The 244,280-nt window shown below is 42.7% G+C and overlaps 13 protein-coding genes across 17 annotated transcripts; 4 read left to right on the forward strand and 9 right to left on the reverse strand.

The window, feature by feature from the left end:
* Positions 1 to 11,932: 11,932 nt before the first annotated feature.
* gamt (guanidinoacetate N-methyltransferase) lies at positions 11,933 to 16,149 on the forward strand. The gene is made up of 6 exons (XM_041890387.1): positions 11,933 to 12,215; positions 13,687 to 13,832; positions 13,926 to 13,989; positions 14,104 to 14,171; positions 14,738 to 14,848; positions 15,871 to 16,149. The coding sequence occupies exons 1-6, from the start codon at positions 12,041 to 12,043 to the stop codon at positions 16,009 to 16,011; spliced, it is 705 nt and encodes a 234-aa protein (XP_041746321.1). The 5' UTR covers positions 11,933 to 12,040; the 3' UTR covers positions 16,012 to 16,149.
* Positions 16,150 to 18,963: 2,814 nt separating this feature from the next.
* On the reverse strand, positions 18,964 to 24,266 carry ndufs7 (NADH:ubiquinone oxidoreductase core subunit S7). The gene is made up of 8 exons (XM_041890390.2): positions 24,195 to 24,266; positions 23,402 to 23,438; positions 22,975 to 23,043; positions 22,763 to 22,883; positions 22,068 to 22,247; positions 21,906 to 21,952; positions 21,533 to 21,621; positions 18,964 to 19,206 (listed from the first exon to the last, which is right to left on the reverse strand). Exons 1-8 carry the CDS (start codon positions 24,208 to 24,210, stop codon positions 19,109 to 19,111), a joined length of 657 nt encoding a protein of 218 aa, XP_041746324.2. The 5' UTR covers positions 24,211 to 24,266; the 3' UTR covers positions 18,964 to 19,108.
* Positions 24,267 to 24,416: 150 nt separating this feature from the next.
* On the forward strand, positions 24,417 to 42,214 carry LOC121576850 (furin-like). The gene is made up of 12 exons (XM_041890389.2): positions 24,417 to 24,933; positions 25,049 to 25,153; positions 25,257 to 25,352; positions 25,519 to 25,641; positions 39,090 to 39,166; positions 39,287 to 39,375; positions 39,485 to 39,657; positions 39,806 to 40,018; positions 40,965 to 41,065; positions 41,172 to 41,275; positions 41,573 to 41,690; positions 42,068 to 42,214. The coding sequence occupies exons 1-12, from the start codon at positions 24,808 to 24,810 to the stop codon at positions 42,150 to 42,152; spliced, it is 1,410 nt and encodes a 469-aa protein (XP_041746323.2). The 5' UTR covers positions 24,417 to 24,807; the 3' UTR covers positions 42,153 to 42,214.
* A 1,695-nt stretch (positions 42,215 to 43,909) lies between these two features.
* LOC121576852 (proprotein convertase subtilisin/kexin type 4-like) lies at positions 43,910 to 47,120 on the forward strand. Its single transcript, XM_041890391.2, has 2 exons — positions 43,910 to 44,028; positions 46,573 to 47,120. The coding sequence occupies exons 1-2, from the start codon at positions 43,956 to 43,958 to the stop codon at positions 47,118 to 47,120; spliced, it is 621 nt and encodes a 206-aa protein (XP_041746325.1). The 5' UTR covers positions 43,910 to 43,955.
* Positions 47,121 to 47,181: 61 nt separating this feature from the next.
* Positions 47,182 to 51,233, reverse strand: LOC121576848 (transmembrane protein 79). The gene is made up of 5 exons (XM_041890388.1): positions 51,103 to 51,233; positions 50,133 to 50,416; positions 49,443 to 49,994; positions 48,283 to 48,496; positions 47,182 to 47,893 (listed from the first exon to the last, which is right to left on the reverse strand). Exons 2-5 carry the CDS (start codon positions 50,395 to 50,397, stop codon positions 47,635 to 47,637), a joined length of 1,290 nt encoding a protein of 429 aa, XP_041746322.1. The 5' UTR covers positions 50,398 to 50,416; positions 51,103 to 51,233; the 3' UTR covers positions 47,182 to 47,634.
* Positions 51,234 to 53,310: 2,077 nt separating this feature from the next.
* ctdspl3 (CTD (carboxy-terminal domain, RNA polymerase II, polypeptide A) small phosphatase like 3) lies at positions 53,311 to 61,817 on the reverse strand. The gene is made up of 11 exons (XM_041891087.1): positions 61,488 to 61,817; positions 59,725 to 59,857; positions 59,497 to 59,631; positions 59,112 to 59,220; positions 58,663 to 58,774; positions 58,333 to 58,419; positions 58,164 to 58,226; positions 57,944 to 58,023; positions 54,409 to 54,535; positions 54,204 to 54,299; positions 53,311 to 53,767 (listed from the first exon to the last, which is right to left on the reverse strand). The coding sequence occupies exons 1-11, from the start codon at positions 61,584 to 61,586 to the stop codon at positions 53,702 to 53,704; spliced, it is 1,107 nt and encodes a 368-aa protein (XP_041747021.1). The 5' UTR covers positions 61,587 to 61,817; the 3' UTR covers positions 53,311 to 53,701.
* A 3,651-nt stretch (positions 61,818 to 65,468) lies between these two features.
* On the reverse strand, positions 65,469 to 130,876 carry arid3a (AT rich interactive domain 3A (BRIGHT-like)). 2 transcript variants are annotated; one of them, XM_041890394.1, is made up of 9 exons: positions 130,644 to 130,876; positions 101,305 to 102,036; positions 100,273 to 100,570; positions 72,082 to 72,154; positions 70,433 to 70,616; positions 70,012 to 70,262; positions 69,355 to 69,621; positions 67,256 to 67,345; positions 65,469 to 67,066 (listed from the first exon to the last, which is right to left on the reverse strand). In XM_041890394.1, exons 2-9 carry the CDS (start codon positions 101,643 to 101,645, stop codon positions 66,933 to 66,935), a joined length of 1,638 nt encoding a protein of 545 aa, XP_041746328.1. In that variant the 5' UTR covers positions 101,646 to 102,036; positions 130,644 to 130,876; the 3' UTR covers positions 65,469 to 66,932. The 2 variants fall into 2 exon arrangements, with proteins under 2 accessions (XP_041746328.1, XP_041746329.1); XM_041890395.2 differs by lacking the exon at positions 130,644 to 130,876 and adding an exon at positions 130,170 to 130,575.
* Positions 130,877 to 134,606: 3,730 nt separating this feature from the next.
* r3hdm4 (R3H domain containing 4) lies at positions 134,607 to 142,676 on the reverse strand. Its single transcript, XM_041890401.2, has 8 exons — positions 142,511 to 142,676; positions 141,423 to 141,580; positions 141,084 to 141,205; positions 140,824 to 140,938; positions 140,459 to 140,544; positions 140,198 to 140,283; positions 139,964 to 140,019; positions 134,607 to 136,678 (listed from the first exon to the last, which is right to left on the reverse strand). Exons 1-8 carry the CDS (start codon positions 142,549 to 142,551, stop codon positions 136,572 to 136,574), a joined length of 771 nt encoding a protein of 256 aa, XP_041746335.1. The 5' UTR covers positions 142,552 to 142,676; the 3' UTR covers positions 134,607 to 136,571.
* A 68-nt stretch (positions 142,677 to 142,744) lies between these two features.
* LOC121576856 lies at positions 142,745 to 144,903 on the forward strand. Of its 2 annotated transcripts, XM_041890400.1 has the most exons (5): positions 142,745 to 143,103; positions 143,225 to 143,588; positions 143,771 to 143,905; positions 144,176 to 144,375; positions 144,689 to 144,903. In XM_041890400.1, exons 2-5 carry the CDS (start codon positions 143,532 to 143,534, stop codon positions 144,834 to 144,836), a joined length of 540 nt encoding a protein of 179 aa, XP_041746334.1. In that variant the 5' UTR covers positions 142,745 to 143,103; positions 143,225 to 143,531; the 3' UTR covers positions 144,837 to 144,903. The 2 variants fall into 2 exon arrangements, with proteins under 2 accessions (XP_041746334.1, XP_041746333.1); XM_041890399.1 differs by having other exon boundaries at positions 142,748 to 143,103; positions 143,225 to 143,905.
* Positions 144,904 to 144,989: 86 nt separating this feature from the next.
* abca7 (ATP-binding cassette, sub-family A (ABC1), member 7) lies at positions 144,990 to 190,394 on the reverse strand. Of its 3 annotated transcripts, none has more exons than XM_041890396.2 (50): positions 190,303 to 190,394; positions 188,633 to 188,735; positions 187,761 to 187,854; positions 186,733 to 186,874; positions 186,253 to 186,380; positions 185,823 to 185,944; positions 185,238 to 185,432; positions 182,731 to 182,823; positions 182,101 to 182,338; positions 181,587 to 181,726; positions 181,305 to 181,421; positions 180,796 to 180,987; positions 180,246 to 180,451; positions 179,700 to 179,876; positions 179,196 to 179,418; positions 178,463 to 178,684; positions 177,831 to 178,035; positions 170,828 to 170,941; positions 170,555 to 170,726; positions 169,878 to 170,009; positions 169,083 to 169,222; positions 168,696 to 168,833; positions 168,298 to 168,518; positions 167,865 to 167,922; positions 165,790 to 165,992; positions 163,066 to 163,204; positions 162,911 to 162,934; positions 162,576 to 162,721; positions 162,332 to 162,456; positions 161,761 to 161,853; positions 161,124 to 161,316; positions 160,609 to 160,703; positions 160,457 to 160,495; positions 160,179 to 160,284; positions 160,010 to 160,084; positions 159,740 to 159,909; positions 159,231 to 159,408; positions 158,544 to 158,659; positions 158,100 to 158,244; positions 157,718 to 157,841; positions 154,595 to 154,724; positions 153,953 to 154,076; positions 153,767 to 153,829; positions 153,520 to 153,626; positions 153,109 to 153,250; positions 152,869 to 153,003; positions 152,656 to 152,759; positions 152,429 to 152,521; positions 147,289 to 147,547; positions 144,990 to 146,287 (listed from the first exon to the last, which is right to left on the reverse strand). In XM_041890396.2, the coding sequence occupies exons 2-50, from the start codon at positions 188,696 to 188,698 to the stop codon at positions 145,841 to 145,843; spliced, it is 7,110 nt and encodes a 2,369-aa protein (XP_041746330.2). In that variant the 5' UTR covers positions 188,699 to 188,735; positions 190,303 to 190,394; the 3' UTR covers positions 144,990 to 145,840. The 3 variants fall into 3 exon arrangements, with proteins under 3 accessions (XP_041746330.2, XP_041746331.2, XP_041746332.2); XM_041890398.2 differs by having other exon boundaries at positions 146,153 to 146,287; positions 147,272 to 147,547; XM_041890397.2 differs by lacking the exon at positions 162,911 to 162,934.
* A 1,734-nt stretch (positions 190,395 to 192,128) lies between these two features.
* si:ch73-40i7.5 (amyloid-beta A4 precursor protein-binding family A member 3) lies at positions 192,129 to 203,037 on the reverse strand. Its single transcript, XM_041890402.1, has 11 exons — positions 202,781 to 203,037; positions 200,914 to 202,040; positions 200,051 to 200,081; positions 199,791 to 199,936; positions 199,192 to 199,278; positions 198,676 to 198,864; positions 198,046 to 198,225; positions 197,189 to 197,401; positions 195,937 to 196,056; positions 195,375 to 195,515; positions 192,129 to 195,213 (listed from the first exon to the last, which is right to left on the reverse strand). Exons 2-11 carry the CDS (start codon positions 201,922 to 201,924, stop codon positions 195,142 to 195,144), a joined length of 2,190 nt encoding a protein of 729 aa, XP_041746336.1. The 5' UTR covers positions 201,925 to 202,040; positions 202,781 to 203,037; the 3' UTR covers positions 192,129 to 195,141.
* Positions 203,038 to 203,150: 113 nt separating this feature from the next.
* pex11g (peroxisomal biogenesis factor 11 gamma) lies at positions 203,151 to 206,225 on the reverse strand. Its single transcript, XM_041891088.1, has 5 exons — positions 205,927 to 206,225; positions 205,538 to 205,729; positions 204,897 to 205,075; positions 204,479 to 204,541; positions 203,151 to 204,250 (listed from the first exon to the last, which is right to left on the reverse strand). Exons 1-5 carry the CDS (start codon positions 205,987 to 205,989, stop codon positions 204,028 to 204,030), a joined length of 720 nt encoding a protein of 239 aa, XP_041747022.1. The 5' UTR covers positions 205,990 to 206,225; the 3' UTR covers positions 203,151 to 204,027.
* A 209-nt stretch (positions 206,226 to 206,434) lies between these two features.
* Positions 206,435 to 222,715, reverse strand: si:ch73-40i7.2 (FYN-binding protein 1). The gene is made up of 16 exons (XM_041890403.2): positions 222,610 to 222,715; positions 220,238 to 220,883; positions 213,795 to 213,891; positions 213,494 to 213,597; positions 213,219 to 213,256; positions 213,035 to 213,072; positions 212,646 to 212,781; positions 211,685 to 211,847; positions 209,549 to 209,720; positions 209,419 to 209,438; positions 209,169 to 209,229; positions 208,789 to 208,852; positions 208,463 to 208,619; positions 208,238 to 208,271; positions 208,042 to 208,082; positions 206,435 to 206,714 (listed from the first exon to the last, which is right to left on the reverse strand). Exons 1-16 carry the CDS (start codon positions 222,610 to 222,612, stop codon positions 206,689 to 206,691), a joined length of 1,800 nt encoding a protein of 599 aa, XP_041746337.2. The 5' UTR covers positions 222,613 to 222,715; the 3' UTR covers positions 206,435 to 206,688.
* Between the last annotated feature and the right edge of the window lie 21,565 nt (positions 222,716 to 244,280).

Raw genomic sequence — 244,280 nt, forward strand, 5'->3', positions numbered from 1 at the left:
TGTCCAGGTGGGAAAGGGCAGTGTGGAGTGCAATAGAGATTTCATCATCTGTGGATCTGTTGGGGCGGGATGCAAAGTGGAGTTGGTCTAGGGTTTCTGGGATAATGGTGTTGATGTGAGCCATGACCAGCCTTTCAAAGCACTTCATGGCTACAGATGTGAGTGCTATGGGCTGGTAGTCATTTAGGCAGGTTACCTTAATGTTCTTGGGCACAGGGACTATGGTGGTCTGCTTGAAACATGTTGGTATTACAGACTCAGTCAGGGACAGGTTGAAAATGTCAGTGAAGACACTTGCCAGTTGGTAAGCGCATGCTCAGAGTATACGTCCTGGAAATCCGTCTGGTCCTGCGGCCTTGTGAATATTGACCTGTTTAAAGGTCTTACTCACATCAGCTACGGAGAGCGTGATCACACAGTCGTCCGGAACAGCTGATGCTCTAATGCATGCTTCAGTGTTGCTTGCCTCGAATCGAGCATAGATGTAACGATCCCGGCAGTCTGAGTCGGGTCCTGTCTGTGGACTAGTTTTTTCTGCTCGTGATCTCCAGTTTCCCGAGGGTTCTGGAACGCTCCGGGGAGCTCTCTTGATTTCCGCACCTGCATCCCATCAGCAATCTGCACACCTGGTCCTGATCATCACCCTTCTTAGGCTCTGGCCTAACATCCATTCCCTGCCGGATCGTTAGCCATGAACAGTAGGTTTACCAGAGTATCAGTCTTAGAGCCTAGCGTTAGTTTTGTTGTTTTTGCACCTTGTTGTTTACTTACCTCCGTTTTGTTCCATCTGCAGTCACCCGTCCGGAACCTTCATCCAACCTCTGCCTGGTGGTCGGCGGCTGCCGACCCGTGATGGGATCAACCACTGCACCCCCAACAACTAATCAACGCCGCCCGCTCTGTTCCCTGGATTATTCAGCATCACTCTTGAATTGTAAATAAACACTCACCTTCGTTTCAACTTACCTTGTCCTGGTCTGCTTCTGGGTTCTGGCTTTGCAACTCGTGACAGAACGATCCGGCCAGTAATGAACCCAGCGGACCTGGACTCTGTTCGCCATGCCATTACCCAGCAGGAGAAGATGTTGGGCCATCATAGCACGGTACTACAGGAGATCGCGTTGTCAGTTCGGAACCTTTCTACCGGTCTGACGGAGGTCCAGAACCAACGCCAGTTTCCGGTGGAGGATCCACTACCGGTTTCACCCATCTCGCCTGCCGCTTCTGGAGCTGTGTCCTTCCGTGAGCCCAAGGTTCCGACGCCGGATAAATATGAGAGGGAGCTGGGAAGATGCCGTTCCTTCCTTATGCAGTGTGGATTAGTGTTCGATCTACAGCCCTACTCTTATGCCACAGACAAGGCTAGGATAGCCTTTGTGATTGAGTTGCTGCGTGGTCGAGCGCTGGAGTGGGCTTCAGCCGTTTGGGAACGACAGGATCCCTGCATGGCTTCATACCAGGGGTTCACGGCCGAGATGAGGAAGCTCTTCGACCATTCCGTCCGAGGAGGGGACGCAGCTAGGCGCCTGTTTTCGCTTCGCCAAGGAACTCGCAGCGTGGCCGACTTCGTGATCGAGTTCAAGACGTTGGCTGTGGAGAGTGGGTGGAATGAGGAGTCTCTGCAAGCGGCCTTTTACCAGGGTCTGTCGGAGCAGCTCAAGGATGAGTTGATCTCCTATCCGGAGCCTAGTGACCTGGACAGCTTGGTAGCCTTGTCTATTCGGGTGGATAATCGAGTCCGAGAGCGAAGGAGGGAGAAGCAATGGGTTCCGTCCAACCGATCAGCTTCTCAGGTTCCAGTCGGGTCGTCAAACTGCGCGGCTCGCTAAAGTTGGGAGGACTTTTAGCGAGCCAGTTTCGACCTCTCAATACCTCTGTCAGACCCCGTTTCCCGGCTACCCTTATGAACAGGAATCAGAGCTTAGCGATTAACGCTTTTATCGATTCAGGTGCCGATGGAAGCTTTCTAGATGCCGAGTTGGTGGAACAGCTGGGGCTTTCCAAGGAGCAATTGCCGGAAGCCATTGAAGCTACCACTCTGGACGGCAGTAGTCTGGCACGTATCACGATGAGGACTGAACCGGTTAAGATGCTGTTGTCGGGGAATCATTCTGAGATGATTTCATTCTTCATTCTGCCGTCTTCCCATGTTCCTCTGGTCCTTGGATACCCCTGGCTGAAGGAACACAATCCCACGTTCGATTGGGTGACGGGCAAGGTAACGAGTTGGAGCCTTGATTGTCATGCTAACTGTCTCAAGACTGCCTGTCCCCATTCGGTTCCCAGTCAGGTGATTGAGGCTAAACCCCCAGATTTGTCCCTGGTTCCCGAGACATATCACGATTTGGGGGAAGTTTTCAGTAAGCAGAAGGCTCTGTCACTCCCTCCCCCACCGACCATATGATTGTGCCATCAACCTGTTCCCTGGAGCTGTCTACCCCAAGGGAAGGTTATACAGTATCTCCCGACCTGAACGTGAGGCTTTGGAGACCTACATCAAGGAGTCCCTAGCTGCTGGTCTCGTTCGTCCCTCGTCATCACCCCCTGGGGGGCAGGATTCTTCTTTGTGGGTAAGAAGGATGGCTCTCTTCGACCGTGCATTGATTATCGGGGGTTGAATGACATCACGGTCAAGAACAAGTATCCCCTGCCCTTGATGAGTTCTGCCTTCGACTCCTTACAGGGTGCTACGGTGTTCACCAAGCTAGACCTACGCAATGCGTATCACATGGTCCGGATCAGAGAGGGGGACGAGTGGTTGACGGGGTTTCAATACACCGATGGGTCACTCGAGTATCAGGTGATGCCGTTTGGACTGACCAATGCTCCAGCGGTATTCCAGAGTATGGTGAACGGCGTCCTGAGAGATATGATCGGTCTCTTTGTGTTTGTTTACCTGGATGACATTCTGATCTTCTCGAAGGAACCTTCCGACCACGTCCAGCATGTCCGGCAGGTTCTGCAGCGATTGTTGGAGAATCGCCTGTTCGTGAAGGCCGAGAAGTGCGAGTTTCACGCCCACACGACATCCTTTCTCGGGTACATCATCTCCAGGGGAGAGATTAGGATGGACCAGGAGAAGGTTAGAGCGGTTCTGGAATGGGCCCAGCCCGGTACGAGATTGCAGCTCCAGAGATTTTTGGGGTTTGCGAATTTCTACCGCAGATTCATCCGGGATTACAGCCGTGTGGCCGCTCCGTTAACTGCCTTGACTTCCAGTATCAGGACCTTCAAGTGGAATCCGGAGGCGGATCGAGCGTTTCTGGATTTGAAGAGGCGATTCACCAACGCACCGATTCTCTCTCAACCGGACACGGCCCGTCAGTTCGTCGTTGAAGTGGACGCGTCTGATGTGGGAGTTGGCGCCATCCTGTCGCAGCGATGCTCCACGGACAGTAAACTCCATCCCTGCGCCTACTACTCTCGTCGCCTTTCGCCTGCGGAGAGGAATTACGATGTGGGTAACCGGGAGCTTCTCGCGGTGAAACTTGCCTTGGAGGAGTGGCGCCACTGGTTGGAGGGGGCGGAGCAACCGTTTATTGTCTGGACTGACCACAAGAATCTTGCTTACGTGCAATCGGCTAAACGTCTCAACTCCCGTCAGGCCAGGTGGGCGTTGTTTTTCGGACGATTCAAGTTTTCCCTGACGTTCCGACCTGGATCTAAGAACGGCAGGGCGGACGCCTTGTCCCGGATGTTCTCCAAGACGGAGGAGAGTGGGTCCAAGACCGAGACAATTCTCCCCCGGAACTGCGTCGTGGGAGCAGTTATGTGGAAGATTGAGGAGGAGGTGCTGGCGGCCCTTCGGACTCAGGCCGGTCCCGGTAACGGTCCACCCGGTCGGTTGTTTGTGCCTGAGTCGGTTCGTCCTGCTGTCCTCAAATGGTCCCACGCCAGCAAGATGGCTTGTCACCCTGGCGTGGCTCGGACAATGGCGTTTCTTCGCAGACGTTTTTGGTGGCCTGCCATGGCCGAGGATACTCGGGGTTTTGTTGCTGCCTGTCCAGTGTGTGCGCAGAATAAGAGTACCAATCGGCCCAGCTCTGGACTACTTCACCCCCCTTCCTATTCCCCGGCGACCATGGTCGCATCTGGCCCTGGACTTCGTCACTGGGTTGCCCGCTTCTGAGGGGAACACGGTCGTTCTGACTATCGTGGACAGATTCAGCAAGTTCGCCCACTTTGTGCCAATTGCCAAGCTTCCCTCTGCCTCGGAGACGTCCGAGATCCTGGTTAGGGAGGTTTTCAGGGTCCACGGGTTGCCCAGTGATATCGTTTCCGACCGTGGCCCTCAGTTTACCTCTGCTGTCTGGAAGTCCTTCTGTTTGGCCATTGGAGCTACAGTCAGTCTCACATCTGGTTTTCACCCCCAATCCAATGGTCAGGCGGAGAGAGCCAACCAGAAGATGGAAACCACGCTACGCTGCCTGGTCTCTTCCAACCCCACCTCCTGGGTCTCTCAGTTGCCTTGGGTTGAGTATGCCCACAATACTCTCCCTACATCTGCCACTGGGATGTCTCCCTTCCAGTGCCTGTATGGCTACCAACCTCCCTTGTTCCCTTCTCAGGAGAAGGAGCTCTCAGTGCCCTCTGTTCAGGCCCATATTCGTCGTTGCCACCGGACCTGGCATCGGGCCAGAAAGGCACTCCTTAGAGTTTCGGACCGGTATCAGCTCCAGGCGAATCGTCGCCGGATCCCCGCTCCCACCTATACCATCGGAGATAGGGTCTGGTTGGCCACACGGGATCTTCCGTTACGGACTGAGTCTAGGAAGTTGTTACCGAAGTTCATTGGTCCGTTTGTGGTGGAGAAGGTGATCAATCCAGTGGCAGTTCGACTCAAACTACCGAGGACGCTCAGAGTCCATCCCACCTTTCATGTCTCCTGCCTCAAGCCGGTTTTCCTCAGTCCTCTGTTGCCTCCTCCGCCTCCTCCTCCTCCTCCTCGGATGATCGGAGGTGGTCCTGCCTACACGGTGCGACGAATCATGGATTCCAGACGGCGGGGCCGGGGTTTCCAGTATCTCGTGGACTGGGAGGAGTATGGTCCTGAAGAGAGGAGTTGGATTCCGCGGCGACAGATCCTAGATGCTGACCTCATCCGTGACTTCTACCGCCTCCATCCTGGCGCTCCGGGGAGTCCGCCCGGTGGCGTTCGTCGGAGGGGGGGGTACTGTAACGATCCCGGCAGTCTGAGTCGGGTCCTGTCTGTGGACTAGTTTTTTCTGCTCGTGATCTCCAGTTTCCCGAGGGTTCTGGAACGCTCCGGGGAGCTCTCTTGATTTCCGCACCTGCATCCCATCAGCAATCTGCACACCTGGTCCTGATCATCACCCTTCTTAGGCTCTGGCCTAACATCCATTCCCTGCCGGATCGTTAGCCATGAACAGTAGGTTTACCAGAGTATCAGTCTTAGAGCCTAGCGTTAGTTTTGTTGTTTTTGCACCTTGTTGTTTACTTACCTCCGTTTTGTTCCATCTGCAGTCACCCGTCCGGAACCTTCATCCAACCTCTGCCTGGTGGTCGGCGGCTGCCGACCCATGATGGGATCAACCACTGCACCCCCAACAACTAATCAACGCCGCCCGCTCTGTTCCCTGGATTATTCAGCATCACTCTTGAATTGTAAATAAACACTCACCTTCGTTTCAACTTACCTTGTCCTGGTCTGCTTCTGGGTTCTGGCTTTGCAACTCGTGACAATAGAAGTAATTTAGCTAGTCTGGTAGGCGCATGTCACTGGGCAGCTCGCGGCTGTGCTTCCCTTTGTAGTCCGTAATAGTTTGCGAGCCCTGCCACATCCGACGAGCGTTGGAGCCGGTGTAGTAGGATTCAGTCTTAGTCCTGTATTGACGCTTTGCCAGTTTGATGGTTCGTCGGAAGGCATAGCGGGATTTCTTGTAAGCATAAGGGTTAGAATCCCGCTCCTTGAAAGCGGCAGCTCTACCCTTTAGCTCATTGCGGATGTTGCCTGTAATCCATGGCTTCTGGTTGGAGTATGTACGTACGGTCACTGTGGGGACGACGTCATCAATGCTTTTATTGATGAAGCCAGTGACTGATGTGGTGTACTCCTCAATGTCATCGGAAGAATCCTGGAAGATATTCCAGTCTGTGCTAGCAAAACAGTCCTGTAGCTTAACATCTGAGTCATCTGACCACTTCCTTATTAACCGAGTCACTGGTGCTTCCTGCTTTAGTTTTTGCTTATAAGCAGGAATCAGGAGGATAGAATTATGGTCAGATTTGCCAAATGGAGGGCAAGGGAGAGCTTTGTACACGTCTCTGTGTGTGGAGTAAAGGTGGTCTAGAGTTTTTTTTCCTCTGGTTGCAAATCTTACATGCTGGTAAAAATTAGGAAGAACAGATTTAAGTTTCCCTGCATTAAAGTCCCCGGCCACTAGGAGCGCTGCCTCTGGATGAGCGTTTTCCTGTTTGCTTATGGCCTTATACAGTTCATTGAGTGCAATCTTAGTGCCAGCATCGGTTTGTGGTGGTAAATAGACAGCTACGAAAAATATAGATATCTTGGTAAATAGTGTGGTCTACAGCTTATCATGAGATACTCTACCTCAGGCGAGCAAAATCTCTGGGCCTAAACACCTCCCTCTGCAACTAGATGCTGGTCTTCCTGACGGGCCGCCCCCAGGTGGTAAGGGTAGGCAACAACACGTCTGCCACGCTGATCCTCAACACTGGTGCCCCTCAGGGGTGCGTTCTTAGTCCCCTCCTGTACTCCCTGTTCACCCTTGACTACGTGGCCAAACACGACTTCAACACCATCATTAAGTTCGCTGACGACACAACAGTGGTAGGCCTGATCACCGGCAACAATGAGACAGCCTATAGGGAGGAGGTCAGAGACCTGGCAGTGTGGTGCCAGGACAACAACCTCTCCCTCAATGTGAGCAATACAAAGGAGCTGATCGTGGACTACAGGAAAAGGCAGGCCGAACAGGCCCCCATTAACATTGACGGGGCTGTAGTGGAGCGGGTCGAGAATTTTAAGTTCCTTGGTGTCCATATCACCAACAAACTATCACGGTCCAAACACACCAAGACAGTCGTGAAGAGGGCACGACAACACCTTTTCCCCCTCAGGAGACTGAAAATATTTGGCATGGGTCCCCAGATCCTCAAAAAGTTATACTGCTGCACCATCGAGAGCATCCTGACCGATTGCATCACTGCCTGGTATGGCAACTGCTCGGCATCTGACCGTAAGGTGCTACAGAGGGTAGTGCGTACAGCCCAGTACATCACTGGGGCCAAGCTTCCTGCCAGGACCTCTATACCAGGCGGTGTCAGAGGAAGGCCCTCCAAATTGTCAAAGACTCCAGCCACCCTAGTCATTGACTGTTTGCTCTGCTACCGCACGGCAAGCGGTACCGGAGTGCCAAGTCTAGGTCCAAAATACTTCTCAACAGCTTCTACCCCCAGGCCATAAGACTTCTGAACAGCTAATCATGGCTACCCAGACTATTTGCACTGCCCCCACCCCCACCACATCTTTTTACGCTGCTGCTACTCTGTTCATTATTTATGCATAGCCACTTTAACTCTACCCACATGTACATATTACTTCAACTACCTCAACTAGCCGGTGCCCCTGCACATTGACTCCCCTGTATATATAGCCTCCCTACTGTTATTTTATTTTACTTCTGCTCTTTTTTTCTCAACACTTGTTTGTTGTTTTATTTTACTTTTTTATCAAAAAAATAGATGCACTGTTGGTTAAGGGCTGTAAGTAAGCATTTCACTGTAATGTCTGCACCTGTTGTATTCGGCGCATGTGGCCAATAAAATTTGATTTGATTTGAGAGGCTTTGAAGCCACCGGTCGGCCATATTGGTACTTCCCAGTAGGAGCAGTCCTCCATAGGAATGAATGGAATTCTACAGTATTTCAATTAAACGTTTCAAGGTCAAAATGACATGTATTTAAGTCATTTTGTAACATTAGTAATCAAAAAATATATATATTTTAAGGAAAATGTTTTAATATATTTTTTCATTTTTTATTTGTATGTTTAGCTCACATAATATAATGTAAAAGTATGTATTAAGGTGTCTGTAATATAATACATGCGGCTTAATGTAGACATGAATAAATGCATTTCTATAGCTTCCAAAAAATGTTTTACCAGGTGAGGGAGGAGGCACGGTGGCTTCGACACAGCGGCCCTTATAAATTATCTAGTGTATATACAGTTGAAGTCGGAAGTTTACATACACTTAGGTTGGAGTCATTACAACTCGTTTTTCAACCACTCCACAAATGTATTGTTAACAAACTATAGTTTTGGCAAGTCGGTTAGGACATCTACTTTGTGCATGACACAAGTTATTTTTCCAACAATTGTTTACAGACGGATTATTTCACTTATAATTCACTGTATCACAATTCCAGTGGGTCAGAAGTTTACATACACTTAGTTGACTGTGCCTTTAAACAGCTTGGAAAATTCCAGAAAATGATGTCATGGCCTTATAAGCTTCTGATAGGCTAATTTACATCATTTGAGTCAATTGGAGGTGTACCTGTGGATGTATTTCAAGGCCTACCTTCAAACTCAGTGCCTCTTTGCTTGACATCTTGGGACAATCAAAAGTAATCAGCCAAGACCTCATAAGAAAAATTTAAGACCTCCACAAGTCTGCTTCATCCTTGGGAGCAATTTCCAAACGCCTGAAGGTACCATGTTCATCTGTACAAACAATACTATGCAAGTATAAACACCATGGGACCACGCAGCCGTCATACTGCTCAGGAAGGAGACGTGTTCTGTCTCCTAGAGATTAACGTACTTTGGTGCGAAAAGTGCAAATCAATCCCAGAACAACAGCAAAGGACCTTGTGAAGATGCTGGAGGAAACAGGTAGAAAAGTATCTATATCCACAGTAAAACGAGACCTATATCGACATAACCTGAAAGGCCGCTCAGCAAGGAAGAAGCCACTGCTCCAAAACCGCCATAAAAAAGCCAGACTACGGTTTGCAACTGCACATGGGGACAAAGATCGTACTTTTTGGAGAAATGTCCTCTGGTCTGATGAAACAAAAATAGAACTGTTTGGCCATAATGACCATCGTTATGTTCGGAGGAAAAAGGGGGTTGCTTACAAGCCGAAGAACACCATCCCAACCGTGAAGCACGGGGGTGGCAGCATCATGCTGTGGGGGTGTTTTGCTGTAGGAGGGATTGGTGCACTTCACAAAATAGATGGCATCATGAGGAAGGAAAATTATGTGGATATATTGAAGCAACATCTCATTTTTTATTTTATTTATTTTTTATTTCACCTTTATTTAACCAGGTAAACCAGTTGAGAACAAGTTCTCATTTACAACTGCGACCTGGCCAAGATAAAGCAAAGCAGTGCGATAAAAACAACAACACGGAGTTACATATGGGGTAAAACAAAACAAAGTCAAAAATACAACAGAAATACATATAATATACAGTGTGCAAATTTAGCAAGTTATGGAGGTAAGGCAATAAAATAGGCTATAGTGCAAAATAATTACAATTAGTATTAACACTGGAATGATAGATGTGCAAGAGATGATGTGCAAATAGAGATACTGGGGTACAAATGAGCAAAATAAATAACAATATAGGGATGAGGTAGTTGGGCGGGCTAATTTCAGATGGGCTGTGTACAGGTGCAGTGATCGGTAAGGTGCTCTGACAACTGATGCTTAAAGTTAGTGAGAAGTTAAAGCTTGGTCGCAAATGGGTCTTCCAAATGGACAATGACCCCTAGCATACTTCCAAAGTTGTGGCAAAATGGCTTAAGGACAACAAAGTCAAGGTATTGGAGTGGCCATCACAAAGCCCTGACCTCAATCCTATAGAAAATGTGTGGGCAGAACTGAAAAAGCGTGTGCGAGCAAGGAGGCCTACAAACCTGACTCAGTTACACCAGCTCTGTCAGGAAGAATGGGCCAAAATTCACCCAACTTATTGTGGGAAGCTTGTGGAAGGCTACCCAAAACATTTGACCCAAGTTAAACAATTTAAAGGCAATGCTACCAAATACTAATTGAGTGTATGTAAACTTCTGACCCACTAGGAATGTGATGAAAGAAATAAAAGCTGAAATAAATAATTCTCTCTACTATTCTTCTGACATTTCACATTCTTAAAATAAAGTGGTGATCCTAACTGACCTAAGACAGGGAATTTTTACTAGGATTAAATGTCAGGAATTGTGAAAAACTGAGTTTAAATGTATTTTGCTAAGGTGTATGTAAACTTCCGACTTCATCTGTATACATCATTTGTTGACATGGAATTGACAACTGCAGTTGTAGACTGGAACATTGCAATGAAAGGCAAAGCAGGAAAAGGGCTACAATTCAATATCATTTATCACTAAACTTTATGAAACCAAAAATTGCAATTCAATAATAAGCCATTTAGCAGACGCTTTTATCCAAAGCGACTTACAGTCATGTGTGCATACATTTTTACGTATGGGTGGTCCCGGGATCGAACCCACTACCCTGGCGTTACAAGTGCCATGCTCTACCAATTGAGCTACAGAGGACCACCAACATTGTTTGGGCATTGCCATTTTAAACATAATTTTCACATTACTTGTGTTCCATTTTAGACAGTGATCAGTGTTTTGAATTAATTTAGTAGTAATTGACACACACACACAACACAAACAGGTATACAGTTAGGCCTATAAGTATTAGCTAGTCTAACAATTATAATAATAATGTAAACCTTCACTGTAACTACCTGCCTACGTGCCTATGTAGGCCTAACTATTCTATTTACAATCCATATAATATCTCCGGTCTGGACTTCAGGGGACTGGTTTATGTTTAGGTGTTTACAATACGTTTTTCTCAGTGTTAGTCAATGGCAGCCTAAAGACTCCCACCGATGATTATTCACTCCCAATGATTTGTTCACTCCCCTACCGTCGGGTAGACGGTATAGGAGCATGAGGTCTGATACCAACAGGCTCAGAGACTGTTTCTATCTACAAGCCATAAGACAGCTGAACACATGAACTGGACTGACCACCTGCTCTGATTCTCCGCACCTTAGCACACATGCACACACCCACACAGACATTCAGTACACACATCCATCCATACACACACACACATCATAACTGCTACTACCAGACTCTTATTATAATAGCTAACGTTAAATACTGCACAATTTAAACATGGCCCCCAATCCCCCCTTCTCCAAAACAAGTGTAAATATTGGACTATAAATTGTGCCTTCCTGTATTATACTTATGCTAAAATATGTATTATATTCTACTGAGCCATTTACTTTATGTTTGTATTCTTATCTTATATTATTCTTATTGTTGCATTGTCAAGAAGGAACCTGCAAGTAAGCACTTCGTTGGACGGTGTATACCATGTGTGTCCTGTACTTAAGTCTAATAAAACTTGAAACTTATGTGAAAGTTAGGAGAAAAAATGATGATGGCAATGGGGATTGCTGTGAAAACTGCTGGTAGATACAATTTAATTATTGCAGACCTCTCTCTGCCTGCTCCACTGAAAGGCAAAATTAGTTCCGGTCAGTATAATGTTGTTAAAGACATAGTTATAGTTTTAAATATGTAGCCCATCGCACTTTCAAATGAAGTGTATTGTGTATTATTCTGTGCTTTTATGTTTTATGTAGCTGTTTTTTAAAGCACAAGACCAAATAAATGTCCCCCTGGTGGGATAACTAAAATGATCGAATAATCTAGACTAAACTAGGGCACAATGCAATGCTGTAAAACAGACCGTAATATGCCACGATTATGAAAATACAATGCAATGTTTTTTTCTCTCAGTTTTGCACACTAAGGACATCAGTGACCCCGACTTGGAATGCCACCTATTGACCAGCAGTGGTACGCCTCGTCGACATTGCCAAAACGTCTTGTAGAGTCAGCACTTCTGACCCATATAAATCCCCGCCGCCGCAAAATCTCACTTTCCTCTGCCACGACGTGGAAACAGCAACCGTCTATCCCCCAGCGATTAGAGAATAACTATCACCAAAATGACCACGGCACAACCCATATTTTCCAAGGGAGAAGACTGCAAAGCTGGTTGGCACGACGCTAGTGCTGGTTACAATGAGACCGACACTCATCTAGAGATTTTGGGCAAGCCTGTTATGGAACGTTGGGAGACCCCGTACATGCACTCGCTGGCAACTGTAGCCTCCTCAAAAGGTACAACGCACAATGTGCAAGCTGGTGGTTCCCATGAACGCACTGGGACCACTAGATAGTAATCAATTTCGTTACTCTTTGATAATTTATAGTTCTATAATAACCTTTTACATTATTGTAATTATTTTTTCTTACAAATGTGTGAAATAAATAAATAATAAATAAAGGACAGCCCATTTGCCTATAGCCTAATCATAGGCTAGGCCTACACTTAATTCAGAGCTGTAATATAGTCAAAACAGATTATCAATAAATCAGCAATTAGGCTATTGAAAAAAGTTTATGAAACAAATGCATTGCTTTTTATATGATTTCTGAGTTGTTTCACCCAATGCACGTGCTAGTGGAGTTTAAAAGCATGGTTGCAGCAGGTGTTACTCTACCCATGGAACCGTGCCAAGTGAACCGTGCCAATAATTTATGACGACATGCCATTCAATACGTTTTATAACTACAACTGTTGATCACTGATTTGACTTTTTATTGCTGACAATACGTGCACAGATCTCGAACTTTCATGTTTAGAATTCAACGTTTTGCACGTAAAAGTTGCGTTAAATTTTGGAGTTGTTTGCGCATTCATGTCACCATAGCGCACATGTTTCTGCATGTAGTAGGAATGCAGTCCATCGAGTTTTAGTAAAAATTGTATTGTACTTTCTTCATATTGCTTTATATTGGAAAATACTATTATTTGGTGGCAATTTGACAACAAAGTAGTAGCAGAGTATAAACCTGATAAGAGTATAGGCCAATGCAAAACCAAATCGTATTTTTCTATAATCTATTTTTACACTTCACTGAAAGACTACTCTGTGGAAATCCTTGAAGTGGCCTTTCTATCACGTGCCACCACCTCCTGCTTTCCCCCAAACATTCCTTACATGTCTATACTGTGGTTCTCAGAGGGGTCTCTCAAATAAACAAAAATAGTTTGCTTTTCATGAAAGGTGCCACAGCATTGGAAATACTTCAATACAGGTTAGACCTGGATTCAAATACCATTTCAGTATTTCAATTACATTTCAAAGCAAGTAGTCAGGTAACCTTTTTTGGAAAAAGTAAGTAGTTGAATATTGGAATGTAGTTGGAAATGCACTTGGAAAGTATTTGAAAATACTCAAATACACAATCAAATACACTACATTTTTACATTTACGTCATTTAGCAGACGCTCTTATCCAGAGCGACTTACAAATTGGTAAGCATTTAACCAAGGAATTTGAAATAAGTATTAGAAATAAGTATTTGAAAATACTTTCAAATACAAATTTGGTCGACTATTTGTTTTTTTTTTTACAAATAACCATTCAAATAAAAGTACTTGTTTTGGGCTATGTGTTTTAAAATACTCAAATACAAAGAACAAATATTTAAATAACAAATACACGTATTTGAAACCAAGTCTTGATACAGGTAGATTCATAAACTTAAACACCAATTGAGATGCTTGTTCTGCTTTCTCCCACAGGTGGACGGGTTCTGGAGATTGGATTTGGCATGGCCATCGCCGCAACTAAAGTTGAGTCCTTCCCCATCGAGGAGCACTGGATCATTGAGTGCAATGATGGAGTGTTTGCGAGATTGCAGGAGTGGGCCAAGGCTCAGCCACATAAAGTGAGACATCTTCAACTTCACATTAGGTTCTATTTACACTTTTCCCCTCATTTAATGTGAATAAAATGTACCTAAATTATTCTCCACTCATAGATTGTGCCCCTCAAAGGACTGTGGGAACAGGTAGTGGGTGGCCTGCCTGACAACCACTTTGATGGTAAGTTTCAAAATACATTCTATTGGTGTATCCATTGTATCTTTGTATTCTTCAGCAAGTAAATTGCTTCAGACACATAACTATGTAATTCTAATAATGCCTCTTCTATCAAAGGCATTCTGTACGACACATACCCTCTGTCAGAAGACACATGGCACACTCACCAGTTTGACTTCATCAAGGTAAGTACAGCACTTCTATGACAAAGACCGCACATTACGAATATATTAGCAAAAGCACCAGAACCAACAGCGGAATGGAGATTTCTCCTGTATTAAAGACTATAAAACACACAAATGTTTGGTATTATATATGATATCGTAGCTGTATCCAACGCAAACATATGGCAGATGTCTAAGGTGACAGGTAGCTTAGTGTTGGGCTAGTAACCGAAAGGTTGCTAGTTCGAATCCCAGAGCCGTCAAGGTGAAAATAAACTGTTGATGTGCCCTTGAGCAAGGCCCTTAACCCTAATTGCTCCAGTCGCCATTGCACACTCTTCGAGGGGGAGTTGGGATATGCAAAAAGCACATTTCCAATTCACATATGTGTATTAATACACACTTGTACATGTGAAATAGAACAAATATAAGCACCCACCAAATTAATGAATTAATAAACAAATTAATCAAAATGGAATGAGATATTTCTTAATGGAATCTGATTCCTATCACTTGTTACAAACATTGCCTATTGTGCCACAATGACGTTTCCATTATAATACAATTGTTGAATTGTGTCTCTATAGGGCCATGCCCATAGGCTGCTGAAGTCCGGTGGTGTCCTCACCTACTGCAACCTGACCTCTTGGGGTGAACTTCTCAAGTCCAAATATGACAACATTGACAAGATGTTCCAGGTGAGCCGGCTCTCAGCCAGTCAATGATCAACAACACCTAATCTCTCTGTGAGGTGCTTGGGTACACATGTGCCCTCTCGGGCAGGGGGCAGGACACATTTAATTTCTTTGCATGTATTCTGTCCTTATCTCAGATAGTACTGCACTTCCAGTACAAGTCTGGTACAGTGTAATTGCTTATGTGACGTTATACCGCTGATCATTACTGTGGTATAACGTAATTTAAAGTGTGGCCCTGAATTTTGTTTGGTCTGATGTTCATTATTAACCAATTTTTTTCATTCATGTGCAGTTACTATGTGTGTGTTGTATTCTGCTCATTTGGTCTGTCCGTAGCTACAGTTCTAACATTTTTTATTTTATTTTTGCAACCAAATCTAAATGTTTTATGTAAATAGCATGTTATAGACGAGCCCAGACACTTCTTCATCCTCGTTATGCAGTACCGGGCCGCTGAAAAAAAATAATTAACAAAGGCACCAAAAACACCCAAATACGTCCTTTTAGAAACGGAAAAGCGATAAGTATAATGATGCTGGTCTTCAGATGTTGTACACGTGAAATTGTGTCATTCCGAATTTTATCCGCAACGTTATATTCCATTTTGTTGCGACTCGAGCGATACCTCTCCGTCCATTCTAGCAGCAGGCTACATGGAGAATAGAACAGCTGGATAGGGGAAACAGTTTGAGTCGCACAAAATGGAGTATAACGTTGCGGATAAAGTTTGGAATGACACAAGTTAATGTGTACATCTGAAGACATGCATCATTATACTGAGAGATTTTCAGTTTCTAGAAGGACGTATTTGGGTGTTTTTGGAGCCTTTGTTCATGTTTTTTCATAGCCCCGGTACTGCACAACGAGGATGAGGAAGTGACTCGCTGGTTGGGGTAATTTTCTCAAAAACAAGTGAAATCGCAAATAAAAAAAAGTATCTGGACCGTTCTATAACATGCCATATACATAAAAAATAGAGATTTGATTGTAAAATGCAAATTTCTTCTATGATGATTTTTCAGGAGACCCAGATGCCTCACCTGCTCGAGGCTGGCTTCAATAGGGAGAAGATTAGCACCACAACCATGGATATTGTTCCCCCAAGCGAATGCAAATACTATGCATTCCGCAAGATGATTACGCCCACCATTCTGAAAGAGTGAAGTGGCTTGATGCCACTGCAACGTTTTAATTTATTTAATTCTCAAGTGCCTGTATTTTAAAAAGCCACATTGGTTTACTGTCAAAAATCCATAAGCACTCAGCGATGTCCATCTTACAATAAACCAATTTAAATAACATGTCCACTCTATTTTATTCTGTGAAAATTAATTTGTTTGGGTATCACCTCAAACAATTTTGCACCTCTTGCAATTCGTTACAGAATAGAATGCATTAAATTTGAACTTCATTGCAATGTTAATAAGCAGTATATTTTACATAATACTAAGGCTGCATTTACACAGGCAGCCCAATTCTGATCTTATATCCAATTTAATTATTGGTCTTTTGACCAATCAGATCCGATCTTTTGCCAATAATTGGGCAACATATGAGAATTGGGCTGCCTGTGGAAACGTTTTCGATTGGCCAGTTGACTGAATGTGAATCCAAATTACATTAACATATTTCACTCTTCTGAATAGATAACAATTATTTCCTGAGGGTTTGGAAAAAGCTGCAGAATAAGTCAAAAACGTGATTTTCCTGTTGTTTTTAATGATATTTCCACCCTATGAGCTTGAAATAACACTATGAAATTGTGAAAATGATGACAATGCCCTTTTAGTGTAAGAGCTTTTTGAAAAACGCCTGGAATTTCAGCCTGTTCACCTGGGATGGAGTTTTTGGCCCACAGCATATCATAATCTGATTTGATTATTTTGACCAATGACCAGTCATCTTTTATTTGCATATGTATCCTCCTACTTTGGGAAGTAAGTGGGTAGGCTCTAGAGCAGGGGTATTCAACTCTTACCCTACAAGGACCGGAGCCTGATGGTTTTCTGTTCTACCTGATCATTAATTACACTCACCTGGGCCCAGATTCACAAAATGTTCTTAAGACATTTCTTCTTAACTGCCATTTTTTTCTGAACTATAGACTTATGAAGAAAGTTAAGCAAAGTTGCTATTCCTCAAAAAGGATATTGAAAAATGTCTTGCGCTATTTCTTATGTTTATCCTTAAGCAAAAAGTTAAGAATAATTTGATTCCTGAAAATAAAGTTATTGGAAATGTTCTTAATTCCAAGATAGCTAAACCCTTGTCTTTAAAACTCAGGGCAGTGAGAGAATAAACTCATGAAAGCAATTGAACATGTTTAATTCACTCACAAACTTCATCTGAAAGTTTCAGTATTTATTATTTTAAACCTAAGAACATGTTTTAGAACAGTAATCTCAGTACAAAATATGCTACCATGATTGCCATTGCTAGCTAGATAGTTAGCTAAATCGGTTGCCTAGCAACAAACATCTTAAGAAGATTAGTAGGACGCTATTTGAGACGTTCGTAAGAAAATCATTCAATCTTAAGATATTATTGAGGAATTGCACTTACTAACTTCTTATTTTTTTCCTTAAGAAGCTTCTTAAGTTTTTGTGTAAGAAGTGTTTTGTGAATTTGGGCCCAGGTGTCCAAGGTCTAACTCAGTCCTTGATTAGAGGGGAACAATGAAAAAATGCAGTGGAACTGAAGTCCAGAGTTGAGTTTAAGGGCTCTAGAGTCTAGACGATCCTATCTGCCAATCAGGGCTGTGTATGTAAATATATTTAAATTTGTATCAACGCCCCACGATCAGACTGAGCATTTCAATGGCAAAAGGAGTCTCAGCGAAATAAATGATTTTCATTAAAAAAAACAAAGTGACTTGATTTAAACATATAAAAGGACTGCATGGGAGCTTTAAGAAAAGAGATGAAAAAAGTTACTATCTGGTTAGAACTTGTTAATCATTAAGTTGTCGTAGCACATTGCCGGTCTCATTGCAGCTGGTAGATAAGTGTTATTCATAACTTACCCCAAACCATGAAGTTTTTTTTAGTAGAAAATTGAGAACAGTAGGTCCATTGGATATTGGCCAACCTTCATAGCAGATCTCGCACAAGAATTTAACTCAATCCATACACATTTACTATGGGGCCACAAATCCTTAAACCTGGTGAGATTAGTTACTGAAAATATATAATTGTAATTATGATGCATGCTACATTTATTGCAGAATTAGTTCGAGGGCAATTGAAAAAATAAATAAATGTTAATGTAGATTGGATGTAATTTATAGTGCCAAATCACTCAAAGGGAGCGTCTTTGTGCAAATAAAAATGTTAAACGGTTTACACCTATCAACTTTCCTATAAAATATGAACAGCTACACCCTGCTTCCTGATAGGCTAGGTGGACTAGTACCCCTATTGCTACCTTCCAATCGTCTAAGACGTACACAAGTGCATTCAGGGTCGGGGTCAATTTGGGATTGGGTATTGGTGAGTAGAACCAAAGACTGGCCCTGTGACAATACTCGTATAATATAATAATATAATATGCCATTTAGCAGACGCTTTTATCCAAAGCGACTTACAGTCGTGCGTGCATACATTTTTGTGTATGGGTGGTCCCGGGGATCGAACCCACTACCTTGGCGTTACAAGCGCCGTGCTCTACCAGCTGAGCTACCATCCTCATTTACTTGAAGTAAACACTGATCTGACATGACATAAATTGGTCAAAGCAATGCAAAGGAAAGCATGCTTAAACCAACTCAATATGTCAGGTCAGTGATTACTTCAAGGAAGAAAGGAAGCATTTAGGAGTATTCGAACAGGGACTCTACTCTCTTTGGTAGACCCAGAGATAATAGAAGTAAATGTCTAAACTTTTTTTGGGTGCCAAGTGCACCATCTACTGGCTCAGAATACACACACAAGTAGAAATAGTCTTCAAACAAAGAAGTACACCTACATACACTACAATTACTAATGGACCTCTAAAGAAACCTGAGGTTACTTTCATCTAAATAGTAATGACCATAACAATCATGGTTAAAATTGATAAATGTTATCAAATCCCTGCCAGTATCATAATCTGTGCAAGGCCAAGAACAGTGATACGAATGACAAGAAATTCCTTTATTGTTTCTACAGAGAGAAGCCAGACCTCAACCCAGAGTGACTCCTGAGGATATTGCCAACCGGTTTACTGGCTGGCCAGACCACCCATAAATACAACATTTACAAACAGCCAGAGGCGTACATAATTTCACTTGCGATACCAAATCCTCATTTTCTTCTCTCTCTTTATTTTCTTTTGCAACTGTAGCGTCCCGTAGAGAAGGGCCTCTGCTGTGGGTGGGCAGCCTATGGGAGGACAAGTATACAACCACTGAGTCAAATGTTTTTTATAAAAAGGTCAATAAGATGATCTTCACAGAGTTTTAAAATCACCATTGGCCTCATGGTGAAATCCCTGAGAGGTTTCCTTCCTCTCCGGCAACTGACTTAGGAAGGGCGCCAGTATCTTTGTAGTGACACTATCCAAATTGCAACTGATAACTGCACCATGATCAAAGAGATATTCAATGTCTGCTTTTTTTTTTTATACCCATCTACCAATTGGAGGCCCATTTTTCCGAACCATTGGAAAACCTCACTGGTCTTTGTGGTTGAATCTGTGTTTGAAATTCACTGCTAGACTGAGGGACCTAACAGATAATTGTATGTGTGGGGTACAGAGATGGGGTAGTCATTTTAAAATACACTGCTCAAAAAAATAAAGGGAACACTTAAACAACACATCCTAGATCTGAATGAATTAAATAATCTTATTAAATACTTTTTTCTTTATCAATGGAAATCAAATGTATCAACCCATGGAGGTCTGAATTTGGAGTCACCCTCAAAATTAAAGTGGAAAACCACACTACAGGCTGATCCAACTTTGATGTAATGTCCTTAAAACAAGTCAAAATGAGGCTCAGTAGTGTGTGTGGCTTCCACGTGCCTGTATGACCTCCCTACAACGCCTGGGCATGCTCCTGATGAGGTGGCGGATGGTCTCCTGAGGGATCTCCTCCCAGACCTGGACTAAAGCATCCGCCAACTCCTGGATAGTCTGTGGTGCAACGTGGCGTTGGTGGATGGAGCGAGACATGATGTCCCAGATGTGCTCAATTGGATTCAGGTCTGGGGAACGGGCGGGCCAGTCCATAGCATCAATGCCTTCCTCTTGCAGGAACTGCTGACACACTCCAGCCACATGAGGTCTAGCAATGTCTTGCATTAGGAGGAACCCAGGGCCAACCGCACCAGCATATGGTCTCACAAGGGGTCTGAGGATCTCATCTCGGTACCTAATGGCAGTCAGGCTACCTCTGGCGAGCACATGGAGGGCTGTGCGGCCCCCCAAAGAAATGCCACCCCACACCATGACTGACCCACCGCCAAACCGGTCATGCTGGAGGATGTTGCAGGCAGCAGAACGTTCTCCATGGCGTCTCCAGACTCTGTCACATGTGCTCAGTGTGAACCTGCTTTCATCTGTGAAGAACACAGGGCGCCAGTGGCGAATTTGCCAATCTTGGTGTTCTCTGGCAAATGCCAAACGTCCTGCACGGTGTTGGGCTGTAAGCACAACCCCCACCTGTGGAGGTCGGGCCCTCATACCACCCTCATGGAGTCTGTTTCTGACCGTTTGAGCAGACACATGCACATTTGTGGCCTGCTGGAGGTCATTTTGCAGGGCTCTGGCAGTGCTCCTCCTGCTCCTCCTTGCACAAAGGCGGAGGTAGCGGTCCTGCTGCTGGGTTGTTGCCCTCCTACGGCCTCCTCCACGTCTCCTGATGTACTGGCCTGTCTCCTGGTAGCGCCTCCATGCTCTGGACACTACGCTGACAGACACAGCAAACCTTCTTGCCACAGCTCACATTGATGTGCCATCCTGGATGAGCTGCACTACCTGAGCCACTTGTGTGGGTTGTAGACTCCGTCTCATGCTACCACTAGAGTGAAAGCACCGCCAGCATTCAAAAGTGACCAAAACATCAGCCAGGAAGCATTGGAACTGAGAAGTGGTCTGTGGTCACCACCTGCAGAACCACTTCTTTATTGGGGGTGTCTTGCTAATTGCCTATAATTCCCACCTGTTGTCTATTCCATTTGCACAACAGCATGTGAAATTTATTGTCAATCAGTGTTGCTTCCTAAGTGGACAGTTTGATTTCACATATGTGTGATTGACTTGGAGTTACATTGTGTTGTTTAAGTGTTCCCTTTATTTTTTTGAGCAGTGTATGTTAAACACATTGCACACAGAGTGAGTCCATGCAACTTATTCTGTGACTTGTTAAGCACATTTTTACTCCTTAAATTATTTAGGCTTGTCAAAACAAAAGGGTTGAATACTTATTGACTAAAGACATTTAAGCTTTTCATTTTTAATTAATTTGTAAACATTTCTAAAAACATAATTCCACTGACATTACAGGGTATTTATTATGTGTAGATCCGTGACAAAATCTCAATTTAATCAATTTTAAATTCTGCCTGTAACAACAAGTCAAGGAGTGTGAATACTTTCTGAAGGCAGAAATAATTATTTGTTTTATAAGAGTAAAAAAAATATATATATATATATATATATATATATATATATATACACACACACACATAACAGAATGATACATACCTGGAACGTATATGTCCACTGGTACAATGCGGTCACACCCTCTGACCACGGCATAAGAGTAGTGGTAGTACCCACCCCCATTGGCGCAGCTTAAGGACAGAGTAATAAGATACATTGTGGCTCAACTAACAGCTGAATATGAAATGCAAGACGAAAAATGTCAACCGACACTGTAAAAGCACTGTGTGTGTATTGCTAAAACAGTGTGGGGTATTAAATCACAATTGGTTGGCAGTGTAGAGGCAGTAATCTTTACATTAAACAATCAGGCGTTCTTAAATGAAAAAGTTACAAGGACATCATGACATCCATTTCAAACTAGACAACCACTAAAATTTTTCTGCTTGAACCTAATATTAGGACAATACTTTACCTGCCCATGGAAATGACGTATCTTGGCTCAGGCATCTGATCATAAACCTATAGGGAAATAATGAGCATCATGTTGAATTCATACAGTCTATAAAAGACTAACCCGATTTCAAGCAAATGCAGAACTCCTTTCTCCAAAGAAACATGTCCTTCTGTCAAATACCTTGCGCAGAGCGGGGGCCATCTTGTTGGTCAAGGTGCCTGCCACAATCATGACGTCGGCCTGTCTGGGGCTGGCTCTGAACACCACTCCGAACCGGTCCATGTCGTAGCGAGGAGCCGCCATGTGCATCATCTCCACCGCACAGCACGCCAGGCCAAAGGTCATGGGCCACAGGGAGCTCTAATGTAGAAATACACAAAGACAGATTAGATCAACAAAAAAAACTGAACAAAGATAATTCAGTCAGTCAATATGTTTTCCCCTTATCTCTTCCTAACAATCCTCAATTCATCTTGAGAAAGGTGAAAAGGAAAGGAGGTCAAGGAATACGGTTTAGAGGAATGACCGTAGTATTATTTGTGGAGGCATTGGCTGGATTTTTACTTCAGATTAAAGGAGTCAGAGCAAACTTCTTAATACTCCCCCAGCAAAGGAGACACAATATGGAAAAAGTGAGACCAGACTATGCTTCCCTCTGTAGTTAGTATAATCATTTTGACAGTTATTTGACTGACAGCCAGTTGGCCACATACTGCATGTATAGTAGATTACAAAGAGAAGTAAAGGAGGATGGGGAGAGTGTTCTTTTGGATTTTCATAAAAGACCAAATTGACACTCAAAACATTTTAAAATGTACCATATGCCACTGCAAAACAGAGATATTGTGTGGCATTGAATCTGAGCCCTGACTTACTCTGCGTGCCCAGTTCACCAGATCATCCAGTTTAGTGATGACATATTCTCCCTTGCTGCTTGCTACTGCAGCTGGCTTGGCAGCAGCCACTGCTGTGCTTTTCTCTCTGACTGGAACCACACTGGAGGAAAAAACGATATTAAGTACTCTAGCAAATCTTCTTTACAGTTGTTGATATTGACAAATTCAGATGTTCACTGGATTTCTCTTACCTTGTTGCATTGTTGCTTTTAGCAATGTGGTATAGCGACCTCTGTTGTAACGCAAATACTGAAATGGGTCTGTGTGGTAAAAAATACCAATATTGGATTGGCACTGACAACTGCTGATGTAAAAGGGGTTTATAAAATAAAGTTGATTGATTGACTGACTGACAGGCCATCAACACAAGCAACATGGCATTGCACTACACAGAAATAACACAATACTCTAAACTATGATAAACGGGGAAAACATATTTAATTTAGACTACTGGTGATTCCAAAACAGAATGAACCTCAATGTTGCGAACTATAGTAACTGCCAGACGTGTCTTGGACAAATTACGCAATTGATAAGGTGATTAATTAAACCAGACTGCCAGAGACAGCAGATAAACGTTCCTAAATAATATCAGATTAAACTTTAAAGTATCCTTACCTTGATGAACAGTTACGAAACGCGGCGAGGCGAGGAACTGCAACGAACAGACAAAAAAAGCATAGTAAGATGTCAACAAATACAACTAAATCATTACACCACACCAAACTCTCTATTAAACGTATATTAAGCGAACACAATTTACTGGGGGGATACTGCACAGGTCTTCACTAGTTACCACAGCCTAACCCAAAAGCGATTTTATTTTCTTAATGAATTTTTACGATATAGACTATTGTGACATTGTGGCTGTGGTAACTAGTGGAAACCCCACTGACTGGCACAGGTCAATGCTCATTTCTTGAGTAACATAAACGGACGTTTATGATATGGCGAGTATGGCTAGCTAGTTGTAACTTAGCCAAACTGACTTGTATCAAGTCTTTGTTTGTATAAAATATTAACATTTTTTTTGCCATTAGATTTCCATTAACTAAGAGGTTGATCACGCTGCACGTCTGAGTGAGGAATTTAACGTTCCACGCGTGCTAGTTAGCTATTTACAAACAAACATTTTCTCCCTAGCTAGCTAACGTTAGCATAGCTAGTTAGCCTAGCCAGAGTTGTTTCTGTTCAGATTTTTGCCAGGGATAACAGCTACGCTAGCTAGCTATAGCTAGGTAGCAAAGGTCAGTGATTACAACCGATGGTGGAAGCATAAAATGACACAACAAACCAGGTGGCATAGGAAATACTGTAATGTTAGTGGGATAAATAAGTCGGATATTTAGCAGAATGATATGTCGCAGTAACTTGATAGCTTTGCATTTTAGCCAATACATCACTCACTCACCCACCAACGCCGCCATCTTTCGCTAAAAATGAGAAGACTTCCAGTGACCGTGGTTACGTGATAGAACTGTCCATGCTATCTGGGATCCTTGGGACGTCCCTACCCCTTTGAAGTTGACATTTAAAACGGTTAGTGTTAGGTTTTGGTTTGGGACGTCCGAGGGATTCATTAAAATAAATATAGCAGTTCATTATAGGGGCCTACCGGTATATATTTTTGGGTTGACAGGGAGAGAAAAATGTCTAAAGTATGAGTAAAACTTATTGATTTAATTTCTCATTTGCAAGTGGCTCCATGGGGTAAGACGTAGCTCAGAGCAGATCCGGGATCAGTTTAGACAATCCAAATCATAGTCTTGTCAATGCCCATTACACAATGCAAAAGTGACTAAACAATGCACAGCTATTTGCTAGTTATTGTTCATGCTCGTGTAGTAGGCATATTCGAATGTCAAGCTACAACCGTTAGTGATGAAACTGTCAACATCAGTTAAAATCAAGTTGCAGACATGAGAGTACGCAAAATGAAAGGGTTGCTTCTCTATGACCAAAAATGAATCAGCTGAACAGTTAAAAAAGCAGACAGAATTAGTTATATCAGTTGCTTTTTGTGTATGTTGTATGTGTGCACAATTTATGCCGAGGTCATCTACACCAACAGTTGGGCTCAACATTTGAATTGCACTCCTGAACAAATCAACAAGATTGCAAAGAAGCATGGTTTCCATAACTTGGGAAAGGTAAAACAATGTTAGTTCACTGTTTATTTATGTCATATAATGACTTGTATTTTTATATGTAGATCTTTTGGCATATTATGACTCGCTAATTTCTTCTGGCATATTATATTTGTAGATATTTCCAGATGGCAACTATTACCATATGGAGCAAAGACAGGTGGCAAAACAATCATTGCAGGCACACTATTTGCATAATCTTCGACTCAAAATGGACCCTAAGGTGAATAGCCAATAGGTCAATACTATCCAAAGTTGGCGGGTATAACCAGTCCCAGCATTGCTCTTATTGTAATGAGTGTAATTATGTACTTTCTGTTTCTTAGGTGCTTTGGTTTGCACAGCAATCTGGAAGGAGTAGAAAGAGGAGGCACTCTTTCACAACACCAACTGATCCATTTTTCAATCAGCAGTGGTACCTGGTATATGTCAACATTATGCTTTCATTTTTGTTTGAAGTTTATTTCCATAATGGAAGCTCTTTAGATTTTTGTTCAGCCTGTTTGAGGTTTTTCTGCCATGAGTGAAAACATATGGTTATCCCCGTTTTAAAACTGAAAAAATATTTTGTTCAATCTGCTTTTCCAGAGTGAGGCTTTTGATCAGAATGTGGTGGCTGCATGGGCTCGAGGCTACACAGGAAAAGGAGTGGTGGTGTCCATCTTAGACGATGGCCTAGAGACAAGCCACCCAGACCTTGCTGAAAATTATGTGAGTTATTATTATGATTTTTTAAAACAAATGCGCCCTGTATAATACAATATAAATATTACATTTACATAATTTAGCAGACACTCTTATCTAGAGCGACTTACATATTATATTGGTGCATTCAACTTATGATTTTTTTAAAACTATTTTGAAATGTTTTTTTTTTTTTTGTTCAATTAAAAAATAAATATATATATATATATTTTTTTTTGATGGGGGGTGGGGGAAGAACGATGACTTTATACTATTCCAGGTATTCCTTAAAGAGGTAGGGTTTCAAGTGTCTCCGGAAGGTGGTCAGTGACTCCGCTGTCCTGGCGTCGTGGGGGAGCTTGTTCCACCATTGGGGTGCCAGAGCAGTGAATAGCTTTGACTGGGCTGAGCGGGAACTGTGCTTCTGTAGAGGTAGGGGAGCTAGCAGGCCAGAGGTGGATGAACGTAGTGCCCTCGTTTGGGTGTAGGGTCTGATCAGAGCCTGAAGGTAAGGAGGTGCCGTTCCCCTCACAGCTCCGTATGGCAAGCACCATGGTCTTGTAGTAGATGTGAGCCTCAACTGGAAGCCAGTGGAGTGTGCGGAGGAGCGGGGTGACATGAGAGAACTTGGGAAGGTTGAACACCAGATGGGCTGCTGCGTTCTGGATAAGTTTAAGGGGTTTAATGGCACAGGCAGGGAACCCAGCCAACAGCGAGTTGCAGTAATCCAGACGGGAGATGACAAGTGCCTGGATTAGGACCTGTGCCGCTTTCTGTGTAAGGTAGGGTCGTACTCTGCGAATGTTGTAGAGCATGAACCTGCAGGATCGGGTCACCGCTTTGATGTTAGCGGAGAACGACAGAGTGTTGTCCAGGGTCATGCCAAAGTTCTTTGCACTCTGGGAGGAGGACACAATGGAGTTGTCAACCGTGATGGCGAGATCATGGAGCGGGCAGTCCTTCCCCGGGAGGAAGAGCAGCTCCGTCTTGCCGAGGTTCATCTTGAGGTGGTGATCCGACATCCACACTGATATGTCTGCCAGACATGCAGAGATGCGATTCGCCACCTGGTTATCAGAAGGGGGAAATATACACGTTATACTCTATGTATTTTAATATACAGTTGAAGCCTGAAGTTTACATACACTTTAGCCAAATACATCTAAACTCAGTTTTTCACAATTCCTGACATTTAATCCTAGTAAAAATTCCCTGTCTTAAGTCAGTTAGGATCACCACTATATTTTAAGAATGTGAAATGTCAGAATAATAGTAGAGAGAATGATTTATTTCAGCTTTTATTTATTTCATCACATTCCCAGTGGGTCAGAAGTTTACATACACTCAATTAGTATTTGGTAGCATTGCCTTTAAATTGTTTAACTTGGGTCAAACATTTCGGGTAGCCTTCCACAAGCTTCCCACAATAAGTTGGGTGAATTTTGGCCCATTCCTCCTGACAGAGCTGGTGTAACTGAGTCAGGTTTGTAGGCCTCCTTGCTCGCACACGCTTTTTCAGTTCTGCCCACACATTTTCTATAGGATTGAGGTCAGGGCTTTGTGATGGCCACTCCAATACCTTGACTTTGTTGTCCTTAAGCCATTTTCCACAACTTTGGAAGTATGCTTGGGGTCATTGTCCATTTGGAAGACCCATTTGCGACCAAGCTTTAACTTCCTGACTGATGTCTTGAGATGTTGCTTCAATATATCCACATAATTTTCCTTCCTCATGATGCCATCTATTTTGTGAAGTGCACCAGTCCCTCCAGCAGCAAAGCACCCCATAGCATGATGCTGCCACCCCCGTGCTTCACGGTTGGGATGATGTTCTTCGGCTTGCAAGCAACCCCCTTTTTCCTCCAAACATAACGATGGTCATTATGGCCAAACAGTTATATTTTTGTTTCATCAGACCAGAGGACATTTCTCAAAACCGTAGTCTGGCTTTTTTATGGCGGTTTTGGAGCAGTGGCTTCTTCCTTGCTGAGCGGCCTTTCAGTTTATGTCGATATAGTACTCGTTTTACAGTGGAAATAGATACTTTTGTACCTGTTTCCTCCAGCATCTTCACAAGGTCCTTTGCTGTTGTTCTGGGATTGATTTGCACTTTTCGCACCAAAGTACGTTCTGCTCTAGGAGACAGAACGCGTCTCCTTCCTGAGCGGTATGACGGCTGCGTGGTCCCATGGTGTTTATACTTGCGTACTATTGTTTGTACAGATGAACGTGGTAGCTACAGATGAACCAGACTTGTGGAGGTCTACACATTTTTTTCTGAGGTCTTGGCTGATTTCTTTTGATTTTCCCATGATGTCAAGCAAAGAGGCACCGAGTTTGAAGGTAGGCCTTGAAATACAGTGGGGAAAAAAAGTATTTAGTCAGCCACCAATTGTGCAAGTTCTCCCACTTAAAAAGATGAGAGAGGCCTGTAATTTTCATCATAGGTACACGTCAACTATGACAGACAAAATGAGGAAAAAAAATCCAGAAAATCACATTATAGGATTTTTAATGAATTTATTTGCAAATTATGGTGGAAAATAAGTATTTGGTCAATAACAAACGTTTCTCAATACTTTGTTATATACCCTTTGTTGGCAATGACACAGGTCAAACGTTTTCTGTAAGTCTTCACAAGGTTTTCACACACTGTTGCTGCTATTTTGGCCCATTCCTCCATGCAGATCTCCTCTAGAGCAGTGATGTTTTGGGGCTGTCGCTGGGCAACACAGACTTTCAACTCCCTCCAAAGATTTTCTATGGGGTTGAGATCAGGAGACTGGCTAGGCCACTCCAGGACCTTGAAATACTTCTTACGAAGCCACTCCTTCGTTGCCCGGGCGGTGTGTTTGGGATCATTGTCATGCTGAAAGACCCAGCCACGTTTCATATTCAATGCCCTTGCTGATGGAAGGAGGTTTTCACTCAAAATCTCACGATACATGGCCCCATTCATTCTTTCCTTTACACAGATCAGTCGTCCTGGTCCCTTTGCAGAAAAACAGCCCCAAAGCATGATGTTTCCACCCCCATGCTTCACAGTAGGTATGGTGTTCTTTGGATGCAACTCAGCATTCTTTGTCTTCCAAACACGACGAGTTGAGTTTTTACCAAAAAGTTATATTTTGGTTTCATCTGACATTCTCCCAATCCTCTTCTGGATCATCCAAATGCACTCTAGCAAACTTCAGACGGGCCTGGACATGTACTGGCTTAAGCAGGGGGACACGTCTTGCACTGCAGGATTTGAGTCCCTGGCGGCGTAGTGTGTTACTGATGGTAGGCTTTGTTACTTTGGTCCCAGCTCTCTGCAGGTCATTCACTAGGTCCCCCTGTGTGGTTCTGGGATTTTTGCTCACCATTCTTGTGATCATTTTGACCCCACGGGGTGAGATCTTGCGTGGAGCCCCAGATCGAGGGAGATTATCAGTGGTCTTGAATGTCTTCCATTTCCTAATAATTGCTCCCACAGTTGATTTCTTCAAACCAAACTGCTTACCTATTGCAGATTCAGTCTTCCCAGCCTGGTGCAGGTCTACAATTTTGTTTCTGGTGTCCTTTGACAGCTCTTTGGTCTTGGCCATAGTGGAGTTTGGAGTGTGACTGTTTGAGGTTGTGGACGGGTGTCTTTTATACTGATAACAAGTTCAAACAGGTGCCATTAATACAGGTAACGAGTGGAGGACAGAGGAGCCTCTTAAAGAAGAAGTTACAGGTCTGTGAGAGCCAGAAATCTTGCTTGTTTGTAGATGACCAAATACTTATTTTCCACCATAATTTGCAAATAAATTCATAAAAAATCCTTCAATGTGATTTTCTGGAAAAAAAATTCTCATTTTGTCTGTCATAGCTGACGTGTACCTATGATGAAAATTACAGGCCTCTCTCATCTTTTTAAGTGGGAGAACTTGCACAATTGGTGGCTGACTAAATACTTTTTTCCCCACTGTACATCAACAGGTACACCTCCAATTGACAAATGATATCAATTAGCCTATCAGAAGCTTCTAAAGCCATGACATTTTTTTGAATTTTCCAAGCTGTTTAAAGGCAGTCAATTTAGTGTATGTACATTTCTGACCCACTACAATTGTGACCAATTTGACATCAGACTGCATGTGACTTCCGTCTCGCTTCCGCATTGTCTCCGTGCTGCTGTGCTGTTTGTTGCTACTTGGCTACCTGCCAAACTATTCACGTTTTACTTTTAATAAACGTTTAATCAATCTCTGTGTTCAACAAATTTACCAACTTTTTAGTTTTGTCCTCACTCATCTTTTTTCGTTAAACTTTTTCACCCCGGACGTTTTATCCCGAGACAGAAGAGTCATTTTCCTGTGCGTTTTTGCTGCCAACTTTACTTTACTTTACTTTATTTTCCTTTTTTCCATCAACTTTTTTCCCTTATTCAACTTTTTCACTCCGGACGCTTTATCTGGACATGGTTCGTCAACATCTTCAACAGCCGAAGCTAAGTAGTAACATTAACATGATGTCTTCTAATTGCAGTCGCTGTACTCATAATATACAGGAGAACGATCGCCTTACGGCGAGAATAGCTGTGCTACAAGCCCAGCTTCAGACGCAATCGTTAGGCAAGGGTAATTTCAGTGTAGGAAAGGAAGAAACAGCGTCTGTGCCACCAGTAAGTACAGATAGTAACGTTAGTATAAATCCCCCCCGCACAGTCCCCGCAGCCGGACAACTTTCTCATGGCTTCTGGAGGGAAATACTGTTGGAATGCTCAACCGGTGTCGCTCATTCAGCCGACAGAAACTTTCAACCGGTTTTCCCCATTATGTAGCGAGTCGGAGTCTGAGTCTGAGTCTTCTCTTGTCTCTACTCCTCCCGTTACGGGGTCTGAGACGCCCGAAGGCTCCCACCATTAGCTCTGACAAATTGAAAACCCTAGTCATTGGCGACTCCATTACCCGCAGTATTAGACTTAAAACGAATCACCCAGCGATCATACACTGTTTACCAGGGGGCAGGGCTACCGACGTTAAGGCTAATCTAAAGATGGTGCTGGCTAAAGCTAAAACTGGCGAGTGTAGAGAGTATAGAGATATTGTTATCCACGTCGGCACCAACGATGTTAGGATGAAACAGTCAGAGGTCACCAAGTGCAACATAGCTTCAGCGTGTAAATCAGCTAGAAAGATGTGTCGGCATCGAGTAATTGTCTCTGGCCCCCTCCCAGTTAGGGGAAGTGACGAGCTCTACAGCAGAGTCTCAGCACTCAATCGCTGGTTGAAAACTGTTTTCTGCCCCTCCCAAAAGATAGAATTTGTGGATAATTGGCCCTCTTTCTGGGACTCAACCACAAACAGGATCAAGCCTGACCTGCTGAGGAGTGACGGACTCCATCCTAGCTGGAGGGGTGCTCTCCTCTTATCTACCAACATAGATAGGGCTCTAACTCCTCTAGCCCCACAGTGAAATAGGGTGCAGGCCAGGCAGCAGGCTGTTAGCCAACCTGCCAGCTTAGTGGAGTCTGCCAATAGCACAGTCAGTGTAGTCAGCTCAGCCATACCCATTGAGACTGTGTCTGTGCCTCGACCTAGGTTGGGCAAAACTAAACATGGCGGTGTTCACCCTAGCAATCTTATTAGGATAAAGACCTCCTCCATTCCTGCCATTATTGAAAGAGATCGTGATACCTCACATCTCAAAATAGGGTTACTTAATGTTAGATCCCTCACTTCAAAGGCAGTCATAGTCAATGAACTAATCACTGATCATAATCTTGATGTGATTGGCCTGACTGAAACATGGCTTAAGCCTGATGAATTTGCTGTGTTAAATGAGGCCTCACCTCCTGGTTACACTAGTGACCATATTCCCCGTGCATCCCGCAAAGGCGGAGGTGTTGCTAACATTTACGATAGCAAATTTCAATTTACAAAAAAAAAATGGCGTTTCGTCTTTTGAGCTTCTAGTCATGAAATCTATGCAGCCTACTCAATCACTTTTTATAGCTACTGTTTACAGGCCTCCTGGGCCATATACAGCGTTCCTCTCTGAGTTTCCTGAATTCCTATCAGACCTTGTAGTCATAGCAGATCATATTCTAATTTTTGGTGATTTTAATATTCACATGGAGAAGTCCACAGACCCACTCCAAAAGTCTTTCGGAGCCATCATCGACTCAGTGGGTTTTGTCCAACATGTCTCTGGACCTACTCACTGCCACAGTCATACTCTGGACCTAGTTTTGTCCCATGGAATAAATGTTGTAGATCTTAATGTTTTTCCACAAAATCCTGGACTATCGGACCACCATTTTATTACGTTTGCAATCGCAACAAATAATCTGCTCAGACCCCAACCAAGGAGCATCAAAAGTCGTGCTATAAATTCTCAGACAACACAAAAATTCCTTGATGCCCTTCCAGACTCCTTCTGCCTACCCAAGGACGTCAGAGGACAAAAATCAGTTAACCACTTAACTGAGGAACTCAATTTAACCTTGCGCAATACCCTAGATGCAGTTGCACCCCTAAAAACGAAAAACATTTGTCATAAGAAACTAGCTCCCTGGTATACAGAAAATACCCGAGCTTTGAAGCAAGCTTCCAGGAAATTGGAACGGAAATGGCGCCACACCAAACTGGAAGTCTTCCGACTAGCTTGGAAAGACAGTACCGTGCAGTACCGAAGAGCCCTCACTGCTGCTCGATCATCCTACTTTTCCAACTTAATCGAGGAAAATAAGAACAATCCAAAATTTCTTTTTGATACTGTTGCAAAGCTAACTAAAAGCAGCATTCCCCAAGAGAGGATGGCTTTCACTTCAGCAGTAATAAATTCATGAACTTCTTTGAGGAAAAGATCATGACCATTAGAAAGCAAATTACGGACTCCTCTTTGAATCTGCGTATTCCTCCAGGGCTTAGCTGTCCTGGATCTGCACAGCTCTGCGAGGGCCTGGGATCGGGAGAGACACTTAAGTGTTTTAGTACTATATCTCTTGACACAATGATGAAAATAATCATGGCCTCTAAACCTTCAAGCTGCATACTGGATCCTATTCCTACTAAACTGCTGAAGGAGCTGCTTCCTGTGCTTGGCCCTCCTATGTTGAACATAATAAACAGCTCTCTATCCACCGGATGTGTACCAAACTCACTAAAAGTGGCAGTGATAAAGCCTCTCTTGAAAAAAGCCAAACCTTGACCCGGAAAATATAAAAACTATCGGCCTATATCGAATCTTCCATTCCTCTCAAAAATTTTAGAAAAAGCTGTTGCGCAGCAACTCACTGCCTTTCTGAAGACAAACAATGTATACGAAATGCTTCAGTCTGGTTTTAGACCCCATCATAGCACTGAGACTGCACTTGTGAAGGTGGTAAATGACCTTTTAATGGCATCAGACCGAGGCTCTGCATCTGTCCTCGTGCTACTAGACCTTAGTGCTGCCTTTGACACCATCGATCACCACATTCTTTTGGAGAGACTGGAAACCCAAATTGGTCTACACGGACAAGTTCTGGCCTGGTTTAGATCTTACCTGTCGGAAAGATATCAGTTTGTCTCTGTGAATGGTCTGTCCTCCGACAAATCAACTGTACATTTCGGTGTTCCTCAAGGTTCCGTTTTAGGACCACTATTGTTTTCACTATATATTTTACCTCTTGGGGATGTTATTCGAAAACATAATGTTAACTTTCACTGCTATGCGGATGACACACAGCTGTACATTTCAATGAAACATGGTGAAGCCCCAAAATTGCCCTCGCTAGAAGCCTGTGTTTCAGACATAAGGAAGTGGATGGCTGAAAACTTTCTACTTTTAAACTCGGACAAAACAGAGATGCTTGTTCTAGGTCCCAAGAAACAAAGAGATCTTCTGTTAAATCTGACAATTCATCTTGATGGTTGTAAAGTCGTCTCAAATAAAACTGTGAAGGACCTCGGCGTTACTCTTGACCCTGATCTCTCTTTTGACGAACATATCAAGACTGTTTCAAGGACAGCTTTTTTCCATCTACGTAACATTGCAAAAATCAGAAATTTTCTGTCCAAAAATGATGCAGAAAAATTAATCCATGCATTTGTTACTTCTAGGTTAGACTACTGCAATGCTCTACTTTCCGGCTACCCCGGATAAAGCACTAAATAAACTTCAGTTAGTGCTAAATACGGCTGCTAGAATCCTGACTAGAACCAAGAAATGTGATCATATTACTCCAGTGCTAGCTTCCCTACACTGGCTTCCTGTTAAGGCAAGGGCTGATTTCAAGGTTTTACTGTTAACCTATAAAGCGTTACATGGGCTTGCTCCTACCTATCTTTCCGAGTTGGTCCTGCCGTACATACCAATACGTACGCTACGGTCACAAGACGCAGGCCTCCTAATTGTCCCTAGAATTTCTAAGCAAACAGCGGGAGGCAGGGCTTTCTCCTATAGATCTCCATTTTTATGGAACAGTCTGCCTACCCATGTGAGAGACGCAGACTCGGTCTCAACCTTTAAGTCTTTACTGAAGACTTATCTCTTCAGTAGGTCATATGATTGAGTGTAGTCTGGCCCAGGAGTGTGAAGGTGAACGGAAAGGCTCTGGAGCAACGAACAGCCCTTGCTGTCTCTGCCGGGCCGGTTCCCCTCTCCACTGGGGTTCTCTGCCTCTAACCCTGTTGCAGGGGCTGAGTCACTGGCTTGCTGGTGCTCTTTCATGCCGTCCCTGGGAGGGGTGCGTCACTTGAGTGGGTTGAGTTACTGACGTGATCTTCCTGTCTGGGTTGGCGCCCCCCTTGGTTTGTGCTGTGGTGGAGACCTCTGTGGGCTATACTCGGCCTTGTCTCAGGATTGTAAGTTGGTGGTTGAGGATATCCCTCTAGTGGTGCGGGGGCTGTGCTTTGGCAGAGTGGGTGGGGTTATATCCTTCCTGTTTGGCCCTGTCCGGGGGTTTCTTCGGATGGGGCCACAGTGTCTCCGGACCGCTCCTGTCTCAGCCTCCAGTATTTATGCTGCAGTAGTTTATGTGTCGGGGGGCTGGGGTTAGTTGGTTATACCTGGAGTACTTCTCCTGTCTTATCCAGTGTCCTGTGTGAATTTAAGTATGCTCTCTCTAATTCTCTCGTTCTCTCTTTCTCTCTGAGAACCTGAGCCCTAGGACCATACGTCAGGACTACCGGGCATGATGACACCTTGCTGTCCCCAGTCCGCCTGGCCTTGCTGCTATTCCAGTTTCAACTGTTCTGCCTGCGGTTACGAAACCCCTACCTGTCCCAGACCTGCTGTTTTCAACTCTTAATGATCGGCTATGAAAAGCCAACTGAGAGACCTGAGCCCTAGGACCATACGTCGGGACTACCGGCCGTGGTGACTCCTTGCTGTCCCCAGTCCGCCTGGCCTTGCTGCTATTCCAGTTTCAACTGTTCTGCCTGCGGTTATGGAACCCCTACCTGTCCCAGACCTGCTGTTTTCAACTCTTAATGATCGGCTATGAAAAGCCAACTGAGATTTATTCCTGATTATTATTTGACCATGCTTGTCACTTATGAACATTTTTGAACATCTTGGCATGGTTCTGTTATAATCTCCACCCGGCACAGCCAGAAGAGGACTGGCCACCCCTCATAGCCTGGTTCCTCTCTAGGTTTCTTCCTAGGTTTTGGCCTTTCTAGGGAGTTTTTCCTAGCCACCGTGCTTCTACACCTGCATTACTAGCTGTTTGGGGTTTTAGGCTGGGTTTCTGTACAGCACTTCGAGATATTAGCTGATGTAAGAAGGGCTATATAAAATAAAATTGATTGAAAATTGATTGATACAGTGAATTATAAGTGAAATAATCTGTCTGTAAACAATTTTTGGAAAAATTACTTCTGTCATGCACAAAGTAGATGTCCTAACGGACTTGCCAAAACTATAGTTTGTTAACAAGAAATGTGTGGAGTGGTTGAAAAATGAGTTTTAATAACTCCAACCTAAGTGTATGTAAACTTCCGACTTCAATTGTATATACAGTACCAGTCAAAAGTTTGGACACACCTACTCATTCCAGGGTTTTTCTTTATTTTTACTATTATTGTACAATAATAGTGAAGACATCAAAACTATGAAATAACACATATGGAATCATGTAGTAACCAAAAAAGTGTTAAACAAATCAAAATATGTTATTTGAGATTCTTCAAAGGAGCCACCCTTTGCATTGATGACAGCTTTGCACACTCTTGGCATTCTCTCAACCAGCTCCATGAGGTAGTCACCTGGAATTCATTTCAATTAACAGGTGTGCTTTGTTAAAAGTTAATTTGTGGAATTTCTTTCCTTCTTAATGCGTTTGAGCTAGTCAGTTGTGTTGTGACAAGGTAGGGAGGGTATACAGAAGATAGCCTTATTTGGTAAAAGACCAAGTCCATATTATGGCAGGAACAGCTCAAATAAGCAAAGAGAAACGACAGTCCATCATTACTTTAAGATATGAAGGTCAGTCAATCCAGAACATTTCAAGAACTTTGAAAGTTTCTTCAAGTGCAGTCGCAAAAACCATCAAGCGCTATGATGAAACTGGCTCGCATAAGGACCGCCACAGGAAAGGAAGACCCAGAGTTACCTCTGCTGCAGAGGATAAGTTCATTAGCGTTACCAGCCTCAGAAATTGCAGCCCAAATAAATGCTTCAGAGAGTTCAAGTAACAGACACATCAACATCAACTGTTCAGAGGAGACTGCATGAATCAGGCCTTCATGGTCGAAGAAGAGACTTGCTTGAGCCAAGAAACACGAGCAATGGACAATAGACCGGTGGAAATCTGTCCTTTGGTCTGATGAGTCCAAATTTGAGGTTTTTGGTTCCAACCGGCGTGTCTTTGTGAGACGCAGAGTAGGTGAACGGATGATCTCCGCATGTGTAGTTCCCACCATGAAGCATGGAGGAGGAGGTGTGGGGGTGCTTTGCTGGTGACACTCTCTGGGATTTATTTAGAATTCAAGGCACACTAACCAGCATGGCTACCACAGCATTCTGCAGCGATACACCATCCCATCTGGTTTGCGCTTAGTGGGACTATCATTTGTTTTTCAACAGGACAATGACCCAACACACCTCCAGGCTGTGTAAGCGCTATTTGACGAAGAAGGAGAGTGATGGAGTGCTGCATCAGATGACATGGCCTCCACAATCACCCAACCTCAACCCAATTGAGATAGTTTGGAATGAGTTGGACCGCAGAGTGAAGGAAATGCAGCCATCAAGTGCTCAGCATATGTGTTAACTCCTTCAAGATCCTTTGCCAAGAGTGTGCAAAGCTGTCATCAAGGCAAAGGCTGGCTACTTTGAAGAATCTAAAATATGTTGATTTGTTTAACACCTTTTTGGTTACTACATGATTCCATATGTGTTATTTCATAGTTTTGATGTCTTCACTATTATTCTACAATGTAGAAAATAGTAAAAATAAAGAATAACTAAAAATAACAAAAAAATCCAGAAAAACGCATGTTTTAATAAATTGATTTGCATTTTAATTAGGGAAATAAGTATTTGACCCCTCTGCAAAACAAGACTTAGTACTTGGTGGCAAAACCCTTGTTGGCAATCACAGAGGTCAGACGTTTCTTGTAGTTGGCCACCAGGTTTTCACACATCTCAGGAGGGATTTTGTTCCACTCCTCTTTGCAGATCTTCTCCAAGTCATTAAGGTTTCGAGGCTGACGTTTGGCAACTCGAACCTTCAGCTCCCTCCACAGATTTTCTATGGAATTAAGGTCTGGAGACTGGCTAGGCCACTCCAGGACCTTAATGTGCTTCTTCTTGAGCCACTCCTTTGTTGCCTTGGCCATGTGTTTTCGGTCATTGTCATGCTGGAATACCCATCCACGACCCATTTTCAATGTCCTGGCTGAGGGAAGGAGGTTCTCACCCAAGATTTGACGGTACATGGCCCCGTCCATCGTCCCTTTGATGCGGTGAAGTTGTCCTGTCCCCTTAGCAGAAAAACACCCCCAAAGCATAATGTTTCCACCTCCATGTTTGACGGTAGGGATGGTGTTCTTGGGGTCATAGACAGCATTCCTCCTCCTCCAAACACGGCGAGTTGAGTTGATGCCAAAGAGTTCCATTTTGGTCTCATCTGACCACAACACTTTCACCCAGTTCTCCTCTGAATCATTCAGATGTTCATTGGCAAACTTCAGACGGCCCTGTATAAGTGCTTTCTTGAGCAGGGGGACCTTGCAGGCGCTGCAGGATTTCAGTCCTTCACGGCATAGTGTGTTACCAAATGTTTTCTTGTTGACTATGGTCCCAGCTGCCTTGAGATCATTGACAAGATCCTCCCGTGTAGTTCTGGGCTGATTCCTCACCGTTCTCATGATCATTGCAACTCCACGAGGTGAGATCTTGCATGGAGCCCCAGGCCGAGGGAGATTGACAGTTATTTTGAGTTTCTTCCATTTGCGAATAATCGCACCAACTGTTGTCACCTTCTCACCAAGCTGCTTGGCGATGGTCTTGTAGCCCATTCCAGCCTTGTGTAGGTCTACAATCTTGTCACTGACATCCTTGGAGAGCACTTTGGTCTTGGCCATGGTGGAGAGTTTGGAATCTGATTGATTGATTGCTTCTGTGGACAGGTGTCTTTTATACAGGTAACAAGCTGAGATTAGGAGCACTCCCTTTAAGAGTGTGCTCCTAATCTCAGCTCGTTACCTGTATAAAAGACACCTGGGAGCCAGAAATCTTTCTGATTGAGATGGGGTCAAATGCTTATTTCCCTCATTAAAATGCAAATCAATTTATAACATTTTTGACATGCATTTTTCTGGATTTTTTTGTTGTTATTCTGTCTCTCACAGTTCAAATAAACCTACCATTAAAATTATAGACTGATCATTTCTTTGTCAGTGGGCAAACGTACAAAATCAGCAGGGGATCAAATACTTTTTTCCCTCACTGTACAGGTCTTTAACAAAGTCCAGCCAACCTATTGATACAGGATGCAGTGATGCGTATCAAAACAGTCACCTGTAACAAACCGAAGGGCACAATGGTAGATGACATCCGAAGGTTTAAGATTAGTAGCAGCTTCAATTTGATAAATAATATCACCATAATCAAGAACAGATAAAAAGGTTGACTGAATAATCAGCTTCTGACTGCTTTGCTTATTAAGATTAATATTGTAGGCACATGATTGTGATTTGTTAGTCATTAACACAATGGAAAAATCTAATTATTGAAATAGCATGGGCGACCAAGAAAAACAAATCGGTACAATTTAAGGCCATGTGGCAAACATTAATGCAGGCACTAGGGATGGAGGTGTGAGCATGCAGGTCTGGCCAGAGGAGATGTAGTCGTTGTTTATGTGCGTCTGTAAGTTGTTGTTCGTATGTGTATGTTAGTATTTGGTGTAAATGTTTTGTTGTTGAAAAAGACAAATAAAATATTATAAAAAAATAAAAAAAGACAAGTGGCAAATTATCCTTATAAAGACCTAATGTATTGCATTGTACCTGGAGGATCCACAGGCTAGCTATGACATGAATGATAATGACCCCAACCCAGACACTCAATACTCTCTGACCAGACCGAAGAGGTAATTTGATGTGATGTTATTAGGATTTTAATGCAAGATATTATATAATGTAGCATGTATGAAGGGAACTATGTGACGACATTCTGAATGGATGAACCCCTTTTGTCCTCTGCTCCATAGGCATGGAACACGGTGTGCTGGGGTGGTGGCAGCGGTGGCAAATAATGGAGTGTGTGGGGTTGGAGTGGCATATCAGGCCAAGATCGGAGGCAAGTATTACCCATACATTCACTCATTCTCTCTCTGTTAATAGCATACAGAACAGTACGGTAATTATCCTGCTTTCATTTTCATCCTGGCCTTTTCTGTTTTGTCCAGGAGTTCGGATGTTGGATGGACAAGTGACTGACCTGATAGAAGCCATGTCCTTACATTTCAATCAGCAGCACATTGACATCTACAGCTCTAGCTGGGGACCTGAAGATTTGGGGACGAATTTGGAGGGGCCAAACACATTAGCCCAAGAAGCCTTTATCAGAGGCATTACCAATGTATGGCACAACTTGTACCGGTCATCCTATATTACCTGTTTCATCAGTATTGTCAATTTTGTTAGATAAGGTGAAACAATGTAATCGGCATGGCAACTAGAGCAGTAAGATCATACAATGAGTCTTAAACACATTCAATACCTTACAGGGCCGAGGTGGCTTGGGTTCCATTTACATCTGGGCTTCAGGCAATGGGGGCGCCAGCTTTGACAACTGCAACTGCGATGGCTACACCAATAGCATTTACACGTTGTCTGTTGGTAGTACCACTGAGAGGGGAACTCTGCCCTTCTACAGTGAACCCTGCTCTGCCATTCTAACAACTACCTACAGTGGTGGCAGCTTTCATCACCGCAGAATTGTAAGTGTCTTTTTCCCCAACTCATCCCATGTTAGTGTTTTCAACATTCATATAATTTCTTTTAAAATATGCATTTAGAGTGACAAAGCATTCTGTTAAATCTTTGACTAGTTTAGCTTTAGATTAATCATGCTTAAAAAGTAGTCACATAAATGCAAAAGGCTGCTGAAGACGTGTGGAACTTGAAAAAGGTCTATATTTATCTCACATTTACCATCTACAGCAACAAATGAAATCACATTTTATTTGCCACATGCGCCGAAAACAACAGGTGTAGACCTTACAGTGAAATGCTTACTTACAAGCCCTTAACCAATAATGCAGTTTTAAGAAGAAAAAAAATGTTAAGTAAAAAATAGATAAGTAAAAAATAAAAATAGCAAATAATTAAAGAGCAGCAGTAAAATAAAATAACAGTAGGGAGGCTATATACAGGGGGTACCGGTACAGAGTTAGTCGAGGTAATTGGGGTAATATGTACATGTGGGTAGAGTTAAAGTGGTTATCCCACTGGCTATAGGGTGAACGCACCAATTGGTGAGTCGCTCTGGATAAGAGCGTCTGCTAAATGACGTAAATGTGCCCTTGAGCAAGGCACTTAACCCTAATTGCTCCTGTAAGTCGCTCTGGATAAGAGCGTCTGCTAAATGACTAAAATGTAAATGTAAATAATAAACAGAGTAGCAGCAGCGTAAAAGAGGGGGTGGGGGGGACAATGCAAATAGTCCGGGTAGCCATGATTAGCTGTTCAGGAGTCTTATGGATTGGGGGTAGAAGCTGTTAAGAAGCCTTTTGGACCTAGACTTGGCGCTCCGGTACCGCTTACCGTGTGGTAGCAGAGAGAACAGTCCATGACTAGGGTGGCTGGAGTCTGACAATTTTTAGGGCCTTCCTCTGACAGTAAGCAAAGCCTCAACAAAATACCTAGATGTTGTTTCCCTTTCAGGTCACCACCGACCTGCATCAGTCTTGCACCTCAGACCATACTGGGACCTCTGCCTCTGCCCCTCTGGCTGCTGGGATCATTGCACTGGCTCTGGAGGCAAAGTAACCATTCCCTTGTCTCTGTACCTGTAACTCAATAACCTATTTGTTGTAAGTTTGAGGCTTTGTGTCATCGAGAAAGATGATAATATCCCAACTTCTCTCACAGCCCGACACTTAACTGGCGTGATGTGCAACACCTCGTGGTGCGAGCATCTAGACCGGCAGATCTTCAAACGCATGATTGGCGGACCAATGGTGTCGGAAGACCTGGTGAGACACAAAGCACTACCTTCTAGAGTTAGGTAGTTGACCATTTAGGGAAACTTTGATGTGATTTGCTAGACTGTAGGGCCTGAAATTGAGTTGGAATTAGTGAACTGGGCTGCGTTTAGACAGTCAGCCCAATTCTGATATTATTTTCACTAATTGGTCTTTTGACCAATCAGATCCGCTCTGAAAAAGATCTGATGTGATTGGTCAAAAGACCAATTAGTGGAAAAAATATAAGAATAGGGCTCCTGTGAAAACGCAGCTATAACATCATACACCTGATTTGCTTTATTGTAGTCAGCCATTACTATGGATATGGGCTACTGGATGCAGGGAGACTTGTGGACTTGGCCAGTAAATGGAAAGCAGTCAGACCTAAAAGGAAATGCACCATTGACCTCATTACCAGAGCCATGTAAGGAAAACACCCTTGCCCTTTCATCTCACTTATGGATAGTTAGTAGGAAAACAGCCACTTATCAGTGTGTTCTACAGCGGTTTACAGTAAACATAAACATGATATTCAGATTTTCTTGAGCATGAACAGAAGTGGAGGCTGGTGGGAGGAGCTATAGGACGGGCTCATTGTAATGGCTGGGATGCAATACATGGAACGTAGTCAAACGTGATTTCCATATGTGCGGTGTTTGATACCATTCCATTCCAGCCATTACAATGAGGCCGTCCTATAGCTCCTCCCACCAGCCACCACTAATAAAGTAATTCCACTAATTCATAATACCAACTTGGCCAGTTAGATTTGTTAAACCTGATGCTCTGTCTGTCTGACAGTGAACTCCGCAGGAAACTGACATTGAGGTGGAATGTGAAAGCTGGATTCTGTCTCTGGAGCACATCCAGGCCCGTCTTACACTGACCTACACTGACCTACAGTTGTGGTCAGATGAGACCAAAATCGAGCTATTTGGCATCAACTCAACTCGCCGTGTTGGGAGGAGGAGGAATGCTGCCTATGACCCCAAGAACACCATCCCCACCGTCAAACATGGAGGTGGAAACATTGTGCTTTGGGGGTGTTTTTCTACTAAGGGGACAGGACAACTTCACTGCATCAAAGGGACGATGGACGGGGCCATGTACCGTCAAATCTTGGGTGAGAACCTCCTTCCCTCAGCCAGGGCATTGAAAATGGGTCGTGAATGGGTATTCCAGCGTGACAATGATCCAAAACACACGGCCAAGGCAACAAAGGAGTGGCTCAAGAAGAAGCACATTAAGGTCCTGGAGTGGCCAAGCCAGTCTCCAGACCTTAATCCCATAGAAAATCTGTGGAGGGAGCTGAAGGTTCGAGTTGCCAAACGTCAGCCTCGAAACCTTAATGACTTGGAGAAGATCTGCAAAGAGGAGTGGGACAAAATACCTCCTGAGATGTGTGCAAACCTGGTGGCCAACCACAAGAAACGTCTGACCTCTGTGATTGCCAACAAGGGTTTTGCCACCAAGTACTAAGTCATGTTTTGCAGAGGGGTCAAATACTTATTTCCCTCATTAAAATGCAAATCAATTTATAACATTTATTACATGCGTTTTCTGGATTTTTGTTGTTATTCTGTCTCTCACTGTTCAAATAAACCTACCATTAAAATTATAGACTGATAATTTCTTTGTCAGTGGGCAAACGTACAAAATCAGCAGGGGATCAAATACTTTTTTCCCTCACTGTATGTATATTTACAAAAACATTTGAGGGATTGGAAATGATGCAGACAATTACATTGATGGAAGTTGATCTACCCCCAACCCCAGAAAAAGAAAAAGAAATAAAAAATACATAAAGTAGGAAAGCATATACACACTGTTGTCATAAGGTAGAATAAATATTATACATACGGCATAATGGTGAAGTATCAGGGTTTCAGTATGCAACAACAGGTCCAAGTGTGACCTATCTTTTCTTCAGTGTACTAAAATATTCCAATCCAATGTTGCTTCACAGGCCTTACGATAAAACGTCTACAGGTTTCTCAGACTGGGCCTTCATGAGTATACACTGCTGGGATGAGGATCCCTCCGGCTATTGGGTTCTACGGATAGAAAACCGAGATTCAACTAACAGAGGTACACTGACTTCAGCATTCATTCTCACACTGACAAAAACAAAGATGTTGCAATTTAAGGTGTCAACTCCAATAACACAGCGAGGGTCTTAAACTTCATCTCTGGTATTTCAATTCGTTAATGGCAGAAAGAAATAGTACACATAACATCTAATTAGAAACAGAAACATAGGCCCCCCTGTAGCTCAGTTGGTAGAGCATGGCGCTTGCAACGCCAGGGTTGTGGGTTCGTTTCCCATGGGGGGCCAGTATGAAAATGTATGCACTCGCTAACTGTAAGTCGCTCTGGATAAGAGCGTCTGCTAAATGACTCAAATGTAAATGTCAGAGGCTGGCATTCTGTTTGGCTCTCGCTTGCTTCTTTATTAGGCCTTCCTGTTCAAACTCACACCTCATCGAAAGATACTACTCATGACATGAAAATTATTTGTTTTTGTTCCCTAGTTTCTCACACAATTACAATTTAGGTCAGGATTTGTATGCTTTACATTGTGCAATGGACATTTTCTACAATGTACTCTAGCACCAACTTGTTTATTTTTTCTTTGTCCATAGGCATCCTGTTGAAATTTCATCTAGAGTTGCATGGGACAGATGAACGCATGACAGGCCGTTGCATGGAGAGGGCAGTGATACAGCAATGTGCAGTGGGGAACTCTGATGGCAGCTGTGAAGGTAGGCAGCAACATTAATCATACCCTGAATTTATACTGAACAAAAATATAAACGCAAAATGCGACAATTAACGATTTTACTGAGTTACAGTTCATATACAGTGGGGAAAGAAAGTATTTAGTCAGCCACCAATTGTGCAAGTTCTCCCACTTAAAAAGATGAGAGAGGCCTGTAGTTTTCATCATAGGTACATGTCAACTATGACAGACAAATTGAGGAGAAAAAAATCCAGAAAATCACATTGTAGGATTTTTAATGAATTTATTTGCAAATTATGGTGGAAAATAAGTATTTGGTCACCTACAAACAAGCAAGATTTCTGGCTCTCACAGACCTGTAACTTCTTCTTTAAGAGGCTCCTCTGTCCTCCACTCGTTACCTGTATTAATGGCACCTGTTTGAACTTGTTATCAGTATAAAAGACACCTGTCCACAACCTCAAACAGTCACACTCCAAACTCCACTATGGCCAAGACCAAAGAGCTGTCAAAGGACACCAGAAACAAAATTGTAGACCTGCACCAGGCTGGGAAGACTGAATCTGCAATAGGTAAGCAGCTTGGTTTGAAGAAATCAACTGTGGGAGCAATTATTAGGAAATGGAAGACATACAAGACCACTGATAATCTCCCTCGATCTGGGGCTCCACGCAAGATCTCACCCCGTGGGGTCAAAATGATCACAAGAACGGTGAGCAAAAATCCCAGAACCACACGGGGGGACCTAGTGAATGACCTGCAGAGAGCTGGGACCAAAGTAACAAAGCCTACCATCAGTAACACACTACGCCGCCAGGGACTCAAATCCCTGCAGTGCCAGACGTGTCCCCCTGCTTAAGCCAGTACATGTCCAGGCCCGTCTGAAGTTTGCTAGAGTGCATTTGGATGATCCAGAAGAGGATTGGGAGAATGTCATATGGTCAGATGAAACCAAAATATAACTTTTTGGTAAAAACTCAACTCGTCGTGTTTGGAGGACAAAGAATGCTGAGTTGCATCCAAAGAACACCATACCTACTGTGAAGCATGGGGGTGGAAACATCATGCTTTGGGGCTGTTTTTCTGCAAAGGGACCAGGACGACTGATCCGTGTAAAGGAAAGAATGAATGGGGCCATGTATCGTGAGATTTTGAGTGAAAACCTCCTTCCATCAGCAAGGGCATTGAAGATGAAACGTGGCTGGGTCTTTCAGCATGACAATGATCCCAAACACACCGCCCGGGCAACGAAGGAGTGGCTTCGTAAGAAGCATTTCAAGGTCCTGGAGTAGCCTAGCCAGTCTCCAGATCTCAACCCCATAGAAAATCTTTGGAGGGAGTTGAAAGTCCGTGTTGCCCAGCGACAGCCCCAAAACATCACTGCTCTAGAGGAGATCTGCATGGAGGAATGGGCCAAAATACCAGCAACAGTGTGTGAAAACCTTGTGAAGACTTACAGAAAATGTTTGACCTGTGTCATTGCCAACAAAGGGTATATAACAAAGTATTGAGAAAGTTTTGTTATTGACCAAATACTTATTTTCCACCATAATTTGCAAATAAATTCATTAAAAATCCTATGTTGTGATTTTCTGGATTTTTTTTCTCTCATTTTGTCTGTCATAGTTGACGTGTACCTATGATGAAAATTACAGGCCTCTCTCATCTTTTTAAGTGGGAGAACTTGCACAATTGGTGGCTGACTAAATACTTTTTTCCCCCACTGTAATGAAATCAGCCAAATTAAATACATTCATTAGGCCCTAATCTATGGATTTTAACTTGACTGGGCAGGGGCGCAGCCATGGGTGGGCCTGGGAGGGCATAGGCCCACCCACTGGGGAGCCAGGCCCAGCCAATCAGAATGAGTTTTTCCCCACAAAAGGGCTTTATTACAGACAGAAATACTCCTCAGTTTCATCAGCTGTCTGGGTGGCTGGTCTCATACGATCCCGCAGGTGAAGAAGCCGGATGTGGAGGTCCTGGGCTGGGGTGGTTACATGTGGTCTGCGGTTGTGAGGCCGGTTGGATGTACCGCCAAATTCTCTAAAACGACGTTGAAGGCGGCTTATGGTAGAGAAATTAACATTCAATTCTCAGACAACAGCTCTGGTGGACATTCCTGCAGTCAGCATTCCAATTGCACACTCCTTCAAAACTTGAGGCATCTGTGGCATTCTGTTGTGTGACAAAACTGCACATTTTAGAGTGCCCTTTTATTGTCCCCAGCACAAGGCACCTGTGTAATGATCATGCTTTTTATTCAGCTTCTTGATATGCCACACCTGTCATGTGGATGGATTATCTTGGCAGAGGAGAAATGCTCACTAACAGGGATGTAAACAAATGTGTGATTTTTTTAAATAGAGAAATCAGCTATTTGTGCATATGGAACATTTCTGGGATCTTCTATTTCAGCTCATGAAACATGGGACCAACACTTTACATGTTGCGTTTACATTTTTGTTCAGTATAGTTTACAATGAAACAGTTGCACACTGTAATGTAACATTTTATAAGACAGTTTGAAAATGTTACTAACCAAGTAAGGATCCTCCTATTTTAGAGTGTGTCTACCCATTGTACGTGTTTGAGAGCATCTGCCTGATGTCCTGTCTACCTCACTACTATGAGTCAGATGGAAACAGCACCCGCTCCCATCGGAGGTGCTTACGCTGCCATCGCAACTGCCACACTTGTTTTGGCAAACAGGACACAAACTGTCTGGACTGCCCTCCGTATTCCACCTTGGATTCTCGTCTTGGTACCTGTAGCCCCCCTGTCTACCCCTGGGACCACAGAGGTAAAGTGACCAGTGGCATGGAGCGGACGGCAGCAGTTCTTGGTATCTTGATGGGAGGGCCGCTGGTGATTTTGTGTGTCATGTGGGCGATTACATGGATGGTGAGCAGGGCGTTCCTACCATGTGTCGCTGCCAGGAACGAAGTGGACAGCAGCACCAGTCATAGCAGCAGTGAGGAGGCCAGGGATGTGGAGATGGTGGTCTTCAGTATTACAGAAGACCAGGGAGAGAACAGCGAGAGAACATCTACATTCACCAACATTCCCAATACTTCACTTCAAGAGGAATGTGACTCGCTTCAGTCAACATAAAAGTAGCCAATAATCAATTCTATGTCGACTAACAGAAACAAAAGAAATACTTTTCCAAATAGCTTTTATTGTTACTTCAGTTTCATTTACAAACTTTTGGACGGATAAAATAAATGTATATTTTGGACCCAAGTTGCATTCAGTGGTTTTTATAAGAACACATCAATTGGTAGAATATCCATCCATTTTCAATTATAACTTTTAAGTCAAAGTACTTCACAGAACATTAAATATATGCACTGGAATAGCTTAAAAGGACACACATTTAGAAGTAGAACATTGTTCAAAGACTTCCTCCACAACTAAAGGGAGGAACGGCTCTTGCATTTCAGATAATAAGCATGAATCCACATAAAAAGGTCCTGTATATGAGGAGCAAAATACAACTTAAGCCTTTACAGACTTAGAGGTTAGTGGCATTCTGTGTAGCTCTGCTGAACTTCAGACCACAGGAATGGGCTATTTCTGGGTTCTAAGCTTTCTCTTTAAGTTATAAGGGACCGTGCTCTCCTCCTTACTGCGTTTCCAAGATATCCGTGGGTATGACACTATCTGATTTGCCACTGGGGCTCTGTGACACCTCCAGAGGCCAGGATGAAGGGGTGGTCTGATAATAGAGTATGTCCTCCGACCCAAAGAGCAGTTGTCTGAGGCTCAAGTCGTACAGACAGTACAGATTGAAAGCCACCATGGCAAGGAGTGGGAAAACAGTAAGCCCCGATCCAAAGCCTCTCCAGGGGCTACACATGTGGAAGCAGAGCCAGTAGATAAGCCTATAGGAATAAAATGTGGGGGAGAAACTTAAAACATGTTCAGCTTTATAATAATTCATAATTAGGTGCTTACATTTGTCCTGCACTTGTACATGTGTGAAATGTATATTTGTTTTTTGCATATCCCACTCCCCCTGACACCCTCGGAGAATGGGGTCAGAGACAGGGATCAGACATTATTGATGGCAACCCTGAAGCAATAAAGGTTAAGTGCCTTGCTAAACGGCACAGAGATTTTTCACCTAGTCGGCTCGGGGATTTGAACCAGTAATCTTTCGGTTTCTAGCCCAATGCACCTAACCCCTAAGCTACCTGCCGTCCATTCTAGAGCACGGTGACACGTCACTCTTTTTACTCACTGAGCAATCAATGGCTTTGAAACCACTCACCTCCCTCCAACGAAAACTCCAGTCAAAATGGGCACCACCCTCAGATGGTCTTGATGCAGGAATGTAGCCAGAACCAACAGATTGAGAACGTAGAGAAACAACTGCTCCATAGACGCAGAGACAAACAGCTGCTGAATGGCCGGTTTTCTGTGGAGAGCCTCAGCTGGATTCAAAGACCCAGTGCAGAACTGGCACATAGCACCAATCAGCATAGCTAGAGGGGGAGTAATAGGCATGTTAGTACTCGAATTTGAAAACACAACACAAAACACCTAATGGTCTTTGATTTTGTCTGGCATCATGTGTCTTCAGCATCCTAGTTTGAAGAAAAACTGCCTTTGAACTGATGCTTGGTCCAGTCTTTGATAATACCCTCCTTTTCTGCTTGAACATACGACTACTAATACTTGAACACAGATATGTTTCCTGCTTGAACATACAACATTCGACTAAGAAAACTTGAAAACCAATATGTGAAGGGATTTGTTTTTAGCCATGTTGCTTTCTACAATCAGGTCCTTTCAGTAGAGAGAAAATGAGATGAAGAAAGTAATGAGAAACTATTAGGACACTGCCCAGGAGACTGGAGAACTAGTTACCCTCATCTTTTCTATTCTAGTTTCCATGTTAAGCTATTTATAAGAAGAGGGAGGAATTTGCCAGCCAGTGCTTCAGTAAGACTTGCATTGCCTTGAGGTTGAATTGTAGACAAAGACTAAGCCTTAGACAAATTATGAGACATGTGGACTACTAGACAACCTAAATCACTTAATACTGCATTCAAGAGCTTTTTGGGAGATTGATTGCTCCAACTAAATACGTAGGTTTGTAGAGCTCAGTATAAAGGCACCCCACTGAGCAAAAACTGGTTGAATCAACGTTGTTTCCATGTCATTTCTATTTATTGATTTTTTTTAATGTGATGACTTTGAATCAATGTGGGAAAATTATTGGATTTGGAAAAAGTCATCAACGTAAATGGATTTGATCTCTTTCACCCAACTTTTTACCTAAATCCAATGACGGGACATTTTTTGTTGATTTCACTTTAGTTGACAACTCAAACCAAATTTAAATCAAAACTAGATGTTGAACTGATGTCTGTGCCCAGTGTGACAGTTTTTGTTTGAGTCTCATATGAAACAATGATTCAGACATACCCAACAAGACGGGGAAAGCAGCTACGGCACAGCAGCAAAGTGTGAAAGTGAGGCGGCTGACCATGTCAGGGCAGTCTGGGGCAACTATGGGAATGTAGAAATAGAGTGCATAGAGAAGCCCCGCAGTAAACAGAAGGGAGGCCAGGACTGAGCACACAGCAGGAACGCGGCCACTTTGGCAACATCTACAGCAGCAGCACCGTCTCTTGTCTGCCACCTCTGGGACAGCCTCACAAGTCTCTTGATCTTGGGAACTCCACATAGTCAACTCTATGCTCTCCGGTGGCAAGCCGAGCAACGGTTGGCCTTCATCAATGGTGGACTCCAGATTGTTGGATTCTGGACTCCATCTCTGTGTGTCTGTGCCATTGGGAATGTCTCTCAGAGAGGCTGGATTTGGAGTGCTGATGCAGTTTTCCACCGGGTCTTCCAAATTGTGCACTGTAGCAATCAGACTTGAAATAGTTCCATCCTGAACTCCCTCTTTCCCCTCTTGCGGTCTTCGCTCTGCTTTGAAGCCCTCGCTGTGTTGCTGGTGGCAGGAATCAAGCTCTGTACAAAACAAAGCATAATCAACTCATCTTTCTGCCACCATATGTTCAATGTTGTGAATAATGCATGTCACCCAATCTGCACATGTTTATTTAGTGGCACTCAAATAAAAAATTTGTTTGTTCGATTATCACTTACGGACAAGTTGATCGGCTGGCAGGGCTTCCAGGGAGTGGTGAGAGCCAGTGACTGAGTGAGAAGAGGAGTGGAGCTCCTCCACTGAAGATTCAGGACTGTCAGACACTGGTGCTAAAGAGATCTGGGTGTCTAGGTCTAGGAATGGAGAGAATGACAGCCTGGCAGGGTCAATATCCTGCAGTTGATTGATGATGTCACTGATGGACTCCTTCACACTGTCAATCTCTTTGCCATCTTCTGGGTTGGTGGCTTGACGCCCCGTCATAGTCGCACAGCCTACAGAACTGCAGATAGACCATTTCACATTTACTATGTGATCCTTACAATGTAACATGACAAGTAATATCGGTCGTATTGATATTGTTTGCGTCTCTGCACGCGAGGTTCAAAGGGTCCACCCCATTCATGCCAGGCTGTATTATGAACATCTGGGTATTCAATTTGGAATCGGCCCTTGGGGCAGCGCCAATAGTGGCGGGCGGCTAGTCATCTGCTTTTAGGACTGACACGCAACTAAACCAAAACCGTCACGACTGGGGTTCATTCTCTAAACAAAATACGGATTTCCTAGACTATCATAACATTTTGTGCAGCTTTGGGAAAGTGAGGCATCGAATTTAAATTAAAAATTAAAAATGTGCATTTGCTGTTCTCTTGCAGATGAATTGTTGCCAGTTGCATTCATTGATTAGGATATTAGTATTTTTATTTGATTAGGATACTTGATGGTTGAAGTGGTAGTCTATTGATCATAAATAATACATCTAATATTCCCACATCAAATTACTAACAATAACAAGAGGAGCAATATAAACGATAGCCTCATCATTTAGGTCTGATGAAACCACTATTCAAAAGCTTAGTTTATAAATAGTACAGTCATATGGCAGGACAATCAAAATCCATACAGAGAAAGTAGCCTACACACTTCTTCTTTTCTATTCGATGAAAAGATGCTTAGGATACTTACTTTTTCGAGGAATGCAGAATAACTGTAGTTTCAATTTCTTGGAAAAATGTATTCAGTTTCTTCGGGTTTTTTTTTCCTTCCCCCAACTTTTGTCTTCTACAATCTGGTATACAGTCTCAACTTCTGAATCAAATTTCAAGACGGACAAAATACTACGTTTTAGCCCCCGCCCACACACTTTCTGGGTACCATGTCACACAGACCATATGGAGACAATAAATCCAAAGCGGATACACAGGGGGGGTGGGGCTCTGCTGTTGTGTCCAGATATTTAGAAAATAAACCTTACTTAAAACTTAACAGGAAGTCACCTGGAGTTGTTCATCAAATAAATCAACCTCCCGTAAAGCGCTCTGATCCACCCAGAGATTTAAAAAGAAATCACATGCAAAGTTATTTCAACTCAGATTTGCAAGCTCTTCAAGGGTTTCCAAAAGCAGTCTGAAATTAACCCACCCAGACCTTAGTGTCGACTGAAAGGTGACCAGGTGCCAACCCCTGAGACTGATTTGTGAATCATGTTGAAACGGTTGAAAGTTTAAAAAGATAAGAGAATAGGAACACTGACAATAGCAGTCTGTGTTCCTGCCACGTGGGGGAAACTGGCATTAGAGTATTGGTGGGAAGGTCCGTTTAAGGGGGGGTGTATGTTCAAGTTTGACAAGTTTAGTTTCTGAATATTCATTCTTGCCGTAAATGTATTGTCAATTCCATATACAAAATTAGTAAAAAAACAAAAAAACAAATAGGCTAACCATGGAAATCATAGGACACATTCATGACATTTCTATAGTGTGCTAAAGGCACTGTAAAGGTAGCCAGAATAGATTGACCCTATGCTTGCTTACAGCTGCACTGGGGTCAGACAGGATTCCTGTTTAGATTAAGACACCATGGAGTTGGAGTGAGATATGGCTTGAAAAACGTACCTTAATCCAGATATAAGAAATACGTTGTACTCCGAATTGTCCCATTATCCCAACTGTTAGATCGAGATTGAACGACTGCTAGTTTTTCCGGAAAACTGCCCTTTTCGTCCTCATGCTAAGTAGAAGAAGCCAAAGCAGCCATTTTGGAATTGCAGTGTCAGCCAATCAGCTACTTTGTTGTTCAACGCTACGTGCCATTCCATAATGGCTGTGGTGGGTACCAATAGCTAGCATGAGGATGAAAATAGCAGTTTACTTAAAAACTAGCAGTCGTTCAATGATTCTCGGTGTAGCAGTTGAGATAATGGGACAACATTTTACATTTACATTTTAGTCATTTAGCAGACGCTCTTATCCAGAGCGATTTACAGGAGCAATTAGGGTTAAGTGCCTTGCTCAAGGGCACATCGACAGATTTTTCACCTAGTTGGCTCGGGGATTAGAACCAGCGACCTTTCGGTTACTGGCACAACGCTCTTAACCACTAAGCTACCTGCCGACAATTCGGAGTACAACGCATTTCTCATCCCTGGATTGAGGTATGTTTTCCGACCCATATCTCAAATCAAATCACATTTTATTTGCCACATGCGCCGAATACAACTTAGTGAAATGCTTACTTACAAGCCCTTAACCAACAATGCAGTTTTAATAAAAATAAGTGTTAAGTAAAGAAATAGATAAGTAAAAAATAAAAATAAAAAATAATTAAAGAGCAGCAGTAAAATCAAGTAACAGTAGGGAGGCTATATACAGGGGGTACCGGTACAGAGTTAGTTGAGGTCATATGTACATGTGGGTAGAGTTAATGCAAATATTCCGGGTAGCCATGATTAGCTGTTCAGGAGTCTTATGGCTTGGGGTGGGGTAGAAGCTGTTAAGAAACCTTTTGGACCTAGACTTGGCGCTCCGGTACCGCCTGCCGTGCGGTAGCAGAGAGAACAGTCCATGACTAGGGTGGCTGAAGTCTGACAATTTTTAGAAACCACCTGGTATAGAGGTCCTGGATGGCAGGGAGCTTGGCCCCAGTGATGTACTGGGCTGTACGCACTACCCTCTCGCACCAGCTCCGTGGTTTCTTAATCTAAACAGGAAGCCTGTCTGACCCCAGTGCAGATGTAAGCAGTATTGTCAGAATCTAGTTTGGCAAGCGTAAAGGGAGATATGCATGAAAATTCAACACTTGTGGGCTCGCCTTGACCCCAGAAGAGAGGTTATCCAGACAAATAAGACTAAATTCATCAGACCCTTCTTAAATAATGCAGAAAAATGACCAACATGGTTTAAGTTGTTTTATTTTATTATTTACAGAAACTTTTTCTGGCTTTAGTTGAGGTGAAAAATCCACTCATGTCACTAAAATAATCAATGAATATGTACATAACGGCTTCTAAAAAGCTATTTTCTGTCAATAAATTAGGATTATTAAGTATGAAGAACATATTTTAAATTGCGTCATTATATTCAGTAGTTCATTTTTCAACTATTAGCAATTTATTGCTGGGCAGAGTGAGAAATGTTTGGGAACGATATAGAAACTCTGCATGTTAAATTGACACACTATCAGTAACCTTTTGGTCATTCAGGGATTATACAGAAGGACTAGGATAGTAGATCTAGTTCATGTTTGTAATTAAAACGTTTATGGAAGGATGATCAGAAGCCTTTTCTCAATCCTCAGAGAGCAGTCTGTGAAAGTGGTCTGTCCTCCTCTTCAGTACTTCCCGGCAATCATCCTACAGAAAAATGGTGCCTTCAAATTAGTAAAAACATCCACTATTTCTTTAGTAGGACACTGGTGCTGTTTCTTGTGGAATACAAGTAGTGGGCCCAGTCTTTTTGAATTACATTTCCAAACATAAGATAACAGTTTTGACTTGTGGTATTTGTAGAATACTAGCCAAGTGTTTGAGATTGAGTCAAGGTTAGTTTCTCTGCTTTTTCCATACCCAAGGGGACATATTTTTCACCAGGATCCTATTTTATACCCACTTCCCAAATGAGATCTCTGTAGCATGTATGATGTTTGTTTTGTCAAACGAGATTTAATCCTAGAAGACACCTAAGTAGGTAGTGAATTATGGAAATTGAACAAAAACATTAATTACATATATAATGAAAATAATACTTGTATGCCACCTGAGGTGGGATACCAAAACACTGTCAACTTACTGTTCCTGACACTCTCTCAAGATACGGGATGAGCTTTTGAAGTTCTTTGTCCTCCTTATCCCCAGACCAGCTCTTGATGGGAAGCATATTCATCAGCTGCAGAAATAAAGTAGGAATTGTAATTAAATAAAACCCCACTCTGCTTCCAAAAAAAAAACGTAATAAGCATTGTATAATTAAGTAAACAACATCACAGTAAACACACATGGTAGGGGTATGTGTGTGGAGCGTTGTCCAAAACCACCGTCTTAGCAAGGTCCCTCTCAAGTACGCCCAAATCCTTGACATAGTGCCCAAGAACACAGGTACAGTCCTGTTGATACAAACGGTGTCTACAAAAGGAGATATCAGTTATGGACATTTAAAGTACAACCTAATATCAACTGAAATCTATTCCTCAATTTATTCAAAGGAGATGAGATTGTCAGCCTGTCTCTGGTACACAAAACTCTGCAGCTGCAATATCTCTAAAACTGAGACAATACAGCAAAACAAGCATGGCCAAAAGGACAGCAACAAAAGTAAAAAAATATATATACAGTGGGGAGAACAAGTATTTGATACACTGCCGATTTTGCAGGTTTTCCTACTTACAAAGCATGTAGAGGTCTGTAATTTTTATCATAGGTACACTTCAACTGTGAGAGACAGAATCTAAAACAAAAATCCAGAAAATCACATTGTATGATTTTTAAGTAATTAATTTGCATTTTATTGCATGACATAAGTATTTGATCACCTACCAACCAGTAAGAATTCCGGCACTCACAGACCTGTTAGTTTTTCTTTAAGAAGCCCTCCTGTTCTCCACTCATTACCTGTATTAACTGCACCTGTTTGAACTCGTTACCTGTATAAAAGACACCTGTCCACACACTCAATCAAACAGACTCCAACCTCTCCACAATGGCCAAGACCAGAGAGCTGTGTAAGGACATCAGGGATAAAATTGTAGACCTGCACAAGGCTGGGATGGGCTACAGGACAATATGCAAGCAGCTTGGTGAGAAGGCAACAACTGTTGGCGCAATTATTAGAAAATGGAAGAAGTTCAAGATGACGGTCAATCACCCTCGGTCTGGGGCTCCATGTGAGATCTCACCTCGTGGGGCATCAATGATCATGAGGAAGGTGAGGGATCAGCCCAGAACTACACGGCAGGATCTGGTCAATGACCTGAAGAGAGCTGGGACAACAGTCTCAAAGAAAACCATTAGTAACACACTACGCCGTCATGGATTAAAATCCTGCAGCGCACGCAAGGTCCCCCTGCTCAAGCCAGCGCATGTCCAGGCCCGTCTGAAGTTTGCCAATGACCATCTAGATGATCCAGAGGAGGAATGGGAGAAGGTCATGTGGTCTGATGAGACAAGAATAGAGCTTTTTGGTCTAAACTCCACTTGCCGTGTTTGGAGGAAGAAGAAGGATGAGTACAACCCCAAGAACACCATCCCAACCGTGAAGCATGGAGGTGGAAACATCATTCTTTGGGGATGCTTTTCTGCAAAGGGGACAGGACGACTGCACCGTATTGAGGGGAAGATGGATGGGGCCATGTATCGCAAGATCTTGGCCAACAACCTCCTTCCCTCAGTAAGAGCATTGAAGATGGGTCGTGGCTGGGTCTTTCAGCATGACAACGACCTGAAACACACAGCCAGGGCAACTAAGGAGTGGCTCCGTAAGAAGCATCTCAAGGTCCTGGAGTGGCCTAGCCAGTCTCCAGACCTGAACCCAATAGAAAATCTTTGGAGGGAGCTGAAAGTCCGTATTGCCCAGCGACAGCCCCGAAACCTGAAGGATCTGGAGAAGGTCTGTATGGAGGAGTGGGCCAAAATCCCTGCTGCAGTGTGTGCAAACCTGGTCAAGACCTACAGGAAACATATGATCTCTGTAATTGCAAACAAAGGTTTCTGTACCAAATATTAAGTTCTGCTTTTCTGATGTATCAAATACAGTGAGGGAAAAAAGTATTTGATCCCCTGCTGATTTTGTACGTTTGCCCACTGACAAAGAAATTATCAGTCTATAATTTTAAATGGTAGGTTTATTTGAACAGTGAGAGACAGAATAACAACAAGAAAATGTTATCAATTGATTTGCATTTTAATGAGGGAAATAAGTATTTGACCCCTCTGCAAAACATGACTTAGTACTTGGTGGCAAAACCCTTGTTGGCAATCACAGAGGTCAGACGTTTCTTGTAGTTGGCCACCAGGTTTGCACACATCTCAGGAGGTATTTTGTCCCACTCCTCTTTGCAGATCTTCTCCAAGTCATTAAGGTTTTGAGGCTGACGTTTGGCAACTCGAACCTTCAGCTCCCTCCAAAGATTTTCTATGGGATTAAGGTCTGGAGACTGGCTAGGCCACATCAGGACCTTAATGTGCTTCTTCTTGAGCCACTCCTTTGTTGCCTTGGCCGTGTGTTTTGGGTCATTGTCATTCTGGAATACCCATTCACAACCCATTTTCAATGCCCTGGCTGAGGGAAGGAGGTTCTCACCCAAGATTTGACGGTACTTGGCCCCGTCCATCGTCCCTTTGATGCGGTGAAGTTGTCCTGTCCCCTTAGCAGAAAAACACCCCCAAAGCATAATGTTTCCACCTCCATGTTTGACGGTAGGGATGGTGTTCTTGGGGTCATAGGCAGCATTCCTCCTCCTCCAAACACGGCGAGTTGAGTTAATGCCAAAGAGCTCCATTTTGGTCTCATCTGACCACGACACTTTCAACCAGTTCTCCTCTAAATCATTCGGATGTTCATTGGCAAACTTCAGACGGGCATGTATATGTGCTTTCTTGAGCAGGGGGACCTTGCGGGCGCTGCAGGATTTCAGTCCTTCACGGCGTAGTGTGTTACCAATTGTTTTCTTGGTGACTATGGTCCCAGCTGCCTTGAGATCATTGACAAGATCCTCCCGTGTAGTTTTGGGCTGATTCCTTACCGTTCTCATGATCATTGCAACTCCACGAGGTGAGAACTTGCATGGAGCCCCAGGCCGAGGGAGATTGACAGTTATTTTGTGTTTCTTCCATTTGCGAATAATCACACCAACTGTTGTCACCTTCTCACCAAGCTGCTTGGCGATGGTCTTGTAGCCCATTCCAGCCTTGTGTAGGTCTACAATCTTGTCCCTGACATCCTTGGAGAGCTCTTTAGTCTTGGCCATGGTGGAGAGTTTGGAATCTGATTGATTGCGTCTGTGGACAGGTGTCTTTTATACAGGTAACAAGCTGAGATTAGGAGCACTCCCTTTAAGAGTGTGCTCCTAATCTCAGCTCGTTACCTGTATAAAAGACACCTGGGAGCCATAAATCTTTCTGATTGAGAGGGGGTCAAATACTTATTTCCCTCATTAAAATGCAAATCAATTTATAACATTTTTGACATGCGTTTTTCTGGATTTTGTTGTTGTTATTCTGTCTCTCACTGTTCAAATAAACCTACCATTAAAATTATAGACAGATCATTTCCTTGTCAGTGGGCAAACGTACAAAATCAGCAGGGGCTCAAATACTTTTTCCCCCTCACTGTACTCATGTCATGCAATAAAATGCAAATTAATTACTTAAAAATCATACAATGTGATTTTCTGGATTTTTGTTTTAGATTCCGTCTCTCACAGTTGAAGTGTACCTATGATAAAAATTACAGACCTCTACATGCTTTGTAAGTAGGAAAACCTGCAAAATCGGCAGTGTATGAAATACTTGTTCTCCCCACTGTATATCTCATACCGGAACAGCCTTCTCTTTGGGTCCAAGATGTCCAGTATTTTCTCTGCATATTCTTTCTTTGCAGATGTATAAACAAACATCTGCGAAAAACACATTTGAATCATTTAAATTAACTGTCTTCTTAACAATAAACATATTACACATAAAATGGGGGAAAGTTAACCATGTAGCAAAAATAAAAACATACTACTGCACACATAATAAACACTTGAAAACATACCTCAAAATGTTTTGTCATGGCTTCCAGAAATTCTTTCACATGTGGTCGTAGAATCATGTAGACCTATTGAGGTAAGAGAAGAGAATTAAGATATTACAATATTTTATGTTACCGTCATTATAAAACAGGCATTCATCCTATAAAAATTAAAACAGGTTAATTCACTAACTTTGTACTGATTGTCCTGGAAGCATGTGCGGAAGGTGTACTCTGCATCCTCAATCCCGTTCAGAGAGCTGTACATGAGGGTTTCATCCTAGAACACCAAAAAATTCTAAACAATTGGTACCCCATAGTGTTTCATGTCATACATTTCGAAGGAATAATAATATAACTTGGTAATCATCATGGAAATACAACCTACCCATACATTAATATACTAAGTAAATATCACTGTAAACCAGACCTGCCTAAAAATATCTATTATACTTTGCAGGGGAATTACACAAGTAAATGCCTTGATTAGTCACTAAACTCAAAAGGTAAACCCAACACTCACCAGATCTAAAACTAGGGTGGCTTGGGGCGTACTCCTCGTCTTAGGTGGGATGTCTCGTACGCACGGTTTGGATTGCTGGGACTTGGATGGAATGTTCTTGATGAAGGTAAAGCTAAATACAACAATGCAATGGATTTATTACTTTCAGGAAAAGTGAGTTGAGTCCTTGAGAACTACAGGCATTAGGAAAGAAAGTATGGGCAGTGGATTATTTCAGCAGAGGTGCATCACAAACCAGGAACAATTCTGTTGGCCAGGTTGGCCAACTTACTTTAGATGCCCAGCTGTTGATTATCTTATTTGATCCTGCATTTTGACATAGCCCCAAGATGATCCTGAGGTGATCTAATTCGTCAAGTAGACACATTTGATTTCATAATATGTTATGGCATGCAGCCCTATAATCGTATTCCACAGAACCAAGAACAACAGAAGACGGCCGAACTCACGGGCTGAAAACGTCATCGTCGTCCTCATCTCCAGCGAGAAGGCTGATGGAACCATAGCCAAACACACACTGCTCTGGGCTCATCACATCACTGCTGGGGGTTCTCGCATCTGAATAGATTTTTTTTTTTTTTTAAACAGCCTTGATTCAAATGAATAAGACTCATTCTCCAAGACAGAAGAATGTCTGTTTGGTTCTACACAATACAGTTATCTGAACACAAACACTGCACACCCATGAATTAGCCCCTGGTCTTCCAGGCAGACTACCCTACCTGTACACTACATACAAAAGCCAAAACACACACACTCGGGATTGCTTACTAAATAGTGTGCAAGTATGCAATTTCGAACATAGCCCATCCAATCCACCTTTGATGTACTTACTTTCCTTGGTAGGTGTGAGGAACCGGACCACGGGGGAGTAGATATTTCGCACAGTGGAATTGAGGGGAGAGGAGGGGTTTAGCTCCGACAGCACCCGGTGATGGTGCACATTAACGGGGGTCTTGAAGCCCAGATCTAGAAATTAATACAGAATGATTGTCAGTATTTAGTTGCCATCTTGAAATAAACGACAATAGAGCAATTGCATTCACCAAAATAAATGGATACCTTCTCTGTCTTCATAGGCAGGGGCTGCCACCCTTTTCCTCCCACGCCCTTGAACAAGAGGGCGCTTTGTAGCGGTGGGGATATCATCATCAGGGTAGAGTGACTGGTCGTCTGGCTGTTGTACATCTTCATCCTACACATAGAAAATATCATTGTGACAGTCTGAAAAAGTAGCTAAAAGCTCTCATCAAAAGGATCAGAATTACCCCCCACCAACTATATGTCAGTTAAGTATAAGGCACTAGTATAAATGCTTGCAAGTTGTCTCACATACAGGCTGACCCAAACCTTGATCAAAAAGGCTTTATCCAAAGCGACTTACAGTCATGCATACATACATAGTATGTACAGGTGGTCCCGGGAAACGAACCCATTATCATGGAGTTGCAAGCGCCATGCACTACCAACTGACCTACTGATGACCATATTATTATGAGTCTTTGTCCTATGGAGGATTCAATTGGCTTTTCATCAGTCTCAGTGTAGCAGATGTGAACGAGTGCTTTACCCAAAAATCTGTGTGAACACTGACATTTAACAACATCTAGCTACTGTGATAGTAAAAACAGAGCGCATGTGCGACCTAGATACTAGTGAAAGACCCTCTCCCTCGACCTACTTGTGATGGGTAATCTGTATCCTCTCTGCCAGACACTACATCTGCTGGTATCAATATGAGTTGATGATAAAGCCAGAGTGATGCTTTGTCAAATTAAACAATAAAAACATGGGTCACCATTTCATATTATGGACAGGTTATGTTCAATTATTATAAAAGAGATTATAAAATATTGCATCAATTGTTTAGGGTAAGAACATAAATACATTCCAGGTGGCCAACTGGTCGGTAGAACTGTGAACAAGTACCCATTTCAACATTGTCCGTTGTAGCTAGCAAATTTTGCCAGCGAGTGAGGAGAAACTATTTTCAAGCCACTTCGTTACATCTACGGCCGGAAGTAACTTTTTCGTAGTAGGTTTGGATAATTTATGCAGCAAGTTAGGAGAATTAACGTATCAAGTTAGGAGAATTAACGTATCAAGTTAGGAGAATTAACGTATCAAGTTAGGAGAATTAACGTATCAAGTTAGGAGAATTAACGTATCAAGTTAGGAGAATTAACGTATCAGGTTAGGAGAATTAACGTATCAGGTTAGGAGAATTAACGTATCAGGTTAGGAGAATTAACGTATCAGGTTAGGAGAATTAACGTATCAGGTTAGGAAAAAGGTTAGGGTTAGCGAAAATGTCCTCCTAACCTGCCATGAAAATCACTTCCGGTCGTCGCTGTCGAAGTGGCGTGAAAAGCGAGTAGCGCTCTGAACACACCGACTGTGTCATTGCGCAACATAGTATGCAGCATCATCATCATCATCTAGATCTGTGTGCAAAAAAAGTTCAACATTCACCTTCTGCTACCATTTCTGTCAACCCGTTTACACATACAGTTTGACGCATACGTTCGATAAATCCAACGTATGCACCACACAGAACGCACTGCAACGCAATGCTGCACGGCAAACGCAGCGTTCCATTGGAAATTAATGTACTTCTGATGTACCAAAACGCAAATGCACAGTTAGTGTGTTCTACTACGTCATTGTTTACGTCTGTCAAATCGGCTAGCTAAGCTAGCTAGTTAGCAAGCGATTATGTCAGTTTGGGCAAGCAAATTTGTTTTAGCCAACGATAGTGCGTCATACGCATTGCACGTTTTCAGTTTATTCCAAGATATTTTGGCAAAACAAGCTTATCGACTTACCTTTTCCGGAGTTACGCTCTGCGCGCCTCTCTTCGAGGACCGCCGACCGTTAAACTGTGCTGGTGAAGGGTCAGCAATTCTTCGAGACCGAAGTCTCATTTTCACAAAATTAAATGTTGTACACGAACAAGAATCGTTATACAGCCATTGAAAATAATCCTTGTCCCTACTCAAAAAGTCGAGAACAGATCAGTTCCTGTTTGTGATTGCTTTTCGTCCTCTGTATTCCATTAGTTCTCGTGCTGTCTAGTTTCTGTTCATTTAAATCTACCGGGAAGGTCCACTGCTGTAGCTAGCTGTAATCAATGGGCGGTGCTTCCGAAAAAAACTGTCAACGTGATACCCAAGTCACGTTGCAGATGGTAGCATAGTTGTGACAGACACTTTCTAGATAGGGTCATACGTCATATTCTATTCATATTACATTTGTATGGCTTTTATTTGTTTACAGTTGAAACTCCAGATGTTTTGTTTTGTGGATGAATAGATGGTGTATGACAAAGTGTAAACGTTCGAGGTGTATTTCTGCGAACCATTAGTATACCTAAAATGTTTTGTAAAAATTGAGTAAGAATGTACTTAGTAATAAGACAAGGTTCAATACAAAATACAATAAAACACACCCTTTTTATTTAAGATTGTATACTTAATTTTTCCCCCATTACAAATCCAGGCAGATAGGCCTACATCAAAGAAATGTCTTAAAAAACGTTTCCAAAGTAAAGGCTGACTGATAACATAATGTACGTTTTTTTTAAAGATATAGAATGCAATCATTCCAAGTTTAACCATGCCATTCAGTTGATACCAACATTCAATGTAATCTGTTCTGAATAAACTATTTGAAACATTCATTGTCTCTTTGTACTGAAGTATTCATCAATGCAATTGTGGTGTAAAACCTCAGCTGACATTCTAGGAAAATGTTATATTTATTTAAATCCAAAATAAACATATTCACACAAACACATTGATTAAATAGTCAAGAATCATTCAAAAGAGATCACACATTCTAAAAAGCGTGTTGTTGATCTGTTGTTTGGGCGCTACACCTTGCAAAAAACTGGTCACTGAAGAGGCACAAAATGCCACCCCTCAACTTCACTTGTTTCCTTGTATTTTGGGAAACATCCCATTCAGTGGAAAAAAGGTTCATCATAGAAAATAATGAGAAAAAATATCACACATGCACAAAACAGACTGAAAAATACTTTTGTGCCTGTATCTATAAGAAGTAGTTGTAGGCTGCAGCAATAGTTTTTCAATATAGCAGTTTGTTGCCTAGGGGTAACACCGACCAAAATGCAAAAGTGCTACATGAAAAATAATATGTAACACCAATGAAGAGAGAGAGAGAGAGAGAGAGACAAAGCGGAACACCTTGTGCACACACTACCCTGTAACTTTAGCCCTAGCAGGAATAAATCCATAAAAACTGGAGGTAGAAGTATATTCCTGAGAAGTAGAACAAAAAAGCCTAATTTATATTCTGAATTTCCAAGTACTTCACATGACAACAAAATAGTTAACAAAACCAAGGCCGGTATGTCAACCTTGCGCTTCCCCAAATCATCACAATATTATTATCATTAATATAATAACGATTGTTATTAATATCATGATAATAAATGTCATCAGCTGTAAATGTAATGTCTATGCTAGGTTGCTATATATATTTTTAAAGAAAAATAATCTAGGGCCATCCAAAGCCTTTTCAGATGTGTTATCTGCTATAATTACGAGATGCCTAATGCTGTGACAATTCTTCTATGAATTAACCTGTATATAGAACTATATATTTTCATTCACCATAACATTGTATTTTATTTCATCTTCACATATGTTTTGGTTGTCCCAGCCATATACAATCTACCAAACAGATAGCTAAAGCAAGTGGTATGTCTTATAATGTCTTAAGGATGAAAATTCATGGAAAGATTCTGATGAGAATCTCTCTAAAATCTAAAGGACATAGAATATAAATCTATAAGCATGCCTCTTCCATGATAAGCAGGTCTCCTAACTTCTGTTGAGATGAAGAAAGGATAGAATTCTCCTCAAAATGAAGTTGAAATCTAAACTGTGAGCCTTGCAATCAAATATAAACAGAGGAAAAGCAGAGAATAGGCCTACCATGCTAGCTATGAACACGCTATGCATCCCAAACTGTATCTGATTGCGTGCTGTAAGACATACATCCACTAGGGGGCAGCATCACTGAAGCATAAAGTTAGTATTCCTGACAGCGGCTTCCTTGGTCTCCATTGCATGTTGCCAAAACAATCCAAAGTGATTGTCATCAGCTATGATAAAGAAAATATTAAAGGCATTAGACGATTGTCTGCAATAATCTATCCTTCCAACCATTTCGGTTTATTTACCAACAGCTGAATTATCTGACTACAATCTCTGTTATATCTGTCAATGCATAGTATAAACCCATGTCATGAAGCTCAAAATAATATATCATACTTTTAAGTTTAACAGTAATATACTACTTCAATATGGTACTGTGTAATGGTCTTACAAGAGATTTAGTCAAAGCATAGACTTGAGGTAGAGGCAGGCGCTTCATTGAGGTCAAATGGATCTGCAGGAAAAAAGACCATGAGGTATACAATGTTGTAACATCTCCTGATTGTCACTACAATAAAGTCAAAATCGACCTTCCCTGAGGATTCTGAATTCTGAAAAGTAGTGAGTGTGAATCGATGTGGTTTCTTGAAGATACAGAAACAGCCTTTGTCAGATCCTCCTCTCCACCCTCTCAGGGCTGGGCGTCTCAGGCTCTGCAAACTATTGGACTGCTTCCTACCTGGCAGGCAGCTCCTACCAGGTGACATGGAGAGGATCTGTGTCAGCACCATGTACTCTCACTACTGGTATCACCCAGGACTCTGTTCTAGGCCCTCTCCTCTGCTCTCTATACACCAAGTCACTCGGCTCCGTCATATCCTCACATGGTCTCTCCTCTCACTGCTATGCGGATGACACTCAACTAATATTTCCTTCTCCCCTTCTGACACCCAGGTGGCGACACGCATCTCTGCGTGCTTGGCAGATATCTCAGCTTGGATTTCAGCCCACCACCTCAAACTCAAACTCAACCTCGACAAGATGGAGATGCTCTTCCTCCTGGGGAAGGCCTGTCCGCTACAAGACCTCTCCATCACAGTTGACAACTCCACGGTGTCCCTCTACCAGAGTGCAAAGAAACTTGGCGCGACCCTGGACAACACCCTGTCGTTCTCTGCAAACATCAAAGCAGTGACTCGCTCCTGCAGGTTCATACTCTACAACATTAGAGTACGACCCTACCTCACACAGGAAGCGGCGCAGGTCCTAATCCAGGCACTTGTCATCTCCCGTCTGGAATACTGAAACTCGCTGTTGGCTGGGCTCCCCGCTTGTGCCATCAAACCCCTGCAACTTCTCCAGAACGCTGCAGCCCGCCTGGTGTTCAACATTCCCAAGTTCTCCCATGTCACCCCGCTCCTCCGCACACTCCACTGGCTTCCAGTCGCAGCTCGCATCTACTACAATACTATGGTATTTGCCTACAGAGTAGCAACATGAACTGCCCTCCCTACCTTCAGGCTATGTTCAAACCATACACCCCAACCTGAGCACTCCATTCTGCCACCTTTGGTCTCTTGGCCCTCCCACCTCTACGGCAGGGAAGCTCCCGCTCATCCCAGTCCAAGCTCTTCTCTGTCCTGGCACCCCAATGGTGGAACCAGCTTCCCCCTGAAGCTAGGACAGCAGAGTCCCTGCCCATCTTTTGCAAACATCTGAAATTGAAGAGCAGTGCTGACCCAAAGGCAGGAATTGATTGGGCGTTTCCACCCCCATCCTTTCAACCATAACACAGCTCTATGTTATTGTTAGCCATTTACTGGGATAATAATTGGCTATGACTTTTGTCATTCTCTGAGAGAGCTTTTCCCCCCAGGGTCTAGCTGGCGAGGACAGACTCCTTAATACGTTTCAGCGAAAATTGTTTAATAGAACAACCATTGTTGTGTTGCTACAGTAGCATGATTAGTATGCAACTGTGTTGTATACAAACAAACGGTACTTCTGATAACAACTGAAATTAAGTAAAGCAAAAGACAGCACATGAAACAGATATCTGTCAATCCCACAGTATTCTCTGTAACATCTTCTATTGTCATTAAACTGGCCTCCTCGGACTCAACAGATTGAAGCTGATGGTATAGCTGTGAATATAAGAAGCACTTGGATATAGGCAGCACTACATAATGCAAGCATGTAGCTAAACTCATTAATGTTTTGTCGTTATGAAGATTTCACATATCAAGGTGTAGGCACTCTTGAGACATTATGAGTGCCCCTAAATAGAGTTACTTCCAGCCCCAAACCTCAGTTTTAAAGGTGCACAATTGCAGACCTAAGAATTCCTGCTACATCAATCCCTTACTCTGAGTCGTCTCAGAGTGATCAAACTTTAAACTAAAAGCTTTAAGTAGAGTGAAGATGATCCCACTACTTATAAAAGGACAGAGTACCCTGGGTAATTGATGAGACAACCTGATAGAAAACTAAATTCTACATGAAAAACAACAAAATATGGTTGAAATGTGTCATGAGAGAAACAAACACTCAAACCAGGAAATACATTTGTATAATGTGTGGCTATAACAGAAACATATAGCAGTTAAATACAACGTTATTGTTTCACAGCAATCTGGCAGACACCTGAGAAAAACCTGCACATATTCTAAAGCCTAAAAATTCCTGTTAACTTCCACCAGAAAAAAAATGCAAGACAAAAACCTGTGTCTGAGCAATTAATAGAAAATCTCAGCAAAGATTGACTTGTTTCCGACTGCATCATGCAAACGTAAAAGAGGAATTCTATAGCATGAGGTCACAATGGTACTTTGTTATACCCTGAAGAAATAACATACTTTAAAGCTTTTCTACTTAAAATACAAGAAATTTAAAATGTTCTGCTTTATAGAATCCTAAATATATATTTTTTGCAATGAGTATATTGTTAGTGATGATGATGATGATGATGATAATGAGAATAATAATTAATGATAATAATGTAATAAAAATAATGTTACAAACAACTTATTTTTCCTCTTGAGAAGACGCTTCATTGTCAGTCAGTAGCTGTGTTAAATGTTTAAACAATGCATTACCCTTCCAACTTATTATTTTTATTTTGTTCTCAGATAATCTGTACATTTATGTATAAATAAATTATTCTCAGGCTGTGCAAATATCTATCATATACTGGCTTCTTGTTGGGTTATTCAAACTTATTTAGGCTAAAGAACAAAAGAGGGAAGGATATATGAGAGGACCTGAGAGTGTACTTCAAGTGGTCTGAGTTTCAGTTTGTCTTGCCGTATATATGTTTTTTTTGGCATAGGCTATGTAGAAAACGAGGTTTGTTTTTGGCTTTAGTTAGCATCAAAGGTGGGTGGATGAGGTAGGTGTGTAGGGGAGCGGCTGGGATCCACTGTGCCCACCAGGGGCTTTGTTGTTACTTGATGATCCAGAGGGGCCTGACGAGGCTGACCCTGCTGCCTGAGCAAAAAGTACACCTGCAAGGGAACAGAAACTCCAGTGTGAGACTTCTGTCTTTGCAAAAATAAAAGATAGCAAGTTAGTCAGAGTAACCTGACCTACAAAGGTCCAATGTTGATAAACAATGTTGTGAATTCAGGAATGATAGTTGTAGTAAAACATGGTAACACAAGACCGTGTTGTTGATTCCGTGACTGGTGACTCACCGGTGTACATGACTCCATTGAGTTCCACTGACATACTGATGCTGCTCATGCCATTAGTGGTGAGATTGAGAGCTGAGTGCTGTCGGCCATCTGAGAAAAGACACACAGCATGTAATGTACACCACACTCATAGGTGATGTTTAACAGCAGATATAAGCATCAACATCACAGGAAAATGTGTAAATATGAACAACCTCACTACACAAACATATGGGGCAGCAGGTAGCATAGCGGTTAGAGAAGCGAGCCAGCAACCGGAGGCTTGCCAGTTAAAATCCTGGGTCTGAGCAAGTCACTTAACTCCCCCCACAACAACTGCTCCAGTGTGGCAGCTCCTTGCTCTAACCTCTCCAACCTGTATATGTATGTTTGTGTCTTTTAGAGGGGTTGGGATAAAGCAGAAGTCACATTTTGGCTGAACCTTCTGTACAATTGACGAATAAATTGAACTTAATCTTAATATAAACTAACTGCACAAACAAACTTATAAATAAATTGAACAATCTAATAACCTGAAATAAGGAATATCTGAATAAACTAATTAACTTCCGGAAACAACCTAACAAACAAACGGAACCCACTCCGCTCACTTGGATACATTATATAAATTCATGAGATAGCTTACCAATGTATCCAAGTGAGCGGACACCTAAGGCAATTGATTCATGAATAGTTCACACCTGATGCCCTCAATTGCCCTTTGTGCCTGCTCCCATACCCTATAACTTTTTATTTCTTAGTGACTGTAACTTGTATACAGGTAGACCAGAGAAGCCACATCCCTGATTGGCAATCAATGTTCCCTCTAACTTAAACGTTGTGAAAATTCTGTGCAACTTCCAGCGCGCGTTTACCGTGAACACTGAGGCTGTACCAGTTTTAAGTTACAGTTTTAACAGTGGCCAAGTAGGCTTGGATGGCTTGACATTAACCTGTTTATCCACTTGTCCTTCAGACACAGAGGTGACTGAAGATGTTGTTGTGTTGTTTGATGCAAGAAACCACTTGACAAAATAAAATGCATCATTATTCCCATACCATTATTACAGAGAGCCAGACAAATTATGCTACCGTCTGCCTATTGGCTACTTAGTTTATTCAAGCCTGTCTCAAAATACAACACTGCCCCTTTAAGACAAAAAAAAGCTCTGTAACTGATTGGCTTTTCAAAGATGTCTAGAAATGTACACGTTTTGTGCTCTTGCAGGAAGCAATCACACCCCTATTGGTGACTACAAATTATCTAAAACTGGGCTAATAACTCACTAACTAGCAAAGGATATGAACAAAATGTGCACACATGGCTACATGCAGATCTTGCTTTGATCTCAAAACAACTGCATCTACTCACGACCACAGCTGTAAACACAGTCCAGTTCAAAGTAAATGGCACAGATCCATATATGGCAATGATCTATTTGCATATAGGCCTACTGCAGCTCTGATTGGTTATGCCGCACCGGTCTGTGTAGAGTACAGGGTGAGTCGTGCACAATAGAACCCTACTCAGATGCGTTCTGCCTACAACAAAATCTCTTGCATAGTGCGTTTTGTTTCGGTATGTTGCATTGAAAGTGGCTAATATTGTGTTGAATCGATCACAATTGCCACAGTAAGTGTTAACTAACGGAAAACTCTAGAAAGTTGAGTGAAGTTCAATCTTGTGCTTCTCTTAGTGGGCTGATATTTCTTCTGCGCTTGGGGCTACTGCACGCCCGCGCATGCGCACAGTTTAGAGGGAACATTGGTGGCAACCCTGATTAGAAGCACCTTCTGCTCATCGGTTGCTCACCTGTGTTCCCTACAAATACTGTTTTGAATGAAAAACCCACTGAAGAAGGCTGCAAAGCCGAAAGGTCCCTGATCCCTGATGCAGTTAAAATAATAAAATAAAATAGAAAAATGAATGAAGCTTTATGCAACATCTTTTTGAGTGCGGACCCATCACACCTTTTTATTAATTATTTAATTAATTAATTTAATTAATTAACTATACTATATATATTTTACTGAAGGGAAGCAAAGGTGGACCAATCTTGGTCCCTTCAAATCAAATTAAACTTGATTTAAAGTGCATTTAAAATGGCAACAGGCTCTACCTTGGTTGTTGATGCGGATGTTCATGGGCATCTGGGCAGTCCTGGCCAGCAGATTGTGCTGCAGCGCTCTCTGCAGCAGCCGCTGGTGCTCCTCAGCAGGCAGGGCCATCTTCTTCTCCGGGGGCTCGCCTGCCTCCAGTCTGTCCCTCAGCTGCTCTAGAGCCGCTACCTGGGCCGCTGCCACCTGCAACGCCGCCGCCGAATTACCAACCAGAGGGTGCCTGGACATGAAGCCCAAGCCGGACACAGGCTGGCCACCCTCCTCTTCTACAGGGGAGATGGAGAAGTTTAGAGCAGGGTAGTGTTGGTGCGGGATGTTGTAGCTTTTCAAATGAAGTATCTGTTGTCTGATGTTATGGGTTACTCTTCACCGTTCTGTGATAATCTGTGATAAGTATGAACCCTCCCAACACTCTGTCATTGTGTTCATGTTCACTTCAATCATTGGCTTTATTCATGTCTGTGATATGAATGAACCACCAAAATAATCTTAATTAAAAACAACAAATAATCTTCCTCATTCCAATGTAGAATAATTGTCCTTTAAAGATATCGGAGTATAGCAAAACACCTTTCTATCCATCAACACTCTGATGTTAATCATTGGCTAGACTAGAGCATACAAAGTTCAAAACCCGAACACTTCCTTTTATGTACCTTTCTTGATTTTTTGGATGGGAGCGAGAGAGTGGCCTCCGTTGGTGACCACGTTCATCCCCATTTCCTGCATGGACATCTTGGGGGAGGACAGCATGGTGGGGGTCCCGTTGGGGGAGTAGGTGAAGAGTGAGCTGCCGAAGCTCTGCCGGCGGCCCTCCCGCCGGTTACAGTCGATAGCTGCCTGGAGCTCGTTGGGGTTGCTGAGGCTCCTCTTGTCACATTCGTATGGGTACAGGTACTTCATGTATCTGTGAAAACGACATTTCAGTTGGTATTGGGATAATTTTATGAAATATGAAATTAATTGAAAAACACAGTATTACAATGGATAAGTATACCTTGAAACAAGTTTGCAAATTATATGGGGGAGTGTGTATGTGTGTTCGGTGTGCGTGTGTGTGTGTGTGTGTGTACTCACTGTGTCCTGAGAGTAAAGGCTGCACTGGTAATTGAGGTAGGCAGGTTGAGTCCTTTAGTGATCTCTCTCCACAGCTTCTTGTTGATGACCTCCACCAGGCCTCCCTTCTCTGTCACCAGCTGGTACAGCATGTACAGGTCTAGGACCTGCTTGGCCATGATGGGGATCCTGTTCACAGGGGTTCCTGGAGACAGGGAAAAGACAACTCACTGCCTGTGGCTAACACCATACTCTATTTCAGAAAGGATGTTTGATTAAAAAAAGACATTATGACACCTTGTTTTCTCAATGACATTCAATTCAGCATTGACAAAAAGGCGCAAGTTTAAGTTTGTTCCACCTGAGTGAGTCTGACCACAAGTCAGAGACCACTATGATGACACACCAAATGTGTTTGATGGTTCCTTTTTGTCTTCTTCTAATGTCTCTTAAGGGGAAAGTAATCATAGTAATCAGATTACATTACTGAGTTTGGGTAATCCAAAAGTTATGCTACTGATTACAATTTTGGACAGGTAAGCAGTAACTGTAACAGATTCCATTTAGAAAGTAACCTACCCAACCCTGGTTCTAGGATATTGTTTTCCTACGGAGAGTATCACACCTTTTCTTAGCACACAATACTTCAATTCATAATCAATTGTCAATGCCATGTCTGCTTTGTTCTTGTTATGGTATTGGGTCTTATTGTCCTTAAAAACACATTACTTTTCTTTTTTTTTACAATTCTGAAAGAAAGCTATGAAAAGAAAAGCAGGAACATTTTCTCCTCTCAGTCTCTAGTCAATTCCCTATATTGTCCCTAGAGGGCAGTGTCCAATTCGTTGAGCAACTAGGCACGTAGACACGCCCATACATTTGTTTGAGGGCACAGTGTATAGTGTAGACATACCCTAAACACCCAATACTGGATTTTCCACACTGACTATCTTGACATAATAATATTTATTGCTATTACTTTCAACATGTTGGCCTTATATTTCCAAAGTAGAACTAGTTTCTACTATCAAAATTATACTATGTGCTGTGCTGTTTGCTTGAGGGCACACACTTAATGTGTTGTGAAATTTGTTGTGTAATGTAATGTTTTTAATTGTTTATAACTGCCTTAATTTTGCTCGACCCCAGGAAGAGTAGCTGCTGCCTTGGCAGCAGCTAATGGGGAACCATAATAAATCCAAATACAGTCTGACGAAGTGACGATCATTAATAAAAGATGCAAATGCTGAACCAAACCAAACACCATAACTTCACGGAGCAACATACAAACTCCGGCGCCAAAACATATACGTAAATACATTCCTAAGTTGATACATGCAGTCTCGTGTACGCTCTAGTTTTAGACGAGCTGGGAACAGTGAAGGCTTGGCCAACCATAAAGCAATCATCTCCAAATGAATAAAGATCCACCCATGGAGGTGAAAGCTGAGAGTGGTGTTTCGTATGTCAGTGAAGGGGGGAGGGGCGGGGGGCAGGTGGCTAGAGAACAGAACAGGGCCTCTCAGTACTAACCCACCAAGGCAAACAGTGAAGTCTATCGAGTCATGGCTTTTATTTGTATTAATGTGGCTCTGCTGCATGAGATATTGGGCCAGAAAGGTACAGCACTGTCTTGCATATACGCCACTCCTTTTACAACACTCGCTCACCTCTCTTTTGCATGAAGCTGAATAGGTCATCCAGAAACTCTTTTCTCTTTGGGTCTCCATCTAGTTCGTAGAGCTGTAGAGGAGAGGAGAGAAGAGGAGGGGGAGAGATAAAAACAGGTTACAGCTGGAAGTAGATTACCAAGGGGGGTTGAGAGCTATTATTGCCCCAAAATGGAGGATGGATCCTCAGCTTTAGAATGCCATTAAGTCTAGAGAGGAGGTCCGGAAAGTTCAGTGGAAGTTAACAGTAAAAGTGAAGCACATGGCTCAGGGGAATACAGTGCCCTGTTGTGGTAACTTCAATTGCGGTATGAAGATTGTTCACAACAGTTTGATTCACACTCGCTGGTGTGGAGAGTATCTTTGACTGACTAGCGTGTCAAACAAAAGTGCAGTTTACAAACCAAACCAATAATGTAGCTGAGGCGGAAGAATACATTTTGTTTAATTATTGGATTTTAATTCTCTCTGAAAAGACATATACTGAACAAAAATATAAATGCAACATATAAAGTGTTGGTCCCATGATCATTACACAGGTGCACCTTGTGCTGGGTACAATAAAAGGCCACTCTAAAATGTGCAGTTTTGTAACACAATCCCACAGATGTCTCAAGTTTTAAAGGGGGAACGCACAATTGGCATGCTGACAGCAGGAATGTCCACCAGAGCTTTTGCCAGAGAATTGAATGTTCATTTCTTTACCATAAGCCTCCTCCAACGTCGTTTTAGAGAATTTGGCAGTACGTCCAACCGGTCTCACAAACGCAGGCCACGTGTAACCACGCCAGCTACATCAGGCTTCTTCACCTGTGGGATGGTCTGAGACGAGCCACCTGGACAGCTGATGAAACTGCAGGTTTGCACAACCAAATTATTTCTGCAGAAACTGTCAGAAACCGTCTCAGGGAAGCTCATCTGCGTGCTCGTCGTCCTCACCAGGGTCTTGACCTGACTGCAGTTCGGCATCGTAACCTACTTCAGTGGGCAAATGCTCAGCTTCGATGGCCACTGGCACGCTGGAGAAGTGTGCTCTTCACGGATGAATCCCAGTTTCAACTGTACCGGGCAGATGGCAGACAGCGTGTATGGCGTCGTGTGGGCGAGCGGTTTGCTGATGTCAACGTTGTGAACAGAGTGCCCCATGGTGGCGGTGGGGTTATGGTATGAGCAGGCATGAGCTACAGACAACGAACACAATTGCATTTTATCGATGGCAATTTGAATGCACAGAGATACCGTGACGAGATCCTGAGGCCAATTGTCGTGCCATTCATCCGCTGCCATCACCTCATGTTTCAACATGATAATGCATGGCCCCATGTTGCAAGGATCTGTACACAATTCCTGGAAGCTGAAAATGTCCCAGTTATTCCATGGCCTGCATACTCACCAGACATGTCACCCATTGAGCATGTTTGGGATGCTCTGGATCAATGTGTACAACAGTGTGTTCCAGTTCCCGCCAATATCTAGCAACTTCGCACAGCTATTGAAAACATCTTTGAAATTGTTGCATGTTTCGTTTATATTTTTGTTAAGTGTATATAAACCTGCTACACAAGATGCTTCATCGTTACAACAGTTCGGCCAGAGCACACAATGCAAAACTCTACTCTTATTCTGGATTTGGGAGTACTTTTTGCAGGCTCTTGCTGTGTAATCACAAACAGGCCATTCTCTTTCTGGCGTTTAGCGCTCATTAGTGATGCCAAGCTGCCGTTAGATCTTATTATCAGAGGGATAGGGGCTGAATGACTAGGCGGGGGAGGGGCGGTAATAAGTATAGGGCTGGAGGCAAGGCCAGTCTTCATTACAGGATGCCGAGCCATAAATCTGTACATAGTCAAAGCTTTCCTTCATTTTGGGTCTCTCTCTCTCTCCCTGCCTCCCTTCCTCCAACTCCTCCTCCTCCACAGCGAAACCATCATGTGCTTCCTTTTCCTCCCAACCAATCTAACAACGGTCTGATCTGCCTGCCTTCCTACTGTAGGCTCCTGAGATAGGCCTACCATGTCTGGGAACAGATAAACTCCCTGTCGTGGGCAAATTCTTAGGTCGTAATGTCGGACGTCTTGGCTCGTTCAGTGTGACAGGGTCTAGGTCTGCTGATTAAATCAAATCAAATCAAAATGTATTTGCCACATGCGCCGAAAACAGCAGGTGTAGACATTACAGTGAAATGCTTACTTACAAGCCCTTAACCAACAATGCAGTATTTTATTTTTATTTTTTAAAGTGTTAATTAAAGAAAAATATAAAATAAAAGCAAATAGCTAAAGAGCAGCAGTAAAATAAAATAACAGTAGGGAGGCTACATACAGGGGGGTACCGGCTAGTCGAGGTAATTGAGGTCATATGTACATGTGGGTAGAGTTAAAGTGACTATGCATAAATAGTAAACAGAGTAGCAGCAACGTAAAAGAGGGGGATGGGGTGGGGTGGGGGGCAGTGCAAATAGTCTGGGTAGCCATGATTAGCTGTTCAGGAGTCTTATGGCTTGGGGGTAGAAGCTGTTGAGAAGCCTTTTGGACCTAGACTTGGCGCTCCGGTATTGCTTGCCGTGCGGTAGCAGAGAGAACAGTCTATGACTAGGGTGGCTTGAGTCTTTGACAATTTTTAGGGCCTTCCTCTGACACCGCCTGGTATAGAGGTCCTGTATGGCAGGAAGCTTGGCCCCAGTGATGTACTGGGCCGAGCAGTTGCCATACCAGGCGATGATGTAACCCGTCAGGATGCTCTCGATGGTGCAGCTGTATAACTTTTTGAGGATCTGAGGACCCATGCCAAATCTTTTCAGTCTCCTGAGGGGAATAGGTTTTGTGTCGTGCCCTCTTCACGACGGTCTTGGTGTGTTTGGACCATGATAGTTTGTTGGTGATGTGGACACCAAGGAACTTGAAGCTCTCAACCTGTTCCACTACAGCCCCGTCGATGAGAATGGGGGTGTGCTCAGTCCTCTTTTTTTCCCTGTAGTCCACAATCATCTCCTTTGTCTTGATCACATTGAGGGAGAGGTTGTTATCCTGGCACCACACGGCCAGGTCTCTGACCTCCTCCCTATAGGCTGTCTCATCATTGTCGGTGATCAGACCTACCACTGTTGTGTCGTCGGCAAACTTAATGATGGTGTTGAAGTCGTGCCTGGCCATGCAGTCATGGGTGAACAGGGAGTACAGGAGGGGACTGAGCACGCACCCCTGAGGGGCCCCCATGTTGAGGATCAGCGTGGCAGACGTGTTGTTACCTACCCCTACCACCTGGGGGCGGCCCGTCAGGAAGTCCAGGAGCCAGTTGCAGAGGGAGGTGTTTAGTTCCAGGATCCTTAGCTTTGTGATGAGCTTTGAGGGCACTATGGTGTTGAACGCTGAGCTGTAGTCAATGAATAGCATTCTCACGTAGGTGTTCCTCTTGTCCAGATGGGAAAGGGCAGTGTGGAGTGCAATAGAGATTGCATCATCTGTGGATCTGTTGGGGCGGTATGCAAATTGGAGTGGGTCTAGGGTTTCTGGGATAATGGTGTTGATGTGAGCCATGACCAGCCTTTCAAAGCACTTCATGGCTACAGATGTGAGTGCTACGGGTCAGTAGTCATTTAGGCAGGTTATCTTAGTGTCCTTGGGCACAGGGACTATGGTGGTCTGCTTGAAACATGTTGGTATTACAGACTCAGTCAGGGACATGTTGAAAATGTCAGTGAAGACACTTGCCAGTTGGTCAGCACATGCTCGGAGTACACGTCCTGGTAATACACGTCCGTCTGGCCCTGCGGCCTTGTGAATGTTGACCTGCTTAAAAGTCTTACTCACATCGGCTACGGAGAGTGTGATCACATAGTCATCCGGAACAGCTGGTGCTCTCATGCATGCTTCAGTGTTGCTTGCCTCGAAGCGAGCATAGAAGTGATTTAGCTCGTCTGGTAGGCTTGTGTCACTGGGCAGTTCGCGGCTGTGCTTCCCTTTGTAGTCTGTAATAGTTTTCAAGCCCTGCCACATCCGACGAGTGTCAGAGCCGGTGTAGTATGATTCAATCTTAGTCCTGTATTGACTCTTTGCCTGTTTGATGGTTCGTCGGCGAGCATAGCGGGATTTCTTATAAGCTTCCGGGTTAGAGTCCCGCTCCTTTAAAGCGGCAGCTCTACCCTTTAGCTCAGTGCGGATATTGCATGTAATCCATGGCTTCTGGTTGGGGTATGTACGTACGGTCACTGTGGGGACGACGTCATCGATGCACTTATTTATGAAGCCAGTGACTGATGTGGTGTACTCCTCAATGCTATCTGAAGAATCCCGGAACATATTCCAGTCTGTGCTAGCAAAACAGTCACGTGGCTTAGCATCTGCGTCATCTGACCACTTTTTTATTGACCGAGTCACTGGTGCTTCCTGCTTTAGTTTTTGCATATAAGATTTTGTGCACCAGCTGTTGTTTACAAATATACACAGACCGCCAACCCTTGTCTTACCGGAGTCAGCCGTTCTATCCTGCCGATGTAGCGTATAGCCCGCTAGCTGTATGTTATCCATGTCGTGGTTCAGCCACGACTCAGTGAAACATAAGATATTACAGTTTTTAATGTCCCGTTGGTAGGATAACCTTAGTCTTAGGTCATCCAATTTGTTTTCAAATGATTGAACATTGGCTAATAGGATTGATGGAAGAGGCAGTTTACTCGCTCGCTGTCGGATCCTTACAAGGCATCCCGACCTACGTCCACGATATCTCTGTCTCTTTCTCATGCGAATGACGGGGATTTGGGCCTTGTCGGGTGTCTGTAGAATATCCTTCGCGTCCGACTCGTTGAAGAAAAAATATTCGTCCAATACGAGGTGAGTAATCACTGTCCTGATATCCAGAAGCTCTTTTTGGTCATAAGAGACGGTGGCAGAAACATTATGTACAGAATAAAATACAAATAACGTGAAAAAACACACATAATAGTACAATTGGTTAGAGGGCTGTAAAACAGCAGCCATCTTCTCCACTACATGCGGTTGTAAGCTCAGACAATGTTCTGGCAGGGTCAGAAATGTTGAGCGTTTATCGTGTAGTCTAACAGACCAATAGGAACAAGGCCGGCACTGAGTATGCACACAATAATACGATTATTATGAATAGTCAGACTAATAGAAGGGTTTGATTTAAATGTTTACATGCTTTACAAGAAAAAGGATTCTTGCCAACGAATGGCCCTCTGGAGATGGACATGGGCAGCGTCTCAGACCTGTCCGGCCCTGCGGAACCACTCGTCGACAGCGGGCGCATCGGTCTGGCTGGGTGTCCAAGGGGCCAGGACCGCCTGGTACCCCAGGACGCACTGGAAGGGAGTGAGCCCCGTGGAGGAGTGAACGAGGGAGTTCTGGGCATATTCTGCCCAGGGAAGAAACCTCGCCCATTCACCCTGCCGGTCCTGACAGTGGCAACGAAGAAACCTCCCCAGCTCCTGGTTCATGCGCTCCACCTGCCCATTTGACTGAGGCCTATACCCGGAAGTGAGGCTGGCCGTGGCCCCGATCTTCTCCAGGAAAGCCTTCCACACTCGGGAGGTGAATTGGGAGCCACGGTCCGAGACGATGTCCTCCGGAAGTCGATAATGCCGGAAGACCTGTTGAAACAGGACGTCAGCGACCTGGAGAGCAGAAGGAAGACCAGTTAATGGCAAAAAACGGCATGATTTGGAGAACCGATCTACGACCACCTGGACTGTGGTGAAGCCGTCAGAACGTGGGAGGTCGGTGACAAAGTCTATGGACAGGTGTGACCAAGGTCGCTGAGGCACTGGGAGAGGAACTAGTTTGCCTGCCGGGGCGTTCCGAGGTGTCTTCGTTTGGGCACATATGGAACAGGAGTTGATATAGCGGGAGACATCAGTAGCCAAGGTGGGCCACCAGTATTTTTGTGAGAGCGAATGTAGGGTGGTACCGGAGTGCCCTGCCGTAAGGGTGGTGTGCGCCCAGATCAGCAGGCGGTCACGGACCCTGGTGGGTACATACACGTGCCCCGGAGGGGCGTTGGCAGGCGGTGGGTCCTCCTGAGCCGCCAGGCGGATGTCTTCGTCCACATCCCAAATGACAGGTGCCACGATGAGAGACGGAGGCAGGATAGGACCCCCCAGATCCTTCCTTTCTCCGGTATGGTGCATCCTGGAGAGTGCGTTGGCTTTCACATTCTGAGATCCTGGGCGGTAGGACAGAATAAACTGAAGGCGAGTAAGAAATTGGGCCCACCTGGCTTGACGAGAATTCATCCGTTTCGCTGCCCGTATGTGCTCCAATTTCAGTTGGTCAGTGAGAATCCGGAATGGATGGACTGCGCCTTCCAGCCAGTGTCTCCATTCCTCCAGAGCGAGGACCACCGCCAACAGCTCCCTGTCTTCAACTCCATAGTTCCTCTTTGCGGGGGTAAGCTTTTTTGAGAAAAAGGCACAGGGATACATTTTCTCTGGCTTACCTTGCCGCTGGGAGAGGACCCTACCCACGCCCTCCTCAGATGCGTCCACCTCCAGGATGAAAGGACGAGCTGGATCTGGGTGTTTTAGAATGGGCGCTGTGGTGAACCTCTCCTTCAGCCTCTTGAAGGCAGCGTCAGCCTCAGGGTTCCAGGCCAGCTTCTGAGGCCCCCCCTTAAGGAGAGAGGTGAGTGGGGCGGCTATGGAGCTGAAGGACCTGATGAAACGCTGGTAGAAATTTGCGAAGCCCAGGAACTCTGTAGGCCCTTGATGGTGGTGGGGACTGGCCATGACCTGACGGCGTCAGTCTTCGCTCTTTTGATGAACACCCCCTGAGGACTGATCCTGTATCCCAGGAAGGAGATGGCCTGTTGGTGGAATTCGCATTTATAATATAATAATATATAATATGCCATTTAGCAGATGCTTTTATCCAAAGCGACTTACAGTCATGCGTGCATACATTTTTGTGTATGGGTGGTCCCGGGGATCGAACCCACTACCCTGGCGTTACAAGCGCTGTGCTCTACCAGCATTTCTCCCGCTTCACCAACAGGCTGTGTTCCCGGAGGCGGAGTAGGACCGCTCTGATGTCCCTGACGTGCTCCTCGAACGTAGCCGAGTAGATCAGGATATCGTCGATGTACACCACCACCTGTCTACTCAGCATGTCTCGGAACACGTCATTGACGAAGGTCTGGAACACAGAAGGTGCGTTGGCGAGGCCGTAGGGCATGACGTAGTATTCATAGTGGCCTGAGGTAGGGCTGAATGCTGTCTTCCACTCGTCTCCTTCCCGGATTCGGATCAGGTTGTAGGCACTCCTCAGGTCCAACTTGGTAAAGTACCGGGCCCCTCGCAGCTGCTCGATGGCCGACGGAACCAGAGGGAGGGGGTACAGGTACTTGGTGGTGACTGCGTTCAGCCCCCGGTAGTCAATGCACGGCCTCAGTCCTCTGTCTATTTTGGCCACGAAGAAGAAGCTGGCGGAGGCAGGAGAGGTAGAGCGTCTGATGAACCCCTGTTTCAGGGTCTCCGCAACATACTTCTCCACACAAATTATCAAGGAACCTACCAGGTACAACCCTAAATCCGTAAACATAGATATCATACTGACTAATTTACCCTCTAAATATACCTCCGCTGTCTTCAACCAGGATCTCAACGATCACTGCCTCATTGCCTGCGTCCGTAATGGGTCCACGGTCAAACGACCACCCCTCATCACTGTCAAACGCTCCCTAAAACTCTTCAGCGAGCAGGCCTTTCTAATTGACCTGGCCCGGGTATCCTGGATGGATATTGACCTCGTTCCGTCAGTAGAGGATGCCTGGATGTTCTTCAAAAGTGCTTTCTTCTTCATCTTAAATAAGCATGCCCCATTCAAAAAATGCAGAACTAAGAACAGATATAGCCCCTGGTTCACCCCAGACCTGACTGCCCTTGACCAGCACAAAAACATCCTGTGGCATACTGCATTAGCATCAAACAGCCCCCGTGATATGCAACTTTTCAGGGAAGTCAGGAACCAATATACACAATCAGTTAGGAAAGCAAAGGCTAGCTTTTTCAAACAGAAATGTGCATCCTGTAGCACTAACTCCAAAAAGTTTTGGGACGCTGTAAAGTCCATGGAGAATAAAAGCACCTCCTCCCAGCTACCCACTGCACTGAGGCTAGGAAACACTGTCACCACCGATAAATCTATGATAATCGAGAATTTCAATAAGCATTTTGCTACGGCTGGCCATGCTTTCCACCTGGCTACCCCTACCCCGGCCACCAGCTCTGCACCCTCCGCTGCAACTTGCCCATGCCCCCCCCGCTTCTCCTTCACCCAAATTCGGGTAGCTAATGTCCTGAAAGAGCTGCAAAATCTGGACCCCTACAAATCAGCTGGGCTAGACAATCTGGACCCTTCCTTTCTAAAATTAGCCGCCGAAATTGTCGCAACCCCTATTACTAGCCTGTTCAACCTCTCTTTCGTATCGTCTGAGATCCCCAGAGATTGGAAAGCTGCCGCGGTCATCCCCCTCTTCAAAGGGGGTGACACTCTAGATCCAAACTGTTACAGACATATATCCATCCTACCCTGCCTTTCGAAAGTATTTGAAGGCCAAGTTAACAAACAGATCACAGACCACTTCGAATCCCACCGTACCTTCTCCGCTATGCAATCTGGTTTCCTGTGAACCATCAGATCCTCCTCTCCACCCTCTCCGAGTTGGGCATCTCCGGCGCTGCTCACTCTTGGATTGCGTCCTACCTGACAGGTCGCTCCTACCAGGTGGCGTGGCGAGAATCTGTCTCCGCACCACGTGCTCTCACCACTGGTGTCCCCCAGGGCTCAGTTCTAGGCCCTCTCCTATTCTCTCCATACACCAAGTCACTTGGCTCTGTCATATCCTCACATGGTCTCTCCTATCATTGCTACGCAGACGACACACAATTCATTTTCTCCTTTCCCCCTTCTGATAACCAGGTGGCGAATCGCATCTCTGCATGTCTGGCAGACATATCAGTGTGGATGTCGGATCACCACCTCAAGCTGAACCTCGGCAAGACGGAGCTGCTCTTCCTCCCTGGGAAGGACTGCCCGCTCCATGATCTTGCCATCACGGTTGACAACTCCATTGTGTCCTCCTCCCAGAGTGCAAAGAACCTTGGCGTGACCCTGGACAACACCATGTCGTTCTCCGCTAACATCAAAGCGGTGACCCGATCCTGCAGGTTCATTACATTTTACATTTTAGTCATTTAGCAGACGCTCTTATCCAGAGCAACTTACAGTTAGTGCATACATTATTTTATCGAACCCACAACCCTGGCGTTGCAAACGCCATGCTCTACCAACTGAGCTACATCCCCTGCCGGCCAAATCCCTCCCCTACCCTGGGCGACGCTGGGCCAATTGTGTGCGCCGCCCCATGGGTCTCCCGGTCGCGGCCGGCTACGACAGATCGAACCAGGATCTCTAGTGGCACAGCTAGCACTGCGATGCAGTGCCTTAGACCACTGCGCCACTGCTCTACAACATTCGCAGAGTACGACCCTACCTTACACAGAAAGCGGCACAGGTCCTAATCCAGGCACTTGTCATCTCCCGTCTGGATTACTGCAACTCGCTGTTGGATGGGCTCCCTGCCTGTGCCATTAAACCCCTACAACTTATCCAGAACGCCGCAGCCCATCTGGTGTTCGACCTTCCCAAGTTCTCTCATGTCACCCCGCTCCTCCGCACACTCCACTGGCTTCCAGTTGAGGCTTGCATCTACTACAAGACCATGGTGCTTGCCTACGGAGCTGTGAGGGGAACGGCACCTCCTTACCTTCAGGCTCTGATCCTACACCCAAACGAGGGCAATATGTTCATCCACCTCTGGCCTGCTAGCTCCCCTACCTCTACGAAAGCACAGTTCCCGCTCAGCCCAGTCAAAGCTATTTGCTGCTCTGGCAACCCAATGGTGGAACAAGCTCCCCCACGACGCCAGGACAGCGGAGTCACTGACCACCTTCCGGAGACACTTGAAACCCTACCTCTTTAAGGAATACCTGGAATAGTATAAAGTAATCCTTCAACCCCCCCCATAAAAAATAAAATAGAAAAAAGTGGTTGTCCCACTGGCTATCATAAGTTGAATGCACCAATTTGTAAGTCGCTCTGGATAAGAGTGTCTGCTAAATGATGTAAATGTAAATGTTTCCGAGCTGGTCATTGTTGCACCTCAGCCACGCTCAAGGTCCTAAACGATATAATAACCGCGATTGATAAAAGACAGTACTGTGCAGCCTTCTTCATCGACCTGGCCAAGGCTTTTGACTCTGTCAATCACCGCATTGGAGGGCCTGTTGTCTGGACCTCTGGCAGTCTCTATGGAGGTGCCACAGGGTTGAATTCTTGGGCCGACTCTATTCTCTGTGTATATCAATGATCAAATCAAATCAAATCAAATTTTATTGGTCACATGCGCCGAATACAACAGGTGCAGACATTACAGTGAAATGCTTACTTACAGCCCTTAACCAACAGTGCATTTATTTTAAACAAAAAAGTAAGAATAAAACAACAACAAAAAAAGTGTTGAGAAAAAAAGAGCAGAAGTAAAATAAAGTGACAGTAGGGAGGCTATATATACAGTAAAATAAAGTGACAGTAGGGAGGCTATATACAGGGGGGTACCGTTGCAGAGTCAATGTGCGGGGGCACCGGCTAGTTGAGGTAGTTGAGGTAATATGTACATGTGGGTAGAGTTAAAGTGACTATGCATAAATACTTACTTAACAGAGTAGCAGCAGCGTAAAAAGGATGGGGTGGGGGGCAGTGCAAATAGTCCGGGTAGCCATGATTAGCTGTTCAGGAGTCTTATGGCTTGGGGGTAGAAGCTGTTGAGAAGTCTTTTGGACCTAGACTTGGCACTCCGGTACCGCTTGCCGTGCGGTAGCAGAGAGAACAGTCTATGACTAGGGTGGCTGGAGTCTTTGACAATTTTGAGGGCCTTCCTCTGACACCGCCTGGTATAGAGGTCCTGGATGGCAGGGAGCTTTGCCCCAGTGATGTACTGGGCCGTACGCACTACCCTCTGTAGTGCCTTGCGGTCAGAGGCCAAGCAGTTGCCATACCAGGCGGTGATGCAACCAGTCAGGATGCTCTCGATGGTGCAGCTGTAGAATTTTTTGAGGATCTGAGGACCCATGCCAAATCTTTTTAGTCTCCTGAGGGGGAATAGGCTTTGTCGTGCCCTCTTCACGACTGTCTTGGTGTGTTTGGACCATGATAGTTCGTTGGTGATGTGGACACCAAGGAACTTGAAGCTCTCAACCTGTTCCACTACAGCCCCGTCGATGAGACGGGGCTGTAGTGGACTCTCAGATCCACCTCTACGCAGACAACACCATTTTGTATACATCTGGCCCTTCATTGGACACTGTGTTAACAAACCTCCAAACGACCTTCAATGCCATACAACACTCCTTCTGTGGCCTCCAACTGCTCTTAAAAGCTAGTAAAACTAAATGCATGCTCTTCAATCGAACGCTGCTTGCACCCGCCCGCACGACTAGAATCACTACTCTCGGCGGGTCTGACTTAGAATATGTGGACAACTACAAATACCTAGGTGTCTGGTTAGACCGTAAATTCTCCTTCCAGACTCACATTAAGCATCTCCAATCCAAAGTTAAATCTAGAATCGGCTTCCTGTTTCGCAACAAAGCCTCCTTCACTCATGCTGCTAAACATGCCCTCGTAAAACTGACTATCCTACCGATCCTTGACTTCGGCGATGTCATTTACAAAATAGCTTCCAACACTCAACTCAGCAAATTGGATGTAGTCTATCACAGTGCCATCCATTTTGTCACCAAAGCCCCATATACTACCCACCATTGTGACCTGTACGCTCTTGTTGGCTGGTCCTCACTACATATTCGTCGCCAAACCCACTGGCTCCAGGTCATCTATAAATCACTTCTAGGCAAATCCCCGCCTTATCTTAGCTCATTGGTCACCATAGCAACACCCACCCGTAGTATGCGCTCCAGCAGGTATATCTCACTGGTCATCCCCAAAGCCAACACCTCCTTTGTCCGCCATTCCTTCCAGTTCTCTGCTGCCAATGAATGGAAGGAACTGCAAAAATCTCTGAAGCTGGAGACTCTTATCTCCCTCACTAACTTTAAGCATCAGTTGTCAGAGCAGCTTACCAATCACTGCACCTGTACACAGCCCATCTGTAATTAGCCCACCCAACTACCTCATCCCCATATTGTTATTTACATTGTTATATATTTTGCTCATTTGCACCCCAGTATCTCTATTTGCACATCATCTTCTGCACATCTATCACTCCAGTGTTAATACTAAATTGTAATTATTTTGCACTATGGCCTATTTATTGCCTTACCTCCATAACTTACTACATTTGCACACACTGTATATAGATTTTCTATTGTGTTATTGACTGTACGTTTTTGTTTATTCCATATGTAACTCTGTGTTGTTGTTGTTTTTAATCGCACTGATTTGCTTTATCTTGGCCAGGTCGCAGTTGTAAATGAGAACTTGTTCTCAACTGGCTTACCTGGTTAAATAAAGGTTAAATAAATAAAAATGGCCTCAGTCTCCGCTATGGAGAGGGAGTAAATGCGACTCTTCGGGGAGTGTTGTCCCTCCAGCAGGTCAATGGCGCAGTCCCAGTGCCTGTGAGGAGGGAGACACTAAGCCTTGGAGGCAGAGAAGACATCGGAGAGATCTGTGTACTCGTGGAATGTTGGGCTGGAGGGCGGACTCCGGACTCTCCACTGACGTGGAACAACAAACCACCGGCAGGCAGGTCCTTCGGCATGAGGGGGACCAGGCTGTGATCCTCTTGGTGATGCAATTGATGGTGGGGTTGTGTAGTCTGAGCCAGGGCAATCCCAAGACGATCCGGTGAAGGGGTGACGTGACGATGTGGAAGGACAGCTCCTCGTGGTGCTCCGGTAGTGTGGGAATGGTGATGGTGATGGTGAGAGTGACGTGTGTAATGGTGCCTGATCCAAGTGGTTTATTGTCCAGTGAGGTGACGTGTAGCGGAGAAGGCAGTGGCACGGTGGGCAACCCCCATTCAGAGACCAGCTCCCTATCTATAAGGTTCCCAGCTGATCCAGAATCTATCATTGCCGTGGAAAGCGAAGAGAAGGGAGAACCATTCACCGTTAAAGGAACTAAAAACAATGGTTTGGTGACAGGTGATAACGGAACACTCACGGAGTGGCGACGGGAGTTATACCGCCTAGATAGGGAGCCGCCAGGAGATCTGTGGTCCGTTGTGGTGTAGGGGGTGCTGCCCACCTCCATGGGTGAGGACTCGGAGGCAGGGCGGCTTCCATAAGGAAGCCTTTACATTTGTAGTTTACCCGTAATAGCGCTCTGGCAGGGCGAGAGGTCTCTCAGACGTTGGTGATAGCACGGGAGGAGGTGGACTGGGTGCACTCGCCGCTCCCTGAGGTGGAACCGGAGCGATGGTCAGTTTATGCAGCGTTTGGAGCAGTTCCAGCATGGCGGCGTTCAGCTGGGCAATCTGCTGCTGGTGCTGGTCGAGGCGCTGGGAAACTCCAGGACGATTACCTGCTGCATCCATCTTCGTGATTGGTGTGTGTGATTCTGTGACGAGTACTGAGGATACGAAGAGGCAGGACGCAGATGCAGGAATCAACAATGTAAAGGTTTCCTTAACACTGAGCAAGAGAACAACAAAGAGCGAGTACACGACATGACACTAACAATCACACACAACACAACACTGAACAGTCCAGGGCTATATAGGGGTGTTGATGAGATGATGAGGTGCAGGTGCGCTGGAGGTGATTAGGGTGCGTTGGGTTTCCATTCCAGTGTTGCCGAGGTGGTGTGCTCAGACCGGTGGCTCAGTAGACCGGCGAATCAGAGCGCCGGAGGGGAGCAATGGGAGGAGACGTGACAACAGCGAACATGTTATTTTTGGGAAACCTATTTGATTCTGAGTTCGGACATATAAAGTTTGTATTTCTAAGATGCATACTTTCCGTTTTTCCGAACTCATTTCACTCGCGCCTAAGCATAGAGGGAGGCTTGCGCTGCTGGTGCTGGTACATGCTCAGATCAAATACACCACTGCAGTTGACGTAGCCAATGTCGGCTGATATTTCCTCTCAAGCCAATCGCAGAATGTGACGACAGAACAGAAGCAAATTGTACAATCTGTTCAGGTTAATATCAAGATGTATATTTGGGCACAGTGTGACATGTAATAATCGTAAAATACTGAATCCGACGTATAGTTTGGGATGACCTTTAACCAGGGGTCAACAAGATTAGTGACACCCTCGCTGACAAGCAGTATCAATCTACTTAGGCAAAGCCAGAGAGCTATAAATGGTTGACGTTCCTGACACAAGGTACGAGAGGAACCCACCAATCAGGTTCCCTTCCCCACCTCACCCTCTCTCTATCAACCACCAGTTCCTTTAGTTGGCCCCCTCTCTCATATTACTAGATACAGCTGCATCCTTTTCCCTGGAACCTCTAAGAGACCCCCCCACACACCCCTCTAATCCCCCTCACCAGAACTCCCCCCCCCCGACATCCCTCTGGCAGAACACATCTGTTTATCTGGGTTGGGTGGGGTTTGGGGGCTACAGGTTTTCACATCAACTTAAATCTATAGTACGCACACTGATAGGGCGTCGACCATCTCCTTGTGTGCGACTATCTCGCAAAGAGCTGTGTCAATGAGCAAAACATTGGTGGTGAGCATTAATGTCGTTACCTACTGTACCAGTCAAAAGTTTGGACACACCTACTCATTCCTGGGTTTTTCTTTATTTGTACTATTTTCTACATTGTAGAATAATAGTGAAGACATCAAAACTATGAAATAACACATATGGAATCATGTAGTAACCAAAAAAGTGTTAAACAAATCAAAATATATTATACATTTGAGATTCTTCAAAGTAGCCACCCTTTGCCTTGATGACAGCTTTGCACACTCTTGGCATTCTCTCAACCAGCTTCATGAGGTAGTCACCTGGAATGCATTACAATTAACAGGTGTGACTTGTTACAATTTAATTTGTGGAATTTAATGCGTTTGAGCCAATCAGTTGTGTTGTGAGGAGGTAGGGTTGGTATACAGAACATAGCCCTATTTGGTAAAAGACCAAGTCCATATTATGGCAAGAACAGCTCAAATAAGCAAAGAGAAACGACCATCCATCATTACTTTAAGACATTAAGGTCAATCCAGAACATTTCAAGAACTTCGAAAGTTTCTTCAAGTGCAGTCGCAAAAACCATCAAGTGCTATGATGAAACTGGCTCTCATGAGGACCGCCAAAGGAAAGGAAGACCCAGAGTTACCTCTGCTGCAGAGGATAAGTTCATTTGAGTTACCAGCCTCAGAAATTGCAGCCCAAATAAATGCTTCACAGAGTTCAAGTAACAGACACATCTCAACATCAACTGTTCAGAGGAGACTGCGTGAATCAGGCCTACATTGTCGAATTGCTGCAAAGAAACCACTACTAAAGGACACCAATAATAAGAAGAGATTTGCTTGGGCCAAAAAACACGAGTAATGGACATTAGACCAGTGGAAATATGTCCTTTGGTCTGATGAGTCCAAATTTGAGATTTTTGGTTCCAACCGCTGTGTCTTTGTGAGACGCAGAGTAGGTGAAAGGATGATCTCCGCATGTGTGGTTCCCACCGTGAAGCATGGAGGAGGATGTGTGATGGTGTGGGGGTGCTTTGCTGGTGACTGTCTGTGATTTATTTAGAATTCAAGGCACACTTAACCAGCATATAAATATAAAATATATTTTTATTTGTTTAACACTTTTTGCTTACTACATGATTCCATATGTGTTATTTCATCGTTTTTATGTCTTCACTATTATTCTACAATGTAGAAAATATAAAAAAATAAAGAAAAACCCTTGAATGAGTAGGTGTGTCCAAACTTTTGACTGGTACTGTACATGCCACTACAGGGGAGTTTTACGTGTGCCTGAGTGATACTGCAGAAAAGCAGGCAGTGGTTTTAGAGTGAATTTTTTGAAGCAGGGTGTTTCAGTGTGAGCAGGTTTCCTGCCAGCACAAATTTCATTAGATCCACCCAGAATGTTACAATGTGAAAAGGCTAACAGATAGTCAAAGACACCACTTCAATGCATTGCCTGTGCGAGCTACATAAAACGGTTGAGCAAGCCATGTTTAGGCTGCTGTTTACGACTTCATGTTTCCTTGTTCGTGTCTCGTGGATCATTGATACAAGATCAGCAACATGTTCATTTCTGAATGCTTTAACTATGCAGGTCGAGCTTGATGTTTGCCTGTTGGGTGAAACACACACAAAAATCTGTTTCATGTCAAACATCATGAATAATTCCAGCACAAGTAGTCACGGTTATTCAAAGACGTTGCGAAAAACAACAGCAGCCGGAGTCCCAATGCGAGTCACCTCGCAACAAGTGTCACGTAGCACATAATTGGGCCTAGCTATTGAGCCCTGTCCCCACATTGACATTGAGAGGGGACCGCATGGAGCTGGTGTGTCACACAAGCTGTTCCCTATGAAACACACCCATCCTTTCACACCGGCCTGAGCTAACACACACACACACACACACACACACACAGGAGGGCAGTGGGGGAGGGGACGGAGAGGCCAGGAGGGGGATGGGAGGAAGCGAACATGCAGCTTGACTTCACCAGTGTGAGGGGGTTAAGAATATGGATTGTGAACCTGGGCACATGATCGCTCTTATTCAAATAGTGTATAGTACCTAGCTGTGTCTCTCCTATGCTAGTTTTCTGTGTTTTCACACGGTTATCAAGTGAACAAGGACACATCAACAACAAAATGTGGCGCTGACTGCTCCCTTTGACTCATTATCACACTCATACTTTGATTTCCAACTCAGAGATATGAAACCACAGTTCCACCTAAGAAACCACAGTAACAGCAATGCATCGCAGTGAGGAGAGGTATCTAGCTATTTCTACGCTAGCTGACTTAATATGTATTGCATTTTTCATTTGAGATTGGTGTGTAGAAACAGATAAATCATGATTTGTGTCGAGCATTATACCACGCGGCTACCATATATTTCACAACCAACAGCCTACATTTATTTATTAGAAAAAATGGCTCATAATGCTAATTAGGTCTACATTATCGGAATTGGCTAGATTTATCGCAGCAAGCAATTTCACTGCTTGCATTCTTGAGAAGATTTCCACTCAAGAGGAAAATCATTTGTACAAGTCATGTTAAACTTTCAATAAGCTGTAGGAACAGGAAATGGAGACTACAAAATACATTGAACAAGCTCAAGAAGAAGGAACCAGCAAAGTACACTGTACTTTGTTTTTTAAGTGAAGTTTCAAGTATGTAAATAAAATCAACCCCAACCTGTACTTTTTTCTGTAAATGGATGTTTCCCTTTTGTAGTGATAATTAGCACAGTAAGAGAGAACAAGGTTCACACCTGTGGATGGTCAATGAATGAATAGCAAGAGCAGTTCCACTCTCTATTTGAATGAGCCCGAAACTAGTCTGACATGAAAAAAAAGGTTATCTTTCTGTCTCTCCCCTCTTTCTTCACCCCATACCTAATACTGTAGTAACACATTACCAACCTTCACACCACAACACCCCCAGTTAGCTATTCAACACTTAAATCCACAACACGCCTCATTTTACAGAGAAAACAAATACACAACCATTTACTCTTGTTTTGAAACCTGAGAACAAATTCAGCATTTCTACATTTACATTTCAGTAATTTAGCCTAGTCGGCTCAGGGACTTGAACCAGCAACCTTCTGGTTACTTGTCCAACGCTCTTAACCACTAGGCTACCTGAACACTATACCTAGAGACACAACGACATGTTCTAACACATTTTTAAAAAGGTGCACTATGCAGAAATCGCTCCGCCATTTCCTGCTTGCTAAAATTCAAATATTTCGCGTAATTTTAGCTTATGTGACAAAACAAGTATAGTGTAGAGAATCATTGTACCATCTAAACCGCTGTGAAATATCTTTTCAATAACCAAAAATATTGTATTTTCAGCTGGTGTACAAAACCGAAAGTAAAAGACGCAAAAACGAAACTTAAGAACGGGAAGCATAGAAATAGCGCACATTGAAAGCTTCTTAGACTTGCTTTCAATGAGAATGACAGATCTATAACTCACATTGCAGCTTTAATCCTAAACTGAATGCCTGACTTTAAAATCCAAGATTCACCTACTGGACAGGGGGTTGGGACAGTATCAAAGAATTAAGACGCAAGCAAATACTCTGAGAAGCAAAAATAAAGCTGTTCCTCCCAGTGATTACTGCTGCATTTTCTAAGAACTGAAGAGAGATTGGATGGGATTGTAAAAAAATTATAACAAGGAACTGCTTTGTTTGGATTAGGAGTAATATGGTGATACACAATGCAAAGGGTAGCATAGCAAGTGTAATATGTTTGAATTCTGTCAATTAATGGAGTCCTGTAGGACTGTAGGAATCCTGTATAGGGCCTACGTCAAAGTAATAATCATGTCTTTCATTGGATATATTTACAGTTGATGTGAAAATAGAGTGAACATCACTTGACGATACATGATGAAATAGAATAAACACTATTCAATGACACATGTACCCCATTCCAACTAACCCCAGCTGTTCTTACACACAGCCTGTATAGACTTTGATAAGAATGTGGAACAGTTGGCAGCTTGTGAGAGCGTCTAGATTGCTAACTGTATGATGATGTATTAAGAACCTAACTACACAGTCTAATGAATAGTATCAAGTTCATAAATGCCAAAGAAGGTAGGGTGGAACTGTGAGCAAGATGCAGTTTCACCTGTGAGCAATGTGAGTGGATGGGGAAATGTTGGCACGAACAAGAACAGGCTCTAAGAAGACAACATCACCTAACTAAACAAACTGGTCCCAGCGCCAGCGTTACCAAACAGGACCGGCAGACAATCGAGAAAGGCTCTGGTTGTTTGTGTAGCAGAGTGTCAATCAGAATGAGTGATGGCCTTGGCTATGAGGGTAATGGATAAAGACAGCCCAGGTCACGCCACCCTCAGCAGCCCTTTCCATGTGGCTCTTTAGGGAAGGAGATGTCCTGGTCGGTTGTCACTAGTTACCACAGCCACAAAGTCAAAATGGTCTATATCGTATAAATTCATGAAATGGTCTTCATTTAAGGTTAGGGTTAGGCATATGGTTTCTCATGAAAATAAATTGTTGAAATAGGTGGGGTATAGCCATAATTATGACTTTGTGGCTATGGTAACTAGTGACAACTGCCCTGGTCGTGTGGCCGGGCCGTCCAGATCAATAGGTTGGATGGGTGAACGTTTAACCTCGCTGACCCTTGATTTGTCCTCTCCTTGTCAGCTGTCCTCCCCCATGTTGTGGAGAGTGAGTTAAAGGACAAGGAGAGGAACCATGATGGAGGCACCCTCTGCAGGGTCGGAAACAACTGGATGAATCAGGTTTTCAGGGGAAATGGAAAAAGAGCCTGTGATGCCTGCTACGTTAGGTTATGAGATAAAAAGGTGGTAGGAGGGGTGCTACTCAGCCTGGCCTCGGCAAGCCCACCTCATCTCCTACCGAGACAAAACAGCTCACAAAGACCCACCATTGTCATACGAAGATCAGGGGTATATTCATTATGTCTTGCAACGGAAACCGTTTAAGAACAAAATGGAAGCAAATGGAACGAAGAGGGACCTACCTGAATTTGTCGAATAGAAACTCTTGTTTTCGTTGCAAAACGTTTTCAGTTTGCAGTAAATGGTTTCTATTGCAAAATGTTTTGCAACAGACAAAACGTTTTGCAACAGAATCGGCGTAATGAATACACCCCAGGGGGAGTCATGACACTGCCCACTGTTTTGACTTGAATCCTAACCATCTTCCAGAAGTGGATGGGATCAAAACAAGGTGCGGCTGGTTAATCTCACACATCATTCTTTGTATGACGGTCATGTTTATAATGTGTATTGAATTGTACATTTACATTTTCCCCAACTGACATTTTCCTAGCACACTAATCTACTTAAAATAAGGTGGATTCAGAAATACCAGGTAGTGCGAAACATTATATCTGTGTCTGATCTATTTCCCATCGATTTCTTAAAGAATTCAACCTTTTAATGCCCAAGGCTGATGGAGAACTATTTCAAGGCGACAGAGCACAAACATGGTCTTTGTGAGGATATGGATGTTTCTATAGATTACTTATTTCATAGACGTCATAGCTTTGTTTGTTGACACTTCAATAGCAACCATATAATAGCAATTGCATTTTTATCAGAGTATTATGGCACAAGGTTACATTCTAGGCTTTCCTACTGGAGGAAGGTGGGAAGAAACAAAGGAAAACACCAGAGCTTGAGCCTTGTATAGAAATGTATAGATTAGATAATACAAAAGACGCAGGTCTTCCACAAAGAAAGATATATGGCTTAAGAGGTCAGACTCAGTCCAGCAATGTCAAACATTAAGAGGTCAGACTCAGTCCAGCAATGTCAAACATTTCGTTTTTTTTGTTGCTTTAGCCAATAAAGCAAATGCATGTTTTATAATCTCAGTCCACTTCCTGACAATGTATTAGTTGACAAGTCACGGTTAAATCAAATCACGTTATGAAGAAATACAAGGCTAGGTTTTCCAGATAACTAAAGACACTGTGTAGGTGCCTTGAAACTATACAAAAAAGGCCAAAGGCCGAAATGGGAACACAGAAAAATAAGTGCTGACCTTTATGCAATCATTGTTTACATTCCTGCTACTAGCTACCCCCCTTCAACATCATATTGAGTGCCTGCCAATTTCCAGAATCCCCTTGGCTGCACAGTTCTGACATCAGCTGCAAAGCAACTAGATGCTGGACACTTTCAAACACTCCACTTCACAGCCAAAAGCCAGTATTCACTACACTTGTACTGCTTGGCTGCTGTTCAAACTGCTCTCTCCCTCTCTCCCTCCCACACCCTTTAGGTACATCCCTCTGTTTCTCCTTGACTCAAAAGGAAGACTTTAATAGGTCTTCCCATGCCACTGTTTGTTTTGTTTAAGCCGTTGTTTTTATGGGATGCCTAGTTCCATTAACCCTGTTCTTTCTTTATGTTAAAACAAAGCCTGTCACACACCCAAAGGTTCCCCAGGGCACTTCATGACCGATAGTTTGACGACATAATTTTTCAACAGACCTTCAGCATATCCTCCAATGGTCTGTTGTGCACTGCACACAAATGGTTGGGTCAGACAAATAAATGCTGTGAGAACAGGACGCAATACTTCACTGACTTTGCTTAAGTTTGGATTTTATTCATTTACAGTGCCCTCCGTAATTATTGGGACAGTGAAGCATTTTTTCTTCTTTTGGCTCTATACTTCAAAAATTAGAATTTGAAATCGAACAATGATTATGAGGTTAAAGTGAAGACTGTCAGCTTTATTTTGAGGGTGAACCACTTAGAAATGACAGCACCTCTTGTACATAGTCCCCCGACTTTAGGGGAGCAAAAGTATTGGGACAAATTCACTTATATGTGTATTAAAGTTGTCGAAAGTTTAGTATTTACATTTACATTTACATTTACGTCATTTAGCAGACGCTCTTATCCAGAGCGACTTACAGGAGCAATTAGGGTTAAGTGCCTTGCTTAAGGGCACATCGACAGATTTTTCACCTAGTCGGCTCGGGGATTAGAACCAGCGACCCTTCGGTTATTGGCACAACGCTCTTAACCACTAAGCTACCTGCCGCCCATATTTGGTCCCATATTCGTAGCACGCAATGACTACATCAAGCTTGTGACTCTACAAACTTGTTGGATGCATTTGCTGTTTGTTTTAGTTGTGTTTCAGATTATTTTGTGCCCAATAGAAATGAATGGTAAATAATGTATTGTGTCATTGTTTCTAAACACTTCTACATTAATGTGGATGCTACCATGAATATGGATAATCCTGAATTAATTGTGAATAACGAGTGAAAAAATTAGACGCACAAATATCCTACTTCCCCAGAAAAATGCTAACCTCCCCTATTATTGTAATGGTGAGAGGTTAGCATGTCTTGGACGTATGATATTTGTGTGTCTAACTTTCTCACTCATCATTATTCACTATAATTTTTTCACTCGTTATTCACAATTAATTCAGGATTATCCATAATCATGGAAGCATCCACATTAATGTAAAAGTATTTAGAAACATATTCTTATTTACAATAAAAGTGACTCCAAAATGACACAGAAACATTATTTACCATTAATTTCTATTGGGCACAAAATAATCTGAAACACAACCAAAACAAACAGAAAATACATGCAAGTGAATTTGTCCCAATCCTTTTGCTCTCCTAAAATGGAAGGACTATATACAGAAAGTGCTGTAATTTCTAAACGGTTCACCCGATATGGATGAAAATACCCTCAAATTAAAGCTGACAGTCTGCACTTTAACCTCATAGTCATTGTTTGATTTCAAACTTTTGGAGTATAGAGCCAAAATAAGAAAAAATGCTTCACTGTCCCAGTAATTACGGAGGGCACTGTATATCAGGCCAATGGACTTCATTTGTATGAGTCGAATCCTTTTAGGCTAAATGGTTTCAGAGACAAACTTTTTTACAGTGGTTACACCAATGGCAAAAGGCTTGAGTCACATTTTGAGCAAGACTTTGTGTAATACAAGGATGTTCCACTTATAATGCATTCGGAAAGTATTTTGACCCCTTGACTTATTCCACATTTTGTTTTACGTTACAGCCTTATTCTAAAAATGATTAAATTATTTGTTTCCCTTCATCAATCTACACACAATACCCCATAATGACAAAGCAAAAACAGTTTAGACATTTTTGCAAAATAAATAAAATAAATAAATGGAAATATCACATTTACGTAGGTATTCAGAACCTTTACTCAGTACTTTGTTGAAGCACCTTTGGCAGCGATAACAGCCTTGAGTCTTCTTGGGTATGACGCCAAGTGTGTTTTTTATTTTTCTACCAATAAATATAAAAAACAGTTTTTGCTTTGTCATTGTGGGGTATTGTGTGTAGATTGATGAGTGAAAAATACAATTTAATCAATTTTAGAATAAGGCTGTAACGTAACAAAATGTGGAAAAAGTCAAGGGGTCTGAATACTTTCCGAATCCACTGTATAGGCTACACATTTCAGGAGTGAACATCAAGGAACGCCATCGGCATAGGAGTTGTATCAGCAGAATCACGCTGGCGAGCAATCCCAATAAGTGTCACTCTGCGGCATTGGCTCCAATTCACCCTTCATTTCCTGGGGTCACCGCCCTTCCCCCCAATTCCGTGTGTGTGCGTACAAATCAATCTTTAATGCCAACTCCCTGATAATAATGAGTGCGATCAATTTTTAAACAGATACCCTCTTTACTGTCCATCTGTGTTACATCTGCCCTGCTGTTTGTATTTCAAATATAGGAGAGAGACAAGACAGGGTACATCAAAGGCTTTTCTGCTTCTGGAGTTTTCTAGCCGGAGGAGAAGGGGTAGGCAATGGACAGTGGGGAGGTCAACACTCTCCGCCTCATTTGTGGATGAGCAACAGATTCCCCTTAAACAAAATGACTGTTGTGGTTAGTCAACTTGAGGAACGAGGAACGTGGTAATTGTCGTCCTAAAAGGCCCAAAATTTGAGGTTTCGTCTGGAATTGTGCTATAAAAGTAGGGGCCTGGTGGATCGTTAACTAAGATGCAAATGTTTTTACTGGAGTATTTCTCTCCATTTAAAAAGAGCTCGCAATTTTTCTCTCTCACATTTTTGGATTTGGACATGTTTGTTACAGAGGTCTGAATGCACGGCATACTGTGTTAATAATTAGTACATGTTTCAAGGTGTTAAAACAAAATACAAGAGGTTAATATGTATGTCTACACGTTAGCTGCAGGGTTAATGCGCTGCAAGCTTAATGAGCTGCAGGGGGTAAAGCCAGTTCTGAACAAGACAAACAACACTGTAAATTAAACATGGGAGGTAAAACATAGAGTTTACCCTCTGGTGATTGAGCACCAAGGCTGCTTCTGAAATGGCACCCTATTCCCTACACAGTGCACTACTTTCTGGCCAAAAGTAGTACACCATATTTTTATTCAACCTTTATTTTGACAGGGAAGACATATTGAGACCTAGGTCTGTTTTCCAAATGCACCCTGTATAACACAATATAAAATACACACAAATATGTATGTATGTATGTATGTATGTATGTATGTATGTATGTATGTATGTATGTATGTATGTATGTTATATATATATATATATATATATATATATATATATTACATACACAGTTGAAGTCGGAAGTTTACATACACTTAGGTTGGAGTCATTAAAACTCGTTTTTCAACCACTCCACAAATGTCTTGTTAACAAACTATAGTTTTGGCAAATCGGTTAGGACATCTACTTTGTGCATGACACAAGTAATTTTTCCAACAATTGTTTACAGACAGATTATTTCACTTATAATTCACTGTATCACAATTCCAGTGGGTCATACACCAAGTTGACTGTGCCTTTAAACAGCTTGGAAAATTCCAGAAAATCATGTCATGGCTTTAGAAGCTTCTGATAGGCTAATTGACATAATTTGAGTCAATTGGAGGTGTACCTGTGGATGTATTTCAAGGCCTCCCTTCAAACTCAGTGCATCTTTGCTTGATATAATGGGAAAATCAAAAGAAATCAGCCAAGACCTCATAAAAAAATGGTAGACCTCCACAAGTCTGGTTCATCCTTGGGAGCAATTTCCAAACGCCTGAATGTACCACGTTCATCTGTACAAACAATAGTACGCAAGTATAAACACCATGGGACCACGCAGCCGTCATACCGCTCAGGAAGGAGATGCATTCTGTCTCCTAGAGATGAACGTACTTTGGTGCGAAAAGTGCAAATCAATCCCAGAACAACAGCAAAGGACCTTGTGAAGATGCTGGAGGAAACAGGTACAAAAGTATCTATATCCACAGGTAGAATGAGTCCTATATCGACATAACATGAAAGGCTGCTCAGCAAGGAAGAAGCCACTGCTCCAAAACTGCCATAAAAAAGCCAGACTACGGTTTGCAACTGCACATGGGGACAAAGATCGTACTTTTTGGAGAAATGTCCTCTGGTCTGATGAAACAAAAATACAACTGTTTGGCCATAATGACCATCGTTATGTTTGGAGGAAAAAGGGGGTTGCTTGCAAGCCGAAGAACACCATCCCAACCGTGAAGCACGGGGGTGGCAGCATCATGCTGTGGGGGTGCTTTGCTGCAGGAAGGACTGGTGCACTTCACAAAATAGATGGCATCATGAGGAATCATATCAGTCAAAAGTTTGGACACACCTACTCATTCAAGGGTTTTTCTTTATTTTTACTATTTTTTTACGTTGTAGAATAGTATTGAAGACATCAAAACTATGAAATAACACATGGAATCATGTAGTAACAAAAAAAAAGTGTTAAACAAATCAAAATATATTTTATATTTGAGATTCTTCAAAGTAGCCACCCTTTGCCTTGATGACAGCTTTGCACACTCTTGGCATTCTCTCAACCAGCTTCACCTGGATTGGACTCTCAGTCCATGAGAAACAAGATTCTCTGGTCTGATGAAACCTAGATTGAACTAAAAGGTGCTTCAACAAAGTACTGAGTAAAGGGTCTGAATACTTATGTAAATATGATAGTTCTGGTTTATATTTGTAATACATTTGCTAAAATTTCTAAAAACCTGTTTTTGCTTTGTCATTAGATTGATGAAAAAAACGATTTAATCCTTTTTAGAATAAGCTGTAACGTAACAAAATGTGGAAAAAGTCAAGAGGTCTGAACACGTTCCGAATGCACTGCATATACACACACACACACACTAGAATACAAATACACAGTCATGGTAAGCACAAATAAATCATCACAAATAGGGAATAGGGTGCAGTTTTGGAGAGTGCTGATCAGTGGAAGTAGGCTAGCCCAGAATGCACCAGATTCTCGTGTCATGTTATTGTGATAACGAACGGGTATGATGACCTCTGCCTTATCAGATGTTGAACGGTAACAGATACATGTAGGCCTACAGGTTGGGAGAGAAAAAAGAAAACGATTCTCCCTCGTGTTTGACGGAGTAAACAACAGTGAATGGAAAGAGGTCCGGGTAGTAATAAAAGAAGTGCTGCCATAACAAAATATCAGGGGGCAGGTGTATGTACAGGCGCCAGGGGGTAGGGATGGGTGTCACTAAAATAACACAGCTCAAATGGCACTCTACCAGGGGCAAATCAGTTTCGTTGGCAAAAAGGCATCCACTGGTGGTATAATTTGATATCCACCCAATGAATCCTTTTTGTAATTCAGCTACCTCCTTCTGCCGCCGGCTGATATCTTCTATCAGAGGCTACTGGCAACCTGCCTCGAAATTTTGATTAATTGATGACCACATTTTTTATCAGACCTCCGCCCCCACCACATTGGGGCTAATTTAGTCTGACCTTTCCACAGCTGAGATGATACACTCCTAGGCTGCACGGCCAGGTTTGGCTAAAGGCAGCTATACACTGACTGCCATCTAGCACTTACCTGAATGTCTAGTTTTTATGTAGGGCTAACATTTCTGTTTGGAATGGTTCCAACTGACAGACTGATAGAGACATGCAGCATTTCTGAGAGGGTCTGGGTCCTGAATGGCCAGATTATCACTCTCCCTCAGGCGCATTCCAACTGCCTCCACCCACCTGCCCAAAATAAACGGTACAGTCTTAACCCCTTCCTCCCCAGGGAGAAGCACACGCCAGACCATTAAAGCACTTCTTCTCAGCTACTATCAACAAGAAAACACATTTAACATGTGTTTGTATAACATAGAAATGAAGGTGGAAAATACACAAAGTTTGATTTCTTTATGTTCCTTACAGAGTTCCGTGTGGGGGGGGGGGGAATTATGCAGAGAAAAAAACGGAATACCGCAGTGAGTCATTAACATTGGATTGCGTAACATTATCTTAAATGGACAAGGTACCGTACTGGCACTCTTGATTATATAACTGTCAACAATATAATATAGATTCTGGGGTAACCATGATATAACTCAGATCATTACGGCAACACTGACATGTCATGATAACGTGCTAGAACATGCCCAATTCCATACATTTTGCCTTGGGTCTCTTAACACAGAGACCCATGTAGTAAATAATTTATTGAGAGCAACAATTTCAGTAATTCACACAGATTTTAAGGCACATACCCCTTTAAATAAGTATGCCTTTTTTGTGTGTTTTTATCTAGTTACACGGTAATTTGACCAAATACACAATCCCATTTATATTAGCACCAAATACGCAAGTAGCAAAATAAATTATATTGTCATTATTACATAACTTCCGAAGTCTGTCTAAAAATGACAATATGGGTAGCAAACATGTAACTTGCATTTCCCCATTTTTCAAAAAAAACCTGCGGCAGAATTTTACAGAGGTTGGCCTATGTAAATGTGCATATTGCAGCTAGGCATGTTAGTGCAAACAGTCATGTTTTATGGTTGGTTGAACTTTGTTTTCACACAAGAGATATTATAATTTAGGTTTAAATAATGCAATTCACATGTTGAACCTATACTTTTTCCACTACTACCCTTTAGCATTAGCTAACCTAACCTTTAGCATTAGCTAAAATGGAAACTAATGCAGAGTATTATTTTCTCTTCTTTCTGGTCCACCTCAACATAGCCCTATCACTATGCTGAAACACAGCTTCTCATAACGGAAATCCTTCACATAAAAACAATCCCACTGTATCTATACAACAATTTCAACAGGGCCTCCAAACCATATCAAAACCAATGCAGTGTTTACAATAAACACGAGCCTGCTAAGGACGGTTAAAGGTAGACTCAGCAATATGACATCATACACAGCTAGGCGACTTCCTGCTTACATCAACAGCATTCAAATTTCCTAAGACCCTTTCCAATGTGAGCATGCCTCAAGGGAGGGAGGTTTCAAATTGGATAGCCGAACTGAAGAGCTACTAGTGGCATTATTGGCAAATATTGTCTTCCATTGTTGTCTGGAAGCAGGAAGTCACCCCCGCTGTGTATGATGACATCATACAACTGAATGTACCTACCTACCTCCCTACCCACTATAACCCCCCCTGGGTCCTACCTGTCTAAACTGCTCTTCGTAGGTCCAGTCTCCGTGGTCCTGGCCGCCCAGCTGGCTGTGGGATCCGTGTGGGGGGAGGATTGCCACTCTGGGCTCCTGGTCTGGGCGGGTCCCGGTGCGGGGCCGGGCCTGCTTCAGCAGCTGGGAGTGGGGGTGCAGCTGGCGGTGGGGCAGCAGCAAGATGCCCTTCCCCAAGGCCAGCGCCTCCCGGCCTGTGGGAAGCCCCTCGTCCACCAGCTCGTCCTCATAGTCCTCCTCCATCTCCCCCTCAAAGTCCTCCTCATCCCACTTCTGCTTTCTGCAGCCGAGAGAAAGAGCCATGCCACCCACGTTACAACACCGTACACATACTGGTATATACCTATGTACTGGTGTTTGGGTGACTTGGAATGATCTCCAAAAGTCCTTAAAGTTGGTGTATTTGGTGCCTCTAGGGCAATTCAGGCAGATGTTAGAGGGCCTTTTCACTAAAGAATGTGTTTGTTTCATTTGATTGTGTTTTGCTTTTCATGTTTTGTGTTTGCTTTTCATGTATTGTGTAATTGATGAGTATATAGATATGTATAGTGTAATTGTTGTTTATTGATGTGTTGGACAGGTCGTCATTGTAAATACGAATTAATTACCTGTTTAAATAAAGGTACAAAATAAAAATACAAAATGTGTAAGCACTCGTGAAATCACGAGGGCAATGATTATTTTGATGGAAAGCTAGCTAACACACTATTGAAACTTTAAAAAGGTGTTGCATTACAGTATATAGAATAGGCTAAATGGTAAAGATTGGGTACATTTAAATAAAATGCTCACCCATTACAAGTGAACTTACAAAGGTCAAACAAATCCCTAGACCAGAGCAAAGCACCCAGTCAGACATTCAAGGTTAGTCATTTAGCAGACGCTCTTATCCAGAGTGACTTACAGGAGCAATTAGGGTTAAGTGCCTTGCTCAAGGCTCGGAGATTTGAACCAGCGACCTATCGGTTACTGGCCCGGTACAAGCATGTATAAGCATGAGGCAGTCCTACTCACATAATCTCCTCTTCCTCAGAGCCCATCATATCTTTGTACTGCTCCCCTTCCTCATCCTCCTCCTCGTCCTCGTCCTCTCCCCCGCTGCTGCGCTCTGACATGGGGCTGTCTGAGGCCCTCTGCAGCCCGGCCGCCACCGCCCTCATGGCTGCCAGGGCCGCCATCTGGGCGTGCTCTGACTCCGGGGTGGGGCTTCCCATCAGCTGGTCCCCAACGCCAGCGGTGGTACGGCCGTGACCCTGCGAAGCGCCGTCCTGCTGCAGCTGCTGCTGCTCCAGTTCCATCAGCAACTTTGCCCTCTGCTGCCTGTGCAGGTTCTCCATCACGGCTTGAAGCTTCATCTCAAGGGAAAGTGATGCACCGGCCGGTGGTCTCCTTCCCCTCCTCCCCCTGAACAGCTCCAGTCACAGGGGCTGGTGGGGGCTGCCGCCTCGCTAAGTCCTGATGCTGAGGGGCTGGATGAAATGCCTGACCAGCTAACTCAGCGGCAGGAGCGCTCTCTTGACGGGTAGGTAAGTTAAGTCCTCGAAGAGCGGGAAGGGTTCTTAGAGCGATGAGACATGCACTCGGACACTGTCCACAGCTCCCGAGCTGGAAGTCTCTTGTACGTTTTTTCTGTGCAGGGAAGGGAAGGCCAGTGGAGATTCCCTGTGAGTGCCGTACTTAGGCACTAGTGGCTGAAGTGGTGGAGATCTCTCTATGTGGACCACACCGTAATGGCTTTACCAGGGCCTGTGGGAAAGAGACAAACACATGTGAGACAAAGCACTAGACATTGTTTCACATGTTGGTTAGCTGGTTGCAGACAGTCTACATGCTGGTTTCAGTTGATGTGTCAAAGTGTCCAAAGAGAAAGTAAAAATAGTAACAAGTGTGTTACATAGATCAACTATTTTATATTCTTCCCTCTCTGTAGATTTCCCTCTCTGTAAGCCTGATGTTTCAATGCTTTCAAAGAAAACATTGATTGAAATGAACACATGATTGAATTAGGGAATAGACTAATCCGTTTTTGTGGACCGGAGAAGAAAGGTCAACTGTTATTTTAAAATGGTTGAAAATATATGATATAAATATAATGACAATATAATTGCTTTGTCATCCAAATTATGACATTCTGTCATAAAGAGCCCATGTTCAACTTCATAACAAACATGTTTTTCCATCTCAAGAGGTTATATTTAGAAAAATTACTATAAAAGTTACAATTAATGTGACAGGGTTGACTGTAACAGGGTTTACGATTTCATTTAAAAATCAGCCATAACTCACGTTGTGACACGGGGAATGGAATCTTTTACTTGTTAAAAGATTTTTAGCCAATCTATCTATGGGTAACAGGGTATGCTCGACACACTCCGTTTTCCAACAAAACACCAGAAAATTGCCAAAAATAGTAGAACCAGCTAACTGCTTTTACACTATGATTTGACTATTAGATGTTCAATGTTTGTTTTGATTTATGTTTAGATTTTTTTATAGAATAATTTTACCATATTAAAATGTTACATGGTTGAACATAAACCTGAGGGACAAATGTAAATGAATCACTAATCACCTAAAAAAACGAAAATAATCTTCTAAAATTCCTTTCCCAAAGCAACAAAATAACTACGGCTTTACAGTGATGGTGAAAACTTGGGTTAAGTGGGTTAAAATCTTCCTAGAAGTTGGACAAACATGACATGGGACATGCCTACATTTAGATTTTCAGAGAAGACAAAATATCTTATTTGAATGAAAACACACGGTAATTGGAATTTTTTACATGGTTAAGTTCGAGCAGGGATACTCAAATACTATTTGAGATGACCCGGTCATACACATTTCCTAGGTGGCAAAGGTCCGGATGGATATTGTCATTTATCGGCGTAGTAACAAACCCCCACCTCGTAACCCATGCAACCCCAAACCGTTTAAACTGTTCTTGTTGGCAGAGAGAAAAATGTACAGTTTTAAATCTTATTTCCTGCAATTCTATACATTATGTTATGGAGCGAAGGGAAAACTGAGGAGTTTTAAAGCTCATTTCCTGCAATTCTACACATTTTCCATGTCTCATGTGTGTTCATATGATACCAGGAGTGGTCTGTTGTGACCCTGTTCTGTTCCGGATCCGGCCCGCAGTCCCCTTATGGAGTATGGCTGAGTTAGAACATCGATGTATGTGATCCAATGGTTACATTTTATTACAATTTTTAAAACATAATGTCTGAAGGACATAAAATGTACTCTATTCGTGGAACGACCCATAAGTCACACATTTTTTTCAGTCAGAAATGCAAATATAAAAGGGGGAAATCCATGACACTCATGACTGAACAGCTCTGGTTTGCATGACCACTATGCAATTTGTAGAAAATGTTGCTCAGAGCATGTTCTAGGATGACCAAGATATTTTTGTACTATACTCAAGTGACTCACACCACAGCAATTCATAAGAAGGCATGTCAAACTTGGCATGAATGTAAGCTAGAAAGACCTAGCACATGCTATAAGGGGAAAGGTCTACATTTCGACTGAATAAGACCTAGGTCACATCTAGGTCAGAAAAAAGATAAGCTTAACACAGTGTTCTAGAATCAATAGCACACACTCACAGGGATATGAAGACACATTCTCCAAGCAGGTGTTGAACAGACTAGGTTGCCTCTGAAATGACACCCTAGCTAGCCTATATGTTATATAATGCACTACTTTTGACCCTAGGCCTATGACCCCAGTCATGATAATGTTCACGATGCTTCTCTACTCATTCGGAAATACAGTGACTAAAACGAAACTGGCAAAGACATTGACAAAAACGGCACTGGCAAACCTTGTCACTTCTAAGGGCTTGTGTGTCAGGAGACGTGCAAGAAATAACCACCAGATAAGCAGTTGTATTAGTAGAGGTGAGTCATTCAATATCGATTTGCGCAACATTATTTTCTGGCACAGAGAGCAACTGTTTCACTCCAGTTGTTGGATCCAAAATAGTAGCAATATAACATCATATCATATTTTATCGGCTTTTATTGCACTATGGTAACAAGACTATTGTCTTTTCATTCCAACCATAAAACAAGACATTTACATTTTAGCATGTTCTGGTCTGTAGGATTACAGGCTATAGACAAACAATGCTGTGTTGATTTTACATTCAAAATAATATCAAGTTAAACAGACATTTTGAATCATCCAACAGTCAGATGCATTGAACCATAATTATTTATCTTATGCCAATTTGCTGCACCCAATGTTTCACAATAAAGTTTCATAAGCCAGTGATTAAGCCTAATTCTAAAAGGACTTTGTTTGATGACAGTGGTTCTCAACAATGGTGCACAAAATGTGCTTCCCTATATTTGGAAATATTCCATGAGGGACACACCAGGGCAGAACAGAAAACTACTTTCCTGTTCCTGAACAAAATACATTGAGTTGGGGGAGGTGTTTGTGGTTCCTCTGCTTCAAATGCCTTTTTTGGTGTCCAACACCTGTGATTTCCCACAGAAATGGCAAGATAAAATCAAATTCTATTGGTCACATACACATGTTTAGCAGATGTTATTGCGGTGTAGCGAAATCCTTGTGTTCCTAGCTCCAACAGTGCAGTAATATCTAACAATTCACAACAATACACACAAATCTAAAAGTAAAAGAACGGAATTAAGAAATATATAAATATAGATAGAGCAAGGAATGAGGACTGTATGTGTTAGGTCATCCATTCATCATTCTGACTGTTAATAGGGAACATTGAAGCGTTGCATCACATGAATCACCATTATATCAACAACTTTGGGACTATGTCGTCTATGTCTATGATTCATGTGATGGTATAACTGCTGATGAAGTCGTGACTAATTCAGTTTCTAACGGCAAGATTGTAATGGGCTGAAAAATAGGTTTCTAGCCATGGACAGAAAAAAAATGGCCTGATTGCATAAGAATTATATTTTCACTTCTCTGTGTTATGCAAGACTGATGTGTGGTGTGGTAAGCATTGTAGTGCAAACCAGCTACTTTGCATCACAGGTAGATGCAACCCACTGGTGGTGAACGGCCGGGGCGAATTGAGTAACTTCACTACACACAATGTGAACCACAACCTTATGTCAACCACTTTATCATTGCCTTCCATTTAAATTTCATAGGACTTTCCTCGCAAATGTTTTTTGGCTTCAAACCACAGCAATGGACACCCATAAGTGATCTGACCTTAGGGTTATTGGTGTAGGCTAGATGAAACTGGATGAGGGGGGAGCTGTCACGAAGCCAATTGAGTGCACAGACGGTTTAAATGAAGGATAAGGGACAAATGATGAGAGTTATTGGGTTAATCCTTTACTTACCTACTGGCACGGAGACTGAGGGAGGGGTGAGGGTGGAAGATTGCAAGGTCTGAACAAACAGGACGAAGAGATAAGGAAAGCGCTAAGGGTCTAATTCCAAAGTGATAAAGGGTCTCTGCCGCCTCACATAAAGGGTGCTCCAATATTAAACTATAGTCTCCTAAAGAATGCACAAGACCAGTACAGAGCATTGAAATTGTCCATTGACAACGTTTGCAATTTGCAGTGTATATTTAAATCGGCAAGCCGGTACTGGACAGAAAATAGCTAGTTGAGTTCGGAAGTGTGTAGGGATCTCTCCAACATATTTGAGACTACGGACCACATCTTGACATCATTTCCATTTTTACCCAGAATTCAGTTGGACATTTGGGAGGCCTTTTGCAGACTATACTGAACAAAAATATAAACGCAACATATAACAATTGAAACGATTTTACTGCGTTACAGTTCAAATAAGGAAATCAGTCAACTGAAATAAATGTATTAGGCCCTAATCTATGGATTTCATATGACTGGGCAGGGGTGCAGCCATGGGTGGGCCTGGGAGGGCATAGGCCCACCCACTTGGCAGCCAGGCCCACCCACTGTGGAACCAGGCCCAGCCAATCAGAATGAGTTTTTCCCCACAAAAGGGCTTTATTACAGACAGAAATACTCCTCAGACAATCCCGCAGATGATGTAGCCTGATGTGGAGGTCCTGGGCTGGTGTGGTTACACGTGGTCTGTGGTTGTGAGGCCGGTTGGACATACTGCCAAATTCTCTAAAACGACGTTGGAGGCAGCTTATGGTAGAGAAATGAACATTCAATTCTCTGGCAACAGTTCTGGTGGACATTCCTGCAGTCAGCATGCCAATTGCATGCTCCCTCAAAACTTGAGACATCTGTGGCATTGTGTTGTGTGACAAAACTGCACATTTTAAAGTGGCCTTTTATTGTCCCCAGGGTCCACCTGTGTAGTGATCATGCTGTTTAATCAGATTCTTGATATACCACACCTGTCAGATGGATGGATTATCTTGGCAAAGTTGAAATGCTCACTAACAGGGATGTAAACAAAATTGTGCATAACATTTGAGAGAAAAAAAGCTTTTTGTGCATATGAAACATTTCTGGGATTTTTTATTTCAGCTCAGGAAACATGGGACTAACACTTTACATGTTGTGTTTATATTTTTGTTCAGTATAGTTTACAACCGTAATACATAAGGCCCTCTTATAAAAAGCCGGTCAATGGCGTTGGCCTTGATTATATGGTATTCTGACACATTGCTCCACTTGTTACCTACATTTACATTTTAGTCATTTAGCAGACACTCTTATCCAGATCGACTTACAGGAGCAATTAGGGTTAAGTGCCTTACTCAAGGGCACATCAACAGATTTTTCACCTAGTCAGCTCAGGGATTCAAACCAGCAAATTTTCGGTTACTGGCCCAACGCCCTTAACTGCTAGGCTACCTGCCGCCCTGGAGAGAATAACACTGCCTCTATTGAGCCCATTAAACTAACAACAAAATCATTCAGAAAGTATCACACGTACTTTCTACCAACCTCTTCCACAATCCATGCGGAATGGGGCCCAAATCTCAAATCTGATTTGTAAAGCCAGCCATAAATTATGTTGGTCAAATTTCAGAATAATCGTAATCCAATGATCTCCTTATTATAAATTTAGAGGAATCTGGGGCGTTTTCAATCAAGCACCCAAATTCAGCCATTTTGAAAAATCGGACATAGGGAGTACCCTACTGACTATTCACTATAACATAGTCCTGATGGAATGAAACCTCAAACCAGTTTTTATTCATTTTCAGAGCAAAAGCATAGTATACCAGCGGGTTGACTGAAAATACATGATGGATGGATTGACTGCGGCCTGTGCTCTTCTCTGAATGCTAGGCTAACGTTAGGCTAGCAACAAGGATCTCCCCCTCCAACACTGCTATCAACAGCAGCATTGTACTCTCTCTTGAGCCATGGGACGGAAATAGTGTGATGTGGAAGTCAACCTACGATTGGTGCAGTCAGGATTTCAGTTGAGACTTTACGTTCCAGATTGACCAAGTTGAACATGCAGAAGATTAAACCAGCCAAGTAATTCCAATAAGAAAGTTAATCAGAGATTAAAGGCCCACAGTGCTGTCAAAAACGTGATTTTCCTGTGTTTTACATATATTTACACACTATGAGGTAGGGCTGGGCAATTTATTGGATTAATTTGATGAATTCTAATGGATGTTTTTGTACATATTCCAAATGTCTGTAACGCAAGGCAGGAAACAGCTCTTTGGATCAGTGAAACAGGAAGCATTTCACTGTTAGTCTACACCTGTTGTTTATGAAGCATGTGACAAATAGTGTGGTGAAAGACATTACCCATACATGTGGGCTACATGACACATGCTGTGTGCCTGTTTATGCAAAACATGCAACTGACTCGGGAGCCCAGTAAGGAAAATGGAGTCGCCCAGTAGCTCTGTCTTGATTTCATTAGTCTTATATTCTGGGGGCAACTTCCTCATTCAGCACACATTCACGCCAAGGACTGTAAATAGAGTACCATATTAGGAGTCATAATACCCATAAAACCTAGCGGTCAAACAGGGAAATGGTTCCAATCGCGAATGTCACCAGCCAGACCGCATTCAAAACCATGTCTGAGGATTTCGCAATTTTCCAAACAACACTTGACAAGCACTCATCCAAAGGAGACTAACTCGAAAACCAATTGAGGCGCAATAACACTTTAATAGAAGGAATTGAGGACGTAAAGACTGAAACTTGTCATGACACAGAAGTCAAGGCCAAGAAACTCCTGGCAGATCAACTCAAACTGGACCCTAAACTCATGGAGACGGAGAGGGCGCATAGGAATGGCCCTTTCTTCCCCGATGGACGGCCCAGATCTATAGTGGTGAAACTACTCAGGTTCAAAGACAAGGAGGAGATTCTCAGGAGAGCCAAGTGCCTGAAGGGAACCAACATCTTTATCAATGAAGACTTCTCCGAAAAGGTACGACTCAAAAGAAAGTAACTGCTGCCATGACTAATTGAAGAACGAAAGATAGGCAACATGGCATACCTGAAGTATGATCAGCTGGTCGTTCACCCCGCCCCCTCTAGTAGGCCTATGGCAAGTGACTCCGCTACAGTCAACTGATTTGACACACATGCACATACAGTGCATTTGGAAAGTATTCAGACCCCTTGACTTTTTCCACATTTTGTTATGTTACAGCCTTATTCTAAAATTGATTAAATTACATTTTTTCCTCATCAATCGTCACACAATACCCTATAATGACAAAACGAAAATTTTTTAATAAATATATTAAAAATACAAAACAGAAATACCTTATTTACATAAGTATTCAGACCCTTTGCTATGAGACTCGAAATTGAGCTCAGGTTCATCCTGTTTCTACAACTTGATTGGAGTCCACCTGTGGTAAATTAAATTGATTAGACATGATTTGGAAAGGCAAACACCTGTCTTTATAAGGTCCCACAGTTGACAGTGCATATCAGAGCAAACACCAAGCCATGAGGTCAAAGGAATTGTCTGTAGAGGTCCGAGACAGTATTGTGTCGAGGGACAGATCTCGGGAAGGGTACCAAAACATTTCAGCAGCATTGAAGGTGCCCAAGAACCCAGTGGCCTCCATCATTCTTAAATAAAATGTGTGTGGAAACACCAAGACTCTTCCTAGAGCTGGCCGCCCGGCCAAACTGAGCAATCGGAGGAGAAGGGCCTTGGTCAGAGAGGTGACCAAGAACCAGATGGTCACTCTGACAGAGCTCCAGAGTTCCTCTGTGGAGATGGGAGAACCTTCCAGAAGGACAACCATCTCTGAAGCACTTCACCAATCAGGCCTTTATGGTAGAGTGGCCAGACAGAAGCCACTCTTCAGCAAAAGGCACATGACAGCCAGCTTGGAGTTTGCCAAAAGGCACCTAAATACTCTCAGACCATAAGAAACATGATTCTCTGATCTGATGAAACCAAGATTGGCCTCAATGCCAAGTGTCACGTCTGGAGGAAACCTGGCACCATCCCTACGGTGAAGCATGGTGGTGTCAGCATCATACTGTGGGGATGTTTTTCAGCCTCAGGGACTGGAAGACTAGCCGGGATCGAGGGAAAGATGAACGGAGCAAAGTACAGAGAGATCCTTGATAAAAACCTGCTCCAGAGCGCTCATGACCTCAGACTGGGGCGAAGGTTCACTTTCCAACAGGACAACAACCCTAAACACACAGCCAAGACAATGCAGGAGTGGCTTCAGGACAAGTCTCTGAATGTCCTTGAGTGGCCCAGCCAGAGCCCGGACATGAACATCTCTGGAGAGACCTGAAAATAGCTGTGCAGCGATGCTCCCCATCCAACCTGACAGAGCTTGAGAGGATCTGCAGAGAAGAATGGGAGAAATTCCCCAAATACAGGTGTGCCAGGCTTGTAGCTTCATACCCAAGAAGACTCAAGGCTGTAATCGCTGCCAAAGTTGCTTCAACAAAGTACTGAGTAAAGGATCTGAATACTTATGTAAATGTTATACATCTTTTTTTCTTTTTTTATAAATTTGCAAAACATTATAAAAACGTATTTTTGCTTTGTCATTAGGGGTATTGTGTGTAGATTGATGAGGGGGAAAAAAAACATTTAATCAATTTTAGAATAAGGCTGTAACGTAACAAAATCTGGAAAAAGTCAAGGGGTCTGAATACTTTCCGAATGCACTGTATATTTATTATACTTTGTTCATGTGTTTCACCTAACACGCATTGCTCAAAATGTCATAACCCTCTGAAGTCTTCAGTTGTGTTATGTGGACTGTGTCAATGTGCATTCCATAGGAAGTGCACCCCTATTGATAAAACGAACTCAAATGTATGGTTGTATTGGACATGTGAGGCATGCACTTTATGTTTCCGTTCCACTATCTGGATGATTCCGACTGTGTATCTCTCTTAGTTGGGCAGGATATCAACCCTGATAACATGGTCTTTAACCCATTAAATATTAATGAAGCGAACAATAAATATAATGATTGATTGAAACTTTTTGAAATTGACCAGAAATAAGTCTATCACTTGCAATTACTATAATGTTAAACTGCTATACAGGTTCTTAAATTGCTTATCTAATTCCAAGACAAGCTTATTTTCTACCTATAATTTGAACGTTCGCAGTCTTCCTAAAAATCATGACTACCTTGTTCCTTATCTGTCTTCTCTCAATCATGTATTTTCAATTGTTGCCCTTTCAGAAACATGGTTGACTGAAGAGACAACCATGGTTTATGACATGTCTCATTATAATGCTGTTAACCACTGTAGAACATCAAGAGTGGGAGGAGGAGTTTCCATTTTTGTTCATAAACGTTTTCAATTCATTGTAAGAGAGGACCTCTCACTTACATCTGATAACAAAGTATAAGAACAAATTTACTCACCTACTTTGGATATTTAAAAAATAAGATATTTTACTAACAAATTCCAAGAATCCTTAAATAATATAAAGTCAACTTTGAAAATAATCAATCAGCTGTTGAATAAGAAAAAAGCCATCTACAATGTATTGTTGGAAATAAGACCTATAGTGATCCTGATGTTATTTCATGTGAATTGAATTTTATTTTTATGTGGGTTCCTCTCTGTCAAAGAAAATGTGCTAAACTGATGGAAATCCCTTGGATTACATTAAGGGACATTTCCCTTCTCTGCTTCAGTTTGACCCTCCTGGTGTAATGGAGGTAATTGGTAACTTAAAGATATCAGCAGCAGGTCATGAGGAGATTGGTGCCTCTTTGGTGAAATCAGTGTCGTCCTCGATTACTGAGCCTCTAACGTAAACTACCAGTCAAAAGTTTGGACACACCTACTCATTCAAGGGTTTTTCTTTATTTTTACTATTTCTTACTTTGTATAATAATAGTGAAGACATCAACACTACGAAATAACACATATGGAGTCATGTAGTAACCAAAAAAGTGTTAATCAAATCAAAATATATTTTAGATGTTAGATTCTTCAAAGTAGCCACCCTTTGCCTTGATGACAGCTTTGCACACTTGGCATTCTCTCAACCAGCTTCATGATGTAGTCACCTGGAATGCATTTCAATTAACAGGTGTGCCTTGTTAAAAGTTAATTTGTGGAATTTCTTTCCTTCTTAATGCGTTTGTCCATATTATGGCAAGAACAGCTCAAATAAGCAAAGAGAAAGAACAGTCCATCATTACTTTAAGACATGAAGGTCAGTCAATATGGAACATTTCAAGAACTTTGAAAGTTACTTCAAGTGCAGTTGCAAAAACCATCAAGCGCTATGATGTAACTGGCTCTCATGAGGACCGCCACAGGAAAAGAAGACCCATAGTTACCTCTACTGTTCATTAGAGTTACTAGCCTCCGAAATTGCAGCCCAAATAAATGCTTCAGAGTTCAAGTAACAGACACATCTCAACATCAACTGTTCAGAGGAGACTGTGCGAATCAGGCCTTCATGGTCGAATTGCTGCAAAGAAACCACTAATAACGAACACCAATAAGAAGAAGAGACTTGCTTGGGCCAAGAAACACGAGCAATGGACATTAGACCGGTGGAAATCTGTCCTTTGGTCTGGAGTCCAAATTGGAGATTTTTGGTTCCAACTGCCGTGGCTTTGTGAGACGCGGTGTGGGTGAACGGATGATCTCTGCATGTGTATTTCCCACCGTAAAGCATGGCGGAGGAGGTGTGATGGTGTGGGGGTGCTTTGCTGGTGACACTGTCTGTGATTTAATTAGAATTCAAGACACACTTAACCAGCATGGCTACGACAGCATTCTGCAGCGATATGCCATCCAATATGGTTTGGGCTTAGTGGGACTATCATTTGTTTTTCAACAGGCCAATGACCCAACACACCTCCAGGCTGTGTAAGGGCTACTTGACCAAGAAGGAGAGTGATGGAGTGCTGCATCAGATGACCTGGCCTCCACAATCACCAGACCTCAACCCAATTGAGATAGTTTGGGATGAGTTGGACCGCAGAGTGAAGGAAAAGCAGCCAACAAGTGCTCAGCATATGTGGAACTCCTTCAAGACGGTTGGAAAAGCATTCCAGGTGAAGCTGGTTGAGAGAATGCCAAGAGTGTGCAAAGCTGTCATCAAGGCAAAGGGTGGCTACTTTGAAGAATCTCAAATCTATTTTGATTTGTTTAACACTTTTTTGGTTACTACATGATTCCATATGTGTTATTTCATAGTTTTGATGTCTTCACTATTATTCTACAATGTAGAAAATAGTAAAAAATTAAGAAAAATCCTGGAATGAGTAGGTGTGTCCAAACCTTTGACTGGTACTGTATATCTTCACCAAATATATGCAAACTGGTATTGTTCCTAAAGATTTGAAAATTGCCAAAGTTATCCCCCTCTATAAATCTGGGGATCCAAGATATTTTACAAATTATCTCCCAATATCTGTACTACATTGTTTCTCTAAAATCCTAGAACAATTGGTGTATAAGAGAATGTTGAAACATTTAAAATCAACACTGTATTCTATATGAGCACCAATATGGTTTCAACACTGAATTCTATATGAGCACCAATATGGTTTCAACACTATATTCTATATCAGCACCAATATGGTTTCAACACTGTATTCTATATCAGCACCAATATGGTTTCAACACTGTATTCTATATGATCACCAATATGGTTTCAACACTGTATTCTATATGATCACCGATATGGTTTCAACACTGTATTCTATATGATCACCAATATGGTTTCAACACTGTATTCTATATGATTACCAATATGGTTTCAACGCTGTATTCTATATGATCACCAATATGGTTTCTATATCAGCACCAATATGGTTTCAACACTGTATTCTATATGAGCACCAATATGGTTTCAACATTGTATTCTATATGAGCACCAATATGGTTTCAACACGGTATTCTATATGAGCACCAATATGGTTTCAACACGGTATTCTATATGAGCACCAATATGGTTTCAACACGGTATTCTATATAAGCACCAATATGGTTTCAACACTGTATTCTATATAAGCACCAATATGGTTTTCGTAAAAACAACTCCACAGATATGGCTCTTTTGCAATTTCCTAATCTATATCAATGACCTTGCTGCTGTGTCTTCTTCCCATGTTCTTTGCTGAAGAGCCCATATTTGATTTTATCACACAATAATTTTGATTCACTAATTAATGAAGCCAACTCAGGCATGGCCACATTTTCTGAATGGTTCCAGATAAACAAATTATCTTTAAATGTTAAAAAAATATTGTATTCACTAGTAAGAGTAAGAAATATTGTTTAAAAAAAGAACCAGAATCTCAATTGGTGGGAATGAAAGGGAACAAGTCACATCCATTAGATTCCTCTGAGTTCTAATTGATGAAAAGTTATCCTGGACAGATCATATTCAATTTGTCTGCAGCAAAGTGATGAAATCTGTTAGTATCATAAGACCGATTAGTGGTTTGGTTCATCAGGCTTGCTTCCTAACTCTATACTATAGCTTCATTTACCCATATCTCATTTACTGTAATATTGTCTGGGTCAGTCCATATGCCTCCTACCTACACAAATGACTCACCATACAATATACAAGACTAGCCACCTCCTCTAATTACCTGGCTCCCTCTGCACCTTTGTTTAAGAAACTCAATATATTGTCTAGTTACGACATTAATGTACGCCAATTATGCACTTTAATCTACAAATACTCATACCTCCCAGACAGTTTACCTAAACCCTTCAATGGATTCCAGGTTAATTCTGTAGTCCATCTATATAACACAAGGCACTGCGATAACCTTCACCCTCCCCACTGCCGCACCTCACCTAGTCAATTCTCAATCAGATACAGAGGTACCATACTCTGGAATTCTTATCTTCACATTGCCAAAACATCATCATCCCTCAATAACTTAAAGCGAAGACTGGGGGTCAGTCAGCCTGATGAACCAAACTACTCAGTAATCTCCTCCATGGAGACTGGTGGTCAGCCTGATGAACCAAACTACTCAGTAATCTCCTCCATGGAGACTGGTGGTCAGCCTGATGAACCAAACTACTCAGTAATCTCCTCCATATAGACTGGGGGTCAGCCTGATGAACCAAACTACTCAGTAATCTCCTCCATATAGACTGGGGGTCAGTCAGCCTGATGAACCAAACTACTCAGTAATCTCCTCCATATAGACTGGGGGTCAGTCAGCCTGATGAACCAAACTACTCAGTAATCTCCTCCATATAGACTGGGGGTCAGTCAGCCTGATGAACCAAACTACTCAGTAATCTCCTCCATGGAGACTGGTGGTCAGCCTGATGAACCAAACTACTCAGTAATCTCCTCCATATAGACTGGGGGTCAGCCTGATGAACCAAACTACTCAGTAATCTCCTCCATATAGACTGGGGGTCAGTCAGCCTGATGAACCAAACTACTCAGTAATCTCCTCCATATAGACTGGGGGTCAGTCAGCCTGATGAACCTAACTACTCAGTAATCTCCTCCATATAGACTGGGGGTCAGTCAGCCTGATGAACCAAACTACTCAGTAATCTCCTCCATATAGACTGGGGGTCAGTCAGCCTGATGAACCTAACTACTCAGTAATCTCCTCCATATAGACTGGGGGTCAGTCAGCCTGATGAACCAAACTACTCAGTAATCTCCTCCATATAGACTGGGGGTCAGTCAGCCTGATGAACCAAACTACTCAGTAATCTCCTCCATATAGACTGGGGGTCAGTCAGCCTGATGAACCAAACTACTCAGTAATCTCCTCCATATAGACTGGGGGTCAGTCAGCCTGATGAACCAAACTACTCAGTAATCTCCTCCATGGAGACTGGTGGTCAGCCTGATGAACCAAACTACTCAGTAATCTCCTCCATGGAGACTGGTGGTCAGCCTGATGAACCAAACTACTCAGTAATCTCCTCCATGGAGACTGGTGGTCAGCCTGATGAACCAAACTACTCAGTAATCTCCTCCATGGAGACTGGTGGTCAGCCTGATGAACCAAACTACTCAGTAATCTCCTCCATGGAGACTGGTGGTCAGCCTGATGAACCAAACTACTCAGTAATCTCCTCCATGGAGACTGGTGGTCAGCCTGATGAACCAAACTACTCAGTAATCTCCTCCATATAGACTGGGGGTCAGCCTGATGAACCAAACTACTCAGTAATCTCCTCCATATAGACTGGGGGTCAGTCAGCCTGATGAACCAAACTACTCAGTAATCTCCTCCATGGAGACTGGTGGTCAGCCTGATGAACCAAACTACTCAGTAATCTCCTCCATGGAGACTGGTGGTCAGCCTGATGAACCAAACTACTCAGTAATCTCCTCCATGGAGACTGGTGGTCAGCCTGATGAACCAAACTACTCAGTAATCTCCTCCATATAGACTGGGGGTCAGCCTGATGAACCAAACTACTCAGTAATCTCCTCCATATAGACTGGGGGTCAGTCAGCCTGATGAACCAAACTACTCAGTAATCTCCTCCATATAGACTGGGGGTCAGTCAGCCTGATGAACCAAACCACTCAGTAATCTCCTCCATGGAGACTGGTGGTCAGCCTGATGAACCAAACTACTCAGTAATCTCCTCCATGGAGACTGGTGGTCAGCCTGATGAACCAAACTACTCAGTAATCTCCTCCATATAGACTGGGGGTCAGTCAGCCTGATGAACCAAACTACTCAGTAATCTCCTCCATATAGACTGGGGGTCAGTCAGCCTGATGAACCAAACTACTCAGTAATCTCCTCCATGGAGACTGGTGGTCAGCCTGATGAACCAAACTACTCAGTAATCTCCTCCATGGAGACTGGTGGTCAGCCTGATGAACCAAACTACTCAGTAATCTCCTCCATGGAGACTGGTGGTCAGCCTGATGAACCAAACTACTCAGTAATCTCCTCCATGGAGACTGGTGGTCAGCCTGATGAACCAAACTACTCAGTAATCTCCTCCATGGAGACTGGTGGTCAGCCTGATGAACCAAACTACTCAGTAATCTCCTCCATGGAGACTGGTGGTCAGCCTGATGAACCAAACCACTCAGTAATCTCCTCCATGGAGACTGGTGGTCAGTCAGCCTGATGAACCAAACTACTCAGTAATCTCCTCCATGGAGACTGGGGGTCAGTCAGCCTGATGAACCTAACTACTCAGTAATCTCCTCCATGGAGACTGTGGGTCAGCCTGATGAACCAAACTACTCAGTAATCTCCTCCATGGAGACTGGTGGTCAGCCTGATGAACCAAACTACTCAGTAATCTCCTCCATGGAGACTGGGGGTCAGTCAGCCTGATGAACCAAACTACTCAGTAATCTCCTCCATATAGACTGGTGGTCAGCCTGATGAACCAAACTACTCAGTAATCTCCTCCATATAGACTGGTGGTCAGCCTGATGAACCAAACTACTCAGTAATCTCCTCCATATAGACTGGTGGTCAGCCTGATGAACCAAACTACTCAGTAATCTCCCTCCATATAGACTGGTGGTCAGCCTGATGAACCAAACTACTCAGTAATCTCCTCCATATAGACTGGGGGTCAGCCTGATGAACCAAACTACTCAGTAATCTCCTCCATATAGACTGGTGGTCAGCCTGATGAACCAAACTACTCAGTAATCTCCTCCATATAGACTGGTGGTCAGCCTGATGAACCAAACTACTCAGTAATCTCCTCCATATAGACTCGTGGTCAGCCTGATGAACCAAACTACTCAGTAATCTCCTCCATGGAGACTGGTGGTCAGCCTGATGAACCAAACTACTCAGTAATCTCCTCCATATAGACTGGTGGTCAGCCTGATGAACCAAACTACTCAGTAATCTCCTCCATATAGCCTAACTCTTACACACTCACATGCACACACACATTTAAACAAAACAAACTGTTTTTTCCCCCTCGTGATTACTGATCAATTCATTTATATATTTATAATTTGTAGGTTTTGTTATCTGTTTTAACAAACCTTTTTTATTTTTGTATTGTATATAGTTTTTTTGTGGTGTGGTTTTTATATAAGCCCTTGGGCTTCCAACCACACCTGCACACTGTTTTTTAAAATGTATTTGTTTTTATCTGTATTGTTATTTATCTCTTGTTTTCTTTGGTGCAAATAAATTAAACTAAACGTAAACTTTTCCACCATTAATTTTTCCCATAGGGGATTTTAGCAACCCTTAAAATAAGGGCTGTGTTTCGTGTAGGCTTACCCTGGCGTGACGTTTTGATAACCGTGTAAATCTCTCTAGGACAAGGTGACTTTTATCAATATATTCACCAGTATTTACCCCCCAAATGAAATGCAAATTAGCTGCTAATGTGGCTATCATAAAGAACTACAAATGACATGATGATCTGGACGAGACTGCCGAATCGAGGCAAAGGTAAGAATCTCTGGATTAACTATCTAATGTTAGCTAAATGTAGTAATGAATAAATTGGCTACATTTCTTTAAATGGACAATTCTGTGAACTGTCTTGTGCAAGTTAAAATGTATACAATACCTGTTAGCAATGGTGTCAGCTAGAGATGACTTGCACGGATTTTGAGTTTTACATGATGTCTACATCAATTAGCATTGACTGCTAGATTTTCTGGGTATTATGACACCTCCACTGTGGGGCTCTATATCAAGTGCAAATAAACTCCTTGACGGACACCTACACATGTGAAGCTGTGTTGGTATCCAGGCAGAGACATGCAAGGATAGCCCTGGATGACTGGCACTCTGACTTGCAATGCAACTGAAATGGCAGTTGTCCACACAAAATATACATCAATGTTATTAGTGGACAAATAACATGGCTCTTCCCACAGTAAGGCTTTCCACTAGTTCCCACAGCCACAGTCAAAATTGACTATATTGTAAAAATTCATGAAAACAAAAATTAGCTTTTAAATCTTAATGTAAGGTTAGGCATAAGGTTAGCAGTGTGGTTAAGGTTTAAAATCAGATTTTAAGAAGATAAATTGTAAAAATAGGCGGGGTTTATTACTTTGTGGTAACTAGTGACGATCCACAGTAAGATCCTGACCAAGGCTCCATTCCACCTACAGTATGTCACTATCAGCCGGCCGGGATTCCCCCATGTCTCAGACTAAAAGAGTGAAGTAGTGATTTTCTTCTTTTTTTGGCAGGAGAAACACAGAAACTGCTTACATGCCAGGAATACACTTAGAAATGTGGGCTTTGGCAAAGGAACAGCTGAAAACGAGCAAACTCACAACACTTTCCCCCTTAAATGTCAAGGAAACTACAGGAGTGAAGTTTAGAGGCAAGCAGGTGGGAACCAGACACACACAGTAATAACAGATGACATACAATATTAAACGTATAGAAGACAACAGGCGCCAGCATGTCCATTTAAAGGTTATAGTAACAAATCTATCTGAGCAACAAGATTATGACAGTATAAAAGCATGATCACTACAAATAAAGCTCGCAGTTCAAGCCTACAGTATTTGACAGAAGATGTATTCTTCTTTTAAAACAAATACTCATTTCATTGGCGTTGTGGTTACCGTTAACGCTTGACCCAACTCTGAGCAGGCTTACTCAAATTGCTTACTTGTCTGTTATGAATGTTTTGCAAATATCATGGGATGTAATTCAGCAAAGTTAAGATATCTAGATAGGACTTTCATCCTTTGTGAGACAAAGTCCCTAGAAACCAATTACACTGTAGTAATAATAATAATAATAATAATTATTATTATTATTATGAGGCTTGCGCAGCAAAAGCCCCAGCTTCAATCTTCAACATACAGTCCTACTTATTTTTTAGCACGCTACTCCTCCTACACCGTTTAAGCTAGAAACGCCATTCAAACATTAAAACGTGCGGAATGGTCTCACTCGAGTTGCTTGTATACAACTTTTTGATATCTGTTATACCATCTGCTTGTTATGGCATTTCCTCAACATTCTAAAGCTCCCCATTGTGACATCATCACTTCCAACTGCCATTCTCTGTTAATGCAATAATGCAACTTTTGACCCAAATCAGCTACTTTGACCACTTTGCAACAACTTAGACAAAAGTTAGAGCTTTTACATCTTCGTCTACTTCTCTGCTACTCAAATCTGGCGTTTGAACCAAAAAATATATAATTTACATATATTTATTCATACATTTTTATTCAAGAGCACATAAAGAATATGTACCATATATACACAATATATCTTTGCTGTCTTTACAAAGGAGCGTAATTACATTCACATGTTAAGGGTACATTTTGGCTGTATAGAGCAAATATTTAAAGAGTCTAAATAAGAATATAATTTGGATAAAGCCACAGAAAAATAACAGAAGCATTAAAAAAATGTTTTTTTATTACAGAATAAGACCAGTACGATGTCAGGAACTCTGACCAGACACCTTCATACCTATGCTGTCTATGTTGCAAGATTGATGTAATTCTCTCCATGTCAGCAAGTTCCCCGCATAGACCTAACCCCATATCTATTGTTACACATTTCATTGCTGCTGCTAAAAGATAATCTATCAATTTAAATGGAGAGGATTGGAGTGTATCCACAGGAACAATACCTAGAAGGAGATGACATGGGTCTGGTTGAAAAATAATACCTGTTATGTCCTGTATAACATGGACAATTTCTGACCAAAAATTATATTCTGATATAAAGTTACAGCTGTTTTAGTAACCGCATCAACATGTTCTGTAACTTTTTTGCAAACAACTGCCATTTTGACCACTACCCCAACAAGTTAGACAAAAAGTTAGAGGGTATGAAATCTTCCTCTACTTCTCTGCTATTCATATTTGTTTGCGGAACCAAAACATTCACTACGGATCTTACGGTACAGCTGTTTTAGTAACTGCATTACCACATTTTCTCCCAACTTTTCCCCAAACAACTGCCGTTTTGACCACTAACCTAACAAGTCAGACAAAAACATACCGAGGTATGAAATCCTCCCCTACTTCTCTGCTTGGAATAGTGTCTACCAATCTGTAGATGTTTTAGTAACCCATCAACTACTCTCTTTCTAGCTGCAGTAAATCATGTCAGAAGCTAGCGGATTAATTATTTACCAGCAACAGCTGCAAATTTAAATAAAAATACATCACGTTTTGAAGTTCACTTTCCTTGCTTTGTCTAACACTATCATGAATCTAGCAAATATGTTTTGTGGGTCAGAGTGCAGTATTTAGTTCATATTAAAGCACAAACTTACTGTATATGTTAGCATGTTTCCACACACTTGCTTTAGCCAAAATGGAGTAGTGTTGCCAAGGCTACTGTTGCCTAGCAATGCTTGACTCGCTGGAATGAATGTCTTTCATAGCTCTTCAAATTCCCATGATTTGTCAATCTGTTTCAGACCAAACAAGCTAGCGTTAAGATTAAGAATACTTTCCCGGTCTGGACGACCTGGAATGATAAAGAGAAGATTTCAAATGCTTACTAGCTTTGTCCTCCTTTTCCAGGATCATGCTCCGTGCTCTAATCATGCTCAGAAAATCTAATCAAACACTTCATGAGCTCATGTTGCGCAACATTTCTATAGGCAATGCAATTGTGGAAGAAAACAGAGGGATTGCCGCTAATAAAAAGAGGAGGATCCCGTCAGCTTTCTATAGGCTAGGCCTACTATATTTATTTCTCAACTTTCCTAATATTAAGCACATTGCTTATATTTACAACAGGAGTATAGGCTACCTGGCTGGCATGAAAACCAAGCGTCCTCCATTCGCTATTTAAGTGCATAGATGACATGTATTTTTCCCCGCTGTCCCTGTTTCAATACAGGTGCATGATAATGGTTCATTCTAAATCAAAACAAATGTCACACATATATTATTTAGTATATGTAAAGACAAGATTAAATCAAGAATAGTCTGATGGGTGACAATATTAGCCTATCACTTGTGAATTATTATATTATCACTTGTGAATGATGCCCAGCATAAGAAACAATGCCTTTTTTTGCAACTATTTCTAATCATAGTCGCACACCTCATGTAGCCTAGCCCATAAGTGGCGAAATAACGTCTTAAAATTAAGCACATTAATCCGCTTTACAAGGGGTGTAGAGCCTAACTGGCATATATAAGCAGCACGAGTTTCAAGTTTGGGGAAGATAATTTTCACCATAAAATGCACCTTTATATTAAAAGCATTACTTGCATAATTTTAGGGTGCATTACGGCCACAAAGAGGATGCTGCCGTGAAATTTGAGGCATTATCAAATGCTTGTCAAATTGTGAATGAGAGACTACTGGAGTTAAATTAAAATTAATTAATAATTAATATGCCATTTAGCAGACGCTTTTATCCAAAGCGACTTACAGTCATGCGTGCATACATTTTTGTGTATGGGTGGTCCCAGGGATCGAACCCACTACCTTGGCGTTACAAGCGCCGTGCTCTACCAGCTGAGCTACAGAGGACCACAAGTGTGTACAGCCTGCGCAAGTGGCAAGTGTGTACAGCCTGCGCAAAAAACAAAGCAGAGCTCATGCCTTTCAAGCAACTTTTTTCAAAACATCATTAGTCTCATCATGCAGCCTTACAATGTATTAAAAATCAAAACATATAGCCCAATGTCGAACAACTAAAGTTACATTAACAACTCTAAATTAAGCAGACAGGAGTACCTATTTCTTTGTTAACAGCTCAACACAGAATAGCCGCATGTGTGCACTCGTTTGGAGAAAATATTTCAATTTTATTCAGCTCTGTTCAATTGTATTCTTCATTTTATAAATAATATAAAATAATACCACGGAATTATAAGCAAATCTACTGACCACAGCTAGTGACCACAACCACACAACTACTGACCACAACCACACTACTACTGACCACAGCCACACAACTACTTACCACAACGTTTCACCACAACAACACAACTACTGACCACGACTACTGACCACAACCACACAACTACTGACCACAACCACTGACCACAACCACACAACTACTGACCACAACCACACCACTTCTGACTACACAACTACTGACCACTCAACTGCTGACCACAATTACTGACCATAACCACAACCACACAACTACTGACCACATCTAGTGACCACAACCACTGACCACAACCCCACAATGTTTGACCATAACCACACAACTTCTGACCACAACCATACAACTGCTGACCACAACCACACAACTTCTGACCACATCTAGTAACCACAACCACACAACTACTGACCACATCTAGTGACCACAATCACACAACTACTGACCACAACCACACTACTTCTGACCACACAACTACTGACCACTCAACTGCTGACCACAATTACTGACCAAACACACAACTTCTGACCACAACCACACAGCTGCTTACCACATCTAGTGACCACAACCACACAACTTCTGACCACACAACTACTGACTAACTCAACTGCTGACCACAACCACACAACTATTGACCACAACAACACATCCTCTGACCAGATCTAGTGACCACAAGTACACAACTACTGACAACAACCACAGAACTTCTGACCACAACCAAACAACTGCTTACCACAACTACTGACCACAACCACACAACTTCTGAAAACACAACTACTGACCACACAACAACTGACCACACAACAACTACTGACCGCAACACCACAAGACCATAACCACACAACTACTGACCGCAACACCACAAGACCATAACCACACAACTACTGACCACAACATCTGACCACAACCACACATCTGCTGACCACAACCACACAACTACTGACCACAACAACACAACTACTGACCACAACCACACAACTTCTAACCACATCGAGTGACCACAATAACACAACTTATGACCACAACCACTGACCAAAACCACACAACTTCTGACCACACAACTAACTACTGACCACACAACTAACTACTGACCATAACCACACAACTACTGACCACAACCACAAAACTACTGACCACAACTATTGACCACTACTGAACAAGCAAAAGACACCAAACCAACTTTCATATGTTCAGGCTATCCTAACCTCAAATTATTTAAAACTTTTATCAACTATAACTACAGTTGAAGTCGGAAGTTTACATACACCTTAGCCAAATACATTTAAACTCAGTTTTTCCCAATTCCTGAGATTTAATCCTAGTAAAAATTCCCTGTTTTAGGTCAGTTAGGATCACCACTTTATTTTAAGAATGTGAAATGTCCGAATAATAGTAGAGAGAATTATTTATTTAAGCTTTTATTTCTTTCATCACATTCCCAGTGGGTCAGAAGTTTACATACACTCAATTAGTATTTGGTAGCATTGCCTTTAAATTGTTTAACTTGGGTCAAACGTTTCGAGTAACCTTCCACAAGCTTCCCACAATAAGTTGGGTGAATTTTGGCCCATTCCTCATGACAGAGCTGGTGTAACTGAGTCAGGTTTGTAGGCCTCCTTGCTCGCACACGCTTTTTCAGTTCTGCCCACACATTTTCTATAGGATTGAGGTCAGGGCTCTGTGAAGGCCACTCCAATACCTTGAGTTTGTTGTCCTTAAGCCATTTTGCCACAACTTTGTAAGTATGCTTGGGGCCATTGTCCATTTGGAAGACCCATTTGCGACCAAGCTTTAACTTCCTGACTGATGTCTTGAGATGTTGCTTCAATATATCCACATAATTTTCCTTCCTCATGATGCCATCTATTTTGTGAAGTGCACCAATCCCTCCTGCAACAAAGCACCCCCACAGCATGATGCTGCCACCCCTGTGCTGCACGTTTGGTATGGTGTTCTTCGGCTTGCAAGCAGCCCCCTTTTTCCTCCAAACATAACGATGGTCATTATGGCCAAACAGTTCTATTTTTGTTTCATCAGACCAGAGGACATTTCTCCAAAAAGTACGATCTTTGTCCCCATGTGCAGTTACAAACCGTAGTCTGGCTTTTTTATGGCGGTTTTGGAGCAGTGGCTTCTTCCTTGCTGAGCGGCCTTTCAGGTTATGTCGATATAGGACTCGTTTTACTGTGGATATAGATACTTTTGTACCTGTTTCCTCCAGCATCTTCACAAGGTCCTTTGCTGTTGTTCTGGGATTGATTTGCACTTTTCGCACCTAAGTACATTCATCTCTAGGAGACAGAACGCATCTCCTTCCTGAGCGGTATGACGGCTGCGTGGTCCCATGGTGTTTATCCTTGCGTACTATTGTTTGTACAGATGAACGTGGTACCTTCAGGCGTTTAGAAATTGCTCCCAAGGATCAACCAGACTTGCGGAAGTCTACAATTCTTTTTCTGAGGTCTTGGCTGATTTCTTTTGATTTTCCCATGATGTCAAGCAAAGATGCACTGAGTTTGAAGGTAGGCCTTGAAATACATCCACAGGTACACCTCCAATTGACTCAAATGATGTAAATTAGCCTATCAGAAGCTTCTAAAGCCATGACATCATTTTCTGGAATTTTCCAAGCAGTTTAAAGGCACAGTCAACTTAGTGTATGTAAACTTCTGATCCACTGGAATTGTGATACAGTGAATTATAAGTGAAATAATCTGTCTGTAAACAATTGTTGGAAAAATTACTTGTGTCACGCACAAAGTAGATGTCCTAACCGACTTGCAAAAACTATAGTTTGTTAACAAGACATTTGTGGAGTGGTTGAAAAACGAGTTTTAATGACTCCAACCTAAGTGTATGTAAACTTCCGACTTCAACTGTATATTATTTTGTACACATTTCCATAAAATAACCCACCAACAATAACTCTTGAACCGTTCAAGCTAGATACAGCAAACCAACTTTATGTTCAGGCTATCCTAGCTTTTCATCTACCTTTTTCAACTATAACATTTACATTACATTTACATTTTAGTCATTTAGCAGACGCTCTTATCCAGAGCGACTTACAGGAGCAATTAGGGTTAAGTGCCTTGCTCAAGTCATCAGAATTACTACTGCAGATACTACCACTACTATAACGTTTTTTCAAAACCATACATACTTTACTATTTAAAGCAAAAAAGTTAAGTAAATATTTTTACATTTCTACCACTACCACAAAAATACTTTAAAAAGCTTTAGCAAGCCCCACAACTTCACTTGTAAAGTTACAATCTATTTTTGGGTGGGTGTTTATAATTTGTCCTATTTCACACAAGTACAACTGTAATGTAGATGTAGAGGTAGATAGCCCAGCGCTTAAGAGCGGTGGGCCAGCAACAGAAAGGTCGCTGGTTCGAATCCCGAGCCGACTAGGTTAAAAATCTGTCCATGTGCCCTTGAGCAAGGTACTTAACCCTAATTCCTGTAAATTGCCCTGGATAAGAGTGTCTTCTAAATTACTAAAATGTAAATGTAAGATTGGACAGTAACAATATTTTTACGCATGTCATTTCCATCGTTGTCACAATAGCTAAAACTCAACCACATTGAGACATTTACTTGTCTATGAAAACACAAAATTTCGACAGCAAACATAGGCCCCTGATTTTTGCCCATTTCGTGCCTGTGTTTTCATAAACAAGTAAGCTGTTAGGTGAGTGTATTTTCACTGCGCCTGGAAAGAGACAGTTGCAGAACGCTATAGCAGAGAACTATTGGATGAATCATAGCTTAAAAACATAGCTCAGTTGACAGTTTAAATTGGTTTTAGCTATTGTAATGTAATGACAAGGATGAAAATATTGTCGCTGTTCTAAATATTGCCCTTGTTTTACTACTTTTTCATAAAATGTCTGCAGATTGATGCTGGGAATGTTGTCAACAAAAATATATAATTCCAGATGCAAAAGGATTTTTGTGTCATGTGTTAGTGGAAATACTGAATAATTCAGTTATAACACCAAATGTATATAGAGCATTTAAGACACAATGTACAGAAATAAAGGGAGGAGACGGGAATATTTTCCACGATGGGAAGATCAGCTGACTCCTCGGCTTTCTAGAAAATGCCATTATCGCTAAACTACTCACTATTTCAGTTACACTACAAAAGCGCTTCCTTGGTGAGCCCAGCTTGGACTCTGAGCACATTCCAAACATCATTTCCTGTACACAACAACAGTGGCCAGCAGTAATGTAAACTCTGCCTTAACAAGGCATGTTATTCATTAGACTGCATTCATTATGCAAATCAACCTATACCCATCATGAGGTTGCTACAACCTAGCCTATGAATGAAAGTTCACAATGTAGGTGTACACATGTCAAGAGAAAAAATTTAGGTGACTGACAGTGACACATTCAATACTGCCTTGCACTCTTGCCTGCATCTAGCTGATCTAAGGTGTGATCATTAGTCCAACAGTTGCAAACGAGAGTTTCTATTGGACCAATTCAGGTATATTTATCCCTGTTTTGCTTGCTTCCATTTAAGAAACATTTTCAACAGAATCGGCAAAATGAATACACCTCTCATCAGGCATAAACACAGTTCACTTTCATTGCAGCCACGTTGTATTCCTTCTTGCATCTATGCGCTCTCCTCCTCTCACCTTGTCCCTTCTTTTGTGGACTTCAATGCACAACACATCAGCTGCTGCAAAATGAATTGCCTCTCTGAGGAAATTAAAGTTTTCTGAATCTGAATGTGACCAGGCGAAAAAACCTTTCCAAGCCAAACCATGTCATAACCGCTACACACAGCCTACATTGTTGTCACCATATTAGCTAAAGTAACGGCATAGTCAACATAGCTAATAGAACTTGTAAACCCGCTACAATCATGCAGTAACTTTACAGTGTATAGTCAGTAAGCAGTTTAGCAGATACACCAGCAGGCCCCGGTGGCAATACATTTGTAAAACCAAAAGCTTACCTTGACTTGAAAAAGTTCCAGTGTTGTGTTGGATAGTCATAGCCAGCTATCTAACATAGCATCCCTCTGTTTGAGTAGGGTGTGAGTAGGCCAAACTAGCTAGCTGCATTTGCTGGCTAAGTAAGTGAAAAAAATATTACATCTCTCTCTCTCTTGCTTCTCCTTCATTTTTGAAGAAATTAATTTGTTCGAAACTGTTCAACTATTGTATTTCTCTCTCTCTGAGTCAACTACTCACCACATTTTATGCACTGCAGTGCTGGCTAGCTGTAGCTTATGCTTTCAGTAATAGATTCATTCTCTGATCCTTTGATTGGGTGGACAACATGTCAGTTCATGCTGCAAAAGAGCTCTGATAGATTGGAGGACATCCTCCGGAAGTTGTCATAATTACTGTGTAAGTCTATGGAAGGCATGAGCTTCCTAGGTTTTGTACTGAAGTCAATGTACCCAGAGGAGGACGGAAGCTAGCTGTCCTCCGGCTACACCATGGTGCTACCCTACAGAGTGCTGTTGAGGCTACTGTAGACCTTCATTGCAAAACAGTGTGTTTTAATTATTTGGTGACGTGATTATATTTAGTATAGTTTTATCTAAAAATGATGCTTTTTTTAATGTTCAAAAAACAATATTTTTATTAAATTCACTGAGAAGGATGGTCCTGCCCTTGTTCCTCTGAGGAGCCTCCACTGCAATATGGACAGGCACAAAGTGATCCACTATGGTTTCATCAAGGCCGGCTCCAGTCGCTTAGGGCCCCAGGCAGATATCGTTAACATGGCATAAGTCATGGCAAAATGGGTAGAATTGCAGGAAATTAACTGTAAAACTATTTTTCTCTCTGCCCCATGGCAAAATAAGTAGAATTGCATGAAATGTGTCATAAAATTACAAAAACTGTATCTCCGCCCCAAGGCAAAATGCGTAGAAATGCAGGAAATTCACTTTAAAACGGGGGGCACTAAAATATAAAATAATCCAGAAATGTAAAGTAGAGATACTGCCTTGGAGGCTGGGTATGATAGGGAGCGAAAAGCCTTTTTTGTCAGGTTAATATGAAATTAAGACATATTCATAACCAATTATTCAAATCAACATAAACATTGCCCTCGAAAGACACATACATACAGTTTTTTGGGGGAAAGGTGTGGGGCCTGCCTCACTGGGCGCCCAGGGGAGCTTTTGTTGTGGGGGATTAAGTGCCTTGCTTAAGGGCATGACGGCAGGCAATGGCATCTAGGATTTGATACCAGCAATACTCCGGTTGCCAGCTTTTTCCTGTCGGTCCCGGGATTCGAACTAGCAATGAAATCTCAAATGCCATGCTTACAATTCACCAAGGGGATATTTCAAAAGAGACTTGTGATCAAGCTTTCTCAAAACCTTTGAAGGTCAGAATCAATGTATTACCAAACACAGCCACCTTATGTCATGATGTGGTAACAGCCAAAGAGATAGCATTTGAAAATTTCGTTTCCCTCCATATTGCCAAACCTAAACCAAATTTTTTAGCACTTCTTCAAGCCAATTTATGCTTGATCCGAAAACTTGGTCGGAGGCGCCATATGGAGGCATTCCGAGGCCAAATTGAGCTCCGTTCCGCATCGACGTGCGCCGCCCCATATAGCTCCGCATTGACATGATTGGTTGACGGTATGTGGGGGCGGCAGGTCCAGTATAAACACAAACTCACTTCCTTGACAATTTCCTTCACAACAGCTCTTCTCAGCGACGCGCAAGAAGTATAAATGTCCTGACTTCTGCAGAGCCCGTATCACAGTAAATGCTGTGTATGCACTCACTAACTGTAAGTCGCTCTGGATAAGAGCGTCTGCTAAATGACTAAAATGTAAATGTATGGCCACTGTAGATATCAGATTGACCTCGCAGAGCCTTTTACGTAACGCCTCTCCTATCCTCTTGCAACTTTTATATATCTACAAAAAGTCAATTCAAAGGCCAAGAAAATGCTGGAAAGGCCCAATTGATTCCATGCAATCAATCTAATGTAATTCACCTGATAAATATAATTGGTCTATCGTTTTTATGTTTATAACCTACATTAACGTTTTTTTTTAAGGAAACGAATATATGCACACATATAGAATGATCATCATATGCGTTTTCAAGAAATTAGCGACTAAAATTATGTATTTATCAGCCGAGTTGTGGCTACTCTAGCCTACTCAAATTACTCACTAAACAAATACGCTATATTGTCTTAAATGTGGTAGACAACATCAACACAAAAAGCAGGTAAATTGAACAGTTAGCCTGTTCTATTTAATTTTGCTTTAGGAAATGTAAATACTGCTACCAGAATCCTTTGGCAACTTCCCCTTTCCCACAGCCAATGTGAACAACAGGTACCCTAACATAGCACACCAAGCTACGATACAAAATATACCATTTTTTATATATTAAACAAGTATGAGTTAATGTACTTCATTATTTGCAAATGCAAAATCAACCCAAACTCAAAACGATCATTTCATTACTTGGCATATCAAATCAAATTGTATTTGTCACATACACGTGTTTAGCAGATGTTATAGCGGGTGTAGCGAAATGCTTGTATGCACACATGCGGTGTGAGGTGATGCAGAGGCTCCCCTCATAGTGGGCTTTTTAGGACTACTACTGAGGTGTGGTGTTCTTACAGCCGCCAAAGCATCACCCAGGTGGACGATCCAGCCTACCTACAGAGGAGGAGCTGTGAACATCGAAGACGAGGTGCCGGATGAAGAGCTCGGTGGCCTGTCTGTCAGATGTCTCTACCTCCCTGCGTGCTGTACTATCAATGCTCCATCCGCTCAAGATACTACCTTTCCGAACTGCCCATCATCTAAAACTGTAGAAGACCATCGACCAAGAACTGCCAGATCCTCCTACATTTGTTTTGTTATATTGTTTTCTGTTTGTTTTGTTTTTAAAGCGACTTTGAGATTCAACGTGTAATGAAAAGCGATATATAAATAAATATATTCTTATCAAAAGGGGCATGTACACATTGGGCTGTATCCGATTAGTAAAGTTGAATCAGACATGATATAAACGTATCTTAATTATCCGAGGAACATATAAAACAACATTAGGCAGGAGAAGACTCCTGCTTGTATAATGAATTCCAAACCGAGCGTGCGAGTGGCAATAACAGAAGAAAAAAAACTTACCAAATCAGCTTCCGTTTTATTTTTGCATTCTTGGGAACCGGAAGAAAAATTCCTGATTTCCTCCTGAATCTAAGGCGTTCTGGTGGTTATCAATTGTGTATTTCAGATATAGTAGTAAACTGATATCAATTGATTGTGATATTTCTATTCCGTTGCACACATCTAATTCGATTTCAATGTATGGCTTGATTTACAGGTTACATTGTATCTTTGACTAATTTAAGGCGTGCTCACCGTCGTAGAGTCAAATCATTGGTTGACAAACAGCAATCAGATGCAAATTCCCTCTGAATCATACGAGGCCAACTTATACATACAAAGGGTATGTCGGCAAATGTAAATATATGTGCAGTCAGTGTGGGGGGAAATAATGGCATTGTATAATAATGGTTTCTAAGTTTCATGTTGGTGAAATATGTAAGAGATGTTGAAACGTGTTTGTGTTCTATAACTCGAGGAAGGAAGAAACTATTTTATCCCTAAGCACTCCTCGACGTAGTCATGGTTGGAAACTTGGCAGATTCTCCCTTGACATTATAATGAAAGACTACCTACCCCATTTAAGCTTTTGGCGACGTTCCCTTAGGTAGTGAGCGATCCCTTTTCACCCTACAGCAGGTGGGTGGTGCCGATATTCTATTGCAGGGGTCTGCAACTAGAGCCCACGGGCCAAAACCGGACCCGCGAGCGATTTCCTTTGTTGATTTTTATTTTGTTGATTTCTTGTAAAAAAATTAAAAAAATAAGACAAAAATCACCAGGAATTCAGCTAAAAATGTTTAATTTAGGAAATCTGTTGCCAATTATTCCCCGAATTAAAAAAATCAATTTTCAAATACAATTTATTCTGGGCTTAGTTGTGGTCAATTTGCAGTGTTCAAATTATTATAATTATGTTCTGGACCTCGACCATCCGCTCTGACTAAAATCAGTCTGGGGCTGAATCTAGTTACCTACTCTGCCCTACTGAATGTTCATAGCACACAAAGTAAGCAAACTAAATTAAGATGAGACCACACGTCCTAATTATCGCTTATACATTTCGCCAACTCTTTTGCTTTTTCCCTCATCAAAATTCCCATGAAATAAAAGTTATGGTGGAATTTTCTTGGGAAATAAAATAATTTAATTATTATGACATAATTAATCATTATTATTACCATCATTAATGCATAACAGTTGTAAGCGAAACCTTGCGTTTCTGCATCAGTTACTTGTATCAAGGGGTAGCCTATGCATTTCAATCACACAGCAAAGGTCAGCAACAATACAACTGAATCTAATTGAAGCCTAATTTAATTCTAACCAGTATCAACACTTTACCTATTACATATTTGGCTGCATTTAATAAATAAAAAACATAAGTTATTGAAGTTTACTGATGAAAACTAAAGTTTCTTATAAACACATTAACTGAAGCATTACTAACATCAGGCTGCCATCTAGTGGATAGATTCATGAATCATGACAGCTCTCAAAATAGAATACTCTCTACTGTATCTTGCAAACAATTTACTGAAGCAGAGCTAGCTGTTGAAATGATCACCATCATAAAAGATGATAAATGTTTATTTTCACACTTCAAAACAGGAGAAATTACTGCAAGTAATTGCCCAACTGTTATGGGTGTGACTGTGCACATAGGCTCCAGGCTAAAATAAATACACATTTACAGTGAGGGATAAAAGTATTTGATCCCCTGCTGATTTTGTACGTTTGCCCACTGACAAAGAAATGATCAGTCTATAATTTTAATGGTAGGTTTATTTGAACAGTGAGAGACAGAATAACCCCCCAAAAATCCAGAAAAACACATGTAAAATTTTTTATAAATTGATTGCCATTTTAATGAGGGAAATAAGTATTTGACCCCCTCTCAATCAGAAAGATTTCTGGCTCCCAGGTGTCTTTTATACAGGTAACGAGCTGAGATTAGGAGCACACTCTTACAGGTCCCCTGTAGCTCAGTTGGTAGAGCATGGCGCTTGCAATGCCAGGGTTGTGGGTTCGTTTCCCACGGGGGGCCAGTATGAAAAATGTATGCACTCACAAACTGTAAGTCACTCTGGATAAGAGTGTCTGCTAAATGACAAAAATGTAAATGTGAAATGTAATCTCAGCTTGTTACCTGTATAAAAGACACCTGTCCACAGAAGCAATCAATCAGATTCCAAACTCTCCGCCAAGACCAAAGAGCTCTCCAAGGATGTCAGGGACAAGATTGTAGACCTACACAAGGCTGGAATGGGCTACAAGACCATCGCCAAGCAGCTTGGTGAGAAGGTGACAACAGTTGGTGCGATTATTCCCAAATGGAAGAAACACAAAATAACTGTCAATCTCCCTCGGCCTGGGGCTCCATGCAAGATCTCACCTCGTGGAGTTGCAATGATCATGAGAACGGTGAGGAATCAGCCCAGAACTACACGGGAGGATCTTGTCAATGATCTCAAGGCAGCTGGGACCATAGTCACCAAGAAAACAATTGGTAACACACTGCGCTGTGAAGGACTGAAATCCTGCAGCGCCCGCAAGGTCCCCCTGCTCAAGAAAGCACATATACATGCCCGTCTGAAGTTTGCCAATGAACATCTGAATGATTCAGAGGAGAACTGGATGAAAGTGGTGTGGTCAGATGAGACCAAAATGGAGCTCTTTGGCATCAACTCAACTCGCCGTGTTTGGAGGAGGAGGAATGCTGCCTATGACCCCAAGAACACCATCCCCACCGTCAAACATGGAGGTGGAAACATTATGCTTTGGGGGTGTTTTTCTGCTAAGGGGACAGGACAACTTCACCGCATCAAAGGGACGATGGACGGGGCCATGTACCATCAAATCTTGGGTGAGAACCTCCTTCCCTCAGCCAGGGCATTGAAAATGGGTCGTGGATGGGTATTCCAGCATGACAATGACCCAAAACACACGGCCAAGGCAACAAAGGAGTGGCTCAAGAAGAAGCACATTAAGGTCCTGGAGTGGCCTAGCCAGTCTCCAGACCTTAATCCCATAGAAAATCTGTGGAGGGAGCTGAAGGTTCGAGTTGCCAAACGTCAGCCTCGAAACCTTAATGACTTGGAGAAGATCTGCAAAGAGGAGTGGGACAAAATCTGGTGGTCAACTACAAGAAACGTCTGACCTCTGTGATTGCCAACAAGGGTTTTGCCACCAAGTACTAAGTCAAGTTTTGCAGAGGGGTCAAATACTTATTTCCCTCATTAAAATGCAAATCAATTTATAACATTTTTGACATGCGTTTTTCTGGATTTTTTTGTTGTTATTCTGTCTCTCACTGTTCAAATAAACCTACCATTAAAATTATAGACTGATCATTTCTTTGTCAGTGGGCAAACATACAAAATCAGCAGGGGATCAAATACTTTTTTATCTCACTGTAGTTAAAACATACACCCTGAGTTTATGCTTTCTTTCCCACTATTTATAATCTTGACAATTTAAAGATATACTGTAAAAGCCCACTTTCACATTTGGATGTTGCAGCAGATAATTTTATTTTGATCCAAGATCTATTGACTAATTGCACATCAAAGTTTTTGTTTAGTTCAGGTTTGTAATTGGTTAAAAAAGTTTAGTCTTTCACATTGTGGTACCCAACTCAGAGAAACGTGTTTTGTCAGAGGTATTGCATTCTTGTGACATATTATGTGGACATTTCCTCATATTTGAAGCTCAATTACATTCCACATTTCCTGTTATGTAATACATTCTTTAAAGATCCTGTGCAATCACTTTTTTTTATTACATATTAAGTGTCCATCAAGCAGTAATGTTAATGTGAAAATTATGGCAGGAAGTCACACTGCACCATCATACTGCTCCATCATTGCTACTACCATGTGTCCATTTAATATTCCAAATGCAATATTAAGGGATATACATTTTAAGTTGTTCATGAAATACTGTCTGAATCAATGATTAAATAATCAAGTAATTTAAGAGTCATTGAACACTTGAGTTAACATTTATTAAAATGTGTCTATTCAGACATGGCTTTTGGCACTTTCAGTAAGGATTACACAACCAACTGCCTAGACAATAGGAGAAACATTGACATTTACAAACTAAACTACTATATTATCATTTGACTATTTTCCTGATATAAATATGTACTGACATTACTTAAGATATACACGCCTGCATCAAACAAGCATTGAAGGAAATATCCATTCATATCACTGTAAAAAGCTTTAAGAGAATACTATGCAGAAACAGAAGTTTTCCTATCCTGTATTGTTGGCACACATTGAACATGAGTTCAATTAATTAATGTTGGAGCTTAATATTTACAGCACTACTAGTAATAAACAAGCAACAAAGTAAAAAAAAAATTGCACCACTACATATAGTAGAGGGTTGTTGGTTGTAATATTCAAAAGAAGTTAAGCTTCTCGTATGAATACATTACTTGTGAAATCACAAAAGACATTCATAGTGAGAGGTTGAAAGCCTGGGAAACTAAATGTACGCACACAACAAACTTTGGTTATCGACACACTGGCAGGTCAAGTTTCTTCATACCATTTTAGATAGTACAAATAAAGTTATGGATATTTTAAATAACCTGGATGGATACTTTCAAAAAGTCATTAGTATAAATACATACACAAATACATAGCAATAGGGTTGCCAAAATTCCTGGAACTTTCAATAAATTCTCCGGTTTTCCCAGAGTTTCCATTCAGCCAGGATTTCTGGAAAACCAGGGAATTTATTGAAAGTTCCAGGAATGCATTCGTAAGGCATAAGTGCTAGTTCAGGGGTGGTTTATGATAGAAAAGAGTGCCTGAGAGGCAAAGCACAGAGCAGGTTTGCTGTCAAGTAAGAAGGTTGTGTTATATTAACTCATTAGTACTGTACATAATCAGTACAGTACTTTTTGATTAGACATTCCAAACCAAATGGCAGTTGAGAGAATCTATGAAGCTGTATATTTATTTTTTTGAAGTTGACCTGTTTCATTGTCAGATGGTAAACTTACATAATTTGCTAAATAATGTAAACAAATGGGGGAATAACAATGTACCTGGATTCAGTACAGTAGACCACAAGGTCTATGCATGCAAGTATCAAAAGCTGCCAAATGGTGTACATCTTTGACAAAACAATAGAAAAGCTTTCTCCCCAAATAAAACACAATCATGCAAAGTCAAATTGGAAAGTGGCCCATATCTTTGTGGATAGATTTATATTCTTGCAAGAGTGTGAATATTGTGCAAAGAGAGTTTGCAAGTATTTTTTTTTTTACCAGCACAAGTAATGAAAACCATAGATATACCTCTAAAGCCATATACATTGACAAATGATCATAGTGATGAGTTCTGTGCTATAGAATAGTTTCTGATCACGCTCTTTCTTCACTCAAGTTGCATGAAAAGGTCCAAGGGTTTTAAGCCTGGTCCTACCACTAAAGCTGTTTTTATTTTTTCAATTCATAGTGGCTAATTAATTCATCAGTACAGATACAGAAGGTGAGCTGCATACTCCCTCTCTGGCCCAGTTCTATTTTGATCCCTGCCCCCTTACCCTGGTGGCCATCAATTTTAAGTTCACAGATAGATGAAGGATTGGATTGGATAGTTAAGAGCAATAGAACATCCACTAAGCATATGAGTGGACTACGTAGAGTCAACACAATTTACAACTTACTTAAATTTGGACATCAATGTTAGCAACACTGTTGATTTTCATTCTAACAAATCATGGACTGATTCAGATCTGGGACACCAGGTGAGTGGAATCTCTGGCTAATTAGTGACATCAAACCAGCAGTACTCTGGACTTCCAGGCTCAGATTTGAGTAATCCTATATACACTTACTTATGCCTATCTGTACCTTTCAAGTCTGCACTTATGGGGCTAGGGAGTGAAATGGAACCAGGCCCATCTGTCCAGCGGTGTGACCGTCTCTCAGCTCATGTGCTCCAGGTAGGCAGAGAGCATGGGGCTGGGAGGCTGGAACAAGCCCTCCTGTTTGTTCATGACATCAGTCTGACGAGCACCGTTACAGTCCGAGCCTGCAGCACACAGACAACATAAAACATCTCTCAATACATAACTCATTATAGAGTACCACAGTATGTCATTATACCCATAAAACCTAGCGGTCAAACAGGGAAATGGTTCCAATCGTTTTTACACCATTCATTTTTCCTATAGGGGATTTTAGCAACACTTAAAATAAGGGCTGTGTTTTGTGTAGGCTTACCTTGGTGTGACGTTTTGATAACTGTAAATCTCTCTAGGACAAGGTTTATGGGTATTATGACACCTCCACTGTGGGGCTCTATTTTCATGTTACTAACCACATTTCCATCCACAGTTTTTATGCGAGTAAAGTCATACCGTATAAAAAAAAAAAAGAAATCACGACAGCTGTTGGTACAATTTCAGAAATGTCGACAGACAATTTGTTTGTTCGATATGGTGGGATCTTTGTGTGTCGGTAAAATGAATTATGCAACAAATTTAGGTGGAAACGATTTCTTGCGCAATTTTTTATAGAATAACCATAATGTCGAGGTAAATTTGCAGTCACACTACGCTATGTTGTATGGTCCTCCCACTACGACTTGACAAAGCATGCACATTAGGCTCCAGATGAAATAGATTGAAATGCACTTCACAAGGTGGTGAAAGTGCACGTGATGAGCTTGTTGCTTCTTTCCAATAAATATTGAGTGTCTTTATTTGTATGCTAGTGACATTATGATCGGTGCTTAGCTGCCAATTAACAAATAAAAATGATCTTGCTCTTATCCATCTCATCATATAACCTAATGTCCATTATATCAGCAAACTGTTGTCTAAAGAGCATGCGCAAAAAAAACGAGATTGGGCAAGTTTGCCATTTATCGCAACAGTGTGTGTACCAAAACCATCGATAGAGTGGAAAATGCAATGGAAACACATTGAACTTATGTTTTTTATTCGGTACATGAGAACTTTAGCGCAAACGTTTTTTTTATGTGCACTACGTCATCACGCACAGCCTTTAAACTGCAACAAGTCAGTTTGATGGAAACAAACCTCTGGTGGGAAAATGTGCATATTTTTTAAATATTCGTACTCAAAATATTGGAGAAATATGTTTTTTTCCACAAGCGTAGGTTAGGTGTCAGTGTCGCTTTAAAAGTCATAAATAACTATAGAAATAATATATTTCAGCCTCCCGAGTGGCGCAGCGGTCTAAGGATTCTGCGATGCAGTGCTTGAGGCGTCACAACAGACCCGGGTTTGATTCCAGGCTGTGTCACAGCCGGCCATGACCGGAAGACCCATGAGGTAGCACACAATTGACCCAGCGTCGTCCGGGTAAGGGGAGGGTTTGCAGGCGACCGAAGTCAGCTTGCAGGCGCCCGGCCCGCCACAAGGAGTCGGTAGAGCGCGATGGGACAAGGAATTTGGCCGGCCGGGATTTCCTTGCCCCATCACGCTCTACCGACTCCTTGTGGCGGGCCGGGCGCCTGCAAACTGACTTCGGTCGCCAGCTGGACGGTGTTTCCTCCGACACATTGGTGCAGCTGGCTTCCGGGTTAAGCAAGCAGTGCGGCTTGGCAGGGTCGTGTTTCAGAGGATGCATGCCTCTCCCGAGTCCGTAGGGGAGTTGCAGCGATGGGACAAGACTGTAACTACCAAAGGGGTAAAAGTACACACACACAAAAATATATACATACAGTGGGGAAAAAAAGTATTTAGTCAGCCACCAATTGTGCAAATTCTCCCACTTAAAAAGATGAGAGAGGTCTGTAATTTTCATCATAGGTACACGTCAACTATGACAGACAAAATGAGGAAAAAAAATCCAGAAAATCACATTGTAGGATTTTTAATGAATTTATTTGCAAATTATGGTGGAAAATAAGTATTTGGTCAATAACAAAAGTTTCTCAATACTTTGTTATATACCCTTTGTTGGCAATGACACAGGTCAAACGTTTTCTGTAAGTCTTCACAAGGTTTTCACACACTGTTGCTGGTATTTTGGCCCATTCCTCCATGCAGATCTCCTCTAGAGCAGTGATGTTTTGGGGCTGTCGCTGGGCAACACGGACTTTCAACTCCCTCCAAAGATTTTCAATGGGGTTGAGATCTGGAGACTGGCTAGGCTACTCCAGGACCTTGAAATGCTTCTTACGAAGCCACTCCTTCGTTGCCCGGGCGGTGTGTTTGGGATCATTGTCATGCTGAAAGACCCAGCCACGTTTCATCTTCAATGCCCTTGCTGATGGAAGGAGGTTTTCACTCAAAATCTCACGATACATGGCCCCATTCATTCTTTCCTTTACACATCAGTCGTCCTGGTCCCTTTGCAGAAAAACAGCCCCAAAGCATGATGTTTCCACCCCCATGCTTCACAGTAGGTATGGTGTTCTTTGGATGCAACTCAGCCTTCTTTGTCCTCCAAACACGACGAGTTGAGTTTTTACCAAAAAGTTATATTTTGGTTTCATCTGACCATATGACATTCTCCCAATCCTCTTCTGGATCATCCAAATGCACTCTAGCAAACTTCAGACGGGCCTGGACATGTACTGGCTTAAGTAGGGGGACACGTCTTGCACTGCAGGATTTGAGTCCCTGGCGGCGTAGTGTGTTACTGATGGTAGGCTTTGTTACTTTGGTCCCAGCTCTCTGCAGGTCATTCACTAGGTCCCCCCGTGTGGTTCTGGGATTTTTGCTCACCGTTCTTGTGATCATTTTGACCCCACGGGGTGAGATCTTGCGTGGAGCCCCAGATCGAGGGAGATTATCAGTGGTCTTGTATGTCTTCCATTTCCTAATAATTGCTCCCACAGTTGATTTCTTCAAACCAAGCTGCTTACCTATTGCAGATTCAGTCTTCCCAGCCTGGTGCAGGTCTACAATTTTGTTTCTGGTGTCCTTTGACAGCTCTTTGGTCTTGGCCATAGTGGAGTTTGGAGTGTGACTGTTTGAGGTTGTGGACAGGTGTCTTTTATACTGATAACAAGTTCAAACAGGTGCCATTAATACAGGTAACGAGTGGAGGACAGAGGAGCCTCTTAAAGAAGAAGTTACAGGTCTGTGAGAGCCAGAAATCTTGCTTGTTTGTAGGTGACCAAATACTTATTTTCCACCATAATTTGCAAATAAATTCATAAAAAATCCTACAATGTGATTTTCTGGATTTTTTTTTCTCAATTTGTCTGTCATAGTTGACGTGTACCTATGATGAAAATTACAGGCCTCTCTCATCTTTTTAAGTGGGAGAACTTGCACAATTGGTGGCTGACTAAATACTTTTTTTCCCCACTGTATTTCATGGTCATTCTACTACTTACTTGCTGAAACAAGGTCCATGTACTGGCAGACGGCATGAAGCAGTAGCCTCTCAAAGCTAATAAACAAAACACAAAATCAGTTCATTCAACTGGAAATCTGTTAATTGGGTCAACATTTCCCACATAATTGGTATCTATACAAGTCCAAATATTAGCCCAGAAGAGCTTCTCAAATGTTTAAAGAACACTTCTGATAATTCTGTTTGGGGAACATTTTCAGAGGGAAAAAAGTACCTGCTTCCAAGGTTGGTGGTGTAAACAGAGTGAGGCTGAGCACCAAAGAAACTGAGAAGGTTCTCTTCAAGTACCTCAAGTGTCCCCTAAACCAATCAGAGGGGAGAATGGCAATGAGAGAGAGAAGTTAAAGTGTGTAATTAAGTGTTGATGAGGACAGGTGTCACTAGCACAGATAACAGTGTCTTTATCTTTGGTTAACCCATGATATGGTTGGCAAACATGTCTTAAAATCTCATAATGATTAATGCTGATGCTTACAATGGGAATTTGTTTGCGTTTCAGCGTAGCACGCAGCCTTCGATCAATCCTCTGGAAGTAGTCTTGAGCACTGAAGGCTGGATTCACTGCAGAGTAGAAAAATGTGATCAGTTCATATCAAATATCCCAATGTCAAATATCCCCAAATCCTGACAATGAGCATGTTTAAACCAATGAAGCACTGATTTTTATCATTTACAGATTTTATTTCCTGGCAAACATCGTTGTTTACTGACCTGTAGTGATAAAATACATCAACCGAAACATACGCTTGGTAATGAACTTTCAACAGCATAATGCTACAAGCTTTGTATGTAGGGCAGTGCATGTTGGGATTGTGACAGGCATTGATCCTGGGCTCTCACCCGCTCTCTGGTCCTTGGGGAGCTTGTTGGAGTTGCTCCTCTTGGCCTCCTCTTCCAGAAGGGCCAGAAGCTTCTCCTGCTCCTCTCCAGAGCGATTCATGAAGTCATTCCATTGCTGGGAGACAGACAAGGGGACAATGAGCTACAGCTTAGGGGCAAAAATGTAGTTAGGGGTAGTAGTGATAAAACGTTCAGCGAGTCTCTCTTGCAACAAGCGAGGCCTGATTGAAGATAAATTGTTGGGACCAGTAGAATCCTACCTCCACGTAGTTGCCATTGGTGCAGGCCTCAGTGAAGATGGAAGGTGGGGCAGGGTCACTGCATACCTCTGCCTCGTCTTTGGAGCACTCATCTTTTTCAAGTAGATTGGCAAGGTAGCGACCTTTTTGGGGGGAGAGAAGAAATGAATAGGCAGCATCGTTAAATCATGTTGATAAAATACTGTTTGGCTATTGGCTATGACTAATGAATGCGTTCAGACCAGCTGCAATCAAGCTAGTGGGTATTAAGAATCTATGATGAACAGGCATCTACCATCTGCAGCAACCCAACATCTGCAGCAGAGTGAAATATTCCCACTGACAGACATGAGAACTTACTGTTCTCCTGCCGCCTTTGGCTCTTCTTGCCTTTGGCTCTGGGTGTGAGGTCAGAGTTGCGTACCGCCTGGTTGATGAAAAACTGTTTCTTCTTGGTTGGAGACGCACGTTTGGCTGGGGAGTTGGGCAGAGAGGTGCATTTGCGCTCCTCTTTCAGGCTGGGAGAAATAGAGAGCAAGGATTATGAGGACTCAATTAGTGTGTTGACTGATGTGTTCGTGGTGACCTCTTCACAAAATATGTATTTGTTCAAGTGTAGCTAGTAACTAATATTGAATGGCCTTACTAATAGAATAATCTCGCTACAGTTATACTGACCACAGAATAGTAGGCTAGATGTAGGTTACATGACACCCCACCATAAAAAGTGGGTCAGTCGGTTCAGATTGCAAAGCCACGCCCCATTAAAATTATCGAGCTCTGAATGGTCGATTTTCACTGTTACCACTTTTAGACCAGATGGCAACATTGTAGCTAACGTCCTATCATTGTCAAATGACTCATGCAAATGAGGTTGCTTGATGATCTGTCATGAAGAAGTATATTGTTGGTTACAATAGTAACAGCTATAGCTAGGTGTATATAGAAGAGGTCTCGTCAGAGAATTTAACGATTGGCTACAAATATTTTTGCATGAGCAGAGAGAGAGCAGCAGAGGTGTCACAAACGACTCGAGCAACAAAAAAATCTTGCTAACCAGTTTTACTAACTAGGGTCAGCCACTTGAAATGGCGTCAATGTAACATATACACAAGCCATTTGTGATAAACTTAGTTCACCTTCACCAACGGTAGCCGGCAAACCTACACACACATTTTAGATGTGTACCACCACACCAGCTTGCAAGCTTAGCTAGTTAACGTTAGCTACCCGTATTGTAGTGTTAAGCACAAACATATTGATATAGCATTCATTTATACAAATGTACCTGCTAGCTAAACTAACTGGCAAAATCTACGATACAGACTAGCTATTTATCAAATATTCAATGTTTGAAAACAATGACTCAAATGTGCTTGTCGATTGCTACTAGCTAGCTCGCAAGTTCCCAATTTAGTTAGACCATTTAGCTAGACTTTTTCACTCACATAATATCCTGTTCCTCATTATTATTTGTCAAAACAACCATCTTACGCAAAGAACAACTAACGAGGGTTGAATACAAAAACAATAGCTACGATACACACATAAATAGAGTACGCGTTCAGTTAGCCACTTGCTAGCTTGGCTCTGTCAGAGTAGGTAGACAGACAACAGCAAAGCTTATCCCCGCCCTTCACAAAACCGAAAACGAGGCACAAGCTCTAGGTCATTAGAATCTTGATCGCAGCAACACGGGCTCTGTGTCAACGTCAAACCAAGTTGACGTTGGTTACAAAATAACTTTATTTCTCGCCTTAACGTTTCTTTTTTATTAGTAGCTATCTACGCGAAAAAGACGCGTAGGCTCTATTTCAATGACATCTGAACATATCTCGTAAAGTTAAGGTTGTAGACGTTTCCATAACAGCAATGTTTAACTGTGCCCTTCCAGAGGCAAGAGAGCCAATTTACAAGACAGAGTCCCAAACAGTCCCACCCGGACAGACATAGTCAGTAGCCTATTGTTCTTTCTAGGTGTTCTTTGTTTGGGGATATAATTGGGAAAAGGCTACTTTTATCTTTTGGATATCTTTCTCAGGTATGTCTTGGTGTTTTCCTTTGTAGATTAATAGTTATACTAGTATCACATGTTTTAGAAAAGCTGCTTTTGCTTACATAATATTAGAGCATCATGTTTACAGTGTGAACTTTTATTCCAGGCAAAATTGTAGACAGGAATGGGCCGGAGGAACAAGGCAAGGGCAACAAGACCAGAAATAGGCGACAAACGGGTAACACCTGAACCTCATCCAATGGTTGTGGGAGCAGTGAAATGTGTACAACCCAGGAAGACTGCCTTAAAGTTAACTAAGGTTTGTGAAGTAACCACAAACAACATCAATGCCAGAAGTCCTGTCTCCAATACATATGAGAGATTAGACAATAGAGTGGTGAAAATCTGTGTCAATCTATGGCCTGTCCTGGCTTCAGCCAAAGAGCCTGTAGAGGAAAGCAGTGGTTCTCTGGATGAAGAGGAACCTGGGACAAGCACAGATACAAGGACCTTCAACACATCAAAGTCTGGTGAGCAGCGTCCGAGAGACCAAGAATGGAGACCCCACGTTAGACAAGAATTGGACAGGGCTAAAGCAAGCCGTCTAGTGAAGCCTATGTTACTACCACCCATAAGTAAACCATCCCCTACTACACGACTAGCACATTCAGAGTGCATGGGAATGCCAGTGTCACACACGTCTCTTCCACAGATATATGTATCAGACCAAGATGCCTTGGTGAAATCCTCCAAGGGGACAAAACCCAGTGAGAATGAGGCACCATTTCCCATGATCCTATTGCAGAAGACCAGCACTTTGATGGACACCACCATTATCTCCCGATGTGTAAGGATCAGCTGCATTTCACCACCTTTCATGTATTACACAGTTATTACTTAACATCAAACTTCACCAAACCTTATCAAAATCCACTGTTAATGTATCTTATATTAATTTATTCCACAAATGATATTCTAAGGGAGATTTTAAAAAAAAATGGTACATCTAAATATCCTGCTGGCTAGTTATCTAATCCATTGTGTATCAAATACTGAATGAGCAATTAAATACCCCATTGAAGCAGTTACATCCAATCTTCATATTGTCTCAATTCAGAGGTCTGCCCAGTTTCGCCTCCCTGAGATCTCAGTGTCCAGTATAGAAGGCCTGCTTCAGAGAGTGGCAGAGCGAGTGGGAAGGAGAGAGAGAGATGATGAGACATGGGGACTGACCTATCCTGATCATCTTCTCATGGCTGGCGCGCTGCGAAACCTGAGAGAGAAGAGGCTCCAGCATCAGGGAGACTCTAGCACAGAGTACTGTTCCATCAATACTTCTTACAATGGGAAGGTTATCCTTTAACAATTTTACATTTTAGTCATTTAGCAGACACTCTTATCCAGAGCGACATACAGGAGTAATTAGGGTTAAGTGCCTTGCTCAAGGGCACATCAACAGATTTTTCACCTTTCGGTTCCTGGCCCAACGCTCTTAACCGCTAGCCTACCAGCCGTCCCAACAATGAGCAAAGAGACCCGTCAGAATTCATGATAATTGTTGTTCTATTGTGGCAATTGATTGAGATGAAGCCACTTTTATGGCTAACTAATTAATTTTAACCTTTCCCAGGGGAACGGTAAGATGTTCAGAGGTCAAGCCAATCGGTGGGAAGAAAGGGACCACTCTAATAACAGAGAATGAAATGCAGAACCCTGCCTCCCTCTGCAATAGAACCAAACTGCCCGTCATCCTTAGTATGACCAAAGGAAGCCTTTGAACATGGATGAATCACCATCTCAACAATAGATGAAAATTGTACATGCTAATAAAGTTGTTATACATTACTAGAACAAAATACCCAAGATAGATGTATCCCCATTTAAAAGTTTTATTACTATATGTTCTGTATACATCTAGTTGTATGTACACATAAATAATCACACACATATTCAAGTATGAATGTTCAAGCATAATATACATCATAAGACCATACATTCAATTGTATGTACAGATATTCTACACATGCCTATCAGTTATTGTAACAATCTCGCCAATACGTCAGACTACAGTACAGTAGTAAACTGCTTTGGATTTACAGCTACATATTTTTTTTCTCAAGTTCCATTCAGTATAACATGAGCCCAATTGAAAGATAAAAAACAAATATAAAAACAACAGTTGACCTAATGAAGGCAGTGTTTGGAGTCTGGTACGCAGTCTGGTAACTGTACATCTCAATGTTGTGCCAGTGCAAGTAAACTACGTTTTTAGCGTCAAATAATAAAAGTGACTGGACACCAGAAAAAAATATGTTTTTGTCTCTGTGCAAAACATGAGACCAATGTGAAAAGATATTGACGATGATTTTGTTGCCCTGAACATCTTCAGCGATAATGTAACAAATCATCGGTAAGATTGTGTGCAGCATTTCTCAGTTAAAGTGCTTTAGGCAAAATGCAAATGCTAAGATATTGAAAGACTCTTTGATTGACACATGAGGAACACCACTTTTTCATCATTCATTGGAAATTGAAATGCCAAATAAAAAGTAAATAATAAACGAAAGACCTGAACCATGAAAGTGCCTGTAAGTAATTGGAGGTGAATACAACTAGTTTGGAGGTATTGGACCACTACACTATAGCTGTGATGGAGAATGAACAAGGCACCACACCCAGACATTAGAGGAGCTATCCGGTAGTACTTCCCTCCCCTCTCCTAGAGGACACAGGGGCACAGAGATCCCGTTCTGTCCATTCAGGGGGCTGTGCCCCAATAACTTTACACACTGCTGTCTTGTGTGTTGCTACCCACTAGGAACAGACTGGTCGGATCCTTATTGCCTGAAGTCTCCCTTGTGCCCTTGGATCCGTTGGCGGACGATTCCCTGCTTGACCTCCTACTACTCGACTCTCTCCTGCTCTCTCCCCTGCTCTCTCCCCTGCTCGATCCCCTGCTCGATCCCCTGCTCGACTCGGGCTTCTCCTGTGGCCTGCTTGTCATCGCCATGCCACTGTCCGTGACCCCGTTTGGTTTGGTCTCTCTGGGTCTGCCGTCTGAGGACTTGACAGACTGGAGAGGCTTGGTTGTTTGGGCTGGTTTGGCTGTCTGCCCTAGTTGGGTGGGCTGGGCCACTCTTCTGGGTTGAGGTGCTGGTGTCCCACCGTTGACCGTCACTTCCCTCAGCCGGTCTTCATCGCTCTGCTCCTTGGCAAAGTTGACAAACACCTGCAGGGTGGGGGAGAGGAGATAATGCACACACATCGAAGGGTTAACACAGGGGCATGGTTTAAGATAAGATGCAAATGGAAGTAGGTGCTTGGAGGGAAGGAGAAGTGCCCTGTTTAAGTGCCTCACAGTGAATGAGTAGAAAATGAATTCTGAAGTGTTATACAGGTAACTACCAAAATAAAGGAAACACTTGAGTAAATAAGGGATACAAAGTATATTGAAGGCAGGTGCTTCCACACAGGTGTGGTTCCTGAGTTAATTAAGCAATTAACATCCCATCATGCTTAGGATCATCTATAATATTATTTATCTATAAAAATGTCCATTATTTTGGCTACCATGGTAGAGATGAAGAGGCGAAGCGAGAGGTTTCAATCTCGCCAAAATCAGCCAATGTGTTTCTATGGGCTTATTTTGGACCTATGCTTCTCACCTGCCATCCCGCCTTTGGGACAAGACATGAGCGTCTCGTCATTTTATACAGATCTCTAACCATGGCTAGCAGAAGAGATCTCAGTGACTTTAAAAGAGGGATCTCAAAGGAGCATAGGGGGTTTAAAAGGTGTGTGTGTGTGTGTCTCAGTCACCAGATTTTAACCCAATTGAACACTTATGGGAGATTCTGGAGCGGCACCTGAGACAGCGTTTTCCACCACCATCAACAAAACGTATGGAATTTCTTGTGGAAAGATGGTGTTGTATCCCTCCAATAGAGTTCCAGACACTTGTAGAATCTATGCCAATCTAGGCGCATTGAAGCTGTTCTGGCGGCTCGTGGTGGACCAACGCCCTATTAAGATGCTTTATGTCGGTGTTTCCCTTATTTTGGCAAACAACTGCTAGCCTCTTCAGTGTAATCTGACATTTTATAACCTACCTCTTCCCTCCTCCTCTCCCCACATAACCACATTGGAGTCTTTGCTACTGATTCTATGAAGGAAACCCCCCAGCCTCAACCTTTAACCATCCCACGTGACTGACCCCTGAATGACCTCTACCTGGTCCAGGGTGGTCTGTGACACTGAGTAGTCGGCAATGCCCAGCTCCTCGTGGTTGTTGGAAAGCACATCGAAGACCCGCGCCAAGGAGCAGGCGTTGGAGGGCAGCTGGTACTGCAGCACGTTCTGGTGCCTCTCCTTTAGCTCGATGCCCGGGAAGGAGCCCTTGATGTAGGTGTCCACCGGGCACGGGTCCTCGGGAGGCTTGGGTGGATTGGTCCCCGACAGGCGCAGGACGATCGTGTAGCCGTCCCCGAACCTGTGGGGAAAAGGTGACGAAGTGGAAATAGGGGGGAGGTGTGGGATTTGAAAGACTTAAAAGAGTGCCGGTGTAGATACTGTATTAAATGTAAATGGAGATTTGTATCATGTGTTAAACTGTATAAACACATGATACAGAGCATGAACAGACCAGCTGGCTGGTGTATTTACGGACATATTCAATCTCTCCCTATCCCAGTCTGCTGTCCCCACATGCTTCAAGGCCACCATTGTTCCTGTACTCAAGAAAGCAAAGGCAACTGAACTAAATGACTTTGCCCCGTAGCACTCATCTCTGTCATCATGAAGTGCTTTAAGAGACTAGTCAAGGATCATATCACCTCTACCTTACCTGTAACCCTAGACCCACTTCAATTTGCTTACCGCCCCAATAGATCCACAGACGATGCAATCGCCATCACACTTCCCTATCCCATCTGGACAAGAGGAATACCTATGTAAGAATGCTGTTCATTGACTATAGCTCAGCATTCAACACCATAGTACCCTCCAAGCTCATCATTAAGCTCGAGGCCCTGGGTCTGAACCCCGCCCTGTGCAACTGGGTCCTGGACTTCCTGACGGGCCGCCCCCAGGTGGTGAAGGTAGGAAACAACATCTCCACTTCGCTGATCCTCAACACTGGGGCCCCACAAGGGTGCGTGCTCAGCCCCCTCCTGTACTCCCTGTTCACCCATGACTGTGTGGCCAAGCACGCCTCCAACTCAATCATCAGTAGTCTTGATTACCAACAATGACGAGACAGCCTACAGGGAGGAGGTGAGTCTCGGAGTGTGGTGCCAGGAAAATAACCTCTCACTCAACAAAATAAAACAAAGGAGATGATCGTGGACTTCAGGAAACAGCAGAGGGTGCACCCCCCTATCCACATCGACGGGACCACAGTGGAGAAGGTGGAAGCTTCAAGTTCCTTGGCGTACATATCACTGACAAACTGAAATGGTCCACCCACGCAGACAGTGTGGTGAAGAAGGCGCAACAGAGCCTCTTCAACCTCAGGAGACTGAAGAAATGTGGCTTGGCACCTAAAACCCTCACAAACTTTTAGATGCACAATTGAGAGCATCCTGTCGGGCTGTATCACCGCCTGGTACGGCAACTGCACCGCCTGCAACCGCAGGGCTCTCCAGAGGGTGGTGCGTTCTGCCAAACGTATTACCCGGGGTAAACTACCCGCCCTCCAGGACACCTACAGCACCCGATGTCACAGGAAGGCCAAAATGATCATCAAGGACATCAACCACCCGAGCCACTGCCTGTTCACCCCACTATCATCCAGAAGGCGAGGTCAGTACAGGTGCATCAAAGCTGGGACCGAGAGAATGAAAAACAGCTTCTATCTCAAGGCCATCAGACTGTTAAAAAGCCATCACTAGCACATTAGAGGCTGCTGCTGCCTATTGAAATCACTGGCCACTTTAATAATAATGTTTACATATCTTGCATTACTCATCTCATATGTATATACTGTATTCTATAATATCCATGCCGCTCTGTCATTGCTTGTCCATTTATGTATATATTCTTAAATTCCATTCCTTACTTAGATTTGTGTGTATTGGGGAAAAAAGTATATGATCCCCTGCTGATTTTGTACGTTTGCCCACTGACAAAGACATGATCAGTCTATAATTTTAATGGTAGGTTTATTTGAACAGTGAGAGACAGAATAACAACAACAAAATCCAGAAAAACGCATGTCAAAAATGTTATAAATTGATTTGCATTTTAATGAGGGAAATAAGTATTTGACCCCTCTGCAAAACATGACTTAGTACTTGGTGGAAAAACCCTTGTTGGCAATCACAGAGGTCAGACGTTTCTTGTAGTTGGCCACCAGGTTTGCACACATCTCAGGAGGGATTTTGTTCCACTCCTCTTTGCAGATCTTCTCCAAGTCATTAAGGTTTCGAGGCTGACGTTTGGCAACTCGAACCTTCAGCTCCCTCCACAGATTTTCTATGGGATTAAGGTCTGGAGACTGGCTAGGCCACTCCAGGACCTTAATGTGCTTCTTCTTGAGCCACTCCTTTGTTGCCTTGGCCGTGTGTTTTGGGTCATTGTCATGCTGGAATACCCATCTACGACCCATTTTCAATGCCCTGGCTGAGGGAAGGAGGTTCTCACCCAAGATTTGACGGTACATGGCCCCGTCCATCGTCCCTTTGATGCGGTGAAGTTGTCCTGTCCCCTTAGCAGAAAAACACCCCAAAGCATAATGTTTCCACCTCCATGTTTGACGGTGGGGATGGTGTTCTTGGGGTCATAGGCAGCATTCCTCCTCCTCCAAACACGGCGAGTTGAGTTGATGCCAAAGAGCTCCATTTTGGTCTCATCTGACCACAACACTTTCACCCAGTTCTCCTCTGAATCATTCAGATGTTCATTGGCAAACTTCAGACGGGCATGTATATGTGCTTTCTTGAGCAGGGGGACCTTGCAGGCGCTGCAGGATTTCAGTCCTTCACGGCGTAGTGTGTTACCAATTGTTTTCTTGGTGACTATGGTCCCAGCTGCCTTGAGATCATTGACAAGATCCTCCTGTGTAGTTCTGGGCTGATTCCTCACCGTTCTCATGATCATTGCAACTCCACGAGGTGAGATCTTGCATGGAGCCCCAGGCCGAGGGAGATTGACAGTTATTTTGTGTTTCTTCCATTTGTGAATAATCGCACCTGTTGTCACCTTCTCACCAAGCTGCTTGGCGATGGTCTTGTAGCCCATTCCAGCCTTGTGTAGGTCTACAATCTTGTCCCTGACATCCTTGGAGAGCTCTTTGGTATTGGCCATGGTGGAGAGTTTGGAATCTGATTGATTGATTGCTTCTGTGGACAGGTGTCTTTTATACAGGTAACAAGCTGAGATTAGGAGCACTCCCTTTAAGAGTGTGCTCCTAATCTCAGCTCGTTATCTGTATAAAAGACACCTGGGAGCCAGAAATCTTTCTGATTGAGAGGGGGTCAAATACTTATTTCCCTCATTAAAATGCAAATCAATTTATAACATTTTTGACATGCGTTTTTCTGAATTTTGTTGTTGTTATTCTGTCTCTCACTGTTCAAATAAACCTACCATTAAAATTATAGACTGATCATTTCTTTGTCAGTGGGCAAATGTACAAAATCAGCAGGGGATCAAATACTTTTTTCCCTCACTGTATGTTGTGAAATTGTTCGATGTTACTTGTTAGATATTACTGCACTGTCGGAGCTAGAATCACAAGCATTTCTCTACACCCGCAATAACATCTGCTAAACACGTGTATGTGACAAATAAAATGTGATTTGATAAAGGGTTATGTCTGTATCATAATGACATTGGTGAGTGAAGGCCTATAAAGCACAGTATCACTGAGTTCAGGCCCATTTGAAGTGTGATATCTACACATTGACAGTGATCGTGCCATGTACAGTGGGGAAAAAAAGTATTTAGTCAGCCACCAATTGTGCAAGTTCTCCCACTTAAAAAGATGAGAGAGGCCTGTAATTTTCATCATAGGTACACGTCAACTATGACAGACAAAATGAGAAAAAAAATCCAGAAAATCACATTGTAGGATTTTTAATGAATTTATTTGCAAATTATGGTGGAAAATAAGTATTTGGTCAATAACAAAAGTTTCTCAATACTTTGTTATATACCCTTTGTTGGCAATGACACAGGTCAAACGTTTTCTGTAAGTCTTCACAAGGTTTTCACACACTGTTGCTGGTATTTTGGCCCATTCCTGCAGATGCAGATCTCCTCTAGAACAGTGATGTTTTGGGGCTGTCGCTGGGCAACACGGACTTTCAACTCCCTCCAAAGATTTTCTATGGGGTTGAGATCTGGAGACTGGCTAGGCCATTCCAGGACCTTGAAATGCTTCTTACGAAGCCACTCCTTCGTTGCCCGGGCGGTGTGTTTGGGATCATTGTCATGCTGAAAGACACGACGAGTTGAGTTTTTACCAAAAAGTTATATTTTGGTTTCATCTGACCATATGACATTCTCCCAATCCTCTTCTGGATCATCCAAATGCACTCTAGCAAACTTCAGACGGGCCTGGACATGTACTGGCTTAAGCAGGGGGACACGTCTGGCACTGCAGGATTTGAGTCCCTGGCGGCGTAGTGTGTTACTGATGGTAGGCTTTGTTACTTTGGTCCCAGCTCTCTGCAGGTCATTCACTAGGTCCCCCCGTGTGGTTCTGGGATTTTTGCTCACCGTTCTTGTGATCATTTTGACCCCACGGGGTGAGATCTTGCGTGGAGCCCCAGATCGAGGGAGATTATCAGTGGTCTTGTATGTCTTCCATTTCCTAATAATTGCTCCCACAGTTGATTTCTTCAAACCAAGCTGCTTACCTATTGCAGATTCAGTCTTCCCAGCCTGATGCAGGTCTACAATTTTGTTTCTGGTGTCCTTTGACAGCTCTTTGGTCTTGGCCATAGTGGAGTTTGGAGTGTGACTGTTTGAGGTTGTGGACAGGTGTCTTTTATACTGATAACAAGTTCAAACAGGTGCCATTAATACAGGTAACGAGTGGAGGACAGAGGAGCCACTTAAAGAAGAAGTTACAGGTCTGTGAGAGCCAGAAATCTTGCTTGTTTGTAGGTGACCAAATACTTATTTTCCACCATAATTTGCAAATAAATTCATTAAAAATCCTACAATGTGATTTTCTGGAAAAAATTTTCTCAATTTGTCTGTCATAGTTGACGTGTACCTATGATGAAAATTACAGGCCTCTCTCATCTTTTTAAGTGGGAGAACTTGCACAATTGGTGGCTGACTAAATACTTTTTTCCCCCACTGTATGTTACACTAAGATCCCTTATAAAGACATGATATTAGTCAAATAGCAGCAAACATGTACCTGTTCTTAAGGTGCTGAACGGAGCCCAGACACTGGAACCTTCCGTTCACCATGATGGCCATTCGAGTGCAGAGAGCTTCGCATTCCTCCATACTGCTCACACACATACAGCAAAACACCCCATTATAAGCCAATGTTCATACCGTACAAGTGTTAAGACATCAATAGAATAGACAACGTTCGAGGCCAGGGGAGGGTGTGCTGTTGGCATGAATAGCGTCACCTACCTGTGGGAGGTGAGAACAACGGCCCTTCCTTCCTTGATGACGCTCAGGATGCAGTTCCACAGGAATCTCTTGGCCTTGGGATCCATGCCAGTGGTGGGCTCATCCTATAAACAACAGGAGTGCAGACGTAACTGTAGGTTAGAGGAGATAGGAGAAAAGGAAAGCATCAACTGTTATATTAGAAATCCACTCATTCCTTTCTCTCATACCTACCAGGAATATAACAGGAGGAGCTCCGATCAGGGAGATGGCAGTGGAGAGTTTGCGTTTGTTGCCTCCGCTGTAGCCTCCGGCCTCTCGCTCTGCGTACTGGGTCAGCCCCAGCTTCTTCACTCCCCATTGAGCCACCTTGGAGGGACACAAGTTACATTTTCCCGGACATTTTCTGAGACAAATGATATGAGTGAATTGCTAGGTAATGTGTGTGTTTTTGTGTGCGTGTGTGTTAAGTACCTTGGCCACAGACTCCTCTGGCACCCCTCGGAGCCTGGCGTAGAATTCCAGGTGCTCCCTGCCAGTCAGCAGGTCGCAGATGGCATCAAACTGGGGGCAGTAGCCCATCAGCTGGTGGACCCGCTCCATCTCAGTCAGCACACTACATATCACAGAGTACAGGCATAATGAAGGGTTAGTGCGGTAGGAATTATCATTATGGATACAATGAATGTGAGAACAGCATTTCTAGACTCAGTATTTCACTTTCACTGCCTCTATTATGTCATTGAAAGTAATTTATTTACTTTTATTTTCACAGCTACTAAGCATATGAATAATGTCATAAAACAGCAGGAAGGAAAGGCGCAAACATGTTTGGTATATCTAAGGAGTAAATGGTGACCGCCTAATCAAACTGGTCTTACTTACCTGTGATGACTGAGAAATGCTTCTCCATAGGTGATCGCTGTGTCTCCAGTCAGCATGCGAAACGTGGAGGTCTTCCCAGCCCCGTTTACCCCCAGCAGCCCAAAGCACTGACAGGGAGAGGCAGAGAAAACACAACACTCACACCTATCTAAAACATTCATAGTGTGCTACTCCAATGCCCTCGCTAAGTGCTCTAAAGAGTTAACAGTAGATTTGTGGCTGGCAGAAACACAGCTCTATTTCTCACCTCCCCACGAGGAATACCCAGACACAGACGATCCACTGCTGGCTTCTTGCCAGCTTTGTACACCTGCACAAACACAGGGTCATCCGTTTTAAACCCTTAGAGATTAAACCCCATGCATTTAAACCTAAAATATACAGTAGATGACCCAACTTTTTCATCTACAAGTCCAAAGTTTGTTTTACTTGCCTTACTCAGGTCCATCATGGTGAGTATATCGGCTTGGGCTTTCCCACTCTTCACCCTCTCTCTCTCCCTGGCGATGTCCTCGTCCTCTGGGCCAAGAGGGGGCAGCTCAGGCTCTGAGCAGGGCCTGGAAGAATAGACTTATGAGTAAGATAACCTGACGTGAACTGAGGCCATAAAAATAGAATTCGATTATATTTCTATGATTTCACTGATCTGACACTAAGGAGTAAGAGGAGCCATGGGTTTCACTGTAAAGATTTCACCTATAATGATAGTAATATGTAGTAGTATGAACAAATAAATAAATAAAAATGTATGCACTCACTAATTGTAAGTCGCTCTGGATAAGAGCGCCGGCTAAATGACTAAAATGTGAAATGTAATACTATAGTAATGTGTTTATGTAGCTTTTTTCACTAGGTCTTAAAGTGCTTTTACATTGTGTCGGAGTGGCTCAGTCCATATATACCTAATCACATTGTGATCAGTAATAATTTTGAGCAAAGAATTAGGAAAGATGCATTTGACAAGCACAGTACTTGAAAAGGGATCTATGAATGAGATTATATTTTACCAACTGAAATGCCAGGATGTGTTTTGACATCCATGCACAGTCCTTGCAGCAGATGTCACAGTACCTACCTGCAGTTGATGAAGAACTTGTACTGTAGCAGTATTGTGAAGAGAAAGAACACGACTCCCTCCACAGCCATGGCAAACAAGTTCTTCCCCACAAAGTCCCATTCCAGGGGGTCCAGGGTCTGCTTTGTGCCTGTGGACATGGGTACCCACATGGAAACAATGAATTGACCTCAAACCAGATGATGTTGTTGGCACTGATTTGATGTTGAATCTTTAGACAAGCGTATTATCATTAAGAACTCTTCTCTCAACAGAGGAAGCCACCGTCTACTAAGCTATATGGAATTATTTTAAGAAAGTCATAGCAAGGATCATTTAGCTATTGGATTTAGAATTTTAAGACACCTTGAGATATAAAAAAATGATTTGATGAAAATGTTGAATTTCCTTTAATTTGCTATTAGCCCATACAAACGCATTGAATTACAGATTCACTAATGGAACAACAGATAGTCCCCCAAAAAATTCTAAAGGAAGTTTGTTCTCAAGTGTATGTTTTATATCTGAGAGATATAAGAAAGATCAGCAAACATTTTTATCTTATTTTTTTATTTGATTTTTTACATCTATTTAACCCCTTATTTTTGGCACTAAACTGTCTCATATACTTCCATTCATTTTTTAAACTGGTACCGGGGGACCTTCAAACGAGTCTTGTGAGGCCTGTGGGCGTCTTAAAGCAAAACAGTCGTCCAGGTCCTGAGGCAGCAAAGCATCCCCAAACCATCACACCACCACCACCACCATGCATGACCTTTGGTATGATGTTCTTACTGTGGAATGCAGTGTTTGGTTTTCGCCAGGCATAATGGGACCCATCTCGTCCAAAAAGTTGACTCAAGTTTGCCAAAAAGCACCTGGATGATCATCAAGACTCTTGGAAGAACGTTCTATGGACAGATGATTCAAAAGTATAACTTTTTGGACGACATGTTTCCAGTAATGCCTGGCGAAAACCAAACTCTGCATTCCACAGTAAGAACATCATACCAAAGGTCAAGCATGGTGGTGGTGGTGTGATGGTTTGGGGATGCTTTGCTGCCTCAGGACCTGGACGACTTGCCTTAATAGAAGGAACCATGAATTCTGCTCTGTATCAGAGAATTCTACAGGAGAATGTCAGACCATCCATCTGTGAGCTGAAGCTGAAGCGCAGCTGGGTCATGCAGCAAGACAATGATCCAAAACACACAATGAAGTCTACATGAAAATTGCTAAAAAGCAACAAATTGGAAGTTTTGGAATGGCCTAGTCAAAGTCCAGACCTAATCCCAATTGAGATTAACGTCACTGAGTTAAAGCAGTTCTGCATGGAAGAGTGGGCCAAAATTCCTCCACAGCGACGTGAGAGACTGATCAACAACTACAGGAAGCATTTGGTTGGAGTCATTGCAGCTAAAGGTGGCACAACCAGTTATTGAGTGTAAGGGGGCAATTACTTTTTCACACAGGGGAATTGGGTGTTGCATAACTTTGTTTATGAAATAAATGAAATAAATATGTAATTGTTGTGTTATTTGTCCACTTATGTTCCCTTTATCTAATATTAGGTTTTGGTTGAAGATCTGATAACATTCAGTATCACAAATATGCAAAAGTTGAGAAAATTAGAAAGGGGGCAAATATTTTTTCATAGCACTGTATATTGCCATGGCTGAATTTCTGTTGTTCAATGCTTCCCATGGCTCCCCCTTCTGGCTATTTGGAAAAAATTCATAGTGCAGTTTCAACATTTATATGGCAAGGTAAACGATCTCGGAAAGAGGGAAAGACATAGGAGACTATCCGTACCAAACTTTTAATTGTATTTCTAGGCACTGGCATTTTGCCTCATCCTAAATTGGTTTAGACATGATTCTTCTGCCCCCTGGCTGAGTATAGAGAGAAATATGGTGTCTCCTATTGCCCTGGAAGAGGTGGCCTTCACAGATATATCCCTTAAACAATGTAAACTACGCTTTGGTACTATTATTGCGCCCACAATTTATATTTGGCGCAAAATTGAAAAACAATGTAACTTGGAATCAAAATGGCATGCCCCGAGTGGCGCAGCGGTCTAAGGCACTGCATCTCAGTGCTTGAGGCGTCACTACAGACCCCCTGGTTCGATTCCAGGCTGTATCACAACCGGCCGTGATTGGGAGTCCCATAGGGCGGCGCACAATTGTCCCAGCGTCGTCCGGGTTTGGCCGGTGTAGGCCGTCATTGTAAATAAGAATTTGTTCTTAACTGACGTACCTAGTTAAATAAAGGTAAAAAATAAAATAAAAAATGCCCATACTCCAAAATGTCACAATAATGCCTTGCGATCTGGAGGGCGGCCTTTTGCATCCACCCCAATGGTCCAAATGTGGAATCTAATCCGTACCCTTGCCGATATCATGGACAGTAATGGTTTGAGAACATTCCAAGATTTGAAAGACACATACACATTACCAGGAAACTCATTTTTTCTATATTTACAACTTAGGTCAACTATGCTAAGTTGACCACCTAAATTATCCCGAAAGGACTGATCTCTATAATATATGAACAACTTTTGGAACGCTCATATTCTGAGATAGCCATTAAAAAGTATGGTCCACAGATCTAATTGAATCTGAATAACCCTTGAACTGGAACAGAATATGGAAAAATATGACCTTGGCATCCCGTAATCCAAACCATCAATTTATACATTTTAAGTTTGTTCACAGACTATTTAACACCAAGGAAACATTTTACGATGAAATTGGCCCCAACTCCCAAGTGTTCACTGTGTCCCCTAAATCAGGTAGGCACATTGCTTCATATGATGTGGGAGTGCCCTGCAGTTAAATGCTTCTGGGGCAAAGTTACAAAATTCATTTAGAAGTGCATGAATTGAAATATTCAATGCTTTGCATCTATTATGTTACTTAACGATGATAGCCCCTTGAATCTCTCAATCAATCAGAGAAGATTACTGCTGACAGGCAGCACTGCTGCGAAAGAAGGCGGGGTGGGAGGCATGGCTTCCGGGTGGGGATGGAGGATGTGGGCGTGTGGATGGGGACAGTTTTTTTGTACCTGTAAACCCCCCTCGGGAAAAAAATACTAAACTAAATAAAAAGTTGGTAAAAAAAAAAAAGAGTATTATTATACCCAGTCTCTGGAAAGCGTCCGACATAGCCTGGTTCTTAGCCATGTCGATGAGGCCTCGGCCCAGACAGAAGTGGGGGAAGATCAGGAAGACTTTCTTTAGGATCTTGTTGATATCGTTCAAGTGCTGAAAAGCAGACAGACAAGTTCATGTCTGAATACCATAGTAAAAGAACATTCACATCTGATTTGTTAACACTGGCAAACATTTTGCAATTGTAGTGGTGCAAGCAAGTTGAAAAAAACATTTAAAGAAGTACACTGTTGTACCATGTAACCAGACAGCCTCAGCTGAACTAGTGTTGGGTGTAAATCTAAATATCAGCTGTGCCCTGAGACTAATCAGTAACCCCGATTTAATATCATAATCAACTCCATGACCCACCTGATCTACGAACAGCTCCAAGACAAAGGTGGCGATGCTGCCGTTGATCCCGATAAAGAGGTTGATTGAGGTGAGGACAACATAGGCAGTGCTGGGGACACTGAACAGGAAGGAGGCTGGATACATGAGAGGAGTGATAGACCAGCTGAAATGGAGGAAAGAGAAATTCTAATCAGTAACAAGGAATTTGTTTTGTAATGCACCATGAACTTTGCTAAGAACAACTCTGTGTAACATTCTTTAAAGAAGGAGACCTCAGCTATAATGTTTTAAATTAAAAAAACATTGATATGACCACTCAAGCAAACATACTGTCGTATAGTTGTTTTAAAAGATAATTCATTATAATTTTTAATTACTAAATGTAATGTAATAAAGTGCACATACAACATAATTAGTTATGAGTGCAATGATAACAAAGCTACCAGTGTCCATGGCCCTTACCCATAAAGCAAGAGCAACAGGACCAGAGCAGGGAGGTTGGTTTCAGACACGTAGGACTGTTGCTGGAAGCAAATGAAGATGAGGACCACCATAGTGGCCGGGACTGTATAGTTCAGCTGGGAGAAAGTAGAAGGCCAGTTAAGTACAATTCAATAGAGATGAGACTTATCCCCAGGGCCCAGTTTTTCAAAAGTTATCCATCTGGATTTCGCCTTTCGGATAGGATTAAATGCATATAAATAAAATGAATAGAACAGGAGTCCCCATTCAAGTCAATGATTCATCCATTCTATTCATTCAATTTCTATACATTTAATCCTATCCGATAGGCAAAATCCAGATAGATAACTTTTGAAAAATTGGGCCCTGGAGTTACAGTACATGGCACTGAATTATAGAGACACAAGGATTGAAAGGATACTTTTTACTGTCAACATTATCAGGCTTCTGAAACGTAGACTATAAAAGTATTGCTGCACTGTTGGACCTAGAAACACAAGCATTTCGCTGTACCTGGGATAACATCTGAAAAATGTGTACACGACCAATAAAATTTGATTTGATACAAAGTTTATGTTTGAGCCAAAACTCAAGGTAACTAATGAATAAGACTCTGGAGTGTACCTTAAATATTAGTGCTAACAAAACGGGTATCAGTTAAGCCTATTAGGATGGTGGGCGACTAACCATGTCCCAGGTGAAGTTGGCCAGCCAGTAGAGAATGGGCCGGACTCCGCTGACAAACTGAAGGTGCTTGGCTTTGCTGACCCTCTCCTCGATGAGAAACAGCACGAAGCTGGCCGGCACAAAGGACATGGAGAAGATCACACAGATGGACACCAGAACATCTACTGAGGTGGTCATCCTGAAAACAGAGAGGCAATGAGTATGGTAAGATAAAAGTAAGCACAATTTATTCTGTATTTTGATGGCAGAACTTGTTAGTGACTTTTAAGGCCAGTGTGGTATCATGTTTTCCTACCTATCACATTTTCATACTAACATTACTCAACCTGCTCTGTACATTAAAAGTATTGTGTAATAGTGCTTACAACAATAGTGCTTGCAAATTGGATAAAGCAACTCCAAAAAGAGGGATTTGATTAACTCAGACACACTAAGCTTAGGCTTAATCAACAATGGGTCTTATTGGTGTGAATTGAATAGGAAACTAGAGAGAAAGAGACTGAGCTTACATGGCAATTTCAGTGAGCTGTTCCTTGGTGAGGTTGAGGGGGTGGTTGTAGGCGGTTATGCCATGCTTCATTCGCTCTGGCCCTGGGGGCAGGCTGGCACGGAGCAGGCCATTGTTCATGACATTGACAAACGATGCCATGGCGTGCCAACCCTTGTTGTTATACCACACCTAGCAGGGGCGAGGTAGAGCTTAGGTAACAGTGAAACAACATGCATACACTCACCCACACACACAGGTGCTCACACGCACTCATCTTTTGACCTCTCACCTTAACATTGTTCTGACTATTCAGTCCACCCAGAAACTCTGGTAGGCGACCCAGGAGCTGATCCAATGAGCTATTCTGTGAGAAACAGAGAACCAGACATTAAAAGAGACAACACAGAAACTATGAGGAAACCTGACGTTGAGGGTGTAAAAAGATGTCTATCTCCTACCTGTGCCACTCTGTAACGTGACCGTATAGACATGACTGAGTCCTCCATTTGGTAGGCCTGTGGGACAGCCTGAGTGCCTCTGCCCCCCAGAGAGAAGCCCCCATATCTACAACAGAAACAGGGTCACATTTACATCAGAGTAGATGGACTGTAATGTATTAGGGCTGAGGGAATCTCTCTTGGACAGCATCTGACCAAATTATGCAAGATTTTTGTTCTGGGTTAACCGAGATTAGGGCTGTAGACAAGTGATGTCTATGATTTTACACTCCACTTACCTGAATTCATTGATCCACTTCTTAGTGGCTGAAGTTAGGCTGAAATCGTAAGAGTGTAAGGAGAAATGAATTTGTAAGGTGGAAAAACACAGATTTAATCACAGTAATACTTTCTAACAAATATAATAATCAAGTGGAGAGGTGTAAGAGACCTTTTCTTCATTATCTGAGGGTAAGTCTTGACCAGGTAGTCCGAGATATTGCGGCCGGTCATATTCTGCAGGATATCCCCTGTCAATCTCTGGCTCTGTGGAACATAGAAACAAGTTACAGTATTCACAACACAACAGTATGTGGACATTTAGCTTTAGACATTTATTTAGGCAGGTAGCTAAGTCATTGAGAACAAATTCTCATATTTTAATTAAAGTCTGTCACAGGAGATTAGTTGCAGTACCAGTATTTATGCAATGTTTAACCACTGAGAACAAAGTAACAGTATATAAAATAATAATAATATGCCATTTAGCAGACGCTTTTATCCAAAGCGACTTACAGTCATGCGTGCATACATTTTTTTTTTGTGTATGGGTGGTCCCGGGGATCGAACCCACTACCTTGGCGTTACAAGCGCTGTGCTCTACCAGCTGAGCTACAGAGAACCACATATAATGCAACATTTAACTATAGAGAAGAATAAAGTAACAGTGTATTATGCGGTATTGACCTGTGGAGGGGGGATGCCTCCGGCTCCTTCGGGGCAGTCTGGTAGCATCCTGCGGACCTCCTCAGAGCTGCACTCACAGTCAGGAGAGGGCTTGTCTGCAGTCCAGTTGCCTCTGTTGAAGAGCTGCCAGGTGGAGTAGAGAATCTGGGGCCTCATGAACATGCCTTCCTCCTCCTGCAAACATTGAGGATCCCTGCAGGGGACACATCCTAGCGTGAACATGCAAAATACACCACGACACCCAACCCAATCGAGGAAACATAGGCCCAACTTAAATATCTTATGTTCATGCTAATACGCACTTTCCCTCCAGAAGTGTCCTTTGGAAAAGTCAATAGCCCTAAGTCACAAGTCATGTTGGGAACCTAGTGAATGACAGGTCCATAATAGAATGAACCCTCTTTCTCATAAAAAACACACCTTTACGCACAAACGAACTGAGAATACATTGAGACAATAGAAAAAACCTTGTTGGTAATGCCGAGAATGAAGATAAAGTGGTTTACACTTTAAGATGGTAACACATATGTGTCTGCTTTCCTTTGTGGTTGCAACTGGACAGGCCAGGTAACACAGTATTGTGTTTTTACAGTACGTATTGCTTTAGTAGAGGAGAGTAGAGAGGAAAAGGCCTTACATGCTGTTTTCCATGCACTTGGTTCCAAATCCAGGCCGGTCGAGAAGGGCATCCAGCAGATTCTGAATGGCAGGATCCCCAGGGGCATCGTTGCTGGAAAGAGGACACCACACAGATAAGAGGTTCAATACAGACAAAGAAAAATAGGAAGACAAAGCAGAATCTGGCAGGTCGGACAGAAAAACAGCATGGGAACAACCGACTCCTTGAAGTTTCAGTCCAAACATTTATCAGAATGTTAATCTGATAATTGCCATTCAAGACTACAGATGTAGGATCTTAATCTGATCACCCTGTTGCAGGAGAACTTTCCTGCAATGCAGGAAACTTAAAACTTGTAGTATATTTAAAGTTTAAAAAGGCTTCTGAAGTTTGTCATTTCCACTTTGAAATTTCAGACTTGATTTTCCCTTACGAAAAATGTATTAACCCCTACAACAATATCCATTAATTATAATCCACATAATAATTCACATTTCCCGTTGCTGCAGGATTATTTTCCTGCTGTAGCAAACTGGCACATATTAAGATCCTACATCTGTACTTGAGATCAATAGGTGTAGGCCTTTACCTGAAGAAAGTGTACTGTTCGCCATACATCCAGGGCTGCAGCTGGAGCGAGGGGTACTTTCCGAACGGAGGGACGATGAGGCTGAAGAGCAAAGCAATCAACACAAACACAGCAGGCAGCACGATCTGAAACACAAGGCCATCGTGTCACAATAGCCTGTTACTGGTCTCTCTTCATTGCATCACCTGCTTGTATTTGATACGGTCCACTAATTGAGAATAAAGTCACGTTTATGAGTCTGCACCTGAGCGAAGAAGCCCCTGCGACTGCGGAGGGCGTACAGCCACCTCTTGATGAAGAGTGCACGCAGCTGCTGCCACGTCAAGCCCCACCCGGTCAGAGGGACTCCGCCATGGCCATCCCCGCTCAGCAGGTCTGTCTCCTGGGGCTCTGTGTGTTGGAAAGGCCCAAGCATGGTGGAGAGAAAGAAAGACATTGTTCATTGAGCCAAACGACTCTTATTCCAACTGCTGCAGTTATCCCTGTCACTAGTGTTAGGGTTAGGGGTAGAGAGCTGAGCTCCCGAAAATTCTGAAAAAGGGAAGTTAAAAGGCACACAAGGCCCACTACTGTAGGTACCTTGCTTGCGAAGCCGTTTCATTCCTGGCAGCAGTGCAGAGAAAGAGGGTCAGAAAGGAGGACAGAGGACTGACCATGTTAAATAAAAACACATACTAGGAAGAAGACGGTGTGTTTCTATGCGTGTGTGTTACTATGTTTTCCCTTGTGTTTACCTGGATCCTCAGATGGCTCTCCAGACAAGCCCTGTCCTTGACCCTGTCCTTGACCCTGCCCCTGGGGCGTGTCGGCTTGTCCCGGGCTCTCCTCTGGGTCCACGTCCACCCCCGTCTCCTCAGCCACTCTCAGAAAGATCTACAGGAACAGATGCATTTTTTTTTTACATCTTCTGCGTTGTGTGTTGGAATCAAGTAGATAAATGTCATGTTTCAATTAAGCAATAAGGCCCGAGGGGGTGTGGTATATGGCCAATATACCACGGCTAAGGGCTGTTCTTAAGCACGACACAACGCGGAGTGCCTGGACACAGCCCTTAGCCGTGGTATAATAGCCATATACCACAAACCCCTGAGATGCCTTATTGCTATTATAAACTGGTTACCAATGTAATTAGAGCAATACAAATAATGTTTTTGTCATACACGTGGTATACCACGGCTGTCAGCCAATCAGCATTCAGGGCTCGAACCACAGTTTATAATAACTAATCGAGAACTCAGAACTCTAACACAAAAAACGCAGAACTCTGGGGAGAGAAAGGATCTGCCAGGAGCCAACCTACTGACTTATCTTTTCTGGTAATCGTGGTAAGCCTAAGCACATTACCGTGACAGTAACTCCGCAAATATACTATTTCGGGTAAACCCTGCTTAATCTAGTTAAAGCTGGGTTTCAACCATCCACAAGAGGTTCAATGGACGCGTTTTAAATACAGGTCAGTTTAGTGCAGTCATGAATATATTTAGGACGAGCTTCATGTAACTTTGGCCTGTTACACGCTAGTGTCTTTGTAATATAGTGCTTCTGACGCAAAGCCTCTTTAAGCCCTAAATGTATTTGAGAGAGACTGTGTGTATGCCAATGTGTGTGTGTGTTATGTGTGTGCTAATGCCTGTGTGTGTGTGCATGTGTGCCTGTGTGTGTGTGTGTGTGTGTGTGTGTGTGTGTGTGTGTGTGTGTGTGTGTGTGTGTGTGTGTGTGCGTGTGCATGTGAGAGTAGCCCATTACGAGCCAGCATGCTGACCTCTTCGCCAGCATGGGTGTCTGTGTTCATGTCCATCCCTCCCCCTCCTGCTGTGCCTTTGTAGTGTGCGCCTGTGTGTTTGTGTTTATGTGTGTATATGTGTGTGTGAGTGTGTATACGGAAAGTATGTAGACCCCTTTACTTTTTCCAAATTGTTACGTTACAGCCTTATTCTAAAATTGATTAAATAAAAAAAAATCCTCATCAATTTACTTACAATACCCCATAATGACACAGCAAAAACTGGTTTAAAGATTTTGCAAATGTATATATATATATATATATTTTTTTAAATATCTCATTTACATTAGTATTCAGACCCTTTGCTATGAGACTCGAAATTGAGCTCAGGTGCATCCTGTTTCCATTGATCATCCTTGAGATGTTTCTACAACTTGATTGGAATCCACCTGTGGTAAATTCAAATGATTGGACATGATTTGGAAAAGCACACACCTGTCTATATAAGGTCCCACAGTTGACAGTGCATGTCAGAGCAAAAACCAAGCCATGAGGTCGAAGGAATTGTCCGTAGAGCTCCGAGACACGATTGTGTCGAGGCATAGATCTGGGGAAGGGTCCCAAAAAATTGAAGGTGCCATAGAACACAGTGGCCTCCATCATTCTTTAAATGGAAGAAGTGTGGAACCACCAAGATTCTCCCTAGAGCTGGCCGCCCGGCCAAACTGAGCAATCGGGGGAGAAGGGCCTTGGTCAAAGAGGTGACCAAGAACCCGATTGTCACTCTGACAGAGCTCCAGAGTTCCTCTGTGGAGATGGGAGAACCTTCCAGAAGGACAACCATGTCTGCAGCACTCCACCAATCAGGCCTTTATGTTAGAGTGGCCAGATGGATGCCACTCCTCAGTAAAAGGCACATGACAGCCCGCTTGGAGTTTGCCAAAAGGCACATAAAGAAACAAGATTCTCTGGTCTGATGAAACCAAGATTGAACTCCTTGGCCTGAATGCCAAGCGTTATGTCTGGACGAAACCTGGCACCATATCTACGGTGAAGAATGGTGGTGGCAGCATCATGCTGGGGGATGTTTTTCAGTGGCAGGGACTGGGAGACTAGTCAGGATCGAGGGAAAGATGAACGGAGCAAAGTACAGCGAGATCCTTGATGAAAACCTGCTCCAGAGCACTCAGGACCTCAGACTGGGGTGAAGGCTCACCTTCCAACAGTACAACAACCCTAAGCACACAGCCAAGACAATGAAGGAGTGGCTTCGAGACAAGTCTCAGAATGTCCTTGAGGGGTCCAGCCAGAGCCCGGACTTGAACGTGATCGAACATCTCTGGAGAGACCTGAAAATAGCTGTGCAGCGACGCTCCCCATCCAACCTGACAAAGCTTGAGAGGATCTGCAGAGAAGAATGGGAGAAACTCCCCAAATACAGGTGTGCCAAGCTTGTAGCATCATACCCAAGAAGACACAAGGCTGTAATCGCTGCCAAAGGTGCTTCAACAAAGTACTGAGTAAAGGGTCTGAATACTTGCAAAAATTTCAAAAAACCTGTTTTTGCTTTGTCATTATGGGGTATTGCGTGTAGATTGATGAGGGGGAAAAGAACAATTTAATCCATTTAGAATAAGGCTGTAACGTAACAAAATGTGGAAAAAGTAAAGGGATCTGAATACTTTCCGAATGCACTGTATGTGTATTTATACACACGTGTGTATCCTCTCCTCACCTCCTCCAGGGTGGTGTCAGACAGGCCGTAGCTGGTGATGCCCAGATCAGCTTGCCTCCTGTCAAGCTCGGTGAGGAAGATGGCCAGGCTGCTGTCCTCTACCGACTTCTGGGGCAGGTTGATGACCGCCTCACGCCCCACGTCCTCCACCAGCCGGGCCCCGGGGATGTGACGCTGCACCAGGGCCAACAGGGCGGCCAGATCTGTTGGGGGGAGTGAGCGAGAGGGAGAGGGAGAAAGAGGAGGTTTGAAACTTCACTGTCCAGAAACATGCCCTAACCCCCCACTAGATACAGTGGGGAAAAAAAGTATTTAGTCAGCCACCAATTGTGCAAGTTCTCCCACTTAAAAAGATGAGAGAGGCCTGTAATTTTCATCATAGGTACACGTCAACTATGACAGACAAAATGAGAAAAAAAATTCCAGAAAATCACATTGTAGGATTTTTTATGAATTTATTGGCATATGATGGTGGAAAATAAGTATTTGGTCAATAACAAAAGTTTCTCAATACTTTGTTATATACCCTTTGTTGGCAATGACACAGGTCAAACGTTTTCTGTAAGTCTTCACAAGGTTTTCACACACTGTTGCTGGTATTTTGGCCCATTCCTCCATGCAGATCTCCTCTAGAGCAGTGATGTTTTGGGGCTGTCGCTGGGCAACACAGACTTTCAACTCCCTCCAAAGATTTTCTATGGGGTTGAGATCTGGAGACTGGCTAGGCCACTCCAGGACCTTGAAATGCTTCTTACGAAGCCACTCCTTCGTTGCCCGGGCGGTGTGTTTGGGATCATTGTCATGCTGAAAGACCCAGCCATGTTTCATCTTCAATGCCCTTGCTGATGGAAGGAGGGTTTCACTCAAAATCTCACGATACATGGCCCCATTCATTCTTTCCTTTACACGGATCAGTCGTCCTGGTCCCTTTGCAGAAAAACAGCCCCAAAGCATGATGTTTCCAACCCCATGCTTCACAGTAGGTATGGTGTTCTTTGGATGCAACTCAGCATTCTTTGTCCTCCAAACATGACGAGTTGAGTTTTTACCAAAAAGTTATATTTTGGTTTCATCTGACCATATGACATTCTCCCAATCCTCTTCTGGATCATCCAAATGCACTTCAGACGGGCCTGGACATGTACTGGCTTAAGCAGGGGGACACGTCTTGCACTGCAGGATTTGAGTCCCTGGCGGCGTAGTGTGTTACTGATGGTAGGCTTTGTTACTTTGGTCCCAGCTCTCTGCAGGTCATTCACTAGGTCCCCCCGTGTGGTTCTGGGATTTTTGCTCACCGTTCTTGTGATCATTTTGACCCCACGGGGTGAGATCTTGCGTGGAGCCCCAGATCGAGGGAGATTATCAGTGGTCTTGTATGTCTTCCATTTCCTAATAATTGCTCCCACAGTTGATTTCTTCAAACCAAGCTGCTTACCTATTGCAGATTCAGTCTTCCCAGCCAGGTGCAGGTCTACAATTTTGTTTTTGGTGTCCTTTGACAGCTCTTTGGTCTTGGCCATTGTGGAGTTTGGAGTGTGACTGTTTGAGGTTGTGGACAGGTGTCTTTTATACTGATAACAAGTTCAAACAGGTGCCATTAATACAGGTAACGAGTGGAGGACAGAGGAGCCTCTTAAAGAAGAAGTTACAGGTCTGTGAGAGCCAGAAATCTTGCTTGTTTGTAGGTGACCAAATACTTATTTTCCACCATAATTTGCAAATAAATTCATTAAAAATCCTACAATGGGATTTTCTGGATTTTTTTTCCTCTATTTGTCTGTCATAGTTGACGTGTACCTATGATGAAAATTACAGGCCTCTCTCATCTTTTTAAGTGGGAGAACTTGCACAATTGGTGGCTGACTAAATACTTTTTTTCCCCACTGTACTTGAGTAGACCTATCTGATCCCCTCAGATCAGTCTGTAGGGGGGTAGAGGCTCGCCATTTGGTTAGCTATGGACGAACAGAACAGTCAAGCGAAATGGTTGTTTTTACAGGTGTCTTCAATAATGGCGAGAAGTCAACACACAGCTAGCAGAAAGTCACTAAGTGACTTTGGGTGGGAGACCCCACCTGAGCCGCTAACATCACTGCCCAATCCTGTGTCGTCACTCATGGAGGAGTCGCTGTCCTGAAATATAGAGGGAGAGACAATCAGCGAAGGGTTCATAGTTCAGTGATAAAAGTCATGACCTTTAGCATCCCACAGTATACACAGCCCTATCGCGATAGTCTACAATGACCTTCTCCTCTCCTCTCAGAAGTAAATGAGACAAGGAGAGACACTTTTGACTATTAAGATGCACTGGTAAAATGGTCTTCAGGGCCCATATTCACAAAGTTTCTCAGAGTTAGAGTGCTGATGTAGAATTAGTTAATTATGAGGACAGGGGGACCTGATCCTAGATCAGCAATCCTATTCTGAGACGCTTTGTGATTAAGGGCTCAGCACACAATGTATTCCTGCTGAAATTTAATTTGCAGGGGTATACAATCTCTCACTCACCTTTGTGGCAGGGGGCAGTTTGGTAGCGCTGGCACTACTGGGGGTTCGAGTATCCAGTCCCTCCTTCTTGACGACGGTGAGGTAGTAGCCCATCCCCAGCTTGGCCTTGAGGAAGAGAGGGGAGCCGCAGCAGCACAGCTTCCCCTGGGAGATGATGGCTATGCGGTCTCCGAGAAGGTCAGCCTCATCCATGTAGTGGGTGGAGAGGATGATGGTGCGATCTGATTGAGAGAGAAGAAGAAAAAGATAAAGTAGATTCAATTTCATTATATTGCACCTGAATTTACATGAAATGGTCAACTCCGCAACCAAGTTAGACCAGGGCTTTCTGGAAATCCTGGGAATTTTGGAAAAGTTTACGGAAAATGTTGCAACCCTAGACACAGTTCAGGGCTAACCTTTGCGGTACTTGAGCAGCAGGTCCCAAATGCCTCGACGGGAATAGGGGTCCACCCCAGCTGTGGGCTCATCCAGGACCACCACCTTAGAGCCCCCCACAAATGCTATGGCCACCGACAGCTTCCTCTGCATACCACCTGAGAGATAGAGACAGAGACAGGGGGCGAGAGAGAAAGAGAGAGGGACAGAGACGACAGAGAGACACAGAGGGACAGAGAGAGAAAGAAATACACACACACACACACACACACAGAGAGAACTTGAGTGTGGTATTGTATATGTAGTGGTTATTGAAGGATATGTTATTCTGTAAAGTATACAGCTGAAGGCCATATATGTAATGGATGTCGAATAGTAGAGGGAGGGAGGGAGGGAGGGAACCATACCAGACAGGTTCCTGGTCTGTTCGTGGCGTTTGTGCAGCAGGCCCACGTCCTCCAGGAGAGTGTCCAACTCCTTCCTCACCTCGTCGCCTGATAGGCCCTTCAGACGACCATAGAACCACACATGCTCCTCTACGGTCAGACTATACAAGAATAACAAGGTTAAAGTCAGAGGGCTGATTGAGTACCATCACACTGTTTTACATGTACAGTGGGTAAATGTTTTAAGATGGCGCCTGAGGGGCAAGAGATTAAGTGAATGGGGCCTTTCGTTATTTAGATTCCCTCTAGTGATTTTTCATCTTTGTCATATCAGTTATTTAAAGGTGCAATATGCAGAAATCGCTCCGCCATTTCCTGATAAGAAAATGTCTAATAGTTCGCCTAATTTCAGTTTATGTGACAAAACAAGCAATGTATAGTGTAGAGAATCATTGTACCATCTAAACCACTGTGAAATATATTTTCCCCCAAAAATTAATATTGTATTTTCAGCTGGTGTACAAAACTAAAAGTAAAAGACGCAAAAACGAAACGAAGCATAGAAATAGCGCACATAGAACAGATATACCGCTTCTTAGACTTGCTTTCAATGAGATTGACAGATCTATAACTCACATTTCTCACATATTGCAGCTTTAACATCACCAAGGAATTAATTAACTTAGGAAGATAGAAAACAAGCACTCCATAAATGGAGTCAACATGGTAGTAATCCTATGCACTACAATATAATGAAATACATGTATAGGATACATTACTTAATGACATGTATTCAAGAGTAGAGCAGGGGCTTACATGTCAAAAAGGACATTGTGCTGAGGACACACTCCCAGGGTCTTCCTGATGATGTCCATGTCAGTGCGGATGTCCATGCCCTTAATGTACACGGTCCCAGCCGTGGGGGGAAACAGACCCGTCAGGATAGACCTGTCAATTGAAATGAACTGTGTATTAAGCATTATAACCAGTGGAGGGTAAACGCATGTAAACGACATTTACCCACATTTTGCAGAAAATGCATCGAAAGCATAGAAATAATTACTTTACTCACCACAAACGGCAGAGTTTACCCACTTATTTTTTAACTACTACATCGCCAATTATAAGTTATAACCCTACATTAGAGCTTCATAGCACATTCATAAGCAATATATAACACTTACATAAGCACCACATCAACAAGTACAAGGGCCCGAGATTAGACCTGTCAATGGAAATGAACTGTGTATTTTATCATGATAACCCTAAATTAGAGGTTAATAGAACATTCATAAGCAATACATAACAAGTACAATGGCCCTCGATTAGCGCGACAATACGTAACACATCCATAAGCAATACAAAACACCTACTGTACATAAGCACCACATCACCATTAATTTCTATGTGTCTGTAATGTAGGTGCAGGTTGACATGGTGGTGTTGGCTGTTCTACTATATTGATTCAATGGTTCTTAAAGCACAGCCCTTACATGGTGGTTGTTTTGCCAGCACCGTTGTGCCCCAGGAAAGAGGTGATCTGGCCTTCGTAGAACTTGAGATTGAGGTGGTTGACCGCCAGCTTGGCGCCTTGCTTATAGATTTTGACCAGGTTGCGGATGGCCACACCCAGTATGAGGTGAGAGGGGTCGGCTTCGATTCGATCTGAGACAGGTACAGAGAGGGAGCCTCAATACCATAAAATGGTGTCTGTTTTTTACATCATATTTAGTGTGTGTGTGTGTGTGCGTGCATGTTTTTCTTACCTCCTCCCTGTCCTCTGGGAGCAGGAGGGATGGGTATGCCGGCCTCTAGAGGAATTCCTCCCCAATAGTTCAAACTGAACACGAAATTCCATGGCCTGGGCACCCCATATTCACCTGGACAAAAGATCCCAACAACGTGTGTTTAGTCATACCAGTATAAGTGTCACGACTTCCACCAAGTCTGCCTCCCCTCCTTGTTCGGGCAGGTTTCGGCGTTCGCCGTCACCGGCTTACTAGCTACTGCTGATCCATTTATCATCACTCCATTTGTCTTCAATCACACACACCTGGTCCTTATTCCCTCATTAGTCATTGTATAAGTTTTCCCTCTGCGTCCTTGTCTGTGTGGGTTTGTTTATTGTGGAGGTTAGTGAAGCTCGGTGGAGCCTGTGTATTTTGTATCGACGGGAGTATTTTCCCGTGTGCCTTGTATTTTCCAGTGCGCCTGTTTTGTGCCCTGGAGTGTGTTTGACGCATTTCTGTGTAAACCTGTATTTTGCGGATTAAAGCCTGTTATTCTGTGATTTACCCTCCTGCACCTGACTCCTTCAACATCACCTCATCACAGAATCACCCACCCGCTATGGAGTTAGCGGGAGAGACGCGCATGCCTGGAGTCGTGGAACGGGTCCAGGAGCATTCAACTATGCTAGCCAGCTTGGGTGAAGCGATGGATCGGGTTCTTCAGGTCGTCCAACGCCTGGAGAGGAGAGAGCCCGATCCGTCGAGACCAGCTGGCCAACCGGATCCCACCACCTACACCCCAGCACCCGGAGGGATCCAGATATCCCGACCACGGGAGTTCGACGGGACAGCGGCGCTGTGCCAAGGATTCCTTCTCCAACTGGAGCTCTACTTCTCCAGCATCCGGCCAGTCCCATCGGAGCGGGAGAAGGTGTCCGCTCTCGTCTCCTGCCTCTCGGGGAAAGCCCTGGAGTGGGCCAACGCGGTGTGGAACGAAGGAGGAGCCGCGTTGGAGAACTACGGGGAGTTCGCTCGCCTCTTCCGGGCGGTCTTCGATCACCCGCCCGAGGGTCGAGAGGCGGGCGAGCAGCTGGTCCACCTGAGGCAGGGGACGAGGACTGCGCAGGACTTCACATTGGAGTTTTGAACTCTGGCAGCTGGGTCCAGGTGGAATGAGCGGGCCCTGATCGACCATTTCCGGTGCCATCTGCGAGAGGACGTCCGACGGGAGCTAGCCTGCCGTGACACCATGTTGTCCTTCTCGCAACTGGTGGACATGACCATTTGTTTGGACAACCTGCTGGCAACCAGAGGACGTCCTGGAGGAGGTCTGCCCGGTACGATCCCGGCCGACTCGGATCCGAACCGATGGTGATGGGGGGAACCGCTAGCCAAGAGAGCGGAGGATGACAGCGCCAGTGTCACACTGGTGGCGCGAAGGGACATTTCACCACACGCTCTTCTGGGTTTGGAGGCGGCAGGCAGGGCACTCTCGCATCACCCCAGGTATCGAACACCCACACTCGTTCAGAGCCCTATGCTGCGCACTGTAAAATACACATCTCCTTTCCTGAGCACATGGTAGTTCCCCAGTGTAAGGCGCTAGTCGATTCAGGCGCAGCTGGGAACTTTATGGACAGGGCATTCGCACACCGTATAGGCATTCCATTGATTCCCCTATCCATTCCACGCCCCATCAGAGCACTTGATAGTCGACCATTAGGGTACGGGTTGGTTAAGGAAGTTACTTCACCAGTCACCATGATTACCCAGGAGACTCATTGTGAGCAGGTTACTTTTTCCATTATTGAGTCTCCTGCTTTCTCTGTGGTATTTGGTATCCCTTGGCTAGCACTCCACAACCCCACCTTCTCATGGCCGCAGAGGGTTCTCACGGGGTGGTCGCGAGAGTGTCAGGGCAGGTGTCTAGGTGTTTCCGTTGGTGCAACCACGGTGGAAAGTCCAGACAGTACCTACACCGAGCGCATTCCCCCTGAATACCTCGATCTGGCGCAAGCGTTCTCTAAAACGCAGGCGACTAAATTACCACCTCATCGGGCGGGGGATTGCGCGATAAACCTCCGGTTAGACGCTGTACCTCCCAGGAGTCATATATACCCCCTGTCACAGGCTGAAACAGTGGCTATGGAAACATATGTCACGAGTCCCTGCGCCAGGGGTAATATACAGTGGGGAGAACAAGTATTTGATACACTGCCGATTTTGCAGGTTTTCCTACTTACAAAGCATGTAGAGGTCTGTAATTTTTATCATAGGTACACTTCAACTGTGAGAGACGGAATCTAAAACAAAAATCCAGAAAATCACATTGTATGATTTTTAAGTAATTAATTTGCATTTTATTGCATGACATAAGTATTTGATACATCAGAAAAGCAGAACTTAATATTTGGTACAGAAACCTTTGTTTACAATTACAGAGATTATACGTTTCCTGTAGGTCTTGACCAGGTTTGCACACACTGCACCAGGGATTTTGGCCCACTCCTCCATACAGACCTTTTCCAGATCCTTCAGGTTTCGGGGCTGTTGCTGGGCAATACGGACTTTCAGCTCCCTACAAAGATTTTCTATTGGGTTCAGGTCTGGAGACTGGCTAGGCCACTCCAGGACCTTGAGATGCTTCTTACGGAGCCACTCCTTAGTTGCCCTGGCTGTGTGTTTCGGGTCATTGTCATGCTGGAAGACCCAGCCACGACCCATCTTCAATGCTCTTACTGAGGGAAGGAGGTTGTTGGCCAAGATATCGCGATACATGGCCCCATCCATCCTCCCCTCAATACGGTGCAGTCGTCCTGTCCCCTTTGCAGAAAAGCATCCCCAAAGAATGATGTTTCCACCTCCATGCTTCACGGTTGGGATGGTGTTCTTGGGGTTGTACTCATCCTTCTTCTTCCTCCAAACACGGCGAGTGGAGTTTAGACCAAAAATCTCTATTTTTGTCTCATCAGACCACATTACCTACTCCCATTCCTCCTCTGGATCATCCAGATGGTCATTGGCAAACTTCAGACGGGCCTGGACATGCGCTGGCTTGAGCAGGGGGACCTTGCGTGCGCTGCAGGATTTTAATCCATGACGGCGTAGTGTGTTACTAATGGTTTTCTTTGAGACTGTGGTCCCAGCTCTCTTCAGGTCATTGACCAGGTCCTGCTGTGTAGTTCTGGGCTGATCCCTCACCTTCCTCATGATCATTGATGCCCCACGAGGTGAGATCTTGCATGGAGCCCCAGACCGAGGGTGATTGACCGTCATCTTGAACTTCTTCCATTTTCTAATAATTGCGCCAACAGTTGTTGCCTTCTCACCAAGCTGCTTGCCTATTGTCCTGTAGCCCATCCCAGCCTTGTGCAGGTCTACAATTTTATCCCTGATGTCCTTACACAGCTCTCTGGTCTTGGCCATTGTGGAGAGGTTGGAGTCTGTTTGATTGAGTGTGTGGACAGGTGTCTTTTATACAGGTAACGAGTTCAAACAGGTGCAGTTAATACAGGTAATGAGTGGAGAACAGGAGGGTTTCTTAAAGAAAAGCTAACAGGTCTGTGAGAGCCGGAAATCTTACTGGTTGGTAGGTGATCAAATACTTATGTCATGCAATAAAATGCAAATTAATTACTTAAAAATCATATAATGTGATTTTCTGGATTGTTGTTTTAGATTCTGTCTCTCACAGTTGAAGTGTACCTATGATAAAAATTAGACCTCTACATGCTTTGTAAGTAGGAAAACCTGCAAAATCGGCAGTGTATCAAATACTTGTTCTCCCCACAGTACGTCCCTCCACTTCACCTGCCTCCTCGAGTTTCTTCTTTGTGAAGAAGAAGGACGGAGGTCTGCGCCCGTGCATTGAATATCGACCACGGAACAGGGAGACGATAAGATTTAGTTATCCTCTCCCCCTCATTCCTTCAGTGATTGAATCAATGCATGGGGCGCGCTTCTTCACCAAATTAGATCTCAGGAATGCTTACAACCTGGTGCGTATCCAAGAGGGAGATGAGTGGAAGACAGCATTCAGCACAACCACGGGGCATTATGAATACCTGGTGATGCCCTATGGTTTGATGAATGTTCCCTCAGTTTTCCAGTCCTTTGTGAACGAGGTGTTTCGGGACATGCTTGATCGCGGTGTAGTGGTCTACATCGATGACTTCCTGGTGTATTCCACTACGCGCGCCGAGCATATGTCCCTGGTTCGCAAGGTGCTGGCCCGACTGTTGGAAAATGACCTTTATGCTAAGGAAGAGAAGTGTATGTTTTTCCAGCAGTCTGTCTCCTTCCTTGGATACCGCATTTCCACCTCAGGTGTGGAGATGGAGGGAGATCGCATTTCAGCCGTGCGTAATTGGCCGACTCCAACCACGGTTAAGGAGGTGCAGCGCTTCCTTGGCTTTGCCAACTACTATCGCAGGTTTATCCGGGGCTTTGGCAAGGTCGCAGCTCCCATTACATCCCTGTTGAAGGGTGGGCCGTCCGGGCTCCGCTGGTCTGCTGAGGCTGACCTGGCCTTGAGCAAACTGCGGGGTCTGTTCACCTCAGCCCCGGTACTGGCCCACCCCGATTCATCACTACCGTTCGTAGTGGAGGTGGATGCGTCCGAGGTTGGGATAGGAGCTGTCCTGTCTCAACGCTCGGGTACGCCACCCAAGCTCCACCCCTGTGTGTTCTTCTCTAAGAAGCTCAGCCCGGCGGAGCAGAACTACGGCGTTGGTGAACGGGAGCTGTTGGCTGTTGTCCGAGCCTTGACCGCGTGGAGGCATTGGCTCGAGGGGGTAAAACACCCTTTTCTCGTCTGGACGGACCACCATAACCTGGAGTACATCCGGGCCGCGAGGAGGCTGAATCCTCGCCAGGCCAGGTGGGCCCTATTCTTCACCCGGTTTGACTTCACTCTATCATACATCCCGGGTACAAAGAACGTGAAGGCAGACGCACTGTCCCGGCTGTATGACACAGAGGAGAGGCCCAGCGACAACACCCTCATACTGCCGGCCTCCTGCATTGTGGCGGCGGTAATATGGGCGATGGACGCGGATATAGAGCAGGAATTACGCACGGATCCCTCTCCACCTCAGTGTCCAGATGGGCTACAGTACGTGCCTGCTCTTATCCGTGATCGTCTGATCTACTGGGCACACACACGTCACCCTCCTCTGGTCACCCAGGTATCGGCCGTACAGTGCGTTGCCTGACCGGAAAATACTGGTGGCCTACCTTGGCTAAGGACGTGAGGGTGTACGTCTCCTCCTGCTCAGTGTGCGCCCAGAGTAAGGCACCTAGGCACCTCCCAGCTGGTAAGTTACAACCTTTACCAGTTCCACAACGACCATGGTCTCACCTAAGTGTTGATTTTCTGACTGATCTTCCCCTCTCCCAAGGTAACACCACCATCCTGGTCATGTGGACCGCTTTTCTAAAGCCTGCCGCCACCTTCCTCTGCCCGGTCTCCCCACAGCTCTGCAAACTGCGGAGGCCCTGTTTACACACGTCTTCCGGCACTACGGGGTACAAGAAGATATAGTGTCTGACCAAGGTCCCCAGTTCACGTCCAAGGTCTGGAAGGCGTTCATGGAACGTCTGGGGGTCTCGGTCAGCCTGACTTCTGGGTTCCACCCTGAGAGTAATGGGCAGGTGGAACGGGAAAATCAGGACGTGGGTAGGTTCCTGCGGTCCTACTGCCAGGACCAGCCGGGGGAGTGGTCGGTGTTCTTGCCATGGGCAGAATATGCCCAGAACTCTCTCCGCCACTCCTCCACTAACCTAACGCCTTTCCAGTGTGTTCTAGGTTACCAACCGGTTCTGGCACCATGGCACCAGAGCCAGACCGAGGCTCCTGCGGTGGATGACTGGTTTCAGCGCGCGGAGGAGACGTGGGATGCTGCCCATGTTCACCTCCAACGCGCCGTCAGAAGGCCAACGCTGACCGCCACCGCAGTGAGGCCCCCGTCTTTGTACCGGGGGATCGGGTCTGGCTCTCGACCCGGAATCTGCCCCTCCGCCTGCCCTGCCGGAAGCTGAGCCCGCGGTTTGTGGGACCGTTCAAAGTCCTGAGGAGAGTCAACAAGGTCACTTATAGGTTATTACTTCCCCCTGATTACCGTATTAACCCCTCGTTTCACGTGTCTCTCCTCAGGCCGGTGGTAGCTGGTCCACTCCAGGAGTCTGAGGTGCGGGAGGTCCCTCCAACTCCTCTGAACATCGAGGGTGCCCCGGCGTACTCTGTCCGTTCTATCCTGGATTCGAAGCGTCGGGTGGGGGGGACTTCAGTACCTCGTGGAGTGGGAGGGGTACAGTCCGGAGGAACGGTGCTGGGTCCCGGTGAGGGATATCCTCGATCCCTCCATGTTACGGTATTTCCACCGTCGCATTCCGGCTTGCCCTGCTCCGCGTCCTCCTGGCCATCCCCGAGGCCGGGGTTGGCACGCTGGTGGAGCCGCGCGTCAAGGGGGGGGGTACTGTCGCGACTTCCGCCGAGGCTGCCTCCCCTCCTTGTTCGGGCAGGTTTCGGCGTTCGGCATCACCGACTTACTAGCTACTGCCGATCCATTTATCATCAATCCATTTGTCTTGTCTTCAATCACACACACCTGGTCCTTATTCCCTCATTAGTCATTGTATAAGTGTTCCCTCTGCTTCCTTGTCTGTGTGGGTGATTGTTTATTGTGGAGGTTAGTGAAGCTCGGTGGAGCTCGTGTATTTTGTATCGACGGGAGTATTTTCCAGTGCGCCTGTTTTGTGCCCTGGAGTGTGTTTGATGCATTTCTGCGTAAACCTGTATTTTGCGGATTAAAGCCTGTTATTCTGTGATTTACCCTCCTGCGCCTGACTCCTTCAACACCACCTCATCACAATAAGTGCAGTTTTAGTTTGTCAAAGTGCCATTTTCTGCAAAGGTGCACTGGCAATGCAGTTACACGTTCATTATAATATGTATTTTAATATGCACTTTTATACAAAATGGCATGAAACCATAGAGCAGTTATCAATGAAAGAAATGTTCAACAATTAATTTCCTTACCTGGGAAAACAGCTTCAATGTACCAGGTGGCCAGAGCGTAGATACATGCATCGATATGCAGCATGATTATGGACGTGGTGAAATTGTAGGTGTCTCCCTCCATGGGGCTGGAATGCAGGTTGAACCACTGGATGCCCACTCCTTGCTCCTCGTACTGGGAGAAATACTCACAGCCAAAGCCAAAGGCCACAGGGGAAAACAGGCTCTGTGGTGAGAGAGATGAGAATTTGTAGTACTACCAGATTGGATGGGTTAATTTCATATATTTATACAGGTGACACCATTGAGATTCCAAACCTCATTCAAAAGAGCAACCTATCAGCAGCAAGTAATGGGTTAAATACAGTACCATAATCATTCTTCCTTATCAACAAAAAACGACTCACGGAAACCTCAACAAAACACAACAAAGAGAATGTGTATCATGAGGACTCACGGCTAGGACACAGTGTGTGGTGGTGAGAATGTGTATTATGAGGACTCACGGCTAGGACACGGTGTGTGGTGGTGAGAATGTGTATTATGAGGACTCACGGCTAGGACACGGTGTGTGGTGGTGAGAATGTGTATTATGAGGACTCACGGCTAGGACACGGTGTGTGGTGGTGAGAATGTGTATTATGAGGACTCACGGCTAGGACACGGTGTGTGGTGGTGAGGTGGTCTCTCCAGGCCACACACAGCACGTAGGGCAGGTAGAGGGCGAAGTAGATGAGGCCTCCGCAGGCGGCCGCCAGGTTGGCCCGGGAGAAGAAGGTGCTGATGAGGAAACACTGCATGATGGTGGCCGTAGCGAAAGCCGTCAGGAAGAAGAACACCACAGTCGGGTTGCTGTAGGGCAGGATGTCCCCCCACTGGAGGAAGAGAACAAACAGTATCCCTACTGCAATGCCTTAAAACTATACAGAGTGCTGTAAAGAACACAGTCATTAATCCAGGGCAAGATTCTAGGACAACTGCATAGCTGTGATGTGAATACTTTTCAGTCCTGCCAAAAGACTGCAGATACAAAATGGCTTGATAAATAATATATAATATATAAATATATAATATAAATAATAATAAATAATAAATAAATAAATAATTGGTCATTTAGCAGACGCTCTTATCCAGAGCGACTTACAGGAGCAATTAGGGTTAAGTGCCTTGCTCAAGGGCACATCGACAGATTTTTCACCTAGTCAGCTCGGGGATTAGAACCAGCGACCTTTCGGTTACTGGCACAACGCTCTTAACCACTAAGCTACCTGCCGCCCCTATAATAATTGGCTTGATAGCCTCTGAAGCAAAAAACAAGCTGTGCATGGTCCCGGGCAAAATAAACAAGTGACTAAATAATCAACACAAGGCTATTAGACCACATGCCTTGAGCAGAGCAATGAGGAGGCCGGCGCTGACCAGGAAGGGCACCAGGCTGCTGATGAACCAGCTGACCCACAGCTGGCCTGTACCAAGCCCCATGATCCTCATGGTCTCCTTGAGCCGCGCCTCCTTCTCGTACACCACGCCCTTGATGATCATGGCCACCGAGTAGATCCACGCCAGCGTCATGAACAGGGGCAGCGAGCGGTTCAGCACACGTAGGAAACTGGAGGAGGGAGAGAAGACAAGATAGAAGAAAAGAGAAGGTAAGGGAAAACAGGTATGAGGTAATATGGGTGGGTAATAGATAGTATGTGAAACCGTTTCATAGAGCATGAATAAAAGGAAAAGTTGAGAGAGAGGAGGATGGGTGGGGAAAAAAGTTGAGAAGGAGGTTGAGGAGGTTTTCAAATCCTGTTTATTTCACAATAGACTGAATTTGACAAGAGATCCTACCCAAATGTGACTTCAATGCTCTTTTAAACATAACATTAAAGTCCTACTCACACGTCATCCACGTAGCAGGGGTAGGGCATCTGCTGGATGTAGAGGCCAGTGGTCTGCTCCACACCACTCAGCACGCGGGCCACAGCTCTCTCCACCAGGTCCTGTACGTACACAAAGCCCCCCCAGATGTAGCGCATGTCACTGAAGGGGTCCGCTGCTGGGCCTGGGTCCCAGAACCTGGGGGGGGAAACATTCCCATGAACATTTATGGAACATTATTGGCAACAGGTATTGTCATGCAGCAGCACCATGGTTGCATCTAAAGCAATAGTGGAAGTCTATCAGGGGATAATGTACCCATAACATTACGATAAGACAATTTTAGGCAGGGGGCAACAGAGCTAGCCAGGGTTACCAGCCCTGATTCTTTGTATCAGCAACTCAACAGAAGTGGGCTTTAAGTTGGGTAAAAACTTTTAAAATCATCATAGACTTGGATCAACCGTAAAATGTTGGGTCATTGGATCAATAGTAACCTTTGACCCGATGACCCAAAATGCAACCAATAGCATTGTTCATATCAAACGTTCCACTGAGTGAGTTTACCTGTCCTTGATCTTGTTGGTGCGTGCGACATCGTCGATGTCCATACGGATCTTGTATGTGACGTGAGGGGGCAGATCGGGTGAGGTGGTATTGGGCAGGAGGAACACTATCCCAGCCCAGAACTCTCTCTCCCCCAGCAGCTCCAAGGCCCTGTCAATCATCTGGCCCTCTGTGGCAGCACCCTCCAGCTTGTTCAGGGAGAAACACTGAAGGATAACAAGGACATGAGTAATGTTACAGTACAAAACAATGTACAAGATAAACATAATGTAACTCAATGTGAGGGAATGGGTGAAGTTATACACGCTGTAATAAGTACATACACAATGGCTGAAACCACAACTGTAGACTAGTGAAGCTAACTCACATAGACACAATGCCAATGACAACTTCTAATTCAGTGGTAGAACAACTAAACTAATTAGACTAATTAACGGTTAAGTAAACGTTACACTAATCAAGGTCTTGACAATCTCTTCAGAACCAGGGTTGGTGACCACTGATCTACAATACACAGCATAGATGGGTGAGTAGGAGGAGGGGTAGCTACTTGGGTGACTTGAGCCAGGGTGGTGATGGTGTTGTTCAGGTCGGTGTACACATCCAGCCAGGTAGGGGGCGCTCCTTCTTTCCTGGGTTCGTTGGGCGTGGACAGGAAGCGGGCAATGCGCTTGGCCGTCCAGGGAGTGTCCTCCAGCTGCAGGTTGACCAACACGGCTACCTCTGGCCGCCTCAGCAGATCCTGCCACACAGAGGAAGTGACACGGTTGGCCAAAGCTGCCAAATGAGGAGGATTTCAAAGGCCAGACTAGAAATAGTACCACTCTCACCAGGGAGGCTCTAATTCCTAGATGTCCTGGCTGGCTGGCTCCTATGGTATGGACTACTTGGCACTTAAGCAACGTATACAGTAGGCTCTTCATAAACACAATACACAATAGTAATAGTGAACATGCACTTTGGTTGCTACGTCATAGCTACTGCCACACAGTATCCGCGGTGACGTTTTCTTAATCAAGACCGTTCCAGGTTTGTTGGCATATTTAATGTGTGCAGTACCTGCAGCAGCTGTATCTCCACACTACTCTCCATGTAGGTCTTGATACCAGGTCCCACCTCCATCCAGGCACCATTCAGCTCCTGTAGGATCTGCAGGTCCTGGAAGGTCTTGTTCACCTACAGGTGAAGACAGAGGATCATAGAAGAAAAAATAAATAAACAGAACTTCATAAAAAAATTAAAAATAAAATAGTTACAAGCATAGAGATATTTTTTTTTACAACACCAAGAAATACAGAGCGAATGGAATGAGTGTGAAAAGACAACAGAGGCTTGATGTACCTCTTTCATGACGTTGTGTACGGCAGGGGTGTCTGGTGTGTACAGCAGCTTGCCAATGAACAGGGGCTTGATCCCTCGCCACACGATGCGAGACAGTGGGTTGGACTCCAGGCTCTGGATCAAGCTTTTACAGTACGGGGCTGGGAGAAACATTTACATTTACATTTTTGTCATTTACATTTACATTTTTAGTCATTTAGCAGACGCTCTTATCCAGAGCGACTTACAGTTAGTGAGTGCATACATTTTTTCATGACACAACACAACACCCATGGTAGGTAGGTTGTTGGCTCATCAGCTCACCACTTATTGTAAACAATACACCTTTTGAACATACGTCAATTCATCTACCACCCAAAAAGAGGTAAACACACGTCAATCTAATTATCAAATCCCCTTTCATCCAAGATTATCTACAGGTATGCTAGTCTTGCTTTTAATTAGTATTAGCTAATGCTACCACACAGAAACCCTATAGATATCTAGTGAACTTTGAAGTCTCTCTCTCTCTCACTGGTGACGTTGTCCTTGTCCATGTTGTTGTCCTCGGTGCCGTTCTTGCCCAGAAAGGACTTGATGTCGTTGTCCTCGTACCAGTTGAGTGAAGGGATCCTCTCGCCGCCCACCTCAGGGTGGCCACACATAATCCTGGAGAAGGCCCTGAAGCTCTCCCGCGGCAGGGCCGAGCGGTTCTCTGGCGAGAGCAGACGCAGCTCCGAGTTCAACTCCCTAAAGCTGGAGAGAGAGGACAGCTAGCGAGAAAAAAGAGGAGGGAGTAAGAGAGAAAAGAGAGAGGAAAAAGTAAGTGGAGAGAGAAGAAAGAGGGGGGAGATGCAACATGAATTGACTTTCCTGCAGGCGGATGTGAAGCATTGTTTTGCTACTACTGAGTGAGAATGTATTTTAGGCAGTGTCACAAAGCTATCAAGTCAGGTATTCAAGCTTGAACGGCTAACTATAGAAATGGCTAATTCTCATTTACCTAAGAGATATAACTTATTGCATCACACCGCAGTAGGTGAGGAAAAAACGGAATGTAATATTGAGAACAACTCATACAACAGATGGTAGACAGGATGGCAACATAAGTAAACAGTCAACAGTAAATCAATGTCAAAGAAAGAATAGAAGAGGGTGTTCTTACGTCATCCATGAGTACTGCCAACTCCTTGGACACGGAGGTGACCGCTTGACTGATGACCCGGAGGTCACCGGCGTTGGCCCTCAGTCTGTCTCTCTGAGGGAGGAAAGGAGAGCCAGGATTAACCTTGGGATTTAGCTTTGATCTGTTGTCCATTACTTCCATCTAGAGACTCTGAAGATTGGAGATTCTATTGGGTGCAATGATATTCTATGTTAGTGTTAAGAGTAGGATGCTACATTAGCACAAATGCTATGGTAAATGAGCTTTCTAAAAGCCTTCAAACAGTTGTGTTCCCCAATACAAATTAATTTTGAGCTCTCCTAAACATTTCTAAATAAAGCCACATAATTGCAGAGGGTCTGCTCATTCCATCACAGCAGCCAAAATAAATCAATAATAATATAATCCAAAAGTAAATGGCCAAACTGAACAAGCAATTTCTTACAGAATTCAGTGGACTATATACAGTGAGGGAAAAAAGTATTTGATCCCCTGCTGATTTTGTACATTTGCCCACTGACAAAGACATGATCAGTCTATAATTTTAATGGTAGGTTTATTTGAACAGTGAGAGACAGAATAACAACAAAAAAATCCAGAAAAACGCATGTAAATTTTTTTATACATTGATTTGCATTTTAATGAGGGAAATAAGTATTTGACCCCTCTGCAAAACATGACTTAGTACTTGGCGATAAAACCCTTTTTGGCAATCACAGAGGTCAGACGTTTATTGTAGTTGGCCACCAGGTTTGCACACATCTCAGGAGGGATTTTGTCCCTCTCCTCTTTGCGGATCTTCTCCAAGTCATTAAGGTTTCGAGGCTGACGTTTGGCAACTCGAACCTTCAGCTCCCTCCACAGATTTTCTATGGGATTAAGGTCTGGAGACTGGCTAGGCCACTCCAGGACCTTAATGTGCTTCTTCTTGAGCCACTCCTTTGTTGCCTTGGCCGGGTGTTTTGGATCATTGTCATGCTGGAATACCCATCCACGACCCATTTTCAATGCCCTGGCTGAGGGAAGGAGGTTCTCACCCAAGATTTGACGGTACATGGCCCCGTCCATCGTCCCTTTGATGCGGTGAAGTTGTCCTGTCCCCTTAGCAGAAAAACACCCCCAAAGCATAATGTTTCCACCTCCATGTTTGACGGTGCGGATGGTGTTTTTGGGGTCATAGGCAGTATTCCTCCTCCTCCAAACACGGCGAGTTGATTTGATGCCAAAGAGCTCGATTTTGGTCTCATCTGACCACAACACTTTCACACAGTTCTCCTCTGAATCATTCAGATGTTCATTGGCAAACTTCAGACGGTCCTGCATATGTGCTTTCTTGAGCAGGGGGACCTTGCGGGCGCTGCAGGATTTCAGTCCTTCACGACGTAGTGTGTTACCAATTGTTTTCTGGGTGACCATGGTCCCAGCTGCCTTGAGATCATTGACAAGATCCTCCCGTGTAGTTCTGGGCTGATTCCTCACCGTTCTCATGATCATTGCAACTCCACGAGGTGAGATCTTGCATGGAGCCCCAGGCCGAGGGAGATTGACAGTTATTTTGTGTTTCTTCCATTTACGAATAATCGCACCAACTGTTGTCACCTTCTCACCAAGCTGCTTGGCGATGTTCTTGTAGCCCATTCCAGCCTTGTGTAGGTCTACAATCTTGTCCCTGACATCCTTGGAGAGCTCTTTGGTCTTGGCCATGGTGGAGAGTTTGGAATCTGATTGATTGATTGCTTCTGTGGACAGGTGTCTTTTATACAGGTAACAAGCTGAGATTAGGAGCACTCTCAGCTCTTTACCTGTATAAAAGAAACCTGGGAGCCAGAAATCTTTCTGATTGAGAGGGGGTCAAATACTTATTTCCCTCATTAAAATGCAAATCAATTTATAACATTTTTGACATGCGTTTTTCTGGATTTTTTTGTTGTTATTCTGTCTCTCACTGTTCAAATAAACATACCATTAAAATTATAGACTGATCATTTCTTTGTCAGTGGGCAAATGTACAAAATCAGCAGGGGATCAAATACTTTTTTCCCTCACTGTAGACCAGACTATTCTTTTCCACTCCTAATGTGAATTGAGTGCATATTTAGAGCTTTAATGTAGTCCCTGTAACTAAAGAGTATTTTGTACAGTGGATGAAAGACAGATGTTCTTAGCTTGTTCACAGCTAAGAACATGACACAGTAGTTGATTCATTAACTTCATGCATACAGTACAGTAGTTGATTCATTAACTTCATGCATACAGTACAGTAGTTGATTCTTGGAAGACAACAATAAGCACCTGTTGTCAAGTAGAATTAAACTATAAAAGAGCTAGCAGACATACTATGTGACCCATTGTTATAGCATATAAACTTACATTTTCCTCCAAGAGTGGCCAAATATTTTTGTATATCAAGTTTATTTACATGCACTTCGATAGGAAAACAGCAATATCATTTTCCTTTCACAACAACATGAACAGCCACTGACAGAGAGTGTGCGACCTCAACTGACCGTGAAGAACTTGCTGAAGTCCAGCTGGGAGAGGAAGAGCTGCTCTGCTTGCTGCAGGGAGTCGGCTGGGATGGCACAGAGCTGGCTCTGCAGCTCCGCCATAGAATCCTCTTGATCTACAGTGAGGAACTGGCTCAGCACAGTGGAATTGCACACAATGTCCTTCAGCATCACTCCAGTGCCTGCCAGAGACACCTACAGAGAGATACATGTGGTCAAGAAGATACCCAAAGACACAGAAGATGTAAAACAAGTGTTCCCGTGTGGCTCAGTTGGTAGAGCATGGCGCTTGCAACGTCAGGGTTGTAGGTTCGATTTCTACGAGGGACCATTATGAAATTGTATGCACTCACTACTGTAAGTCGCTCTGAATAAGAGTGTCTGCTAAATAATGTAAGTGGTATGAATTATGAGTTGTAGGCATGTAAATAATCAGGTTTATGTTCACCGCTGATTCAATTGGGGTTTTTACTGTGCATATACTATGTTGGTTGAACTCATGAGCTACTTTTAGCCTGACTGGGAGTCAATATGTGTTACAGTGGTTGACGGTGGTGTCATGGAGGGGTTTACTGCAGTGCTTACCACCTGAAAGTTCAGGCGAGCCCTAAACAGCTGGTCTAGGGCAGAGGGAGACAGGCTGCCATTGGTCAAGAGAAAGTTGGAGAAGGTCTGATTGGCTCGCAGGTATTCTCCCACAGGAAGATCTGTAACGTAAACAAAAAACATGAATCAGGACATAACTGGACAACAAACAGCACGGACAGACAGACACTTTTCATTGTTTGCGCCTGTTTGAGACAATCCACAGAGGATTTGCGGACTGGAATACTCTGATCCATATTCACCGTCTCAAGTACACATATATCATCCCAAGCCATACCTAAGTACAGGTTGATTTAGTCTTTTGACTTTTCTTTGGATTAAATATACAATGTAAACAAGTAACTGGACATACCAAACTCAACTATACAACAACCATCTAGGGAAATATGTTGAATAGACAGCCACATACTTGGCCAGGTGCCTGGCCTCTCTCCAAGTCTCCGTATAGTATCTAGAAGGTCCTGAAAGCCAGAGAAGGCTGTCTGGTTACCACTGTAGGACAAGATTGTCTGGGAGTCCACTAAGAGTCGAGAGAGTCTGCAGGAGAAAAAAAAACACTTGGGGTCAGAGATAAAACAGTTTTATGGATTTGATTGTTATACAATTAAAGCTTAATATCAAACAACTCAGTGGCATGCAGTAGGGTTAGATGTCAACTCCAATTCAGTTAAAATAAAAAAATATATATATATATATTTGTAAAAAATAAACATTTTGAAATGTTCTGATTCCAATTTATGCCCTAAATCATTTACTTTAATTTTATCACATAATTTGACTGAGACCACTTTATCAGAACACATTGAAACAGAACTTGCCCAAATCCCTGATGTTCAACAGCCACCAATTAAGTACTTTGGCCCATACAAATACACTGCAGTATACCCACATGGAGTTGTCAAAGTTGCCCACCCGCCCTGGGGTCTCCCCCTGAGTGGGGCTGTGGAAGCAGGGGTTGTTGATGTTGCAGATGATCCCCTGAACCCATGGCAGGGTGCCTGCTGAGGGAAGTGCCTTGTTGGGGAAATGACCTGGAATTATACACACACACAAACGTGTTAGCTGTGGGATTGACCTGAGACATGCAAAACACTGTTGAACTGTTGCCCAGTTCCTGTGCTATATTTTGATGTGTGTAATAATCACACACAGTAGGATTGGCCTAGTCTCTGAGATGTCTGTCGGAACATTGTTATCCCAATGAGTCCCACCTTCTTACCCCTTTTAAACATTGACGATCACAAGCTCACATAGTTGCTGTCACAAACTCCACACAGTTGTCACTGACTAGTTGGATATTCATTTCCCACTGAGCAAACTATTTCTGTACTTACAGCATTCATATACATTCATTTTTATCAGGTTTTTGCTTTGGCAAACCTTATGTCTATTGACATTTGTCAATAAAGAGCGTGAATGCAACTGTTTGTCAAATTGTTTTGTATTCTACTTGTAGCCCTGGTTGTCCTGAAAAGAAAAGGGTACACCACTTCATTGTGAGGCTAAATATAAGGGCTGGACATGCAGATAAATGAAAGTCAGATAAAAGCCTGTTTTTGCTGGGGTCTCGGGACTGATAGGATTAATGTGGGAGGCAACCAGTCATGACCTGAACCATGGACAAATGTAAACACTGAGATTGAGCTAAAATACATACAACGTTATGACTGCGAGATTGACCCCACTGCATGACAAGAGTCTTTAAATAAGCAAGACGTCTATCAAGAGCAGAACATGTTGGAAAAAGTCTGGCGGCACCCAGAATCACTCTCACCTAGCTAATCAGTTTATGTGGTTGGCTGGAAATTTCAGGGGCGGGGAGGGAGCGTTTAACCTGTGTGTCACAGCGAGCTGGTAGGCAGTTTACACTAGAGCAGCACTGTCAACACAAGAGTAGACGGACTGATGGGCACTCACATTTGCTCTGTTTGTAGGGAGGATGAGAGTGACGCACTGAGATGAGGATGAGGAACAGGAACAGAGGCCAGACCAGCTCGATAATCAACTGGATCTGTAGGGAGGGAGGGATTACATCATCATCCTCACACACATTAGGCTAATAGTGGCTAGTAGCTACCGTTGCATTTGATGCCTGCCTTTTATTTTTTATTTATTTTATTTTATTTAACCTTTATTTAACCAGGTAAGCCAGTTGAGAACAAGTTCTCATTTACAACTGCGACCTGGCCAAGATAAAGCAAAGCAGTGCGATAAAAACAACAACAGAGTTACATATGGGGTAAAAAAAACATAAGGTCATAAAATACAACAGAAAATATATATACAGTGTGTGCAAATGTAGCAAGTTATGGAGGTAAGGCAATAAATAGGCTATAGTGCAAAATAATTACAATTAGTATTAACACTGGAATGCTAGATGTGCAAGAGATTATGTGCAAATAGAGATACTGGGGTGCAAAAGAGCAAAATAAATAACAATATAGGGATGAGGTAGTTGGGTGGGCTAATTTCAGATGGGCTGTGTACAGGTGCAGTGATCGGTAAGGTGCTCTGACAACTGATGCTTAAAGTTAGTTTATGTTAGGTTTGCACCTGTAGCCTAATGGTAAAAAAGGCCTCATTAATTAGTTAGGCTACATCATGGATATCAATTTCATTAAAGATAAAAAGGGGACATGTTCAATAGGAACGTTAGAATCAGAATTAGAATACATAAGACAAGTGGTACATAGATACATGTTGGCTCTTTACATCCTAGTTTCATCTGTTAACGTGATGCAGGGCCAACTACTGCTACACCACTGAACACATGCCAGTTCAGTTCCCACCTTGTTCCTCCTGCGGTAAGTGATGTTCTTCCAGAGCAGGAGCAAGAGCTGAGTCCCAATCCCCATGTTGTGCTGCAAGGTGCTACCAAGCCATAGTGCAGCACTATAGGAACAAAACATGAGGGAGAACAGTTGGACACCTGTGTCTTGACTAAAAAATTATTTTCTGACCAAAGATAATGAACTACACAACAGCAGTTCTAGCACCTCCACTTGGAAATGTAAAACAGGCAGAAAAATATGGATATTTCTTATCTTAACGTATTCCTTATTTCCACAGTACATGGCTAATTCAGGTACAGATGGGAGCACACTGTCCTGTAAATCCTACATCCTCACAGGGAGTCTGAAGACACTGATAGATCAGGACAGGTCAGTTTAATCCAGACAATAAACAAGCTCTTTTAATTACACATTTGTACTTTACAGATGTAGTGTAGCTACAGTTGGAAAACTTTGAGAGTAATGTTATCTAATACTGGAGAGGATAAATATTTAACAAAAACACAATGACATAGCATGAAGAGGAGGATACTATGCTATTATGTCACGGAGGAGACAACGTTAAATCTGCTCAAGACTCCCCCCTAGGTTGATCCTGCAATCCTCATTATCCCAATTGGTTTACGTGATTCTGAGATTTCTAAATTAACTTTTGCTCAACAAATGCTTCCACGTCCTATCATTTGTTGATAAACAGCATTGTGTCATCTAAATTAATTCACCAGCAAACACACAAGTGATTTCACTTGCAAATTCACCTCAGGAATTTTTCATAGGCCTACCCCTAGTGTCAAGCTATTATGTGTGCATTCATCTGTGTACAACTATTCACTTTATCCGCAGTAAACTTTTATAGCATGCTTATTACCATAATGTGCAAATAAATTAATAGGACATCACAATACATGCTCAATGAGTTCCTTTTCTTTAAACCTCTGCACAACAACCAGATAAAAATGGTAAGGCTGATGTCAGACATGGAAATGACTGTACAGAACACAGTTCAATTGAGAACCCAGCTGGGGCCTGGATGAATGACACAGGTGGTCAGCAGACAAATAGGCCTACTTAAGCCAACCCGGTCTCCCCCATAGAGAATATCAACTGACCGGGCTCAAATAAAATATTAAAACTGCACCCTAAAATTAATAAGAGAGACATTACTAAATGTTTATGACAATGGATATGACCACATATTTTGGGGTAGAGAAAGTATGTCAACAACATGCCATACCAGTTAATGCTACACTACACAGCGATCACTCAATACATGTATCTTAACACGTTCATTAGACATTCATTACTAATTAATTCAATTAAAATTAAGGTCTTCATTAATCAAATTATAACTAAATTAAACGTCATCATTTACAGGGCTGTATACCAGTGGTATTCATTCAAACAAGTCAGCAAAAATGTTTTTTGTTAAAGAAAATTATTATACAATCAAACTATAAAAATTGACAATTATGATACATTAAAATAAATGACTGGTTATACACATGTTATCATAGCTACAAAAATTGACAGAATATAACAACTGAACATTCTATTCTCCCGAAGTGATGCTAACGTGTGTCGGATAAAGCAGCCTACGCAGTATTAAGGATTAAATTAGGTAATTTAGCCTCAAGAGGCATCCCGGGACTAGAATGTAATATGCTCACCTTTTGCATGAATGACAATATTCCTATATATCAGTGTAGATGTCCCAAATAAGTCTTTTCGGTACCGCATTGACGTAAACTGTGTATTTCAAGTGTTTGTAATTGGAGATGAAATCTACAGACTTTACGCCCACTGGTGGATGTTTATTGGCTAAAGGAGGATTATGACAGGCCTCACAGAAACCGGTTTCCTGTCTCATTGGTTGCAACACCGTCAATTCTTCCACTATTTTGGTACACAAATGAAGATGATTGGCCAGGAGTATGACACGTACAGTGTTACACAAGGTCGACTACGAATACATAATAACAGAAAAAGTTAAAGGAATATATTTTTAGGTGTAGAATAAAGCAATATAACCGAACATTTCAAAACTAAAATGGAGACATTTATAGTCGCTTTACAAATATTTTAGAGGCAATATTATAATTTTTTGTACCTTTATTTTATCAAGGAGTCCAAGGTCTCTTTTACAGATGTCACGACTTCCGCCGAGGCTGCCTCCCCTCCTTGTTCGGGCAGGTGTCGGCGTTCGTCGTCACCGGATTACTAGCTACTGCCGCTCCCATTCTCGTCACTCCACTTGTCTTGTCTTGTCAATCACACACACCTGGTGCTCATCCCCTAATTAGTCTGCGTATAAGTGTTCCCTCTGCCCCCTTGTCTTTGTGAGTGATTGTTATATGTGGGAGGAGAATAGCTCGGTTGAGATACTTCCTCATTTATTTTGCCAGGGTTGATTTTCCCGTGTCATTACATTTATTGTATTTTCTGAGACTGTGTTTGGTCAGGGAGGATTGTTTCCCCTGTACCTGTTTCGATTGCCGTTGTAGGCGCATTGTATGTCTGGAAGGAATAAATCTGCATCCGGTTATTTTACTCCTCCGCCTGACTCCGTCCATCATTCACCACAACAGATCAGCCCTGAATTACAGAATACACATACCAATATGAATACAAAACGCAAGCAGAAAAAAAACGGTCATAAAAAACAAACATTCATCAGTAATAAGGTCCTCAGTCAGCTTTCTGAATTGCCCTAGAGGCACCAAAACATCACATTTACGAACAATTTGAAGATTGTTCCACAAATAAGGTGCAAAAAAACTAAAAGCTGATTTATCTAAATAAATCAGTGACCAAAGGAATTTCCAGATTTAACCATCCCTGAGACTGGGTGTGGTAACTCATGTCTAAAGTTCAGTAAAGATGTTAGGTACAGTGAGACTTTTTGTAAAAGGGCTTTTCAAATGAAAAAATAGCAATGTATCAACCTACTTGACATCAAAGAGGGCCAACCAACTGTAGTATATGAAGATTATGACTTTGATAAGGTTTTAAGTGGAACCTGAGAGGATGTTTATTTAGTAGAGGGAGCCATTTTTTAGTGACACCCCTGTTCATTGGAGACAGGTGATTGGACAGTAGAGGGAGCCACCCATATTTTTGTATATCTTATGAGTATAGGCTAGAGACGAAGAAGAGCAGAGCAGACATTGCAATTTGGGAACCACTGCTCACTGCTCTCTCTGTACACTTATGCTGAAATCTTGTGATATGAATAAAACTTATGATCAAAGTTCAGTATAAGCGGACTCCTTTGTTTAACAGCAATAATTAGCAACATTGACTCGACACTACACAACTTTCTAGTAGAGAATGCAGTAATGAGTACTAAAATTGTCGCCTGTAATAAAGCGCAGCGCGCTATGATAAACTGTATCTAACGGCTTTAATGAAGAAAGAGGCAGCTGCATTCATATAGATGACAGATAGGAACGTCGACTGAATAATCTGCTTTCACTATTTTGCAAGAGCCAGGACCTTTTCTATAGAAGCCCATTTTTATTCTCAGTTTAACTCATCAATATGCTTTTTAAAAGACAGCTTTTCATATATCCAGATATTTGTAAGCTGGGACATGATCAATATGGACACCATCCAAAGTACAGTTATTTTTATGCGCTCTAGAGAACAACATATACATCCTTTTACCTGCATTCAATACTCATTTCAGGTCAAACTTTTTTTGTAATACAATGAAGGCAGACTGAAGTTCAGATAGAGCCTGGTTAACCGTGGGGGCAATAGCATACACAACAGTATCATTGTCATACAAGTGCAGGTTAAATTTTTTACAGACAAGTCTATATTGTTCATGTAAACAGTAAAAGGTACAGGACCCAGAACCGACCCCTGCGGGACACCTTTCGTAATATCCAGGAAACCTGATTTAACACCATCAGTAGATACACATTGAGTTCTGTCAGGCCAACTGAGGAAAGCCTCTGAATTTGGAGGGAGTGATCAACAGTATCGAAAGCCTTTGACAGGTCAATGAAGAGGGCAGCACAATGTTGCCTTTTATCCATACATCAATTATAACTAGGGATGCAGCAGAGATAGTGCTATGACCTGGTCTAAAACACAACTGATGTACATTTAGAATACATTTCAAAGATCAGAAAGAACTTAGCTGAGAATTAATCAAGGATTCTAATATTTTAGCTAGGCAAGAAAGTTTAGAAATAGGGCGATAATTATTTAGGTCACAAGGGTCACCACCTTTGTGAAGGGGGAGTACATGGGCCGCCTTCCAACTTTGGGGATGGTAGCAGATATAATCGTGAGGTTAAAAATATGGGTTAATGATTCAGCAATCAGGGGGGCAGAGAGCTGCAGAAATTTTTTATCAAGCATATCAGCCCCAGAGTACCTTTTTTACATCAATCTTAAGGCATCTAGCACATCACAGATAGTAAATTGTTGAAATGAAAACAAAAATTCACTAGAAGTTGACGGGTTAACTGTCAATTGACTGACCAAGGTAAATTAAACCACAGTTTCTCTATAATAAAAATCCAGCCGAGATAAAATGATTAAAAGCATCAGTTATCCCATTCTTTTCAGTTATGATGCCAGAGTCAGACATTACTTGCTTAGGCAGGGAAGATACATTTGTATGCTTCAGTGCATTTATTGTTTCCCAAAATTTAGAAGGATCACCAGCAGTCAGATTAAAAAGTAGCTTGGATTTAGCTTTCTTAATGAATGGTTTTATACAGAAAATGTGTATAAAATCCCTATAAAATGTATTTATAATTATATGACAATATTTTATGTTGTCAATAATTCTATTAGACAATTTCAGATATATTACATGCCTTACTTTTATCTTCCTGCATAAGTAAAATCAGGATTATGACTGCCATTAATTCCAAATAGACTGGTTTGGATTTCTCCCTGACCAATATGGCTGCCATTTTCTCCCGATTCTGGAACTTTGAGGGTTAATGACATAGCCAATTCTACCTCTATTTTGGCACACAAATTAAGCCGATTGGCCAGGAGTATGACAGATAGTGTTACACAAGATCGACTACTACTACTTAACAGAAAAAAGTAAGAGGTTATATTCTTAGATGTACAATAAGGCAATATAATAAATAGCCCAACATTTGTTTTTTGTAGACACCTTCCTATTAAAAATAAACAATTATGCATGACATATTGCAAGCACACATCATTCTTCAACAGGAATTGTGTATGCTAAAAATAGTTGGCACTGCAGTAACTGATTTCAAAAGTGGATTCAATATCCATATTTAGTTCACCATTCCACAACTTTTCGAAACGTTTTGCTATTGTGTGCCCTTATATGAAACAGGTATTGACCTGTGGTGACCAACGTGGCCAGGCCATATTCCTATCATAGGAATGTTGCTGGGTGCTAGACGGCATTGAGAGCCTCTCATCACTCTCCAGTCCGGCTCTGTCACTGTGGGGTCAGGCCTGAAACTTATACAAAATAAGATCCCTACATTGCAGAGAATGCACACCCATACTGATACTCCCACATATGATGAGTATTCTAAGATGTCGATATGTCACGGGGTTAGTATGTACCTTTTTTTGAGTCGATTTCTTCAATTTTTGCATTAAATATAAAACTGTGGAGGTAGAACGACAAAACATATCACACAATACCATTAGAGAAACAGCCTACAATACAGGGTTTAGTCACACATATCCCCAGTCCATAATCAATCAAAAACAATTGCTTGGGATAGATCAATTGTAATAAACATCCAAAACTGCATTCATTAAAAATATATCTCTCTTACGCTAAAAGTTACCTTTGATTCTGCAAATACAGAACTCAACATTATGCATTCTTCTAGGCACTGAAATGGGAATAGCATGCAAAATACAAAATCTTTCAGCATATTAATAGTACACCGTTCGAAGATAGCGTAATAATGCAACACTGATGTAGTCGCCTGTTGACGTGCATGTTACACAATGACATTGTCTAGAATGAGGCAGGAAGCACGAAATGACGAGAGACATCTTCCTTAAATAAGGCTTCTCTCCATTAACTCAAGTTCAACGGAGGCACATCTGCAACTAAAGAGCGGTGGTGGAAGACATGAATTGCACGTACTGCTGTTCCTGTTGAGAAAGATAATTAGTATAGTCGAAAAATAACCTCACTTTTCCTATTGCCAATCTTAGTTATCATTTGCTTTAAAACATCCCATAAATATAAACTCAGTTTTATACTTAAAAAACAAAAAGTGCTGCATCATGTAATTCCAACATACATACATCAAATATTCTGTACAGGTGGACACCCCTTTATGTTCAGTGGTGTATCAATAGCCAGCTGATGCAGTACAATTGCATATTAAAAAAAGTCCAATGAGGCTGTGAGTGAGCATGTGTATAGTTTCAAAATGGCATGTGTATAGTTTCAAAATGGCATGTGTATAGTTTCAAAATGGCATGTGTATAGCTCGTTTGCTTGTGAGCGCAGCAGCATTCTCTCCTCCGTTCTCTCAGAGAAATACTGGCGTATCTTGTCCCGTTAGAAGGCGATATGTAGAGGCTGGCATGGTCTTCAAGTGAATCTGTTCAGAAAGATGAACACTTATGAATGACAATGCTAATATTTCTTTGACCAATTAATTGACTAACTGAGTAATGCTCTGTCAGCAAAGAGAAAGTAGGCTTCTTGAAATGAAAGTCTGTTAAATCTATTGCTTCTGAGTTAGGGTTGAATTCCTCTCACCTCCCCGACTGCGTTAGTCAAAATGTGGATGATCTTTTCGTGAGGAGTGGCTACCACACTCTGCCCGTTGATTTCAATGATGCGGTGTCCAACCCGGATGCCACCTCTCTCCGCGATCCCTCCACGCATCAGACTGCAGATCTGCTCAAGGCAACAAGGGTATGAGAAAGATAGAAAAATACAGATTGAAAAGATATGTGAGAGAGTTGAGGTGATTGAAGGCTGTGAAGTAAGGCTATGAAAGTGGGCAATTGACCATTTTAGCTTTACTACTATGGAGTTCCTAAAATGGATGCCGTACAGGTACTATTCAATCAAAAATTCTGTTTCAGACCACATTGATTTCAGATTAACTTTAATCAAGACCATGTTCGAGGTGAGAAACAAAAATAACCTCAAATGCATACTACTCACTACTGACTGGACAGGGCCTGAGCCAAATAAATATTGACATAAATAAAACATTAATAACCTGAATGTTAGATCCTGTTTGGGGATTCTGTCTGGCAGTTGTTTAATAAAAATGTATAGTAAAATGATATACAAACTAACTGTCACTTACAATGCCGTCCTCCACACTGAAGCCCAACTGAAATTTGGGGTCCAGTCGCTTGATTATTGCCATGGTGACGGGAGGGCAGTGGACGATACTGAGCTTCACCTCGGCTTGGTTTTTCAAATCCTTTTATAAATACAAAAAGGGGTAAATACATCATACAAATACTGGAGAGATGTCTGCAAACATAAATTTCTATGTCACCTTAAAGTATCCGTTCACTATCTAACTGCATTCTATGCTTCTTACATGATGAAAGGCATTCACAGAATGGGTATTGTGTGTGTGTGCATCCGTGCATGTGCGTAGAATACATTTAACAAAACACTATTAGGTGAACAAATCAAACATCCTACCATCAAGTCCAACCTCATGCCAAAATAATATTTTAGAAAGCAAACATTTCCACCAATTCTTCTCCCCCTCTACACATCAGTCTCAATGACAGGGATCATCAACTAGATTCAGCCGCGGGCAGATTTTTTTTCTACAGTGGATGGTCAGGGGGCCGGAACATAATTACAAATAACTTGTAGACTGCAAATTGACCGCAAGAAGCCCAAACAGATATAATACTTGACTAAAACAATCATTTCAAACCTTGCTTACATTTGTATACAATCGTACACTGAGAATACAAAACATTAGGAACACCTGCTCTTTCCATGACAGACTGAACAAGTGAATCCAGATGAAAGCCATGATGCCTTATTGATGTCACTTGTTAAATCCACTTCAAATCAGTGTAGATGAAGGAGAGGAGACAGGTTAAAGAAGGATTTTTAAGACTCGAGACAATTGAGACATGGATTGTGTATGTGTGCCATTCAGAGGGTGAATGGCCAAGACCAAATATTTAAGTGCCTTTGAACGGGGTATGGTAGTAGGTGCCAGGCGCATCGGTTAATATTAGGAAGGGGTTCCTAATGTTTGGTATACTCAGTGTATATTTCTCTATTATGCATGGGAATACTTTGGAACAGATTTTCAAAATGTGTATCACTTGGAGCTGATTTGCTGGTGTCTTTACAGTCTATTATGTCCAACATTAAAACATCTAAACAAACGTATTTTTGCTCAGTAAACATGGGGGGGCAAATAAAATCACCTGCGGGCCGCAGTTGGGGAACACTGCTCTATGACTTCAACTTCATCAATACAGCACCATCTAGTGTGCATTCTACGAACTACACGATAGACACAGCCAACAGTCACAGGAACTAATGAAACACAGAGGCACAACACAACCCCCTCTTACCCGTATGATACTCTGGCAGGTAGTTATGGGGAGGCCCACTAGGCTGGTGCTATTGACGGACATGATGCGGTCTCCAATGCTGAGGGCCCCGCAGCGCTCTGCAGGGCCACCATGGAGCAGGTTGGCCACCACCACCGTGGGCAGGATGGACCCCCAGCCCGACTCCACCACCGCCACCCCCACTATCTCTCCAGGAGCCTTGGAGATAGACACCTGGACACAGACAGCGGGAAGGTGGTTTAAGAGAAAGATGGAATTTCATCTGGGTGATGTTCAGTAGGTAAACACCGTAGCAATACCTTTTGCAATGGAAAACAAAAATCTATGTTCTTAGTGGACAAGTTCAGGGAGTACCTCACCCAGTTTCAATTTTTTTAAAATCTTAACTGAACACAACCTTGATGTACATTTCACTTAAATCATGAAATGTATGGATCTGTTTCAGTAGTGTCTTGAGCAATAGAGTAAGTGGTTGTTGCATAGTGTACAACAAGCAAATATCTCTTTGGTTTATGAAGGACAACATTATCTCCATGAACAATGTTAAAACAGATTCTTATCTAGGCAAGTACTTCCCAACCCTCTCCTCGGGGACCCCCAGACATTTCACATAGTTTTTGTCGCCCTGAACTGGCAAACCTGATTCAATTAGTTAAGGGCATGGTGATAGTTGACTAATTGACTCAGGAGTGCCAGTTTAGGGCTACAACCAATATGTGAAACATCTGGTGGTCCCCGAGGAGAGGGTTGGGAAACCCTGAGGGGTAGGAGGAATACTGCGTTTTTAGACCTACACTCAAAAGGACACCCCGGCTGGTACTAACAACAAGGTGCTGAAATGCTGGGTGTTACTGTACCTCTCTGATGTTATCTGAATCAGAGAAGTGCACCAGGTCTCCGTTGTAGAGCTCCTGTGTGCCCAGGTAGTCACTGTACTCGCTGGGCCTTAGCTCGCTGGCCTTGATGCCGTTGGCATGGAGGAACTGCTGGTAGGCCACACCGAAGGCTTGGCCAATCGCCTGAGCGATCACCTGGGCCTACATGCAGGAGAGAGACAGTGGGCGTGTTCAGACATCAGCCAACAGTTTGGTAATCCTTTACATACCTGTTCCTTCTCACAGAGTATTTCATGAAGCCAAAATAGGCTGTGGCTAACGTATTATTAAACCTAACCATAACCTATCCCAAACCTCAACCTAACCCTAACAGTAATGAACTGCTAATTAGTGTTTCCTCCTGTTTAGCGACTCCTAGCATGAAAACTAACCTGAGTGCCAGGCTGTTTGTTTCTGTATTCAACAAAGCTGGTTTACCTAGTTGCTTAGACAAGACAACAACAAGTTGGCTCAAGTACTGCAGAAAAAGACTGGCACCGGATATACAAATTTAAAAAACCAGTTCAACCCAATCTAATTATTTTCAACCAAATAAACCCACAGAAAACCTATTGGACATAATGTTGTATGGTTTCCGCTTGGCTGACTCACATCATCGGAGTTGAACACATGGCAGATCATACAGCACTTTTTCTGTGGCCCGGGGGAGTTGGCCCCAGCGGGGTTCCCCTCCTGGCCTTTACGGCCCCCGGCCGACTTCCTGCGAGCCATCAGGACCACAATGCTGCCGATGTCTGCGATGTAGGAGATCATCTGGAGAGGGTGGTCCATCATGGCCTCCTATAGGAGAAACAGGAGGGATGAATGTATGGAAACATTTACTGTTTACTAACACTTTAGGTGTAAGTTTACTAACACTTTCATGAAAAATATCCATGATAGATCCATTCCCACTGGGTCTAACAACGAAGACGGCCAGGTTAGTCTAACAGCAACCGCTATATATCTAGGAGCAGTCAGCCATTCAGAAGGGAGAAAGCTGAAAAACTGTGTTACAGAATTCTCTTGACTATTCAACTGTACAAGTCGAGTACGACTCAAATTAGAGACACTGCTATTCAAGGAATGACCTTAACTACTTTGACATCCATTCAAACCATGTCATACCTGTGTGTCTGCGCTGAGGACTTTGATGCGCTGAGTGGAGATGAAGAGATCCACCTCAGTCATAGGCTGAGACTCTCCCTCTGGGGCCTGGAGAAAGACAAGAGCAGATGTTTTGATGACACAATCTAAAGCAGATCACACCTTTTTAGTAGAACGGTCTGAGCCATTCTGGCACCTTTGGCCTCTTGGACCTCCCAGTTCCCGCTTATCCCAGTCAAAGCTGTACTCTGTCCTGGCACCCCAATGCTGGAACAAGCTTCCCCCTAACGTCAGGACAGCCGAGTCCCTGCCAATCCTCCGACAACATCTAAAAAAAAAACACCCTACCATTGTACTTGTCTTTTCTTACTAGCACTGACTTTGCTGTTAGCTGTTTTATTGAGGAAAAGTTACTTACTATGACTGTGACTGTAGCACCACCCCACAGTGGGGAAAAAACATGCGAAAGGTTCTGCCACAGCACATTCTAACCCCAGCGGTCCCAATCGACTGAGAAATGTGGTTGTCTTACCTAGCTAACTTAAGATGAATGCACTAACTGTAAGTCGCTCGGGATAAGAGCGTCTGCTAAACGACTAAAATGCCAAAAGTAAACACACTTTGATCCTGTCCACAGCCTCTTGGGCCTGTTTCATTCGGGCGTTGGTGGAGGGGTTCTTGTCAGACTTGAGCTGGGTGGAGCCCAGGTACTTGGCCCCAAATATGACCCCATCCAGGAGGTCATCTGGGTCACAGGGGCCAGGCACTAACAGAAAAACAAAGTGACTTATCAGAAACGCATTATTATTATTATTATTATTATTATTGAGACCCCAATAAAAGAAGCACAGAAGTATTACATAGCCTAAGTTACGCTTACCATCTTTATAGGCTGGGTGGTCCTCTGTGCCCTGTAAGTGAAGAGGTCAATGATTATTGAACAAAGTAAAAGACACAGCTCATTTAAACCAATCATCAGCAAAATAATTGGTACTATACTGAACAAAAATATAAAACGCAACATGTAAAGTGTTGGTCCCATGTTTCATGAGCTGAAAGAAAAGATCACAGAAATGTTCCATACGCACAAAATTCGTATTTCTGAAATGATGTGCACAAATTTGTTTACATCCCTGTTTGTGAGCATTTCTTCTTTGCCAAGATAATCCATCCACCTGACAGGTGTGGGATATTAAGAAGCTGATTAAAAAGTATGATCATTACACAGGTGCACCTTGTGCTGGGGACAATAAAAGGCCACTAAAATGTGCAATTGGCATGCTGACTGCAGGAATGTCCACCAGAGCTGTTGCCAGAGAATGTAATGTTAATTTCTCTACCAACGTCGTTTTAGAGAATTTGGCAGTACGTCCAACCGGCCTCACAACTGCAGACCAAGTGTAACCACGCCAGCTCAGGACCTCCACATCTGGCTTCTTCACCTGCGGGATCATCTGAGACCAGCCACCCGGACAGCTAATGAAACTGAGGAGGATTTCTGTCTGTAATAAAGCCCTTTTGTGGGGAAAAACCTCATTCCGACTGGCTGGGCCTGGCTCCCAAGTGGGTGGGCCTATGCCGTCCCAGGCCCACCCATGGCTGCGCCCCTGCCCAGTCATGTGAAAACCATAGATATGGGCCTAATGAATTTGAAAATTGTTGCATGTTGCGTTTATATTTTTGTTCAGTATAATAACACCACCATTAATCATTAATAACAATCTTTCAGCATGTCAAACCTACCCGCTCACTGTTCTCTGCAGCGTTGACCTCTTCTGGAGCCTCCTCCCCTAACTTCATCCACACAGGCTCAGGGACCTCATCCTCAGGGAAAGAGTCCATGGAGTCATCCCTGTGGCGCAACCGCCCGCCGTTCCCAAAGTGGTCCCAGAACCTCTCGCCGTCCTCCTGGTTGTAGGAGACAGACACCACCGCGTCCATCTCCTCTCTCCGGGCCATGTAAGGAGGAACCTGGGTGTCAGAGGGACTGGGCTGGGGAACCTTCATCTCTGTACACTCCAGCAGCCCTAATAGGTCTCTCTGGTGACTCTCAGAGAACAGCAGCCCCGTGGCCTGGTTCAGGTTCTGCTCTGGTAGCAACGGGCTGACGTCAGTCAACAGAGATGGGCCTGGAGGGTCAAAGTCAGAGGGCTCAGAGAATGCTGATGGTGTAGGGTCAGAGGTTGAGTCCCTGGGGAGAGGGCTTTCTCTGATGACCTGGAGTCGGTTCAACAGGTGATGGATCCGAGTGTGCTCTTCGTCACCTGGTCTCCGGACCTCAACCTTCTTCTCTTCCTCCACCACTCTTTCCTTTTCACAAGGATCCAGGACCTGTTCGGTTGGGGTTCTATCCTCAGGAGCAAAGTAGATTAGCTCCTCCTGGCTGACTACCACAGGAGAAGCTACAGTGTCACTGGTGTCCTCTGGAGGCAGGGACTCACCTCGTACATCCTCTGGACTGTCCACAGGGACCGAGGAGGGAGGAAAGCTGGGGTCGTCCATCTCTTCCACTGACCCTGCTTCACTAGAGTCATCCGACCTCCAGTCCAGAGGAGGGGGCTCTATCAGGTTAAAGGAGTCCAGGTCCTCTGATTCAGGGTGGGAAGCTTTGGAGGCAGCTTTAGAGGTCTGGCTTTGACTGTCTGGATCACCTACAGCAGTGTTCTCCTGTTGAGGTGAGGAAACTGTTTGTTCCACCTCGTTTCCAGCAGGGCAATTATCGGCCTCCATTTTGTGGATAGCAGCATGGGTCATAGGCAGCACATCAACAGGTTGAAATGATAGAGACTCCACATACAAGCCCCTTTCAATGCCTTGTGGGGTGTTTCGGCAAAGGTTGAGCCATTTACAGGGGTTAATATACTGTTTCACTGTGAAAGTAGACAATTTTAAAACATATACATTAAAATAGATTACTTAATGTATAATCGTTTATATTTACACCATCAAATTGTTTATCGTCTAACACTATCCTACATTAACCAAAAGTACAAATGCTTTTCACATCCCCCATTTTTTGGTGCAGGGGATAATGAAAGCACCCTCTTTTTCTGTCTCTTCATTGGCCTATGTCCAAGATAGCAGTGCTACTATTGCCTCAGGCTCAAAGTACATGTTATTGTCATGTGTCACTAAGTCCCCTTTGTGTAATTAGCCTGACAATATGGTATGTTTGTATTCGTATTAAGCTACTATCATTGTAAAATGTTCTCCATATGTAACAAAATAGAGCTGTAACCAATATAAAACAATTATCATATAAGTAATTATGATGGTGAGCTACTCAACACATACAAATACAAGACACCAGTGTTCTGAATAATGACACTGAAAACATCTCATTATGCTGCAGTGCTGCTAGCTAGAGAAATTACAATAGCTCCTTGTTGTAGCCTGGCCGGATCACCAGAGCTAATTTGCTAGCTAGCTAGCTTCGTTTCGCTTCGCTTAGCTAACGCGTTAGCAGGTATGGCTAGCTACTCAGCTAATTTTCAGCTAATTTACAGCCAATATAAACTTCACTAATCTTCCTGCTGGTTTGCGAACAAGTTACAGACATTTAGGGCGATATTGGCATTACCACCGTAACTGACATGATCCAGACGCTCACCCTGTTAAATTCTGTATCCGATGACTGCTTTAACTTTACTGCCACGGATGAAGTTGACGTGGCTGGGAACTCTTTTGCAACGAAACAAGTCGGCAATGTAGCAGTGTCTTCATAGTAATAGCTACAATTGTAACAGCATTGTGCTGAGTCAATTAGCAGTACACTTACACTCGTCTCGTGTATGAAACATAAAATGCTGTTGTATAAATCTCTGCTACAGAGTTGCCGTAAATTGTTTCGGTGGTCTTCTCTGCTGCTACAATCAACGTTGATGTAATGCGCATGCGTACGACTGATTCTAGTCATGCTCAATCTATTGTCAAACTGAACTTCATATCTATAATAATAAAAACAGCAGAAATACATTACGTAATTTAACTTCGAGTGTATTTTATTCTAGGAAAAGTATGAACATGAAAATTACAATTCACCATACAAATTGCAATTTGACACTGATCACAGCAACTGATAGCCAATTAACATGTCCAGCCTGTTTCAGTGGTTGAAATAGTAGCCACATAAATGTTGTGTTCAAGGTATTAGATTGGTTTTATGAGCATTACCATATTGAAAGGGCAATTGCTATTCTGAGCCAAAGTTATGATTATATTTTACAAAAAATGAGATTATTGGTGCCAAAATGCCAAACAATTAATGTTACAGCAATATTGTTAATATCTAACATTCAAAATTCTGCCCAAAAAAATCTAACAAAAACAAATAAACAATCTTCATTCATCCTGAATGATCCGTGGATTAATAGATTCATACATTTTCTAATAAAAAATTAGTAATAGATATTCTAGATTGTTTCACTTCACATTCCATGGGTTTATGTGAGAAATACTAAGAATCATGACAGATAATTGGAGTGCATAGCTAGGAGAAACAGTAGGCCAGCTGAACATGACTCCACTTAAGCACAGGCTGACAGAGCTTCCCATGTTTTACTGTATTCCTACTAGTATCAACAAGTCTGGCCTATGTTCAACATCGCTGAACAGTTGGTAGCGGTTTAAAACAGATAATAGTCAACTGTTGCATCTGGTTGTGGAGCTTTGGCAAGAACAGTGATAAACAAACCGTTAATTACCAACACTGGGCGCAACGATGTAATCCAGAACAGGGTTTGATGTTGGAATGTTCCCCCATTTTCAGTAGATTTTTCAACAAATTACATTGTCCACTAATGCTGATTGGGTTATGAAAATGTGTTAGTAAAAAAAAGATTTGTCAAAGCAATAAGACTAGGCACTGACTGCTTGACTGGCACCCATTTGGATCAAGCCAATCAGGGATGATGTGGTGCCCATAAGTCCTACTAGCCAATTGGGAAAGCGTCCTGCCCAGAGGAAACCAGGGGGCATCCAATGAATGGCGTTACTCAGATCTGCCATGCTGCTGAGAATACTGAGGACCTCCCCTCGCACCTGCCTCCGGAGCTGACACCTGCTGGCAACAGTTCCCTCACTGGAGAGAGACAAATCAAACCCAAGATACATTTATATACACTCATTTGTTTAGCAACACAAACTTATCTAGCATCCTTACCTGAAATGTCCTCCCAATTGATGTAATGAAAATGTATTGGGAACGCCAAGATTCCATCAACACATTTTACGTGATGGGACACAGTCATTGACACACACTGCCATTGAGACAACACAAGTCCACTGATTCAGTATTGACCAGACTCACCTACTGTCGCCTTGTCTTGACTTCCTTAACTTCTTCCTCAGCAGCATGATAACCCTCATAGACCTAGAATGGACAATGTGTATGGTGAGTAAAACTGGCTTATAGCCATTCTACATGCCTCCCCACTATCACTGAGTGTTTCAAATCCTGTCCAAAGCAATAGGCTACATTCTAAGGAAAGCTCCATGCCGAAATCTGTACTGTAGGTATGCCAATGTAATCTCGTCCCCCAGCCAGCTCCGAACCCAACCGCTCTCTATATGCAGTAGCAATTGAGCCTGAGAACAAGGATAATACCAACGTTTTCTGTACTTTCACCATATGCCAAATAGGCGAACAACATTGTAACTTTCACTGATTGAAGAGTGCCTCAGATTCGTTTTGTAGTATGAAACCATCAGCGGAGAAGTAGTCTTACCTGAAAACGCCTAAAAGCAGAGATACTCCCCAGAGTATACCGCTTAGTAGCCACCATTTGTCAGACTTGGCACTGATGATCTCGGCATCGGCAGCCCACGCTATATGTTCACAGGGGTAATACAGCTGGTCAGCCACATTATTCAGCACAGACATCAAGCGCAGTGCAGAATCTTCCTCCTGGAGAGAGGGACATGCATGTCAATCTAAATAAAGTGTCAAGTCTATGCTAAGTATTTGGCCCTCAATATCTTACTACGGGGAATCTGGCTTTAATTGGTTTCAATTGTGTGTTGACACTGACATGCCTTGATATTGAAGTGGGGCTATTGCCACGTCTTGAGACACAGGTGATGGCTGGCTACGTCATTTCAGAAATCTTTCATACAGGGCATTACTGGACATAGCAATAAAGGAAATCTATTATGTCTTGACAGAAAGGTCCAAGCCTATAGACAAGGGTTTCCCAAACTTGGTCCCCCAAGGGGTGCACGTTTTGGTTTTTGCCCTAGCACTGCACAGCTGATTCAAATGATCAACTAATCATCAAGCTTTGATCATTTGAATCAGCTGTGTAGTGTTAGGGCAAAAACCAAAACGCGTACCGAGTTTGGGAAACACTGCTATAGACTCTTTGCTCACCCCGGCTCCAAGACCATAGCTTTGTGAGTATGTGAGCATGGAGAGATCATCGAAGAGTCTAAGTACAGTCCGACAGTGGCTTAGCTGTGCAGAGAACAGTAGGAGGCTCTTTCCAAGCTGTGCAGATGACAGCCCTGGCTTCTCAGACAGAACCCCACCAACCAGCTGGGACCCATAGCACAGTGTCCTTATCTGCCCACAAATATCACACAAAACACAAGGCCATTATATTATATTATTTTATAGGACGTGGTATGCAACTTCATTTAAATAGGGCAATGACTCAACATTTATTAATTGTCATATTTAAAATAAGATGAAATAACTGAATGTAGTATGTATTCATACTACATCAGATTTTTTATTAAATGTTTTGGTGCTACACTTACCACTTTATCTCTTCCTCTGTACGACTCAAGCACATTCACAAGCGACTCCAAGGAATTTTGCATTATGTAAACACACTAGTAGCGGTCTGAAAGTCAGGTGCACGCAGCTATGCTCACTCGAATGGTAATCAAATTGATCCCGTCCGTGTTAACTGCAGCGTCAAAGTAACAACGATCTGTAAATGCACGTGACAGATGTCATCTTTTTCAGCATGAAGGTCCACACGAAGTTGTGTGAACTAGTCCCAAAAACAGGTTTCCTCTACTATCTGTCACCCTGAGAAAAATGGTGTTGTACTTTGAACAGGAAGTGTTGCTGTAATATTCAGGCAGTAGTAATAGATCACATATTCAAAGATGCAGTGAGAAAGGGGGTAGCTTTGGGTAATAAATTCCATGAGAATTTAGCAGCATATCAATAAATGTATCATCTTCTTAAATCCTTCTTCTAATTCTTGGGAGGATAATTTTGTTGAGTACACTAATAAAATATTAATAATACACAAAATACAATTGACAAAAAAATATTTATTTTTCCAACTCATCTCAAGAAGCCCAGCCATGAACAAAGTATAGTGTATTAAATAGTTCTACAAGCAAATTCGAGCAAACAACAATCATGCCACGATTGTTTCAATTCTTAGGACATTTGTGTGTGTGTGTGTGTCTCCCTTGAAGACGAGCATTAAATTGTCAGTCCAGTCAGTATTGGTGATCCATATTGGTCAGGAAAGGGAAAGGGTTTCAGTTGATTGTGTGATCTTAGACATTGTCATTGTCATAGATATCTGTAAAGAGGAGAGAGGAGGTCAACAAAGGGGTTAACTCCTTGTACTTTTCCTACTGTATATATACTGAACAAAACTATAAACGCAACATGCAACAATTTCAACGATTTTACGGAGTTACAGTTTCTATAAGCAAATCAGTCAACTGAAATAAATAAATTAGGCCCTAATCTATGGAGTTCACATGACTGGGCAGGGGTGCTGCCATGGGTGGGCCTGGGAGGGCATAGGCCCACCCACTTGGGAGCCAGGCCCAGCCAATCAGAATGAGTTTTCCCCACAAAAGGGCTTTCTTACAGACAGAATTACTCCTCAGTTTCACCCTTACAAAAAAAGATTGCAGTTTTGAAACTGCAGTAAAAGTGCAGTAACTGCAGTTGACTGTGAAATTTGGACGCAGTAACTGCAGAATTCAGTTACACTGCAAAATTACTGCAGTTAAAAAAACAGTGTTATTTTGGACGCAGTATTTGCAGCATAATGCAGTTATATTGCACTAAAACGACGTTGGATGCGGCTTATGGTAGAGAAATGAACATTAAATTCTGTGACAACAGCTCTGGTGGATATTCCTGTAGTCAGCATGCCAATTGCACGCTCCTTTTGTTTTCCCCAGCACAAGGTGCACCTGTGTAATGATCATGCTGTTTAATCAGCTTCTTGATATGCCACACCTGTCAGGTGGATGGATTATCGTGGCAAAGTAGAAATGCTCACTAACAGGGATGTAAACAAATGTGTGCACAAAATTGGAGAGAAATAAGCTTTTTGTGCTTATGGAACATTTCTGGGATCTTTTATTTCAGCTCATTACATTTACATTTACATTTTAGTCATTTAGCAGACGCTCTTATCCAGAGCGACTTACAGTTAGTGAATACATATATATTTTTTATTTTTTTTATACTAGCCCCCCGTGGGAAACGAACCCACAAACCTGGCGTTGCAAACGCCATGCTCTATCAACTGAGCTATATCCCTGCCGGCCATTCCCTCCCCTACCCTGGACGACGCTGGGCCAATTGTGCGCCGCCCATGAGTCTCCCGGTCACGGCCGGCTGCGACAGAGCCTGGATTCGAACCAGGATCTCTAGTGGCACAGTTAGCACTGCGATGCGGCGCCTTAGACCACTGCGCCACTCAGGAGCTCATGAAACATGGGACCAACATTTTACATGTTGCATTTATATTTTTGTTCAGTTTATATTACATGAGCTCATCTGGGGTCTGTGACTCCCGATGTTGTGTCCCAGAGCTAAGTTCATAATATGACAGTTAAAATATAAATGTATTTACAGTAAGCATGATTCATTCAAAAATAACTTACCGTTAATATGATCAACATCGTCGTAAACATCCTCCCCTTCCCTGAAAAGGAATATTGAAAACCATATTAACCAGAATGTTATGACACAGTTGTAGGCAGCAAAATATGATACCAGTGACTGAATAACAGGGACTATGGCTATTCTGAATTCATATTCTACCAATAATTGTGTTTAATAAATATATAAGAAACCTACGCCTGAAGAAGAAGAACCCTGGGAACATATCCATCTGTGAGAGAAAGAAAATGAATGAACAATTAAAATAATGACACTCATGCTGACAAAGTAATCAAAACAGGGAATTTTCTGCAATCTCTGATTGATAAGGCTGTACTACAAACATACATTGCTGAGTAGCCTAATCGATATACAACTAACTTTTACAGAAACTTTTCACAAGAGGGCGATGTATTCACATACATTTCCCTTGCTCATTGCGACACAGGGCTTTCTTGTCACTGGTGAGTTGAATGACCTCCAGGATCTCTCCCTGAACCACAGTTAGATCCTTCCCTCCTGCCTTCTTGACACTTGCGTCAACCATCATGCTGTGTAACACCTTAATCGGTCCCTCAAACTGACAGAACAAAATAAAAGTGATGTTTATTTTTTCATTTGACTTGGTAATGTCATATTATTAGGCGACTAGTGATTGTGCTTTTCAGAGGAATGTGTGCACATGAATTGCGGTAAAAGCAATTTTCAACAGTTCAACAGATATGCAAGAAGAGCAAACTAAGATTTACCTTAAACCTTTTTCTGAACTCCTGTTCGTCTTTCTCCAGTTTCTTTCTCATTTTTGGATCTAGACTGGAACATAAAGACAAACATGTCCTTTTTTGTCTGATCACAAAAGTAGTTTTTATTTATGCTTTCTTATTTTTAGCCATTAGCAACTACTTTATTTATATACAGTGCAATACATGCAACAGACAAGATAAACTATATACAAGCTTTCATTTTCATATTTTAAGTAAACATACAGGCCAAATTTGGCAAGCGATTAAAGCAACATCACACTACGAAAAACCACAGACAAAGGAAGGCATTTGACTAACCCTCCTGTGTATCTGAATTTGTTTGTAAATGTTTTATTGAATTCAAAGGTACTGTATATGAGGAATACCTCATTTCAGGAGGTGGAGGGGGGAAGTCATTGGGTATTCCTTGCACATCATCATAGTCATCTGGATGAGAGAGAGAGAGAGAGAGAGAGAGAGAGAGAGAGAGAGAGAGAGAGAGAGAGAGAGAGAGAGAGAGAGAGAGAGAGAGAGAGAGAGAGAGAGAGAGAGAGAGAGAGAAATAAATAAATATATGAACATAAGCATACTACATGAACAACTTAATGGAAAATGGTCATTCACAGCTCCACTTACCCTCCTCCTGAGTCATGCTGCTGTAAGAGAGAAACATATCAATCATATCAATCACTTGCATTCAGGTTACACTGTTTCAATTACAGACAAAGTGAAAGCAACATGGTGTATTTGTGCATGTGAGGGCTACCTGTTCATGTTATCTGAGGAGTCGACATCATAATAGATGTCATTGTCCTCAAAAGAGACAGGAGGTGGAGGTGGTGGTGGTGGCAGTGAGGGGTCAGGGGCTCTGGACAGTTTGAGTTTACGTTTCACTTCCTCATAGTCCACATCCACACATGTGTTAATGATGTAGCCATCTGCAAAACAACACTTCATTAATGGCTTTTGGTAGCTTTAGGTACATGAAATGTGTGGTTTTCAGCATTGTCACAGCAAATATGGAACTAGTATAAAATATGGAACATATATGGAATTGTTTAGGGACAGATCAACATTTACTGGAGCGGGGAGTGGGGCTTGTCCAACTCCAGGTGTAATAAAAAAAATGCACCCCCCTCCCCAAGGTTTAAAATATTTTCACATGACCTTCCCCTTGTACTGTAAAGAACGTGCACACCCTTCCCCCTCATAAAATGAACTCTAAAATAATTTGTGTTTATTTGGATATTGACTTGACCACTTCAGCATGGTTTTGTGGCACAGTCGATACCAAGCAGGGCTATGGGCCAGAAGGTTGAGGGTTCGCCGAACACCACGGATGAGCTCACTCTCCCTGCCTGTCTCATTACACTATGATGAGAGCTGGCTGCAGACAATTATCAGCTTGGGGGAAATCACATTTTCAACATTTTGATGCTACATTTATAATTGGGTTTCTGTGCCAATGCACCACACACAACCAATAAGCAACGCTTAACTGCATACCGATTACCGACTTTGAGCGCTTCATCATGGTTTGCGTTTTCAACACCACAATCAAATAGAATATGCCAATCTCAACAAACAGAAAATTCATCCCTCCCTTATCAGTATTGAAGGCTTGGCTTGACAATCTCTGAATGCAATTCAACTTTTTGATGTTTTGTAACAGATGTCTCTTTCCATTCATCTAATGGCTGGGGCGCAGTTTGGATGCTGGAATGATATTAGAGTGGAGTGGATGAACATGCGTAGGTAGCCTACAGGAGACTTGAAGTAGCCTAATCAGATTAAAACATTGTGACTAGTTGTGTTTATGCCACACATAAAAGGTAGTACATTTTAAAAGTTAAATGACAAATATTTTTGCTATATTAAAGCGTTAGGTTCGAGGTCGAGGAATAGCTCTCAGAGGCAGAACGCGTGTTAAGCTTTCCTGAATAACTGGGCCTGCTGGGAGCATATACCTATATGGCCACTTGGACGACATGGGAGAATGATGACCGGCAACAGACAGTGCATCAGTATCAGAAGTAAAAATACAGCCAGACTGTCCTGTAATGTGTCGAGAGTAGACCCACAACTGATCCAAATGGAATGAAATATTGAAATAACAGAACTTTTGCGCCATTATTCAAATTACATGCTCACTGCAGTTTACAGCCTAGAGTAGAATTGTACTGAATTGTACTCACTTGAAAACAATGATGCAATATTCATTGCACTGTGGTGTTGTAGGCTAGTCTAGGTACAAGGCCATACAAATATAATGAACTGTATAACGGATACATTTATTTGAAAAGTGAGGGGAGCCAGCAAAAATAAGTAAATATATATATATCAATAAGATAGCTTTTTGAGCTGCGTGTCTCATGTCTTGACTGTTCTTTCATGTGCAATGACGCACCTGGGCTCTCCGCTGCCTATCAGCTATTCCTCTATGTTCTTGTGGATTTATATAGAAAATTGGTGCAGATTTGAATGTTTTTATGTGTGATATGATTGCTAGTTAACCAATTGCAGATCTGGGCAAACGATCCACCTACCACTATTGTCACTATATATAGATGGGCAAGATAGAGTTGACTGTATACTAAGCGTGCAGAAAAGCGTAGTGCTTAAGGGAAGTATCAAAACACCTTGATAGGGGAGGCGCATGCAAGCAGATGAGGAGATTTTGCTATATGGAAGAAATTATATAGTAAAGCCTGCAAAATGGGGACTGTAAACAAGCGGAAAAAATGCACTACCCTCCCCTGTGCCCAATAAAAAAATCAAACAACCCTCCCCAAAGCAAAAAAATAAAGTTAGACAACCCTCCCCTATTTTGGACCAGCCACCCCACCCCAGTAAATTTCGAACTGTCCCTTAGTTCTATAGAACTAAATAGTGTTTTACTTACAGGTGCCAGTCAGTGTGCGGGCTAGCCACATGCCCCCAGGATTGTTCTTAACCCGTAAGATCTCCACACTGTCTCCCTGCCTAACAGTTAGATCCTGCTTGCCCCCCTGCCAGTTGTGTCGAACCCTGGCCATGTGAAGGACCTCTATGTCCCCAGTCCCCAGCTGTGGAAGGGTACAAATAAATACAGAGGGTTGTAAAGTGGTGTTTGTAGACTACAGAGATTAATGAGATGTCTGTTCTGCATGTGAGATAACATTACTGTATTTCCATATATGGCAAAACACCATATGAAAAAGGCTCACAGAGATCTATTACAGGTGTGTTCCAAAATACCCAGCCTGGTCTCATAGATTAGACGTAACATAGTAAATGTAAATCCGGGACACTCAAATTAGAATGATATGTTATGTTTGGTATGGTTACATAATACAGATGGCTAATTAAGGCATTTTAGCTAATTAGTAAAGGTTCAACTACGTACTACTTTTTAGCTTTGCAACTACTTAGCATGTTAGCTAACCCTAACCCTAAACCTAACCCTAACCTTAACGCTTTTAGCTAACCCTTCCCCTAACCCTTTAACCTAACTTCTAAACTTAACCCTAACCCCTAACCTAGCTAACGTTAGCCACCTAGCCACCTAGCTAGAATTCGTAACATATCATACGTTTTGCAAATTCATAACATATTGTATGTTTTGCAAATTTGTAACATATAATATGAATTGTAATTCGTAACATATCACACAAAATAGGTTTTGGACATCCACAAATAAATACGAAACGTAACATATCATACTAAATGGAGTGTCTTGGATTTAAATACAGAATAATACAAAATGCTCTGAGACCAGGTTGCAGCACCATCTCCAAAACACTGGTATTCAAGTGTGTTATGACAAACATTACTGTTTGGGGGGATTTCTGGATTTGTTAGCGCATGGAAATGTGGCGTATCACCTTGAATTTCTTTCTGTATTTGTTTTCCCTTTCCAGTATTTCCTTTTGCTCTCTCCTCTCCTGCTCTTGCTGCCGCCTCAACTCTCTCTGTTTATTCTTATCAGAACTTGTGGTTTTCCCCTCCTGTTGGTTGCCTCTGAGATGGCAAAAGACAGAGACATTGACGGGTCAGTGATATTATTTGAAGTAGACACCTATTACGCCTATATAAACATGTTATAACAGATATGTGACTATTCAAATGTTTTTCATTAGCCTTGTGATATGGGCTGTTAAAAGTATGCTATGCCAGGTATTGAGTTGTCTACTTGTCAGACAAGCATAAACCCAAGATACCACGTACTGTATGTAGGCAGGGGATCAAAGTTGTATTTCAATACTATACTTACTTATCAATCATATCATAGACCTCACTTTCATCGCTCCCCTGCAGCCAGGAATAAGAAGATAGATTCAAGGTAAATGTCATGAAATGCATGTTTTCAAGAACAGTATTTCAGAAGTAATTCAAAAGCAGTGTTCTGCATTGATGTTCACTGATGGTAAACAGAATAGGAACACAGAATTTTTCACCTCATCTATTTGTGAAGAACTATTTTCATTCCAGGAGTCTGTGGGTGAAATAGCAGAAGATACTATTAATGACATGCATGAACAAGCGATGAACATGTAAAATACATGCATTATGGGATGATGGATTGAGATACTATATGTGTATACAATTCAAGCTTTCACATAAATCATACATTCACGATTTAAGAGTCATCACGATTCAGCCCTAAATTCATAATAGCTAGTGAATCTCTTGCATGCGTTCATGGTAAAATAGCAGTTATTTTCAGACATACCACTTTTGTCCCAGCTACCTGGGTGTTTTGGGGGTGGGGGAGGTGGTTTTACATCTAGGCCTAGGCCTATGTCATCATATACCCCCTGGTCATCCTCGGAATGTCTAACGAGATAACAGGAATCAGAGGGAAAAAATACATAAAGTGAAACATTTGGCTTTTTTGTTCCTGTAAATCCAGTTACCTACAGAGTAATCACAATTAGAAAAGCAACAATATAAGAACGATGTCCCTATCTGTGTTCATACTATCACTCAACATTTAACAATCAACACTTGACATTTCAAGTGAGCACACTCACACAGGGGTACACTCCCGTGGTAGGCTGCTGGGCTTGCTTGGGAGTCTTGAGGGGCCAGATAGACTAACGATCCCTGGAAGAGACTTACTACTGCCACCTGAGGAGAAGAAACAACCTGCACTGTAGGTCTACAGTAGGTCTTCACCAATTCATTCAATATCAACAGATATATTACAGGGCAATGCTCTGCACCAGCAGCAGCAGTCTGATGATTTCTTACAGAATATACTGTTTCGCATGTGATGTATACAATACATAATTCAAAAATACTTTTTAGAGAGAGACATGTTGAGGTTTTAACTGGTAACCAGATAAGGCACACTGCATATTTGTCCTAGACAGGTTGCAAATAAACAGATACCTATATTGTGTCATTATGGTGCTTACAGTAAGTCCATACATGTATTCAAATAGAATAGACACCGGCTGGAATGCGGTTTTAACCAACCAGCATCCAGGATTAGACCCACCCGTTGTATAAATGTATTCAAAACAGTCAGTTTTCCATTTTATACTTGTAATGGAAGGGGGGCTTTTTCAAAGGAAATTAAGGCCTAGATTTGATCAGACCCACACTAGCCTACACCCGCATAACGGTTGTTTTGGCGGTGTCAGAGGTGGAACTGCGTTAGAGCTGTCAAATCCACAAGCGGCTCCCGGCATTATACCTAAAGCGGACATTGCCATTGGCTGCACGGAGTCGCATTAAGAGAAATCCCATGCAGCCTTGTTTACAAGTTCGAACAGTGGAATCTGAGATGTAATCTACTTCTCGATTAGGCCGATAGAAATCCTCATTATTTCGTTTAAAGATTTTCAATTTGGGTGTGATTATTTCTATATAGCCTACACTTTCTAGTTATGATGCGATTGGGATGGGTGTGGCTTCGTGACAATGGCCACACGAGCAGCCGCTGTGATTTGACAGCTCTAAAGCAGTTACACCTAGCCTGGCTGACGCAACACAGGTGACTCACAGTGAAGGGAGAGCTGTGACCACATTGGTCTGGAAAGGAGGCTGTTTGTTAATGCAATATTCGCTCAGAAATTGTGCGATGGGTTTGATTGGTTCTCTCAAATATGTTTTTTCCCTGGGGGGTTGAAGTGTGTGTGGCTGTTTGAGTGAGAAAGACACAGAGGAAACCCAACCAGTAAAAGCACAGCCCCCTTCATTATCAACGCATTGTGCCAACAACATCAAAAAGTAATACCAGACTCTGGTCAGGAGGACTTCGAGAGTTACAGTGCCTTCAGAAAGTATTCACACCCCTTGACTTTTTCCCACATTTTGTTGCATTACAAAGTGGGATTAAAATTGATTTAATTTTAAATTCTGACATTTAAAAAAATTGTTTGTGGAAAATAAAACACTAATATACAGTATCTTTATTAGATAAGCATTCAACCCCTGAGTCACTACATGTTAGAATCACCTGTGGCAGCGATTACAGCTGTGAGTCTTTCTGGGTAAGTCTCTAGGAGCTTTGCACACCTGGATTTTTTCAAAATTATTCAAGCTGTCAAGTTGGTTGTTGATCATTGCTAGAATGCCATAGATTTTTGAGCCGATTTATGTCAAAACTGTAACTAAGCCACTCAGGAACATTCAATGTCATCTTGGTAAGCAATTCCAGTGTAGATTTGGCCTTGTGTTTTAGGTTATTGTCCTGCTGAAAGGTGAATTCGTCTCTCAGTGTCTGTTGGATTTTGCCTGTGCTTAGCTGTATTCCGTATATTTTTATCCAAAAAGTATTCAGTTTATAAAAATAAAATAAAAACTCCCTAGTCCTTGCCGATGACAAGCATACCCATAACATGATGCAGCCACCACCATGCTTGAAAATATGAAGAGTGGTACTCACTGATGTGTTGTGTTGGATTGTCCCCAAACATACTGCTTTGTATTCAGGACAAAAAGTAAATTTCTTTGCTAAATTTTTTGCCTCATTATTTAAGTGCCTTGTTGCAAACAGGATGCATATTTTGGAATATTTTTATTCTGTTACAGGCTTCCTTCTTTTCACTCTATCATTTAGGCTAGTATTGTGGAGTAACTACAATGTTGTTGATCCATCCTCAGTTTTCACATATCACAAACATTAAACTCTGTAACTGTTTTAAAATCCCCATTGGCCTCATGGCGAAATCACTGAGCAGTTTCCTTCCTCTCTGGCAACTGAGTTAGGAAGGACGCATGTATATTTGTAGTGACTGGGTGTATTGATACACCACCCAAAGTCTAATTAATAACTTCACCATGCTCAAAGGGATATTCAAAGGGATATTTTGTATTATACATCTACCAATTGGTTCCCTTCTTTGTGAGGCATTGAAAAACCTCCCTGGTCTTTGTGGTTGAATCTGTGCTTGAAATTCACTACTCGATTGAGGGACCTTACAGATAATTGTATGTGTGGGGTAAAGAGATGAGGTTGTAATTCAAAAATCATGTTAACCTCTACGGGATCGGTGTCCCGTATACGGGACGGTTGAGCTAACATGCGCTAATGTGATTAGCATGACTGTTGTAAGTAACAACAAACTTTCCAGGACATAGACATGTCTTATATGGGCAGAAAGCTTAAATTATTGTTAATCTAACTGCACCGTCCAATTTACAGTAGCTATTACAGTGAAAAAATACCATGCTATTGTTTGAGGAGAGTGCACAACAACAAAAAATGTATCACGGCAACTGGGTTGATACATTCATCTCTGAAGGTAAATAATGTACTTACATTCAGTAATCTTGCTCTGATTTGTCATCCTAAGGGTCCCAGAGATAAAATGTAGCACAGTTTTGTTTGATAAAATCAATTTTTATATTAAAATGTAGGAACTGGGTTCTACAGTTTGAAACCCAGCTGTCTCTGGCTCCACACCCACCCAGCCCGGCCATCTAGATATGTGAAAGTTCGTGTATAAGCTAATGATCCATCATGTATGACATTCGTGGGAGTGTGTAAACTTACATTTTGTATTACCATATCATTTTTGTATGTTTTCTATAGTTATGTACTTGAAAATGTAGCAATTGACCAATTCAGCACATTTGGGCAGACTTGATACAAAATAGTCCAGTATCGCAATGCTTCACTGGATCAAATTCTGAAACTTTGGACACACACGGCTGCCATCTAGTGGCCAAAATCTAAACTGCGCCTAAACTGCAATAATATATTGTGGCCTTTAACTTCCATTTCAAAGATGATGGAACAAAACATTTAATAGAAAACACGTTTTTTTGTTTGTATTATCTTTTACCAGATCTAATGTGTTATATCCTCCTTTATTAATTTAAAATTTCCACAAACTTCTAAATGTTTCCTTTCAAATGGTATCAAGAATATGCATATCCTTGCTTCAGGTCCTAAGCTACAGGCAGTTAACCACTATTGAACACAGAATCAGTCCATGCAACTTATAATGTGATTTGTTAAACACATTTTTACTCCTGAACTTATTTAGGTTTGCCATAACAAAGGGGTTGAATACTTATTATAAATGCAACATGCAACAATTTCAAAGATTTTGCTGAGTTACAGTTCATATAAGGGAATCAGTCATTTGAAAGAAATGCATTAGGCCCTAAGCTATGGATTTCACTTGACTGGGAATACAGATATGCATCTGTTGGTCACAGATACCTTTAAAAAAAAGTAGGGGTGTGGATCAGAAAACCAGTCAGTATCTGGTGTGACCACCATTTGCCTCATGCAGTGCGACACATCTCCTTCACATAGAGTTGATCAGGCTGTTGATTGTGGCCTGTGGAATGTTGTCCCACTCCTCTTCAATGGCTGTGTGAAGTTGCCGGATATTGGCAGGAACTGGAACACACTGTTGTACAAGTCGATCCAGAGCATCCCAAACATGCTCAATAGTTGACATGTCTAGTGAGTATGCAGGCCATGGAAGAACTGGGACGTTTTAAGCTTCCAGGAATTGTGTACAGATCCTTGCAACATGGAGCTGTGCATTATCATGCTGAAACATTAGGTAATGTCGGCGGATGAATGGCACGACAATTGGCCTCAGGATCTCTTCACGGTATCTTTGTGCATTCAAATTGCCATCGATAAAATGCAATTGCGTTTTTTGTCCGTAGCTTATGCCTGCCCATTAGTCAGCTGTTTGTTCACCAGTACCTGCCCGCAATTGCTAATAACCCATCCGCAACTGCCCGACTATATGTGATAAAGTGAAAATCTGAGGCCTGCACCCAACAAATATATAAAAAATGCGCTATAGGCTACAGTCAACGATGGCAGAACAATGTTTTGACAGGGGGTGCAGTTTCTGTAAGATTGCTTTGTAAATAAATAAAAGAGAATGCAGCTCTCTTCTTACAGACAGAGGGGTCCATCCCACATTTTTCTACAGACTACAATGATGAGTCCTAAAATTGTCCCCTGTGATAAAACGTATTTTGATAAAACGTATAATTTCCGACATAATTGTTCTTCAACTTGTCTATAATTAGACACATGTAGCTTATTTATTGTCATTATATGCTGTCCTAGAATATTAAATAAACCCTTGCTCAACAGAATAATGTAATAGATCGATAGAATGAATGCTTCAATCTAGTTGACATCTTTCGAGGAGCAAAGACGTTTAGGGACTTAGGAGAAAATTCAATAGCGCTTAGACTTCCTGTGCAAAATGTCCAAATGACATCAGTTTGACCGGTTGTAAGGAAAAAGAAAGCTGTGAAACCGACCCAACGTGTTTCTGATAAGATTTCAGTTCAGCTTCGATGCATATTTTATGTGATTGAAATACTATCAGCTTTTATGATGCTTGTATGATGAAGACAGCACCTATACATATGGTATCTAACTGAGCTTTGCATTCTCTCAAGATGCAAAATAACTCCTGTTCCCAAGTCCAAATTTCGCCTACTTTTGGTGTATAATTTTACTGCAAGAAATGCTTCATTCTGCAGGAGTTATTATTAAGGATATAGACCTACAGTCAGTGTCCAGATTTCAGTTTCTATTTAATAATATAATATATAATTTGCCATTTAGCAGACGCTTATATCCAAAGCGACTTACAGTCATGTGTGCATACATTTTGATGTATGGGTGGTCCCGGGGATCGAACCCACTACCCTGGCGTTACAAGCCCCATGCTCTACCAGCTGAGCTACAGAGGACCATTTAACGCAGCTAAATAGTAGGCGACAGTTCCCTTGACATGCCATAGGCCTATTAAATAGCCCCGTCTTGTGACTGTCGAATTTGTATAGTGCCTCACAATCATCACACATAACAAAGCCGGCACTGCTATCATCCTCTTTTACCACTTCAGAAAACATTTTCCAAACATTACTTTTCTGGCTCTCCCTTCTATTTATTTTCAAATATCCTTTCGCAGCTTTTGTCTTATTGAATTAAACTTTGACAATGTCCTTTTTGCCTCCGTGGTTGATGTTAACTTTTTCTGCCGGTTCCCAAAAACATGATTTGGCGATCGGGTGTGTAGGCTATTTGGCGCGTGTATGGTTAAGCCCTAAAGTTTAGGCTTATGCACTAATATCAGATAGCCTAAAATAAAGAACGACAAACCTCAATGTAGCCTATATAAATTGCACAATAATTGTAAATGTGTTGATTTTTTAAGTTATTGTTTCTCTTTATTCAACCAGCCCGCCACCCACACAATATTTAATGACCCTAAACTCATCCGCCCCGTGGATATAACCGCGTGGACTGCGGGTTATGAGTCAACCCGCGCATCACTACTGCCCATAGCATAACCCCACTGCCACCACGGGGCACTCTGTTTACAATGTTGACATCAGCAAACCGCTCGCCCACAAGACGCCATACAATTGAAACCGGGATTCATCCGTGAAGAGCACACTTCTCCAGCGTGCTAGTGGCCATTGAAGGTGAGCATTTGCCCACTGAAATCGGTTACAACGCTGAACTGCATCCAGGTCACGACCCTGGTGAGACTGTGTAATGATCATGCTTTTTAATCAGCTTCTTGATATGCCACAACTGTCAGGTGGGTGGATTATCTTGGCAAAGGGGAAATGCTCACTAACAGGGATGTAAACAAATGTGTTCACAATTTGAGAGAAATAAGCCTTTTGTACATATGGAACATTTCTGGGATCTTTTATTTCAGCTCATGAAACATGTTGCAAATATATTTTTGTTCTGTATAATTTCAAAAATGTTCTACAAACAAAATTCCACTTTGACATTATGGGGTATTGTGTGTAGATCACAATCTCAATCAATTTACAATTCAGGCTGTAACACAACAAAATGTGGAAAAAGTAAAGGTGTGTGAATACTTTCTGAAAGCACTGTTGGTGTTAGCTAGACTAAGTTACACCTCAGACACCGCCAAAACACCAGCTATGCGGGTGTCGGCTATCGCCAGTGACCGCTTGATCGGATTGAATCTAGAACCAAGCTGCTTACCTTCAGTCTTTCTTAACACTGGGCGCCCTGCAAGGTGTGGTGGTCTGGTGTTTCTCTGATGGGCCTGCAGGTTGACGTGCGGGGGTCGTCTGGGCTTTATGGGTCTGGGGCCCTCAGAGGGCAGGGTCCTTCTCAGGGGGGTTACCTCCGTCAGACTCCTCTGGCTGGGTAGGGAGGGGGGCACTGGCTTGGTAGGGGCGGTGGGTACTCCCTTGTGCATCATGTTCTGCAGGAGCTCCCCTGTGATTCTCCCCTTGCCTTGCCTGTCAGTGTCTGAGGGTGGGGGTAGAGGTCGGGGCAGCTCCTTGGTGGCTCCATGGGGGCGGTGTGATGGTGGAGGGCGGGGGAAGACACCATGAGGCTTGGGGCTGGTGGATACGCCCTCCAGTTCAGCCCTTACAGGTCGTGGTGGTAGCCTCTGAAGGTCCAGGGTGGAGCTTGATCCAGAAAGTGGTGGTGTGGGAACCAAAGGCATCAGTTTATGTCGGACCCCTCCGTTTGCTGTAACACCAGCGTCTGCCAACAACGGGCCTCCTCTACCAAATCCTGGCAGTGGAGATTTTGGAGAAGTACTATCTTGGCTACCTGCCATGTCAGCCTTGGCATGGAACCTGGCCCTCAACGCACGAACATCCACACTCTCCGCCTGACACAGATACAGCAAGGTGAGAATGGGGCTGCTCAGTTCGTAAGCAGGAAGTTAGCAGAATAGCAAAAACCAGTGCAACCACCCCCACACACATCTCTCTTTCTTCACACACCCATGCTGAGGCATCATTCGAATGAGGGACTGCACACATCAAATCACTAGCGGTTCCTGATCCTTGCATCATTACTGCCACTAAATGACACAATAGGCTCAATACATTACTTGCTCTGACCAATATAATGTCTCTCTCACAAGCACCAGAGTGAAAACACAGGTACAAGTATTTCTGAATGTGCTACTATCAGAGCAAGACACATAGAGACATTTCAATAGATGTGTGAATAGTGTTCTCTGAGGCACATTTAACATGTTATGTGCAACCAAACCACATGTCACATGCAAGCCAAACTACCACAGAGCCAGTAAGGGAAAATGTTCTGAGATAGAGGTCATGGCACAGTAAACAATTAGGTCAGATTGTCACAGACAGTGCACTTGTATGATCAATGCTACCTCTCTGAAAAGTTTTAGAGAACTTGGAAAAACCCACACTCAAAAATCATTACTTCAAGAGCAAAGATCTTTGCTGAATAAAGGGTTAAAAGAATGAAACAATGAAGAGAAACAGGAAGTAACTACAACCACACACCTATGCACCTTGTGTATCATTCTGCAATTGTTGCCATAGAAATGGCAGTTGCAGTCATAAATGGGCCAATGAGGTGCATGCTTTGCTAAAGATAATTTTCTTGTGACACACAGAGGAAATAAGAAAGACCTATCTCTGTACCACAACAGATGGAGCCTATCTGGCATTGTTCTCAAGCACTTGCTTACTCAAAACAGAACTGCATGTCCTTTAACATTCTCATTGCCTCTAGAACTTAAAAAAATTGTCTGAAAGAGTTCACATGAGTTATTAACATATAGTTTGTGTATGGCATAGGTGTATGAAGGTTAAAGGAAAATGCGATACCAAATAACAAAAACCAGATTAAACAAATATCGAATCTAGTAGGAGAGAAAGTGTGTGGATCCATTGTGTGTGGTATGCTGAGTGTTAATAATTAACTGGTGATAACAATGATCAATTATTCCTCTCATCACTGACTGAACCACCACTTCTTATACAGAGAAATAACAACAAATCAATTGGCTTGAGTGCAATGTTTAAATGTTCCACTTAATTGAGACATTTACAAACTGAACAGAATATTATTTTCACACTATATCCTAATGATCAATGTATATTAGTCCCTTGAAATAACATTATGCCAGACATTATTTTGTTCTTTAGGTACCTAAATCTAGGCTAATTCTCTTCACATCTGCAGCATTTAAGTTTGTACATTTTGGTTGAATCTAAACAAAAATGTATTTGAATTAGAGAACAGTGAAATCAATCATGGCCAGTCTTATAACAAGTGATTATTGTGTCTCATAAGAGTAGATGTGAAAGTCACTCTTCACCTAAAAGAGATTGTGGTTTAACATGTGGTTTATAGATGCCCGAGGCATTGACATTTCATTTCACGCATGTATTTGTAGAAGTGCAAAAAATGCGACCTTCGAATAACAAACGCGACCTGTTAGAGAATACTTGCTACAAAAAAATGCATAGACAGTAAACGTATGTTATAGCCTATATAGAGGCTGTCTAATAGTATTCATATTTTGCATGTTTTTCCTGTATCGTTTCATCAATATTTAAGTGATACCTTACCATCTTTGTCCGTGTGGAGTTTAACTTAAATTTAGATGAAAATTAAGTGGTCCATGTTGAACTGTGCCATTCAAGGATGCTGCGCGACACTGTTCCTTCTGTTATACAATGGATATCTCCAACGCTAAATCAGGAAATAGGTGGGGCAGGTGACGAAAAGGCTACTGTAAGAGTTAATTTATATCACCGTAAAAATTTGAATCTGAAGGTTAATTATAGACTATGGATTTTTATTATGAAATCCATGTGATACACAATTACTGTAGATACAGTATTTATTTTAATGACTGTCTTTTGATTTGATTACCATTTACGAAGCTTCTGTTCCTCGTGAAAAACGTTTACCTTTTTTTTTTTTTTTTACATTATCAGTAGGCCTAATACCCATTTAATCAAAATCGGAGATGCAATACTCATAAATGTATTTCACCTTCATTACTTGATTTACAAATGGAGACTAACATGATTTATGAGCACTCATCATCCGTCATTATGAGATCCACAGCCGCATGCATGGATTCACTTTCTGGAACATAAACATAACCACTTTATCTTGCTTACATAAATGGAGAAAATATAGTTAAAATAAAATTCACATTTGTCTGACTTTCATGAAAATTCTCAGAATTGTAATCAAGTTCGGCTATGAGATCCCTCCAAAACGAAAGCATTTGAATGTCATTTTCATACATCTTACTTATTCAGCTAAATTAATCAGTCACAAAAAAATTGTAAAGACTACTGAACAACCTACAAATATAATTCCCGTTGAGCTGAAATTCACAAATGTACAACATGATCAAAAAGCTATGTAAAACCGCACCCTAGTAAACAGATTCATACCGATACACTATATAATGGTCCTGTATGTCGTCTGCAATCTTTATCCTACGTTAACCAGGATGACAGAATCATTTCACCGCTCATTATCCTATAATGTAATTACGCTACTAAGTATTGGCCAGACATGAAGATAACAACAACATTTCATTGGCTCATTCCTGGGCTGGTTTGTTGTTGGAGGTGGGAGAGACCGCTGCTGCTGGAGTCCCTCTGCTCGGTAGGGCGTGTAATTGAGGGCAGAGGTTGGACAGCTGAATGTGTTCTGAAAAAAAGGATTGCCGTCTCGTGTGGCTCAATTGGTAGAGCATGGCGCGTGCAACGCCAGGGTTGTGGGTTCGATTCCCACAGTAAACCAATACGAAAGGTACAGAAATGTAGTTTTCATTACTGTAAGTCGCTCTGCTATAAAATATTTTATTGAGTCTAATATTGCGCTGTGCATATGAACCAGAACGTAATTATTGTCCGTTTACCGTGTGGACATAGCTTGACACTATGTCTGAGAAGCAGTTTGTTTGATGGTCTGGATGGATATTTACATATAGAATTCTGCCTAAATTCTTATTGAGTCAAGGGTTGAAATGAGGCCACGTCACAATGTCAATGATATAGGACGTGTATTATTCCAATGTTACTACCCAGCAAACAGTCAACATTCCTTTAATCTAGGTTATGTTGCAGTGTAGTCCCAACGTGGCCCTTAGGCAGCAAATGAAAACATTAGAATATCCCATGAAAGTTATTTAGAAAACTATAGGATACTTGCCAGATTTTAGCCTTCATTGCACTACATTTTATTACGGGAGATAGGTTCAGTACACATCACTGCATTCTGTATCAAAAAGTAGGCTGGCCCTCTCTTAACTCTTGAAGATCAATGCACTGCTCTCTTTTTGTTTATGAAGCCCTCTTGTTCAAACTTCCGCCATCTCTTCAGTCTCCACTGAGTTAGGTAGATCTGCATTTAGTTTTTTTGCACCTTACTTGTAGAATGATCTCCAGAACCCTCTAAGGTTGGATGTTTTGGTGCGACTAGGGCAGTTCAGAAGGCTGGTTGATGACTTTTTATTTTACTGAGGAATGTGTTTGTTTTTCATAATCGTGTTTTGTAAGATACTTTTCTGAATATTGTATGTTTTTAATAATAATAATAATAATTTAGTGGGTGCTTATATCTGTCCTATTTCACACATGTACAAGTGTGTATTAATACTTGTGTGAATTGGAAATGTGTTTTTTACATATCCCAACTCCACCTGAGACACCTTCAGAGAGTGGGGTCACGGCCACTTGTGTGCAGTGCTCCCTTGCAAAAATTCTAACATCTGTAAAAAAAAAAAATAATACACCTCAAATATCTTCATTAGATAAGTATTCAAACCCCTGAGTCAATACATGTTAGAACCACCTTTGGTGGTGATTACAGCTGTGAGTCTTTCTGGGTAAGTCTCTAAGAGCTTTGCACACCTGGATTGTACAATATTTGCGCATTACTCTTTTTTAAATTCTTCAAGCTCTGTCAAGTTAGTTGGTGATCATTGCTAGACAGCCATTTTCAAGTCTTGCCATAGATTTTCAAGCCGATTTAAGTAAAAACTGTAACTAGACCACTCAGGAACATTCAATATCGTCTTGGTAAGCAACTCCAGTGTATATTTGGCCTTGTGTTTCATATTATTGTCCTGCTGAAAGGTGAATTTGTCTTTCAGTGTCTGTTGGAAAGCAGACTGAAACAGGTTTTTGTTAGATTCATTTGTATTTTAAGAATAATGACTAAAGGATTTCACCCCAAATACAGTATAAATGTGTGAACGGTGTTAGAGTTATAATGTACAGTGGGGGAAAAAAGTATTTAGTCAGCCACCAATTGTGCAAGTTCTCCCACTTAAAAAGATGAGAGAGGCCTGTAATTTTCATCATAGGTACACGTCAACTATCACAGACAAAATGAGAATTTTTTTTCCAGAAAATCACATTGTAGGATTTTTAATGAATTTATTTGCAAATTATGGTGGAAAATAAGTATTTGGTCAATAACAAAAGTTTCTCAATACTTTGTTATATACGCTTTGTTGGCAATGACACAGGTCAAACGTTTTCTGTAAGTCTTCACAAGGTTTTCACACACTGTTGCTGGTATTTTGGCCCATTCCTCCTTGCAGATCTCCTCTAGAGCAGTGATGTTTTGGGGCTGTCGCTGGGCAACACGGACTTTCAACTCCCTCCATAGATTTTCTATGGGGTTGAGATCTGGAGACTGGCTAGGCCACTCCAGGACCTTGAAATGCTTCTTACGAAGCCACTCCTTCGTTGCCCGGGCGGTGTGTTTGGGATCATTGTCATGCTGAAAGACCCAGCCACGTTTCATCTTCAATGCTCTTGCTGATGGATGGAGGTTTTCACTCAAAATCTCACAATAAATGGCCCCATTCATTCTTTCCTTTACACGGATCAGTCGTCCTGGTCCCTTTGCAGAAAAACAGCCCCAAAGCATGATGTTTCCACCCCCATGCTTCACAGTAGGTATGGTGTTCTTTGGATGCAACTCAGCATTCTTTGTCCTCCAAACACGACGAGTTGAGTTTTTACCAAAAAGTTATATTTTGGTTTCATCTGACCATATGACATTCTCCCAATCCTCTTCTGGATCATCCAAATGCACTCTAGCAAACTTCAGACGGGCCTTGACATGTACTGGCTTAGCAGGGGGACACGTCTGGCACTGCAGGATTTGAGTCCCTGGCGGCATAGTGTGTTACTGATGGTAGGCTTTGTTACTTTGGTCCCAGCTCTCTGCAGGTCATTCACTAGGTCCCCCCGTGTGGTTCTGGGATTTTTGCTCACCGTTCTTGTGATCATTTTGACCCCACGGGGTGAGATCTTGCGTGGAGCCCCAGATCGAGGGAGATTATCAGTGGTCTTGTATGTCTTCCATTTCCTAATAATTGCTCCCACAGTTGATTTCTTTAAACCAAGCTGCTTACCTATTGCAGATTCAGTCTTCCCAGCCTGGTGCGGGTCTACAATGTTGTTTCTGGTGTCCTTTGACAGCTCTTTGGTCTTGGCCATAGTGGAGTTTGGAGTGTGACTGTTTGAGGTTGTGGACAGGTGTCTTTTATACTGATAACAAGTTCAAACAGGTGCCATTAATACAGGTAATGCGTGGAGGACAGAGGAGCCTCTTAAAGAAGAAGTTACAGGTCTGTGAGAGCCAGAAATCTTGCTTGTTTGTAGGTGACCAAAGACTTATTTTCCATCATAATTTGCAAATAAATTCATTAAAAATCCTACAATGTGATTTTCTGGAATTTTTTTCCTCAATTTGTCTGTCATAGTTGACGTGTACCTATGATTAAAATTACAGGCCTCTCTCATCTTTTTAAGTGGGAGAACTTGCGTAATTGGTGGCTGACTAAATACTTTTTTTCCCCACTGTAGTGGCAACCCACTAACAGAGGGGGGCGGGACTAAACATTCCAGTGTGAAGGGGACTGAGAAAACGGGTTAAAAAAAGCCTCCTAAAGGTGGGCGGAGCAAAGTGCCTTTGTGTGTCAAGGGGTATAAAACAGTATGTATGGGTTTTTGGCGCCAGAGCTCTCCATTAATAAAAATACAGATCATTCTTGCTGGTTGTGGACCTTGAATCATTTATGATTAAAACCAGAGCCTTACAACCTCTGGTAATGATTCAAGCTTAGGTTGAATTAGAGATAGAAATTCTCGTGACAGTTTTTCTCTAGGATTTTGCCTGTGCGTAGCTCTATTCCGTTTATTTTTATCTTTAAAAAACTCCCTCGTCCTTGCCAATGACAAGCATACCCATAACATGATGCAGCCACCACCATGCTTGAAAATATGAAGAGTGGTACTCAGTGATTTGTTGTGTTGGATTTGCCCCAAACATAATGCTTTATATTCAGGACAAAGTTGATTTCTTTCCCACATTTTTTGCAGTTTTACTTTAGTGCCTTATTGCAAACAGGATGCATGTTTTGGAATATGTTTATTCTGTACAGGCTTCCTTCTTTTCACTCTATCGATTAGGATAGTATTGTGGAGTAACTATAATGTTGTTGATCCATCCTCAGTTTTCTCCTATCACAGCCATTAAACTCTGTAACTGTTTTAAAGTCACCCAATTGGCCTCATGGTGAAATACCTCATTGTGAAATCCCTGAGTGGTTTCCTTCCTCTCCAGTAACTGAGTTAGGAAAGATGCCTGTATCTTTGTAGTGACTGGGTGTATTGATATTCCATCCAAAGTGTAATTAATAACTTCACCATGTTGAAAGGGATATTCAATGTCTGCTTTTTTATTTTTACCCATCTACCAATTGGTGCCCTTCTTAGTGAGGCATTGGAAAACCTCCCTGGTCTTTGTAGTTGAATTTGTGTTTAAAATTCAGTGCTCGACTGAGGGACCTTACAGATAATTGTATTTGTAGGGTGCAGAGATGAGGTAGTCATTCAAACATCATATTAAACACTATTATTGCACACAGAGTGAATCCATGGAACTTATTATGTGACTTGTTAAGCACATTTTTACTTCTGAACTTATTTGGGCTTGGCATAACAATGGGGTTGAATACTTATTGACTCAAGACATTCCAACTTTCATTTTTTATCAATTTGTAAACATTTCTAAAAGCATAATTCCACTTTGACATTATAGGGTATTGTGTGTAGGCCAGTGACAAAACAATCTCAATTTTATCCATTTTAAATTCAGGCTGTAACACAACAAAATGTGGAAAAAGTCAAGGGTTGTGAATACTTTCTGAAGGCACTGTAATAGTTATGTCATGGGAACATATTTGGAAACCTCTATGTCTGAGGATTTTTTTAACTTGCCACTTGTATCTTCTTGAAGCGTTAACATTCTGAGAATGTATAGGGCACCAGGATATGTTTGCTAGGTAATAACTCACCTGGTTGATTCATGTCAGATTTTTGACTGGTGACAGAAAATATGTCCATCAGCTTATCCCTGGATGAGATCTGTGGGAACAAACCACAACAGAGAGAAAGGATCTGTCATCTCTGCTCACTGTGACATTCACAAAGAACAAGTCTGCTACCAGCTGAAAGTCAATGACTTATGGGGTTGCATTGGCCTACCATATAAAATCTTTAAAAAATGTTAAAGTTGATGAGAGAGCATTACATTTGTCCATTACTTGCTTTGGTTGCCCTGACGGAGAGCTAGAAATGGGATTGAACATGTCCATATCATCCAGGCCTAGGGCTGTATTACGAGTCATGATGGCAGTCAAATTCCATGTGACCGTTTAATCACGGTAATTAGGCTTCTCCAAGCTCTGATGCTGCTGATGGTCATTAGAGGCCTACCAAACTTGCTATCTACCTGGTACTCAGCACTCTATTGTCCCTCTAATCACTCTGACATCAATGCAAATGTAATCGAAAAAACCCTAATAAAACACTTAATGAAACCCATGAGCTCATGTTGTGCAACATTTCTATAGGCTATGCAATTGCGTGAGAAAACAGAGTTTTGATGGCCTCTATTAAAAAGAGGAGGATCCCATCAGCTTTCTATAGGCTAGGCCTACTATATTTATTTATAAACTTTCCTAATATTAAACACATTGCTTCTCCTTACAACAGGAGTATAGCCTACCTGGCTGGCATGAAAATGAACCACGGGAAAAGCGTCCTCCATTCGCTATTTACAGTGGAGTTGCAATGATCATGAGAACGGTGAGGAATCAGCCCAGAACTACACGGGAGGATCTTGTCAATGATCTCAAGGCAGCTGGGACCATAGTCACCAAGAAAACAATTGGTAACACACTGCGCTGTGAAGGACTGAAATCCTGCAGCGCCCGCAAGGTCCCCCTGCTCAAGAAAGCACTTATACATGCCCGTCTGAAGTTTGCCAATGAACATCTGAATGATTCAGAGGAGAACTGGGTGAAAGTGTTGTGGTCAGATGAGACCAAAATGGAGCTCTTTGGCATCAACTCAACTCGGCGTGTTTGGAGGAGGAGGAATGCTGCCTATGACCCCAAGAACACTATCCCCACCGTCAAACATGGAGGTGGAAACATTATGCTTTGGGGGTGTTTTTCTGCTAAGGGAACAGGACAACTTCACCGCATCAAAGGGACGATGGACGGGGCCATGTACCGTCAAATCTTGGGTGAGAACCTCCATCCTTCAGCCAGGGCATTGAAAATGGGTCGTGGATGGGTATTCCAGCATGACAATGACCCAAAACACACGGCCAAGGCAACAAAGGAGTGGCTCAAGAAGAAGCACATTAAGGTCCTGGAGTGGCCTAGCCAGTCTCCAGACCTTAATCCCATAGAAAATCTGTGGAGGGAGCTGAAGGTACGAGTTGCCAAACGTCAGCCTCGAAACCTTAATGACTTGGAGAAGATCTGCAAAGAGGAGTGGGACAAAATCCCTCCTGAGATGTGTGCAAACCTGGTGGCCAACTATAAGAAACGTCTGACCTCTGTGATTGCCAACAAGGGTTTTGCCACCAAGTACTAAGTCATGTTTTGCAGAGGGGTCAAATACTTATTTCCCTCATTAAAATGCAAATCAATTTATAAAATGTTTGACATGCGTTTTTCAGAATTGTTTTGTTGTTATTCTGTCTCTCACTGTTCAAATAAACCTACCATTAAAATTATAGACTGATCATGTCTTTGTCAGTGGGCAAACGTACAAAATCAGCAGGGGATCAAATACTTTTTTCCCTCACTGTAAGTGCATAGATGACATGTATTTTTTCCCCCTGCCCCTGTTTCGAGACAGATGCATGATAATGATCCATTCTATATCAAAACAAATTTCACACATACAGTGCCTTCGGAAAGTATTCAGACCCCCTGACTTTTTCCACATTTTGTTACATTACAGCCTTATTCTAAAATGGATTAAATAAATCATTTCCCTCAGCAATCTACACACAATACCCCATAATGACAAAGCAAATTTATTTGGCAAATTTATTAAAAATAAAAAACAGAAATACCTTATTTAAATAAGTATTCAGACCTTTTGCTATGATACTCAAAATTGAGCTCAGGTGCATCCAGTTTCCACTGATCATCCTTGAGATGTTTCTACAACTTGATTGGGGTACACCTGTGGTAAATTCAATTGATTGGACATGATGCATGTCAGAGCAAAAACCAAGCTATGAGGTCGAAGGAATTGTCCGTAGAGCTCCGAGACAGGATTGTGTCAAGGCACAGATCTGTGGAAGGATACCAAAATATTTCTGCAGCATTGAAGGTCCTCAAGAACACAGTGGCCTCCATTCTTAAATGGACGAAGTTTGGAACCACCAAGACTCTTCCTAGAGCTGGCCGCCCGGCCAAACTGAGCAACCGGGGAGAAGGGCCTTGGTCAAGGAGGTGACCAAGAACCCGATGCTCACTTTGACAGAGCTCTAGAGTTCCTCTGTGGAGATGGGAGAACATTCCAGAAGGACAACCATCTCTACAGCACTCCACCAATCAGGCCTTTATGGTAGAGTGGCCAGACGGAAGCCACTCCTCAGTAAAAGGCACATGACAGCCCACTTGGAGTTTGCCAAACGTCACCTAAAGACTCTCAGACCATGACAAACAAGATTCTCTGGTCTGATGAAACCAAGATTGAACTCTTTGGCCTGAATGCCAAGCGTCACGTCTAGAGGAAACCTGACACCATCCCTACGGTGAAGCATGGTGGTGGCAGCATCATGCTTTGGGGATGTATTTCAGCGGCAGGGACTGAGAGACTAGTCAGGATCGAGGCAAAGCTGAACGGAGCAAAGTAAAAAGAGAGATCCTTGATGAAAACCTGCTCCAGAGCGCTCAGGACCTCAGACTGGGGCGAAGGTTCACCTTGAGTGGCCCAGCCAGAGCCCGGACTTGAACCCGATCGAACATCTGTGGAGAGACCCGAGAATAGCTGTGCAGGGACGCTCCTCATCCAACCTGACAGAGCTTTAGAGGATCTGCAGAGAAGAATGGTAGAAACTCACCAAATACAGGTGTGCCAAGCCTGAAGCGCCATACCCAAGAAGACTCAATGCTTTAATCGCTGCCAAAAGTGCTTCAACAAAGTACTGAGTAAAGGGTCTGAATACTTATTTCAGTCGGAAGTTTACATACACCTTAGCCAAATACATTTAAACTCAGTTTTTCACAATTCCTGACATTTATTCCTAGTAAAAATTCCCTGTCTTAGGTCAGTTAGGATCACCACTTTATTTTAAGAATGTGAAATGTCAGAATAATAGTAGAGAGAATGATTTATTTCAGCTTTTATTTCTTTCATCACATTCCCAGTGGGTCAGAAGTTTACATACACTCAATTAGTATTTGGTAGCATTGCCTTTAAATTGTTTAACTTGGGTCAAAAGTTTCGAGTAGCCTTCCACAAGCTTCCCACAATAAGTTGGGTGAATTTTGGCCCATTCCTCCTGACAGAGCTGCTGTAACTAAGTCAGGTTTGTAGGCCTCCTTGCTCGCACACGCTTTTTCAGTTCTGCCCACACATTTTCTATAGGATTGAGGTCAGGGCTTTGTGATGGCCACTCCAATACCTTGAGTTTGTTGTCCTTAAGCCATTTTGCCACAACTTTGGAAGTATGCTTGGGGTCATTGTCCATTTGGAAGACCCATTTGCGACTAAGCTTTAACTTCCTGACTGATGTCTTGAGATGTTGCTTCAATATATCCACATAATTTTCCTTCCTCATGATGCCATCTATTTTGTGAAGTGCACCAGTCCCTCCTGCAGCAAAGCACCCCCACAGCATAAAAACTTCCACTACTGTGCTTCACGGTTAGGATGGTGTTCTTTCGGCTTGCAAGGCACCCCCTTTTTCCTCCAAACATAACGATGGTCATTATGGCAAAACAGTTATATTTTTGTTTCATCAGACCAGAGGACATTTCTCCAAAAAGTAAGATCTTTGTCCCCATGTGCAGTTGCAAACCGTAGTCTGGCTTTTTAATGGCGCTTTTAGAGCAGTGGCTTCTTCCTTGCTGAGCGGCCTTTCAGGTTATGTCGATATAGGACTTGTTTTACTGTGGATATAGATACTTTTGTACCTGTTTCCTCTAGCATCTTCACAAGGTGCTTTGCTGTTGTTCTGGGATGGATTTGCACTTTTCGCACCAAAGTACGTTAATCTCTAGGAGACAGAACGCGTCTCCTTCCTGAGTGGTATGACAGCTTTGTGGTCCCATGGTGTTTATACTTGCGTACTATTGTTTGTACAGATGAACGTGGTACCTTCAGGCGTTTGGAAATTGCTCCCAAGGATGAACCAGACTTGTGGAGGTCTACAATATTCTTTCTGAGGTCTTGGCTGATTTCTTTTGATTTTTCGATGATGTCAAGCAAATAGGCACTGAGTTTGAAGTAGGCCTTGAAATATATCCACAGGTACACCTCCAATTGACTCAAATGATGTCAATTAGCCTATCAGAAGCTTCTAAAGCCATGACATGGAATTTTCCAAGCTGTTTAAAGGCACAGTCAACTTAGTGTATGTAAACTTCTGACACACTGGAATTGTGATACAGTGAATTATAAGTGAAATAATCTGTCTGTAAACAATTGTTACAGAGTAGATGTCCTAACCGACTTGCCAAAACTATAGTTTGTTAACAAGACATTTGTGGAGTGGTTGAAAAACGAGTTTTAATGACTCCAACCTAAGTGTATGTAAACTTCCGACTTCAACTGTATGCAGTGCGTGAGTTTCAAGATCATTTTCACCATAATAATGCACCTTTATAATAAAAGCATTACATGCATAATCACATTTGCGGTCACGTTTGAGAATGGTGTTTTCCCGCTAATTGATTGCATTTTGGAACATTTGCGCTTATAGCCTACTGCCGTGTGCGCATTTCTGCTCTTATAATGTGGAGAAATAGCCTAATAGTTTATCAACATTTTAAGCTAAACGTTCTGATCTGTTGCGTCAGCCTCATTGCTTTGAAAAGGTTTTTTGATGCTAGTGGTTGTATTCATTTGGGATCTATTGCATCCCACAACTGTCCCAGACTATGTTTGGAAAATGTATTTCTCACACAGAATAGGTCAACTTTTGTACTATGGGGGATAGTAGATTGACATAGGCTAGTGCTTTTGCTGTTCGTTAGGGCTACTCATCTTGTTGGACAGTTCTTCCAACATCTTCAATATGCACCTCGGAATTCGATAAGGACGCGCTCAGTTGTGTCCCCCATGTGTCTGTCTTAACTTGTAGCCTGTAAGAAGGACCTGATCATGTGACGGGCATTGGCTAATAAGAATTGAGATATCTGAGAGAGCCATGTGAGTGAGAGGTGCTTCGGAGCACGCAGCCGCAATAAGGGAATTATAATTATTGTATTCAGCCCAAGGGCACAACGGCCACAAAAGGCATGTATTTTTTTAGGGGGCATTACGGCCACACAAAGGGGATGCCACCCCGTGAAATTCACTGCATTATCAAGTGCTTGCCAAATTGTGAATGAGAACTGATGAAGTGTGTGCAACCTGCGCAAAAAAACAAAGCAGAGCTCATGCCTTTCATGCAACTTTTTTCAAATCATCATTAGAGTCGCATCATGCAGCCTTAGAATGTATTAAACATCAAAACATATAGCCCAACGTTTGTATCACAACTAAAGTTGCATAAATAACTATATTTTAAGAATATAGAAGGACCTGTTTCTTTGTTTACCGCTCAACACAGAATAGCCGCATGTGCGCACTCCCTCAAATCGTTGTCACGAATGTCGGTGGAATGCGGTAGGCCAGAGTCAAGCACAGGACACAGAATGAGATGAAGAACCACTTTACTGAGTAGTAAAGAAATACAAGAAAACCCTCCAAAACAACAAAGGAGGAGCAAAACCCGCTCACAGAATGACACTCGTACAATCCAATAAACACGCACACCAAACAGTGGACGTGAACAGGTTAAATAGGCAGACAAACTAACATAATAGGGAACAGGTGTGCAACAACAGACAACAATCAAGTGAACATAGAAACATATAACATAGAGCGGCAGCAGCTAGTACTCCGGTGACGACGAACGCCGAAGCCTGCCCGAGCCAGAAGGAAGGGCAGTCTCGGCAGAATCCGTGACAATCGTATGGAGAAAATATCCTTTCTATTTTATTCAGCTATGTTCAATTGTATTCTTCATACTATAATATAAAATAATGCCACAGAATTCTAAGCAAATCTTGTCTGCTAAATGAACTAGTGTAGCCCACAGCCATATGGCATAGCCAGATCAGGGCCTAACATAAGGACAACTCAGAGTATGCTATTCTGTTCTTCTGAAATAGACTATATTTTCTTCATATCATGTTTCTTTAGACCTGTCTAAAATAAATAATGGATTGATTGTGATGTTGTAGGCTATATTACATGGATTTATTATACTTTTTTAAATGTAGATGTTCCAAAGGTCTGCATCATTGGCTTGTAGGCTATGCGTGGAAGCCAGGAGATGCTAAATGTGTTTATGTTAATTACTGGTAAATTACATTGAGACCGGCAGTTATTTTCTTGACAATCACCGGCTGACAAAATTTCATGACCGCCACAGCCCTATCCAGGCCCTTCAAAAGAGAAGTCAACATTGTGTCCAAAGACGATCTCATCTTATATTTCATGTTGGCAGTTGAGAGTAATGTACAGTAGCTAGAATATTTTAGTATGCAATACGATTTTTTCTCATTCAATCTAACTTGGTTTCACCATGCTAAAACTATAGGTGAACTACCCTTCTCTTAGCCTTTCCCACTCCTCTAGTTACTGGCTCTCCTTACATTTGGAGGAGCTACAGTGAGGGAAAAAAGTATTTGATCCCCTGCTGATTTTGTACGTTTGCCCACTGACAAAGACATGATCAGTCTATAATTTTAATGGTAGGTTTATTTGAACAGTGAGAGACAGAATAACAACAAAAAAATCCAGAAAAACGCATGTCAAAAATGTTATAAATTGATTTGCATTTTAATGAGGGAAATAAGTATTTGACCCCTCTGCAAAACATGACTTTGCACTTGGTGGCAAAACCCTTGTTGGCAATCACAGAGGTCAGACGTTTCTTGTAGTTGGCCACCAGGTTTGCACACATCTCAGGAGGGATTTTGTCCCACTCCTCTTTGCAGATCTTCTCCAAGTCATTACGGTTTTGAGGCTGACGTTTGGCAACTCGAACCTTCAGCTCCCTCCACAGATGTTCTATGGGATTAAGGTCTGGAGACTGGCTAGGCCACTCCAGGACCTTAATGTGCTTCTTCTTGAGCCACTCCTTTGTTGCCTTGGCCGTGTGTTTTGGGTCATTGTCATGCTGGAATACCCATCCACGACCCATTTTCAATGCCCTGGCTGAAGGATGGAGGTTCTCACCCAAGATTTGACAGTACATGGCCCCGTCCATCGTCCCTTTGATGCGGTGAAGTTGTCCTGTCCCCTTAGCAGAAAAACACCCCCAAAGCATAATGTTTCCACCTCCATGTTTGACGGTGGGGATGGTGTTCTTGGGGTCACAGGCAGCATTCCTCCTCCTCCAAACACGGCGAGTTGAGTTGATGCCAAAGAGCTCGATTTTGGTCTCATCTGACCACACCACTTTCACCCAGTTCTCCTCTGAATCATTCAGATGTTCATTGGCAAACTTCAGACGGCCCTGTATATGTGCTTTCTTGAGCAGGGGGACCTTGCGGGCACTGCAGGATTTCAGTCCTTCACGGCGTAGTGTGTTACCAATTGTTTTCTTGTTGACTATGGTCCCAGCTGCCTTGAGATCATTGACAAGATCCTCCCGTGCAGTTCTGGGCTGATTCCTCACCGTTCTCATGATCATTGCAACTCCACGAGGTGAAATCTTGCATGGAGCCCCAGGCCGAGGGAGACGGAAAGTTATTTTGTGTTTCTTCCATTTGCGAATAATCGTACAAACTGTTGTCACCTTCTCACCAAGCTGCTTGGCGATGGTCTTGTAGCCCATTCCAGCCTTGTGTAGGTCTACAATCTTGTCCCTGACATCCTTGGAGAGCTCTTTGGTCTTGGCCATGGTGGAGAGTTTGGAATCTGATTGATTGATTGCTTCTGTGGACAGGTGTCTTTTATACAGGTAACAAGCTGAGATTAGGAGCACTCCCTTTAAGAGTGTGCTCCTAATCTCAGCTCGTTACCTGTATAAAAGACACCTGGGAGCCAGAAATCTTTCTGATTGAGAGGGGGTTAAATACTTATTTCCCTCATTAAAATGCAAATCAATTTATTACATTTTTGACATGCGTTTTTCTGGATTATTTTGTTGTTATTCTGTCTCTCACTGTTCAAATAAACCTACCATTAAAATTATAGACTGATCATTTCTTTGTCAGTGGGCAAACGCACAAAATCAGCAGGGGATCAAATACTTTTTTCCCTCACTGTACATTCTCATCAAGAAGCAGTAAGGCTGCACCATTTTAGATAAATAAATCATTGTTATCAAAAGGCACCCTGGCTATCATATAGACTACAAATGTGCATGTATGTGTACCTGGACATCCATAAAATGGTTATCAGTGACTAGGTCCTCTTGTGTTACTGGGTTTTGGCAGACCTCTTTTATATCGTCAAGGACAGGGTCAGCCTGTTCCATAAGCAACCAAAAGTCAGTTACACACATTTGATTTCTTACATGTAAAGCAAGAATTTAAGCAAGAAATCAATCATTGCACTGCTGTGCAAATCAAACAAACTTCTGAAAGCGCAGAATGGAAATATAAATATAAATCTTGCAATGATTGAATTACAGACAGAATTATGGTCTATGTTCCAAAGACGTAGTCATAATTGATATACTGTACTAACAAGATATTTATTTGCTGGGATTAGGAATAATCTCTGGATTTTTGGATCAGATCAAAACCCCTTACCAAATTGGTCATCTTGATGTAGAACAGACTGTAGGTGTCTTCTGTAGGTGTCTTCACGACCAGGAGAGGGCTCTAAGGTCCGACTCCTCCTTTGTCAAAGAGCTGATCTTCCCACTCTCATGGTCGTGCTCCACAACCTAAATCATGAACACAACGGCATGACCGTGGAATGGCTATAGCAACCAGACAGTCAGCGACGTAAACATCACGTGGTCTGCAAAACGCATCATCATACTGTGACACTTTATGTATTTTTAAAGTTCTATATCTTGAAAACTTGATTTTGGGACTGTATAAACAGTGGACTAATGAAACAAATACCAAAAGCTGTTTTGGAGTGGAATATTTATTTGAATGGTTCTTAATATTCTCTACAATATCAATGTGTCCACAGCATTATCCAATTACCAAAATGAATCTGGATTAAGTCCCCTCCATAATCTTAAAATATATATATCTTCCCAGAACTCAATCCCATTCCTCATAATTGAATATGATAGGATATGATTATGGCCTGCTTCTTCTTTGCTTTCCCAAGAGAGACATTAAAGTCCTCTGTTTAGCTGAATGCATCTGGCCTGGCTGGCCCTGAACAGATTGGATAGTTCCCATCAGTCATCTTCTGTGGGCCTCCCAGAAAGCCAAGTCAGTGTTTAGGGGAAAACTGGGAGTGTGTGCGAGTCAAAATCAAATCAAATCAAATTTTATTGGTCGCACACACATATTTAGCAGATGTTATTGCGGGTGTAGCGAAATGCTTGTGTTCCTAGCTCCAACAGTGCAGTAATATCTAACAATACACAACAATACACACAAATCTAAAAGTAAAAGAATGGAATGAAGAAACATATACGTTTTAGTCAGCACTTAGAACAGGGATACATTTAATCAGCATGCGGGCCAGATGACTTACCCCAGTCATCTCCTCATATGTTCACCCCAATAGTGGACACTTTCAGCCACACCCTCTGCTTGTGTCTTCCCTGGCTCCTGCCTGACACCTCTTGGTCCTTCCTGTACACACACACAATTGAGAAGAAACTGAAAGTCAACACACATGCAACTGGTGCACATGGCCAAATTCACAAAAATGGTCTGTGCCCTTGAGCAAGGCACTTTAACCCTAATTGGTCCTGTAAGTCGCTCTGGATAAGAGCGACTGCTAAATTACTAAAATGTAAATGTAATTACTTTCAAGAAGTGGCCTACTTTTCACAATGTACAGTAAATAGTAGAGATAAAAGTTATTAAATTCTATAAAATAATACTTTGCTCTTATTGGTTAATAATATTTAACCTATTTTTGAGGTTTAGTGAATAACAACCAATGCAGTAAATACAATATTTATGTTTTGATTTTGGCTAAGATTCTCCTAGTCATGTGTGTTTGCCTAAACAACTTCTGCATTCAGAAACACCTGATGAGATGTTGATTTTAAGACTTTCAGTGCCAGTTTCGCGAAAACAGAGTATTTTAAATGCAGTAATAATTCGACATTAAACTGGTTATGGCAGTAGGCGGATTATGCTATAGTCATGTAAACAAACCCCTTACTCTGCTTATTTTATTGGCTAAGGTCAAAATCGAAGTAACCATACGCCGATTAAAACACCTGAGTTAGTTGTGTTCGAATACCCATACTAACATACTTAATGTGTATATACTACATATTATAAGTTCATTTTAGTATACTGTAAACGAACGGTATCCTTTCAGTTGAGTGTACTTTTATTTTAATCAGTTGAGTGTACTAGCGCTTCGCCTGTCTACCGGAAGTTGATGCTGTTGGTATGCAACTTCTTTCTAGCTTGTTAGCATAACAAATTACTAGCTAGACATTTTACGACTTCATTAACAATGTCCATTGAGAACGTACAATAGGCCCTTTTCACGTGACGTCAGACAACTTCCGTTCTGCCGCGATGCAGGTTATGTTTACATCCGGTGTCGCTTAGGAACGCTTAGCTAGTAGCACATCATTATGGAGTTCACCCAGTCCCTTTCACATCTGCCACCAATACGACTTAACGACGTAGAACGACTTGCTGACAAGTGGTCCCTTACTTCAAGATCGAAGCTTGATAAAGGCTACAAGTTCTTCGTTGAAGGTTACCTGTTTGATTATGAAGGTACGTGTTTATCTTTATTTAGCTTAAATTAGCCCTATGCTAGCGAAGGTTATGAGCTGACGAGTTTCTGTTTTGCAGCCTCTTTTTAATATTACTGCTGTTTGTATCGACCGTAAGATAAGAGTCAGTAATGTATTAATGGCTAATGCTGCGCCCTTTCTCCCAATCACTGTATTGAAACAGTCTCAAGTGTAGTTAACGGTGAGGTGACAGTGAGAGGGCGATGTTACAGGTCCATGAAGAAAAATGAGGAGGCTCATCGGCTTCAGGTTTCTCAGATAAACAGTTCTCTAACATTATGATAAGATAGGTTAAGATAGATAAGTTTTCTTTTTGTTGTGTTTTGCTGCGGTTGCAGATTTAATAAGAATGATTCCACAAAGTTCCACTGTGGATCAGTTTGTTTCTCAGTCTGAGCTCTGATTTTGTATCATTAAACTTAATACACAACGAAATTCTTACAAACCGATGTGGGTTGTTGACGGCAATAAAGACTGGGAAAGATTCTGTGATAACTCAAAATGTTCAAATTTTCGATAAGTGTTGGCACTACTTGTCAAAGGTTTCAGAACAGCCAATTTTTCTTAATTAAAAAAAGAAATTGGGTTTTGAAAATTGTGTACAGTAGTTTATAATGAAACGCAGAAAAAAATGTTTTGTAAGTACAGCACTAATTGTTATGTCTCTATGAACAGGTTACACTAGACTCTGCAGAGGTTCCTGTGGTACTCAATCACATGTCATGTTCCTGCTCTGCTGGGAAAGCACTATGTAATCACATAGTAGCACTTCTTTTTCAAAGTGCTCACTATGTTACCATGGGCTTTAAGACAGTGCCATTGCCTCTGTCATGCACCAGCGCACTGCAGACCTGGCACCGGCCTAGGACACAGGTCAGACATTATTTGTTACACTGATGCAGAACTTTGCAGTTCGTATTGACTTTTGACAATGTATTGTTCATCATTATTATATCACAGGGAATTGTACCAGAGGCCACCAATGATATGGCGGTGTGTAAACCAGCGGCTAAGAAAAAACAAGTGTCAGAGCTGGTGTGAAGTGCACACTGTACCGAGCCTATGATGGTGAGTCTGAATGAGCCCCCGCCTGTACTAGAGCACAAAGACTTTAGTGCATTTCTAAAATAATACAAACATAAAAGTGATTATTATTTGTTACTTTTTTATATAGACTTTCAGTGGATATTTTTTTATTTGTATTAGAAGCATGTACGAGACTGGATGAGTGTGGTTGTCTTTTTTAGTGAAAAAGATAAGGTGGCATTTAATGAAATCTAAACTTGACATATCTCACTTTCATGCCAGGGCCTATTCCGGATCCTCACGTCATGGCCAGTGCTGAGAAACTGAAAGACATCCGTCCACAACCAGGGATTTGCAAATTGCTGCACGGGCTTGAGGGCCTTAATTTGGTGGACTCTAAATTTGGCCCTGTGCCATTTGGGTCTGTGCTTTCTTACCAGTGCCCTCTAGAATTAAGTAGAGATATTATGAAACACCCTGGTGCCAGTGAGTTTCCTCAGTTGCCTATTGAAGGTTACAACTTTAAATTTCCCATTGATTTTGAGCCCAACTACATACAACAATGTCATTTGGACAGCCTGATTGTGTCAGAGGAGATGTCTGCTGCTATTGAAGCAGAAACAAGAATGCAGTCAGAATGCCAGCTGTGGAGCCAGGTACGCAAACCCCGACTGACAGCCAGCAGATTCCGTGAAATATGCCATGTTCGTGGGGAGTTGTCTGCCAAGGCTTTGGCAACCCGCATTCTGAGAGGAACTCCTCAGACAGCTGCTATGAGAAGAGGGTTGGATCTGGAACCTGAGATACTGAGGCAATATTCTGATTTTTGTGATGTCTCTCTGAAACAATGCGGGGTCATCATCCACCCTGATTCACCTCACCTTGCAGCCAGCCCGGATGCTAAAGTCTTCTGCCCAACAGAAGCACCACCATTTGGTCTTGCTGAGGTTAAGAGTTGCGATGTTGAAAATGTTACCCAAGTTAAACACCTGATCACAGTTAAAGGCCAGGCCTGCCTTAAGAAGAGCCACAAATACTACTATCAGGTTCAAGGCCAACTCGCCTTTAAGCGGACTTCAGTGGTGTGACTTCATTACAGATACCCGCACTGACTTCACAGTTGAGAGAATCTTTAGGGATGAGGAGATTATCCACTCAATGCGACAGAAGCTTGATCATTTCTATTATAACATCTACATGGATGTCTTCTTAAGTTATAAAACATAAGGCAGAATTTTATGTGTAAATAGTGTTAAGGTAAATGTGGAAGGTGAACCTTTGACATTTTTTTCTTTAACTGCAAATTAACTTGTCATATACTGTATATCTCCTATGTACTGAAACACACATTTTGAAAAGGATTGTGATGTAAATGTCGACATGTTTTTCTTTAACTGCAAATGAACTTAATTGTGTTATATACTGTATATCTATGTATAGAAATACAAATTTTGAAAAGGATTGCGATGTTGTAAATGCTCTTACCAAAATCAAAAAGGATTGGAAGCAGTTGCTTGCAAACATATATTTAATAGTTCCATCAGTGCCATGACACATAAGCACATAACATGGTTAATAGTTGGATATTTTTACAATATATCACATTAGGTTCATTAATAGCTATGAAAAAGTTATTACCCTTAACAAAAACATACAGTATAACATTAGATCAATTAAATTACCAACAAAGTTAATTCATATTTACATTTTTTTGTACATACAATACAGTAATATAAAAGTACTTCTATTTACAGCCCATCTAGCTTACTCAGGAAATATACAACTTCCAGTTGACAAAAACATCAGACTGGTTTGTCTCCTTTAATGTCAAGAGGTCCCTGATAGTTCGACATGAGGCAGCAGATGGCCCACAGCTGATTCACTGAACCCACTGTGGAAAGAGGAACAAGCCCATCCCAGATATGGTACTCCTTCACCCTCCGTATGGCCCTCTCGACTAAAATCCTCAGCCGGGCGATGGCCTGGGTCTTAAGAGTGTCCTCCCTGCTGAGCTGAGGAGATTTTTTTCAGTGGAGGGATGACGAGTGTTGCCCCCACTTCTGACAACATCCTCTCGATCAGGAAACCCTTGTCCGCCATTAATTCATCTCCGGGCTGAAGTAAATGCAAGATCTGACATTTCCGTGTTATTTCCATGTCGGAGATGGAGCCTGTGTAGAGCTTTGATACAAATGTGATAACACCACATGGAGCTACACCAATCAGCCCTTTAAAGGTGGTGTGATTTTTGTAGCTCGAAAAGGTTTCTGACTGTAGTGAGAGGGGAGGATGGTGTTTCACAGCGGATCTCGGTGCAGTCTACTATAACTCTCACCTGAGGGCAGTAGAGCTTGAACTTATCAGGCATTGTGGCCTGCACCTGCTCTCTTGTCATCCACACCGGCAGTGAGCCAAGAACCTGGTAAAGGTAGCTAGTCCATGTTAAAATGATGCGGCTAACTGTGGACAGGCTGACCTCAAAGATGGTAGACAAGGTTTTCTCCTGAAGCCCAGCTGCAACACGACACAGAAACATAAATAGTTCATCAATAAGTGGAAGTTTTCGGTGAGGGCTAGGTGTCACATGTGCCGTTTGCTGTGCCTTAGACCAGTATACAAGCCGTGAAGCAGAGGGATAAACAGAATCCCAAAACACAGTGAAGACCTCCTTTGAGCTGAATCGTGTGTAGTAGCGATAGTCCTCATCTGTGACACAAAAATTAAAAAGGAGTGGATGCTGCTTCTTAACTGTCAGGTGCTGGATCTCAATTTCTAGGGACAACACTTGCAGCTCCAACTCTCGAATTCTTTGAGTAGCACTGTCCAGTTTACCTTAAGGGGAAGAAAAAGCATACATGTTGGTAGGTTAGTTATTACTCATCTATCCCATCCCATTTTCAATAAATAAAACTGAAGAAGCTTCTAAGATGGATGAGGTTTAAAACGCCAAGTCTTTTTCACAGAGAGACCAGTTACTCCAAATCGTAGTATAAAATAGTATTTTTACTTAACTGCCATATACTTTTACTTTTTTTGCCAAACAGATACATGGTTACTCTTATTTGTAATACTAACCAGGAGAAGGACGGCAGGCATAGTCGTGATCGTTTGTCACTGCAGGCAAAGCACCCTCTGTGCTGTCAGGCATCTCATGATCAGAATCATCCAGGACAGCAACACCAAGACGCTTTCTTGCTCGCTGGTAAACTGACTCCCGAGCTTGTGAGCCGCCTCCTATATGTGTGAAATTAACCATATGCTTGTCATGATACATTTTGGTAATCACTTTTCAGTCCCTAAAATGACAAAATGTAGCAGCTATATTGCATCAGGATTAAATTATTAAACATTTTGTACAAGTAATATATTATTGGATTACAGTAGTATTACGTTTAACGCTGTCTACCTATCCTTACCCCAATCATTCCAGTGGAATCTAGACGGCACTGATCCCTGTTTAATACGGATCCGTCCACTGGCCGATGTGTATCTATCCTCAGGGGGAAAGTGCTGACTGCAAACAAAGGTGCTCCCACGAAGAATCTTAAAACTTGGTCCCTCATCTCTCCTGATCGCCCTCACCCAACGGGCACGTATTTCTCCATCAACAGGGAAATCGTGAAAACTCAGATACGGGAATTTCTGTTTGTTGTTTGAACAAAATGGTACACTGCAATAGCATCTTCTCGAAGATTGTGCCATGCTTCGGTGTTGGATGGGATACTGTTGC

The sequence above is a fragment of the Coregonus clupeaformis genome, chromosome 11 (genome assembly GCF_020615455.1).
Source record: "Coregonus clupeaformis isolate EN_2021a chromosome 11, ASM2061545v1, whole genome shotgun sequence".
Taxonomy (NCBI): Eukaryota; Metazoa; Chordata; class Actinopteri; order Salmoniformes; family Salmonidae; genus Coregonus; species Coregonus clupeaformis.

What these genes read in the sequence shown, in the direction of transcription:
- gamt (XM_041890387.1), top strand. Translation starts at nt 12,041, where the DNA reads ATGACCACGGCACAACCCATATTTTCCAAGGGAGAAGACTGCAAAGCT. An exon ending in CCAAGGCTCAGCCACATAAA is followed by an intron (nt 13,833 to 13,925) that starts GTGAGACATCTT and finishes CTCCACTCATAG; the next exon opens with ATTGTGCCCCTCAAAGGACT. An exon ending in ACATTGACAAGATGTTCCAG is followed by an intron (nt 14,849 to 15,870) that starts GTGAGCCGGCTC and finishes ATGATTTTTCAG; the next exon opens with GAGACCCAGATGCCTCACCT.
- ndufs7 (XM_041890390.2), bottom strand. An exon ending in TGGCCCCCGCTCTGCGCAAG is followed by an intron (nt 21,953 to 22,067) that starts GTATTTGACAGA and finishes ATTTCCCTATAG; the next exon opens with GTTTATGATCAGATGCCTGA. An exon ending in AGTGGACATATACGTTCCAG is followed by an intron (nt 19,207 to 21,532) that starts GTATGTATCATT and finishes GTCCTCCCATAG; the next exon opens with GCTGCCCACCCACAGCAGAG.
- LOC121576850 (XM_041890389.2), top strand. Translation starts at nt 24,808, where the DNA reads ATGTTGTATGTGTGCACAATTTATGCCGAGGTCATCTACACCAACAGT. An exon ending in GACTCAAAATGGACCCTAAG is followed by an intron (nt 25,154 to 25,256) that starts GTGAATAGCCAA and finishes TCTGTTTCTTAG; the next exon opens with GTGCTTTGGTTTGCACAGCA. An exon ending in TCTCTGACCAGACCGAAGAG is followed by an intron (nt 39,167 to 39,286) that starts GTAATTTGATGT and finishes TCTGCTCCATAG; the next exon opens with GCATGGAACACGGTGTGCTG.
- LOC121576852 (XM_041890391.2), top strand. Translation starts at nt 43,956, where the DNA reads ATGACAGGCCGTTGCATGGAGAGGGCAGTGATACAGCAATGTGCAGTG. An exon ending in CTCTGATGGCAGCTGTGAAG is followed by an intron (nt 44,029 to 46,572) that starts GTAGGCAGCAAC and finishes CTCCTATTTTAG; the next exon opens with AGTGTGTCTACCCATTGTAC.
- LOC121576848 (XM_041890388.1), bottom strand. Translation starts at nt 50,397, where the DNA reads ATGACGGGGCGTCAAGCCACCAACCCAGAAGATGGCAAAGAGATTGAC. An exon ending in GCCAGCCGATCAACTTGTCC is followed by an intron (nt 49,995 to 50,132) that starts GTAAGTGATAAT and finishes TGTTTTGTACAG; the next exon opens with AGCTTGATTCCTGCCACCAG. An exon ending in TGCTTTCCCCGTCTTGTTGG is followed by an intron (nt 48,497 to 49,442) that starts GTATGTCTGAAT and finishes CTCCCCCTCTAG; the next exon opens with CTATGCTGATTGGTGCTATG.
- ctdspl3 (XM_041891087.1), bottom strand. Translation starts at nt 61,586, where the DNA reads ATGAGACTTCGGTCTCGAAGAATTGCTGACCCTTCACCAGCACAGTTT. An exon ending in TCCAGGACAATCAGTACAAA is followed by an intron (nt 58,227 to 58,332) that starts GTTAGTGAATTA and finishes TTACCTCAATAG; the next exon opens with GTCTACATGATTCTACGACC. An exon ending in CCATGACAAAACATTTTGAG is followed by an intron (nt 58,024 to 58,163) that starts GTATGTTTTCAA and finishes TGTTTTTCGCAG; the next exon opens with ATGTTTGTTTATACATCTGC.
- arid3a (XM_041890394.1), bottom strand. Translation starts at nt 101,645, where the DNA reads ATGAAGCTTCAAGCCGTGATGGAGAACCTGCACAGGCAGCAGAGGGCA. An exon ending in ACGAAGAGCAGTTTAGACAG is followed by an intron (nt 72,155 to 100,272) that starts GTAGGACCCAGG and finishes TCTCCTCTACAG; the next exon opens with CTCTACGAACTAGATGGAGA. An exon ending in CATCCGCATCAACAACCAAG is followed by an intron (nt 67,346 to 69,354) that starts GTAGAGCCTGTT and finishes GTCTTTTCTCAG; the next exon opens with ATGGCCGACAGCACTCAGCT.
- r3hdm4 (XM_041890401.2), bottom strand. Translation starts at nt 142,551, where the DNA reads ATGGTTGTTTTGACAAATAATAATGAGGAACAGGATATTAT. An exon ending in CCAAAGGCGGCAGGAGAACA is followed by an intron (nt 141,206 to 141,422) that starts GTAAGTTCTCAT and finishes CCCCCCAAAAAG; the next exon opens with GTCGCTACCTTGCCAATCTA. An exon ending in AACGCAAACAAATTCCCATT is followed by an intron (nt 140,284 to 140,458) that starts GTAAGCATCAGC and finishes TGATTGGTTTAG; the next exon opens with GGGACACTTGAGGTACTTGA.
- LOC121576856 (XM_041890399.1), top strand. Translation starts at nt 143,243, where the DNA reads ATGGGCCGGAGGAACAAGGCAAGGGCAACAAGACCAGAAATAGGCGAC. An exon ending in CCACCATTATCTCCCGATGT is followed by an intron (nt 143,906 to 144,175) that starts GTAAGGATCAGC and finishes GTCTCAATTCAG; the next exon opens with AGGTCTGCCCAGTTTCGCCT. An exon ending in CAGGGAGACTCTAGCACAGA is followed by an intron (nt 144,376 to 144,688) that starts GTACTGTTCCAT and finishes AACCTTTCCCAG; the next exon opens with GGGAACGGTAAGATGTTCAG.
- abca7 (XM_041890396.2), bottom strand. Translation starts at nt 188,698, where the DNA reads ATGGGGATTGGGACTCAGCTCTTGCTCCTGCTCTGGAAGAACATCACT. An exon ending in GCAGGGGCTTCTTCGCTCAG is followed by an intron (nt 162,457 to 162,575) that starts GTGCAGACTCAT and finishes CTTGTGTTTCAG; the next exon opens with ATCGTGCTGCCTGCTGTGTT. An exon ending in GCATTTCTCAGTCATCACAG is followed by an intron (nt 153,251 to 153,519) that starts GTAAGTAAGACC and finishes TGTGATATGTAG; the next exon opens with TGTGCTGACTGAGATGGAGC.
- si:ch73-40i7.5 (XM_041890402.1), bottom strand. Translation starts at nt 201,924, where the DNA reads ATGACCCATGCTGCTATCCACAAAATGGAGGCCGATAATTGCCCTGCT. An exon ending in TCCTCAGCGCAGACACACAG is followed by an intron (nt 198,865 to 199,191) that starts GTATGACATGGT and finishes TTTCTCCTATAG; the next exon opens with GAGGCCATGATGGACCACCC. An exon ending in ATGTGTTCAACTCCGATGAT is followed by an intron (nt 198,226 to 198,675) that starts GTGAGTCAGCCA and finishes TCCTGCATGTAG; the next exon opens with GCCCAGGTGATCGCTCAGGC.
- pex11g (XM_041891088.1), bottom strand. Translation starts at nt 205,989, where the DNA reads ATGCAAAATTCCTTGGAGTCGCTTGTGAATGTGCTTGAGTCGTACAGA. An exon ending in ACAGAGGAAGAGATAAAGTG is followed by an intron (nt 205,730 to 205,926) that starts GTAAGTGTAGCA and finishes ATTTGTGGGCAG; the next exon opens with ATAAGGACACTGTGCTATGG. An exon ending in CTGCTTTTAGGCGTTTTCAG is followed by an intron (nt 204,542 to 204,896) that starts GTAAGACTACTT and finishes TGTCCATTCTAG; the next exon opens with GTCTATGAGGGTTATCATGC.
- si:ch73-40i7.2 (XM_041890403.2), bottom strand. An exon ending in AGTGTTAAGAAAGACTGAAG is followed by an intron (nt 213,892 to 220,237) that starts GTAAGCAGCTTG and finishes TCTTCTCCTCAG; the next exon opens with GTGGCAGTAGTAAGTCTCTT. An exon ending in CAGCATGACTCAGGAGGAGG is followed by an intron (nt 209,230 to 209,418) that starts GTAAGTGGAGCT and finishes TCTCTCATCCAG; the next exon opens with ATGACTATGATGATGTGCAA.